General features: G+C 34.9%; 3 protein-coding genes and 1 long non-coding RNA gene across 6 annotated transcripts in view; 2 read left to right on the plus strand and 2 right to left on the minus strand.

Annotated features, from left to right (window-relative positions):
- LOC124368636 overlaps nucleotides 1-370 on the minus strand; it is a 1,998-nt gene extending 1,628 nt beyond the window's left edge. The window contains exon 1 of the long non-coding RNA XR_006922976.1: nucleotides 272-370. This is a non-coding gene — a long non-coding RNA (uncharacterized LOC124368636). The remainder of the gene's footprint in view (nucleotides 1-271) is intronic.
- Nucleotides 371-47,667: 47,297 nt separating this feature from the next.
- Nucleotides 47,668-190,387, minus strand: LOC124370011 (ubiquitin carboxyl-terminal hydrolase 32). Of its 3 annotated transcripts, none has more exons than XM_046828286.1 (31): nucleotides 190,184-190,387; nucleotides 182,314-182,441; nucleotides 178,521-178,626; nucleotides 152,718-152,839; nucleotides 149,965-150,130; nucleotides 148,114-148,353; nucleotides 146,214-146,318; nucleotides 142,727-142,869; nucleotides 141,097-141,270; nucleotides 138,847-139,053; nucleotides 132,309-132,373; nucleotides 126,757-126,859; nucleotides 118,306-118,446; nucleotides 115,437-115,581; nucleotides 113,605-113,774; nucleotides 105,560-105,716; nucleotides 104,607-104,748; nucleotides 103,053-103,158; nucleotides 100,959-101,132; nucleotides 82,806-82,980; nucleotides 81,881-82,032; nucleotides 74,798-74,984; nucleotides 67,696-67,784; nucleotides 67,010-67,156; nucleotides 59,613-59,803; nucleotides 58,034-58,120; nucleotides 57,013-57,133; nucleotides 55,044-55,235; nucleotides 53,500-53,642; nucleotides 50,637-50,755; nucleotides 47,668-47,822 (listed from the first exon to the last, which is right to left on the minus strand). In XM_046828286.1, exons 1-31 carry the CDS (start codon nucleotides 190,239-190,241, stop codon nucleotides 47,686-47,688), a joined length of 4,392 nt encoding a protein of 1,463 aa, XP_046684242.1. In that variant the 5' UTR covers nucleotides 190,242-190,387; the 3' UTR covers nucleotides 47,668-47,685. The 3 variants fall into 3 exon arrangements, with proteins under 3 accessions (XP_046684242.1, XP_046684241.1, XP_046684243.1); XM_046828285.1 differs by having other exon boundaries at nucleotides 113,605-113,777; XM_046828287.1 differs by having other exon boundaries at nucleotides 113,605-113,777; nucleotides 138,922-139,053; nucleotides 190,184-190,386.
- Nucleotides 190,388-193,770: 3,383 nt separating this feature from the next.
- On the plus strand, nucleotides 193,771-228,687 carry LOC124370013 (transmembrane protein 43 homolog). Its single transcript, XM_046828288.1, has 7 exons — nucleotides 193,771-193,901; nucleotides 197,553-197,684; nucleotides 200,462-200,700; nucleotides 214,850-214,960; nucleotides 221,505-221,745; nucleotides 224,501-224,711; nucleotides 227,126-228,687. The coding sequence occupies exons 1-7, from the start codon at nucleotides 193,890-193,892 to the stop codon at nucleotides 227,335-227,337; spliced, it is 1,158 nt and encodes a 385-aa protein (XP_046684244.1). The 5' UTR covers nucleotides 193,771-193,889; the 3' UTR covers nucleotides 227,338-228,687.
- Nucleotides 228,688-239,557: 10,870 nt separating this feature from the next.
- On the plus strand, nucleotides 239,558-271,253 carry LOC124370014 (trafficking protein particle complex subunit 12). Its single transcript, XM_046828289.1, has 9 exons — nucleotides 239,558-240,315; nucleotides 245,864-246,069; nucleotides 252,845-252,964; nucleotides 257,579-257,689; nucleotides 260,182-260,433; nucleotides 262,830-262,976; nucleotides 265,288-265,442; nucleotides 267,891-268,026; nucleotides 270,617-271,253. The coding sequence occupies exons 1-9, from the start codon at nucleotides 239,835-239,837 to the stop codon at nucleotides 270,857-270,859; spliced, it is 1,851 nt and encodes a 616-aa protein (XP_046684245.1). The 5' UTR covers nucleotides 239,558-239,834; the 3' UTR covers nucleotides 270,860-271,253.
- Nucleotides 271,254-288,358: the final 17,105 nt, after the last annotated feature.

Consider the following 288,358-nt stretch of genomic DNA (forward strand, 5'->3'; position numbering starts at 1 on the left):
AGCCTGTGCATATTAATAATTTGTGTTTTAATTATGTAAAAAAGTAAAAAAACTATGCAGTTGAATTAACTATTCGAGTGAATAGATAATTTCTAAATATGGATATGATTAATGAGCTACGATATTTTATGCCTATTACGTGGATGTGAGGTACTCTGCAGGAGGACCCCTAATACTTAATTAGCGAGATAACAAGTCTTATTGTACGTAGTGACAAGAATTAAGGGTTAGGGAGAGAGACCCGTCAGGTCCAAAATTTGGGACAACTTACCAACACAAGGCAACAATGTTCTTTGAAGATGACACTGTGGAGGGCCTAACATTCCAGAATATCTCTTGCTACATTCATAGCTCGCTGGAAGATGGCAAAGGATGTTACTAGAAACATATAGACACTTTATTAGTGTGGTGTATTACTTAAATTATGTAGAAAGTAACAAAGTTTCAGTGAATGGACTCTATTTTACATGTGCGTAACATTGATAAATATATCATAGCCATGTGTTACAGGCGTACTGGTTTTATTTAAAAGCTATACACTCGTATTTAATAGCATATTCCTTACTAGGACAAATGATGCAACATAAGAGAATGGTGATTCGAATAATATGCAATCACTTTAACGTCCATATAGCACACACATTTTAAAGAAATATATTACCATAAATTATCAAAATTGCTGCAGTCAACAAAGGTTTTCTACGGATACAAGAAACAAAAGGTTATTCTCTTCTTTCATTTTATGAAGACAGACGATTCTATCGTCTACATTCTGTATTTAGTTGTCATCTATTATGAATAGAAAAGTTAAAATAAATTACAAATAACGAAAAAACCAGTTCAGTGAGTGTGAATGTTGGAAACCTATTAATATTATTAAAACAATAAATGTTCAAATGATTGCTGCATGGTCAGTACAGCCTGTGCTTAGTAATGAATTGTGTAAAAAGTAATATAAATTTTACACAATATTTGTTGAACTATTTGGTTGAGTAGTTAATTTCTTAATATAGATATGAGTAATTAGCTATGATAATATATGGATATTACGTTGACGTGAGTAATTCTGAAGTAGGACCTCTAACAATTAATTTGCGATATAACAAAGACATATTAGATAAATGACAAATATAAAGGGGGAATGTAAGATTTGTCATGTTTAAATTTGTGCAGAACTTACCAACACAAGGCAACAATGTTCACTGAAGATGATACTATGGCTGGCCTAACATTCCAGAATATCTCTTGCTACTTTCATAGCTCACTGGATGATGGCAGATGATGGTCCTAGAAAAATATACAAGCTTTCTTAGTAAATATATTTTAACCTTGTATTTCTGCTTATGCTGGTTCCAAAATTTGGGACAACTTACCAACACAAGGCAACAATGTTCTTTGAAGATGACACTGTGGAGGGCCTAACATTCCAGAATATCTCTTGCTACATTCATAGCTCGCTGGAAGATGGCAAAGGATGTTACTAGAAACATATAGACACTTTATTAGTGTGGTGTATTACTTAAATTATGTAGAAAGTAACAAAGTTTCAGTGAATGGACTCTATTTTACATGTGCGTAACATTGATAAATATATCATAGCCATGTGTTACAGGCGTACTGGTTTTATTTCAAAGCTATACACTCGTATTTAATAGCATATTCCTTACTAGGACAAATGATGCAACATAAGAGAATGGTGATTCGAATAATATGCAATCACTTTAACGTCCTTATAGCACACACATTTTAAAGAAATATATTACCATAAATTATCAAAATTGCTGCAGTCAACAAAGGTTTTTCTACGGATACAAGAAACAAAAGGTTATTCTCTTCTTTCATTTTATGAAGACAGACGATTCTATCGTCTACATTCTGTATTTAGTTGTCATCTATTATGGATAGAAAAGTTTAAAATAAATTACAAATAACGAAAAAACCAGTTCAGTGATTATGAATGTTGGAAACCTATTAATATTATTAAAACAATAAATGTTCAAATGATTGCTGCATGGTCAGTACAGCCTGTGCTTAGTAATGAATTGTGTAAAAAGTAACATAAATTTTACACAATATTTGTTGAACTATTTGGTTGAGTAGTTAATTTTCTTAATATAGATATGAGTAATTAGCTACGATAATATATGGATATTACGTTGACGTGAGTAATTCTGAAGTAGGACCTCTAACAATTAATTTGCGATATAACAAAGACATATTAGATAAATGACAAATATAAAGGGGGAATGTAAGATTTGTCATGTTTAAATTTTGTGCAGAACTTACCAACACAAGGCAACAATGTTCATTGAAGATGATACTGTGGCTGGCCTAACATTCCAGAATACCTCTTGCTACTTTCATAGCTCACTGGATGATGGCAGATGATGGTCCTAGAAAAATATACAAGCTTTCTTAGTAAATATATTTTAACCTTGTATTTCTGCTTATGCTGGTTCTATGAGATATTATTTAATAGCATATCTCTTACCAGCACCACTGGTACAACATGAGATGTTAAATATTTACATTGAACTGCGTCATGGAATTCTTAGTAAACTGATAACAGGACAGCATTCTTAGACCTGGGCAGTTCCTAGCATAGAAAACTGTCGCTAAATAACACTATTACCTACAGGAATACGTTATATACCGCCAATTTATAATTACAACGCTAGAAATTAATTGTTCTCTCCAATAACAATTGGATTTTTTTTAAAGGTCCGACCTTCCCCACCCTATGGCATTATGTATAGCTCGCTCGCGGCACAGTGGCAGGTCGGGCAGAAGCATGTCTAGAATTGTGTTGTGACTGTACCTCGCTTGTTGAGCATCCACACTCACAAGTAAAGACAGTCGGTAATAAATATTGACTGGTGTATAAATAAGTACAAGTCTAATGAGTAAAAGTCCAACTAAATATATACATCCAGTACGTGAGGTATCATACAGTACTTTCAAAATCTTGAAATAATAGCTAATAACCAATTTTGTATGGGTTTACAAATAAATAAATTACTCATTTGTTTATTAACTTTCAACTTTTGGTCGCTCACCAAGAGTCATGCATAAAATGCTGTGTTGGAATTATTTTTACTGCCTTTACATTTGGAATAATGATGAGTTGAAGTGTGAAAGCCTAAATTAAATAGTAAATCTGTTTTTCCAAATATTTTGGTTATCACAATCCACAATAACACACATAATATTATTATTTCACCCAAATACATACGTAAATACTACCAAATTAGTCAAACATTCTTTCTGAGGTTTTATAGGTGTATATTTTAATGTACTATTTAGTCATTTTTATACCAATTTCAACGGTACATTTTCAAAGAAATCCGTTAACGCATAAGCGATCACGATCTCTTTATATGTATGCTTGCACAAGCCGGGAGCACCAAAAAAGTCCCAATCGAGAGGTACAATTTTGAAAAGTAATATTGCTGTCGACCCATGTTTCATCAAGGTAGAATATTTTTTACCACTCTCCCTGAACTGTTTGATTTGTCTCAAATACTTATATCGCCAATTCACGAGTCGTGTCTTTCAACAAGTATTTTCCTTTTGGAACCACATTTTCGCTACTTAAACCCCATATCCTTAAGCACTCGCCGGAGAGAGGTTTCACCCCACTGGAAGTTTATTTTTTCCTTTAGCACAGGAAGAAATTTCTTGCAAGATGGGACAATTTTTTTATTTACATAAAAATCTCTCACAGTGTCCAAGATGACTCTCCTATCGAATCTGTCAACAGTTACGTTTCGATAATCTGGCCTTTTACGTCTTTTACCAGGTGTGCTAAGTTTTACGTTAGAGGTTTGCTTACCTTCGCTTCTAATACGTTTAATAGTTTTCTCAGAAACATTGCAATATTTTTCTGCTCGAAGTGTGGCTTTGTTAAGAGGCAGCGACAAACGTTTATTCCTCGACTATTCATCACAACGGTCAATCACGTTTCTTATTACCTCTCGCCCCCCCACTGTATATCGTTCCACGTTTTTAAACATTTTCACCCACCATGACAACTCACTTTCACGATTAATTGCACCGAACTAGCACAAACCACACACAATCCGAATTACAGAAACAGTCACTGTTACTAAACGCGGCTTGATTTGACACGCAACTGAACTGATACACCGGATGTCGAGTACAGCTGAGTCATTCATCCTAAAACAGAGTTGCCAAAATTATTTTTGTCGCATAAAAATACTCTCATGTCACAGTTTCTGACTCAAGGCGCATACAATTATACGAACAAAACCAAATTTCAATACATAGGCCTATTTTATGTATAAACTTGTTAAAAAACTATCATCGAAATGTTTCAGAACTATTCAATGATAAAAAAAATACAGTAATTACCGGCCTAGACAGCATGAAATATATTTATTAGTTAAAGAAAGACTACAAATCTAGTATTAATATAAATAAAATATTTAATTAGAGTAAGACAAAGATTTAATGAAGAACAAGTTACCAGACAAGTGTTTTACACATAAACGTAAATGTTTACAACTACCTATGAAACTTGTTATATTACGTCTATAAGTGTCATTATGCCATAATTCTTTTAAAAAAACAGCTCTCTTTGTGCCGTTTATTGAAAAATAAACATTTAACACATTTATTTGTGTTAAAATGTATTATCAATATTTTTGAATAGTATTTGTTATTGCGGTAAAATGAACGCCTTCATAATCTTATTACTACCGCCGCAATACACGGCTGTTCAACGGTCCCGCCCAGGGGTCAGGACGTGGGACGCCCACAGTATCAGTTGTCATTTGCAAGCATACCTTTATAGTGGCCGTGCTCGCTTACGCATTGCCTAATTTCTTTGGAAAAAGTACCGTTGGAATTTTCATATAAATTTCGAAATATTTAGCATCTTGAAACAATTGTATCAAAACAGCTGATGACTAAAAGACAAAATCTTGTTGCTTCTGGATTGTGCAAGCATACATATAAAGAGATCGTGATCGCTTATGCGTTGACGGATTTCTTTGAAAATGTACCGTTGAAATTGGTATGAAAATGATTAAATAGTTGGCATTTTTATAACTATACCGGTTTTTTGTTATTTGAATTTTAACATTTTAAACAGGCGTCATTTAGAAACAGGTAAAAGGATTTTGTAATATGTTATTTTCAAACAGGTCTACCAAAGATTAATACAATTTTCAAGTTTCATAACTTTATCTTAACTGGTTCAAAAGATATATTTTTTGTAATAAACACATACAGACAGATAGACGGAAAACTAAAGGTTTTAGGACATACCGTCATATGAACTTTTTTGCCAATTTTTATGTGTAAAAAAACAAAATCCCAAAGTATTGGAACACTTATACTGAACACTCTGTTTACTGTATGGTGATTGTTTTTTTTTCAAATATAATTTGTAAATACGTAACTAAACAATTTTTCGGCGTTTCTTTTTGTTATTCATGAAATCAAATATAATCAATAATAATAGACTAGCCACTTGTGCAGTACATTATTATAATAAACATTAATTTTTTTAAAAGCCCGTTTGAACACAGTTTATGTAAGTAGAGGAATCTAATGGAAACATCGAATAGGAATCCAAGGGCAAACCAAAACAAACAAAAAACAATCTACTAATACACTAACATTATTTCACCCAACATGATTTTATATACTGAAAGTACCGCAAATCACTATATATTATTTTCCTTACAAGCAATATATTCTGCTACAGAAGTTACATTCTGTCTAACTTACACTAATCAAGGTCCAAAATAAAAATGGATAGGTCAATAAATTTGAGATGTATTTAATAAGGCGGCGGCGCCTACAAAACGAAGAAGTACTCGGTGTGGCATGGCAACACCCAGATTGCCGAGTGGCAGGCGCTAATCGCATTATCAAAGCCGGGAGCGTTGCCACAACTTGTTGCCACAATAAATTCCTTTTCAGTTTTAAAGTTCACTTTCAATATATCTAAAAATCTTGTTACGTTTTTAGATGTCGATGTTTTTTTAGACCAAGGACACCTAAAAACGAAAATCCATTTCAAAGATACAAATTCAATGCAATATTTACATTATTCAAGCTGCCATCCTGGTCACGTTAAAAAATCTATTCCTAAAAGTTTAGTTATTAGAGCAAATACGATTATGAGTGTCACAAACAAAAATTGAAAAATGTTTTAGAAATAGAGGATATCCTCAAAAAATTGTAAATCGTAACATGCAAAAATAAAAAAAAAAACTCTAGTCCTAGGAACTACAACAACCAAGGAAAATTTATTACCACCTACTATCGAGGGCTATTCGAAATTAATGGTATAATAAAAACAGCACACAATATTCTACAAGCTTCACCTGTAACAAAACATTTATTTAGTAATCCCCTGGAGTAATTTTTAAAAAGCCCCAAAATTTGAAAAACATATTAGTGACACTTAAACTACCCTCTGATGACCTAACTCAAAATTTAAACAAACCTTTTGGCTGTGAACCCTGTTGTAAGCCTCGTTGCAAAACGTGTAATTTAATAATAAATTCAAAACATTTCTGTAGTAGCACAACAAAAAGAAATTATCCGATAATTGGTAAAAAAAGGTCAGACCATAACTCCATTGCACATTAGAATGAACAAAAATCGCAGTGATACCAACCTCAAAATTAAATCCAATCCTATTTCGGCCCATGCAATGGAGCATAACATTCGATGATTGCTTTACTGTAAAAAGCATTAACAAAATTCAAAACCCCCATAAACTTAAAATCAATTATTTAGAAATAGCTCATCAGAGGGTGTTACAAACAAAACATCCGGATGGTCTAAATTTAAGGTATGGATAGTTGGAGCTATACATTATCCTTTACAATTTTAATTTGTTTTATTTTATAAAATTACACATGTAACTACAAATTGAATTTATAACTTTACACTCTTTGTATTATGCACATTTATTTACTCTTTTTACCTAATTCAAAATTAGTTTTATTAACATATGACGGTTCTTTTGTTTATTATATTTTGTTAATAATTAGACCTATTTCTCTTGAGTATGTCTTGTTAAGACGAAATATAGAGGATATTTATGTTCTATTTTTCTGTTATATGTATGTATATGTATATATATATATATATATATATATATATATATATATATATATATATATATATATATACATATATGTATGAATCTGTTTGAATTCTGCTAAATCTAATAATTGAAGTGTAAATTTTGTCTTTGAATTTTGAAATTGGAATAATATTTGATTTTCTTTATTTAGTACGGAAACAGAGTTTTGCTATAAAAATTTTAATCTTTTATTCGGTTTTTGAGTATCATGGTTTCTAATTAAAAATTCCTGACTGAAGGGAATCTTGTACTAAATTTTGTACGTTAAATAAAAGATAAAATTTGGCAAGTTAAACTTTAGTATTAATAATTGAATACGAATAAACGATTTTAATAATTAATATTAAATTTTATTCCGGTCACAAATTGTTATATGTAATTATTTGGGGTCAATATACTTACTTTTCTTGAAACTTGTACACTTTTCATTAGTAATAATGATTATGAATATGAAGAGGTTTACCTGGGGCATATTCTTTAGCACTGGGCAGAATCAGCTGTTTAACAGTACATTATAACATTGATAAAGAATGTATTCGTCATACGTTAAAAACTCCACAACTAAAATTCCTAATGGTCACGTCTAAAGTATTTTGTAATGATTCAAACAATATGGAAAACAAATAAATAATCTATTGTTCACTTACTATAGTGATATAACTATTTTAGAAAGTAAAAATTAATAAGGTAAAGTATATTTTATTTAACTAGACGAAGTTAAACGTAACAAGCTCTCTTTGACGATTAACCTGGGGAATACAAAACTATTAACAATGGCTTATAGGTTAGCGGTCACCCATCCAAGCAGTAACCACGCTCGACGTTGCTTGACTCTGTTATCTTGTGGTACGCGCCGTACCGACTACGCTGCGCCGTTGGCACATAAAAATAATGTGCTACAAACTGCCGCAGTGATAGTATAAATCGAAGAAGGGTTTACATCAGTCATAATATGTATTTCGAGTGCAAGTATCTACCTATTCACAATAAAAAAACCAAATTATGATTTGGGTGATAATGGTCGAAGTTGTAGGTGTTTAATTATTACAATAGAAAATATGGTTGAATGCGGTAAGAAATTGCAACAAAAATTACATCAAATTTAAGTCTTGGTTCGTTATTTAACTATTTTCACGGCTCAACATATATGTAGATAATAAATTGTACACACATGGTCTAAAAATACAAAAATGTAAAACATATTGTAACATAGTTTTTTATTTCTAAATCAGTTCCTATGTGTTTATCTGTTCGTAGATATTACATTTATTTATTGTTTAGCTGCCACAATGGAGAGCAGTCTAAGGCTATGCAGATAGATGGTTTAAAAGCCAGGTAAGTTCAGTTCCTGTCCACCAGGTTACGGGCTGAGTTAGTTTACACTTAGTCTGTTAGGGGCGTTGTTGTAGTTGGTTTTTCTTGTCTAGTTAATACTTATTGGTATTTTAAATAAAATTACAAAATGCTCTTAAAATAAATCAAACGTGATTATATTTCAAAGTTTATCCCTATAATTATAAATTCGGTATAATACAATATAAATAATAAATACAAACAAAACAATACAATCTAGCGTACTTTTATACCCTCTCGTCTGCAGATTTAACTTTATTATTTTTAAATACAATCATGCTTATATACTTACGCCTTCGTGAACTTTGCTACAAAACAATGGTAGGCAGGCAGATTGTGACTGTGGGGGGGGGGGTGGGTAGACGCCTTACCAGAAGTGGGGGACCCACCCCCCCACAGTCACAATCTACATGCCTGCCATTGTTTTGTAGCAAATTGCACGAAGGCGTAAGTATATAAATTTTGAAAGCTGCAATCAGTCATTCTTACATGAATGTTGATATGCAGCTCATCTCCTAATCTAGTATAATAATTACTTATCTTCTTCAACGACTGTATAATATTTTGAGTAGGTACAGGTTATTTATAGTCACAACAATATAAATCAATATTTAAACTGTTTAATTCAGTGTTATTAGAATACAGCAATCCCATAGTAAAAAATATATACTTCCATTTTACCATACTTTCATAGTTTGGTAAATATAATTGTCACATATGACAATACAGCAACAATTTCAGATGAAATACGAGTATTCATAAATAAAGAAATGAGGTACTTAAATAAAACAAGGAGAAACAAATATGAATTTATTATTATGGTGTCAATATAGTAGTACTATTAAGGCTAGGTTATTACAATGTAGGCCTATATGTTAGTGCTTGAACCCTATGCTTCTTTTCAACCCCTTGAACCGGTATATTGTTTTGTTTAACTTTTCCCTTCATTAAAAATAAATGTTATATTTGTTTTAGTAGATCTGTTTGTGGTATTTTAGATAGTTCACTTGATAGTATGTTAGCTCCAATAGTACCTTAAAAGTGACATTTATCGATGTACATGATTTTGATAATAACGTCAAAATCCAAAATTTGTTAAATTACAAGTCATTTATTTCTCTCTTTTCAAGGTTAAGTGTTTGTTGCAATCTGTAACTCTTCAAAAGTGTAGATGGATTTATCTCGAGTCAGAGGCATAGTCGTATTTTTAAGATCTTGTCCGATATCTGGTATCACCTTAACTAGTATAATGCAGTATCACGTAATGATGTGGGCATATACGAATTTACTTTGGTTCCTTGATGGCTGTACAGTATATGTCAAGAATTACAATAATACATTGTTGAAAAATGGAAAATAAAAAAAAAATTATTACATGTAATGAGTTTAGTTTAATAAATACAAAATGTAAAAGATTGATATAATGTTAAAAAGTAAGCCGTACTTTGGGTGCTAACTCATCAAAAGACAGAGTAATGAAGCTAGATATTGTGATCAATAGTGATGAAATGTGCCAATCTTTGTCTATCATATATTTTAATCTTAAATAATTTCTTGTTGGATATAATACTGAATAAATGGATTACTGTGTTATTGTGATCTGCAAAACTTTTGTTCCCCTTCGTTCGCCTTCCTATAATATTTCATAATACAGAGCACAAGAATGTGTAGTTTAATTTTATTGTCACTTTTCAGAACTTCCAAATTATATCCAATTACTATTTTTATAACCTTTTGTACTACACGAGGGACCATAAAAGTAACGGTTACATAAAGTAACTTGTTTATTCTTCCATGTTACACCCGAGATACTCGTATGTACGTATTGCTCGTACAAACGTACTGATGTATTATTTTATCAGTAACCTACAAACATTTTCTACTAACAGTGTAGCATGCTAAAAATTAATATACGGAAATTGAGCGGATGCGGCTAGTATCAACACATTTTGCGGAAAAGAAGCGGAAAAGTGCATTTTTGTTCTACAATTTGTTTATTTTTCTTTAAGTTGGTACGATTATGAAAACAAGTTGTATGAACGTACAAATAGACACATTATTTATATATGGATAGAAACTATATAAGAAAAATCAAATACTATACAAAATGAACTCCTATAGAGTCAGATTACACCGAAACCAACATAAGAATAAAAAGGCCAAAAAAAAAAATAGCTTATACAAAGCAAAACGTTTAGTATCATATTTTTTATGATCCGGTGATAATAAGTGTGAAAGTACTCTTTATCGCTTATGGGCTACTAAAATTTTAGTCAAATGTAAAATGATTTCAACATAAAAAATTGAGTAAATAATACTGTTTTTAATTGTATATTAATTGTGTTGTAATTAATACTGATAATGTTTTTTTTATTTTTGCAACAAATGTTTATCAGTTTAAACGCTGTGCAGTCGAAAAGTTATACGTTTCGTAAATTTTAATTTATCCGCCGGAGGCCCCCCAGTTTCGTATTGCCCCCCTCCAAATATACAACCTGGCTGCGTTCTTGGTAGTGCAAAATATCGTTAGGAATGTTGTAAATGTGGGTTTAGATCGGTTGTTAGCGAAACCAGTAAATTCCATACTAACTCAACATTAACATATCTAAACTGAAACCACAGACAGTTAATTTAACCACAGACTTAACTGTCAAATTAAACAAAATTCATAAAATATAGATCACACAAAAATAAAAATACAAGTAATGTTATCATTTAAATATTGCTGCAATACGTTTCTAAAAAACTTTTTACAACAGAAACATTTGAAACAGTTTGACGATGAAAAAAAAAAAACATTTGCCTTATGACCAGCACTAGAAAACTGGTACAGTACAGATAAAATACGAACAGCACATGATATAAGTAACACATAAAGTAATTGAGAATTTTCGGTGTTTCAGGCGTAACACAAAACTGTTGCTTATGTCCATGAGTTTTAAGCAAAAACTTAAGTATTTAAGATGTTAATAAAAAGATTAATTCAAATAACAAAACTTCACATCAATACAATCCTGTAACTTAGAATATCCAATGAAAAATGCACTTTTGCTTAGTAAGAGAAATTTCAAACAACACTCCTTGTACGTTTGTATGTAAAGTCCTGTTTTATAATCGTCGGAATACCTATAAACATTAAGTTATAATGTACAACGTCTAACTTTGAAAAGATCTAGTCGTACGAGCCACGCAAAAGATTCAAGGTAAAATCGAAAAGGTCTTATGATGGAGCAACAAGCGAGTTCGCGTGATGTCATTGATAAGTGACCTACGCACCACTCACGCGATGGCTGTAGCCGAACACGATGGAGATTGTTGTGCAAATTGTGTGAAGCGGACTACCCTACTACGCTCAGATTAAAATATTAACGAACAATTTAAACACGGTGTAACCAACAATAATGTACTTGGTTTCCTAGTACGTACTGTTACCCTACTTAAGGTTATTACTCTCTTAACAGGTCTCGCTGCTTAGATGCCACCTGCGCACGTGAGGTTCAGCTTTTAACACAAGGTTAAAACTGTGTTATAAATAAATTTTCACTTCAGAAACTTTGATTTTGTTATAATGAATAGTAAAATATGCAATTTTCTGTTACTATTAATGGCTTATAATTTATATTTAGTGTGTATTTACAAAAATAAACTCTATTTTGCAAATACATTATAAACAATTAATCATTATTTCCAGATGCTCGATTTTTTTACAATAATTAGCATTGTGGCACTTTTAACTAAGTTTCAAAATAAAACGTGTGTGGATTTGTGACAGTTTTCTATTTATAGTGCAGTTATACAGTAAACCGTATCCTCATGTTAATCCTTTGAGTGCCGAGCTTTCAAGTGTGCTACCGGGTTTATATGCCTAATGATCAACTTAAGCAACATCCACATTTACCAAACTGCCGCCAAATCTCCTAATTCGTCACGTCAGATCGTGGTTTATAAATTGAATCCACATCTCGAACGCCGTCATTCTCAGAAAGGTTACTCACTGCTGAATGCCTAACAACGCATTTGGACAAATATAAACTTGGTAAAACACCACCATTATTAAAAATAATTCCTGCCATACGAACTTAACCTCAATCAAAATTGAAAAAAAAAAATCAGTTGCAACCTAAAAAACGCAAGCGAAAAAACTGGAAAACAATAACGTTCTGTGTCTAACGGTCAAGGTAAACTTCACTGTAAGTTTTCGTGATAGTTCCTCAGTTCACCGCCAGAGTGTAGTAGCGGTTACTGCTGTGGATATATAGTAATTCAAATAAACGCTACTAGGAGCGCATGTACCTGTATATCACATTGCAGCCTTCAGGCGTTATCTAGCAAAGCCTATGAAACAAGTAGGAAGAATAATAGCAGCTTTAAATTGTTTTAAAAGTTCTCGTCGATTCTGATCTATGCTGTGAATTATTCGACATAGAAATTTTGCACAAATGCGAATAACCACCATCCTGAAAGTTTCTATTGGTTGATACTAGCTAATTACATATCCAAGCAATATGTAAAGATTACAAATATAGACAATAAAGAACTTTAAACTGGCGCTGCCTGAACTGTGCAGTGTCTAGAAAAACGGATGCAAATGTCACTCGGTTATTTCAACATGCTGTGCCGACTGCTGCGTCTACGCCACAGCCGCCACCGCCTCTGCCTCTGGCGTCACCTGCTGCCCTGGCTGTCTCCGAGCATCGCCATCGCGGAGCCGCAGTCTCCGCCGAAGCTGTCACCGCGATTCCTTGTGTCACCCAGTTCTCCGACTACACCTTGGACACTACCCGACAGCTACGCGGAGGCAGTGAGATCTTCACCTCCAATTAAACGAAGTACATCTGATGAAAGGATTAAATCAAAAGCCGTTTTTAGGGACCCAACTTGGAAACAGCGGACGAAATGTACATACAAATCAAATCAAATCAAATCAAAATCAAATCAATCAAATCAATACAAACTTCAATCAAAACGAACACACTCAAAGACAAACTGTATTAAGACTGCTTTATCAAAATTCTCAATTTGGAACCAACAAACTGGACCAAATCCAACTTATGTGCGAGGGTCTGAAAACTGATCTGCTCGTAGTAACCGAAAACGGTTTTAACATTGAGAATATCGCACTGTGCAAAATCCCAAATTACAAAATTGCTTCCACGTTTTGTCGAACCACTCCAGAGTAAAAGGAGTTGCTATTTTTTCTTAAACAAAATTTTTTATCTAGACCTTTTCCGATCCAACAATCAACAGAACAAGATTTTGAAGCAGTCGGGATCAAAATTCAAACGACACAATCAGAATTACTCGTGCTCGGAATTTACATGTCTGCTAGTGGTAATGAAGACATCTTCTTTTTCAAAAATTTGCTAAATTATTGCCATGACTGACTAACCAACGTCAAGAATCCTTCGTGATGGGGATCTCAACATTGACGCGATGGACAACACTTGTATTTGATGCTGGCTCAAAATCTAGCACTGGACTCTCTCACGAACAGATGTGACGTCCTGCTCCAATTCAGGACTCACAAAAGTGTGTTTTCTTGTCACATGAGACAAATGTACCGCATGATAAGCGTGTACCCTTCTGACCAGATTTTTCAACTCATCCCTTATTTTAATGTGGTAGACGTTTGAAGTGAAATGTTTAGCATATGAAAGCGTTCGCCGGGATCCGAGCGTCCGACTCCGTCAGGATTATTGTTTAATAAAACAAACTCTATTCTGGAAACTGTGAACTAAGCCGCATTTCCTACCCTGCTAATGGTATTGAGATATGATAGCCACTTACCGCGCCCACGGCGGCGTAGTGGCTTCCAAATAATGTTAAAAAGCCATACATTAACTCACAATGAATAATGAATTAAGACTGATTATAAAATGAATTACATGTTGTTTTAAAAGCGCGAGAGTTTCTGCTACAACGGTAATAAAAACCAACTACTAACAGAATACTTTATTTTTACCACTCATACAAACTCAGTACATATTTGTACATCATTATTTCCAGTTACATTATTGATATTTGATCAAATATAAAATAAATTTACCTAAATTGTAACAAATTCACGCAGCTCGGCAGATACCACCACGCCCCTAGTGGCTGCCGCCCAAACTAACGGTTCTGTAAGTTAGAGGCGTTATACTAATAAATACATTTCTATGAACTTTAATAGCTTACAGATCGAAATCTAAGGGTATGTTTCCTGCAATATAAGCTTTATTTACATTAATCAGACTAGCCTACAATTTCACAATTAGTTTAGAGTATATAAAGCAAATTATTTTCAAACAGTTACCTTCAGTTTTTGTGATAATAACAACGATAATGGTAGTTTTTGGCACTGTTTAGTCAAACTGATACTTTCAAAATAAAACTTCGAAGATAAATTACGCAATTTTAACAGAACATATGTGGACGAGTTCTACTTTCGGATAGTCAAACACTACTTATTGGTACTGTGGAAGACTAATATATTGTTTTAACGACTTATAATGTCTTATCTAAAAATATCAGTCAGGTTATAACCCAATGTATAGTACACAAAAATATATTACCATTTAAAAATTTTACAAGAGTTCAGTTAGGTCTCGCTTCGGTTTGTAAGTATTAGATTAGTTGGGTCGGAACCGATTCAGTGCATGGACACATATGTAGTCACCGTAACTCAGACACCTGATAAGTTGTGGAACCGTGTTAGGCCTAATATCTTATAACATTGAACTATCACTCTGCGGAAAATGGCGTTGATGACAACTCAAATACAGTTTGTTAAACCTATAGTTAATCCCAATTTTCAACAAAATAGCAATAAGTATTTTCAGATGAAACAGTATTGAAATGCAGAATCCATACAGTAAAGACCTTATATTGTCTCTTTATTGCGATACGGGTATGGAATATGAATTTAAAATTTGATTTATTATCTTTTGTAATGTATTGTGTAGTACGTAGTCATATTAAGCATATTGTATTGTTTTACTTTTTAAACAGTTTTATAATACATGTTTCTGAACTGAGAAATGTTTAGTTTGATGTACATGACAATTTAAAGTATGTCTCTTGTATTTAAACAAAGTTTACTAATACTTTTGATCAACTCCAAATTCCAAACGCTTAATAAAGGAACAATTGCAATATATATATATATATATATATATATATATATATATATATATATATATATTAATATATAAGTAGATAGTAATATGGCGGTTCTAGCGCACTTTCGGAGCCAACAGAAAAATCAAGGGAAAATACTGTTTAAAGGACAATAAAACGAATCTGTAACTCACGAATGAAAAATTAACCGAATCTATAGCTGTTTGCTTTTACTTTCTTGAGCTGTCAAATCAATCTATTGATCTCATATCTGCTTCGAATCAACGAAAATTCTGTTGTAAATATATTAAAATCTTAATGAAAAATCTTGGAAAACTTAAAGAAAAAATTATTGAAAAAATAGTATAAAGAATTTAAATTACCTCATACAAACCAATATAGTAATAAAAGTACTATTTTGTCCTATAACTATACTATTTTTTCAATAATTTTAAGTCTTAGTTTACAGATTTTTCTATAATAAATAGAAGAATCTATCACTGTTTCACCAGAAATTTTGCTGATTTCTGTCAAATTCAAGTAAAAATCATTACTTTTTCAAATTCATAGTTAAGAAATTTTCCCTATTTAAATGGAGGGGTGAAAAAAGTAACATGTCCGTTTTGTAAGAAAGAAATCCTAAAACATAACTATGATCGACATTATAGCTCAAAAATCCATTTAAAAAACAAACAACTTTACGAAAGTGAACTAAATTATTTGAGGAATTGGGCTAAAGAAAATCAAATTGTCGATCATGAAAAGATGTACAATATAGAAAAATTACGAGAATTAAAGAGAAATTTCAAAGTTGAAAAGAAAAATCTCGACCTATTTAATGATGAAAAAAATTCATTCAATAGCTGAAAAGTTGGCTATCGAAACTAACGACAAAACTAAGTCTGAAATGATCGAAGAAATTGACAAAACTCTTAACGAAAAACCCTAAAAATATCATTGATGTAGAAGTGTTATCCTCAATACACGGTCTTTTCAAGCAATACATTTTAACAAACTTGAACGACAATTCCATGTCAATTTACAAATATCTTTCAATTATGAGGCCAGAAATTAAAAGTTTAATCGAAAAAATTTCAAGAAAATGTTAAAAATATGAAAGGTTATATCTCTTCGGAATGTGAATACGAAAGAACTTTAGTGAACGGTGAACCACAAACGTGTCCAATGTACTTTACTATAAAAGCAGACGAGATCTTTGATGTAAACGACTTTATTACTAAGCAATTTAATAAATTAACACATCGAGAACAGACAAATCATCCAAATAGAGGTTCTGGATGGACATTTAAAAGTTGTAAACAATTAGTTTTGAGCCTTAATAAACACGAATTTATGAACGCAGGATCATATATCGATTTGCCAAAGAAAATCAAAGATAAGAAAGCTTGTATAAATATCAAAAATAAAGATGATTATTGCTTTATTTATTCTATCCGATGCGCTATTGAAAAACCTGAAAGAGACTGCGAAAGATCAAAACAATATGAAAAATTTGTAAATGACGAGATATTTTCAGGTTTTGAGTATCCAATGTCCTTAAAAGATATACAATCATTTGAAAAACGAAGTTACAATTCCAAGTACAAATATCCAAAAATGTCTATAAATATCTACAGTTATAATGAGAAACTCAATATTGTTCCATTACAAATTTCTGAAAAAATACGACGCTGAGTTAAACATTGACTTATTGTATGTTAAACAAGAAGACAAATCTCATTATGTTTTGATAACCGATTTAAATAAGCTCGTGAGTTCTCAGTTATCTAAACACGAACATAAAAAATTGCTATGTAGAAGATGTTTAAGCCATTTCTACAAATCTGGAGATTTAACAGATCATTTAGAAATTTGCAAACAACATGAAGTTTGTAAGCCAATTATGCCGTTTCCAGGTCAAACAACAACATTTACTAATTATCAAAAGAAATTTTCTCATCCTTACGTTATTTATATGGATTTTGAAAGCATATTAGAGAAGATTCCCACATGCAAAAACAATCCGCAAAAATCGACTACAACGAAGATTCAGAAGCATATTCCTTATGGTTTTACTCTATATTTAGTGTCAAATGTGACGAATCGCATGTATAAACCGATATGTTATCGAGCCGAAAATGAAGACGATTTGCCTAATGTTCCTGCAAAATTGTTTGAAGAGCTCAATAAAATATCAAAATACATAGCTAAAAAGTATAATTCTAAGAACAAAAAACCTATGAAATTGACCGAAGAAGAAGAATTAGCGTACCAAAATTCTAGTCTTTGTCATATTTGTGAATGTGAGGGTTTTGATAATCAAACAAGAAAAAAAGTACGAGATCATTGTCATTTAACAGGTAAATTTAGAGGTTCAGCTCATTTATCTTGTAACTTGAATCTCAAATTTCCTCAAAATATTCCAGTTTTCTGTCACAATATGAGTAACTACGATACCCATTTGTACATAAAAGAATTGGCTAAACAATATGGAAATGTTGATTTGATCGCAAACACCGATGAAAATATATAAAATTATTCAGTAAATTCAGGATATGGTTATGAGTTTGAAGATGATAAACCAAGAAAGTTCATCAAGTTTTCATTCGTAGATACGTTCAGATTCATGGCCTCGTCTATAGAAAAGTTAGCTAAAAACCTCAAAAAAGATGATTTCAAGCATACAAATAATTTTATACAAGATGGAAGAATATTGAATGAAATTCTAAAAAGACAGCCAAATGACGACAACGAGATTTTTAAAATTCTATCTGGAAAAGGCATATTTTTCCTTACGAATTTATCGATAGTATTGAAAAACTTGATTACACAGAAGACCTGAAAATTCAAGATTTCTATTCACTTTTGACAGACGAGAGCATATCTGAGAAAGATTTTCAATATTACTTGAGCGTTTGGAACAAATTAAAAGTGAAAAATCTAGGAAATTACTCTGATTTGTACAATATCCAAGATGTATTATTGCTCGCTGATATATTCGAAAATTTCAGAAATATTTGTCTAAATTGTTACAAACTTGATCCAGCACATTATCTAACAGCTCCAAGTCTCGCATGGGACGCTATGTTTAAATTAACGAAGATAGAATTACAGTTAATTAGTGATTATAATATGTATTTAATGATCGAAAAAGGTATTCGCGGAGGCATTTCTCAATGTATTAAACGATATGTTAAAGCAAATAACAAATATTTGAAAAGATTTTGATGAATCAAAGCCTGAAAACTATTTGTTGTACGTCGATGCAAAACAACCTTTATGGTTACGGGCTTATGCAAAATTTACCATATAACGAAATCAAGTGGATGAACCCGAAAACATATACAAACAGCAGAATGGCAAGAAAAAATTTTAGAACTCACTGGCGACGAAGATTATGGCTATATTCTCGAAGTCGATCTAGAATATCCAACAAATTTACACGAACATCACAAGGATTTACCTCTTGCTCCAGAACATTATAAAAATAAGTTGTGCACCACTCTATTAGATAAAACTGAATACGTTGTTCATTCGAGAAATTTGAAAATGATAAATTCTATCTGGAACAAGGAATGGTGTTAAAACATGTGAATAGAGTTTTATGCATTCATTCGATCAGAAGCCTTTTATGAAAGAGTACATTGATTTAAATACTAATATGAGGACCAAAGCTACAAGTGACTTTGAGAAGGATTTTTATAAGCTGATGAACAACTCAGTTTTTGGAAAAAGTATGGAAAATGTGCGAAATAGATGTGATATTAGACTAGGAAATGAAGAATTTTCAATGAAACAAGCTAAGAAAACAAATTTTCAAATGCTTTAAACATCTTTGACGACAACTGTATAGCGAGCCACATGTACAAACAAAAGGTTAAATTTAACAAACCGATCTACATAGGATTTTCAGTTCTTGACCTATCAAAAATTGTTAATGTATGAGTTTTATTACGATAAATTAAAGAAGTTTGATCCAGATTTGAATCTTTGTTACATGGATACAGACAGTTATTTTCTAGAATTGAAACGAGATCCTTTTAAAATTATTAAAGAAAATATAGAGGACTTTGATACGAGCGATTATCCAAAAGATCACGAATGTTTCACTACTAAAAATAAGAAGGTAATAGGGAAATTCAAAGATGAGTTAAATAGCGAAGTTTTAGAAGAATTTTGTGGATTAAGATCGAAAATGTACGTACAAATATCTAGACAAAAATCCAGTAAGATGCAAAGGGATTAAGAGAAAGCGTTGTAAATAAAACAATAAATATCGAAAACTTGAAGAAATGTTTGTTCGAAGATAAAGAAGAATTTAGGGAGATGACAGTAATCAAAAGCTACAAACATGAGTTGTACACCGTCACTATAAACAAGTTAGCACTGAACGCTATAAAGATGATAAGAAGAGAATTGTCCTAGGAAAATAAGATCGATACAGTACCTTATGGCTATAAAAATGAAGCAAAATCTGATATATATTAGATGAGTTAAATAAACTTGGAAACTTTGACATGTAAATGGAAGATGATTTGATTCACTGCCACAAATGCAAAGAAAAAACGAAAAATATAGATTCTAAAATCGTTCAAACTCAAAACGGGTTGTATAGAATTGCTGCCAAAATGTTCCAAATGTTAAGACAAATAAGAGTCAATTTATAAAGAATCCAAATTGAAAACAAGTAAAGAAAGAATTAAAGAATAAAGAAGAAATAGAGATTGAAGCTAGAGAAATTCATGCACCAGTACGAAAAAAGTTTTAAAAAAGATAAAAATTATAACTTTAGGGAATTGACGATTTATGGGCAGCAGATTTAGTTATAATGTCTAATTATTCAGATCAAAATGATGGATTTAAGTATATGTTAAATGTTATTGATACTTTCTCAAAATATGCTTGGTCAAGAGCTATCAAAAGAAAAAAAACGGCAAGGATGTTTCAAAAGCTTTCGAAGATATAGTAAAAGATGCCATAAGGATCAATCCACAAACCTCCAAAACCTACTTCATACAGATAAGGGTTTAGAGTTTAAAAATAAAGAATTTAATAATGATGTTTTGAGAAAAAATACGACATCAAGATTTATCATACTGAAAACGAAGAGAAATCAAGTATTGTAGGAGAAGAGATATAAACAGAACTCAAAATGAAAGAATGAAAGTTAATTTTTGAGATTAATAAAAACTTTAAATGGATCGATATTCTTCAAAAAATCGTAAACAATTATAACGATACAGTTCACAGCACAATCAAAATGAAGCCCAAAGACGTAGATAAGGATGCAGAAAAGGAGTTTTTAGAGACCGTTTTCAAGTATGTTCCACCTGAAATTCACACGAAAACTAAATTTAAAGTCGATGATCATGTAAGAATTGTTAGTAAAAAACAAACATTTTCGAACAAATATAAGAACAATTGGTCAAGAGAAATCTTTGTGATTTATCAAATTAATAACACAGATCCTGTAACTTATAGTATAAAAGATTTAAAATAATGAAGAAATAAGTGGAAGTTTTTACGAATATGAATTGAGAAAGTCAAAGCTATAATTTTTTGTATATAAATGGAGGCTCAAAAGAAATGTTCAATGTGCAAGGAAATAAAAGGGTTTTGAAGAATTTTTATAAAAATAGAACTAAAAAAGACGGATTTGGACATTATTGTAAAGATTGTCATAATAAATATGAAAGAGAATTATACGATAAAATAGAAAAATTAACTTTAGAAGAGAAAGAATGTTGTATTTGTAAAGAAATTAAGGATATTTCCAAATTTTTGTGATTGGCATTATAGTAAAGATAAAAAGAAGGCTTTTTGTAGGGATTGTTGCTAGAAGAATTTTCCGAGAGAAGTCAAAATAAACAACTCATTGCGAATGTTGGACGAATCATTCAATGGTTACCTTATCTTCAAAAACATTTTACAGACAAAATATCATAATTCGAGAGTTTAACATTTTCATCGTGTAATAATTTGTTCTATATAAATGGAGTCTCAAAAGAAATGTACAAAGTGTCATGAATTTTATAAGGAAAAGAATAGAAAAGACTGTTATTGTAAGGAATTATATGATAAAATGGACCAAATTAACTTTAGAAGAAAAAAAGTGTTACTTTTGTAAAGAAATTAAAAATATTTCTGTAATTTAATAACTGGCAGTATAGTAAAGATAGAAAAAGATGCTTTTTGCAAAGATTGTGCTAAAAAAATTTTCAGCGAAAGTTATAAAAACGAAACGTCTTGTGAATATGAAAAAAATTCTATATTGGTTACCTAGTTATGCTAAACATTTACAAACAAAATATAATAAATCGAGAGTTTTTAGTAAAATTTAGAAACATTTTCATCGTGTAATTTAGATATTCTATAAATCAGTCGAGATTCAGTCATATTTGTAGTAAAATGATTTCCGTTGTATAAAATATTCAAAGATTCTTTCATTTGGTTATACAGATTGATAGAATTTGGTTCGTCATCAATGAACAAAATCTCTAATTCAGGATAATTTATTTTTAGATGTTTTAATCGGTTTGGTATTTTCGTTTCTGAGCTCTGATAACGTAATAAGGCCATTCCCACATGTGATTCTTCTTAATTAACACAAAAACATGGTGTTTTTTCTTATCAAAATCTTTACAAACAAGATCTGGTTTCATTAAGTCAATTTTTACACTTTGTTTTGCAATTATTTCCGTTTTTGTTTCATCTTTAATTTTGCAAGTGTTTAACTTCATCCTCTAAATATTTAATCTTGTTTTCAAGTTTGTACTCACCAAATTTTCTAATGGAGGGTAAAACCTCTTTTGTAACCCACTTTTGAAAGGTTTTTGCTTCTAATTTATTAGATCTTAGTATTTAAAGAATAAAATCCCAGATTCATTAATGAAAATAGTGTCAGGATGAAGATTTTGAAAGGGTCTATGGCATAGACTCTTGTAATTTATATATTTAAAGGCTATTTTCTCGTCATTATCAATATTATTTATGATAGCTTGTCTAGTATTTTCATATTGTAAAATTTCTGCAACATCTTTAGCCTTAAACCAGATCACATTGTTTTCGTCTACAATCGTTAAGATATTTCGTGTTATCGAATGTAAGTTGATTATTTCTTAGATCTATGACTGACTCCATTTAGATAGAAAAAAATTTAACAAGCAATTATTATTTTGAGTTTAAAGGTCGAAAATAGTGTCTGGATGTAATTTTTGTAAGAGTCGCGATTCGATACCCTTGTCAGAATCTATGTTTTCAAAGCTTTTTTTGTATTTTTCTTTAAACATGATCTATGATAGCTTGTCTCGTATTTTTTAAATTCCAATATTTCTGCAACATCTTTAGCCTTAAAACCAGATTACATTGTTTTCGTCTACAATCGTTACAATGTCTTTATTATTGAATGTAAGTTGATTATTGAGTAGGTCTACAAGTGACTCCATTTAGATAGAAACATTTTTAACTAGTAATTTTTATTTCAGTATAAAGTCCAGATTCATTGATAAAAACAGTGTCAGGATGAAGATTGTTAAGGGGGTCTATGGGATAGACTCCTGTAATTTATACATTCAAAAGTTGTTTTTATCATCATTATCGACATTATTTATGATCGCTTGCCTCGTGTTTTCATATTCTAAAATTTCTGCAACATCTTTAGCTTTAAACCAGATTACATTGTTTTCGTCTACAATCGTTACAATGTCTTTGTTATTGAATGTAGGTCTACAACTGACTCCATTTAACTAGTAAATTTTTATTTTGAGTGTAAAGTCCAGATTCATTGATAAAAACGGTGTTTTTTTGAAAGTTTGAAGGTAAAGCTATTCAATAGCTCCCCATGATATCATGTCCGTTGCTTCAACAATCTTAAGTAAATTGTAGTTTTTACTCTCATTTTTCAATAAATTACCTTCAGAGTCTTGAACAGTTTTAAAGACGATTTTTTGAATTCTTTTCATATTTTTTCTAATTGGAATATAGTCTATTTCATTCGGTTTTTCACTAATTTTTGATCCATAAGCAACATTTGGAAAGAAAGTGTACAAAATTTCCGATTCTTTGTGAAGATGTTCGGTATGATTTTCAAAACTAGGTTCAACGAGATTACAATGTACTTCAATTACATCAAACGGTCTAAATTTTGGCGTTTTATTTCCTAAATATACCTGATTTGGCTCAATAGTTTCTTGAACAAACCCTAATAAATCTACAATAATTGCTGAAAACATTATTCTTACTGGTGATTTTATTTGAATTTTATTAGAGAGATAATTTTTTTTGCATTTCAAACTTGTTTTCCGTCAAAGTTTTAAAGATTTTATCTGATTGTTTGAATGTTTTCCAGATAATTTTTAAGGGATCTTTTTATTTGATCGAAAGTGTAATATCCCCTTTGTTTAAACCATAATATTTTGTTATGTTCTTCTCACTAAATCCTATACAATAAGGAGAACTTTCACTAATATTTTATTACAAAAATTGTCAGAATAAAAACCGCTTAAACCGATGAAATAATTTGATTCTTCCTCTAAATGAATAGGATGTTCCAAGTTTAAAAATAATTGAGAGCTTTCTGAAGTCAACTTGAACAGCTTCATTTTCGCTATTTAAATGGAGAAATTTTTAAAAGCAAAAAGATCAGATAAAACTTCAAACGTTTGAAGAGAAAATAAGAAAGATCAACCAATCAGATTGTTAATTGTTGGTTCAAGTGGATGTGGAAAAACAACTTTATTATTGAATTTTATCTACAATAGGTTGATTCCTTATTCCAATTTGTATGTTTTTTAGTAAATCTTTAGAACAAGACGCCTATAAAAAATTACAAGAAAGATTTGAAAATATTGAGAAAAACTTAAACAAAAAAATATCACATTTTTATAATGCTTCCGAGGGACATAGTTCCGTTAAGCGAATGTAAACCCAATTCGTTAATCGTTTTTGATGATTGTATTTTGGAAAATCAGGACGTTATTAAGGAATATTTCGTAATGTCTCGTCACAAAAACATATCTTGTATCTATCTTTCCCAATGCTTTTCAAAGGTTGATAAACAAAGTTATTAGAAATAATTTGAATATGTTGTGTGTTTTTAAGCAAGATGATCACTATTCGAGAAAGATTTATAACAATTATGTTGGTTCTGATATGAGTTTTAAAACCACTTTATTGAGTTGTGTGATAAAATTTGGAAGGAAGACTACGGATTTTTAACAATTAATCTAACTTTGAAGCCTAAAAATGGTAAATATTTGAATAAATTTTCTGATATAAATGCTGCTTAGTTGGTCTGACAAAATTTACTCGATAAAATATTTGTTACAATTATTTTTTACATTATCTTTACTTTTTATTTACATTATGAAAACAACTGAAAAAAAGGTAAATCTGTTCACGTTTTCACGCTTCGTGTTCACGTTTTCACGCTTCGTGTTCACGTTCACGTTCGTGTTTCACGTTCACGTTTTACGTTCCACGTTCACGTTTGAAAATTTTTCTAATTAAATGGTGAACGTAACTTCTGAAGAAGCGAAAAAACTTGATCAAATCGAAAAGAAATTAATCAAAGAATTTAAAGAACAGATTCGAATTGATGAAAAAGAACAAGAATTTATTAAAAAAATTAATCAACCTGTAACTTCTGCAATAAAAAAATGTTTGAGGGCAAAATTTGAAAATGTTTTTAAGCGATAATCAAAAATTTTAATGAATTTGGTTCCAGTTGTACGACAGTTTGCCGATATTTCGATACCAGAATCTGAGTTTGAATTGCCAAAATTACCATCGTCGACACCATTTAGACCTAGAATCATTGAAGACTCTACCATAGTTGAACCCAATAAGTCCTGGAACAACGGATATTAATAATTGGTGAAATTGGTTAAAAAAATTTCTTCCTAGAGCAAAGGATGATAAATTTGGTTTGTATTGGGACAGAAAAAAGAGAAGTTTTATGATTGGAAATTTGCCCGTGAATTTTGAGCATAATGATATCATTATTAATGAAAAAAACATATGAAGGAACTCAAGGTTTATGGAGATTATTAACAGACTATGACGCTCCAAAAGATAATTTATATTCTGAAGAAGATTTGAAAAAGTATACAGAAATTTTATGGGAATCTGACTCAATTTACAAAAATAATGATCCATCTACTAAGAAGCCTAAGTCAAGTAGAGGTAAAAAAATATATTAACTTAATTAAACCAATTTGGGAAAAAAGAATCGAAGGATCAGGTGTGAGAAAATACAGTGATAATAAGATTGAATACAGATATATCGACGATTTGACAAAACTCGATGGAATTATTAATTATATTTATGCTCAAGAGAAGGCTGGAAATAACATTTTTTTGAATGAAAAGAAAGCAATTAAAGATTTTATTTCGAACAAACTTGACGAAATGATTGAAAAACCTGATGGGAATTAAATATTTAAAACGAATTTTGCCGACAATAAGTTCATCTATGATTGAGGGTAGTGGACTTTTGAATGATTTTATCAACAATTTACCTTTTGAATTACACGTACCAAACTTATCAGTATCTGGGGCCTGGCACAAAACTCGAAAAAAAAGACTAAAAAGAGAGAGATCCTGGTATAAATAAATTAGATCAAGCTGCTATGGAACACGATATTTTTTATGCAAAACATAGAGACACAAATTCCAGACATATAGCAGATAAAGTTTTGCAAGATAAAGCAATGGATAGATTTTTATCAAAAGATGCTAGTTTAGGTGAAAGATTTGTTGCGCTTCCAACAGCTGGAGCAATGTTTTTGAAGAGCAAACTAGGAATGGGAATCGAAGAGAACTTGAAATTTTAACTATATAAATGGAGGTGAATGTAAATATTTCAGCAAAAATCAGAAAGAAAAAATAAAATCCGCTTTTAAGAAGAAAATACCCGTTAGTATTCAATTTAAAATAGATCAACTAAAAAATGGCGAAGATAAGATATTTTTAAACAAATAGACAATACAATAAACTCGAAAAACATAAGAAAAACAATAAAGGAACCAGAATAGAATTTTCTTATAATCAGTTGAAAGAACTTAAAAATGGTGGACTTTTGAAAGATTTATTAGATTTTGGAGAAAATATTCCAGTTGTTAAAAATGTTGTTCCTTATGTTCGTAAAGCTGCTCCAACCGTTAAAAAAGACGTGATTTCCTATTGTTCGAAACATTTTAAATTGGTTAGATAAAGAGTTGGAAGATATTTTACAGGATCTGGATTAGATGAAAAAACTTTGAATTACGTGAAATCAAACATTGAAAAAAAAATTTAAACCTTTAACATTCGGGGAATTGGAAGAAATCTGCAAAAATATTAAACATTTTAGAGGAATCTTCATGAGAGATACATTACCTGAAAAAGTTAAGAAATTTGAATGTGGAATTGTGAATTTAAACTCGATTATGGGAAGTGGAACGCATTGGATTTGTTATTATTAAAAAATGATAAGAATGCATGTTATTTTGATTCGTATGGAAGAATTGAGGACAAACCACCTATAGAATTGATTAAATATTTGAAAAAATCAAGCGTCTACTACAATGATTCTCAGATTCAAGACTATAAAGATCCCCCAATTTGTGGTCATTTATGTGTTTTTGTTTTGAATGAACTGAGTACTGGTAAAGATTTTAAAGAAGTTGTTAACAAATTATTACTTAATAAATATGGATTCACAAAATATTTTTGACGTATTTGGAACACAAATTATTCAAAATGTAGATAATAGTTTGAATTTTGATAGTTTGAGAAATGAGTTTGATAACAAGTTAGAAAATTTATTACAAAACCTTCCAGATTCAGATATGTTTGCTGTCGAGATTGAAGATTTTAAAGCAGAATATTATAACAAACTTGCAAATTTTCATGAGTTCAAATGAAGTTGCTGATAAAATAAAAACATTTGAAAAAAGAATTTGAAGATGGTGCAAAAAAAAATATTTACCAATTTAATGTCTCATATCGAAAAAGCTGATAAAATTACTGAAGCGATCAAAGTTGAAAAGAATTATGTTAGTTTGGCTAATAAAAAAAGAATTGTCGGTGTTCGACCTGGTATTGACAAACATGATGTTGTTGTGTAAAGAAAACAAATTTTAAAACCTCTAAAATTATCAGAAACAATCGATATTGTTGATTTACATGATCCGAAATGTTAAAAATGCCTTAGATTTTAAAGGAAAAAGAATTAGCAGTGTTAGTAAAGGAATTAATCCATTTGATGTTGTTGTAATGATTTCAATTAGAAGATCCTATTAAAATGTTTAATGAACTAAAACAAAATTATGAGAATCATAAACAGCATGTTAAAGATTTTTACAACAGAAGTCTATGAAAAACTTTGATGAAAGAAGTAAAAGATCAGTAGACGATGTTGGTTGAAATTAATGAAAAACTTACTAAATTTAAAGAGTCTTTTGATAAGTTTAGTTTAGATGCTACGAAAACTTTTGAGAATATTGGTCATAAAATTTTGTTGAATACAATGATTCTTATGCTGTCAAATTTCAAAAATTAGAAGAAAAAAATTAATAAGTTCGAGGAAGATCTTACTGAAATAGGTATTCTCGCAGGGTTTTTATGCATGATAAAATTTCCTTATATAAATGGCGCTCATATACTGTGTGAGATGTAAAGAAAAACTGCAACAAATGATATAAAAATATTACGCAAATATCAATGGAGTTAAAAGAATTTCTGGAAAATGTGCTGAATGTAACGCAAAAAAGAGCCAATTTATAAAAACTTGAAATTTTTTCCTAATAAATAGAGATGGCGGGACATTACAGTGCTTTCGATCTTTTTATAATGCAACACGAAAAAGATTTGAAAAAAGAACATTGGGATGATATTTCTCAAAAATATATGAATTATCCGAAGATATGATGAGATTATACGTAAACAAATTGAATTGGTATAACATTGCTAAATATCAAAATCTGTCCCCAGAGTTCATTCAAGAAAATATACATTATCAATTAAAAGATCATATGTCTGTTCTTTGCCTCTATCAACACTTGAGTATAAAGTTTTTGGATGAAAATAAAGATACAGTTGATTGGAACAATATTATAGATAGCGGTTACTATCCTGTGCAAATTTTATTGAAATATGTGACCGAGATCGCAAAATTTAAGGAAGAGAATCCCGAATATGACGAAGTAGATCATTAAAAAGATGACTAAAATTTATATCTTTTCTTATAAAAACGTACATTAGATCGATGAAAAAATGATACATGATGTTTAAAATTTCTAAATTTTCTCTTATTAAATGGCGGACTACAGAAAATATGCTAGTGATATTGAAAGGCGGAGTTTTTAAAAAATTTCTATCCAATTAGTAAACAACATTTGAATGAACCGAATATAAAAGAACTGAGTTTAATATTGATTTTGGAGATAACACTTTTGCTCGTCTAACTTCCAGTTTTATATTTCTGGAACTTTAACAAAACAAGATGGTCAAGCATATCCTGGAACTGATAATGTTAGATTAATCGATAATTTTATACGTTTTTTATTTTCTAAGATTGAAGTAAGAAAACACAATAAATTGATAGAAGAAGTCGAAAATGTGGCCAATTAAGCACAATTAAAGGAACTATTTCGTATTCAAAAAGTGATGTTATTTTCTCAAACTTCTAATGGCTTTGAATCAGATTTTAAATTTGGTGTTTTGTTGAAGCAGCTGGAAATTTATCTCATTTTGGATTAGGATTTTTTGAAAATGTTACTATTCCGATCTATAAAGGAGGATTTTATCTAAGTTTTATAAGAGCAGAAGACAATGATGTGATTCTGAAGACTGCAACTGGAAATGTTATGCCTGTTGATGGAAAAAATAACAATTACAGATTTTTTTATTAGAGTTCCAATGATGATTGATTATAAAACCACGAGTAAAAATTAGGTTGATTGATGAAATTACAAAAAGTCAGAACATTATGTTTAATTTTCTAGATTGGCAATGTATTGAAACAAAAGGTATTTCCGGAACAACTTATTCGTTCGATATCACAAATATTTATAGAAATATCTTCAATCCCAAGTTCGTTATCATCGGTTTTCAAACAGATAGACAGAATAATCAAGAAAAAAATCCTTCAAAGTTTGATAGTTTGGATGTAAAAAATATCAGAGTAAAATTGAAACGGTTCTTATTATCCAGATGAATTACAAAATTTAAACATTTTCAGGAGGTTCTTTTCAGAATCATGTATCAGATGTATCAAGATTTTAAGAAAGTTTACTGTAATAATAAGGAAATGTATTACAATCCTAAAGAATTTTTAGCGAATAGACCTATTTATGTCATTGATACAACAAAGAGTATGACAAATATTTCTGGTTTTCAAAGAACGATATAATTATCAATATGGATTTTCAAAAAGCTATTACTAACTCGACATGTTATGTGGTTGTGGTTTCTGAGAAATTTTTAGCCTATGATGTGATTAAGAACGATATTAGAGAAATTCAGTAAAATTTTTGAAAAAATCGTCTTATTGTCTATATTATTCATTGGATAATTCTACAACTTTACAGAATTGTTAAAGACATTGATATAAGTATTCATTTTTAATTTCAAAAGAATATCTTAAAAAATGGGGATGATATTAACAAAAAAACTATTCCAAGGTCATCTTAAAGGTTGGACCGGAAGTTATGATTTTAAAAAAATACTTTAATATTTACTGATCCTATATACCAAATTTCAGCAAAAAAGCTCCAATAGTTCTCGAGATATAAGAGTATTAAGATAAGGGATGATTGGGGTAGATTTTGAAAATTTTGTTATTTTCATGAAATTTTAAGTTGAACTCGCTTGTTTTTTGAAGTTTCAGATTTTTCTGATTATTTTTTATGAATATTAAGAAATAGGGGATGATTTCACCCTTATGGATAAGTTAAGTCGAAAGAGTTAAGTATTTTACTATATGTGTACCAAATTTCATTAAAATCGGTTGAGTGGTTTTTGAAATATAAAATTATTATAAATTTGTAAACTAGCACTCCTAATTGAACAACTTATATAGCAGAGATATAGCTTATAACTTTCGAGACTCTCCGTAGCTCAGTTGGTAAGACGCTTGCCTTCAAAGCCTGAGGTTCTGGGGTTCAAATCCCAGAGCTTCAGGCGCGCTTTTTATTGAGGAAGACATGGTTGTCGTTCAGTGGTTTGGGGACAAGTCTTTACACGAGTGGCCATAGTGTAATGACTTATAGAACAAGCCGAGTAATGACAACTGTGGTTGGCGCGCCATTTGCTTCCTCACCTTTCCACTTCATTCCTTAATTCCTTCTCTTCCTTAATTTCGTTCATTACATTCTCACATCGTTCATTAATACAAACCATTTACACTTACAAAACACCCGACACAAATTCCCTAATTGTATCTCTCCATCAACTTCTACACAGTAGTTACCAAAGAAAATTGAGACTTGGGAACAAAAAAATTCCCAGAGTCTAAGACCCGAATTACAGCTCCTAGCCATTAACTTGGTTGGACAGTAGCAGTGCAGGGCCAAGTCTCTAAACAATAGACACCGTAGAAGTTGAATGTGATGTGATTCCCATAGCGCAAACACGCACACTAACAACAACTACACCAAAGACACAATCATTCATTTTGTCTTTTACAATAATTGATTATGTTTCATATTATTCTCTTTCATTCCTTCTAAAACTTCAAAAATATACTCTTTCGCTGATGAAAAATCTCGATTTCTTCCGGAATAATCTTTGTAATCATAGGACAAAATATCCTAAATAGTTGAATAATAAAATAAAATGATTTCTTTTTATCTCGGTAGTTGAAATATATAAACATAAACATTTGCGCTGAAAAATTTATATCTCGGCAGAGTTAGTTCCATAATCTCCATTTAAACAAAAAATCTTTCTGTTTAAATGGAAGAGTGTAATGCCAACTGTTACAAGTGTTCTAATAGAGGAGAAATTATCGATATAAAAGATATTTAGTTTGTAGAGGTTGTAATTTAATTTTGTACCGAAAGAAAAAAGACCTAAACCTAAGAAAATTTCGAAATAAACTAACACATTTGAATAATCTGCTTACAAAATTGCAATATGGAGGTAAAAAACAAACAAAAATTTGTTACAGAATTTAGAAAACAGAATAACAATTTTTACTTATCTCTTATAACCGTTGAAAAAATTATTTTCCTTTTCAAAGAATACATTAGGTTTTGTAGGTATCGATACACATGTTTATTATGAGAAGATTTTACCTATAATCTTTCACTATTTGGATATTGAATTTGATTACGATTTTAAGCCTGAAATCTTTGATGATTTTTATAGTACAATTTGGAGAAATTAAATGAAGAACCTCGTCAAAAGAATGTGGTTTTACTCACATTCTCCCCGACTTCTCGAGTGATTGTTAGCAAATTCCATCATTTCCGTTTATAAGTTTTAATTTATAGTTTATTCGTAGCAGACATTTCCGATAGATTGATTTGAGAAAGTAGAAGCAAACAGCTATAGATTCGGTTAATTTTTCATTCGTGAGTTACAGATTCGTTTATTGTCCTTTAAACAGTATTTTCCCTTGATTTTCTGTTGGCTCCGAAAGTGCGCTAGGACCGCCATATTACTATCTACTTATATATATATATAATATATATATATAATATATATATATATATATATATATATATATATATATATCTGGGGAAAAGTATCATTAAACAGATGCCTTACCTCATCACAATGATCTAATACGGTCACCAAACCCGCGCATCATTAATAAAGTTATTCTTTCTCTCTCGGAAAGCGCCATAGCAAAATAAACTAGCACTACTGAAACTACTTGCAAAATTAGGGCTTGAAGACTTCTAAGTGACTGAGTTGCTAAAACAACTGTATCTGTCAGCTGGCAATTTCATTGTTGTCTTTTTGGTCTTGTTTGCTCCAGCTGATTACCTTCCAGATAAGGAAGGTAATAACCTTACCTGCTGATAAGGAATTTCCAGATAAACAATGCGATATCAGCGTTCTACAATCGATTGGGATATTGTCAGCAAACTGAAGGCAAAACCACTTTGAACATTTTGTTATAACTGTTTTTGGTAAGTGATTTGAAGTAAAAGAAGCAAAATAAAAGATTAAGTGTCTCAGTTTTCTCTAACAACGAGAATGTTTGCATTTGAAAAATTCTGTATTTTATAATCTTTGAGTGTCCGCCATTTTGTAATGCGGTCAACTGTTTTTCGTCAGATTTTCGCCAAAATGTTTCAATTAAAAAGAGGCTTTAATTTGATGTACGACTCGACCTATGCTTCTATTTAAGAATTTTCACCAACCCCTAGCGGGACGTCCCCCATAAGCAGGATATCATGGTGAAATACATAAAATAATAGTTTTATATGAGCAAAAGCTTGATGTAAATTTTGGTTCTTATATTTGTAATTAGTTCAAAAGTTATTAGACCGTCCCGGGACTTTTCAGCACCCCTGTATATATATATATTATTCTGCGAAACACAAGATTGTATTACCAGCTCTACTGTGTGTTACAGTCTCCAACAAATTGAATCAAATAATAAACCATAATCGTTGAATATTTAATGTACTTGGATGTATTAAAAATCGTACAGGACAATCATATAACATGGGACAAATTCAACACACACACACACACACACACACACACACACACACACACACACACACACACACACACACACACACACACACACATAAAACAATAATATGAAATAAACACGGTAGCCCGTGTTAATAAGAGGGTTTCTAAATTAATATGAAAACTAAGAAGTGATAGATTTATAACTTTTTATTTAAATTGTATGGATGTTCAAATATCTTGACAACCGTATATCAATATTGATGACAGTGGCTAAGGAACGTGTGTACATGAGATGTTAGTTTAATTGTTTTATTTACAACATTAAATATATAGTTCATACTTCCCTTTACGCTAGCGCTAGTAGTTGTTAGTTCTTACTTTCGCACACAGAGGCGCTGTTGTAGAGAACATGTGTAATTGTGTCTTAACATCTTTTGTATTATATATTTATAGTTTATCAGTAATACATATTTAATTTAAATATACTTTGAGAAAAACAATTTATTATTGTTTAAGTTTGTCCATAAAGAATGAAACGTAAATTAATAATATTTACAGTAAAGTTACAATTACGACAATCGTTCTTCGAACTGCAGGAACGTTACTTATTATAGTGGTTCAACATATAATTGCCTAGATTTTATTGTGGGTATGGTAAAAGTTAATCTTCTCTGAATTTAATTTTTGGAGAACCTCCGGTTCTCATAAACATTCATATCTTAGAAGGGATCACCAGTAGTGAGTGATTGGCTTACCTATTCATTTCCAGTAAAGGTGGGCTAAATCAGTACATACTTGTATCCGTTACTTCTGTGAACAACGTCTCTGATACGTAATGAATGTTTTCCAGTGCTGGTTTAAGTATTGCTTTATGAGTTACAAATAGTGGATTAAAATACTTCTGTAACTAGCGCCCAAACACTATGACCCCTCCCCCCTTCAAAACAGATTGACCATATCCAAAGTAAGCTATTGTTATTTCTTCTAAAGTTATAAATTCTTGCAGTTGACTTACAGCATAAATGGGTTTTCTTCGTCTACCATTAAGGTAAAGAACATGTGCAGATAAATTCATTCTATTGTCCAATATAACTCATACATATTTATACTTGTCAACCCTTTCTAAAGATCTACAATGAAAAACCTGACTACTGGTATCACCCACACGTAATGCCGCATTAATGAACAAAGCTGTGGATGTTAGCACGTAAAATACTCGAAACTGGGTTTGGTTCCTTGACTTCAGGAGAAACAGGGGAATGGATACAAATGTGCCTCAACGACTTATTCTTTTCTAGACTACTGTCTGAAAGAGAACAAAAACTATCGGAAAAAGCTTTATAAACGATTACTTAGACATTTGAAATGAACATAGTTGAAACAATTATTATATCCCTTGTACCGGAAGAAGAAACCAAGCGACCAAAGTTGTCAATTTAAGCTTTTGTATGCTTTAAATATTTTCTTGATCCGGGTAAAAAAAAATCAAAATCACACCTATGTACTGTGTCATTACTTTGTTTACTGTGAAAATAAAAGTAAAAAAACCAAAAAACCTGTTGTAAAATAAACAAAATACTCGATACGTGATCAATTCTTTCCTAACTTTCAAAGTAGATTTAATACAAATTGATAATTTTTAAAACTACGCCTGTATTATAATCTTGACTATCTATTACGTCTCTTCACATTTAATTTAATCATAAGCAAAATAGAAACATGCATACGTAATAAGCTTTATCTCAAGCTTATCTGGTCTTATTTGAATAGTTTATAAAAGAACTCTGAACTGAGGCTATTTGAAACTGTAATCGCATACTTTCAATACGGCCACCAGGTTAAAAGGACACCCATTGTTCTCCATTTTGCCGCTAGTGGTGGTGTTGGCGTTCACTGTCATTGAAAAGGCACGGTTTAATTCACATGTATTATGCTAATTTATCAAAATATAACTATAAATCAAGTTACAATTTGGTGCAAAAATCTAGATGATGCTCCAATCGCACTCAGCCCACTAAATTGTGTACCTGACGAGACAATAAGAACACCACTTCGTCTGTTTACATTTGTTTGTGTTCCAAGTGTCTGTGTCGAAACGATGTACAGAGTTCGTTTTGAGCTTCTTCATCGCCGACTGTTTTGGATCTGTTTAGATGGATGTTGACTTTCACCACGTTAGACTTCAGACGCTGCACTAATTGGAAGCTGAACTTCACATTCTTATTGAATCAATACTTTCCAACACCGCTATACGTTATATGAATAAAACTATTTGGCTGTTCAAAAATATTTGTTATATTTTTTATAATAGCACAAATAGGACAAAATTTAAAAAAATGCAAAAATATAAAGTAAATAAGCTTTTTTGACTAAACACGGAAATGAACAAGCTTATTTTTATCACAGACAACTAGGCCTTGTTTCTGGTTAGGACTGCTTTGAATTAGTCAGTTAAAATTTCGTAATTTATCTTCGCAGTTTCATTTTGAAAAGTATGAGTTTAACTAAATACTGCCAAAAACAGCTACAATTTATCGTTGTTATTTACATTAAAACTGTAGGTTACTGTTTGCAAAGACTTTTTGGTCTATATACTGTAAATTAATTGTGAAAATTGTTAGGCTATACTGTTTAATGTAAATAAAGCTTATATTGCAGGAAAACCTACCTTAGATTTCGATCTGATTTGTTAACATTAACAAATTTTGAAAGCCACTAGGCCGCGTGGGCGCGGTACGTGGCTATAATCCTCAATACCATTAGCAAAGTAGGAAATGCGGCTTAGCCCACAGTTTCCAGAATATAGTTTGTTTTAATAAACAATACCCATGACGGAGTCGGATGATCGGATCCCGGGGCCAACTCTTTCATATGCTAAACATCTCACTTCAAACGTCTACCACATTAAAATATACCACCTACATTACATCAGAAACATTTTTTTTTTTACTTTTAGGGTAGTATTCGGAATTCAAAACCATGTATTAGAGTGAAAGAACAATATTTTGTGGATTTTGATGACCAAACGTATGGATAAAAACACAGTTTTCGAGTTACAATGTAAGCTTTCTCCACTTTAACACAGGGGTGTACCCATGTTTCTTCTGCGACTAACCTATCATTATGGAGGAGTACAGCAAGGGTTGGCCTTTAGTCTGCGAGTGAGGAAGATATACCCATTAGTGTGAGACATAACTATTAAATTAAATAAATATTGTAACGGGTTTTGGGACCAAATTTAAAAATGCATAAATCTAAAATAAACACAGCTATTTTGACTAAACACGAAAAATGAACATACTTTATATTTATCGCAGACAGCTAGGCATTGCTGCTGGTTAGGTCTGCTTTGAATGCTATCAGTTTGCTTTTAACAAACAATTTCAAAAGTAAGAGTATATATTTCAGTGGCGGCCGGCGGGTCGGGTCGCACCGGGCCACACTTTCTTGGGGTGACACCCATCCGGTCGCTTTCTAAGTGATAGAAGATTGGGTGTCTCTAGATTTCTTTAATGTTTTATGAGAATGGGAGTTTACAGAATCTCTTTTCCCAAATCTCATGATTGCACTGAAAACTGGGGTTTCCCCCCCCCCCCACCCCCCCCCCCCCCCACCCCCCCCCCCCCCCACCCCCCCCCCCCCCCACCCCCCCCCCCCCCCACCCCCCCCCCCCCCCACCCCCCAGTTGCAAAAACTTTATTTCTTTTTCCGGAATCATCCGGTGGTGGCAGCGGATACCAATTAATCCCCAAATCGGTCGCGTTACAGATTTGGTGGCAGTGCGGTGGGATTATCGCGTAACTTTGGGACAATTTAACTGTACAGTTGATTGTTTTCCCGACGCCGAAGTGACCACGTGAACATCAAAATTACTCAAACAGTGTAAATCCAGTGTCCAAATACAGTTTTAACGGCTAGGAAAATTGTTTTCAAGTTGGATTTTGCAAAAGTTTGGAATAAAAAGTGCAACAAGAAGACGATGGAATTGGATAAAGAAATCTACACGTGAAGACGCCAAGCCGAGAAAGGACGCCAAAAGACGACGCCATCTTGCCATCTTCGTCACATCGCCAGCCTAGGAGACGGAAGCGGAGCAACCAACCAACATCGTGGGTGACGCTGACAACAACCAACATCATCTGTCCACAGCCTCTAGCAACCATGGCAGTCACAATGGCGGCGATATTTGGTGAGCCTTTGTTCACGTTCAGAAATTAAATAAATATAATAAAGAAACATTGGCTATACTTTTAAACTAATTTTTACCAAATATTCTACGTTAATTATATAATAAAATAAGACATAGAAATAAGAGAGAATAAAGGTGCTGTGGTATAATAGTGAATGCAGCATTGAATGAACACATTTTTTTGGCAAATTTTGTGATTGATTATTAAGTAATAAGTAAATTAAATTGAATTACTCTAACATGGAGTAACAATGTGTACTTCAATGTCAGGTCGTCACTTCCAGGGCACCTATTTCTCATTTTAAAATTAAGATAAGAATACTTGTTAAATAATATTCGGGAATTGCCAATGTTTCTAGAAAAAAAAATTAATTATTAAATCTTTGTAATGTAGAAGCACTCTTTAAAACAAGTGTCATAGTTTTGATAAAATTAATATTTTGAGTTTAGATAATTGTTATTGAGAAATATTGATGTTTTAAAATTAATTTGAATTTGAAGTTAGACGCTATTCCAGTGCGTTATTCAAAATCTATACGTCACATTAGTATACTCGTACTGTGTAAATCGATATTGTTAATTGGTTAGGCATTGCTAATCTACTAATTAGTTTTATATGATGTATATGGATTATTATCACTGACACCAATTGATGATGATTGATTGATTAGATAGGTATAGATAGGTTATCAATCATTGATTGGTTATCAGAAAATTTATTTTTATAGAACTTTTGGGATTTTGAAGAAAAAAATAGTATTATTAGTCATAAATTCAGTCGTATATTTTAAATCGAACTTCGTAAAATTTTGTAGAGTTTCCTAAATTAAATGTTAGATTATTAAGATCATTATAACAAATCAACAATCATGAGTTCTACAGTAACGTTTGAAGGAAAAACCATTGAATTTCAAGAGGCTTTTGATGCAATTTCAACCAAAGTCAGGTCTCTTCAAGACTGCATAGACGAAACCATCGCGGGAAATTCTGTGCTGAACAGAACAGAAATGTCACCATCCGCTATGGATATGACAATCGGAGCAGCAAGCAGGCCATCATTTGAGCTAGTGTCTAGCATTACTCCCTACGACGGAGAGAGAGCCGATCTACTCATGCCATTCTTCGACAGCATTCAAGGCATAGGAGAACTGAGCAATTGGAACGAAACACAAACATTACAAGTATTGAAATTAAAGTTAATTGGTAGTGCACTACAGTTTTCAAAATCGGATGAAAAATGCAAAAACGCCACAACACTTAAAGAAATTAAGTCTGCTCTAACAGAAAGGTTTGGAGATAGCCTACCAGATCACTATTATTTTGAACAATTAGCTAACATCAGACAAAATAAAGGAGAGACCATCGAACAATTTTCTGACAGAGTCAAGAGGGTCAGTGACAAAACACTGAGAACCACCAATAACGAAGAAGTAAATAGAGTATTAAGAGAAGAAGCTGACCGAAGAACAATGGAAGCCTTTGTCAGAGGACTCTACGGAGAAATTGGCAGACAAACAAGGATTAAGTTTCCAAAGAATTTTAGAGAAGCAGTGACTACCGCAATAGCAATAAATAACTTAGAAAAAAGGCCAAATCCATTTGAAGAAAAACCAAGGAAAGTTTTTGGAAACAATTTAACAAGTAAATGCTACAATTGTGGAAAGATAGGACACGTAGCAAAAGACTGTAGATGTAGAAGCTCTACAGACAGGCAAATGAAGGAATGTGGATATTGCCGTAGAAAAGGGCACAGAGAATCAGAATGTAAATCGAAGGCAAACTCCACACGTCCTCACTGCAGCTTCTGCAAGAAGCAAGGTCATACAGCTGATAATTGCTGGGCCAGAACAAAGAACACGGGTAACGAAAGAGGTCAACCTTCAGGAAGCGGTTATAGTTCAAGAAACGCTCTACCGTTAAACTACAGCGGGGAACCCAGAAGCGCCGCTGGCAACCCCGTGAGGAAGTAAATCTGAACCTACACAAGATAAGGTTTGGACAGGCGAAGAAAAAACCTAAAATTGCATACATCACTGAGCAGGAAAACAACTATGAACTACTAGCTCATGGAACCATTGGGAGTGTCAATGGGCCAGTAATAATTGATACTGGGGCACAAATCTCGATGATAGAGAAAACGGTCACCCAAGGACCTATCTCACCGACTGATGTTCGTGTACATGGCATCACAGGAGCCATAATGCACACCTACGGTCAAGTAAAACAGACTATAAAGCTAGGAGACACAGAAATGACGTGTACGTTCATAGTAGCAGACTTGCCTGACGATTATATTGCAGTTATAGGGTATGATGTGCTTAGGTGGAAAAGAGCTGTCATTGATTTAGAACGATATGTCTTAAGTATTGAAGGTTGTGACGCAGTCAACCTATACGAACGAGACAAAGAAACTACGAATGATTGTGTGAGTGGACTTGGTATAGCCACCAAGCGAACTCAAACCTTCCAGGTAGAACCCGATCGCTCAATCAACGCGCAAGTGAAGCCTAACGAAAACGTAAACTTGCCTGAATATCTTCCAGCCTACTGCAGAACTAACCTCAACATACCTGCCCGTTCAGAAATGTTAGTACAATTAAAATTGGGGAAAAATGTGAAACAGCGAAAGCAAGAAATTGAGAACAAAGTTGTAATTACAGAACCAGCACTCGTAAAAATTCATGGAATTTATGTAGCCAGAAGTCTAACTAAAGTAAGAAATGGAACTTGTTGGACGAAAGTAGTTAATACAAGCCCAGAAGATTTAACAATGTACAAGAACACTTTGATCTGTAAATTAGAAGAACCTCATTTAAAACCAAAGAATTCGACAGAACCAAAAAGGGTTAACACAGTATCTAAAAAAAGCGACGAATTCAGAAGAAAAGTAGAAGAAAAGATAGAGCATTTGAGACCAGAAGAAAAAGCAAAGATTAGAAACGTACTTCATCGATTTGGAAATTTGTTTAGCCTTGGAGGAATTGAAAATTTAGGATGTACAGCAAAAGTAAGCCACAAAATTAACACAGGAGACCACCCTCCCATTAACAAAAGGCCATACAGAGTGCCTCATGCACAGAAACAAGTGATACAAGATCTGATAGAGGGACAACTAGATAAGGGAATCATAATACCTAGTGTATCACCATGGTCAGCACCAGTGGTCATAGTGCCAAAGAAACCTGGTCCAGATGGTGTTGTAACTCACAGAATGTGCATCGACTACAGAGATCTAAACTCATGCACAGTACCAGAAGTTTATCCTTTGCCAGATATCCACGAAACACTTGACATGCTTGGTGGAAGTAAATTCTTTACTGCGCTAGATATGAATTCGTGATTTTTCCAAATTAAAATGCATCCTGACAGCCAAGAGAAAACAGCTTTCAGTACTCCAACAGGACATTATGAATATACCAGAATGCCCATGGGTCTTATAAACTCCCCTGCAGTTTTCCAGAGGTTGATTGATACCACTTTATCAGGACTGAAAGGAAAGCCTTGTCTACCATACATGGATGACATCTTAGTCTACAGCCCGACAATAGAACAGCATGCGCAAGATTTGAGTGACGTGCTAGAGAGGTTTAAGGAGGTAAACTTAAGTGTACAGCTAAAGAAATGCCAAATTGCAAAACCCGAAATTAATTTCTTAGGACATATAATCACGAATCAAGGAGTAAAGCCTTGTCCGAAAAAGATTGAAGCTGTAAAGGAGTTTCCTCAGCCAAAGAATGAGAAAGAAATCAGAGGATTCATTGGATTATGCAGTTACTACAGAAGGCATGTTCCAAACTTTGCGGACATAGCCAAACCATTAACTAAATTGATCAAAAAGAATGAAAAATTTAATTGGACACCAGATTGTGAGACAGCTTTCAAAAAACTAAAAGAAAAACTAACCACTGAACCCTTGTTGATCTACCCAGATTTTTAAAAATCTTTCATTCTTAGCACAGATGCCAGCAACGTAGCGATTGGTGCAGTGCTAGGACAAGAAATAAACGGTATAGAACATCCTATAGCGTATGCATCAAGACAGTTGAATTCCGCAGAACAGAACTACAGTGTAACCGAGAGAGAGTTATTAGCTGTAGTTTGGGCAGTTAAATACTTCAGATGTTATCTTTATGGAAGATCGTTTTCTCTTTACACGGATCACAGTGCAATCAAATGGCTACTATCATTAAAAGATCCTTCAAGTAGATTAACCAGATGGGCTTTGAAATTAGCTGAGTATGATTACAAATGTTTACCACAAACCCGGTGTGAAAAACAAAAATGCAGATTGTCTAAGTAGAGTAGTATACAAAAATGAGTGTGAAAAGTTACCTTTATTAGATATAGACGCGATTAAAGCAGCTCAAAAGAAAGATAAAGAATGTCAAAAACTGAAAATGCATGAACATTTCAAAACAAGTCCCCAAGGAGTAGTGTACTTCAAGAAAGAAGATGAAAAATTAATTGTAATACCAAGAGAATTGAGAGAGAAAGTAATACGACTACATCATGATTTACCAACGAGTGGACATGGAGGAATAAAGAAGACCATATTAAGAATTCAAGATAAATTCTACTGGCCAAAAATGAGAGCAGATGTAACAGCATTCGTACGATCATGTGACTCATGCAACAGACGAACAGACTATGGAAAATCAAAAGCACCATTAGGGAAGTTTCAAGAAGTGAGTGAATTTGGTTATAGATTAGCATGCGACATAGTAGGTCCCTTACCGTTAACTAGATCAAATAACAAGTACATATTAACTGTTATCGACCATTTCACAAGATTCGGAATATTTATAGCATTACCAGATCAAACAGCTGAAACCATAGCACGAGCATTTGTTCAGAAAGTTATAACGTCAATCGGAGTACCAAAAGAATTAATTACAGACCAAGGGAAGAATTTCACATCAGAACTGATTCAGAATGTTTGCAAACTACTGAAAATAAAAAAATTACAGACGACTGCTTACCACCCTATGAGTAACGGACGGACAGAGAGAGTACACCGAACCATCCCTAAAATGCTGAGCCACTTTGTCAACAAAAACCAGTCAGACTGGGACGAACTGTTACCCATGATCAACATGGCATACAACAGCCAAGAACACGAGTGTACAGGGTACACCCCTTTTGAAATGGTGTACGGAAAGAAGATGGAAACACCCTTAGAAGCAGATCTCACTATAACTGAGGACACAGATGTCTACTCAGATTACGTAGAAGATCTACGAACCAGATTAAAAGAGATTCAAGAAATATCGAAACACTGCCAGGAAAAGGCAAGGAAAGCTCAAAAGAAGCATTACGACAAGAAGTCGAAAGAAAGTGAGTATTATGTCGGACAGTTAGTGTACCTGCATGTACCACACATAAAAAAGGGCAGAGTTAAAAAACTCTCACAGTTATGGAAAGGTCCATACAAAATAGTAGAAATCGTATCTGAGTTAGATGTAGTTTTAAGGATAAGAGGGAAAAACGTCAAAGTGCATGTGAATAGAATCAAGCCAGTAGTTGAACTGAAAAACAAAGAAGAAGAAAGCGAAGACAGCGTAGAAGAATTCCATGGGAATGAAAATGAAGAAGCACTAGAAGTTCCTAGCAAGGAAGCAAGAAGAGGAGTAAGCCTCGAAGAAGAAGCAAGTGATGCAGAAGAGGAGGTTGAAGATCCAACAGTACCAAGCCAAGCAGCAGAGCAAGCTGGACCGAGTGGATTAAAACCTGCCCAAGAAAGAAGCAATGAAAGACCAGCCAGGGAAAGGAGGAAGCCATCCAGACTGAAAGACTATGAAGTTGAGTTGTAAATAGAAGCATACAAGTTGTACTATAATAATGTAGAAGTAAAGTGTTATATCATGAGAGAAGTAAGAAAAAGCCGAAGTTGTTGTGTATTCTTGAAATTTCATCTTGTAGGATAACAACTCAGTAGTGAATGAAGTGAAAATGATCAGTTTGACAGAAGTGAAAATGTGAAACGAATGTTGCTGAATGAGTTTGAATGTTGTGTGAGAGAAAACAAAAAAGGGTACCCTGAAGATTAAAACTTGTCTGAGAATATCCACACAAGCACATGAGATTAATGAGAGTACTAACACAGAAGGCCAGAAGAAAAAAAGTTGTAAGAAGTGAAAGGACAAATCGAGTTACTTTAAGAAGATCAATTGTGTTATATTATAATAAGGAGAAGTTAGTTAAACAACATTGGATATGCATAACATAAATTAAAGGTTAGATTATGGATGTCAAGTATAACCTTTGTTACAGGACTAATGATTATTACGTTGGTCAAAGCAGCTGAAATGAGCCAAGGAGTTGTGTTTAGGAAGCTAGAAGACTCTGTGATATCCGGAGATGAATGGAGAATCGTTTTAGACTTTGATCTAGTAGAAATCCTTGATGAACTGATACCATTAAAAGAAAGATGTGTAGAATTAGAACAGTTTAAAAATATCAGTGTGAACGTCTGGGATGAAGACTTCGAGTTTGAATATATAAGAGTGAAGGAAGGAATCGAACAATATGAGAGTGATATAACTGACTTATTAAAACTTTTGCCACCTGTAGGACATTCTAGAAATAAGCGTGGACTTATAAATGCAGGAGGTTATGCATTAAAGTGGTTATTTGGTGTACCGACTAGTGAAGATTTAGAACATGTAAATACCAAGGTAGACGAACTAAAGTTAATAAGTGGTACAGTTGTTAGTTCGCGTCATACACAAATAACTTTGATGAAAGATATTAATTCTAGAATTGTAAGTAACACTAAAGCTATTCATGAGATAATGATTAAGTTATCTACAGCCAACGACAGGTTAATAACATCATTAACAAACTTCAATGAACAGAATATAATGATGCATCAGTCCTTAGCAAAACATATGGCAATTACAACAATGTTAAGACATTTAGGTCAAACTGTTGATGAAGCTAAGTTAAGAGTAGTAGAGTTTAAGCAAGCATTAGAACTTATATGTTCTGGTAAGATAAGCAGTAAATTACTAAATCCACATGATTTTACAAAAGTTTTGAATAAAATTGAAAAGAGTATACCATCTCATTTGAAACTAATTGTTCCTGTAAACGATGAAGATATATTTTTGTATTATGATCTTTGTACAGCACAAGCATTAGCTAACCCAGCTAGCATAAGACTGATTGTTACAGTACCATTAAGCTCAATTGATAGACAATTTGAAACCTATAAAATCGAAGTGATACCACTTTATCAACCTAGGTTACGACATTGGTTAGTGTGGAAAATTGAACACGATTACTTGTTGATATCTAAAGATAGGCAGTACTATGTACCTCTTGCCTCAGATGAATATGTTCAATGTAGGCACAGTTATGTTAAAATTTGTCCAAATTCAATAAGTGTATTACACCATACAGTCGATGGTTGCATCTATTCACTGTTTATGGGATTAAGTTCTGTAACTCAAAAGTGTAACAGAGTTCTAACTGAGAATGTAAACTCACCGTTTTGGTTACAAAATGGCAATGACTGGATTTATAGTGTTGCAGAACCTTACAAAGTAATATTAAATTGTTTTAGAAATATTGAAGATGATACATCTGTAATTAAAACAGACATTGTAAAAGATTATTTAGAAGTTGTTGTTAACACCTCAGGTATCATAAAACAAATATCAAGGTGTGATATTTTTGGAAAAAGTGGTAAGGTATTTTCAAGAATCAGAGGGAATATAGTTTATAAAAGAAATATTACGCACCTTCATATAGCGAAAATAAACATATTGCAGCCGAATGAAACCGCTCTTATATTATTAAACAATAACTTAACTTTTGAAACGCTAAAAGATATAAAAAAGAGTCTAATTGATGATCATATAGAAATAGGACTAAATTCATTATTGCAAGGATCTAATATAAACCGACCTGTCGTCATTAATGTAAATAAGAATTATAATTTTATTGTCATGTATGTAGTTGTAAGTTTAAATTGTATACTGCTCATAGTTTTTATATGTCATAGGAGAATAAGACGCCTTTGCACGACCAGTCGGCAGCAAAGACAAACTCAGAGCACAAGCGGCCCAGACCAGAGCCAACTGACGGTGAGGGTGGAGGAAGGAACTCCATTAGCAGAGATCATCCACGAAGCCTCCTTTGTTCGGGTGACCCCCCCTCATGATTAAATAGTGAAAAAAATGTGAAAATTTTTAAAAATCTTTAAAGTGACAAATCAAAAGACTCTGACCGGCTCGTGACTCTGAAAAGAAATATTGTATATTAATAATCCTAAATCTTAATAGTATCATGGTTATATAAACTTAGATTAGTAGCATGTATTAATAATTTGGGGAACACTTCAAAAAAAAACATTTTTAAAGTTACAAATAAGTCATTAACATACGATTGTAATAGATTCAAGATGTGCCATCACTTCGATCCTATGACACATCTTTTCCAGAGGAGAGGGTGATGTAACGACCCGAACCCAATATTAACAATAATTCAAGAAATTATGCTTTATTTGGTTATATAAAAATTTCATCCATTTGGTAAAATTTAACTTAAGACATAATAATAATTGTAAAGTGTACAGCACTGTTGAGGAGGTCAGCAGTAAGACTGCTGACAATGCAGAGTCAGCACCTGCGTGTGCTGGGAAGCTAGTCTAGTTCAGGCCTCAGACTCGTAGACATGTAACTCTCTGTCGCCCTATTATAAAATTTTCTAAATTCTTTCAATAATGTAATTCAATACTTTATATCATTCAGAAGTGCTCTCCCCTTTTTTAACCAATGTAAATTGTGTGATTTCTATAAATTAATCATTAATAAACAGTGTTTTTAAAATTCAATCGTTGTTGCACAAACTTTATTTCTTTTTCCGGAATCATCCGGTGGTGGCAGCGGATACCAATTAATCCCCAAATCGGTCGCGTTACAGGTAGTTTGAGGTATCACATTCTTTTTACTTTTAGATTAGTATTAACTGTGTTTAAACTTGTTTATTTGTAGGATACAACTACCAGTGACAATTCACATGTTTACCTTAGCACTGCTAAAACTGTAAACAATTTGTGAAACAAACTAAATAAGTTTAATTAAAAATATATACAGGGTGTAAAAAAATCTGTACGGGCTTGATAATTCCTGAACAATTACAGATAAAGCAATAAAACATCATTACTGCACCTATAAATCTACTTTTTGAAGTAACTACTGTTTTTGTCATGTCAGGGATATTGGCCCGTTAAGAGTCAGAAGAAAATCTTAAATGAAAGCATAGATCGGGAAGTACAACAAATTAAAGGTTAGTAGAGTGCAATGCCGCAAATCTGATCTCAAAGGGTTCACTGTATAACAATTATGTTGGTTTAAAGTTTGAAACATTTACAATGCAGGTTAAAAAATAGTTTTTAAGGTAGTTAGTGTCTCTTTAAATCCAATAGAGGGTTGTCTACAAGGAGTTGGGGGAAAAAATTTAACGTAAGTATTGCTCAAGATGTACATTATTTTAAAATTGTTAGACCATCCTCCATTGTATTTGAAGAGTCACTAACTACCTTAATAGCTATTTATTAAGTCCAGTATTCATTTACTAACTTTCCACAACTTGAGCCAAGGCAAGAATACTAAACCACCTACAACAGGACCTACATTGTAAATGTTTCAAACTTTAAACCAACGTAGTTTTTTAAAGAGTGAACCTTTTCAGGTCGGATTTGCAGTATTTTACTCTACTAATAAAGACCTTTAAATTTATGTACTACTCAACCTATCCTCTAATTTAAGATTTCATTCTGATTCCTTGCGAGTCATCTCCCTGACATGATAAAAAAATGGTAGTTACTCCAAAAAATGCAGTAATAATGAACCAATTTTTATTGCTTTACCTGTAATCATTTGGGAATTATCAAGCCAGTGCTTTTTTACACCCTGTAAAATATTGTAACTGCTAACTCAATCAGCTTCAGAACTATCAATGTACAAATGAAAATTATATGACATAATTATGTCACCCATAATAAACGTGCTAGAGACACAATACATAGTGTTCAACTGCGATAACTATTGACAAAGAATAAAAATAAATCATCCAATGTAATGATAATATTTACAGTGAAAACTACAAGGACCCAGTGCATTTTAATCACAAAATTATACAATTTTCAAACCGTTGTAATGGACAATATTGGCATTCACTTATTATTATTAATAGAATGGTGTAATTGATAAGTATAAAAATTAAGTGTGCAGGCACATGAGGAAACACAACACATATTTTGGTGGCAGTGAAAGGGTTAATGGCCAGGTGTTACAGGAATTGGTATGCAATGACTTACAACAATGGCGTAGAGGTTGTAACGGAGGTCAAAAGGATCGGAGTTCTCACAGAGCAAGTGTTGATGGAAATCTTGCAGTGGTTCAGACCCAGAACCTTTATAACAAAACAAAGAGACTTATAATCAATCTGATCAAGTTTTCAAGTTTTTTATAAATTACTCCCACACAATGGTAATGCATCTCAGTGAATGCATCAAACTGAAAAGATTCTTTGACAATTCAATCTTAAGATTTTTTTAAATTTTATGTTAGATTATTACTTATACCTCATAGTCAATTTTTTACTCCCATAAACCCGGCATATCTAAATAACATCTTTACGTGGACATAAAAGGATAAGCACATTCGCTGCGTGTGACGACAATTGTTGTCATGCAACAATGGCGTTCCACGCGGATAACAACAATAGCAGGCATCTGCTCGCTTGGCCGCCATTGCCTCAGTGTAAGCCTAGCAGTTGCCGTGGAACGTTGTTCATTTGCAATCCGTTCGTGGTTCGCAATTTCCGTTCGCTGGCTGTGCTGTATTGTTTATTGTGTGTAGGTTATGGTGTAAGGTGACTGTGTATGTGTATTTATTATTGTATTTAGGCAATATGGAAGACGATAATGAACTAGTGGAAGACTTTATGAGTGAACAGGATGATTCCGATTCAAGTTCAGAGAGTTCTGCTGATGTGAGTTCAGTCCATGTTTATGGACTGTTTTCAATTTTGTACACAAAACAATTTTTTTCACTATTTATGCAATTGATGACAATGTCTTCCGTGAGTGACAGTGCCAATGGGAGTAATAGACCCAGTGTCCTGCGGTACTGACTAAGCGGGGATCAGCGCCAGGTGCGGCTGACAACAATTTTATTGTCACAGTTGTGACGTCACCAAATCTGGCAGTGGGGTTTCTTGAACAACCTTTTTGGCTGCTCTAACTTCATTTAGGATAAATAAAAAAAGATATTTTTCCCGCATTTACCATGATCGGTCAAATTTTTTTCAGCAGCAAATGTGTTAATGATAACTGTATGTTTGCTATAATACTATAAACATTGCACACCTGTAAACCTAGTGTTTTACAAGAATTTCAGAAAAATGTATTATTTTTTACCACCCTATTAGTTTCACTACCATGTATATCTTTTAACACATTGTCTATGGCAGATGCCTAACAATGTGAAGGGTAACACTGTCTATCCGGTCTTACTCTGTACAGAGTTACAGTGTAGGTGTTAAATGTTTATAGTAACAATATGCACAATAAAACTGTTGATCTTAAAGATTAGACCAAATCAATTTAATTTTAATAAATCCAAGTAAATCTATTGAGGCATTTATTTGATTTAGAAGTTTCTAACTGACTGTGCACTACATTTCAAATGATCAAACTACCCCAGGCAGAAACAAGAACCGTACCCTATCACAGCTGGATGCGTAGTGGGTAACAGAACACTCTGTACTACATTAGTCCCCTCCCAAATTGTAACTTCATATACAAGGTAAGAGTATACCATACCACATGACGTGTAACAGTCTTCACTGAGGTTGTGCACTATCACAGCTGGATGTGTACTGAGTCATAGAACACTCTGTACTACATTAGTCCCCTCCCAAATTGTAACGTCATATACAAGGTAAGAGTATACCATACCACATGACGTGTAACAGTCTTCACTGAGGTTGTGCACTATCACAGCTGGATGTGTACTGAGTCATAGAACACTCTGTACTACATTAGTCCCCTCCCAAATTGTAACTTCATATACAAGGTAAGAGTATACCATACCACATGACGTGTAACAGTCTTCACTGAGGTTGTGCACTATCACAGCTGGATGTGTACTGAGTCATAGAACACTCTGTACTACATTAGTCCCCTCCCAAATTGTAACTTCATATACAAGGTAAGAGTATACCATACCACATGACGTGTAACAGTCTTCACTGAGGTTGTGCACTATCACAGCTGGATGTGTACTGAGTCATAGAACACTCTGTACTACATTAGTCCCCTCCCAAATTGTAACTTCATATACAAGGTAAGAGTATACCATACCACATGACGTGTAACAGTCTTCACTGAGGTTGTGCGCTATCACAGCTGGATGTGTACTGAGTCATAGAACACTCTGTACTACATTAGTCCCCTCCCAAATTGTAACTTCATATACAAGGTAAGAGTATACCATACCACATGACGTGTAACAGTCTTCACTGAGGTTGTGCACTATCACAGCTGGATGTGTACTGAGTCATAGAACACTCTGTACTACATTAGTCCCCTCCCAAATTGTAACTTCATATACAAGGTAAGAGTATACCATACCACATGACGTGTAACAGTCTTCACTGAGGTTGTGCGCTATCACAGCTGGATGTGTACTGAGTCATAGAACACTCTGTACTACATTAGTCCCCTCCCAAATTGTAACTTCATATACAAGGTAAGAGTATACCATACCACATGACGTGTAACAGTCTTCACTGAGGTTGTGCACTATCACAGCTGGATGTGTACTGAGTCATAGAACACTCTGTACTACATTAGTCCCCTCCCAAATTGTAACGTCATATACAAGGTAAGAGTATACCATACCACATGACGTGTAACAGTCTTCACTGAGGTTGTGCACTATCACAGCTGGATGTGTACTGAGTCATAGAACACTCTGTACTACATTAGTCCCCTCCCAAATTGTAACTTCATATACAAGGTAAGAGTATACCATACCACATGACGTGTAACAGTCTTCACTGAGGTTGTGCGCTATCACAGTTGTAGATATTATATATATAAATTTATATAAAATATACAGTTTTTAATAAACTTTTTTATGGAGTGATTTACAATTTGTGTATTCCTAACACCAGAAAAACACAAAATTAGATGACCCCTACCAACTGATAAGGACTGACCTGGAGGCTGAGATGGTATGGTGGGATTCGGAGATTCACTAGGTTCCTTAGGTACAGGAGAATGATCGCTGCCTTTGTTCGAGCCCTCTGCATTGCCTTCATTCTGCTCCTCTTTACTCCTTCACACAAACATTAACCCTTGATTACTGAGTCCAATTCACTGTCACATACTTACTAACTGTTTGTCATTTAATTTTGATAATCTATTTTGTTTTTCTCGTTTCAAACACTGTATTTGTTAATTTCTAGACTACTATCAAATTAAATTATTTAGCTGTTCAAATGATATTGTATTGCATTATCCTGATAAATCTACATAAAACAATCTTAACACAATGTACTATGTTTTGGGAAAAAAGGGAAAAGTGTTAATTTACTTATTTTTATCGTGAAAATGTAGAATTACAGTGTATATTAGATAAACTAAAATAGATACAAATTATTTTTCTAAAGTCAAACTTCAAGTTGTTTATGTAGACCAGTAAAAATGTATTAATAAAAAACTTTTTTAACTGACTCGATTTTTTGTTTACTCTTAACCCTTTAACGGTTTTCTTTTTGTACCTATGTTGTTTTACTGAATATTTTTGCTGCTTTTTGCAGACTGGTTTGCAGAGTTTCGATACATACTTTTTATGCAAAAAATAGTTTAGTTTTTTTTTTAATATTACTATTTTTTACACACACTCTCCACTCTTTTTTTTAAGTCATTTCAGTATCCATGATAGTGTCATATTCACGTAAACGAACCCAATCATTTATTTGAGCATCAGATATTTCCATGGTACAATAAACACTAAGAATAATACCATAAAATACTCCAGGACAGATGACATGCAACAACGACACGCGGTAGCTGTCTGCACTGTGTGACTACAGCGAAGTCATCAAAGTGCAAACACTCATGACAGAGGAAGTGCTGACATCTAGTAGAATACTCCAGGACAGATGACATGCAACAACGACACGCGGTAGCTGTCTGCACTGTGTGACTACAGCGAAGTCATCAAAGTGCAAACACTCGTGACAGAGGAAGTGCTGACATCTAGTAGAATACTCCAGGACAGGTGACATGCAACAACGACACGCGGTAGCTGTCTGCACTGTGTGACTACAGCGAAGTCATCAAAGTGCAAACACTCATGACAGAGGAAGTGCTGACATCTAGTAGAATACTCCAGGACAGATGACATGCAACAACGACACGCGGTAGCTGTCTGCACTGTGTGACTACAGCGAAGTCATCAAAGTGCAAACACTCGTGACAGAGGAAGTGCTGACATCTAGTAGAATACTCCAGGACAGATGACATGCAACAACGACACGCGGTAGCTGTCTGCACTGTGTGACTACAGCGAAGTCATCAAAGTGCAAACACTCGTGACAGAGGAAGTGCTGACATCTAGTAGAATACTCCAGGACAGGTGACATGCAACAACGACACGCGGTAGCTGTCTGCACTGTGTGACTACAGCGAAGTCATCAAAGTGCAAACACTCATGACAGAGGAAGTGCTGACATCTAGTAGAATACTCCAGGACAGATGACATGCAACAACGACACGCGGTAGCTGTCTGCACTGTGTGACTACAGCGAAGTCATCAAAGTGCAAACACTCGTGACAGAGGAAGTGCTGACATCTAGTAGAATACTCCAGGACAGGTGACATGCAACAACGACACGCGGTAGCTGTCTGCACTGTGTGACTACAGCGAAGTCATCAAAGTGCAAACACTCGTGACAGAGGAAGTGCTGACATCTAGTAGAATACTCCAGGACAGATGACATGCAACAACGACACGCGGTAGCTGTCTGCACTGTGTGACTACAGCGAAGTCATCAAAGTGCAAACACTCGTGACAGAGGAAGTGCTGACATCTAGTAGAATACTCCAGGACAGGTGACATGCAACAACGACACGCGGTAGCTGTCTGCACTGTGTGACTACAGCGAAGTCATCAAAGTGCAAACACTCGTGACAGAGGAAGTGCTGACATCTAGTAGAATACTCCAGGACAGATGACATGCAACAACGACACGCGGTAGCTGTCTGCACTGTGTGACTACAGCGAAGTCATCAAAGTGCAAACACTCATGACAGAGGAAGTGCTGACATCTAGTAGAATACTCCAGGACAGATGACATGCAACAACGACACGCGGTAGCTGTCTGCACTGTGTGACTACAGCGAAGTCATCAAAGTGCAAACACTCATGACAGAGGAAGTGCTGACATCTAGTAGAAAACGCCAGAACTATTTGCGTGTCATAGAAATGCTTCTTGTACAATATTATGGCAGGTAAGAGTATAAAACAGGAACAACATAACAATGTGTAATATTACGACAGAATCACAATTTTACACAATCGCTATGAACATAATATTACATCAAAAACCGTGAAAGGACTAAAGAGCCTTAACTGCATATACACTCGACAGTTGACTTTACAGTAAATGCTGTAAGCGTGTAAATGAGCAAAAACGACATTCAGCCATATTCATGTTTTTTAACTGTAGGGTAGAATTATTTCGTAAGTGTATGCGGAGAGTATCTTTTGATAGTTTAGAGATGTACTTCATAACCTGTTGTGTGCTCACCAATGGATATTAATTAACTAAAAAGGTACAGAATATGTATTTATATGTTAACTGTGTTATTGAGTGACCTTCGAGTATATGTAATATTGTTCAGTAGGACGAATTTAAATTCATGGAGTGGGTCGTAAATTTTATCTACTGCATAAATTGCCAAAAAATTGCAACTTTTAAAAAATTCTTGCAAAGTAACATATAAACCATTATTATAAGTAAAGTAATACAACGTTTTCTTAAAACAACATATAAAACATGATGTGAAACTTACATGGCCTTGTGCCTAAGAATTGTCTCACGAGGAATCGAGGCTAGGTATGATGTGGGCTCAAAGTTGTGTAATGGAAATTTCACGACTTTCTGTGACTTCACCCACTTTCCATTTAGGAACTGAAATCTCTTCAGGTGGACAATCTGCAACACATTGTTTTGTTAAATTGACAAACTAATTTTAAATTGATAAGAACCGATTCTATAATATTCTACGCAATTTTTATTTTGACTCAGAACATTATGTCTCAATTCGATGAAGTTTATGTTATTAATAACATTGATGCTTTTGGTAAAATATTTTCATGTGGCTTTACAATAGGAAGAAAATACTGAAGAAGACTCTGTGGCCAAAACAGGCAGATCGGAACAATTCCTTTTAACTTTTCAAACATAACGAGTAAATTATATGTTTAACACTACAAATTTGTAGTAATAAACATATAGTGTTTAAAAGTATCTATCAACTAACAGACTATAGTACATTTAATGTCCACTTTATTACTTTTCACAAATTTTGTGATTGTGAGTAGAGACAGGCAATTACGGCTATAAAATAAGAATTTTTCATTTTAAAACTGCTTGTTTTACAGAAAATTGTTCACATATGTATGTAAAACAATTATTACTTTATGCAATCAACATCTAGAGATAGATAAAATACGCAGATTGTCTACTTACACCTAAGGGGAAAACATTGGTTCTAACAAAAAGAGTAAAATTACCAATGTTGCGCAACGTGAAGTAGCCAAAGAAGCAATACAGAATTATATCTCTAGAGAGGAAAGTATGTTCTTATAGTGATTCTTTATTTGAAGTTTATTTTTGACAATGGAAGGATTGTGAAGGAAACAGGATTTTTCTGGACATTTGCCATTGTTCAGTGAAACAAAAAATCAGTAACACTACGTTTCAAGATCTGCAATCTGATCTCTTCTTCAGGTAAATAACTAACCTAATACATAATTACAAACTAGGTTAAAATAAATAAATCATACCAGAACGTTGTGACACGCGCAATTCAGGAATCACAACGACCATGTTGTTTGTCAACTTCACTAACTCTAAAACATGCACTTAATACAAAAATAAACACAACACTAATTATTGAAACAGAACTACAGAATACAGGTCACAATACGTTTGCAATCATCGACCATCACCTACGACTGACCAGAGGCCAATAGCAAATGGCGAACGTCAAGGCAGAAACAAGATGGCGGCAATAAAAAGAAAGGGGGACAGGAATGGGCCCTTTTAATGTTATCGGTATGATTTGTTTATTTTAACCTAGTTTGTAATTATGTATTAGGTTAGTTCTTTACCTGAAGAAGAGATCAAATTGCAGATCTCAAAACGTAGTGTTACTGATTTTTTGTTTCACTGAACGATGGCAAATGTCCGGAAAAAATCCTGTTTCCTTTAGTGGTAGTGTAAAAAAGCTGATGGAAGATCAGATATTGTTCATTTTCGACAAGATTATAACAAACAATAGATAATCTGGAGAAGGTTAATTATCTTTTATAAAGGATATAACCCACTGACCAGAATCGGAGGTAACCTCCAGATCTCCAGTTTCTTGCTCGCCAGCTGGTGTTGCTTACACTTGGAGCAGTAGTACTTCTCCTCGTCTCCTAACTGTTCCTCTTTGGTAAAGGCCTCTAGGCAGTAGTCCAGGTTGATAGGCTCATGTTGGAGTTGCCTCATCATTTGTACACTGCTGTGCTCCTCAAATACCTGTATTTTACACGGAAAAGCACTACTTTTAGCTCTTTAAACATCAAAAACATTTTTGTACACTAAGGAATATCAAAAGTTCTTTAAATGTACTTATTTTTCCTGTCTGCTAAAATGAAAACCGATGGCAAACAGGATAAACAATCTGTCTTTGCATAAGCAAAGACTCAACATTACATTTTGGTATAACTTGGAAGTGATTTGTGTGAAATAGTTGACATGTTGAGGACCAATGCATGTGGTAAGTAAGGCACTGAAGAACATAGATATTCTAAAATGTATTAAGCTTTCAGTGATGACCTACAGGATTTCAGCAATGATACAGGGCCAAGGCAACCCTTAACTTCTTGCGTTGTAAAACACATTGAACATGCACAGTCTTTTGTTCCTTCAGATCGTCTTATTATGAGGAAATGACAGCAAAGAAAAAATTAAAGAGGATTGAAAGTTAGCTGAAAAACTCAGCCTAAAATTATGGCAAGCTTCTTGAAGGCTTTTTTGACAGCCCACAATCTGGGGAAATTGTATAAAAAGGTTGAGTTTTCACTCAGTAATTTCATATATCTGTTTGTTGATATCCAGTAAAGATAAGCTTAATGAAAATTATCAGCACTAACAGTCTACACAACTGAACAGTCACGCAATAACGTGGGTGTGTGTATCACATGGCAGCCTCATATTGCATTAGCTTTTTACTTATTGGACAGGCATTGCATTAGTAAATTAACCTTTGATGGTTGGTTTAGTCATTAATCAATACTCAGTACCTAGAATAGCGTGAAGTACTCAAAGCATTTGAACACAGTGCTTCTTCATTTCATGGAGATTTTAATTTTCTCAGGTACTTTTCTAAATCGTACACTTTATTTAGTTTGAAAGAATTGACTTACTAAAGGAGATTTGTAAAGGCCGCTACACACGTTCAATTCGGCTTGTCAGTTCGGCTTGTCAATTCTAACTGACGCAGCAATCACATACACACGTTCAGTTTGGCTTGTCAGTTCGATCTGGTTAATTAACTCCAAAATTTTGTTGTGCTTGTGTTTCGGAAATTTCAAGTTAAATAATGTTTTCGGTCGATGAGTTATTACTAATATATGGTGCAGTGGCTTGTGTAATTGTGAAAATAAGAAAGCGTCAACTCAAGCGGGATCAGTGGACTAAAGACTGGCTTTGAAAACAAGCCCAGTACTCCCATGTTAACCTTTTAAAAGAACTTCGGTTTCACCCCAAAGATTGGCATAATTATTTGCGGATGAACGAAGAAACATTCTTTTCCCCTAAACAACTCTATGAACTGAAGAAGGAAATCCTTACTCCAAGAACTCATTGCACTGACAACACAGTGTAATGTAAATAAAAAAAAAACTACTTTTTCAAAGTATGCTGTCACTTGGAAAAGGGCTATAAATTTCACTGACTACGGACACAGCAGCAAACACGCGGGACAGTTGCTAAACAGACGCCTGTCATTGGTGCGCATGCGCAGACAGTTGATTTGAGGAACTGAACTGACGCTCCCATACACACGATCAGTTCGGCTTGCCGTCAAGCCGATGTGTCAAGCCGATGTGTCAAGCCGAAATGATGAATTTCCATCATGCCATCGGTTCAAATTTCTGGCTTGAGGTCACATCGTTTGAACAAACTTTTGCATACACACAGTCAATTCGGCTTGTCAGTTCGGCTTGTTCACATCGAATTGACAAGCCGATTTGAACGTGTGTAGGCCGCTTAAAGAATGCACACATGCCTTCAATTGACTATCCATACAAACCTTTTCTTGAGCGGTTTGGTAACGCAGATGCAATGCAGTTGGATCCCAGTCTATGGCAAGGAAGCTGCTGGAGAAGTTAAACTCTGTATCACAGCACTGGATTCGGCAGCCCCTACAGAACCTGTACGCAGGAAACAGACTTGCATCATGTCTAGATTTATTATATGAATTCAAAATTTTAAGTATCCGTTAAACATCTAAAAAAAATGATACCACAGATTTGCTTAACTATTACAGTGACATTCTTTGGATATGTAGAGACACTTAAAACTTGAGCTGAATATATTTGTACAGTTATTAAAATTTTCAAATGAACATCAAATTTTTAAATATTCAAAATAAGCTGGTCTATGTAATAGAAAAGGACCTCTATACAAGATAATATGTATAGAGGTTTGTTTAGTCTTAACATTCAAAAGCGGTTGGTCTAATTATAGAATTAAATAAGATTGTGCTTCAAGTAAGAGACGAAAATTCAATAAAAAACATCATTACATCTGACATTTAGGTCTATGAATAAGATACGCTAATAGCGAGCATAAGAGTGAGAAAAAGTAAGATATGGTGAAATTAGGAAGTAAAAAACTGACAATAGAAAAGAACAAATTTAGAAATAGATATTGGAAACCAAAATGTTTTGACAATTGGGTATCTTAAAAGGGAGTCAGGAAAAAACGAAATAATTTTAAACGGAAGGCAAAACGCTATTTTACTGATGATCAAGTACAAAGAATACTAGAGAGCCCTTTCGGTCTCGTCTGAAAAAAAATGTAGTGTTGTCAGCACTGATAAAATCTCCGGCATCCTTTGGAACTAAAACTGGAAGAGAGCCAAAACAGTCGGTGAAGAAGCTCAAAACGAACTCTTTATATTGTTTCAACATTCTAATACGAGAAATAAAATAACCTTGATTTGAAATAGTGCTCGTCTCTCTGACTTTCCGTAGATTCACCAAAACAACGCTCGTAGCGTGTTCAAATTTCTACTCTTACATAACTAAGAAACAGAGAGTGGGCCTAACCTATACCACGGACACCAGGCACAAGCTGTACCCTCTCGGTTCACTGCCTTCAGTACGAATGGGAACTCGTACCCCAAACTGTCATCACTGCAACAGAACATTGTTTTAAAGTTCAAAATGGAAAATGCACAAAATACTACAAAAAAACAATACATCAATTCTTTTTCAAATTATTGAGATTAACTTCTTAAATTACATTAACTGGGCTAGCTGAAACATATCTAAAAGCCCTACATACATTTTTCCAAGATTACAAACAAATAAAATAAAATAATAAGATTGAGGTTAAAAGTAAGAAAGGTCCATGTGCCCTAATTTCGCCTCTGTACTCATGTAAAAATAAAGAAATTACGACTAAGACTATGACTATAAGTAAAGGGTGATTGATAAGTAAAGCTTCAGAGGTCATTATGTCATTATTCGGTGAATATCAAGATAGCTTATCAGACCCATTAGAAAGATAAAAAGGTCAAAAGTGTATCAACTAATTATTGGATCAGTCAGTTTTAGTCTGATGTTCTTGTACAAAATGAACGAGACAACTTTTCTATTGCAGTTGAAACAAAGAGCTGTAATCGAGCTCCTTGTCGCAAAAGATATGCCCAAAACATATGAAAACTTTCAGCGATTGGCAATTGAGCCCCTTCCCCACCCATCATACAGCTCAGATTTAGCAAAATGTGACAACTAACTCTTCTCACAATAAAAGAGACCAAAAAGTAGTTTGGTATGAATCTGATGATGAAGTCAAATCCGTAGAAGGAAACTGACTCAAAGGTAAAGATGACTGACCTTCTTCAACGGAATTCAGAAACTGATAACTGATTCACCACACCACTGATTTAAATGTATAGCACTCAACGGTTATTACATTTAAAAAAATATACAGTCACTTCCGTCAAACGTGCAAACAGTCAGAGCTGTCTGTGAAGTTTCTACTCAAAATACGAAAAAAGTATGAAAACTAATTTAATTAGTACATAACACTAAAAAGTTAAAATGCACTAATCCACAAAAGCTCGTTCATTCCTAACATAAACACTCATGTTTAAATCGAACAATAACAAACAGGCCGACCCGTATTACATTGTGAGACGTCGGTTTTCCATAGAGTACGAAGTATATTTTGCCAAACGGAGTTGATAAAAAATAATGAACCGGTAATATATTTCAAGCTCTTTCGTAATATATTTGTTAAAAGTCATTTATAAAAAGATTAATACTTGAAAATTAAACATCTCTACACATCTGCTTTGGTGACAAACATTCGTCTTTGTAGATTCAGATATTTGAAAACGAATATTCGTTGTAGCATACCAGCTCGAGAGTAAAATAAATGTAAGAAATTATTTATTTAATAAGAACATCATGTTTGTGTTACCTTTATTACGTCCATTGTTGTAATGCAGTAGTTATATTTTGTTATCATAGTATCAAATCAGGGCAAGTTTAGTGTACTAATAATACATACTGAAAAATTGTTTTTTGTCCCGCAATACAGGGAATTAAAAGCACAACTCTAGTGAAACAATCCATCAAGGGACAATAATAGTGATCTCTGTTACTGTTTAGCACTGACCAGTCCATAGCGTGGTTCGGTGGGGCAGTCTCTGACGGTGGGAGGGGGGACACTAGCCGAGCCACCTGCAGCCACACTGACTGGTACAGGTCTTGGTGACTGGTGTTGTCACAGCAAGGAACGATGACAGGCACACCAAACAGACTGGGCTTGCTCTTTTGTGACGACACAAAGTACACATCTTGCTGGATCTATAACAGAGATCACAAATCTCAAATATTAGTAACTGGTGTTGTCACAGCAAGGGACGATGACAGGTACACCATACAGACTGGGCTTGCTCTTTTGTGACGACACAAAGTACACATCTTGCTGGATCTATAACAGAGATCACAAATCTCAAATATTAGTAACTGGTGTTGTCACAGCAAGGGACGATGACAGGTACACCATACAGACTGGGCTTGCTCTTTTGTGACGACACAAAGTACACATCTTGCTGGATCTATAACAGAGATCACAAATCTCAAATATTAGTAACTGGTGTTGTCACAGCAAGGGACGATGACAGGTACACCAAACAGACTGGGCTTGCTCTTTTGTGATGATACAAAGTACACATTTTGCTTGGTGTAAAAGAGATCACAAATCTTTAATATCAGTTATTATAGGTTTAGACCCTGTAGTTCCAGTAGCATATACAGTCTCTAGTAAGGGTAGATTATACAGGTTACTTTCCACATGGCATACGATTGCTATAGCCCTTATAATACGAGTTAACCAACCCTTTAAACCTAAATGTTTGGCCCCCTTTAAAACAAAAATGAGGAGTAGTGATAGTAATAAAATTATTTTAAATAGTATTACAGAGTTGAAGTTGGTTTTAGACAAAATGTACAATGTAGATGATTATGAGAATTATATTGATAACTTAGACATATTAGAAAATACTTTTGTTAATAGAAATAACTGGTTACTTCATTACAATGTTCAAGGTCTTCTGTCCTTTACAAAGTTAACAGAGTTACAAATGTTTGTAAATAAATTTCCCATTAAAGTCATTAGTCTCAATGAGCACTGGTTGAACAGCTCTCAGCTATCAAATTGGAATACTTTTGAATGTTTTGTATTGGCTTCTCACTATATTAGGGTAAGTAGTACTAGAGGAGGTTCCTGTATTTTAGTTAAAAAAGGTACACAGTTTATTGAAAGAAATGATTTGATTGTTTCTCTCAAAGAAGATTTCGTTTTTGAGAGTTGTTGTATAGCAATCCCTAATGAGAGCCAACTTGTTATTTCAATTTATCATAACACAAATAAGTCCAATGTAGATGGCTTTTTGATTAAACTTGAAAAACTATTTAAGGCACTAAAAAGAGAATCTAAAAGAAACCAGGTTTATATAACATCAGACTTTAATATTGATATTTTGGAGTCATGCAGAGATTAAAATTTACGAAATAGGTTTTTAAATTTACTGATTTCATATGGGTATACTTACAATTTTAAAATGCCAACTAGAGTAACTAAAGAAACTATGTCATGTATAGACAACATTATTACCAATAATAGAGGCAAAGTAAACTATTAAATATTGAGCTAGGTTTATCTGACCATAGAGCCTTATTAATATCAGTTGATTGTAAGAATGATTTTACAGCACAAAAAGGTTCCACTAGAAAAAGGATATTTACAGCTCAGAATGTTGCTGGTATGGTTGACTGTATTAGTAATACATCATGGAATGTTTGTCAATTAAGCACTGTGCAGGAGAATTTCAATAGTTTTCTTAGCAGTTTTAAGACATGTTTTGAATCTTCTTTCCCTTATAAATCTGTCAAAGCTAAATGTGGATTTAAAAAATTTAGAAAACAAGAGATGGATTACAAATGGTATAATCGAGTCAAGTAAGAAAAAAAGGGAACTACATAAAATAGCAAAATCTAGCAATGATGTAAATTTTATTCAGTATGTAAAAGATTACAAACACATTTTTAAAAAAGTTTGTACTGCTGCTAAAAGAATGTATAACTGTAAATATATCAGTGATTCCAAAAACAAAAGTAAAGCTGTGTGGCATGTAGTTAAGTCAGAGTTAGGTATTAGTACGACTAAAAAACAAGACTGTACAAGACTCAAAATAAAAGATGTAATTTGTGTAGACACTAAGTACATTGCTCATCACCTCAATATTATGTTTGTAAATACTACTTATAAAATTAGTGCAAACCCACAGATCAACTCTGCGATTCAACTTTTAAGTAACTTTAATTGTAATAAGCAAGCCTCATTTGTCTTTAAAAATGTTAGTACACAAGAAGTCCATAGAGTAATAATGAGTCTGAGGAACATAAAATCCGTTGCGTGGGATGAGATCCCAGTGCAAGTGCTGAAGGCTTCTGCGTTTTACATCTCACAACCTCTGGCTTTAATTATTAACCACTCTTTCATGTGCGGTCAATTTCCCTCGCAACTTAAATATGCAGATGTAATACCAGTTTTTAAAAAAGGGGAAAGGCAAGACCCTAACAACTACAGGCCAGTGTCAATATTACCTAGCATATCGAAGGTCTTTGAAAAGATAGCCCACAAGCAATTATGTACATATTTAGAAAACAATGGTTTCCTCTGTAAAAATCAGTATGGCTTTCGCTCTGGCCACAGCACTATTGAGGCAGCATCTGAAATGATTGAGCAAATTCTAGAGGCCTTGGATGGGTCGCAGGATACTGCTGGTATTTTCTGTGACCTATCCAAGGCCTTTGACTGTGTAAATTACTCATTACTTGTAAGTAAACTTAAATTTTATGGAATCTTAGGTAAGCCTTTGGAATGGTTCCAATCATTCCTTACTGATAGGAAGCAAAGAATATTACTCAACAATAATGGCATAAAACATACATCATCATGGGCAAACATATGTAGTGGTGTACCACAAGGATCTATTTTGGGTCCTTTATTGTTTATTGTTTTTATAAATGATCTGCCTTATAATGTTAAAAATAATTTGATATTGTATGCAGATGATACTACATCCCTAGTAAAATGTAACCGAGGACAACATATTAAATCAGAAATTGTTAATTCGCTCATAGATTTAGAAAAATGGTTTACATATAATGGGCTTGTACTAAATAGTGATAAAACTCAAATTGTAAAATTCCAAACATTGCAAAGCAAGACCCTGTCAAATTTTCAGATAAATTTCAAGAATATAACTCTGACTGCTGTAGATTTTAGTAAATTTTTGGGGCTCCTTATTGATAAAAATTTGTCCTGGAGACCATACATAGATGTCTTAAACAAAAAACTGAGTTCAGCTTGCTACCAAATGTTTACATTAAGGGAGTTGGTAGACATTAAGACTAGGCTTATAGTTTATTATTCTTGCTTTTATTCACTAGCACAGTATGGAATACAAATATGGGGCAGCTGCTCTGGCATTATCTCTGTCCTCAAAATTCAAAAGAGATACATAAGAACCATGCTATTTTTGGATATAAGAACCTCATGTAAAAAAATATTTACAGATTTAGAAATATTGACAATTCCATCATTGCATATTTATATTTGTTTAATTTTTATTCATAATCGTCTAAATTCAGGAAATATAAAGCAACATGAGCACCAGTATAACACCCGTTTTAAAGATAGACTGCAATTTCCTGTACACAAATTAACATTATTTGAAAGTTCACCAAGTTATATGGGAACTAAATTTTATAATAAGCTTCCTCCTCATTTAAAACAGCTTAAAATGTCTTGTTTTAAGAACTCAGTTAAAAGTCTACTAATTAGTAAAGCTTACTATAGCATAACTGAGTTTTTACATGACAGTCTTTACGATCACATGTTTTAATGTTTGTAATATTTTAATGTAATGTAAGTTTTATTCTGATGTAATTGTATTACAGATTTAGTATTTATTATTGACAAGCAACCTGTTCACACAACATCTGAAGTTGTAAAATCTGTGAATGTTTTGTTGCAATAAACTTCTTGATTCTTGATTCTTGATTCTATAAAAAACTAAATATTTATCTTTAAGTGCATTTCGAGTTATTGATTTGTCTGTTGTAATCAAGGTTGAAATCTTCAAGCTTTATGGTTGGACATTTTATGTACAAGAGTACTGTACGTTGCATCTGGCTGATGTGAGTCTTCAATAAAACAGTGGCTTTCATTAGACAGAATACTGTTACTATGTTGTTCCTTATTTTTTAATCTTTTTAAAAGGTAATTTTATCAATTACATGTTTTTAACGTTTATTATGTGTGTGTACTGTTTTATATATTCTTATTAGTAATGGGCAAATCCAGAATTTTTGAATCTCAAATCCAAATCTAAAAAATCGAATATCGATTCTGGAATTTTTAATCCTAACAACTTTTTTCAACATAAGTATGATATAAACAAAATTATCACCATTCAAATTTATGTAATTCATTATTTTTTCCCCATATTTCGCCTGCAAATAAATGCAGCAGACTCACGGCAATGCATACAAATAAATATAAAAAATACAAATTGCAAGAAAAATTTTATTTACAAAATAATTTACATTTGTTAATTAAATTATTTAGGCGTTTTCAAACACAAAGAGATGATTTTTATCATCTCTTACAGATTGCAAAAACATGTTTTTACATGTTTTTTGTGATCTGTAATTTGTGTAATGCTGATGTCAGTGAATTAACAACAGCAGACTCACGATGCCGTGCAAATATATATAGAAAATACAAACTGCAAGCAAAGTATTATTAACAAAAGTACAATAATTATTTAATTAGGCAATGTTAAATACATTATTGAATTTGAAAATTCAAAGTATGGCTAAAACACGTTTTAGCGATCGGTAATTGTTTACTGTTGATCAGCTGATAATTAAAATATCATATATTGAATCCCGACAATAAATTCTCTAATCCAAATCTTTGTTGAATGTTCGGTGGATTCGAAATTCAGGATTCAACTTTAACCCACCACTAAATCCTATATACATCAGAGAGCTACAGTAAAATAATATGAGCATCACCACAAAAGTTTTGAGACTCAAGAGTAGTGTTTGTAATAAATTTACAAAATCATGGATGTTTAAAGTAATCGCTCCAGATCAATGGACTTTTGAAGTACGATATTACCTGTTGAAAGAAAGCACCGAGCCCCCACTACTTTTTCTCTCTACCGCTACTAGTCAGATGACACTAATGCTTATACAACAAAGAACTCGCCTGGACTGAAAAAACTCGCTTTTCCTTGATGACTCATTGACAGTATCAATCAACCATCACAACAAACAAACATCCAGCACACAAAACAATTTTTTGGTTGAAATAACTCATTGTTTACTAGCTTAACATAGGAAAGATTTCAACTGTGGGTAGATTCAAAATTCTGCTTTGCAACATAACTATTAGCTATGCTAGTATATAATATGGTTTATATGTACAAAACCCCTTTAGTATCGCTTATCCTAAGTTCCACAAAGCTACTGCTTACAGAAGTTGTGAGTGCAAATATAGAACAGAAATCATTTAGCTGATCTGTTTTGTCCAGCTTTTTTTACTATAATTGAAAATGTGAAAAGCCAAAAGGCTGCTTAGTCTAAGGTACAGGATTTTCGGTTTGAGTTAGAGACAGCACGTGTTGATATCCTGCCTGTCATAGCATTTTTTATCAGTAGTCTAAGGTACAGGATTTTGAGTTTGAGTTAGAGACAGCACGTGTTGATATCCTGCCTGTCATAGCATTTTTTATCAGTAGTCTAAGGTACAGGATTTTGAGTTTGAGTTAGAGACAGCACGTGTTGATATCCTGCCTGTCATAGCATTTTTTATCAGTAGTCTAAGGTACAGGATTTTGAGTTTGAGTTAGAGACAGCACGTGTTGATATCCTGCCTGTCATAGCATTTGTTTATCAGTAGTCTAAGGTACAGGATTTTGAGTTTGAGTTAAGAGACAGCACGTGTTGATATCCTGCCTGTCATAGCATTTTTTATCAGTAGTCTAAGGTACAGGATTTTGAGTTTGAGTTAGAGACAGCACGTGTTGATATCCTGCCTGTCATAGCATTTTTTATCAGTAGTCTAAGGTACAGGATTTTGAGTTTGAGTTAGAGACAGCACGTGTTGATATCCTGCCTGTCATAGCATTTGTTTATCAGTAGTCTAAGGTACAGGATTTTGAGTTTGAGTTAGAGACAGCACGTGTTGATATCCTGCCTGTCATAGCATTTTTTATCAGTAGTCTAAGGTACAGGATTTTGAGTTTGAGTTAGAGACAGCACGTGTTGATATCCTGCCTGTCATAGCATTTGTTTATCAGTAGTCTAAGGTACAGGATTTTGAGTTTGAGTTAGAGACAGCACGTGTTGATATCCTGCCTGTCATAGCATTTTTTTATCAGTAGTCTAAGGTACAGGATTTTGAGTTTGAGTTAAGAGACAGCACGTGTTAATATCCTGCCTGTCATAGCATTCTTTATCATTATTGTCTACCTCGTACTGCACTCTACTGGTTGAGATCTTTTCACAGATCAATAGTCTTGAAGAATGAGCAGTGATAAAACAAAAAAATCTACATCAGCTCTATTTATGTAAAAAAAATTATAAACAATACGGTTCAAAAGAATGAGAAGCAATCCTTATCTAACAAAAAATAAATTAAAATAAAATACAATTTGCAAATTGTACCTTTATGTCATGTTCCATGTCCTTGACATACATCACTATTACTTTAAACCACTGTATGGCTTTAAGTGGACATAAATATATTTTACTATTTTAATTTAACACGTTCACGACGATGTGAACCCGATCAGGAACATGCGATCCATTGTGTACCAGATCTGATACACACCGGACTTTCGTAAAGTGCATTGTGTGCCCAATGGGGTACACGTTGCTATGCATTTCCTTATTGTGTTTTTATTACTTGTCTGTCTTTGAGGTTTCTTAAATTTGATCCCACGCTTAAACAAATACCTCAGACTATTGTGTACCCCGTCGGGTGCATGATTGTTTAATTTTTAAGGCATATTAATTTTATAGAAACCCCTAGGGTACAAGAAGAAACATTGAAATAACACATAGAAATAATTTTGTTTGTGCAAAATTGCGGAACCTACATACTTCTCTCGCTATACTTAGCCGTTTAAAAAAAAAAAACGGAAAACAAAACATTACGGTCTCTTGCCATTATTATTTAAAAATTCGTTGGCAAATAAAAAAGTTCAGAAATAAGCCATCGTCGTGAACGTGTTAAAATTGTGATGGGTGAGTTCCAAAAACGTTAAAAAATGCCTAAGTTGTTTTTTAATTATATGGCAGGATTGAATCGGAATCAACTATTATTGGGGAGGACTATTTTCAGATTTGCTTATGTTTTTACTGATCGATATAAACCCAACTTCAAAGAACCACTTCCTTTCACCCCTAATAGAAATGGGTAGTACAAACCAGTTTGCGGTGAAAGGCAAGGATGAAGCCAGGTTGTTGGCAAGAGTTTGTGTCGACACTATCGGCAAGGCTACAACTGCTAGCACTACAGTTGCCACTATCTGGTATCGTCTCCGTCACCTCCATCGCCAGGGTGTCTATCATCCCCTGTAATCAGGAGTCGTCGTTAACATACCTGAATGTTATCTCCCTCATTAATGTAACATGGTTAGATGAAAAGTGAAACACTAATGTATTGATATCTTAAAATTTGTGCCTGATATGTAGCCAAACTCTTGACTGATGATCTTACAACAAAGAGATTGAGACCAGTTCTAAAGTTTCTTATCCGGTGCCATGAAGAAATTGGATACCTTTACCACATAGCCACTGATGGTGAAACATGGGTTTCTTATGTCAATGTCAAACAAAAATGAAAATCCAAGGAGTGGGGCCATATCTCACTGCAAAAATCTGCTGTGATCAGTAATGTACATAAGCAGTTGAACTTTCAATAGGTATTGGAAAGTCTGTACCTATTTAAAGTAAAAACCTCTTTTAGCCAAATACTTTTTGATAAGTTTAGAGTCGGACATATTATAAAAGTTTTGTATACGGTATTTAAAATGTATTCAAATAAAATTTACATTGCCTAAGAATGTGATTACGTTGGTACAAAATGGATAGAAATGGCTATAGATCCTTACCTCTGACTCGACTGTGACAGCAATACTACTGGCAGTTGTACTTATGTCCTCACCGTAAACCACAGGACTGGTATTCCCTCTCGAAACAGCTGTCACCATGTAATCAAAATAAAGTCATAAATCTTCAAAATAAACAATAATTAAACTTAAAGTTCTATTGTTATTTATAATTATGAGAGATAATTTCCACTTAAAACAAGCATTGTTTTTTAGCCTCTTCAACTTATTTTACAACCCAATAGAAATTTAATTGCATATAAAATAACTTAATAGGTAAAACTTGTTTATAAGAAATGGTTTTCAAGGGGCTTTGAGCACATTCAATACAAGAGTACATATCACACTTTCATTGGAATTAACATTTCCCAATCGCCTTACACCAGAAAATTGCTGGTCCGAATTACTTTCAATGCCAATTTTACTTACTTATCAATGTTTAAAGTACAGTAGCTATAATTTCTATGCCACCCGTTACTTCAACTGACTGTTAAGCTCTTTAATGAACATGAACGCTCAGGTACTGCAGGTGTTTTGGTGTGTGAGCAAATAAGTGCATAACATACACATATTACTCTATTAATTACATATACAATGTTATACAGATTAGATGGGAAATTAAATGAAAATGCGATAAGTTACAATGTTATGTAAAATGTAGAAACACTTGTGTCAACTTGCTGTACCCCAATTGACCAAAACATAAGGAAATAATAAAGAGTAACCATAATAATTAACACAAAAACTTTTGTTTCACGATTAGAAACATGTAAGGGACTCCTTTACATCCCAGTGACTTACTTTGTGATAAACAAAACAAAACTTCTAAAATAACCACACTGACAATCACAGAAATAGGCAGAAGGAAAAACCAACCCATTGCCTAGGTTCATGGACTACATGATCCAAATGATAAAGTGTACACCATCTGTCCAAAATTGTACACCAGGACCAAACAAGCTCAGGCGCACACAAGTCAGGTGCTAGAACAATCGATGGGTTGTGACCAACAGGTCTTACTTACATGCAGGTGAATGTATTAACTCTTTATGTACCGGCCAAATATTTGTTTATTACCAAGAAATATTAGTGACTATCACCAAGGCATATTTGAAGTACAGTATTTTACACTTTGTACACTATTATACACTTTAGACACTATTATACATTTTTACTTGTAACTCCCTTCTTTTTTTGAAGATCTGTCATTTTTTACTTGCATAAAATGTGTTCTAGAACAGAAGAAATACTAACATTATGTAAAACAAATTTTAAGTAAAAAATGAACCAAAAGTTAGTTTAAAAATTAGAAACCATTTTGTTTAAAACATTAGACAACATTTAGATTAAAAAATTAGACAAAATTTGGTTTAAAAAATTTAGTTTAAAAATGAAAAAACCTTAGTTTAACTCGGAAAAACTTCCTCAAAAACATTTGGGGTACAGAATGCCACATTTCATTATATATTCACTTCATTAATAAAACACACAGTTTGTCACATTAATTACTTCCTAAGATGCACCCAGGAGAACTAAACAATCATGTGAATTCCTTGAGCTAAAGAGACTTGTATTACAAATATAAAGAGTGGTTACTGTTGAGCTTGATCAGACATGTATTATACGTAATATTTACTTATTAAGTATTTATATATGGTATTGATAACGTTCAGATTGATTAAAATTTTAAATCTTGCAGCAAAACTAATTTGTTCATTTTGGGTCTGACACATTATAACCTACCAAGAGCAGAAACAATTTTACTGACATTTTTCTTAGAAGTGGTTGCCATAAGACAGAAAACTTTGTTAGTTGGCAGTGATGTTTTTATCCCGCTCAAAGTGGCATAATATCTATGGTAGACTGACGTAACACATGCAATATACCCACATTACTTTCATACTACAATATAAAGTTTATGTTACAATAATGTCACATAGGTTACACAATTGACTTCACTAATTTGTAACTATTCCAATTTTTGGGAGTTTCTATAAAAAAATCAACTTAAAAATCTGTACACATATTTTCCCAGGCAGTTTGGCATCAATTACTTTTTTTCTATAGAGGGAAAGAGACAACGCATGTAGTCCTGAAAGAATCTTTCCGCCTCCCTTACTTAAGGTTTAGGCCATCAGAATTTGAGACTTTTACAGAAGCTCTGAGGGCTCCTGTTCTCTGATATCCTTAGGACTGAGAAGATATGCTCCTTTCAGATTTTGCATACACCAGGACAGTTTATATGTTCCACTGATTCTTCTGCTTCTCTGCAGAGTCTGCGGTCATCAATCTGGCTTAGACCCACCTTCATCAGATGTTCCTAAGATTGCCATGCCCTGTCAACATCCCTAAAACCAGTTGTATATCCTCCTTACTTTGTTCAAGGAGAGCTGACCATCCTTTTACAAAAGAAGAGGTAAAAATTTTAGATTGTCTAAGTCCAGAGGCCTCTCTACAGGTTAAGGATCTAATACTCTTTTCCTAATCTCTTACTAGAGCTTTGCTGTAGGAGAAAACTACGCCACAGCCTGGCTCCGGCATCCTCACTTTGTAGTCAGAATCAGAATCAGAATCAGAATTATTTTATTGCCGTTACAAATGTGGTATGCATGGCATCGTCATCTCATACAAAACAAATTGTATTATAAAAGTAAAATATTCATAACTAGACTATGTTAGCTTCAATATGATCTATAACTTCATCTAAACTGTATGCTGCTAGATTTACTAAGATATTTTTTAAGCATTTCTTTAAACCTAATAAAATCTAGACATTTTAATATGATTTGGTAACATGTTATAAATTTTAATACCTATCTCTACAAAACTATTTTTGGTACATTGGTAGGTACAGTAGTTTACTCTAAGATTAGAACAATTTCTAGTAAAGTAATTATGTATAGAGCTATTTACTGTTATTGTCTGCAAGTTATTTTTAACATACAGTAATACATCCAGAACAAATATAGAAGGCACAGTCAACACACCCTCTAATTGTCTAAACAAAGGTTTGCAATGGGTTCTATTGTTTACATTACACATTATCCTAATAGCTCCTCTTCTGCAATATCAAAAGTCTTTTGGTGTTAGGATCATTGCCCCATACAATAACTCCATAGGACAAATGACTCTGGATGTGTGCATAGTATACTGCAGTTAATGTTTCAATATTTACAATTAATCTCAATCTTAACAACATAAAAATGCCTTTTGCTAATTTTTTTTACATAAAACTTCTATATGTCTGTTCCATTTCAGATTCTCTTGGAGGTGAACACCCAGAAAACTTTACATTATCATGGTTAGGTTTATGTTGCAAACTAAAATTAATCTCCTGAGTTTTCTCATGGTTTACACAGAGGACGTTCGCCGCACACCAATCATTCACAATTGAGTTAGCGACTAATAGAGAATCATTTACTACATTAAGATTTTTACCATTCAGTAAGATTGCTAGGTCGTCTGCAAACATGTATGATCTTGTCACATTGTTATTTATGGAGGCTGGCAGGTCATTTACATAAATTATAAATAATACAGGTCCCAAAATGGATCCTTGTGGAACCCCTGCTGTAACTGCATTGTATTGAGAAGAGCTTCCATTAAAAGCAACCATTTGATATCTCTCTTTGAGATATGATTTAAAAAATTGTAAAGACAGATCATCAAAACCATAATACTTAAGTTTATCTAACAAAATTTCATGATTTACCGTGTCGAAGGCTTTAGACATGTCGAAGAACTTGCCTATGACCACTTTTTTATCATCTCTACACCATAAATACAGTTCTTCATAAATTTTACAATAGCATTTAGTGTTCCTCTCTTAGGCCTAAAACCAAACTGACTATCTGATAACAATAGGTTACTTTCAAAATACTGAATTACTTGCCTATTTATTATTACCTCAAACACTTTTTGAAACAATTGGAATTATCGAGACAGGTCTAAAACTCTTATGTTCTTTCCGTGAACCTTTTTTATACAGTGGTATAACCTTTGCCAGCTTAAGGCACCTTGGAAATGTACCATTATTAATACAAAGATTCAAGAGATAGGCTAGAGCTTTCGGCAATCAAAAGGTGCAGCAAGTTTCAACAGCTCAGAATTAAAACCATACACATCCAGACATGAACTATTACTTAACAAATTAATAGCATCATACATCTGTTCAACCTTTACTTCAGTAATACTAAATTCACAGTTAGACACATTACAACTTAACTTACTTAAATAGTATGACATAGACTGACTAGAAAAAGGCACATTAGCAATGAGATCATTTACACTATTCACAAAAAAGTTATTGAAATCACAAGCTGTTAGACTACTTCCAACTTCTGTACTTTTAGACCTATCACTATTACTTATATTTTCATTAATAATAGACCACATAATTTTAGGTTTATTTTTAGCAGATGACACCCTCTCACAATTAAAACGTAGCTTACAACTTCTAACATCGCTTTTATATTTCTTCTTTAATTTCATATAACATTCTTTAAAGTAGGTTATGCCTGTAGACTTATACTGAGCATACATATATAAACAACTTTCCTTAAGTTCTTTGAGGTCTGTATTTTACCAAGAGGGAAGTTTACAATAATCCCTAACAGCTGGTACATACTTAATAGGAAAAGCAATATTCACAATGTTCATAAATTTATTTAAAAAATAGTCAAATTTATCATCTATGCTATTTAACTCATACAGAAGCAACCAGTTAATTTTACTAATTAGAGTGACAAAATACAATGAATTGAATATAATCAATTGTTCTGACAATTTTAAAATCTTTTTGCTTAGAACTATTTACATTGGTTAGCCTACTATTTACATGACTGGTAACGTTATCTTTCCTTGGTAACAATTTGCATTTTAGAACAATCGCATGATGGTCTGACATAACCATAGGCTCCACTGCAGCATTCTCAATTCTGTCAAAATGTACAGTGGTGGCAATGTTGTCAATACATGATCCGCCATCCACACAAATTCGTACTAGGCCTAGTTACATCAGAAATGGTTGTCCAAAGGTTAAAAACCTAAAAGTAAATCTAAAAACCTTAGCTTTCCTAGAGTCATTGACTAAAATATCAATATTAAAAATCGCCACACACAGCATAATTGATGCCTTATTCTTATTACTATTCATAAAATTACCTCAACAATTCATACATGTGCTCAATAAAATTGTCAAAGTTCTGACCGTCAGGTACTCTATATATTTCGATACAAACTAGGTTAATCTCCTTTATAAATACAGCAGCTACTTCACAGATATATTGACTAGACAGTTCTGTTAAAAAAGTCACCTCCTCGCCCAGCCATCTGGATCTTAAAAATATTGCAGTGCCCCCTCTTTGGCCCGAAGATCTACAAAATTGCGCTGATCAATTTAAAATCTGGTTAGACTCACCTCCATCAGTTCATCGCTGCTCAACCAATGTTCACAAACACACAAGATGTCTGTATTAAATTTCATTGCCAACAAATTAGCTTCATCTCTCTTTCCAAGAAAAACCCTGCACATTCCAATGTACAATATTTAATTTACACTGTCCTTAGATTTATAGTCCAAGTCTATAGGCTTTGATGGCCTACTCATATCTGCACCTAGGAACCCTTTGGTTACATACGTGTTTTGTGCTAAAAAATCACCAGGTGTTCCCATTAGCCTCGGTTTTATTCCTGTGGGGCTTATACTTTCCAATTATACATCCCTCAGGCCACAAGTTTGGATGCATCAGTTCTTCACTTAAATTAAATGGCACGCCAATCATAAAATGAGCTATAACCATTAAAACCTTGTAGTCAGCTTTTCACACACATATAAATCTGAGTCCTTCAGATCCTTAAGGAAACTTTTAATATTGTCAGAGCTAGTGTGTTGCTAGTGTGTTATTATAGTGTGTTGCTATGCGTCAATAGTTGTAAAATACACACTTACTGGCTGTTTCTTGCTCAGTCAAATTCCTGCCAATACTCAACTAGATAGTAATGCAAGGCAAAGGCAAATTGGTGTCCATATAACTTATAAAATAAAAATAACCTGTGTTTGGAACAAATGTTACACCAGTAACACAAATAACACACAGAAAAATGGAATGGAACGCCAGTGAACACGTCAAAGTGAAAGGAAAATAGGATTGGATTTGATTTGATTGAACTGTAACTTAAACAATAATAAAAATCTATTTATAAAATATGACAATTATATCATTTATTGCTTCGAAAACTTAACGCACTATATTGGTTACTTTAATCCCTCAACTGCCACACCCATGTTAACACTTTTAAAACACTTGCTTCCCTACAGTATGCTTGACAGCTGTAAAAATGATTCAAAATGGCCTCTAGTAGTGTTTATCTGAACTATTACAAATCCATAGAAGTGCTGTTTGATTGCTACTACACTCTCATGGTCAAGTAAGGAAATATCATAGAAGCACACTGGTGAAGTTATTTTACCTGGACTTGAGAAAAAGAACGTTACTGTTTTCTAGTATTTTTCTCTGCATTTTTAAAGTTAAACTGAAAGTTTTTTTGTAATTTTCTATTTCAATTGTAATTTAGTCGAGATGGCAGGAATTAGTTATATTAACAATACATTTACTAATGTTAGATTTGACCGGATCTGTTGTTGTGAATTAAGCTAACGTTATTTTTTTCTAGTATTCTCTATTGTGTTTTTGAAGTTAAACTGCAAGTTATTTTTAATGTTCTATTTCGATTGTAGTTTAGTCAGGATGGCAGGAATTACTTATAATAACAATAAGGACATTTCACTAGTGTTAGATTTGTACGGATCCGTTGTTGTGCATTCAGCCGTGAAACATTTTTGAGAATGATGGTGATCGGGATACGAGATCAATTTATCAACCACAACCTGACGTGACCATTCAAGAGGTTCTGACGGCAGTTTGGCAAATTAATATATTGCTAAAGTTGATCGTAATGGGTAAGAAACACGCTACATTTGCGCTAACTATGAAGCAACTCTGAGCACGGAAAATAAACCCGGCCGTACCCTGTAACACCGTTGAAAACTCGGCACTTAAGGGGTTAAGGTGAGACACAAAAAAGGGAGAACAGACATGTTTACCTTGTGGCTGTATGGACCTCTGGATGGCCTGGAATGTCTGAGCTTCTCTCTGAGACTTGAGACTGGTGATTGAGAGCCTCTCGTCATCACCATAAATGGAACCTGAGTTGGGGCATGTAGGCAGCTCGTACGCATACAACAGTCCACTCTGTGGAGGCTTCACCTTGTGGTCATTATGCAACACAGTCTGCAACAGAACAAACACTTATTTGCAAACTGAAAACTCATAAAAGTAATAATCAATACAATATATCAAGATAACGCTAAGAGAAGTCTCTGTAGTTTCAGAATTTGATAATTTTGAGGTGGTCTATACTTTAAAAATAAATTTTATATCAAATTTTTTAATGGTTCCAAAAAATTTTCTAGTTGATTTTTAAGATTCATCTTTTGATAGCTTCGAAAAATTGTAGGAACATTTACTACATGGTTTTATAGATCTGTTTATGGTATTTTGGACAGTGTTTATATTAAAATTTTTAATCGCTCCTAAAGTGGACTAGGCGTGACAGTATATTATCTACTATATACCATTAGTATCCACAGATAATTAATTATATTTTATTAAACTCATTAGCATTGAGACCACTAAAATTAAAGAGCTATTATACCTTACCTTCTCTGCATTCGGAATGTCAATCCTGTCACTTAGAAAAAGATCCTGACCCCTTTAAAGATTAAAAGCTAACATTTAAATAAAGATCATTTTAATGAACACTGTGTGGCATGTAACCGCCACGGTGATCGGGTCGGTCAGTGTGCAGGAGCTAATCGGGCGACCTTTGACCGAGGATCGGAATGGGCACAATCAGGCCGTTTTTCGGTGAACGGGTTTGGTTGAGTACGCACTTGTGGTGGAGGAGTGAGCGGACGTGTACGCTGACGGACGTTGGAGACTGGACGGGTATCCGTGAGTTGGACGTAGATTAAATTAAGTCTCGATACATATTTTTATTACAATTTAGGTGCCAATAAATTATGGCGGGCTAGGCAGGTTAGACGGGGGATCGTGGGGGTTGTGGGGATCGGGAAATACGGGCAGCATGGTTCGGGTATCGAGGGTCAATCTGTGTTTTAATTTTTAGGGGGTTTTAATTATGGGGTAATATTAATCTGGAATTCTAAATCAAAGCTGGCTAGAGGAGTGTCCCAGCATAATGACCGATCCGGGCCTTTGGGGGAAATATAATTTGGTTTGGTGTTAGGATCACCACGTGGTTGACCACTAACGAAAATAGGTTTAACAATTATGGTTGTAAACTACCTTCGTTACAGTAATGGTAGCAGATCGTGGTTCAGCATATTAAAGGCAGGGAAAATGTGGTCGCAGACTGTTTATCCAGACTTTTTGAGAATACGGAAAAAACCAATGTTAATGAGGACACAGGGGTAACTAGTAGCTGCTCCACGGAGGGTAGTTTGGTGTCGGATGGTCAGAAGGATGTTACTATGACCTTATTTACCATACCCGAAGCGTTTAAAGATATTGCACAACATCAAAAAGAGGATCCTGAGCTTGCAAAGATTATCAAAACTCCGGTTAAGTATCAGAACTACAGCTTTGAGCAGGGTGTCCTTCTATATAAGCCACCAGGAAAAACTAAACCACGAGTCGTTTTACCGCAAAGATTAATAGATCTTGTTTTTAGGTACTATCATGAGGCACCAACTTCGGTTCATTTAGGAATCAAGAAGACATCAGCACGTATTACTCGTTACTTTTGGGCATACAATCTAACCAATCTCATTGCTGACAGAGTTAGGTCGTGTTATTTATGCCAGAGATCAAAGCAAGCTCCTACATCTAAAATAGGTCATCTATCTTCAGAAATAGTAGATCAAGTATGGAAAAAAATTTTTATTGATCACATAGGACCTTTACCAAGATCAGGTCAGGGAAATCGGTACCTTTTAACTGTAGTGGATGCATTTTCAAAGTTTACCATTCTTTTACCGGTTAAAAATACCACTGCGTCTTCAACAGTGAAACTTCTCACCAAACATGTTTTTTCGTATTTCGGGTTTCCTAAATATCTCGTGTCCGACAATGCAAGTCAATTTCGCTCCCAAAAATTTACAGACATGTGTTTAGAGTATGGAATTCAACACATTTATAGTTCGCCCTATTATGCCAATCCCTCGCACGCGGAAAGGGTGAAAAAAAATCTGAAGGTCGCTATCAGGATATTTCATCAACAGGATCACAAGTCATGGGACAGAAACATTCATTGGTTTCAATTGGCATTTAATTCTGCATTGCATGACAGCACCAAAGCTTCACCAGCCAGTTTGTTTTTGGGTCACGAAATTTCTCATTCATTAGAATTGGCTTGGAATCTGGATTCATTGGTACCTAATCAAAAGCATATAGTCCCAAATGATAAAAAATGGCATCAGGCCTTACAAAACTTACAACAGGCCAGAAGACGTAGAGAGAGGTTATATAATGCTAGACGGATGCCCGTTGTATTTAAGCCGGGAGATTGGGTCATGTATAAGAGCAATCCTATGAGCAGAGCAGCGGATAGCATAAATCAGAAGTTACTACCACTTTGGTCTAAACCTTGCGTGATAGAATGTTTCACATCACCGGTGACTGTTAAGCTACTTAACCCATCGACCGGAAAATTTGTGCGCAAAGCACACGTATCCCACTTAAAGAGATTCTATTCACCAACTCATTAACTCCTGGGGCGCCGGTCGGTAGGGGACACTTCTCTGTAGTGATATTAGTTTTAAGTTTCAATGTGTACTCCTTCACTTTAACACTTAAACACAGGGATAACATTTGCTCCCATAGACGATTGTGGTTCGTTTGGTCTGAGGTATGGCTTTTCGAGGTCCGCCTAGAACGGACGGGTTGTCTTAGGGAATCAGTGCCCCTAAACATTAAACTTTTCGGTGTGGTCATCGGGCACTGGGAACCAGGTTGAGTTTGATTTTTTTTAGAAAGCAGTACTGCTAATTAATTAACCTTGGTCAAGGAGAGTGACTTTTTGTATGTATTTTTTAATTACTCTCTTTGAGCAAGACACTCAACAGTAACCAGGACCCAGGATCCTACTTGTTGGAATGTCATGTCTTTCAACATTTAGGCTTGGCTGCACTGAAGGTACTCACACAAAAATTAAAAGTTACACAGAAATGTATATATTTATAGGTCTGGCCAGATCTTGGGTTATCCAAACGTAGTTAAGTTAGTTGTTTGAATAAGCATGCGTACGTTATTAATTTCATTTTTAGTAAAGGGTTAGGATTTGGTCTACTTGGTATTATACTCGCACGTTTGTTTAGGTGGATATAGAATAGACGTGTACAAAAATCGGACTCTCAGGCGCCGTCACAATAGGGAATCAGTTATATAAGCTAATGTACCGGACACGAAACATCGACTGCGTATGATCTGTGTATGATTTGCGTCGGTTTGCCAATTATTGCTGTTTCTTTCGTCTTATGAAAATGTCCTCCAATTCCTGTTCTATTCCTACCTATGTAAGTGTAACCTTGTACAGTTTTATATCTAGGGTTTTATGCATGTTAGGTTATGTATTGTTATAATTGGGCAGTTTTGGGTATTCCTTTTGTTTTAGATCGGTGGAATGGTTTCAAACAACCCTTGCACGCATTTGCTGATATCCCGGTCCCCATGTCCCATCCTTACTATTGGCATGATATCCGATTTCGGATATGAAAGTGGAACTCTTCTCCCCATCGTGCGCCGCAATAGCTCCTTACTTGGCAGAGTAGTATTACTTTTAAACATGAGAATGGTAGACGGCATATACCATATTTGATAACATAATCTCGAAATCGTGCACGCAGTATCATACTTGCTTGGTTGCAGGATTGAATTATCAATTAAATGGTTGTTCATGGGTTCAGCAAAATAATGAATTATGGAGTCCACAGCACCCACAAGTTGGTGTCTAATAACACATCTTTCTTGTACAGCATAACAAACCACTATTAGTATAAAAGTGGAAATCCTGAAGTGACTCCATGTGGGTACCCATTGATTAAGCGCACAACTATAAAACCTACAACCATGGGCCCTTAATGCAGACGTTTGTTAATTTACCCAGTGCACAATCACGGCTGTCTTAATTCTATAATAGCAAAATGCTAATGCTACCATTCTCATGTGAGGCCTCATATCAACATTTTGTTCGCCGGGGGAGGATGCTGTCGCACGATGTGGAGAAAATATGTAATATAATATTAACATATATTTGCCAAACCCATCCTTCTTTCCTACTTTTTTACATCAGCATATCATGGCCCCCCAATTAAGCTCGAATGCTTTAATGTCATCAGCTCCAGCATGGTATACATTGCCCTGTGGATCTTCCCGGATTATACACGTATACCATGGGAGCTGACAACTCCCTCAAATAGGGGGGGAGTTACCCAAAATTCCGTGAGTAGTCTAGATTGTGGATGGGGTTATGGGAAAATTTGTTATATTGAGAGTAGGGTTCTCCTATCCCTTCCTACCCACCCTTTCGTCGTATCCGTATAGAAATAATTTTTAGTCGGCCCCGCCGGAGGGGGAGGTTGTGGCATGTAACCGCCACGGTGATCGGGTCGGTCAGTGTGCAGGAGCTAATCGGGCGACCTTTGACCGAGGATCGGAACGGGCACAATCAGGCCGTTTTTCGGTGAACGGGTTTGGTTGAGTACGCACTTGTGGTAGAGGAGTGAGCGGACGTGTACACTGACGGACGTTGGAGACTGGATGGGTATCCGTGAGTTGGACGTAGATTAAATTAAGTCTCGATACATATTTTTATTACAATTTAGATGCCAAAAAATTATGGCGGGCTAGGCAGGTTAAACAGGGGATCGTGGGGGTTGTGGGGATCGGGAAATACGGGCAGCATGGTTTGGGTATCGAGGGTCAATCTGTGTTTTAATTTTTAGGGGGTTTTAATTATGGGGTAATATTAATCTGGAATTCTAAATCAAAGCTGGCTAGAGGAGTGTCCCAGCATAATGACCGATCCGGGCCTTTGGGGGAATATAATTTGGTTTGGTGTTAGGATCACCACGTGGTTGACCACTAACGAAAATAGGTTTAACAATTATGGTTGTAAACTACCTTCGTTACAACTGAACCAACTGCTTTGACAATCAGCCTCAAAAACTAATGAAAGAAGGATAGTTTTAAAACCTGAGGTAGTGTGTCCATAAGGCAAACTAGGCGACCATCTAGGGCGGCAGCTCGTAAAGCAGCATATAAGAGGAAAAATTAATGTTTTTTTTATATATTAGTGTACTTTCACCTGGCAAAAAAGTAAGATAAAACAGGCTTGTACTGTATTGAAACTTGACTTTAATCGGATCAACATTATCTGAAATGTCATATCAGCGTAAACACTGGGTAAGATATGCATTAACTTGTCTAAAATAAGACACCTATTTAAGTTGGCTATATGTGACAGTGACAACAGCAACAGTGGGAGTGTTATGTGCAGGGAGTGGGTGCGTGTTCTCAACGACTCTGGTTGGATGTAATCTTAAAGGTTTCATGTCGATGTGGATTACATTGCTGCATCATTGCTACATCCCTATCTCTACTCCTCGTCTAAACCTTTACTCAGTGGATCACACAATCATCATTCCAGTTTTTACGGTTTTTTTTCAACCTTGTCTAGGTTTTATTACTACAATGTAACGTAGCTTGATTAGCAAGCATCCCGTACTTAAAAGTTTGGCCTAATACACCAAGTGTCCAGATTTATAAGAACTTGCATCATCTTTAACAAAAATTAAACTTTGAAATATGAAATAATAGGTGAACCCTATAAAAACTTTTGGACAATTTCATTGCCAACAACGTCTTTTGACGGTGCCGACTTTTACAGTTATAAAAATGCATTTAAACGTATTTAGACTACAAATTGATATTCATTTGCTATTTCCATGTTTTTTTCTTACTCTATGAATTACGATCTATGAAATGTTGTTGGCAGTCATCTGGAATATCTGGAAAATGTGGCTTGTTTACGAACTCGTCGTTGCTGTTTGTTGTCGTTCTGTTAATTTGCCGTCTGCATTATTATTCTTTTGTTTGCTATTACTTTAGTTTACAAAGATTGTTTTGTGAGAATATACAATGAATCATTACAGTATTGAAGACAATCAAGGACTATGAGTTACTCAGATATTCAAGTGACAGTGAAAGTAATGATTCACCATGATGACACAGATAATAAATCTGATTTTACCACCGATGGACTTGATGACATTGTTTTTACTCAAAAACCAAATATCAGCATAATAGTAATAAAATCTTTTATTCTTGTGGTTTATAAATATAATTGGTTTGTTACAGAATTTAGTGTTTTTGTTGATTTTCGGCTTCTGATGAAGATTTTGATGATAGCTCTAGAACAAGTGGGTTATGCCCCCTACACTAAAAAAATTTAAACATAAGTGGGTTTCAATTGTAAATATTTGTAGCTATAGTGACAGTAATTAAAATACTGAATACAGCCAATAATAATGAGGAATATATTTATGCTACAGAGTAGTACATGGTGATGTTTTTTGGTCAACTTTTTATTTTTTACAAAAAACATTATGTTTTTAAGTTTTAAAACAATATTTTCAAAACAAGTCTTTCTGTTTGAAAATATTTATGCATGAGCATTTGTGAAGAAAGAGGAAGAGCTCATTCTTTAAACAAATGTAAGTCCCATGGTGTTCTTATAATTGGTTAAAAAATTAGATTTATTTAAAATATCATTAAAACGTGTGGCAGTGTGAGAAAGTTGTCAAAATTAGGAGGCGGCAGTCAAAGTGTTAAGTTCTTTCTACTGGGATAAAATACACTAAAATGAAATATCCTGTTCTATAAGTAATTAAAGTCATGTTACGTAAACATACCATGGAAGAAGTTCTGGTTTTGTGGTAGCATTTCTGTGTGAAGGGGGAGGGGGGAGCGATCGACTCAGTGGTGGGGGGAGGCAAAATTGTATATTGCCTAGGGCTCAGAATAGCTTGTACCGGCCCTGGTTTTCAGTACAAACAATACAAACAAAGCTAAAACAATAAGAGGTTTGTCCCAGAGACTTCAGTTACCTTGATCTGTGATCCTGTCAACTCAGCAAGCTTCATGTATGACGGTGGTATGTTACATAGAGTGGACAAATTCTGCTTCAGATTCGCGTACTTGTCGTCCATATTCAGCCGTAGTCCATACTTGGTAGGTACTGATCCATCCAATCTCAATACTGCAACAAACCAACGTATAAGTTTACAAGAAATAGCATTCGTTATAAATAGGAACTCATCTTAAATCCGATATTTCAATTCTGAAATATAAATGTTACTGCCTCCTTTCTAATTTAACTGTTAAAAATACTATTATTTACTAAATAGTTATAATTTGTATTCATTATAGATTTTCCAATAAGAAACTATCATTTCAACATTAACAGTATTAACAGATTATCGTATTTTTAACAGTGTTCATTAGTACTGAGATACTAAAATCTCTGAATTGAAATATTTATGGGTTTGAGACGAGTTCCTATTTTAACACAGTTTTAAACTCATTGCCATGCTAAGAGCAGAGCCTCTTACCCAGCTCTTAAAGATTATATACTAACAAATAAATCTGAGCATTTACGTATATAATGGAAAAAACTAAATTGAATCGATTTGAACAATTTTAATGACTTATGGTTGCATTGTACAATATGTGTGGAAAAACAATATTTTTGATTGATTACACTAATAGAACGAGATTGTACAAATACTCTACAGCTGAATCAGAATAATTGTTATTCCTTTTCTTTATAGAATAGACAGTCAGTTATAAAACATACATATTACTGAGATATAAACTGAAATTGTTGTTCCCGTAGGCAAGTCTTATCTACAATGATTATTTGCTGATCAATTTTTTAAATTCTCCAACCACTGTCCTCGTGCATATTTTTATTTGAAACATAAAACCACAGAAGATTAAAATGAAGATTCTGAGTCATAAAAGAAGTTTTACCAGTGACTTGGATGTATATGTAGGACTCCATTGGCAGAGGCAATGAGAGGTAGTTGAAGGGGTCGAACCTCACAGACTCATGGCCACAAACCTTGCACCTCACTTTGGACTTGAGTTGCCCATGAAATAGATCCACAATTATTGACTTGTTCCTCAGAATGTGGTTTTCCCAAGCCTGAAAATGTTATTTTTATTAGTAATACTCCAAACAGAAGATGGATGCTTGATCATGCTACCGATAATTAGACATTCACTGTTTTATACAAACACCCATACTATTTGAACATTCTTTCATAAAGTTAATTTATCACTTTAGAATTTCAACAAAAAAAGAAAAACCATCCATAAAGACTTTTGGATGTATACTTCTTTTGTATAACATCATTATGGCAATTGGCACAGCAGAAACAAGGCGGCAAATTATAGAATGAACCAATTATAAAGCCCCACCCTGGGTTCCTGATTTGCCAAAATCTTGTTTCTGAGTTCATTTTCTCCTGGCTGGACTCCAAGCATTTTTCGGGTATGTTTGACCGCTTTTGTTTCTCTTCTTTTTTTCTTACTTATTTCGTGAACCTCACCTGATGAAGAGTATAGATTTCAATCCATGAAACTTTGTGTTATACATTTTGTAATATAAAATTATGGGAAGTGGACGAGACCTTAATATCCTTTCAAACTTTCCATCACTATTAGCAAACTTTAAACAAAGAATCTTGTTTCTGCCGTGACTATAGGAATTTACTACTGGCCACTGATCAGTTGGCAGTGGTTGGCTACTGCGTGCAAACCTACTGTGACCTGTGTTCTTTAGTTCAGTTTTCAATAATTAGTGTTTGATTTATTGAGTGCACGTCTTAGATATAGTGTTCGTGGACTTGACACTAGCTAGTGTTCAAGTTTGTTGTAGCTCTTGAGTTAAGTGTGTAACGTTATGATTTGCTTATTAAAATTTAGATTTTACTTATATGTTACGTTATATTTTAAATTTAATCATGGCCAACAAATTAACTTAGAAAATAATATGCACAAATATAACACACGCCATAAGAATGAAATCATCAGTGATCATCATAGACTTGAAATGTACACGAAAAAAACTATGTATATCGGGAAAAGATTTCTGAAAAATATTCCTCAAAGCATAAAGATGGAAAATAATATTACCAAATTTAAAAGAAAACTAAAAAACTATTTGATTGATTTAGTTTTGTATTCAATAGAGGAACTTGAGTATGTTTAGTACTTTATATATATATACAGGGTGTACATAAAGTCCTGCACGGGTATAATATTTTCTGAACGATAACAGATAAATAAACAAGATATGGTACATCAATACTACACCTAAAAATCTACTTTTTGAAGGAACTATCAGTTTTCTGTAATATCATGGGGACGTCCCGCAAGGAGTCAGAAGGAAATCTTAAATAGGAGCATAGGTCAATATGGACATCGTTTTAAAGGGCTTATCTAGCAGAGTTTAATGCCGCAAACCGCACTCAAAAAGATTGATCCAGTACAAAATGGCGGCTGTTCAAAGATTTTACTTGGTTACATTTTATTAGTAGCCATAACCCCAGTAAAGCAAAACTGCAACCAAACAAATACTGCAGCTAACTACTACATTATGCTTGTCAGTTGTACAGAAGTGAATTATGACATTAGTTATCCTCAAGGGTTACAAATTTGGTCCTAATATATTGATAACGGGGAAAACCTGATAACAGTAACAATTAGAAATCTCTTATCTTTGGGTCGCAGTTAGGACTTTCCTATTAGCCAGTCTATTCATAGTAGGCTATTCTAGTTTTCTTGTTTTATTGGTGCTGTCCATCCATTTTATCAGTGCGCTTTAGTACAAAAGAGTTTGTCGTATTGCTTGTAGTTCTTCAACTACACTATGTCGCTTGACGAACATGAACGTATAACATTTCTTATGATGGTTGGTTGGGGAAATAACAGACGATCACACGAGGAAGCATGCCATTTACTTAATGACTACTTTCACGAGAAGCAGTCAATTTCTAGAACAACTTGTAGGAAGAACTGTTCAACACTTTATGAAAACAGGAAGTGTTTCCGATCGTCATAGGTCGCTGAGATTTCTAATTGTTACTGTTATCAGGTTTTCCCCGTTATCAATATATTAGGACCAAATTTGTAACCCTTGAGGATAACTAATGTCATAATTCACTTCTGTACAATTGACAAGCATAATGTAGTAGTTAGCTGCAGTATTTGTTTGGTTGCAGTTTTGCTTTACTGGGGTTATGGCTACTAATAAAATGTAACCAAGTAAAATCTTTGAACAGCCGCCATTTTGTACTGGATCAATCTTTTTGAGTGCGGTTTGCGGCATTAAACTCTGCTAGATAAGCCCTTTAAAATGATGTCCATATTGACCTATGCTCCTATTTAAGATTTCCTTCTGACTCCTTGCGGGACGTCCCCATGATATTACAGAAAACAGATAGTTCCCTCAAAAAGTAGATTTTTAGGTGTAGTATTGATGTACCAAATCTTGTTTATTTATCTGTTATCGTTCAGAAAATATTATACCAGTGCAGGACTTTATGTACACCCTGTATATAAAATATATATATACATATATATAAGTAATGTATTACACTATTCGATGTATCGTATTGTACAACTAATGAATAAAGAATTATTGATTGATTGATAGTTATCCACCAGAGGAAAAGACCATATTGCAGATCTTGAAACATAGTGTTACTCAATTTTTGTATCACTGAACAATAGCAAATGTCTGATAAAGTCTTGTTTTTCAGACATTTTACAATCCTCCATTGTCAAAAACAAGCTTTATAGAAAGAGTACCTGTAACCCAGCACTCTTGGATTGGTGGCGGCCATGGCAATAATAGCCTCAGAAATCCCCCTACCCAACTTTTTTAATAAATATAAAAAGTAACCATAATGATAAAATTATCATTTCTACATTTAGTCACATTATAACAATACAATATTTAATCAGGAACATATTTTTACTACAATTCCATATTGCAATATATGCGTAGATGGTAGCTGAGTTACAATTACGTTTCCAGCTTCATCCTACAACTACGGTAATGAGGGTAACTTGCCCTGCCTGGTCGCCTACCCCTTCAAATGGCCCTGCCCAGCACCAAAGTTAGGAAAAGCACAAATAAACACCACAACAATGAAATGCATAAATTACATTGTAAACATGTAATTATCATGTGACAGCTAATTACGAAACTAGCTACGCTTTAACATGACCATTGACAAACTGAGAGCGCATCATTAACCCTTTGTGATCAGGAGGCCTCAAATGTGGCCAAAACTCGCTCAGTTCGGATATAGTCTCAGGTGGAGTTACTCTCAGCTCGCCAGGCCACACATAGTGAGTGGCCAGCTTTGTTCTGCATCATCACTCAGCACTTTTACTCGGATTCAAGCCAGTACTTGACCTTCAAATTTTTAATGACAGATTTAAATTAATTCTCAAATAATTAAAAAATTATATTAGCTTTAATGTTGAAACTTTTATCAATTGGATATTTATTATTTGCCTTTAGGCAAACCAAGTAGTATGTAATTTAAGTTATGGATCAATCTGTTTTAAAAGTATTTTTATTTGCAGAATAAAAATGGAATAAGTCCCAAGTACGTCTCTAGTATTAACAGAATATAAACCCGTTCCATATTTTGAGCTTCGTCTTCACCAAATGCATAACTATTTTAATACATTGATCGGATACACTATACCAGCAACAGTGACACTGTCAATCGGAGAAAAATAATTCTGAAAGATGTTTACTATGGTATGTGCTACAAAAAGAGAAATATTAACTCTTCCCACGCCGTAGACGGATATATTAAATGGCAGACTTTGACCAAAACGCTAAATACAGTTATATCCGATATTATGAATATGTCTCTTGGAGAGTTTTTTAGTTCACAAAAGGCCTTCGAAATGCTCAATGCATTGTACGTGCTTATCGCGGTTGCCAAGGTAGTATTTATAAACGACCTTCACTCAGCGGCAGGGGAAGGGGAACTCCCTTTGTTTAACTCCGACCGCCTGCTCATCAGTTCTGCGTCTCTTATAGAGCCATAACCAAAAATATCCGTGGAATGTATTATTGCTTTCTCGGTCATCACGAGTGCGCGCGTCTACTACATATGATTCGTTATTATTCTTCATCGTGAGGTAGTGTTGTGATTAGTTTTAAATATTTATCTTGTTTTATAGTAAAATGTAATTAAACTTTTCACTTTAACACATTGGGTGCGGCGCGGTCACCGGGGACCGCACGCTCTACGCTTGTTCACTGTTTCAGTGTGGTGTAGCCACTTGCTAGAGCGGGGTGAAACTACGCCGCAGTCAATGTGTTAATAAAATTTTGCAATGAAATTTAAATTTGTTTGAAATAAACAGTTTTGTAAATAGTGATTTTTTATTTTTACAATAAATATGCTATTTTAGGTCAAATGCACTGTTTAATACTTTTTTGCTTTTACATTTTACAATTTAGTTATAGTAAAAATTAGCTTTGAACTTAAAGAAACAAAATTTTTTATACTCGTCTTGGCATATATATATATATATAGTTAACGGATTTATTGGTGGCGTGTGAAGGGTTAATTTAGTTACTTATTTGACCAAGAGTTTGCAGCACTTTCCAGCTACAACTGGATAAGGATTGAATTTTATAACTGCACCGATATAGAGGGCCACACACAGTGGCCTGACGAGTTGAATGGCAAAATAGCGAGGGCTACTAGGTGTGGCCCGCCAAGCTGATGGTCTGAACATGATCATAATACAATGACCTGACCGACCTGAGGCAGACACAGTTGTGGCCAGGCAATATGAGAGGCCAATCATATGAATTTAATGCTGATCCCAAAAGGTTAAACACCTAGACAACTTGACACCATTTGGCATTCTCTTAATGGATGTGACCTAACAATGGATCTGAGTTTTTCATTTCATTATTACACCCTAAGTTGTTTATTTCTGTAACCATTTATTGCATATGCTAGTTTTTAAATTGAATAAAATATGCTGTACATAATCTGTTGATTTTAATGGCTCTTACTGCTGCTACATGCACAGCTATCAGCACCCTTGGCTCTTTTAACCTGTTGAGAAGTACTGACGGTTATACCCTATCCAGAGTCTACTAGAGAAAGCAAAAGTATCATTAATGGGCTCCTGGGAATACAACTTTTTAGTTGTATTTATTCAAAATGTTATTAAAACATTATAGAATGCCAAAATAATGCACTATTTGCACCTTCTATATGTTAAAGCTATATATTTTGTATTTTTTAGAATTTTGGAAAAGAAAGATAATTTAATGACACACGGGTGAAAGCAAAGTACACACATTTAGTGCACTCATAAGCAGTTTCTTTTCTTTTACGCTCACTCTAAGTTGTATTTGAGCCAGTATTGTACATCAATGATTAATGAATTACAGAACCAAAAGTAACCTACAGATAGACTTGGCACAAGAAAGTGACAGTGTGACGACCCCAGCATATAGTTCTAAGACCAGACCGGTAACATCGTATGCGGTCTTAATCAGCCAATTTAAAATATTAAATCATCAGTAATATATTTTATTTTTATTCAGCATAACATTTAATTGTAGTAACGAGTAATGAATATATGCAGCCAGACTTATTAGGTTAAGCAGTGCAGGTGGAGAAGATATATATTTTAATTCAGCACATGAATTGTAAGTCCAAGTCTGTCAGCAGTAAGCCTGGTAATTTTCCATACCCAGAGCAGCTGCGCAGTTACTGGGTGGTAAACAGGCAGGAATTTGCTGAGGTAGCGTCTGGAACAACGCTGCTCCCTGGAGTTCGTTGTTCTGAGTCGCAGTCGTGCCAGGGTTTTGAACGCGTCAAGCTCGCGTGAAATCGCTCTCTCGCTCTCTCTCCCGTTCTAAATTTGTAATTGTTCAACTGATTCTAAATTATGCAATAAAATTCAAATTGTTTTCGCAATAAACTAAATTGTTTTATTTGGCCAACCGAGGAGAGAATTTTTATTACAGCAACCTGGGCTAGTTTCCATCACCGTGTCCGAATTAGAACCCGAGAACTTTTTAAATTAAATTACGTGTGGTCGTCACGCCACATATTTGGTGTCAGGTGTGGGGTTAGTTCTGCAGTTGGTTGAGTTCTGTGGGGTTGTGTCAGTTGGTTCTGTCGGTCGGTTCGTCTTTCTAAAAATAAATTAGTGTTTCTTTGTTTCGTTGAAGAAATCGAAAAGTTGGTGCAAGAAGCCGGGACAAGGATGATGGGTAAGTAATTTTTATTCTGCCCGTAGAATAATGCTAGCCTAGAAACTGTTTATAAAACGTAATATTTGAAATTGTTGAAATCACGAGGTGACTAAGTCAAAGGTAATTTAATGTTTTAAATTTAAAACTAATTGAAAACTTTTTTTTGATTGATTTTTATAATTTTTATTGAATTTTAAAGTAATACTTGTAATAGAGACGCCATATTGGCTGAGAACAATAGACGCTAATAGTCCGCCATACTTGTTGTAAGCTCCCACAATTCCATTCGACATTACTAACTAGTTATATTCTTTGTTAGGCATTCGGTTGTCGATTACTTGAATCTCGACAATCGTTTATTTCGGTAGTTGTGAATAATTAATTGAGTAGTTATTCGGTAGTACTTTGTTTTGATTGGACTAGTCCCTCAGTAATTCAATTCTTATACCTAATATTGATCAAAAATAAACGTACACTCTAAGGTTTTAATGTACTGATTTAACTGGTAGTTAAAACCTGATTAACCTAAATTAACTGCTTCTAAAACTAACTTAATTATACAAATTAGTTGATAACCTAACCTTTCTGACTTGGTTAGGCTAACTCAAAGGTACCGGTACAGGGCAGGAGGCTAACCACGTTGTGAGAGAAGGAAGATAAGGGGTAGTAGTCATTAAAGGGAAGTGAAATAAATTATAAATTTAAATATTTTTGAAAAATTAAAGTTGGACTTGGTTATATTTTGTTGAAACTTTGGGAACTTGTTCATCTGATGATAGTTAAATTGTAATTAAACTTTAAACTTTTGATTAACTTTAAAGTTTTGACTTTTGATTTTTTATTATGGTTTAAATTCTTCCTCTCGTCCGTGGTGGAACCAGCAAACCCTGATTGAGTTAGTTTGCTAAGTTTATTTACAGGCACGAAGAAAGAAGATTAAATTTTGTGGAATAGGTTTCGACATTCGTGATGAATTGTATGATGAATTGAGTGATAGGTAAAAAGGTATTTTAAATATTTTTTTGGGTAATTTGAAGGAAAAGTAAATATTGAAATATTGGAATTATTCTTTGCTCAGACATAGTAGGTTGTCTTGACTTAGAATAAATCGTGGTGCAACTTCGTATTTGATTAGTGTTCAGGACTTAGACAAAAAGTGGATTGATTAGAGCTGAATTGAAAGTTGATTGATTGATTGCAAGTCGATAAATTAAAATTATTTCTTGATTTTAATTACTTTTCACAAACGGGAGAGAGCACATAATTATTTAATTGAAAATTTAATTGAGAAAAATCTTTTAAAATTATTTTTGGAAAACTAAGTTGGGACTTGTCCACTTTTTGAAAGTAAGTGTGCCTGAACTGATTGACAATGGCTGGTCGCGTTAGTATTGGAGGGCAAGAAATGGACCTCCAGGAAGCCATTGATGCGGTAACTGAACGGTTGGAGACTCTTGGTCATGCTAGGTTGGATCGAAGTGACCACCTGAACACCATGTTGGAGGAAACTTTGCGAGGTCATACAGAACGACCTACGTTCGACATGGTAGGCTCGATCACTCCCTTTGATGGAGGAAAGCCGGAGGCTGTTCTCCACTTCTTTGAGAGTATCGACAATGTCGGTGAATTAAGTCATTGGGGAAACGACGAAAAATTAAGGGTTGCTAAATTGAGATTGGCTGGAACCGCCTTGAGTTTTATTCGATCGGAGGATCAAGGCCGGTTGAGTACTTATGCGGGATTTAAAGAAGTTTTGACACAACGGTTTAGTGACAAAGCTCCGAAAGATTGTTACTTCCAGCAGTTGTCTGTAATACAGCAACGGAGGGGTGAAACGATTGAAGCTTTTGCTGATCGAGTGCGGACATTAAATGAAAAGACAGTGCGAGTCACTGCAAACCCAGAAGTTAATGCTGCACTAAGGGAAGAAGCCGATCGTAGAGCTTTGGATGCTTTTACCCGAGGTCTTATTGGACACGTTGGTGATCAGACGAGACTAAAATTCCCTACTAACATCCGAGAAGCCGTCACTACAGCGGTGGCAATTGATCACATTTTGAAGCAATCGAAAGATCCGTCTCGCGCTACAGATGAACGGAAGGTTTTTCAAACTGACCTTGTTTGTTATCGGTGCCATAATCCGGGGCACACGTCTCGTGAGTGTCGGGACAATAGGGGATTTAGTAGACCCAGTAATGACTCGAGGTGCTGGCGATGTAATAAGCCAGGGCACAGACAAAAGGATTGTCGCGTAAAACTTCCAACCAGCACTCCTAGTGCTAGTCAGTCGGGAAACGGGGCAGGGGCCAGTGGAGTCGCCGCCACCCGTCCCCGAGAGTAAATGAGCCACAACCGCAGGCCAAGGCGACGAAAATAAATGTAACGACTGGAAAGAACACTTGTGAACCTAGAGTAGGAGCCTTAGTTAAGAGTCGTGAAACCGCCCGAGTAGATAAAGAAATACGAATAGTTCCGGTTGTGAAAGATTTAGCCGAGGAACTAGTTGCCATGGGGCGTGTGGATAATGCCGAGGGAAAGATATTAATTGATACCGGTGCTCAGGTGTCGCTCATCAAACGTGGAGCCGCTGTAGCTCCGATGACAAAGCCTGACTTGATTATCCGGGGAATTTCAGGACGAACTCTGAAGATTTACGGCAGACAAAAAGTGACTTTGATGTTAAAGCCGGGTGTGCCGGTGAAAGGGAACTTTGTTGTGAGTAACCTACCCCGTGGGTATTTAGCCGTGTTAGGTTGTGATATTCTGAAAGAGGGGAATGCATCGATAGACATCACGGAAGGTGTTCTCCGTATGTCTGGAAAGAACATTTGGTTAAATCGGTTGCACAAGGGTGAGAGTGTCCCCGATTCAGGTAGGCAAGTAGTTGCGCCGCGCCACGAAAAGGCACAGGCCCCTACTACGAAACCTGAGGTTGTCCGAGTGGCTAAACGCCAGGACAGTTGTATAGAGAATTACGTGTATAACGCAAAAGATGTCACAATACCCGCGCGGAGTGAGAAACTGGTTCAGTTGAAGTTAAGCAAATTTGGATCTACGACTAATGATAATCTGGAGGGTTCGGATGTAGTGGTCGAACCAGTGGGTCTTACCATACAGGGCGTGTATTTGGCACGAGTATTAACTAAAATAGTGAACAATAAATGTTGGGCGAAGGCTGTGAATGTAAGTGGAGAAGAAGTATCCCTTACGGTAAATTCTAAATTTGGAATAGTGGAATCAGTTAGTAACGATACGATAGATAAGGTCAAACGTAAGATAGTCTTGATAGCGGATAGTCACGGTCGCGGAATTCAGCAGTTATTGGAAGAGAGGTTGCCAGGGAACTTTGAGCTCAGTTCGTGGTTTGTACCTAATGGTAAGCTTAAAGATGCGATGGGTAATCTTAAAAGAGAGATTGCACAGCTGACTCAGGGTGATACGGTACTGGTGATGGCAGGAACTAATGACGTGGATAGAGGTGCTCCTTACTCGCGCACCCTACAACAAGCCTTTCAAGCAATACCTAATAAGTGGGATGCTCGCATTGTAGTTATGGGAATTCCTGATAGGTTCGACAAGAATGTAATAGGAGATCTGAAGAGAGCGAATGATCTACTTAGGTCCTTCGTAAAAAGAACCAATTCGGAGGGACGGGGAAGGATGTCCTTCTGTGAGATGCGAGGAAGGTTTGCTAGGCGCTTGTATACCAAGCATGGGCTACACCTCAATGAAGAGGGAAAGTTGAAACTCGCAGAGTTGATGCGGAAGACCATCTTGGATGATGTAGATGTGACAACGAAGCGAGTAGGACTAGCTATCAAAGAATACGAATTGTTTGATAAATGTGTAGATGAAAAACTTAGCCATTTGAGACTACCCGAGCGACAAGAGGTTAAAAGAGTACTAGAGGAATACAGGGACGTGTTTGCGCATAGTGAGGCCCAGCCTCTGCAATGCACATCGGCCGTAAAACACGTTATCCATACGGGAAATGCTGCGCCGATTTATAAGAAAGCTTATCGGGTTCCATTTCATCAGAAACCCATAGTGGATGAGTTGATTAAAGACCAACTGGACAAGGGGATAATAACTCCTAGTCATAGCCCGTGGGCGTCGCCTGTAGTCATCGTCCCAAAGAAATCTGTGGACGGCAGTAAGAAATATCGTTTCTGCGTAGACTTTAGAGCAGTCAACGCTGTGACTGTACCTGATGTATATCCTCTACCCAACATCGCCGAGACACTTGACTCGCTGGGAGGTTGTACCATGTATACTACACTTGACTTGAGAAGTGGTTATCATCAGATTATGGTAGATGAGGAAAGTCGACCGAAAACTGCCTTTAATGTGCCAGGAGGTCACTATGAGTATCTACGTATGCCCTTTGGACTGTCTACGGCGCCTGCAACATTTCAGCGCCTGATGGATTCAGTTCTTATGGGATTAAAAGGGGAAAAGTGTTTAGTGTATCTGGACGATATTATCTTGTTCTCGAAAGATTTGGCTTCGCATTTGTCGCATTTGAGTGAAGTGTTGAGTAAGCTACGTGATGTGAATTTGAGCGTGCAACTCAGTAAATGTAAATTTGCAGTAGGCGAGGTTAACTACCTGGGTCATGTAATAACTGGCCATGGTGTAGAACCCGACCCAGGAAAGGTTAAGGCTGTAGAGGGATTCCCTGTACCTAAGACTGTAAAAGATGTACGGTCCTTTTTAGGTTTGGCCGGATATTACCGCCGGTTCATAGAAGGCTTTGCTGCCATTGGGAAACCTCTTTTTGACTTGACCAAGCAAGGGAAGGAGTTCGATTGGGATCAAGCGTGCCAAACTGCGTTTGAGACACTTAAGCAGAAGCTAGTCTCATCACCAGTGTTGGTCTTCCCCGATTTCAGTAAGCCGTTCACCTTGGCTACTGATGCCAGTATTGACGCTCTAGGGGCTGTATTGTCCCAAGAAGTAGATGGAGAAGAACATCCAGTCGCGTACGCTTCTCGCACTCTTTTTCCTGCTGAAAGGAATTATTCTACGACCGAAAGAGAACTGCTAGGTTTAGTATGGGCTACAAAGTATTTTAGATGTTATTTGTTAGGCCGTGAATTTAAGGCTGTGACAGATCACGCAGCACTAAAGTGGATGTTATCTTTGAAAGATCCAAGTAGTAGACTAATGAGGTGGGCGCTGAGGCTTGCTGAGTTCACTTACACCGTGGAACACAAGCCGGGAAAGAGACATACCAACGCTGATGCTCTCAGTAGAGCTATGTGCGCAGCTACTCGCAGGGACGAGCTCCCTGTGGTTGACCTTGCCACACTGCGTGAGCATCAAAAGAATGATCCTCATTGTCAAGAGTTAAGGAAGGCCAAGTGTTTTAAGTTGAGCCCAGAAAAGATCCTGTACAGAGTGAGCGGAGGTGACAAGAAGATTGTGGTCCCCTCATCTCTTACTCGTGAGGTAATCAGGTTGAACCATGACCTGCCAACGACGGGACATGCAGCGGTGGCTAAGACGTTAGACCGTATTAAGGCAAAATTCTGGTGGAAGGGCATGGATAAGGACGTATTAGACTATGTGCGTTCGTGCCACAGTTGTAGTCAACGAACCAACTATGGAAAGGCAAAGGCCCCCCTTGGAACGTTGTTTAACGAGCCCAAGGTTCCTTTCGAAGTAGTGGCAGCCGACATAGTAGGGCCCTTGCCTATCAGTGAGTCGAGAAACGTGTACATCTTGAGTGTGATGGATCATTTCACACGGTATTGTGAATTTATACCACTGCCTGACCAAACAGCAGACCAGGTGGCTCGAGCTCTAGTGCAGAGAGTGATTACTAAGTTTGGTGTTCCCAAGGCTTTGATTACAGATCAAGGGGCAAACTTTACCTCTGACCTGATCAAACAGTTGTGCAAATTCTTGCACATCAGGAAAATCCAGACTACAGGGTTTCACCCACAGAGTAATGGTCGGCTAGAGAGAGTACACGCGACTATTGCCAAAATGCTTAGTCACTTTGTGAACCGTCATCAGACTGATTGGGATGAATATCTCCCATATATAACTATGGCTTATAACAGTCAAAGCCATGAGGCTACGGGATTTTCGCCGTATGAAATGTTGTTTGGGCGAAAAATGGAAGCTCCTATGGAGGGTGACTTGACTATCACAGAAGATAACGAGGTATTTGGTGACCATGTAGAGACTCTGCGCGCGAAGTTAAAGGAAACCCATGAAGTTGCTGCGCGACGTAAGGCATTGGCCAGGGCCAAGTATGAAAGGCAGTACAACAAGAAAGTGAAGGATTCGTTGTACGAGGAAGGCCAGTACGTTCTGCTGCACGTGCCGAGTATCGGACGTCACAGAGTGAAGAAACTGTCAAAACTATGGAAGGGTCCCTACAGGATAGTCAAGGTGTTATCGTCGTTGAATTTAGTTTTGAAAGTGAGAAATAGAGAAATCGTGGTTCACGTGAATCGAGTAAAGCCGTACGTGAGTAGAACCAAGGTGAATCAGGTGCCGGAAGTGCACGTTGACGACGATGTTGACGATATCGAGATTCCAGACTCGAATATCTGTATTGGTGAGGGAACGCCATCAGCAGATGATGGTATCCCTGTACCAAGTGTTGGCACACCTCGTACGGGAAATAGGTTGCCACGTGTAAAAAGGAGGCCAGCACGCCTCGAAGACTATGTTTCATAGTTGGGAATTATATCGGTGGTGCTTTGACAAGTGGGAAGTGCTTGACATGCTTATGGGACTGGTGTTTCGTGTTGTAAAAGTAAAACTCGATATAAATTTTAAGTTCTGTTTTAGGATTGATTTTTCTAATCCTGGGAGTAGTAAGCTGCTTCCAGCAAGGGGTCATATTTGAAGGAGGCAGAGATGTGCTGCTGACGGACAGCCATTGGAGAGTCACGTTGCAGTACAACTTGACGCAGATTGAAGAGGAATCCCGAAATCTAAGTATCTTGGTAACTGAGGTAAAGAATCATTTTAATACATTTTTTCGAAGATCTACTTAATGAAAATATGAGTTCACACTCTCCATTAATTCAATTGGAAGCCGGATTTCGTTACGAATTTGTGCTATTACAGCAGTCAGTTAGTGAATACCTAAATGAAATTGATGATCTAATAAAACTGTTACCACAAAGACGTGGAAAACGAGGTTTAGTAGATGCAGGAGGTCATGTGTTAAAGTTTCTGTTTGGTACACTTGAAAATAGCGATTTAGAAATTATTGATGGAAGAATGGATTATTTGTACAACACCAACGAGAAAATAGTGCATCAAGCTAAGGAGCAGGTGACTGTTCTAGCAAATATGCAGGCGGAAATAGTATCACATGCAAAAACAATAAATAACGTAATTTCTATATTGAAAGAATATCATTCTAATATGCATGAACAAATGGTTAAAATTTTCACACAAGCAAATGCTGCTCATTATCAGTTAAAAACTCTTTTTGAATATTTGAAGTTAAGTTCTGCGCTTTCGGATACTAAAGAAACAGTAAGTAGTGCAAGACAAAAGATAACTAAATTCCATCAAGCAATTGAGAGCTTAGCAGCTGGGAAGGTTGACAGTAACTTGCTAACACCTCATGAGTATCTAAGAATTTTGAAGGAAATCGAAAAGGTTATACCTCCAACGACTAAATTGTATTCACCTGTTAAATTAGAAAATATTCATCAATTTTATTCTGCTGTAGTTGTTCATAGTTATACAACGATTCACACCTTAAGGGTAGTGATGAGGTTGCCTCTTTCAAACGATAATAAGATGTTCCAATTATATGATATTATTACCTATCCGGTGTATGATGCCTCTCTCAAAGTATGGACCCAGTGGGAAGTTGGTACCCAAAAATTATTGATCAGTAAGGATCGGTTGATGTACTCGATGTACAATCAATTGGAATTCGACCGAGAGTGTCGAGGGGAACAACTGATTGTTTGCCCGTTATCGAATGTCCTGTTAAGCGTAAGCAAGAGACCAAATTGTGCGGTTGAGATGTTTCATTACGAGCAAGTGAGGCTCTGTGGTAGAAAATTAATATCGGGATTAAGGTCCCCGGTACTTGTCAAAACTCCAAGCCGATGGATATACAGTGCCTCAGAGGAGCACAGATTGACTTTGAACTGTCTAACTAGTGACGGGACCCTGAATATAACTTCCGCGGTAGTGAAGGGGGTCGGTGAATTTAGAGGAATTGATATGTGTGATGTTGTCTCTGAAGAATTCAAGGTGCCTGCCCGTATTCACGGCAGCTCTGTGTTCTCAGAACAGATAAGTGAAATTGTGTTTCCAAATGTGGAAGAAATTTACACAAGCGAGGAGAAGGAGCTGTTTAGCTCTGAGCAGGAAACGGCTGTGAAAGTCCTGCAGGGACTGAACGAACGGCTGGGCACATTAGGTGTTAAGGAGTACCGTCCGGAGGACGTAGTCCGTCATCTGAAGTCCCACATTCTGTTTGGTCGAAGATTTTATGCTGCAAAAGTGGCAGCTGCTGGTAGTTTTGGGTTAGTGTCAACCCTGATGCTTGTGTACATGTGTTACAGATTTGTTATGCCTGTGATGGCATGGTGGTCGAGTCGCCGGAACCGTCGCCGACAGCGTCGCTCCGCCACTCTGACCGAGGTCTTCGCAAAAGTGAGAGGCCTGACGTCACTAGACAGTCCTGAAGGAGACCAAGAGGGTGTGAACCCTGGAGAGATAAACGATGTTGAACAGAACGTGGAGGCAGTCGAAGTTGTTAATCTCGAGCGACTGCGGGACGTGATACAAGCTTTGTAACTGTGAGTAATGACACTCTGAATAAGTGTGAGCCCCTCAACTCACTGTGGTATGGTGAGGAAGTTTTGCTTGGCAAACTCCATACCGATTGCTCCAGACATTCGTGTTAATGCTGTGACAGAATAATCTTTCAAAGAACTTGAGTAAGGAATGATCGATTTGTGTTAATTGTGGTTGACTAGTCAAGTTGTGTTGAGAGATGTGTGCACACGGGACAGTTGTTAAAGGAGACACTGGAAGATGTATTAAGGAATATACTTGTAGTTATGTTAGATTGGTGATTGTTGATGTAACCATGTTTTTAGATGTAACATTTTAATTTGTTAAATTGTAGTGTTGTGGAATGTGTAACTGATCTTGTGTTCTGATCAGGCAGACTTGGAGATATAATTTTCCAAATTATTCGATAATTGGCTAATATTTTAAGCGATTGACAAAACGTAAGTAAAATAAACATGTGAGACAACCACATGGGGCACAGGAAGGACCTGCCGGCCATCCAAACATACCCTTAACCCTGATCCTACCTTTACCCCAAAGTTCTGGACTGTGTAACCCATTGTTGGCTTGATACCCATGCGTTCAACAATAATTAATTGTTAGACTAACTTGTCGCAACTGCCTAGTTGGCTTGCGCAACCAACTAAGCGGTTGTAACGTCTCCAGTCTGGCCGAAGTAGTAAAGTTGTAATTCGTTTGTTAGTTTTCTTTTAAGTGAATTGTGAGTTTTATATGAACATTTTTGGCTTATGTTAATTTTAAGCTCTAAGGCATCAGTAGAATGTAATGAAATGTAGGAGGAAGGTCTCGGTGAGCTACCCTGTTTCCAGGGGTAAGCGAGGTGAAAACCTTGGGGAGCCCCCAGGTCCACAATGCCCTTAAAAACCAAGCGTGGGGGGCGGAACCTTTAGTTTTAGTTTTTTTTTGTTGTTGTTTCTGTCATGAAACTGAAGAAGGTCGAGAAGTGTGAGGAATGTGTCCTCCAGTTGTTGGATGTTCAGAAGAACGTCAACGCAAACTTTTTAAAAGATGAAAGGTTTTTGAACCGCTTTTCCAGAGACCCCCCTCGCATTTACAGTGTAACGGCCACCCACTAAACTGGGTCGAGCCACTAGTTTTAAGTCTTTTTGTCAGGGCCCTTATGGAATGTAGTACTGTAATGGTTTGGTCGATGCCTTAGTAGCTTAATAAGAACAATTAAGATGTTAACAATTTTTGTACTGTTCTTGAGGATGTTTCTTAACGATTTATTTTGTTAGTTAAGTTTGATGTCATTCATGACATGCTACTTGTTGGCTGTGTATATTATAATGGTTTTGTGTTATAGTCGATGTACAAGTGAACTAACTCAGGATAACTCCATTATAATCCATAGTAGGGGTGACTGAGGAAACCGGCCCCGAGTGAAAACCCACGAGGCCTAACCAGGAATGGGGGAGTAGCGTTCAAAATTCACAAAGAAGACTACCACTTTATAATTATTTTAAATTTAATTAGGCTCTACAAAATGTGGTATGTTATCAACTAATATTTTTAATCATTAAAATTAAACCCATCAAACCATAGTTATCCTGGAGTGCTCAACCAGATTAATAGAATGTAGTTGTGTTGTAGTTCAACTTGAAATGTTTAAGTATTTTAGATTAAGTTAGAAGCACTGGTTAGTTCCCTTGTACTACGTATTGCTTTAAATGTGTTACTGGTTAGGTAGTCGTATTTGGGTCATTAGAGATAATGGTTATCTGATGTTAATGACTGGTCTTGAATTAGTATCATAGTATACCATGATATATGTGTTGTAAGCCTGAAATCTTTTGTGTTCAATCATTGAGAAGAGAGCGAGCGATCGGATCGAATTAAAGAATTACGTATCGCGTCTGCATACTTTTTTTTTATTAAAAGAAATTTCTGCCTTTTTAGGGAACTCAATTGTTTATTTAAATTTCATTTAGTTGAGGCTACTGAGTGACAGCTGGCATGGTAATCAATGAACATATACTAAGATTTTCTTGCTAAAGGATAGGACAGAGATCCTCCCCTGCAGATTAGAGACTTTTCTTCTGGCTGCTGGCTGATGGTTCCTCATACTTGGGGACAAGTATGGTTTTAAGGTGGGGGGAGTGTGACGACCCCAGCATATAGTTCTAAGACCAGACCGGTAACATCGTATGCGGTCTTAATCAGCCAATTTAAAATATTAAATCATCAGTAATATATTTTATTTTTATTCAGCATAACATTTAATTGTAGTAACGAGTAATGAATATATGCAGCCAGACTTATTAGGTTAAGCAGTGCAGGTGGAGAAGATATATATTTTAATTCAGCACATGAATTGTAAGTCCAAGTCTGTCAGCAGTAAGCCTGGTAATTTTCCATACCCAGAGCAGCTGCGCAGTTACTGGGTGGTAAACAGGCAGGAATTTGCTGAGGTAGCGTCTGGAACAACGCTGCTCCCTGGAGTTCGTTGTTCTGAGTCGCAGTCGTGCCAGGGTTTTGAACGCGTCAAGCTCGCGTGAAATCGCTCTCTCGCTCTCTCTCCCGTTCTAAATTTGTAATTGTTCAACTGATTCTAAATTATGCAATAAAATTCAAATTGTTTTCGCAATAAACTAAATTGTTTTATTTGGCCAACCGAGGAGAGAATTTTTATTACAGCAACCTGGGCTAGTTTCCATCACCGTGTCCGAATTAGAACCCGAGAACTTTTTAAATTAAATTACGTGTGGTCGTCACGCCACAACAGGACATTGGTGGTAAAGCTGTGATTATATGTTCTGTCAATAGGAGCCAGCAACGTACAGCAATGTTACTTTGAACATTTAACGGTTGAAATAATAAGTAGGAACGTGACTTGACTACGTAAACAGCTGTAACATTGATTATTTGAACAATCCCATGATGGATGGTTAAAACCGTCCTTACCCTTTATGGATCAAATGGTTATAACCGTCAGAACTCGTTTTGGAACCAATTTCAGCTACTACCCAACAGGTTAAAACGTAAGTTTAGAATTTAGCTTATACTATGTTTCAATCCCAAAGTTAGGTAGCTATAAATGAGTGTTAGAGTACCTCTTGAGCCACACTGACATCACAGCGTCCGTCACTGTCGTTGAGTTCCACATAAGGCTTGTCGTGAACACGGTTCAGATCCTCGTGCAGACCATCCAGCAGGAAAGCCAACAGCTCCTGGGAGTCGTGCTGCTGGGAGCCATTGAAGCGAGGAGCGTACTTGCCTATAGTCCACTGAAAACAAACAATACCACATCAGTATTCATAATTATGTATTGCAATCAAAGATGGTAAAAGAGGTGAAAGGGCCCAAATGTAACCACAAGAATAAAACACGTCTTTAAATCACTTTAATTCTTTTAATTTTGCCCATTTAATTATCATGACTGCAAAATAGTTTTTAAATTAACTGTAAGAATTTACACTTTATAAAATGTTATTTTAATCATTCATACAAGACAGAGTGTATTCAGGTTAAAGTGTTAGAGAGGGCTTCTTAGCCCTAACTTCGCCTGGTAAAACAAGACATTCTTTGCTTTTGCTTTTGCATTCATTTCACATGTATTTTTTATTCATCAACTTTGAAATACTTATGAATATTAAGTTTTTGATATTTTAACCCTCTCCCGCTCGCAAGGCATGAATCGGCACGGCCGCCACATAGCCACTGCAGCTTAAATGGCACAGATCGGCACACACTGCTTTATCTACTAGAGCCGATAAGTGCTGCTCTCGAGTAGCAACATGTTGTACTACTACGGGTTGTTTGCTATCAGGAGACCATTCACTTTACTTTTACAGTAGATTTATTACATTATTTTGCTATTTGTATTAGTTGTGCGGAAACAATGGCGAGTTGTAGTCGTACACTTCGTGACAGTGAAATCGATCTCGTTATTAGTAGTGATTGCGACGATTCAAGTGAATGTAGTGATGTAACAGAGCCTTGTGAAATGGTTGGTGGCATTGAGAATGTAGTTCGGAGTGATCACAGTGGCAGTGACGGCGAGCCAGACAATGACCTTCACCAAGTAACTGCGCAACAAACAATCCCGCGCCACCGGCGCCCAGCTGTACGTGTGCCCCCTCCCTGGTCTCGTACAGTCAACTTCATTGAACCAATATATAGTAAAATAATTAATATATATAATTATAGTTAACTACAATGACAGAACGTGTGTAAGTTGAGGCGCCGCGTATTTTTACCGAGCGCGACTGGCAGAGCGAATTAATTGAGGTTAGAAGCACCGTAAGCGCCTGGAAACAATGTGAGCGGGAGAGGGTTAAAGTAAATATATTTTTTAAATTTTTCATATAATTCCTTTAACGCTTAAAATTGAGAATGCAAGCTCAAACAAATTCGTTGGATTTTAGATATGACTAAAATTTTAACTGTGTCCACACTTTTAGTTAGCTAACATTGTTTTGGTTAATTTAAGTGAAATATTATGAAAGTGTTACATAAAGTAGGCAGAGTTGGGAGGTAAACCTTAGCAACTATGAAAGAATATTTTCCACTTCCAGATGTATCTGAAAATCTGCTTTGACAACTCAGCAGATAGCATTGCTGTTATGTGTCTTCAACAGATACATAACAATTTGCTGAGACTTATGAATTCTTTTATTTTAAAGCCATAGTTGACAATGGAAAAGTTGTTTAAGGGTTTTAAACACAACCCTTATGTTATAAAGTATGACTTTTAAGTGTTCACCATGTTATTCTTGGTTTGTGAAAATTAATGTAAGCTAAACTTTATGTCTTACAATGTTTGATACTTGAAAAGGACAGACACTACTTTCTCAAATCATAGTATTTCAGTTTTTCTTCAGACATAATGATGACAAATGTTCGGAAACCTGTTATTCTCTCAAATCATGCATTATCAGTAATGAGCTTTGAAAATAGAACCTCTGTAATAATGATTTTCAACTACTAACAAGCAATTAAATAATGAAAAGGCACATTTTACAGAACAGTAACAATATTTCATACTATGTAATTAACATTAAAAATACTACAATTTGGTAAACATTTATGTTAAATTACATCAATTTCTTGAATCAAAAAGTTGTTGGATTTTCACCGAAAATTTAACTTAGGGAAGAAAGGTTAGTGCCAAATTTGAAGGATGTGCACGTGCAAGACTTTCTTACCCTGAGTTTGAGAGGAGCCACGGTCTTCGACGAGCCACTCCATATCTCATGTATAAGATCTCCGTACCGTTTGGCTATATGACCCTTCATTCCCAAAGGATTTGTCCTGTCGAAGGTAACACAACATAAATAAACGTCTTCACTGAAAGCATTTTTTTAAATACTACTTTATTTTACAAGACAACTTGTGTCAAAACTAATTAACAAAACATACAAGCACAATAAAATATACAAACAACAGAGCTATATACTAAGCAAAAGCCAATATGAAGAAAAAAAATTAATTAACTTTCTGTTTAAATACTAAAACTTTTCGGGTTAACAGCAGGTGGCAAAGACATCTTGGGTCCAAAGTTACAAAACTGTTTTTCTCAAGCAATAATTGTGGCACCTAAAAAGGCCAATCTGCTGAGAAGTGCACTCATTTACCTCACTTTCGTATTAAGTTTTTGTAAATAAATTAAAGGTTTTTCTTTTCTCACTGAGTACAAAGGGTCTCAAAATCCCAATTCAAAAACACTCCTTGACTCAGAACTTCTTAGACTAAGCACAAAATGCACTGATGTGGTCAAATTTTTGATTGAATATGAATTTCACATCAATTCTTTGCAATTCAGAGAAGAGTAATATTTCCTGGGTCAGGCTGTTCCTAAACATTAGCAGAACATAATAAACTACCAGGAGAATCATAACTTATACAATGTTTAATATGGCAGCCACAGGTGAAATCTTCCCAACCAACATGAATTCTGTATATAGCTGGAATATTGGAACATAAGCTGTTGCCAGTTACACACATATGGAAAATTACTGATCTCGCCTCAACATCTTTCACAATAAACAAAGATGATCAGTTGTTACCATAAGTACATTCATCTGTTTTGCAGACAATGTGTAAATACATCCATCTGTTTTGCAGATAACGTGTAAATACATTTGTCTGTTTTGCAGACAAAATTTAAATACATTTATCTGTTTTACAGACAACATATAAATATATTCGTCTGTTTTGCAGACAATGTGTAAATACATTTATCTGTTTTACAGACAACATATAAATATATTCGTCTGTTTTGCAGATAACGTGTAAATACATTTGTCTGTTTTGCAGACAAAATTTAAATACATTTATCTGTTTTACAGACAACATATAAATATATTCGTCTATTTTGCAGACAATGTGTAAATACATTCATCTGTTTTGCAGACAACGTATAAATACATTTTTCTATTTTGCAGACAATGTGTAAATACATTCATCTGTTTTGCAGACAATGTGTAAATACATTTGTCTGTTTTGCATACAAAATTTAAGTGTTTAAGTGTTACTGATTTCTTGTTTCACTGAACGATGGCAAATGTCCGGAAAAATCCTGTTTCCTTCACAAATTTAAATACATTTATCTGTTTTACAGACAACATATAAATACATTCTTCTATTTTGCAGTGAATAACATGTTACTACATCCTCTGTCTGTCAGGGTGGAACACTGCTGTGCTTACTGATGTAGAGAAAAGCAAACAAACTATGTGAAAGGTGACTGAACAAATTACCTGTTAAGCTCGTAGAGATGAAAATTTTTGATGAAGTAACGAGTCAGTATACGAGTGTTGCTGACACATTGCAGAGCCGAGTTCATAAAGCAAGTGTTGCCTAGATTGTTGAGTCCTGTTGCACCTTTCTCTGTTGCCACCTCTGCAAGCCAGACAGACACTAGACGTTACTTTCTTTCTTGTTTTCTTTGATTACACGTGTTACTGTAAGAATCTGATAAGCATATACAGATAATCACACTAAGAGTGGTGCGGAATGTTTCCTAAATTCAACAGTGGTTTGGAATAAAGTCGGTTTGTGACATTTTTTTCACTCAAGTAGTGCATATTTGAACAGTAAGATTTTATGTTCATTTACATATAATTTATGGTGTTTAAACAGAGATTTTACATTGATTGTCTGTTGTCTCCCAAAGGTGTCCTGGAAGAACCATATTATCATCCACTTATGTATAGAGAGAAAGAGAGAGCAATGTATTTTAAATAAAAAAAAATGTTCATCACTATTTAATGGTACAAGAAAATTGTGTTTAGGTAGTGAACAACTTAAATCAACATCAGACTCCCCCAACAACATATAGAAATATGTCCTACAAAATTTTAGCTAAACACGAACAAAGCATGTAAATAAAACAAGAGGGCGATGTAAATGTTTGGTATACCTATGAAGGATATTGAACATCTTGTAGCAGATTTACTTAGAAATTGTATCAACAAATATTTTATAAATGTTGAATACCAGCTTTCTTACCTTAAGAAACAACTCTTAAGATGATAAAATATTAAAAAGCAGATTAGTGAAGTTTTTAAATCAGATTAATAATTGAAAACCATGATACTTCTTATGAAATATAAGAACAGAATTTAGTTAATAAATATTTTTTTAATCAATTAAGGATTACTGTAATGAGATTCAAGATGGGGAATGTTCGGGAGGAGAAAGTCTCACTTACGCTGTTTGACTCTATCACTAGGGGGAATCGCCAGAGAACCAATCTCTTCGGGCCATGTCAGATCCTTGTTCCGCACCTCAATTAGAAGTTGGTCCTCATCGCACACCCCCAACTCCTCTAGTGTTGCTTCTTCCTCTTCAATAAGCACCATGTTATTCTGTGTAAGTGGTTATACATTAACTTTGTTATCAAACTACATTAATAACAGAACTATTGTGTATGTGGCGTGTTTTTTAAGTAAGTACTATTTGAAATTCCCCCGCTGCAGCGCTACCATAGGTATCCCGTGATTTCGCACTGTCTACCTTTATCTGTTAGCATAGACTCAATTACGGCAAAAATCTATAGTTTTACATCTGTTAATGCATATTTTAAATGCACCCATCAATTGAGAATCATACCGACTGTGAAGTACGTGCTGCTATTTATTTTCTTGGTGCAAGAGTCGTAAAAGGAATTTAATTTCACCGACAGAATTGTGAAGTGTATGGACAAACATTACGAGTGATGGAATGGCATTCAAATGGATAATGACTTTAAAAGATTACCCAGTAGGAATCACATCTGACTGGTTTATACCTTCCAGTTGAACCTACCACTGGGCACAGCAAAACCCGATGTGTCACTTAAATCTGTACAACTTTATGGATGTCCAGGAGCGGCACATCACTAACTGAAAATGTTGAGATTCTGGGGCACAAGGGTAATTCAATAGGTCTAGTCTACTGTGGGAGATGACTGCTGGAGTTAATGGGGTTCATTCCCTAAGTATCAGAGGTTCTTGCTAGCCTCAACAAGGGTGTGCCACCCCCTGTCAGCTTTGACTGGAGAGGCTGGTTCAGAGCTAGCCTCCCCTTTTCCCAGGGGAACATGACTGAGATTAAAGCTCTAATTCTTTCTCATGGATCTCAATATGAGGTGGCCCCTACCCTCTAACCTTACCCATCCTGAATATCCTGTCACTCCAAAAGCAGCACTAAGGTTCTTATAGGACTAATTGCAATTTATAAGCTTCTTTTCCTAAGCAAACAAAAGAAAAGTTTTAAAAGATGGCAAAAAAAATGTTCATGATGAGAAATGAAGTGGACAACCCTCAATGATCCCCTACGAATCGGTGGAGAAAGTTAATGATGAAGCGATAATGAACAGACATTTCACAAATTCTTCATCGTCAGAAGTTTCAAGAATTGTTCTCTATGACATTTTTATAAAGAAATATATTTTATATTTGCCTGTATGACAGTGTCCATCTAAATGGGACAAAACGAACTCAGATCATATTACAGCATTTTTCTAGGAACAATTTGTCACCCCCTAATACCCCAATTTAGCACCCATTTGCTACCATTTGTTATCTATCAGAAGAAGCATTCTGAAGGCCGGCACTGCACTGACAACAATAGCGTAAAAATGGTTGCACTCAGTTATTGTTAAATTAGGCGGCAAACTTCTATGAAGACAGTAAACAAAAGGTTGTTTTTATATATGATAAGTGCCTTAATATTGATGGCAGTTATGTAAGAAAGTAGATCAAAGTGTGGGATTTCACATCAAAATAAATTGTTACAAAAGGTTTTGATTTTTGTATATATCAGTGTGCTTGATCAGTCAGATGAATTGGACACAGATGCTCAATTGACATCAGCAGTGCAACATGGCGGTAAACGTCTTCAACCAGCAAGACAAGTAAAAAAAGTTGCTCAACAAACAGATGTTTCCCTCATACCGGTGGCTCGTCACGGTGGAACGGTGGTTCTGGGTCAGAAGCAGACGAAGCAGTTAAACTCTGATGATCTTATGGAACAACAACAAAGTCATGGAGGAAAACACATAACCTCAAATATGGAACGTAGTGAACGTGAGTTTCAAGAACCAAGGTACAATAGAAATATGGCCAAGAAGGTTGGTGGAATTAAGAAGTCTAAAGTTTCAAGGCATATTCCAATTATTGGGACAAATGTTTCCCGAAAAATAAAAGCAGTTGACAAGATGAAGTGGCTATTCATCTCTAGACTTTCGCCTGAAGTGGAAAAAGAAGATTTAGTAGTTTTCTTGAGAGATTGTTTTGGTCAAGATATAGTCTGTACCGAATGGAAAACCAATTATGACACTTACAAATCCTTCAAGATTGGACTGCCTGAGTGTGAAGTGGAAAATGCTTTAAAGCCTGATGTGTGGCCCCAAGGAGCCTTGGTGAAAATGTTCAAATTAAATCGAAAGCCTAAAAGTGGTGGTTTTTTAGGAAAAAATCCAATGTCACAAAACCAAGACTAGGCCTAGTTCAACATGAGGTGAACGACTCAGATATCCTTGAAATATACTCTGAGCCTAGGCCTAGGCCTACAGTCCAAAACGTCAGGCTATTGTCGGCTAACACCCAGTCCCTACTGGACAAACTACCCGAATTGGAGCTTATTTTGTCTATAAACAATTATCTTGCTCTCTGTTTTTGTGAACACTGGTGTAATCTCCAAAATCAAGATTTAGCTGTCCTGGAAGGGTATAATTGTATTACAATGTTTTGTAGGACAAAGCAAATCAGAGGTGGTGTTGCAATCTACCTGAAAAATGAAATAGTATTTCAAGTGTTAGATGTCTCTGATCTCTGTTGTGAGTGCCACTTTGAAGTAGTTGCTGCTATTATAAACATCCACCAAAAATGTATTTTAATCTCTGTTTACCGCACACCTGATGGAGATCACAGTATTTTCCTAGATAACTTTGACAAACTTCTATTTTCACTGCTAAAATACAATCTTCCTATTATTGTTTGTGGGGATTATAATATTGATGTCAATGACACTGATATTTTTACCTTACAGTTTTTGAATGTTTTACGATCAGCTGACTGTCATTATTTAAATAACGAACCAACTCGAGGATTGGCATGCTTAGATAATGCAATAACAAATATAAGTAGAGGCTACATTTCCACCAAAGTATTAAGACCTCCATTATCTGACCACTGTGCCTTGGACATTACTTTTAGGCTAAATTCTCCCTCTATTTATTTCAGAAGGTACAAAAACCGACGTACTGTTTAAACGCTGTTTTGCTGAAAGAAACATTATTGAATTTAATCAGTTTCTTGCTGATGTTGACTGGAATACTGTGTTTGCCAACTCCTCTGATGATTGCCTGTTTGATACTTTTATTTCATATTTCCTGGAAGGTATGGATAAATGCTTTCCTTTTAGGACTTATATAGAAAAGAGGGCTCAACAAACATCAAGACGTAAGCATGTTACATGGTTTTCACAGCTTCATCAAAAACTTAAAGAAGATGTACTCAATTTACATGTGAATTACTTGTGGTCTTGTAGGTATGGTCTATTCAGGGATGAAACAAAGAGACTATATACCGAAGCAAAAAATATATATAAAAGGGAGATTAAAAAGGCAAAGCTGGAGGCCAATGCTAGCTATATAAATGCTTCTTCCAATAAATGCTAAGCTGCTTGGAAGGTTGTGAATGCAGCAAGGGGCACTTCATCACCATCTGCTCAGCATGATATATCACCAGATGAGTTCAACAACTATTTCATCGATGCTGTAGCTGCAATACAAGATGAGATTGAGTCCTCAGTTGATGCGTCCTTGGATCTTCTCTCAAACCACCCTCTGCCTGATGTCATCTATAAATGGAAGCTTGTGTCAAGTGAAAATGTCTTATCTCTCATTAATAGCATAAAAAAAGAGCAGTGTAAAGATATCTATGATATCAGTGGTGGCCTGTTAAAGAAAGTGTTACCGTGTGTTGTGGAGCCCCTAACAACTTGTGTCAACGATTGTCTGGTTAAAGGTGTTTTTCCTCAAGCTCTAAAAGTTTCTAAGGTGGTCCCTATATTTAAGAAGGGTGAAAGGTCATCTCCTAGTAGCTACAGACCGATTTCTGTTGTGCCAATTTTTTCAAAAATGTTAGAAACAGTGATGAAGCACCAGGTGAGTGATTTTTTTGAGTTGCACTCTCTTTTTTCAAATTCTCAATTTGGTTTTCGAGAAGGTAGGTCAACTGTGGATGCAGTGGAGGGTCTTGTGGTATCTGTATTGGAGGGTTTTGAAACTCACTGTAGCACTTTAGCAACCTTGTGCGATCTCACAAAGGCGTTTGACTGTGTTCCACACGAGACTCTTCTCAAAAAATTACATTATTACGGCATAAGTGGTGTGGAGCTAAATCTTTTTCAGTCTTTTTTAAGCAGTCGCACTCAGAGAGTTTGTATTGGCAGCAAACTGTCTGAAATAGTAGATATAAATTGCGGAGTACCACAGGGATCGGTCTTGGGCCCTTTTTTGTTTCTTGTACATATAAATGATTTGCCTGCAAATGTTAATTGTAATTCTGTTGTATTTGCCGATGACTCAACTTTTTTCTGTAGAAACAAGCTAGAGATGTTATCTGGTATAATGGATAATTATATTACTGAAAGTTCCATTTGGTTTCAGTCTAACGGTCTTATGCTAAACCAGTCTAAGACACAATCTATAATTTTTAGTTTATAGACAATAGACAATAGACAATAGACAAGTTTCTGTATTGACATATTCTTAAAGAATAGTAATAGAGTCACATATTACAAAAAGTTAGCTTATGATGAAACAAAGTCAAGGTTTTTGTAGTCTCCATTCTCCATTGCAGGCGTTCAGGAACTCATCCAGTGTATAAAAAGGTTGATTTACTAGGAGGTTATGCAGTCTTCCTTGTAGGGCATTCCTCTTCAATCCTTTCATTGTATCTGGTAGAGCATTCCACAATTTCCGGCCGATGTAGGATGGCTTTTCCTCAAAGATTGCTGTGCGATGTGGGGGCAGAACATAGTTAGTTGCATGAGGAGTATTGTACGAGTGGAAGTCTTTCCCTGTTTGAAGACTCAGACTATGAGCATGTAGAATAACTTCTTGAATGTACAGAGCAGTGATAGTCTTTATGCCAAGGGCTTGGAAGGCTTGCCTGCAGCTTTGTTGAGGTTCAAGGTCAGCAAGGATTCTGATGGCTTTTTTCTGTAGGATGAGCACCCTGTTGAGGTTCCCAGCAGAGGACCCACCCCATGTAATCGTGAAACTGACTTAGGCTTTAAGATTAATGATAGTGTCAAATTATTAGGTATAACCTTAGATTCTAAATTAGCTTGGAATGCCCATGTAAATAATGTTTTTGTCAAGCTCTCCAGAGTAATTTATTTACTTAGACAAATTAGAAAGCTTGTCCCAAAACAATATGTAATTAATGCATACTATGCTTTTTTTAATAGTATAATTTCTTATGGTATTATTCTTTGGGGAAACTGCAGTGATGTACAGAGAATCTTAATTCTACAAAAGAAAGCTTTAAGAATTTTAACAAACTCTCCTTATAGGGCACATTGCAAACCTCTTTTTGTTCAAGAAGGTATTCTTACTGTGATAAATCTGTATATATTTGTTTGTTTATGTAATGTTAAGAATAACTTGCAGGACTATTACACGAGGAATGAATTTCATCATTACCATACTAGATTTAATGCACTGTTAGATTTACCATATGTTAGGTTAGCAAAAACTCAAGCATCACATAAAGTTATAAGCATCAAATTTTTTAATAGATTACCTTCTAGTGCCCGATCTGTGCCTATAAGTAGATTTAAAAGAGTGTTATATGCCTGGTTAAAAGAAAACCCATTTTATCATGTACAAGAATTTTTTAATATGCCTGACATTGATGTTATTTTTTAAGTCTATATGTTATGTGTCTCTTAAAGTTTTATTGCTACATGTTGTGTTTTTAAAGTAGTCTAGTCATTGTATTTTATACGAAAAGGTATTAATCATAACTTAGGCTGTGACGATGTCTATTGCACTGTTTCTTGTGTTAAATGACAAATAAATTTTCTGATTTCTGATTCTGATTCTGATTTCTATCAAAACAATACTTACTTAAAAAATATGTCTTGTATAAATAACATCTCAACATTAATTCTGGACAGATTATATAGATTAGTCAATTTTTTAACAAACTTATAAAACACTTTTAATATATTGTATTGTGGAATCTAGCAAAGGACATGCAAACCAGGAGTTTAGTTACAGCACTTTTACCTTACCACTTGGGTAACACAAACTGTGGATTGAGTTGTAACAACTACCTCTAGTATATCTAGTTTTCTTAGTTCATTCCAGATTCATTTATGGAATTGAACTCTGGGGAGGAGCAAATGATTGTGTATTAAAGCCGGTTGAGTAACATAAAATTATCTTATAAGAATAATATCATATAAAGCAAAACGTGAGTGTTCTTTGCCCCTTTTCAAAACTTTAAAAATTCTCCCCCTAAGTACCTATTTGTCTTTAAAGTACTTAAAGTGTTCTACAAAAGAAGCGGTAATCTTAGTTCTAAACAATTTCAGTATTACACAAGAACCTCTACTCAAGGTGATTACATAAGACCAAAAGTCAAAAAAATTATTTTCAGAACATCTTTTTCATTTCTAGGCCCAAAATTTTTTAATAATGTTCCTAATTCTGTAAAAAAAAAAAAAAACAAAAAAAAAAACTATTTCAAATAAGTTAAAAATGTGGCTTTTAGAAAAAGAAAAAGCCAAAATAAGTTACTTGCTTGAGGTTATTGGTTAGTCAGATAGCTTCTTTTAATGCCAATTGAAAATATATTTTTTTATTTTGTATTTGTAAATATGTACATAATTCATTTACTTAATTTTCTTATATTTAAGTAACTTTATTATTTCTAGTATTTTCACTTTTGCTTGAATTGTTGTGTTAGGTATGTGTTTTTGTCAAGAAAAGAGAAATTGTAATTTTTCACATTTAATTAAATTAAGAACGCTACAGTGTGAACTGCAAGTTTTTAAGTTGACAATTATCGACTGTACAAAAATTATGTTACTTGTGTTATGTTACTTACAGTTGTGCTAGCCATAGGTATTTAATATTATGGCTAGTAATTCCAGGCAAATGTCTATAATAGTTTAACTCATTAGCCTACTTCGACGAGACCATCTCGCCGCTAGCGCTATGCACGGTAAAATACTCTGACGAAACCATCTCGCCACCAAGTAGTTCGCCTATTTCTCACAAGATGTCAGCACCATTCAGTCCTAACTTCGTTTCTGTGTTCTATGCAATAATGGGAATTGAATAATTTAACTTTACAGCTTGGCAACACTGCAGTTGGGGAAGGGGAACATAAACAGACGATCGGAACAAGTAAACAGCTGACTCGAGTAAACAAACTAAGCGTGTGTACAATGGCGCGGCATGGAGCTTTACGTAGTAGTGAAATTGATCGTTATATTGACAATGACGGATTTATTTTAAGTGAATCTGATGATGAAATCGGTTCTAATCATGTGGAAGAAGAGTGGAGGATTGATGGTGATGAAGAATTCAGCGACGGTGAGTCTGACAATGCCCTCTCAGATATTGATTTTGAAGAGATGGACGTAGGCCTAAACAATGCCGATGATCCTATGAATGATTTACATTTACAGAATGTTGAAGACGTTATTAGCAGTGTGGCTTCTGGTGTAACTGGATTATGGAATTTTCCAATATGGAATGACAAGCCAAACGAACCTAAAAATATTGTGTTTTTAGGCAATCAGGTAGGAGTAAATATTCTAAATAATAATTGTATAATAATATTATAATAATTGTATAATAATTCGAAATAATAATAATAAATAATTGTCAGTAAAAAATAAAAAGTGTTTATTTTGTAATTAACATAAAATTAACACAAATTAACAAAATTTAAAAAATTTACATTAACTTTTTAATTTTTTTTGTGAAAAATATAGTTTAGGATGCTTTTATTAAATATCCCAAGTTTTATTAAAATCTAAACAGTACAACTAGAGTAATGGAATTTTAAGTAAAATTCTCCATTTTGGGCCAAATTAATTGGATTTACTGTGGAGTTGAGAGGCTGGAAATACTAGTAGGCCAATGGGTTAATTGTAAACTACTGGAGGAATAAATATTTCTTATTCTTATTCTCTCTGATACAGTTTACAAGAACGTAACAAAACTGTGTGACCCTGTTAATTTACCTCATCATGGCAGAGCCAAAGACGAATGTCGTCCATCCGCAAGTGTAGCCTCTCACACAGAAAGTCGTAGACCTGGTGGACAGTGGCCAAGCGACTAAAGGTGGCCAAGTACGCCAGGTATCGCTTGGGTGGGGTGGGCAGGTTGGACACATATGGATACCCCGTCGTGCCTACTGTCACACAACAATACATACTCTTAAAGATTACCAATAATTTATGGGTATCTGAAAAGCATAACGTTAAACAATTTTTTACCGTTTTTTAAATAGTACTGTATGTAATGATTATCCTTTCATACTATAGCAAATTACAAATATACTATAAATCATACATGTCCTTAATTTAAGATACATTTTTTTAATATATATTCAAGTACTAGTTTGAAAGTCCTTACAATTTTTTAAATTAAAGTGTTTTTTTTTTTTTAATTTGGTAGTTTTTCAAATAGACTTATTAAAATGAACTATAAAGACAATTGTCATAGACAAAATCCTTCTAAAATTTGGAATAAAGAAAAAAGGATGTTAAAATATAGTAGTTAGAAATATTTTGCACTTCAAAAAAGGTTAATTAACTACTAAAATATATGTTCATGTCTTTATTATGTGATGTGTAATATAAATTATGTATTCTAAAAATTAACTATATGCAAAATGTTTTCAGTGCAGAAAATGTTTGGTGCAAAATTGTACCAATTTAAACTTCAATTGAATATGTACCATTTACATTTGATATTTATTAACCAAATGAAAAATTGTTTGACTTGCTAATGGTCACCAATGCAAGAGGCAGCCGTGTTCATTGATGCTTCACTTAGTCATCTTGTCATAATTGTAATACGCTAGCAAGGCCATTAGGAACAGGAGTATGTAAACCAACTATACACTATTTTAGTACATTTAATTTGACCTACATAAACAGATTTTATAAGTGAATAAAGGGCATAATTATGTAAATAATTAGATTTGATACTACGAATCTCTGTTTGAAATCTATTAATGGTCTATCCAGTGTTTAGCTGGCAGAAGTAGTGATGGTAGAATTGAATACTTTAAAAGAATCGAATACTGTGTATTCAAAAACACCCTTGTATTTGAATACTTTATACAAAACATCAACTCTTACAAAACAAATTTGTTCTTAATTATTATTAATTTTCAGATATGTTTACAATAGTAACCTATTCTATTGTTAAAACTTTTAATGTTAAAATTAATATGATTAAACATTACTAACGATTTAGAAGTTCTATGATTTGAGTTGATCGGCCTATAATTTATATTTACGAGTTACAAATTTAATAGATTAAGAGTATTTTGAGTAATAAGAGTTTTGTGAAGGTTAGGTGGCAGGGAGTATTATTTGACTTTAAAAATAATCCTTTTTCATTGTATTACTTTGTTGAGTTCAGGTTGAGAAAATGTTTAAATCTTTTTTATATTACAGTTAATAAACAAAAACACTATGTTTACAATCTTAATTTAGTGTATTTACTCCAGAAATAAAATGTTATTCTAGCAATAAAACTTGCTTTTAAACAGAAAATTGACTTGGGAATTCTAAATATTACTGATTTATTGCATCAATATGAACTTACTGCAACATGTCCAATTATACCGTTTCCATTTGCAAAGCTTTCACTGTGATTTTAATTAATAATCTATTAATACGTATAATGTGATATTAAAATAACATTAAACATTAATAAATTTTAATTTTGTTACTACATCTTCAGTACAGGAGTAACAAAGAAGCCACAAATAACCTACTTGCTGCAGACACAAGGCTGGACAGACGGCAAGAGTTATATTGTCAATACAGAATTTACTTACTAAGAGCACCATAGCCTCCCACCACTCCAGTCCAGGTAGAGGGCTGCTGCGGAAGCCTGGGAAACTGACTCTGGTGCCTCAGCAGCTTCAGGGTGATAGGGTAGAGTTCCAGCTCTACCTGGTTGCTATCTCGTGGCATTATCACCTGTTGTACAACAAATGTACTTCAGGTGTTAAAATACTGACAATGGCATCACTTTTACATGGCATTAACAATGTCTTACATCCCTTGTACTAACTATAGCAACAGCACTAGATCTGACATATTTCTTGATGCAACTTCTAACGTGACGAAGCAAAATCTTGGGAGTTTGCAGAGACATCTCATTTGGAGACAGCATATACAGTTTTTACTCAATACTCTTAACAAGGTGTATTACCTGATATATTCCATGTCTCGTGGTACAGAATTCTATGGTAATTCCACAGAAATAAACGGACTTGTAATAATTCAAAAAATATAAACCAAAAAATTTATCACACTGAGTATATTACATATTGCTTGTCCAGTTTTTAGATTACAAGTTCTTACTCTTTGATTAATTTATATTTAACATTCATTGATTGGCAACGTATTTAGCTACCCACAATACACAAGGAATAAAGCTGTACAATAATTAGTAATGATACCAGATCAGAGAATTTTTTACAACTATTTTACTTAAAGAATATTTTTACATTTCATTTTTTCTCATTCTAATGACTTAAACATGTTTATGAGAAATAGATCACCCGTTAAGGATCACCATGTATGTCATGAGAAAACAAATTACTTTACGTTTAGACAACTCCTTTGAAAAACCATATACTGTCTCTATTGATGGAAGGGAGAAATGGACTAAAAAGGAGGCCTACCCTAATAAAGGAGTCCTGAAGTTTTACACAGATGGTTCATGTCTTGTCTCTACGGCAGGATACGGAATATACGGACCAGGAGTTAACATGGCAGTACCCCTGGGAAAACATGCTACAGTCTTCCAAGCGGAAGTCATGGCAGTAGACTCATGCTCCAGAATACTCACACAAATGAGGACAAAAGGAGCAAAATACTCGATACTATCTGATAGCCAGGCTACACGAAAGGCACTTGATACCTGTTCGTTTCACTCAAAAGCAGTCTGAGAATGTAAGAATACTCTAACTGAGCTGGCTACGAATAACAGAGTACCACTCGATTGGGTGCCGGGCCATGAGGGCATTCATGGAAATGAAAAAGCAGACATCCTTGCCAAAAAGAGAGCGGAGTCCATAATGGTGGGGCTTGAGCCAGGTTACGGGTAGCTTTCTCCAACAGTAAAGCTCTTGTAAAAGATTGGGAAAAGATGATAAGAAACTTTAATTGGAGTAGAGCCTCAGGATTAACCCTTTGAGGTCTCAATAAAAATTGCTTCGACTGTCCTCAGGTCGTATTTAATTTCTGTTAATTTACAGTTCTTTGACAATACACAAATGCAATTTTTAAATCCCTTTTTCTGCAACTTTTTTATTTTTTCTCTTTATATATCAATGTAAATAACCTAAAAAGAATATTTACATTATTTTATAGTATTTTTTTTATAACTTTAAGTAACATTTAAAAAAATATAAAAACATAATTTTTATTTTTTTTATACATATGTAATAAACCAAAATTACATGAATACAGGTGAAAAGGCACTAAGATCTCATCAGATACATGTTATTCGTTATATTATATTATATATATATATATATATATATATATATATATATATATTATAATTTTGCCTTGTTCCAGCCCTAGGCCTACTTTGGGTAACATGTCTAGCTCTTCCTCTTAGTCTACTAGTTTGTAGCCTAGGCCTACCTCTATTATTTGCATCTCCTTGTCCTACTACTATCACATTATCCACGAATTTATCAAATTCTTCCCCATCATTACCTAAGTTTCCAATCCAAACACATCACTTTCGTCGTCTAGGTTACCGGCGTCTAGGTTACCGTCATTTACCACAATGTTTTCAGAAGAATTTTCACTATGATTCAACTCACAATCGCTATCACGGTCTTCTTCAATAATCTGTTTTTCATTTTGGATACTAATTTCACTGAAAATATTATCACAATCATCTAATTCATCTAATATTTCGTCATCGTCAGTAAAACTTTTACTTGGACCAGCCATATTTGTAAACACGGCGCAAGTGCAGACGCCAGTTGTATTGGTCTTCTATTTTCACTTCCAATGCCTCCTATATCGTGAATAAAGATCGACGTAGCATTCACGTAACCAAAATAGAAGTCCAAAGTACTGAATAACTCAAATACCGAACAGCAATAGGTTAGAAATGGCCAAACAAGCAGTGACAGTATCCAGTCGACCTATTGTCAACATGCGAGCGTTCAGCGAAACTGCCGCGGTCGACCTATAGTTGACGACCGATCGCAAAGGGTTAAGACAATCTAAAATGTTTATGCCTCCTTATGCTAATGGGTGGGGATCTCTCTTAGATCAGAATATGGAGGATATAAGACTGATATTAGGGGTGTTGACAGGACATGGCCCCCTAAGGAAACATCTTATGAGGGTGGGCCTTAGCCAGACTGACGAATGCTGACTCTGCAGAGAAAAGAAGGAATCAGCGGAGCATATTTGGTTAAATTGTCCTACCATATCAAAAATTCGGAAAATATTCCTGGGAGCATATCTCCTCAGTCCCAAGGACATCAGAGAACAGGAGCCCTCAAATCTGATTCTCAGATTCTGAAGACACAAATATAAGTAAGAGAGGTCCTCTTTAGGACTAAGTGCGGGGACTAACCATCTTTTTCCATCAGGATAAAAAAAGTTTACACAAATATTTTTAGAAACTGATGTGTGGGATAATTACGACTCTGTGTTGTTCAGTACCTGACGAGGCAGTGGTGGGGAGCCTCCGTACCACTGCGACAGGGCCTTCCACAGAGAGTCAGGAACCAGTTCAAAGTCCCTCGACTGCACCAACATCAGCGTCTTCTTCAGCTTTCCACCTTCCCCCGTCAAACTGCTGACCTGTCAATTTAACCCACATTACAGAAACACAGGACCAACTTAGAAACAACGAACACCTCACACACAAATGAGTAATCGTATTTAGAGTTAATCTCTGGCAGAGCACCAGTTCAGTTCTTTAACCCTAGGGGTGGCAATATACATTCTCTATAGTGGCAGGGTGTTTTACACCATGTATATTTCTAAAGCATGTTACATCTTTAACCAATGCTTCAAACTTAACATGCTATATATAATTTTGTCATAAAATAACACAGAAAAATATTTGATACAAAATTTTTTTAATATACGTTTATGACACACCATAAAAAATGACAAAAGATTAAACTTCATCCTTGGATTCCGATTTATACTTGACTTTAAGTGCATAAAGAAATAATTCGAATAATTACATTTTATCAAAAATTTTGTGATATATTTTTATATATAGTTTATATGGGCTTTAAAAATACATATTTAGCTTTTTATGCATATTTACAAAAGTTTACAAATGCATGTATTTTCTATTTATAAGGGAATAGACCAAACACTAGTATATACATACATGTTGACATATAATGTATTCAAGGCCTAAAACATGTATTAATTAGAAGTTAGATTCTTCCTCTTCACAAACATATGATTTTTATCACAATCTGATAATTGCCTTGTTATCATTGGGGCTTTTTCCAAGTGCACCAGACTCAGCTCTAGAATCAGAATCAGAATCAGAAACCATTTATTAGTCATATTCCTTGAGAACAGATTAAAAGTCAAAAAGTAGTGTTTGTGTTATAATGGTGTAAGTGTTCGTGATACTTAGTTTCTGGCATGATTTTAGTCAGTCCACGGTTGAGGGTCCCTCCTCCAGTTTTTGAATTCTTCCACTGTGTAGTAGGGACGGTCGAGGAGCCAGCGTGAGATCATTTTCAGCGTCTTTCCATTCTTCACTTCTTCAGGTAGGATGTTCCAGAAATTAGAGCCTACATATGTGGGTTGCTTTTCAAACATTGCCAGTCGATGTATTGGCAAGGTAAAGTTATTTGCTGTTCTTGTGTTGTGATTGTGAGTTTCATTACCTCTTGTTGGGTTTTGCCGCACAGCAAAGAGTATTGTTTCCAGTATATATAAGTCTATTACAGTGAGGATTTTCTGTTCCTTGAAGGCCTCTCGGCAGGAGTCTCTGGGTCCCAGACCAGTGAGGATGCGAACAGCTCTTTTCTGGAGCACTAGGACTCTCTGGAGGTTTGCCTTGGAGGTTCCTCCCCAAACCACAAGCCCATACCTTTCGAGGTGCGACTCGAAAATGGCATAATAAGCAGTCTTCGCCATGTCGATTGCAGACGTGAGTGAGTCTCCTCAGTACATATAGGGCAGAGCTAAGTTTGCTGCATAGGTTTTTTATATGGTCAGTCCATGTTAATTTGTCGTCAATTGTGACCCCAAGGTACTTAACTTTTCCAATTTGTTCTAGGTCTGGTAGCAAGCATACCTCTTCTTTTGCTCTTCCAATGATTAGCTGCTGGCTCTTTTTTCATTTAATATTAGGTCATTTCTCTCACAGTATTGTTGTGCCATATTGACAGCAATGTATGACCCAACCTCAATGTGTGCAGGTGTTCTGTTTTTCAGTAAAAGCACTGTATCATCCGCATACATTAGTGTTGAGCAGAGATTATTTAGGTAGTCTGGCAGGTCATTGACAAAGATGATGTAGAGAACAGGTCCCAGGACTGATCCCTGTGGGACTCCTCTCTGTATGGGCAATGGTTTTGACTTGATTTTCTTTTTTACACCATCTGCAGTTCTAGTTATTTCAACTGTTTGGTTCCTTCCTTGTAGGTAGCTTTTGAACCATTTGGCAGTTAGGCTTCTGACTCCCAGTTTATCCAGTTTACTTAGTAACATCTCATGGTTGATACAATCAAAAGCCTTACTGTAGTCTAGGAAAATTGCTGATGTTGAGTTTCCTTCTTCTGTAGCTTGGATAATGAATTCAACGAGGCTGGCAATCACGGAGGTTGTGGAGTGCCCCGCTGTAAAACCATGTTGTCCCTTCATGTGAATGTTGTTTATGGTGAAGTGATGTAGAAGTCTGGTCAATACAATTTTCTCTAAGATCTTAGAGAAAGTAGATAGTAAGGATATCGGTCTGTAGTTCCCCTGATCGGTAGGATCTCCATTTTTGAGTTTCGGGTACACTCTGGCTAGCTTGAGTTTTGCGGGGAAAATACCTTGCTCTAGCGATTTTTTCATTATGTTAACTAGTGGCTGTACCAATTCTTCCTCACATGTTTTCACTATTGCTGGAGATAACTCGTCTGGACCAGCGGAGTGTTTTGTTTTCATTGTCTTTATTATCTTGCTCACTTCCTGGTTGTCAGTTCGCCAGAAGAAGAGGCTACCAAGTATCAAGTCATCTAGTGTGTGTGGTACTTCTACGTCAGGTCTTTCAATATTTGCCAAGGTATCGTTGGCTATATTCACAAAGAATGAGTTCAAATGATCAGTGATCGTAGCTGGGTTTTCTATTGTTCTCCCATTAACATGCAGTTTGTACAGTTCATTTCCACAGCTGTTATTTGACCTTTCTTTATTGATTAATTTCCACATAGCTTTAGATTTGTTGTCTGAGTCTTTAATAAAATCTGCTGCTCTTTGTTTTCTTACATTTTTTAGGTGGAGATCGTATTCTTTTTTCCTTATATTAGAGTCGATCTTATTTTGCTCGCTCCCCGTAAGAGTATAGGTTTCTTTGGCTTTGAGGAAGCTGTCTCTCTTCAGCTTTAGTTCATAGTCATGTATCTGAGGCTTTCGTTTTTGTGAGATTTGTTTTCTGATATTGGGGCATGCTATATTTAAGTTATATGTGAGGGTTTATATGAAACAGTCGTATGAGGATTCAACAGACTCTTGTCCGTTTACATCTTCCCAGGTTTCCTTTAGTAGGAGGTGTTTCAGCAGTAGTATATTCCTGTTACTGAATTGTCTTCCCTCTATTACTGTTGTGGGTGGTTGAAACTTATCTTTATCATAGATGCTGCATAGCTGGCCTGTGTGATCTGAGACATAAGCTTGTATTACTGTAGCTCTTATTTTGGAGTCCGGTTGATTTGTGCAGATCATGTCTATTGAAGTGGAGCTGTGGTCTGTAATCCTGGTTGGTGGTAGGTTTAGCCTGATAATGTTGTAACTGGTAAGTGTATCATTTAAGATTGATTGTTTCGGGCCAGTGCATAGACAGTCAACGTTAATGTCTCCCATTACTATTACTGGGCTCTTCCATGTTGGGATTTCCTCCAATACATTTGACAGGGTATCTACTGCTGTGGTAAAGTTTCCTTCAGGTCTGTACACCCCAATGATGTGGTAGTCTGTCTTGTCTATGGTGATTTTTATTCCTGCCACTTCACATATAAGCTTAGTGCTCCATTCTGCTATGTTTAAGTTGGATGTGCTACCGACTAGATCCTCCCTAACATAGATGGCTGTCCCTCCTTTGAGGTGATTCTCTCTACTGAAGCTCTCCATGAGGACATAGCCGTCTAGTCTTGTTGCCTTCAATTTATTTTTGTTTAGGCCATGTTCAGTAAGTACCAGCAAATCGGGATTCATAATTTGTTGTAGAGTGTCGTTTAGTATATCTACCTTGTTCGATATTCTATCTACATTTTGATGGAATACTCTCAGTACTTCTATATCCCTTTTACTATTTCTCCGTTGTATTTTCTGCGGTGGTCTGAGTTGTGAAATTTTCTTGTTTTGTATCTGTATTCTTTCCACTGGCGAAGGGCTAAAAAAGGTTTCTTAGTTAGTTTTATAGTAGTTCTATTTGGAGTTTGATGAACAGGTTTTGTTACCAGCGTTATGGTTTGTTTTGAGGCAGTAAGTATTTCATTCCGCAGTTTCCTGGCCTTGTCAATATTTTTGTTGAAGAAATCTTGGTATGTTTCACCATCCTTTAGTTTTGTGGATGTATGGGGTGGTTTTTTTCCCCTGAGGGAGAAACTTGAGAGGATTGAAATGGAGAGCTACAGTTTAGGTTTCAGTTTCAGCCACGGTAGACATGCGCTTTTCAGCTGCGGTAGTAGGCGATGTCTTGGATCCTGCAGTCGTAATTTTCTCAGCCGCAGTAGCCATGTTTGTGTCAGTCAGGGTATTCCAAGTAGTCTTTACTGGGGTTTTTTCAGAACTATTAGTTGTAATGTTCATAGTCTTTTCTGCTGCGGTAATCACAGGTGTCTCAGCCGCAGTAGGTATGTGTGTCTCGGAGTCAGTCTCCTCAGCCGAGGTTGTTGTGGGAGTCATGAATAGAATCGACTCAGGTGTCCCAGTCACCTCTTTCTGATATACTTGTGCGTATTTGGCAGCTTGGAGAGAGACACTATAAACATTAGTTTTTCTGTCTGTACATCTTATTTTCTTAAGAGATTGACTATTTTGCATTGCAGTGGACGATTTACTTTCCTGGCTCAAATCAGTCTTCAGAAACCTGAGCATTGCCTCCATCTGGTTAAGTTTAGTTTTAATTTCTTCAAGGTCAATCAAAAGTGGTGCTGAGCTTACAGAATATTTTGTGTTGTCACTCACTGGGGTATTGGTTTGTGTGTATGAGTTCTGGTATGTTTTATTTATTGCGCCCTGACTTATAATTTTCTTTTGTAGAGTAAGAATTGTATTTTTCTGTTCGTCCATTGTTTTTGATTGATTGTTGATGAGTTGGCATAGTTCAAGGTCCTGCTCCTCAGAGATAGCTTGTGTTTCTTGACGGAATTTCTTCTCTTCTTCAAGTCGATCCTGTAATTCAGCAGTCTGTTGTAGTAGCAATTCAACTTTGTCCATGTACTTTCTTTCATTGGTTTCCATTTCCCCTAACTTTGATTCCATTATCAATAATCTGGTTTCTAGTTTAAACTTTGCTTCTTTCAGTACATTATTTTCTTCTAGCAGGGCTGATCCAATTTTCGCAGCCATCTGTAATTTATGGTCATCGTTACTCGAATCTTCTAAGAGATTACTTTCAATGAGACTATTTTCAAGTTCCACAATGGAGTTGTTGAAGGCGCCCAAATTTCCTGTTAAATTTTTATCAGTTTTTTGCTTAAAATTACAGGGATGAGAGTCTTCTGTTTCATTCTCCATTGGGCTGCTGTTTATAGGTTTTTTGAGGCAATTTCAGCCAGTTTTAGGGCCTCGTTAAATTTTTCATTTTTGAAATTGTCAGGTTTGATTTTGCCATGAATTTTTTTACACTCCGAATACTGACATATTTCGTTCAGTTTGACAAAGGCAGTAGTATTATCACCAAAAAAAGTGACTTGGTACTTTATATTTTTTTCGATTTTTTTTATTTCTTTGATTACAGCTGGCCAATAGGGATAACCTGTTATTTTAGCAAATACTAAGCTGCCTACTGAGTACAAAGTATCTGCTGACATATTGTTTGTGTCCATAGTCATTAGTTTTGTATATATATATGACTTATATGGGCTATGTCTTGGCTTATATCTATCTATTATCAATTAGTTATGTCTAGTATTTATTGATCTCTACACACGACTAACCAGCCAAGCAGTTTATGACAGGTGTCTGGTTATATAGCTGTGTGCAGTTGTTTAGTTACAGCTTTGTCTACAGTTGACAGACATTTGAATACTGATATCTGGTTATGAGAAGATATGCAGTTGTTAAATTACAACTTGTCTGGATGTTTTAAATGTAATTCATTAAGGTTTAAGGTTGCCCTCAGGCAGTACTTGTCTGCCAGTGCACACAGACTGACAGTCACTGTAATGTGTCAGCAGTCACATAAGTGTGATAGTGGTGTAGTGTCTCAGATGAATATTTCCTAACAAAATCACTCAAAGTGGGAATTCATGTTAAGAGCGGATAAGCCCTCCAGGCAATGATTTATGAGACCAGTGTGTGAGTAATAAGTGATAGTCTTATCAGTTAGGTAACAGAACAAGGTCAGTCAAGGCCATCCTGATTACCATCCTAGAGGCCATCCTAGAGTGTTGCCTCAACCTTGCCCCCCTGGATATTGTCATCCAGGCCATGGCCAGGAGCATTATCTACTGTCTTCAGCAAGCGGGACTTTGGTCGGCCTTGGGCTGCAACAGAGGGCACTGCAGAATCAGCATCCTAATTCAGAGGAATGCTTTTTGCATGATTTCGGATCAGATGGGACAAAAATTTTCCTTCGACAAACCCTTTAGGATCGTTATGCCTTCTAGGGAGGATTGGTTAGAGGGAAAGAAACCATTTCCACCAGTGGAGCTTGAATGGTTTACAGACGGCTCTAAAACAAAAAGTAGCACAGGCACTGGAATTGTGGGGGTGAGGCCATGCAGGTAGCTGGTGGTCCCTATGGATCCACAGTCTTTCAAGCAAAAGTCGCAGCTATTATGGAGTGTGCTCGTGAGAATCTTTGTCTGTGATATAGGAGTAAGACAATCAATATTTTCACAGATAGTCAGACAGCACTGATGGCGCTGGACTCTTCTGTGTTTAATTCCAAACTTGTCTGGGATTGCTATTAAGTCGTTTCTTCCCTTGCCAGAATCAACAATGTGACTGTTTGTTGGTTCCTGGTCATAAGGGGATCCCTGGGAACAAAAGAGCTGATACTGGCCGCTCTGTGGCATTTCTAGGTGTAAATCCTTTGGGGCTGTCTTGAAATGGGTTCACGCTGAACATGAGAGAAGGTGGAGGCTGCATCCGGGTCTGAGAATGAGCAGAATAGTTCTACAGTCGACTTTCCCTAGGATGGCATCTGACCTTCTCTCACTAAGTAGATCAGTGTCTTCTCGGGTTGTGGGTCTGATTACGGGACATGGTCACCTGAGGAAGCATTTTCATAGAGTCGGCATCCTTCAGGAGGATCCACTCTTTACAATGTGCGACGAACAGGAGTAAACTTCAGAACAACTGCTCTTTGATTGTCTTGCAATAGCAAGGGAGCGGTATGCCATCTTTGGTAGTTTGGCCAAGGGTGGTGAATTTCCCCAGGAGGACCTGATAGGTTGTTTTCTGTGGTTTGTGGAACTGCTGAAAGCGTAGACTGGTAGTTCTCATGGTATACTTCCTGGGTGCCAAAAGGCCCTTGAGGCTTAAGTGCATGGCAATAGGCCGCCCCATAGAAGAAGAAGTGGCTTAAGATAGGAATGAAAACTAAACTGTCTTGCAGATAAATAAAAGTATCTTAGAAAAAGAGAAACATGAAAACCAAATTAGGGATTGTACAAAAAAATATTCATAGATACAAGGAAGATTAATAAAATATTCACACTTTAATTCTTATTTTAAATAAAATGTTTTAACACTTAGTAAACAGAACATCCAGACATTATTTATAAAACTTTGTAAGTTCTATGAATTATATATAAATCTATACAACTATCATAAGTGCTATGATTCCTAGAATTGTATGATCTTTTAACGATAATACTGGTTTAATCTTATACTTCAATCCCAAAATATCTTTACTGGCAAAAACCAAGTCTCTTCTGAACGCATTATTCTTGTTATTTTTATTGAAAACAGTCACTTAAATGTTTTTCTCAAGCTATAATGTGATTCAGATATGCTTTGACAGCACAAACACAACACAATGTAAATTTCCTCCAGTGAATTTACTGAAATTTCACAAGAAATTAAACACTTTGCTTTGTCTTGTCTGCAAGCTTATGGTTTCAAGCAGCAATGAGTTGGTGCAAATTGTAAAAGTTTACCAACCAATTTGGCTGCATGGTACCTTCTTTATTTTATTCTTAGGCTTACTCAACAGGTTTATACAAAACTTATTAGCAGCTTTCCGAAGCCGTGTGAAGCGGAAAATAATAATCTTCATCGCACAAGGGGCAGGAGATCTGGTTTGATGAACTTCTTTTTATCTCTTTCTCTAACAAAGACAGTAACATTTCTAGAAATATTATGGAATACAGTCAAAACCTACCAGTTTTCAATTTCTCCAAGAAATATCGGTAATTTCAATGGAGGGAAATCGACTTTTGTTCATGCACATATGTGTTTGACAATAGATGGCTCCGGTGGCATAAAAACAAAAAATTACAAAGAAACCAAAAACAACAAAAAGCACAAAGAAACAATATGAAAAAAAGCCCTTGTTTTTTTTTGTTAAAAATTACAAAAAACACAAAAACAAAATGAAAAACTCCAAAAGAACCCTTGTCTTTTTTTGAAAAATTTACAAGGTGGTGGTCTTTTTTACCATTAAAAATAATTAAAATTATATATTTTATCTACTAAAACTTAGATCATGTCTTTTCAAACCTTCTGAGCATACAAATCTTATTGGTGAATTTCTACCTTGAACATGGGAGGAGCAATAAGACAGTTGTTATCAATCGGCCCAGGTGTGACAGGATGACGACGAACTGGTCTGGGAGATTGTGATGGGCTCGGTGTGACACTGTAACATGGGTACATTCATTAATCTAAAAATTGATTTTATAACACGTGAACACATTTTATTACTTTTTTCATGTTAAAATGTTTAATTGACATAAATACTTCAAAACCTGTAATATAATTTTAGCATGTAGCTCTTAGGACTGCCCATAAGAGATAAAGTTCCATTTCTTTCCATGCACTAAAAGTTTTTCTTTGAGTTTTGCACATAGATTTTGAGTGTAGGGGCAATGTTCACATTATATTTCATAACAAATTAACTGCTAGAAATACCTGCCTATGGTTTTCAATTATTTGCAGTGAAATTTTTTCAGAGAGGAGTAATTTTATTTTAAACAGGTGGTAACTTCTGGGGCGGGTTAATTTGTTTTGTTCCTACAGAGAATTGCGTAATAAATTGAAGTTTTGCATCCACAAGTTGCTTATTTAAGCTACAGATCTATTTCATATCTGAAAGAAATATCAGCTCCAGAGTTTATAAATAAAGTTATAAATGTAAATCTTTGTACTCATAAACACAACAATGTAAACAATGGTATTATAAACATTTAAAAAAGTTAATACAATTAAAACTGGGATTTGTGTTGTGTTAAGATTGTTATTTAAACATATTTTTTATATCTTAAAGTACTTATTTTATAGTTAAATACATTTTTTTAGTATACATATTGTCTACATACTTAGTATAATTTAAGACTTTTAATAATGTTTTCTACTAAGTGACAGTTAAAAATTCTGTTACCCGCAATGACAGTATGACTTTTATTCTACATGAAAACTTGAAGAGAAGTTATGAATATAACACCTATTTTGTAACCATATTTAAAGAGTAATTGATTTTAACAGCTTTTTTTTAATACAGGTACAGTTAGCAAAAATGTTGACAAATGTATTGTTAAATTCTAACATATATGTTAATTTATAGAAACCAAGCATAAAACCTAGATCTATTGGTCTATGTGGTTATTTCCAATAGAGAACTAGATATAATAAAAAAACTAATTAACATATTTTAAATATTCAGTACTAAAATTAATGTAATCAACAGAAAGCTAAGTCCTAGATTTAAATAAACTATAAACTGAGTGTAAGAGTGCATATTTCAACCTCCATTAGGCTACAAACTTAGAGACAATAATGAATAATAAAATAATTCTACTTGTATAGGATAGGTACATACATAGAAGTACATAATTTCAATGTAATCGCTGCTATCGGGTATGTGTTATACTGATGGAGAAGCTTTACAATAAACTTTCTATTAAATGTTGTTCCCTACGCATTAAGACGAGTTTTCACATTATTTTGAAGCTATTTATTGGTTTAGACTCATCAAGCACCCAGTTTTTATAGCCTACGTGTACGGTAGTTTTAGGAGATGATCTTGAAATTTCAGGAATTGACCAGACAACTCCTTTAAGAGCAATATCCGGGACTTTCTGAAATATCTCGGCTTACACATTAACCCTCTTGCTGCCAGGCTATTTGCTCACGGCCTGTTCCAAACCTTCCAAACCTTTGACCAGAGGCATATCTTAAAAATTCTGAGCCGGTTTTAGACATTTCATTGTGTTTTACATAAAAATTCATATAATTGTCATTACATATCATATAAAGCAAAATCTGCTTTCTTGTTTTTCTAAAGAATCTTAATATTAGAAATAGTAATAAAATTATCAATATTATACATTGAAAAATAAAACATTACACTCTTTGAAGGTTTTGTATATTTGTTTTATTTTGAAAAGAATAATGAACATTTTAACTCGATAGTTATCCTACAATTATTGGTTGATAAACAATATATATCTGAACCACTAATAAACAGATCATGGAAATAACAATTTAAGTAACATTTTTGTGGGCATTCTTAAGTATTTCAAATAATTTTGTTCATAAATATAAATACTCAACACAAATAATTATAAAAAATTTTACAAGTCAGACTTTTATAATTCATAAACAAAAATATGGTACTCACATAAATAAAAAATAATTGTTTTGAAACATACTGTAATTCAGTTTACGGAATTTACAATTTAAAAATGTATTTATTAAGTTTACAGAACACTAAAAAGTACTTTTATTTCAAATTATTAACATTTAGCATGAAGTGAAGAGGGTAGCATTTAATATGAACTTTTTTCTGCATTTTCACATTCATATGTGAATTTCTTTCTATCAAAGAATACCTTGGAAAATATATTGAATTCTAAACACGGTGCATACATTAAATAACTTCTAGTGTGACAATATATTTTATACTTATATTTGCAACATCCGTAAAACCGGACACTGGCAGTTTACATGTAGATTGTAGATGTCCAGAAGACAAGACGTTTGCAGTGAAAAGGTTAAATAAGGTTTTGTATTGCGATTGGCATGTGTCATTGTTCTCGTTCGTTATAAACACCAGTTTGTCCATCTTTAAACTTCCTTTAACAGTTTTATGTATAATCACTCATCAAGTGTTCACTATCTCTGCTTACTCTCTGGTGAATATCAAGTGCGTTATATCCATCAGTTTGGTGGTTTCGACTCAGTTAAAACAAGCAGGCACTAACAGAAATACATAGTGATTTACAAAATTACATACTTAAGATAAATGACTTTAACCCTCCAACTGATGACCGACGGCACAGAGGTTTATCAATACCGATTGTGAACTGATAAAGTAAAGATAGCACAGCCGTCGGTCAACTTTCCAATATTGTTTAGTGAAAACCATGTAAGTTATAAAGACATAACTTGCACCAGTCGAATCCGCTACTCATAAATACCAATTCATTTTATATAATTTATATTCGTAATATTACTCGTTGTCAGCTGATATTGATCCAAATGCCGCACGGCATACAGCTGACGGACTGTGCAATTGGTGACGTGCTGCACGGCATTGAAGTTCTTTGTTACTACTGTTGCTAAGTTATTATGTAGGCTAGTTGTTTATAGTTGGGAGTGACAAAAACAACAACATCCCCACCACTGGCTATCACCCGAGGTGTGCCTCTTGGCTCTGTTCTGGGACCCGTTCTGTTTATATTGTTTACATGTGACCTCCCAGATTACATCAATTCATACTGCTATCCAGTTATGTATGCTGACTGACCACAGATACTGTATTGATCACCTCAGATAAATCAACTGAACTCCATGAAATTAATACATTCATCTCAATTAACATGGCCCATCAATACTGTATAGAGAATGATCTAGTATTCAACAAATCAAAAACACAGCACGTCATCTTTGGAAGAAACAAGGATCAAGTAACAATCCCAGCTGACACACAAATCTCTCACTCAACAAAACACCTTAGCCTTATACTGGATGATTGTCTCTCCTGGAATATCCATATAGACAGTTTTTGTAGTCAGCTCTGTACTGCACTGTTTTCCCTGAGAAAAATCAAACTCATCAGTACCCAGAAGCCACAAAAGTTGGCTGCCATGCACTCTTTGTAAGCAGAATTAGGTGTGGGATCATACTTTGGGGAGCGTCCTCAAACAACAACCTTCAACGTGTTATGGTCCTTCAGAAGCGGGCAATAAGAGTAATGGCCGATATTGCACCATGGGACAGCTGTAGAGAAGCCTACAAAGACCTAAAGATACTCACTGTGACAGCTCTCTACATTCTTGAGGTCATCCTACACACTCATAGTCTCAACTTGACTCAGAACAACCGCCATGGAAGGGAAACCAGGCATGGGCATAACTTCAGTATACCAGCTCATAGAACTGCACTATTTGCCAAAAAAACCATCTTATGCTGGAGCTAAGCTGTCCAACACTCTCCCAAACCAGCTCAAGCAACTGGAGAAAAGCAAGTTGAAAAGAAGACTGCGCTGCTGGCTTGTGGAGGAGTCGATTTACACCATTGGCGAGTTTCTGGAGAGGGCAATTAAACACTAAACCATAATTTATTACTTCTTTATTTTATGTTGTGTAACACCTGTTCTAAACTTGGTGTTTGTGAATAAAGTTTTCTGTATTCTGTGTAGTTGATTGTTATGTTGTGAAATGGGCGATCCTCGTTGTTCAAATTATATAAGTGAACTATTGGATTAGGAAAATATTAGTTCTGATGATGAAAGTGACATATCGGTAAATAAAGTACATGATGATATTTCTTTTTCAGATTTGTTGTTGGTTAGTCTGGATGATTATAAACTGGTGGAATGTGAGTTGGGTTGTGAAAATTGATAGTGACAATGAAAACCATTCATTCTTATTTGATATCCCTCTTGCTCAAAGAATTCATCAAACACCAAACGCGTACTGCCAAAAAAAGCACTACATACTTTACATTTTTAACAAAACACTGTTTGTGCTGTAAATAAGTGTATATATGTTATAATCTTTCTGTTCACTACAAAACTGTGTATATTTTGTACATTTACAGTATCTTACTATCTCAAGTCATGTGAAAGTTACACGGAGTGAAACTTAGAAAACAAAACATTTACAATACACATTTTTCAATTTATGTACAAATAAAAAAAAGGTATCAATTTACAATAACGTGACCATGGAAAGGTATGTTCATTTTTTTTTCCTGAAAACTACAATTTTTCCTGAAAACAATAATGAAGAAAAAATTCGTCGGCAACGAAAATCAAAGGAGTTACGATTTTTTGAAATCCTCTGAAAACTCTGTTTTTGACAGTACCTCTGGCTGAAATGATGCTGACTAGTACGTTAATCCTGTCAACGATGCCTGCCCACTGCGCAGTGCTGCGCACTGCTTGCTCTTTTAGAAAAAAAAATTAACTCGAGCTTGCAAAAGTCGAATCCCAGATCACGTGATGCCCCTGCTCCTTAACGCAATAATGCCCGAAAGGCATCAATATAATACAATAATATACTTTCCCCCCAGTTTATATGCACCTGTGATAATAATACTTGGCTATAAATGCCCAACCCCAGGAAAAAAGTCCATTTTCCATGGTCACGCTATTGTAAATAAAAACAAAAAAAAAACTATACACTTTTATAAAGATTTGGTCTTAATCGGATCACAAGTTTCAGAGTTATGAATTTTCAAAGTTGAAAAATGCAAAGAACCGGTACCCTTTTTTTGTTGTTATTGCCATAAAAACTTGAGTTACTTTTTGTAAATTATTTGATTCATATGTATAAATCTAGAATTAAACAAGCTAAACTTAAAGTAAGCCTCGACTAGTTAGTTTGTGGTTAACTTTCAAACTCGGATATGTATATTTTTTATCCAAGTGGTTAACTTGCCACTGTACTGAACATATCCTGAAAATTGAATAAGTTTATGTTCACTATCAAGAACGGAAGGATAAAATAAAAGATGTTTTGACAGAAAACATGCCAACATTATGATCACAAAGTAACAGGCTCCAAAACTAACATTTATTATTATTCAACCATATTTAACTGCATGACAAATGTTTCATGTAATTCAGCTTAAGCATGTCTTACCTCAAATTTGGAGAAAGCAGGTTTTGTGAGTCTGACTCCAGTGATGTTATACCAGTCACTACCACCTGAAATCAATATTTTTCTTAAATTTAAGAAATAAAAGTTATTTTTACCTCATTTACATAAAATGTTTATCTAGCTTTTAAGTTTTTAATCGTTTAATAAGAAATCAGAAATGTACTGGCCACGAAGTAGTATAAAGATTACAATAGGCTTCGTCAAAATAATATTTAAATTAGATTTGTCATATACATGTTTCCAATTATATATAATAAAAACTTACATCAAATAGACACAGACAAATAAAACGTCAAGAACACTGCACAAACAAGGGATTAAAAATAAAAATACATTATGGAGTATCCTTTTTTTCTTTTTACAAGTATTCACCATATCATTACATTTCATATAATCCTCAACACAGAGTTCTTTAAGCTTAAGCCACTCTGACATAATTGATTACTTTGTTACAAGTAAAGATCAAACTGTGGGAAACACTTTATTATGAGGTGTGTCCAAAAAGTATCCGACCTTGACGTGGGCATGAACTGACGTTACTCGGCGGCAACGGCAATCTGGTCCCCTTCAAAGTACTCCCCTCCACAAGCCACTACCTTATTCCAACGCTCCTCCCACTTCCAGAAACACTCCTTAAATTCATTTTGCAAAATGGCTAACAGGTCCTTCGTCGCATTTTGTTTTGTTTGTTCAACATCGTCATTTTCAGCGTTTCTGGCCGTTGAAGGCCTGCCAGATCGGTCACTGATATTCGGCCATTTTTAAACCGCCTAAACCACTCTTTTATTTGTGTATCGCCCATAGACACGTCACCATAAACTTTCCGTATCATAGTAATCGTCTCTGATGCTGAATGGCCAAGATTTTGGCAAAATTTAATGCAAATGCGCTGCTCAACACGTTCAGTCATATTGAAATGCGACGTACACACACGGCAGTACTGTACAGAACAGAGCGCTGTGACTCACTGAGTGACCGGATTGTATTCAATGCCTAATATGGGAAGGAGTAGGCTCGCCCCTCCCCTCCAATAACCGGTTCGAGCCGGTCGGTTATATGAGATTATGTTTTGACCTGATATCATGCTGATATAGTGTACAATGTGTTTCAAATTGAAATTAACTTTCTTTTATATACAGAGTGTTCCATGAAGAGGTTTAAAAGTTTGATTTTATATTACTTGCCCATTTATGCACCGAACATTTTAAAACTCTACACAATTAATAAAGTAGGTTTCAAAAATATTCTGTGAAAATTAAAGCTCCCTAACAATTATAGAAACAAAATGCTTCCATACCAAATTTTTATACCATTTTGCTTCCTATAAAAATTCATTTCTTGAATTACCTGATTTGATTACTGTGTTGCAGTTTTAACACGTTCAATGCGGTTGCGGTAGATCTACCGCACGGCTGCCTCGCGCCAGGCGCGCATGACGTAGATCTACTGCACAGCGCCATTGTTTAGAAACCCAGTCAGTGTGCTCTCAGCACTCGTCGTGTATGGTTGTCCGTTTTGCCGCTCGTGGGGATATACTTTTCCCGCGTTTTTGTGGTCGCCGTTCTCAGTTAGCGTTTTGTGGTTAGTTTTTAGACTACTTCAAATTTTACCGTTTTTGTTGTGTGTTTAGTGTTATTCTTATAATACAATAGACATGGATTTGCCTCCTGGAACTAGTGGAATCCAGAATAGACGTCAGTTTGTGGCTAATAGTGATTCTGATTATGAAGACGACCCTGGTGTCCCTGGTTATGCTCCGGACCTCGACGATGAACAATACGAGACTGATGAGTCAGAGGTCGAAGACCCAGACTATGACGTAAGACCACCACAATGGAGTCCTCAAACTATAGGTATGAAAGATGTACCGTTTACAAAAGAGGAAAAGTTTTTAGTCCCTTTGCCTAATGAGATTACCCCAATCAATTTTTTCTTGTTGCTGGTGGATGTGATTTTTTTGGAGGGCATTGTGGCTACTACGAATAGATACGCGTTGGAGTTATTCTGTGGACCTACTACAACCCCAGGCTCACGAATCCATAAATGGAAAGACATTACCGTGGAGGATCTCAAATGTTTTATTGGCCTATTGCTGCACATGGGAATATTACAATTACCCCGAATACAAGACTATTGGAAAACTTGTAAGCTGTTTTCAACGTGCTTCCCCAAATTCATGGCCAGGGACAAATTCATGCTTATTTTGCGATGCATTAATTTTGAAAGGTACCCTAACCCAAACAACAGAGCTTCTAAAGTACAGTTTCTAATTGACTACTTCAACAATAAAATGGACTCAATTTATTATCCTCAAAAAAAGTTGTGCATTGACGAGGGTACGGTTGTACTTTAGGCAATATATAAAAGGGAAACGCCATAAGTACGGCATCAAACTGTACAGTTTGTGTGACCCCCATGGCCTAATACTTCGTTTTTTTATGTATTGCGGAGTTTTAGATGATTACGGTGGTAAGGGGCATGCAGCCAATGTTGTATTGAAGCTGATGCAAGGGAAACTCAATTGTGGCCACAGTTTATTTATGGATAATTATTATAATAGTTTTACTCTTGCCTCAAGCCTGCTCCGTAGGAATACATATTGCACTGGAACTCTTCGGCTGGACAGAAAATACGTATCTCCTAAAGTCAAATCGGCAACCCTGAAAAAGGGTGAAACCATCGCCCGCTACGCCGAAAGTGTTGTTGTCGCCAAATGGAAAGACAAACGCGTTGTCTCTTACATATCCACTGAATTTGAAAATGACATGGTGAATTCAATTAATCGAGGTGGTTTGGAGAGACTAAAACCACTACCAATTGTTCAATACAACCATTTTATGAAAGGCGTGGACCGCAGTGATCAAATGATGTCATATTATCCTTGCGAAAGGAAAACACTGCGGTGGTATAAAAAGATTTTTGTCCACGTAATTCAGATGATGTTAGTGAATGCACACTATCTCTATAACGAAGTTCGCACATCAAGTGGAGAAAACAAAATGCCATTGTACGACTTCCGTCTGGAGGTTATTGACAAGCTACTCCCGGACGTTCCCGAGCCTCCTCGACCTCTGAAGCGCCGCCGCGTCCCCCATGTACCCTCACGGATTACAGAAAAAGTGGCTTGTGGAAAGAGAAGTAAACAAAAGAGGTGCAGAGTTTGCTATGCAAATGGCAGAAAGAAATACGTGATGTGGCAGTGTTTAGAATGTGATGGACAGCCTGGGTTGTGTGTCCCACATTGTTTTGACCAATTCCATGACTAATGAAGCGTACCTTGGGGAGGATGGTTGGGTTGTAAATAGTAGTTTTTAGTGTTTTTTATCAATATATTTTTAGTTATACTAAGTGATTTGTTCCCAGTATTATTATAAACAATCGTTAGTGGTCTGTTTTTCAAAAACAATAAGGAAAACGGTGCGCGCTTCGAAGAGAGACTGGCCCCAGGAGCGTGTGCGGTAGATCTACTGCACGTTTTCAAAATGGCGAAATTCGGCTCTTTTGGTGTTTGATGACCTTTCTGTACCAACCCGTGTCACAACAACTAAATTGGTAAGTGAATACTAATAAAAAAAAATTAGCCTCTAGCAACATACATTACTTAATTTTTAGCAGCGAACGTGTTAAAGAACAGCTGTTTAATAACGCTCATTGTTGATAACAGCTGTTTGATTGAAGAATATTGCTTGTGCTATAAAAACATAACCTAACCTCCTCCATTACAGTTTTACTGATATTGAAGTTCGAGAAATGGCTTTTAATGTTCGTCATTTCGTAATGAATTTGTGTGGGGTATTGCTTTTGACAACATTACGGAAGCAATTAGACAATTTCAGGTTGCCTATCAAGGAGTTGAACCACCTACCAATCCAACAATAACTAGTGGAAAAATCTTTTGTGAGGAACTGGAAGTATCATAAAAAAAGTACTCTAGAGGATCAAAAGAGGAAAGAGAAGTACTAGTGTGCGCCTCAATGCTCTGCTCTCTAGGTAAACCGAAATCACTAAGGAAGGTTGAACTTGAAACTGGTGTTCCAAAGTCTTCAGTACAGAGAATAATTAAGAAAAACTAAATTAAATTTTACAATAGTCACGTAGTCTATAATCTTCTTGAAGATGATCCGGACAGGAGAGTGGAATTTTGTTCTCGTATCATTTTCAGTTTCATGAGCTAGATCCTAATTGACATACTCAAATTGTTTTTTCAGACGAGTCCAGTTTCTACCGCAATGGTGCTGTAAATAGGCATAATTGTAATTAATACAATACCTGTAATTCTTGAATAGACTCTACTAAAATCAAAAGGAATTACTATTTGGGCATCTGTCAGTTGTAACAGGGTGCTATCTTACGACATTTCAGACAGTACAATGACTGGGAATAGGAATGAACAGGTTTTAAATGAATAAGTCTTGCCTCATTTTACTTTTCCAGAAATGGATCAAGCAATCTTCCAACAAGATGGTGCTCCTCCTCATTCGCAAATCCTGTCAAGCGATTATTAAATGACAACCTTCATCGCCGTTGGATTGATTGTGGAAGTGATTTTTTAGATTGGCCACCCCGATGCCCAGATTTAACTGTGTGATTTCTTTCTATGGGGTTACTTAAAGGAACAAGTTTATACTCGTAGCTTCAATAATGATGAGGGATTAAAACAATCAATTGAAGAGGAACTTCGGATACCACAGACTTTCTTTTTAAGAGCTTAAGATTCGTTTGTTAAGCGCTGTTATCAGTGTGTCGCTGTGGATGGGTTACAGTTTTCATTATTGTGGACTGTAGTTGTAGGTTTTTTAATAGGCTATGTTCTAATTTTCTGATTGAAATGATGTATTTCTCTAGAATATAACAATAGATAATTTTACAAAACCAAAAATACTGTTTTTTTTTTACTGTTTTTAAAGTATAGTTTTTCAAAATGCCACCATTTTGTTTCAAAAATTGCTAGAGAGCTGAAATTTTCACAGAATATTTTTAAAACCTATTTAATGAATTGTGTAGAGTTTAAAAATTTCTCGTACATAAATGGGCAAGTAATATAAAATCAAATGTTTAAACTTCTTCTTGGGACACCTGGTATATTAGCTTTTAGAAAATATACATACAGACCAAGGTCATAATTTGAAGTCTAGAAAAACTTAGTCTACAACACTCTTGGTAAGATAGCCCTAGCTAATAATTCTAATGGCTTATTTCTTCCATTTAATAGTGTTTCTTGCAGCACTGGAATAGCCCTATACAATTGTTCTGAATGCCATAGCACAAGTGACTATGAAACAACATTATACAGTGTGAGTTAAAAGTATGGATACACTGTTTAGTTTTTTATGGATAAAGATGGAGGGATGGAACTCAGGACATCTTTCTATGAAATAGAAGTGAACTTTTTAGATGCTGTTACAACTTCGCCCATATCCCCAAAATAGTTTTTTGAGCAGGGGCGGCTCAAATATTTTTAAATGTTCAGGTCCATTAAGTGAAACCTCATTTGTAAGGCCTTGATAAAAGAAGAAGAACCGTGGAAACCAGAGCTTTTTATCTCAACCTAATACAAAAATGAAACTCAGGACACTCCTCTAGGAAACAAAAGCAAACCATTTGCCAAAATGGGGGGACATAAAGCTCTAGTTTCCAATGTTCTTCTTTTATCAAGACCTTTCAAATGATGTTTCACTTAATGGGTCTTAAAATTAAAAATTTTGAGCCGCTCACCCTCAAATCACATTTTGGGGAATTGGAAAAAGTTGTAACAGTGACTAAAAAGTTCACTTCTATTTCCTAGAAAGGTGTCCCGAGTTCCATCCCTCTATCTGTATCCATCAAAAACTAAACAGAGTGTATCCATACTTTTAACTCACACTGTATATCATTATATATTTTTACTAGTTTACAGAGCAGGAACATTACCCTACATCATTTCTTACAGAGATTGTCAATATGTACATTCCAACAGTTTCCCGTTTAGATAAAAGCATAGACATTTTTAAAGGTTTAATTAATCATCTATATATCATTAAAATACTTTTCAAAAGTGAATTATTTTTTGTTTTGTTTTGATTTATTAGTAGGCTATGTGCAGAATACAAAACTTTAGCTAATAGTGCATTTAATATGACATTACACAGACAATTTCCCTATACATGCATCAGTGTGGTGTGGTCTGCGTACAGTACAGATCATTTAGATAAATTAAGAATAAAAATGGCTCATATACAGACCCCTGAGGGATACCAGCTATGATGTTCAAATATTCAGATACATCATTATTTACTTCAACCCATTGTTATTTATTGTTTACGTAACTTTCTAGCAATTTCAACTCTACATTCTTAACACCAGAAGTACTTCAGATTTCTATACATCCATCATTAAATAAATATACTTGTTCAAATGAAATATTTTTCATATGGCCTTTGTTTGATTATAAAAAATTTGTCATCAACTATAGCCTCCCTATCACATTCTGGACTCGGTTCATAGCATCTGTTTCAAAAAAGCAGGTTGAAGTATAACATACCCATGTATAATACTTGAACAGTTGTAGCATTGAACAGTTGAGTGCACCTGTTAAGCCAGCTCCCTCTACACTCACCGGCGAGTTATCCAGAGCCACACAGTTCTCCACTATGGTTCGCTTGGAACCTGTGAGTCGCTGTGCCACTCGCTTGAGACTTCCGCTCTCTGTCGATGTCAAGTTGTTGAGACTTGTCTCACTACCGCATCCCTAAACACAAAATCTATATGGAACAACAACAATATATTCCTTGTAACAGTATTGAACATCCTACTCCACACAATTTATCAAAAATGTTCGCAATCAAATTTTATCAAAACATTGCTGACTTAGTTTGGATGATTCTGACCAGAGGTCCTAATAGGCAGAACACCCTCTCTCCACCATTTTTGCCAGCATCTCTATCTTGGCAGCTTCATTGCAGCATTGGGATTATGGCCTTGCCTACAATCCTGACTTATCAATTTAAAATTTATCAATAGTGAAAATACACACCGGTTTCTCAAGTACCTTTATCTTCCTAGCCTCATGGCAACATTAGGAATTTCATGGAGAGCATTGATGTCAACTCTCTCCTACCAATCTTTTGGTAGCAGTGGAAATGCACACCAGTTTTTCACGCCCTTCTATCTTTCCAACCTAATGGCAGCATTTGGAATAGAATATCATTACCAGCAATCTTCTCCTACAAATCTTCTGACGGCACAGTTCACACCAGCTTCTCAGACATCCCAATCTTTGCATAATGTGGCTACTTTGGTAATTTGGCTACTTTTTCCATTAAATTGACACTATTCTATGTACAAAATGTGCAAACGAATGACTAAAGATTATTTTTATTTTATTAGATTAAATGTAACCATTAAAAACGCCCTAAAGCCTTCCTGGGACTTTTAAACAATTATATATATAATACCTGTAATATTAATCATACAGTATATTAACCTGAATTTATAGTCTTAGGAATTCATTTGACTAATATTTTCCTATAATAGATTTTTTTAAGTATTCAATATTTTTTTATCCCAAATAATTATCATTTTAGACTACTTATGATGATGTACTTGATTATTCCATATCCATCTCCTCATTGTAAATGTGAGGAGATGGATAAAATATGTTTTAAATATCCTCATCTATCTATTATATTTGCAAAACCATAAGTCCGACAGACAATACAGCTACTCATTGACTTCATAAAAAAAGCTAAGTTATTGTGCCGCAGTGACGGGTGGGGTGATGGGTAACAGGATTATAGAATTCGTCATCAATACATAAGTGTTGCAATAAAAGAAACACGATATTTTGAGGATAGTTGTAAAATATGAATCATTAATTTTAAGCATGCAGAAAACTGTACTATTCAATACATGGCGATAAACACAATATTATAAAAACGGTACATTTATCCTGGTTCAGTTTATTTTTTACAACGGAAGGATTGTGAAGGAAACAGGATTTTTCCGGACATTTGCCATCGTTCAGCGAAACAAAAACAAAAATGTGGTTTACACAAAGAAAACACAAAAAGGGTCTCAGAGATAAGTCAAAAATTGCACACCATTGTTGGCCCGAAGACAATCATATGAATTGGGATGAAGCCAACGTAATACATTAGGAACCACATTTTTTTTAAAGAAAATTAATTAATAAAATTAATTAAAAAAAAAAAATTAATAAAAGTATCAAACAGATTAGATATTTGTAATAAACCTATGCGGAGTCACAGTATAGTTTTAAGAAGTTCATCTAGCATGAACCAATAATAAAAAAGGGGCCATTCCTGTCTCCCTTCCTTCTCATTACCGCCATCTTGTTTCTGCCGTGATGATCGCCATTTGCTATTGGCCTTTGGTCAGTCGTAGGTGGTTGATTGACGAATGCAGACGTATTGTAACCTGTATTTTGTATTTGTTTTAATGATTAGTGTTGTGTTTAGTTTTTTATTAAGTGCATGTTTTAGAGTTAGTGAAGTTTAGACACAATATGGTGGTTGTGATTCCTGACTTAGGCATGTCACAACACTCTGGTATGATTTGTTTATTTTAACCTAGTTTGTAATTATGTGTTAGGTTAGTTATTTACCTGAAGAAGAGATCAGATTGCAGATCTTGAAACGTAGTGTTACTGATTTTTTGTTTCACCTAACGAGGCAAATGTCCGGAAAAATCCTGTTTCCTTCACAATCCTGGTTCACTTATCTTACACATCTGTATCTTCTTAACATTAAAATTAATTCATTATAATACTCACGTTGGGAGGAAAGCCGACGTACTCGAGCCAACTCTGCCACCAATCCATTGCTATCAAATACCAGAACTGGCCAACACTGTAACCTCTTCTCTCCTCTCTTTCCAGCCAGCCACGCACGATCTCCCCCTCCTCCTTATTGGACACAGGTCTCAGACCTAACACTACATGGCACACCTGCAACACAGTACAGCTTTGTGAGATCCTCTACACAGTGTGGAAGTGCTGGAGTAACACTAATAGCGTGACTTAAGAAAACCTCTTAGATCCCCTCACTGGCTACGTCCTTGGTTTCAAAAATTTATGGCTTCAATTTACAATATAAAATTTTATAACTTCTTGAATAAGCCAACCTTACACAAAATTCTGTAAACCATATACCAAATTTTAACATTGTGCTTACGCTTCACAAAAGGTGATTCGATGTTTTTAAACTTTAATCATCCATCATTTTGGACAGTCGAACTTTAGAGGTCGGGTTTGTGGCATTGTATTATACTAATAAAGATCTTTATAGTTGAAGAGCAACTCGACCTAAGCTCCCGGAAAAACCCTTTCCACTGAGTTCTTGTGGGCCATCTCCTTGGGAATGTAACGGTCACCTGAATACGTGTTGGGTAGTTTTAGCTGTTTACTGACAACATGTTAAGTTTTGTATCTTTGTTTTCAATGGTTAAAATAATATCGAGTTATCCTGGCACGTAACTGACAACCTACATATTTAATCTAGTATAGTTGTTACAAATTAACAACTGACTGAAGCAAAATTATGAAACTGGAGCATGGTATTTAATGGTGTCTCTGGAAACAGAGAAACAGAATCATATGAATACTAAAAACTAAACAAGCATAAGAAAGTCCTCAACTGTTCTGCGGTATTTCAAGGTGTGAATCCTTTGGGGCTGTCTCGAAATGGGTTCGCACTGAACATGAGAGAAGGTGGAGGTTGCATCCAGGTATGAGAATGAGCAGAATGGTTCTACAGTCGCCTTCCCCTAGGGTGGCGTCTGACCTTCTCTCACTAAGTAGACTGATGACTTCTCGGGTTAAAAGTCTGATCATGGGACATGGTCACCTGAAGAAGCATCTTCACAGAGTCAGCATCCTTCAGGAGGATCCGCTCTGTAGAATGTGTGATGAGCAGGAGGAAACTGCTGAACACCTGCTCTTTGATTGTCCTACAATAGCAAGGGAGCAGTACACCATCTTTGGTAGCTTGGACAAGGGTGGTGAATATCCCCAGGAGGACCTGATAGGTTGTTTTCTGTGGTTTGTGGAACTGCTGAAATCATAGACTGGTAGGCCTCATGGTGTGCTTCCGGAGTGCACAAAAGGTCCTTGAGGCTTAAGTGCATGGCAATAGGCCGCCCCATAGAAGAAGAAGAAGCATATGAAAACAAATGAGTTAGCTAAACATTATATGACAGTTGGAATACTAATTCAGACAATATCCCTTTTCTTGAAGAGGCAAGGAACACTGAGATCAAAAGGTTCAACAATTGGTTTTCCTGTGTCTTTATTTGAAAACTACAGTAAATTATAAATATCTGCACCAACCAAGAAAATTTTCATTTCCAGATATTATGCTCTTAGACACATAATTAAATTATTGATTTGATTCCATCACACTAACTTGGAAAAGGAGACAGAGAAAATCCGTAGACAAGAGGTTGTCCATAGACCATATCAAGTATTCCTCAATCGTAAGACCCTTGGGAGAAGCACGACATTTGAGCTCTGCAAGAACTTCTTTTTTGTCTTCAGTTGTACCTCCATCTGGAACAGAGAAAAGTACAATGTTGTGCAGAAAAGACTAAATATTAGTCCAAATGATAATAAAATACCGCATCGTAGAGACTTGCAACATATGGACGAATTAGAAAATGAAGGCTCTTGAGGCTTAAGTGCATGGCAATTGGCCGCCTCATAGTAGAAGAAGAAGACGGGTACATAAAAATAAAGTGCGGTATCTGTCGATTACAATGATATAACTAAGATTGTTTTAACAATGACATAATTAAAAGATGATATTTAATGAATCGCAAAAGGGAAACAAGAAACCGTAGATACTTTGCCAGTTCCCAGTCGGGTACATACCGGGTTTTCGTAAAGCATGTTGTGCGCCCAATAGGGTACACGTTGCTATGCATTTCCTTATTGTGTTTATATTGTTTGCCTTTCCTTGGTGGTTTGTTAAATTTGATCCAGTGCTTCAATAAATACCTCAGACTATCATGTACCCCATTGAGCACACAATTGTTATTTTGTAAAACAAAAAATACATTTTTATACACAGGAAAAGGTAATTTTATTGTTAACGATTTGATGCGATAAGTTGTAACAAAAAATTGCAAATCAAATAAAATCATAACATTATTTTTTTCTCAATATCCTTAAAACAAAAACACAAACATGATTTACAGGTGAGCGATTGTTTCTGTATATAAGATAATAGGCCTACATCTACTCCTAATCATACTGATGCTGCTATGAGTGAACTGCAAAAAAACAGGAAACGTTAATAAGGAATTATTATTCTCTACAGTAGTAAGAAGAAGATTAAATAAAATAAATATATCACCTAAATCAACATATACTGAACCAGAAATTTGTTTTGTGTCTCCCAACCGTTTTGAGTCACTTAATATTATAGAGAGTGAAAGCAATAAACTGACGGGTGTTGAAATAGATGAAGAGCAAGCTACTACTATAGATGTTACAGTAACAATAACAGAACCGAAGAAAAAAATTGTTAATATGTGCTGACAGCCATGGGAAAAAATTTATCATGGCATGTAAATAAGAAGCAGAACCTTTATGAAGCAATTGCTTTTGTTAGACCTGGTGGACAATCTGAACAGGTTCTAAATATGGAAACCATTAATAAAGAAAACTTAGGAAACGAAGACCTATGTGTAATTATCGGTGGAATTAATGATGTTGCAAGAAATGAAGGTGATAAATTCATAACTAAAATCGAAAATGTACTGAATGAAAAGAAGAGCCAAAATTTTGTTATTGTAGATGTCCCTCACAGATATGATCTATCTGACTGGTCATGAGTAAACAGTGAGGTAAAAAAAGTTAATAGTAACCTTAAACAATTGAGTGAAAAATATAGTAATATTATTCTTGTAGACTCTAGTAAGGCAATGCGACAACATTACAAAAGACATGGTATGCATCTCAACACTCATGGAAAAATGTGGCTTTCAGAACAAATATGTGAAGCGATAGTAAAATAATCAGAAAAGAATTTGGACTCTTCATTCAAACCTCAACAACTTATAAGTGATGTAGATGTAATGAATCAGAAAGACTTGGGAAACGCATTCACTTCAGAAAATGGAAGACCAGCTTGATTCACAAAACCTTATCTACAGAAGAAGTTGGCCTCAACATAAATAGATATCATAAAATAAAAAATATGTCACGTTATATAAGTAGTAAAAATGTAATAAAAATTACACCACTTAATTTAGTTCACTTAAATATTCAGTCATTAAGAAAAAAGGTTGGAATGTTAGTAGTAATATTGAACGAATTTAATTGTAATGTAGTCAGTTTAAATGAGCATTGGCTTAACTCATATGAAAAATTACTTTATGTACCTGAAGGTTTTGTTGTGGCTGACATGTATTGTAGAGAAGAACCTCATAGAGGTGGGGGCTGTTCCATATTTATTAAGGAAAGCATCGATTTTGAAATACTAAATGTTAATTGTTTTTGTGTTTTAAGTATTTTTGAAGTAGTTGCTATTGTTTTAAAAAGTTACCACATAGTTTTAGTTAGTATATATTGTACTCCTCAGTCTGATAATAACTTATTCTTGACAAAATTAGACAATTTTTTAAGTTTTCTTACCAGAAGGTTTATGCCTGAATATGACTTGGTTATCACAGGTGACTTCAATGTAAACATTTCAGAAAACTCACAAGAGTCTCAAAATTTTCTTAATCTTCTGACATCTTATAATTTATTTTGTTTAAACGAAAATCCCACTAGAGGATTGGCTTGTATTGACAACATCATAACTAATAATGTACATAATGTAAGTGAATGCAAAGTTTTCAAACCACATACAGGGTGTTTGAAAAGTATGGGTACGGCTTAATATTTTAAAAACCATAGGAGATAACAGCTATAAACTTTGCACAGTGTCGTATGGCTATGTAAACTATTTTCCCTTGCTATTACCATGACATGCCAACCATGGGGGGACGGCCCACAGAGGAAAACATGGAAATCTTAAATTGAAGCATGGGTCGAGTGATACCTCATTTGAAAGAGCTCACATAGTAGAGTTGAATTCCGCAAACCGCATCTCAAAAGGTTTATCCAATCAGATAATAAATACCGATGTTTTTTAGTTTTATTTATTGTGTTATAAATTTATGACATAATTTGCTAATTAAAAAAAGTCAGTGAAAACATATTGGTTAGTAGAGTGAAACGCCGCCCACCGCATCAGAATACGACGATCCAGTCAGAAATGGCAGCGCATAATGTACTTCACAATGTGTACCTAAAACAACCCGCCATATCTGATTGGATAAACCTTTTGAGATGCGGTTTGCGGAATTCAACTCTACTATGTGAGCTCTTTCAAATGAGTTATCACTCGACCCATGCTTCAATTTAAGATTTCCATGTTTTCCTCTGTGGGCCGTCCCCCCATGGTTGGCATGTCATGGTAATAGCAAGGGAAAATAGTTTACATAGCCATACGACACTGTGCAAAGTTTATAGCTGTTATCTCCTATGGTTTTTAAAATATTAAGCAGTACCCATACTTTTCAAACACCCTGTATATCAGATCATGATGGCCTTTATTGTCAGATACTTAGGGAGAATATAGGCAACAATCATTTTATGGCATGTAACGTTTCTGTCTGATTCTAAAAAGATTGGAAATACTGTCAGGAAATTCAAACTGTACAAAGATATTGATGTGAATGCACAATAAGTAAACTGTGATATTTATCTTTCCATCTTTCCATCTCTGCTGAGAATGACTATACTGGACATTATTACACATTGTGTAGGGAAAAAAGGAGTAATGACTAGACCTGTAACGTAAGTGCAAGGATAGCTCTATAGTACATTGTGAGCTACAGTACCTGGCGAGTTCTCATGGTGCAGATGCAGAAGTACATCCACCATGTGATCCATCTCTGATTCTGACAAAAGCCCATCTCGGTCAAGGTCAAATACCTTGAAACAAACTGACACAAGCACAATTAAATTTAAAATATAAACTATAATAAACATATTCTTTACTACAAAAAATGAAATGTGGGAACAAATATTTAAAACTTTGTTGAATCAAAACTACAACTCATATTCAAATCAATTTCAATTTGAAATTAACAATAATGTGTCAAAATAGTTTTACCGTTATTTAGTTTTATTTTATATAATACATATTTTCGCAACCCTGTTACTCATTACTGGTTAATAAAAGTTACACCCGATGTTGTAACTGAATTCTTGGTGGATTAATAACCTAATTGGCACACGTATTAATTTTGATTCGCGTATTAATTGTGAACTTTGTAGCTACCATTCCTCCTACCGAGTAACATCTCGCGCGCCTTGTCTGTAAGTAAAATTTATATTTTCGTATTATAAATTAGCCTTTTCATGCGAGATCTAATTTTGAATGTGATATAAAGTAAAGTTGTAAATAGTAAAGTAACTTACCTTGTTTATGTTTTATTTCGCAGATTAATATTGATAATAGTGTGGTGATGTCCTTCTAACGAGACCATGTTGTCATGAATCCTAAGTTGTCATGACAAATGGCTAATACCGTTGTGATTTTGTTTTAGGCGAGTTCAAACCGAGTCTCTGATTTTAACTTTGAGTCTCTGATTTTTAACTTCGAGTCTCTGATTACAACTTTGAGTGCTTTTAGACATCTAATCTACTAATCTTCAATTTTTCGGACTACAGCTGCAATGTCAAGCCAAGATGTTTTCGCCCGCGCTTGTGAGTCGACATCAACGTGAAGGGAAGTCAATTTAAAAGTTTTACAATTATTAAGTTTGTATGCAAAATTCCCATAGAACATTGGAACCATTAGGCCCACACCCATATCATTTAGTTCTTTATCACTCTATTTGGCAGCAACATAGCAATACATTATTTTATTTTTATCATCTAGAAGTTGTCACAATTAAACATATAGGTAAACTTTTAAAATCGAATATTCATTACTACGACCTCAGCGGTATCCAACCCTATGTGTTTCGTCCATTCAGTACATAGTCTTTATTCTCTGATTATATACACCGATTTAAGGTTGCTCAAACGGTTTTCATTAGCCCTTTAAGATTGTCCCAGAAGACAGGAAAAATATTTATCATTCCACAAGGAATGTTTGGCAATCAAAGTAAAAGTTTGGGCTATCTTGAAAACATGATGAAGATAATGACATGAATCTTTTACAGTATGGATTTAAGAGTAAAGATAATGACATGAATCTTTTACAATATGGATTTAAGAGTAAAGATAATGACATGAATCTTTTACAGTATGGATTTAAGAGTAAAGATAATGACATGAATCTTTTACAATATGGATTTAAGAGTAAAGATAATGACATGAATCTTTTACAGTATGGATTTAAGAGTAAAGATAATGACATGAATCTTTTACAATATGGATTTAAGAGTAAAGATAATGACATGAATCTTTTACAGTATGGATTTAAGAGTAAAGATAATGACATGAATCTTTTACAATATGGATTTAAGAGTAAAGATAATGACATGAATCTTTTACAGTATGGATTTAAGAGTAAAGAGAATGACATGTTTTTTTATTCATAAATAAATTATCACATTCATAAAACGGATTGAAATTATTGCGGGGTCCTTTTTTGAAATTGGATGGTTCAAAACCAATATTTCAATTAGAAACCAAAATTTGATTTTGCGAACCACCACAAGACTTTCTGTTAGACAACACCTCTGAAGCAGGAAGCAGAAGATTTTACATCGTGACAATGCTACTCACACTTCTGCCTCTCAGCCATAGGGCCGCGCGTGGCTGCCGATATTCCACAGGCCATCTCCTTGAAGTCTATGTGGTTGTCTCTGTTCTCGTCGAAGGCTGCGAACACGCCGGTGCACACGCTCAGAGGTACCGGCGGACTGATCAGTGGTCTCAACGTCTCCAGGTCCAGCTTGCCGGTGCGGGACTCTCCTTTCAACACCCAGTATCGCTTCTCCAACTCGATTATGTCTCTCTCTTCCACTGCAATATACACCATCTCCACTTAGACATTTTGTACAATCTTAAAGAAGCAGAGTGGAACAGTAACAAATGCATAGGTCAATACAATAGATTATTGCAGTTAATTTTTATATTATCTCTGATCAATTTTAATGAGTTAAGAGTATTTCGTAAATATATTAAATTGCTTTAATAATGTTGAGGTATTGTTAAGGTTTTAAAAACTCATTTGTTAAATGTGACGATTTTTACAGTGGAAGCCACAAATAGTCTGCAAAGTCAGAGCCACAAGTACAAATTATTTGTATACCATATTTTAGAGCTCCTAAAATGAAACGTTGAAAGTAGCACCACAAAAAATACCAACACATATAACAGAATTGATGAATAAGAGATAAACAATTTTTGAGATTAAAAAATTTTGTAATTCTATTACCATCTTCACAACGGCTTTATACTTGTGATCTTAAGCAATCTAACACCACAGTACGCAGACTATGAAGTCTGCCACAGTCAATGTGTTAAAGTATACAGCCCAGAAGGAACAATATGTTTACAATTTGACTTTGCAGTTCAAATGTTGACCAATGATTAGTTTTTTAAATGTTGTTTCACTGTTTTGTATTACTTTATGAACACATATGGTGAATGTTTTAAGTCTGCTTTAGATTTACATGTAGTTAATACATATAGACAATAGACAATGGATTTTTATTTCTTAGTCAATACAGAGTGTACATAGAGAATTTTCAGATTTAATATAAAGTCATAAGGTCATCACTAAAACTTTTTTTAGATAGCACAAAGTTACTCAGTTCTTAATATAAAGATTCTGTAAGAAGTTTAAAACATTGTTCACTATAAACTACTATTACAGTTTAAAATAATAAAGAAAAGCCCTATTTTATATGAAAGGGTCATCAAAAAATTCATTTACTGAATAGTATTTCATTAACAAAGTATTTTTTATTTCTTTTAAAAACCTTTTGCTGGACACCAATTCTTTGTTGCATTTCAATATTTTATTTATTATTTTACAAATAATGTAATTTATGGATTGTTCAAATTCGGAAGAGCTATGTTGTTTTATCTGTATCAAATTATGTCTGGTATTATGTTTATTGGTGTTAGTATCGCAAAAAAAATTATTTTTATGTTTTGTGTAATATTTGCATAACTCATACATGTATAAACGCGCTAAAGTCATGATTTTTGAATCCTGGAAAAGCTTCCTGCAAGGATCAGTGGGGATTTTTTATTAACAATTCTTACAGCTCTTTTTTGTATTAAGAATATTCTGTTAAAACTTACTAAAGTTGTTCCTCCCCAGATTCCTATACCATAGTTTACCTCAAACAAAGCAAAATACACTTTTCTCAATACTTCAAAACTAACGGTGTTTGATAATGTTTTTAATGAAAAACTAATTGTATTAAGCTTTTTTGAAATTTGTTCAACATGGCATGAAAAGTTCAAACTAGTGTCAATATGAACACCCAAAAATTTAGCATTAGTTGACTCAAAAATGTTGGCATCAGTGCTATTTATGGTTAATCTTCCAAATTTGATTATGTTTGTTTTATTTTTATTTGGCTTGAATGCACATAAACACATAATATGACGAGTACTGACGGTGAGTGACTCCGGCCAGAGTCTGGTAGAAGGTCGGTGTCTCGAGCTCGTTACTGATGGTTACCGCGCAGGGCTCACACAGCAGCCACCGACTTAGAGATGTGGCGTCAGGGTAGTCTCTCAGCCACTCTCCAAATTCCTCCAAGGTCACCCGATCTTTTCCTCTCTGTACAACCAGAATCCAATCAGTCAGGACCATCAACAAAAATTTGTCACTGACCGTCAATAGTGTCATACAGACTGATCTGATCCACAAATGAATCGAGAATATAGAATTTACTCAAATTAAAGATATTTACAGATCGTGAATTGAATAAAGACACTGATGTAGAGATGCACAGGAGTATGAGACAGCTGCTATTATTAAGGACTGAACAATTACAACAGTAGGTACCTTCTATATGAATGGTATGGTATAGATGAATGGTATAAATCAAATGTTCTGTTGTTGAATTTAGAAAAACCCAAAATATGGTTTTCTCCTTAAGACTTCAAGCTGATTGTAATGATAATGTGGTTAATTTATTAGGTATCACTCTGCATTCAAAGTTGACCTGGCATTCTCATATAAATAATGTATGTAAAAGATTGAGCAGGGTCATATATCTCTTGTACCATTTGAGGCACTGTGTAGATAAACACTATCTTAGAATGGTTTACTTTGCCCTGTTTCAGGGTGTAATTACATATGGTTTATTATTATGGGGTAACTGTAGCATTATAAATGAACTACGGATTATTCAAAAGAAAGCAGTCAGAATTCTCAACAACGTCCATTGTCTTGACACTTCTTTATTTTTAGTAAAATACTAACTGCTGTAAATCTATACATTCTATCTTGTCTACTTTTTGCAAAAAATAATGTTAATAATTATGTCCTCAATGAGCATGTTCACTCTTATGCTACTAGAAATTCTCACAAAATTCATGTACCTTTTGCTAGGTAAAGTAAAACTAAATTCTCTTATGAAATTTAGGAATATTTTATACAATTGGCTGTTGAACAATCCTTTTTACAAAACTGACGAGTTCTTTAAAAGTGATGTATCTAGTCTAGTCTTCCAAAGTTAGTCTCTAGGTAGTTGTATCTGTATGTTAATTGCTTTTATTTGTATGTATCTGTATGACGTAGCCTATTGTACAAATATGTATTTAATGGCCAAATATATGACTTATGACTTATAGTTGCACCCAGAATACGAGCACAACTAACGTTATCAATTACTGGCTCTTAAATATTTTGTGTTAGCCTTTAATATAATGCAAGAACAGAACACAACTACAAAGTAAATAAATGCATGAAAGGCTGTGGTTTGTTACGTGTTCGTTAGATTAAAGTCACGGACTACGAAACAACATAACATAAGACTCCTCATATACGTTGTAATATTTAGTTTGAACAGTTTAAATTGTCTGACCGATCGTCAAGTGCGAGGAAGTCATTCAGATAAATAGTTGATTGGAGAACTGACGGGATTTCCATCCATTGTCCAACCAATGCCGCTCTGACAACGAAAACTGATGTGCATGGTTGATTCGGTCAGCTTCATTGAGGCAACCTTGGATCAACCGGCATGAGATGGAGCTTATGAACATATGTCGATCTTCATTCACAATTTCACAAACCACACTGCGTACAATACGATGTTTCGAGATTAATCAGTGAGCTGTCAAACTATATCTTGGTTGACAAATTCATGGAACGAACAAATTGTTTTTGTAATTTTCCTGGTTTACAAGAAGCCAGTTTTTCCGTTAAATTCCCAGCTTATTCCCGGTTTTCCCAGTCAGGTGGCCATGCTGTGTTATGTCTGTTTATTCCGGTGATTATGCGGATGGTAATTCCAAAATGTAGGAGACTTACATCACCACAATTATCTAGTTAATGGACATCTAAATAGTTAAATCAATTAATTATTAGTTAATATTTAATAATTACACTATTATTAAATATTTTTCATTGGTTTTTAGAACATTCTCTCAGTATATAATATGAATAAGTCAAAAGAGATGTTATAATAAAAATGTGTCAAATTTACAGATTATCGACACCTGTATGAAGTTACGTTGTTCATGTGTGAAGTCAAGAATCATGTCATGAATCAAGATATAGTACATTTAACGAAGAGAGCAACAAAACAATATGATGATTTTAGAAATATTGTGATGTCTTATATTATCAGCTGACCACACAAAAATATAAAAAATCTAAAACAATCTACTAACAGCTCACTGCCATACAATTAGCATACTGAGAAAATAAACACAACCTTAATTACAGTTATCAGACAAAATATTTTTAAAACTATGTATCTGTAAAAATATTTTTTTCTAGGCTTTGGGGTAAAGCCTAGTTAATTTTACAAGAATAAGAGACCGATAACCTACAGATACAAATCTGACTATTATGTATAATTAAGGATTTTAAAACTTTGCTGATTTACCTTTACCTTACTTAACATTTATTTTAAGCTTTTTAGCTTTATCTCTAACTGAGATTAAATCATACTTATGTATACTAAACCAAAGGGCTAAATAGTGCTCAATCTAGTTTCTGAACACCCTGTATATGTATATATTTCAAGTATACTCTTGAACATATTTCATAATATATCAATAAAAATAAAATGTAGAGGATGTATTCCTTAAAATATAGGCACTTTGCAAATCCCTTTCAAATTGCCTACTATTTTTGCCTTATGTTATCAGATGGTCACCAAAGGATTAAAAACTGAACAGTATAGAAAGCCTACCTCATTGAACAAGGCACCAATGGAATCAGGGATGTAGCTGCTCTCACAGACCTGGAGGTACTTTTGGAACTCCTCTTTGAGAATGTACGTCCCACTCTCATTGGAGTAGAGCCCGAATAAAACTGAAAAAAACCATCAAATGTTACAAGTCAATACTTTACTGTAAACAGAACATTAAAAAAAAGTAATAGTGGTTAGATAAGTAGTAATAGTGGGCAATAAAAGTAGGAATTAGAGAAACTGTAAAAGACACCTGCCATTGTTAAATAAGATATCACCTTGTGTAATAAAAATTTGTTTTTAACACTACAAAGAGTAATCAACAATCAACTCTTAAGAAGTATTAAATGTCCTGTTAACAAGTGGGATTATGGAGGAGAACTTGAAGGCAGCTGACTTATCGAGAATCATTTCCTAAAGATTGCAGAAAATTTAGATTGCTACAGCTAGGAATCGAATCCGAGTTGAACTTTCACTCTTCCTGACTCCTACAGCTAGGAATCGAATCCGAGTTGGACATTCACTCTTCCTGACTCCTACAGCTAGGAATCGAATCCGAGTTGGACATTCACTCTTCCTGACTCATACAGCTAGGTATTGAAACCAAGTTGGACATTCACTCTTCCTGACATCTATAGCTAGGTATCGAAACCGAGTAGGACATTCACTCTTCCTGACTCCTGTAGATACAGAAGAAATGCTCTACGTCACAAAAAATCTAAAATAAAATGTCCTAAATCTGGGATTAAATTCCTACGTTTCTAATTAAAAGTTATCAATAGACAAAAAATGAACAACAACAAAACCCAGATTGTAACTTTAAAATTTGGACAAAATTATTGCAATTCTAGAATAATTTCTAGGTCTTTTTATTGATTAAAAATTAAGCTTTACTGATAACAATGGTTACATTGCGGAAAAAAAATAAATTCAGCTTGTTTTGCGCTAAAAGTAGTATCAAACTGAATAGATTTTGACATATTAAAAACTGTTTACTTTGCTAATTTTCATAGCATTATGGTATATGGGCTGGCAGTCTAGGGTGGTACAACTTCAGAACATTTTAACAAAATATTTAGAATTCAAAAACAGTGGTTTCTTTTTTAAACTGCAAATCTATAATAAATGCTCAAAAATATGACCAAGCACATATATTTTTGAGATCTGTAAATTTACTTTTTAAAATAAAAAATATTCCTTTTTATGTTTAGAAAATGTATGTAACACTAGAAGACATTTTATGGCTTTTCTAAACCACACCACATCAAAATCTGAACATTGCTATTTTATATGGCTTGTAAAGTTATGAATAGAATTTTAAAAGTAAATATAATACTTAAATCTAAAACATCATTTATCAATAAAATAACCATTAATATATAATACCTATTACATAAGAGTTGTTACACTAAGTTTTTAGAATGAGATAAATTAAGTGAACTATCTCATTATTATTTTATTATCTATCCCAATTCATTGAACAACTACCTTTCATAAGTTTACAGTTTCTGCCTGTCGATTGTGGAATGCTTTACCTATAAACATCAGAGCTATGGATAAGCGCGCTCGTTTAGGGGCAGAGGTCAGGGCCTTGATGCTCGGGGCTCAGGGGGTATAGCTTTGGAACGTGGTATTTAGGGCAATTGAATGCATGTTGAATGAATGCGTGTGTGTCTTATTATAGTATTGTAAATATGTATAAAGTTACATTAATTATAGATGTTTTTTCTTTAAAGATTCATTTAATATATAATGTAAATAAATAATTTATTTTTAGTTGTACATGTATACAGTATTTTTTTTTTTCACAATCATAAACATAAGAGACGAGTTTACTGTTGGAACTTTTTTTTACTTGCACATTGCACTGACTTTTATAATAAATACATTGAGTAAAATTATTTAAAAATCTATTTTTGTACCACAGTTTTGAAACCATTGGAGATAGAGACAAACTTTAAATGTAGAAAATGTTTATTTTTTAAAGACCTTTCTAATTATGTACACACAACCTAGGTTGCTATTTGATTTTTTTAGATTGGGGCTGTTAAGTATTTCAAAATTCTATGTATTTTTTAAATGTATAAATTTTGGGGTAGGGTGGCATTTGATGATATTTTTCGATAAGCCGTCTCATCATTAGTTTTGAATAAAAATATTGTCTCTCTACATTTGTGCAGGTAGTTGCGATAAATTTACCCACAAACCCCTGATTTTTTTACGTTTTGGTGTACCCTGTACATAAGCAGCAAGATAGGTTCAAACTTTTTGCATCAAAATAATCAGTGAAGAAATACCTTTAAAATGAGGTATAACTCAACATACCTTTACATTTGAAAATTTTCCAAAAACCACCCCTACCCCCCAAAAACTACCCTTTTGGGGAGTTTTAGAGATTTTAAAATAATTTCTCCAAATTCCTTGGGGTGGAAATAGGGGGGTTTAAGTTGTTACAAATAATTTACCTCGTTTGGTTTGGCCGCTATACATACTGTACGGGTGGTCTGCCTCACCCTGTATATATGTTGTTTAATTTATTACGAGGTTAAGTGGTAGAGAGGACTTTATAGTCCTAACTTCGCCTCTAATAAAGACATTTTTCATATTGTTTAATTTCATTACTGCCTAGAGTGCAGTTTCAGATTAGGCAAGTAAGAAAGTTTGGGTTGACCGTATTAATTAGTACTATACTTTTATTGATTAATTTTATGTTATAAGTCCATGTTGTTTACTGCTAATATGGTACTTTGTGCGTGTTTCATTGTATCTGTTACTTTCATTTGTGTATAATGTTATATTGTCAACGTTAACTTATACTACATATTTTACTATTTGTATGACAGTTCCTGATGTACTTTAGCATGTACCAAATAGAAAATAAAATACTGATTCTAGTGAATGTGCAGAAAGTCTGTCTTTAGTGACTTCAAGTAGCCTGAGCTAAGTAAAACCATGAAATCACAATCGAAAAACAGTCTGGCATGCCTAGGAGTAGTGGATCAATAAACTTTTTCCCTGAATTTGCATTGGAGGCAATTTTTGGCATTTTATCTCTGGGGACAAAATTCCAGAAAAGAGTAAACTCAAGTACTACTACAGTTTTTACCACAAACAAATTATATGGATACTTCCATATTCAAAAAAATTAAGTAACTGGACATTGTTTATACAGTCAATGGTAAAGTAAAGTTTATGCTTCAATTACAAGTTTAGACTTAACACTTCCAGTGTCAACATTCTATTTTTAATTCTCAGAAAAAAGTTATTCAAAACTCAAAAATTAAACTTATTAGCAACAAAACTATGTCCTTTTATTCACTTGTTATAGTGTATAAGACTGAATCTGTTACACAATCAATGAGGTAAAAAATGACTAAATAGACAAGCAGTGGACAACATTATGTTGTCAGATGGCAGTGTTATTGTTTGTTTATTAATAAACTATAAACACAAAACGGCAATGATGTCAAGCCTATATAGCACCTGAACGCCTGTAAAAATGTTAAATTTTGAAATTGTCTAAGCATATTAAGATTTTAGAACAAAACTTATCTGTGTTTAATACCAATCAATGTTTATAAGCATGTTTAAAAAGGATTAAATGTTTATAAGTACTCAGCTTGGACAACAAAATTAATGTTTAATATAAGTAAAAATTACCTATGGCACTGGAAGAGTTAAGTGACCATATCCTACTGGAAACAACTCTTAAGTGGCTGGAGAAAGTCAGAAAATCCCCGGACCAAAGGAACTATATTTTCTACATGGATGGCTCATGAATTTGGATTGATTCAGGACTGGGTTTTTAGAGCCAATACACAATACTCTGAAGATTTGAACTCAACAGCCACTGTCTTTCAGATGAAGTCAGACCTACAAAGATTCGTACTCATTTAAGTACAGCAAAGGAATGCAGAAAATCCAAGTTCTGTTATCCTATCAAACAGGTTTAAAGACTTTACAAGCTAGGCTGCCACCAACGCTAAATAAAATGCCAAACAATAATCAGGTGGAACTGGTATAGGCCATGAGGGCATTTATAGAAACGAGGAGGCAGGCTCAATGGCAAGAAAGAGGATCGAATTCCCTATTAATAGGTTTGGAACCTCTAAGTGGTGTCCTTATAGTTTCAGATAGAGTTGTAAAGAGGAAGGGTAGTTAACCTTATTATGATAGAACACTGATTTTTCCTTAAGTCTCATGGGGAAAGGATCTTCCTTAAGGCTATGGATCTATACAAAAATATTCCAGAAGACCCTCAATGAGTGATTCAAAGGTCTGTGGATTAACAATGAAAAGAGCCAGTGGAACACATCTGGCTGGACTGCCCAGCCATCTAAAAACATCAGCAGAAGTGGGTTGGATAATTTTTCCTAAACCAATGGACATGAGAGAGGGCATACCCTCCAAAGTTAACAGAATGTTTCAACTGAATGGATATTGATAGTTTTAGGTGAGAACGTATGATCAACAGTGTTCTAGAGTACAAAGCATGCTTTCTTCAGAAGAAACATATCTGCTTTTTTCATGAATTTCTAAAACTTTGTTCACTGTTTTAACCCTTTAAGCGTCTATCATCAATATTTTTGACGACTCAGACTTTCACTAAACGTCATCATCAAAAGTTTTGATGATAAGCACTCATGTCTTAAAACTCACTTTGCTGATGCTAATACTGATCAAATCGTATTATAACCCATACAGTTCGAAAGTCCACAAGTTTCTCGTTATGTTTAGTGATCTTTTGATTTCTCATACTCTGTACCAAACATTAGTCTACATCATTTTCATCAGCTGTTGTTTCCAGCGAAGTGCGCAAGCATTTTTTGTTGTTGCTCAGATACGAATGTGTGAATTTCGCTGTTTACAGTCTAGTTTGTCCTTGTTTTTGTTTCAATTCGTTTTTATGAAGTTACTAATTGTTATAAATAATATTATTGCATGTAAATATTAGTTACGTTTTTCATAAAAGATAATCACTATTTCGACTTTCCTCTATGTACGTAAATATTATGAATTGCTATAAAAAATGACAGCAATGTATATTTCTATGTTCATGGCACAATTTGCTACAAGTAGGCTATTCTAAATGTTGTGTTGATACTATATTTAGTATAATACAAAAAGTAAGAACATTGTTATATCAATGTGTCATATAACTACGGCGAGTAAGAAAAAAATCCAAACGCGTACTTATTCATACAATTTTTTTATCATTAATATAAACAGTTCAAAATTATACATTTCTGTCTTTAGGACAAAATTTCTACAATTTGGCTTTTCTACAATAAATTTTGAATATATATAATATTTCAAATACATGTGCATACTTTATTGCAATTTTGTTTTTATTTTTATATTTTGTTTAACTTATTTTAATTTTTAAACCAAGAAATTGTTTCTTCTAACTTCATAGTTACACAGTCTGAAACACAGTTCTTTGGAAAAAAAATGTTTTATATAAAACTTTATATTTAAGTTACTATTTAGATTTATTATAAATTTTACAAGGATAGTCTGCAAAACCTTACCAAAACAGGTATGGATTTTACAAAATATGACGGACGCTTGGAGGGTTAAAATTGAGTTTGTTCTGGATCTTAGTTCTGCTAATTTTAATGAAACCAAATTTATTAATGAAAAAGGTTGGCACCAAAAACCAGTCCTTTTAATAATAATCGTAATGTTAATGGTTGAAAAAATGTTTAAATCTTTGGGGTAAACTGATAGTCACAAGTAAACACCATTAGACTTATCACAATATACAGGGTATACTATAAAATAGCCCCCATTTTCCTACTTGTGTATAAAGGAAGTTTGGCATGGAGTTTCCCAGCTACGAACTTGACTTTATCGAAAATGGTACATTAGGACCCTGTAGCGTTTTTAAAGCTACATTGATTTATTTTTTTAATTAAAACTTAAATTAAATTAAAATTTTGGGATCGAAATATTGGGACTTAATTTTAGATTAGATTGTGAAATGTCAGGGTAAAATCGAACATGTAATCCTTTGGCAAGTTAGCACTGGTAGTTTTAAATTGTTAGGAAGGCAGGTTGACTGCCTTGAATTGATTAGAACTTGTCTTATTGTGAGTATTGTTCTCCTGGTTTGATACAGCTGGACCAATGAGAGAGCTCCACAGATGTCTTGGAAAGGGAAGTATTTAAGCGCCCGCTCATAATTTTCGCCCTTCTTTTGGTTATTTTCGTGAGTAAAGTTAATTGCAGTGCGCCGTATTTCTTAAATTTTTTTTCCGCGAGTGATTTTGAGGTAAGCACCAAATTTATTGTACGTTTTATTGAAAAAGTCTTCTTGATCTGATATTAAATTAATTTTGTTGTCTTTTTTTATAGGAAAAAATTAAATTCATAGAAACTACAAAGCAATCTGAATAACTTATTCTCGAAGAACAATAGAGCATAATAGAATCATACAAGTTACATTTGGTTCATGCTTGCAAGAGAAGTGAATTAAAATTGAACTTTGTTAATAACTTTAATTGAGATTTGAAAAAGTAGTAATTTATTAATATTTAACTGGAACTGTTTATTGTGAATTATTAATTGAAAATTAATTGAACTTTATAATTGTTAGAGAGAGAGAGAGTTGTAATCTGAATTGCAGAGACTTGAAAGTTAAGGTTCAAACAGTGTAAAGAGAAGTTGAAATTTTATTTTGTATTTTGAGTGAACTTAGAAGTGAACATTTTTATTTTAATTATTTCCAAGTGGTATTTCATTTTATTTTAAAACTTTATTATTTTATTTTAGAAGAAAGCTCTGATTTTTAGTTTGATAATTTGATTAATATTTTTATTTCTTGCCAAAGGAATTTTTAAATTTACTAAAAGGTTTGTCAATTCTTTGTGGAAAATAGAGTGATAAAAATTCTGAAACGTTGAACTTATTAATTTGCCAGTGAAAAATAAATCCATTGTTTTCATTTAGAACTGCGATTTTTATTTTAGACAAACCAGATAATATTTAATAGTTAACAATTTTAGTAATACATTGTACTTAATATTCACTAGGATCTTTACTAATCAAAAAATATTTTATATCGTCTTGGATGTATTATTGATGATTTATATATTAATACTCTGGAATATTAAGATCAACAATCCAAGTCGTTATATTGACTGCGCCACTCTGCTTGTAAAGTATCCAGTGAATTTTTAATAAACTTATACAAACTGTTATAAAATTTGTTAGAAAACTTTGGCAAGAACTTGTGTTGTCTAGTTAAGTTGTGATAGTTAAGTTAAATTTATTTAACCTAAAATGGCTCTCAAAGTGGACTTTTTAAGTAAGGACGAATTAATTTATGAACTGTGGTTCCGTGGTGTGGAAACAATTACTGATAGCACTGTAGATAAACTTAGAAAGTTATTGAGACAGGTAGTAGGTCTCAACATTATTGGCAATAAGCTAAATTTGTCTAGTAAAGTAAGTGGCAATGAGGAATATAAACAGTGTGCTGCTATGTATGAAGTGTTAGTTCTTCGAGTGGAAAAGGCAATAAATGGTTCTAATAATTTGGAAATTTTGTGGTGCCAGGTAAAAATTGCTCATTGGATAAGGCGAATGAACAACCTGAAAGGTCTATTCAAATTAACGGATAACTTGATCAAAGAGATTGATAGAATGTCTGAGGGTTTAGTAGCTCAGGAAGAGTCATTGAAATCAGTAGAATTGGATGAACAATTATGTAGCGAAATAGAACGCCGGCTATCAGAATCTAACCTGGAGACGGAAAATGAAAGTGTAGCACTTGATAATATTACGAAAGGACCAATACCCGTTAATATGTGTAATGATGTTTTCGTACCTGAGAATCGTTCAATTGTATATAATAAGTTACCTAACCCACTTGAAAGGTATCTTAGAATGTTCAAGGTAACGGACGGGTTAAAAGTAAATGAACTATTGGAGTTTTTAAAAGTTGTTAAAAAATTAAAAAACGAAACAAAATGTTCTGATCAAGAAATCTTGGAAATTTGCGTGTCTTATTGCCAAGGTCCATTATTGGCAAAAATTTTGGAAGCGAAAGAGTATGGACAACCCGTCAGTGTTGTTCATGAAAATTTGTTAACTACCTTTGTGCCCCTTTGTTATCGCGAGAAATTAAAATTTGAAAAGATCTATCGCCCCCAAAAATTTAATGAAAGCCTGAGTGGTTTTATACTGGATGTTAAGGAATGGGTTAGTATATTAGCCACATCAATGTCAGAGAGGGAAGTAGTAGATATTATTAAAACAGGGTTAAACCCAGACACCCGCAATAAAATTATATTTATGGGAAATCCTACTTCGCTCAAAGAGTTGGATGAAATCTGCATAAGGTGCCAAAATATTGAGTATGCGGATAAGTTGAGGATGGTTCAACAAGGCACCTCAAACCGGGAAAGTAGGCCTATAACTAATCACATTCAATTAGGCCATAACAATCAAGTTGTATGTTTTAAATGTAAGAAAATAGGACATTACGCTAGAGACTGTAGAACTTGGCATGGTAATGAGGTTAGTAATCAACCTAAATTGCCTGTTGAAAGGCCACCCCGTTTCTCCAATATTCCAAAAAACTTGTAAAAGGGGAGGGCTTAGAAAAAGGTAGCTTAGATTCTAACCCTTCCCGTAAACTGGACACTCAAAAAGATTTTAAATATAGTCCCCAACAAAAATCCGGACATATTAATCACATGTGGCAGAAACGCCATGAGGAAAGCCAAAGTACCTTGCCAAGTGTACTAGTAAATATAGAAAACAAAGTTAATGTGAAATTTTTGTTAGACACTGGAAGTACACTAAGTTTAATCAGTGCGAAACTTTATAATCATTTAAGGGAAGCGAATTTAGTTAACAAATTGTTAGAATCTAAGGTACAATGTGTTAGTGCTGGAAACCAAAAATTAAATGTACTAGGAGAATTAAATCTTAAAATTAAAATTGACAACTTATCCTGGAAGGTTAATCTAGTAGTAATTAAAAACTTATCACAATGTGGAATTTTAGGGGCTAATTTCATTAAATCAACTGGGTTGTTAATTGATTTAAAAAACAATGTGTGTAGATTCGATTTTAACTTGAACAAGTCAGTGCATTTAATTCAAAACACTAGTTCTAATGTGTTAAATATAAATCATAATTATAAGATAGGGAGTTCCGAAGCTACACAGCAAGTTTTAGAAATCATTGAAGAGTTTCCTGAAGTTTTTTCTGAACGTCTGGGGAAAACTCTTGATTTCGAGTACAAGATCCAATTAAAGGATGATGGTATAGTCAAACTGCGGCCTTATCCACTTAACCCTCTGAAGATGGTGAGAATGAAGGAAATCATCGGTGAGCTACAAGAACATGATGTTATCGAGCCAAGCCTAAGTGAGTACTCCAGTCCGGCCTTTTTGGTGGGAAAGGAACCGGGAAAAGAAAGGTTGGTGATAAATTATAAGGAATTAAATAATAAGATTGAGGCTGTAAATTTTCCAATTGGGGATCTCCATTCTTTATACCCGCATTTAAGTGGTCACCGCTATTTCAGCATCATAGACTTATCAAAAGCTTATCATCAAATTAGATTAGCTGATGAAAGCCAAAATTTGACAACTTTCTCTGTGCCATTCGGTAGTTATAAATTTAAAAGACTGCCATTTGGACTTCTTGTGGGCAGTGGCGTTTTAACTGCTTATTTAAATTCAGTGCTTGGACACTTAAAATTTAAATGTGTTTTAACATACTTAGATGATATTATAGTATACTCTAAGGGTTTAAATGAACATTATGCCCACTTAAGGGAAGTTTTACGCTGTTTGAGGAACCATAACCTGACAGCAAATGTTAATAAAGTTAAATTTTGTTACAAGGAAATAAATTTTCTGGGACACATTGTGAGTGAAAATAAATTGAAAATTGACCCAGAAAGAACTGTAAATATTCAACAGTGTAGGAGACCTAAAAACAAAAGGGACATTGCGCGGTTTATAGGAATGACGTCCTATTTTTCTAAATTTATTGAAAACTATGCGGACATAGCGGCTCCTCTGAACGCTATGAGGAAGAAATGTGCAGTCTTCCGGTGGACCGAAGAGTGTGAAAAATCGTTTGTACAGTTAAAGAATAAGATATCTAATCCCCCTGTGTTAGCTATTCCTGACTTTAATAAAGAGTTCACCTTGCAGTGTGATGCGAGTGACAGGGCAATAGGAGCTTGCTTATTGCAAGAAGATAACAATAAGAACTTAAAACCTGTGGCTTATTACTCGAGAAAATTTACTGAAAATGAAGAGAAACTAAGTACTTACCACAAGGAGGCTCTGGCAGTGGTGTGCTCAATAAACAAATTCAGGGAATTTCTCGAAGTAAGGAAGTTTAACTTGTACACTGATAACTCCGCACTTTCTTGGGTATTGAGCAACCACACTAAACTAGGGAAACTTGGTAGATGGGTGGAAACAATTTTATCAATTCCTTTCACTGTAAAGCACATTAAGGGGAGTGATAATGTGACTGCAGACTGTTTGTCACGGCTGTTTGATGACAATGATGAGGTTAATGGAGAGGTGTTGAAAGAACTGTCAAATAATTCTGCTGTAAATGTGTGTACAAATAGTGTAGTAAATGTAACTTGTAATGTAAATAACTTCTATCCTTTCTTACCCAAAGATTTAGAATTGGAACAGAATAAGGACAAATTTGTGCAAGAACAGTTAAAAAACATTAGTAGTGATGATGAGCGCAAAGGGTTTTTGGTAGAAAAAAGAATTTTATTTTATACAAATTCGAGATCTAAATCCCCTAAAATAGTTCTCCCCGAATCTATGTTTAAGGCGGTCTTTGATTATTATCATGATAGCCCAAGTGGGGGGCATTTTGGAGTTAATAAAACATTAAGGAAAATTACAGCGGTGTTTTACCATCCTAATCTGAATGAGTTTGTGAAGTCCAATGTAAAAAGGTGTTCTATTTGTCTTAGCAGTAAACCTACTAACTGGAGGGACCGTGGTGAACTGCATGTAAACATTTCGACACGTCCACTACAGAAAATCTACATGGATGTATTTGGACCTCTACCTAGATCTTCAAGACAGAATGAATACATCTTAATCATGGTGGACGACTTCACAAAGTACAATTGGATCGTACCTCTCAAGAAAGTAAATTCAGGTATGGTGTTGCAAGCTTTAGAGAGTAATATTTTTAAAAACTTTGGTTTGCCGGAAATTATTGTGAGCGACAACGCTACTTACTTCACCAGCGAGGAGTTAAGAGCAAATCTTTTCAAATGGGGTGTGAAATTAATCACTACAATCCCGTACAACCCCCAGGGTAACAAATCTGAAAGATATTTAAGAAACTTAAATTCAATTTTGACTTGCTTGTATAGCGATTGCAAAAGGAACTGGGACTCTGATTTAAGTAAAATTCAACAAGCAGTTAACTCGTGTGTGAATGACAGTACTGGGTATAGCGCATATTCTTTCATGTTTAATTTTAAACCTAACAATGAGTTGGATTTAAAGTGGAACTTGAAATCAATTTTTGAAAATTTAGTGCCAAAGGAAAAATGTCAAAAATATGCGGAGGCGTTGGAAAATTTAAATAAACAGTTTATTAAAAATTCGAAGTTAAGGCCCTATAATAGAAACCACCGAAAGTTTAAAATTAATGATGAAGTGTTTTGTAAAATACCTGGACACAGAAATAAATTGGATAGGAAATTTGACGGACCATACAAGATTGTGATTATAATCTCAGAGAACAGTTATATAATACAGCACACCAAGGACTTAAAAATTTTGAAAAGAGTGCATTTACAAGATTTGAGACCCGCTTAAGTGAAATTTAATTGGAACACTTGGACAGTTAAGAACAATTGGACAATTTTTTCTTTCAGCATAAAATTAAAAAAAAATCCCCATATTAAAATGTCATAATTGAGTAACCATAGGCCAAGTCAAGGTTTTGTGTTTTCTTTCAGGTATTAAAAGAAAAAGGGGATTTTTATGACATATAAATAAATATTTACATGAAGAGGATAATTTACATGGCCTCAGGACTTTAAAATTAAGAAATGTAGTATTTAATAATAGTGTCTACAACCATTATACTGTCTGATATTAGTATAAAGACATTATATTATTGATGTACTAACATTCCTTCTTGTGTGTCCAATTTCATGTTGTTATTTGTTTATAGTGAATGAATGAGAGAAAGAAATTCAGGTCAACCCCCCCCCCTTGTAATCCAATGTAAATAACGTGTTAGTAATTTAAAAAAAAGGGTCTTAAATATTTTAATAAAGTTTATGAAGGAAAGAATGAGCAATCTTTGAGTTGGATAAAAATTAAAATTTTTTGAAAACGAAACGAGACAAGCTCTGAAATTCCGACATAAATGGTGACAAAGGGGACTTATGTCATTGTAAGAGAGAATGTTCTGTTTATATGTGAAATGCTGTGGAGGTGAGAAACGGAACAGCACTGACACTCCACTAACACTGGTCACACGCTGCGGACCACGAGCGCGGCCCACCGGCGGTTCCAACAACGGGGATGGTGACCTACACTACACGACGGATCCAAGGGACGATACATACGACCGTGAAGACGAGCACTCACTGACTGAGGGAGCTGCTGTCCATACCTAGACGTCGACAGGAGGAGACCGGAAAGGACAAAATTCCTTGGACTGGAAAAGACTGACCTGTTGTAGATAGTAAAATTAGAATTGTGAGGGGAATAGGCTTCGCTATCTCGAGTTATTGACCTACATTCCTTTTATAACGGTCAATCTCTATTTGTTTAACTGTTCTGTCTGTTCTAAAAACATTGGTGGGTAACTAAATGATGTACGTATTAAAAACTTTTTTTTAAATTGCTAATTGGTGTTAAATTTTTATTATCAACTTCAGGGCCGTATTTAGAAGTAAAGGAGGGGGAGTAATGTAGCGTTTTTAAAGCTACATTGATTTATTTTTTTAATTAAAAACTAAATTAAATAAAAATTTTGGGATCGAAATATTGGGACTTAATTTTAGATTAGATTGTGAAATGTCAGGGTAAAATCGAACATGTAATCCTTTGGCAAGTTAGCACTGGTAGTTTTAAATTGTTAGGAAGGCAGGTTGACTGCCTTGAATTGATTAGAACTTGTCTTATTGTGAGTATTGTTCTCCTGGTTTGATACAGCTGGACCAATGAGAGAGCTCCACGGATGTCCTGCAAAGGTGATTGGAAAGGGAAGTATTTAAGCGCCCGCTCATAATTTTCGCCCTTCTTTGGGTTATTTTCGTGAGTAAAGTTAATTGCAGTGCGCCGTATTTCTTAAATTTTTTTTTCCGCGAGTGATTTTGAGGTAAGCACCAAATTTATTGTACGTTTTATTGAAAAAGTCTTCTTGATCTGATATTAAATTAATTTTGTTGTCTTTTTTTATAGGAAAAAAATAAATTCATAGAAACTACAGAGCAATCTGAATAACTTATTCTCGAAGAACAATAGAGCATAATAGAATCATACAAGTTACATTTGGTTCATGCTTGCAAGAGAAGTGAATTAAAATTGAACTTTGTTAATAACTTTAATTGAGATTTGAAAAAGTAGTAATTTATTAATATTTAACTGGAACTGTTTATTGTGAATTATTAATTGAAAATTAATTGAACTTTATAATTGTTAGAGAGAGAGAGTTGTAATCTGAATTGCAGAGACTTGAAAGTTAAGGTTCAAATAGTGTAAAGAGAAGTTGAAATTTTATTTTGTATTTTGAGTGAACTTAGAAGTGAACATTTTTATTTTAATTATTTCCAAGTGGTATTTCATTTTATTTTAAAACTTTATTATTTTATTTTAGAAGAGAGCTCTGATTTTTAGTTTGATAATTTGATTAATATTTTTATTTCTTGCCAAAGGAATTTTTAAATTTACTAAAAGGTTTGTCAATTCTTTGTGGAAAATAGAGTGATAAAAATTCTGAAACGTTGAAATTATTAATTTGCCAGTTAAAAATAAATCCATTGTTTTCATTTAGAACTGTGATTTTTATTTTAGACAAACCAGATAATATTTAATAGTTAACAATTTTAGTAATACATTGTACTTAATATTCACTAGGATCTTTACTAATCAAAAAATATTTTATATCGTCTTGGATGTATTATTGATGATTTATATATTAATACTCTGGAATATTAAGATCAACAATCCAAGTCGTTATATTGACTGCGCCACTCTGCTTGTAAAGTATCCAGTGAATTTTTAATAAACTTATACAAACTGTTATAAACTTTGTTAGAAAACTTTGGCAAGAACTTGTGTTGTCTAGTTAAGTTGTGATAGTTAAGTTAAATTTATTTAACATAAATTGGCTCTCAAAGTGGACTTTTTAAGTAAGGACGAATTAATTTATGAACTGTGGTTCCGTGGTGTGGAAACAATTACTGATAGCACTGTAGATAAACTTAGAAAGTTATTGAGACAGGTAGTAGGTCTCAACATTATTGGCAATAAGCTAAATTTGTCTAGTAAAGTAAGTGGCAATGAGGAATATAAACAGTGTGCTGCTATGTGTGAAGTGTTAGTTCTTCGAGTGGAAAAGGCAATAAATGGTTCTAATAATTTTGAAATTTTGCGGTGCCAGGTAAAAATTGCTCATTGGATAAGGCGAATTAACAACCTGAAAGGTCTATTCAAATTAACGGATAACTTGATCAAAGAGATTGATAGAATGTCTGAGGGTTTAGTAGCTCAGGAAGAGTCATTGAAATCAGTAGAATTGGATGAACAATTATGTAGCGAATTAGAACGCCGGCTATCAGAATCTAACCTGGAGACGGAAAATGAAAGTGTAGCACTTGAAAATATTACGAAAGGACCAAAACCCGTTAATATGTGTAATGATGTTTTCGTACCTGAGAATCGTTCAATTGTATATAATAAGTTACCTAACCCACTTGAAAGGTATCTTAGAATGTTCAAGGTAACGGACGGGTTAAAAGTAAATGAACTATTGGAGTTTTTAAAAGTTGTTAAAAAATTAAAAAACGAAACAAAATGTTCTGATCAAGAAATCTTGGAAATTTGCGTGTCTTATTGCCAAGGTCCATTATTGGCAAAAATTTTGGAAGCGAAAGAGTATGGACAACCCGTCAGTGTTGTTCATGAAAATTTGTTAACTACCTTTGTGCCCCTTTGTTATCGCGAGAAATTAAAATTTGAAAAGATCTATCGCCCCCAAAAATTTAATGAAAGCCTGAGTGGTTTTATACTGGATGTTAAGGAATGGGTTAGTATATTAGCCACATCAATGTCAGAGAGGGAAGTAGTAGATATTATTAAAACAGGTTTAAACCCAGACACCCGCAATAAAATGATATTTATGGGAAATCCTACTTCGCTCAAAGAGTTGGATGAAATCTGCATAAGGTGCCAAAATATTGAGTATGCGGATAAGTTGAGGATGGTTCAACAAGGCACCTCAAACCGAGAAAGTAGGCCTATAACTAATCACATTCAATTAGGCCATAACAATCAAGTTTTATGTTTGAAATGTAAGAAAATAGGACATTACGCTAGAGACTGTAGAACTTGGCATGGTAATGAGGTTAGTAATCAACCTAAATTGCCTGTTGAAAGGCCACCCCGTTTCTCCAATATTCCAAAAAACTTGTAAAAGGGGAGGGCTTAGAAAAAGGTAGCTTAGATTCTAACCCTTCCCGTAAACTGGACACTCAAAAAGATTTTAAATATAGTCCCCAACAAAAATCCGGACATATTAATCACATGTGGCAGAAACGCCATGAGGAAAGCCAAAGTACCTTGCCAAGTGTACTAGTAAATATAGAAAACAAAGTTAATGTGAAATTTTTGTTAGACACTGGAAGTACACTAAGTTTAATCAGTGCGAAACTTTATAATCATTTAAGGGAAGCGAATTTAGTTAACAAATTGTTAGAATCTAAGGTACAATGTGTTAGTGCTGGAAACCAAAAATTAAATGTACTAGGAGAATTAAATCTTAAAATTAAAATTGACAACTTATCCTGGAAGGTTAATCTAGTAGTAATTAAAAACTTATCACAATGTGGAATTTTAAGGGCTAATTTCATTAAATCAACTGGGTTGTTAATTGATTTAAAAAACAATGTGTGTAGATTCGATTTTAACTTGAACAAGTCAGTGCATTTAATTCAAAACACTAGTTCTAATGTGTTAAATATAAATCATAATTATAAGATAGGGAGTTCCGAAGCTACACAGCAAGTTTTAGAAATCATTGAAGAGTTTCCTGAAGTTTTTTCTGAACGTCTGGGGAAAACTCTTGATTTCGAGTACAAGATCCAATTAAAGGATGATGGTATAGTCAAACTGCGGCCTTATCCACTTAACCCTCTGAAGATGGTGAGAATGAAGGAAATCATCGGTGAGCTACAAGAACATGATGTTATCGAGCCAAGCCTAAGTGAGTACTCCAGTCCGGCCTTTTTGGTGGGGAAGGAACCGGGAAAAGAAAGGTTGGTGATAAATTATAAGGAATTAAATAATAAGATTGAGGCTGTAAATTTTCCAATTGGGGATCTCCATTCTTTATACCCGCATTTAAGTGGTCACCGCTATTTCAGCATCATAGACTTATCAAAAGCTTATCATCAAATTAGATTAGCTGATGAAAGCCAAATTTTGACAACTTTCTCTGTGCCATTCGGTAGTTATAAATTTAAAAGACTGCCATTTGGACTTCTTGTGGGCAGTGGCGTTTTAACTGCTTATTTAAATTCAGTGCTTGGACACTTAAAATTTAAATGTGTTTTAACATACTTAGATGATATTATAGTATACTCTAAGGGTTTAAATGAACATTATGCCCACTTAAGGGAAGTTTTACGCTGTTTGAGGAACCATAACCTGACAGCAAATGTTAATAAAGTTAAATTTTGTTACAAGGAAATAAATTTTCTGGGACACATTGTGAGTGAAAATAAATTGAAAATTGACCCAGAAAGAACTGTAAATATTCAACAGTGTAGGAGACCTAAAAACAAAAGGGACATTGCGCGGTTTATAGGAATGACGTCCTATTTTTCTAAATTTATTGAAAACTATGCGGACATAGCGGCTCCTCTGAACGCTATGAGGAAGAAATGTGCAGTCTTCCGGTGGACCGAAGAGTGTGAAAAATCGTTTGTACAGTTAAAGAATAAGATATCTAATCCCCCTGTGTTAGCTATTCCTGACTTTAATAAAGAGTTCACCTTGCAGTGTGATGCGAGTGACAGGGCAATAGGAGCTTGCTTATTGCAAGAAGATAACAATAAGAACTTAAAACCTGTGGCTTATTACTCGAGAAAATTTACTGAAAATGAAGAGAAACTAAGTACTTACCACAAGGAGGCTCTGGCAGTGGTGTGCTCAATAAACAAATTCAGGGAATTTCTCGAAGTAAGGAAGTTTAACTTGTACACTGATAACTCCGCACTTTCTTGGGTATTGAGCAACCACACTAAACTAGGGAAACTTGGTAGATGGGTGAAAACAATTTTATCAATTCCTTTCACTGTAAAGCACATTAAGGGGAGTGATAATGTGACTGCAGACTGTTTGTCACGGCTGTTTGATGACAATGATGAGGTTAATGGAGAGGTGTTGAAAGAACTGTCAAATAATTCTGCTGTAAATGTGTGTACAAATAGTGTAGTAAATGTAACTTGTAATGTAAATAACTTCTATCCTTTCTTACCCAAAGATTTAGAATTGGAACAGAATAAGGACAAATTTGTGCAAGAACAGTTAAAAAACATTAGTAGTGATGATGAGCGCAAAGGGTTTTTGGTAGAAAAAAGAATTTTATTTTATACAAATTCGAGATCTAAATCCCCTAAAATAGTTCTCCCCGAATCTATGTTTAAGGCGGTCTTTGATTATTATCATGATAGCCCAAGTGGGGGGCATTTTGGAGTTAATAAAACATTAAGGAAAATTACAGCGGTGTTTTACCATCCTAATCTGAATGAGTTTGTGAAGTCCAATGTAAAAAGGTGTTCTATTTGTCTTAGCAGTAAACCTACTAACTGGAGGGACCGTGGTGAACTGCATGTAAACATTTCGACACGTCCACTACAGAAAATCTACATGGATGTATTTGGACCTCTACCTAGATCTTCAAGACAGAATGAATACATCTTAATCATGGTGGACGACTTCACAAAGTACAATTGGATCGTACCTCTCAAGAAAGTAAATTCAGGTATGGTGTTGCAAGCTTTAGAGAGTAATATTTTTAAAAACTTTGGTTTGCCGGGAATTATTGTGAGCGACAACGCTACTTACTTCACCAGCGAGGAGTTAAGAGCAAATCTTTTCAAATGGGGTGTGAAATTAATCACTACAATCCCGTACAACCCCCAGGGTAACAAATCTGAAAGATATTTAAGAAACTTAAATTCAATTTTGACTTGCTTGTATAGCGATTGCAAAAGGAACTGGGACTCTGATTTAAGTAAAATTCAACAAGCAGTTAACTCGTGTGTGAATGACAGTACTGGGTATAGCGCATATTCTTTCATGTTTAATTTTAAACCTAACAATGAGTTGGATTTAAAGTGGAACTTGAAATCAATTTTTGAAAATTTAGTGCCAAAGGAAAAATGTCAAAAATATGCGGAGGCGTTGGAAAATTTAAATAAACAGTTTATTAAAAATTCGAAGTTAAGGCCCTATAATAGAAACCACCGAAAGTTTAAAATTAATGATGAAGTGTTTTGTAAAATACCTGGACACAGAAATAAATTGGATAGGAAATTTGACGGACCATACAAGATTGTGATTATAATCTCAGAGAACAGTTATATAATACAGCACACCAAGGACTTAAAAATTTTGAAAAGAGTGCATTTACAAGATTTGAGACCCGCTTAAGTGAAATTTTATTGGAACACTTGGACAGTTAAGAACAATTGGACAATTTTTTCTTTCAGCATAAAATTAAAAAAAAATCCCCATATTAAAATGTCATAATTGAGTAACCATAGGCCAAGTCAAGGTTTTGTGTTTTCTTTCAGGTATTAAAAGAAAAAGGGGATTTTTATGACATATAAATAAATATTTACATGAAGAGGATAATTTACATGGCCTCAGGACTTTAAAATTAAGAAATGTAGTATTTAATAATAGTGTCTACAACCATTATACTGTCTGATATTAGTATAAAGACATTATATTATTGATGTACTAACATTCCTTCTTGTGTGTCCAATTTCATGTTGTTATTTGTTTATAGTGAATGAATGAGAGAAAGAAATTCAGGTCAACCCCCCCCCCCTTGTAATCCAATGTAAATAACGTGTTAGTAATTTAAAAAAAAGGGTCTTAAATATTTTAATAAAGTTTATGAAGGAAAGAATGAGCAATCTTTGAGTTGGATAAAAATTAAAATTTTTTGAAAACGAAACGAGACAAGCTCTGAAATTCCGACATAAATGGTGACAAAGGGGACTTATGTCATTGTAAGAGAGAATGTTCTGTTTATATGTGAAATGCTGTGGAGATGAGAAACGGAACAGCACTGACACTCCACTAACACTGGTCACACGCTGCGGACCACGCGCGCGGCCCACCGGCGGTTCCAACAACGGGGATGGTGACCTACACTACACGACGGATCCAAGGGACGATACATACGACCGTGAAGACGAGCACTCACTGACTGAGGGAGCTGCTGTCCATACCTAGACGTCGACAGGAGGAGACCGGAAAGGACAAAATTCCTTGGACTGGAAAAGACTGACCTGTTGTAGATAGTAAAATTAGAATTGTGAGGGGAATAGGCTTCGCTATCTCGAGTTATTGACCTACATTCCTTTTATAACGGTCAATCTCTATTTGTTTAACTGTTCTGTCTGTTCTAAAAACATTGGTGGGTAACTAAATGATGTACGTATTAAAAACTTTTTTTTAAATTGCTAATTGGTGTTAAATTTCTTTTATCAACTTCAGGGCCGTATTTAGAAGTAAAGGAGGGGGAGTAATGTAGCGTTTTTAAAGCTACATTGATTTATTTTTTTAATTAAAACTTAAATTAAATAAAAATTTTGGGATCGAAATATTGGGACTTAATTTTAGATTAGATTGTGAAATGTCAGGGTAAAATCGAACATGTAATCCTTTGGCAAGTTAGCACTGGTAGTTTTAAATTGTTAGGAAGGCAGGTTGACTGCCTTGAATTGATTAGAACTTGTCTTATTGTGAGTATTGTTCTCCTGGTTTGATACAGCTGGACCAATGAGAGAGCTCCACGGATGTCTTGGAAAGGGAAGTATTTAAGCGCCCGCTCATAATTTTCGCCCTTCTTTTGGTTATTTTCGTGAGTAAAGTTAATTGCAGTGCGCCGTATTTCTTAAATTTTTTTTTCCGCGAGTGATTTTGAGGTAAGCACCAAATTTATTGTACGTTTTATTGAAAAAGTCTTCTTGATCTGATATTAAAATTATTTTGTTGTCTTTTTTTATAGGAAAAAATTAAATTCATAGAAACTACAGAGCAATCTGAATAACTTATTCTCGAAGAACAATAGAGCATAATAGAATCATACAAGTTACATTTGGTTCATGCTTGCAAGAGAAGTGAATTAAAATTGAACTTTGTTAATAACTTTAATTGAGATTTGAAAAAGTAGTAATTTATTAATATTTAACTGGAACTGTTTATTGTGAATTATTAATTGAAAATTAATTGAACTTTATAATTGTTAGAGAGAGAGAGAGTTGTAATCTGAATTGCAGAGACTTGAAAGTTAAGGTTCAAATAGTGTAAAGAGAAGTTGAAATTTTATTTTGTATTTTGAGTGAACTTAGAAGTGAACATTTTTATTTTAATTATTTCCAAGTGGTATTTCATTTTATTTTAAAACTTTATTATTTTATTTTAGAAGAGAGCTCTGATTTTTAGTTTGATAATTTGATTAATATTTTTATTTCTTGCCAAAGGAATTTTTAAATTTACTAAAAGGTTTGTCAATTCTTTGTGGAAAATAGAGTGATAAAAATTCTGAAACGTTGAACTTATTAATTTGCCAGTGAAAAATAAATCCATTGTTTTCATTTAGAACTGCGATTTTTATTTTAGACAAACCAGATAATATTTAATAGTTAACAATTTTAGTAATACATTGTACTTAATATTCACTAGGATCTTTACTAATCAAAAAATATTTTATATCGTCTTGGATGTATTATTGATGATTTATATATTAATACTCTGGAATATTAAGATCAACAATCCAAGTCGTTATAGACCCAAAATGTAAAATATCAAGTTTTCTTTCATTTTTTTCATGCATAAACTGATTGATGGTACTGCTATATTTTAACAATACCAATCATTTATTTGGGATTGTAAAATATTCCCTTTTATATTCCTTCCAGAGCTGCAGCCATCTGACAAATTTTGTGCACAAAGTGCCATTAATTTTTACTAAAATACAAGTGTTGTGAAAAGTCTTGTGTAAACTGTAATGTTTAAGTTTATAATTCCTGTTTTGTTTTATAAATACATTGTTGTACATCACGGTGATAGGTTCCAAAATAAAAATATTCAATACAAGAAAATGTAGAAACCATTACCAAAATGTAAATTTTACATTATTATGTTACACGGAAAAAGAAATAGTAAAAATAACTGACTCTCTTGAGACATATTGCTGGTAAATCAGTCACACATAGTAAAATGAAAACAACAAACACGAGCCAAAGTGAACAATACAATGTTTGTAACCAATGGTGGCAGATACACAAACCTTTGATAGATAACACCATTGTTTACTACAGTTCAATATTCAACATCAGGACAACAAAGAAGATTTATGCTCCATAGAAATGATAATACAATAGTTTTGCATAGCTACTTATACATGAATCAAGAATAATAGCAGTTTGTAAAATGCTGAAGTGAAGCATTTCAGACAACCACAATGCAAATATACAAAATTATTCTAGAATATAATTTTGTGACTGTCAGCACACGTCATGTCACTTAGAAGCACATAAGACAATGTGCTATACAAAATACGAACTATCTAAATTAGCAATACTCGAATTGTACGCTCAAATATACTGAATCAAACAGTGACACTGCAGCACTGGAAGGGTTAAAACGTATGCAAAATTTTCAGATATATTTGTAACTATCAAAAATGAAACCTGGACACTTAAAAATTTGGAACCTACACTTTTAAACTGAGACAATACAAAAATATTTTTACATTTAGATTATGCTTTGGAAGTTTGCCATGTGGGTCCAACCACGCTTGTATAGTAATATTGTAGGTTATACTGTAATTTATTTTGCTTCGAAATGTTTTTACTTTATTTCAAAATCAAGCTAGTTGTTGAAGTTTACATGCCAATCAAGTTTTATTTTCATTATACCTTAAGCAGGCGCGCGCGTGGATAAAATCAATACAGAGGTAAGAAGATTTTGTTATAAGTCAGCAAGGAGGTAGGCCAACCTGCTCAAGTTCTCAGTAACTGTCAGGATAGCCAGGTAATGCCACTATACCACATTCGCGCAATGACCTTGAACAGAGTGCCATTCAAGTCGATCTGTTGGTGTTACTCGCGTGTACACAGCCTAAACCTACTCTAGTGGGTTGTTTTGTTTTACAGTAGACTTTAATTCCACTAAATTTGGGGTTAATATTATTGACAAGAAATGTGCCACCTATTTAAATTCCAGAAGGACCTCTAGACGACTTGTTTTCCTATATTATTTTACCTTTTTCAGTTTCATTCATTAGTCTATGTATTTCTCTCCCTCACTTTACATTTTACGAACTATTACAAAGTTCAGTATATCAAGAAATGAATAAATACTCATTAAAATTATTTGTTTTAAAATTATTACACTATTTTTACGACTTAAACAAATAGGAACACATCGATCCCACATGGGTTAAGAATATTTTATACTATATTAATAAATTAGGAACAATTACTAAAATGTGTGTTTTATATTGATAGTAATTAAACTTAAATAACCCAGTAATAAATACCAGGCTACTGTTTCAATTTTTTAAGCCTTATAGGACCAACCGGAAGTTTACAGCCTTTGACAATAGATTATCCAATAGACTAACCTAACATGGTCAACACATATTGATGATCTGTGCAACAAACTGAGTAGAGCTCTTTTTGCAATTAGAAGAACTAAGGCTATCAGCTCATCTGATACTGTCATGATTGCCTATCAGGCTCTTTTTGAAAGCCATCTTAGATACGGAATTCTTGTTTGGGGTGCTTCCTCAGCAAAGAATCTTGAACGGGTCTTAGTATTGCAAAAAAGAGCTCTAAGAATTATGGCCTGTTTAAAACCCCTTGATAGCTGTAGACAGGTATTTAAACCCTTTGACCGCCGTGAGCCACTATAGTGGCTCGCTGTATGCGGTACCTTGAGCGCCGCGGGCCACTATAGTGGCTCGCTGTATGCGGTACCTTGAGCGCCGCGGGCCACTATAGTGGCTCGCTGTATGCGGTACCTTGAGCGCCGCGGGCCACTATAGTGGCTCGCCGTATGCGGTACCTTGAGCGCTACGGGCCACTATAGTGGCTCTGTGAACTTTACGTCTTTGTCCTTATAGTTTAAACATAATATATATAAAAATATATTTATATCAACTTTGAATTGTATTGCTCTGCTTCATTTCAACTATAAAATATTGATATTTACTTGTTTCTATAGTAACAAGTGTATCTTCATCCTACAGCGGAATTTTTGAAATTTTTTGAATTCTACTTACATTACATTATTTTATGCAATTTCTGTGGAATATATTAGTAACTTTTAGTATATGCTCAAAACAATACGTACTTTTAGGTTAAAAAACGTTATTTGAGCCCAAATTACTTATTCAGTGTGTTTTTGGACTTCAAACTTAAGATTTTTTATTTTTTTAATTACGACAGGCATACATACTACTAAACAAATGTAAAAAAAAATAATAAAACTGTAATTTATTACATCAACTGAAAGTACATCTCTTCCCCTCAAAAACAAAACCAAAACTAAAAGGCTAGCTCAAAATTTACGAAAGTTATGTAATTTAATATGTGACCATGCAAAAACGGGTGATTTTGCCGTGGCGGTATTGGATCCGTGCGGTGCTCAAAACGCCTGGCGGTCTAGCGAACGACGGCGCGCGGGAGCGGCGGCGCTCAAAGGGTTAAAGAATGGAAAATACTGACTGTTGTAAGTTTATACATACAAGAAACAGTTCTTAACGCAGTTGGAAGGAAGATGCAACGGAACAGGGACCTTCATCACTATGACACAAGGCATCGCAACAACTTTACTTTACCCAGTCACCACAGGACATATTTTGAGAAAAAAACCATCATATGTGGGGACTAGATTCTTCAACAGTCTTCCTGACGAAGTAAAGAAAGAAGAATCAATAAAAGTGATGAAGAAGAAACTGCATCAGTGGCTGTTAACCAGGCCTTTTTACAACATAAACGAATTTTTAAATTGGACAGATATTTTCCCTTAGATTATTAAAAGTTATTAATATATTAGTAATTTAGTTACTTATTGGTTAATATATTAGTAATTTATTTACTTATTGACAATATTGTTGTTGCTGTTTAAAAATGTTTTTAAATGTTGTTGTTTTGTTTGTTTATTTGTTTTGTATCTGTATGTTTTGTATCTGTATGTGACACCATTTCTAATCTTTAGGATCGTGAAATAAAGATATTCTCTATCTCTCTCTCTCTCTCTCTTTGATGAAACTAAAAGAAATCAGGTGGTAGTTTACTGGCATTAAAATTCTTTATGTATATTTGTGATAGTAAACAATCTAGCTACCAAAATAACCATTTTGTAGAATATTTGAGATGTATTTGATTACTTTTCAGCACACATAAAGAAATAACTTGTAACAAGATTAGTGACCTTAGGGTTGATATGATTCTTGGTGATAAAGGAACTCTACTCACACTGTGGACACACTAATCTAATCCAACTATTCAGTGTTAGTGATAATTCTGGAGATAACACTTGCTTTATCTAACACAGCATGCAAACTATCACTGTAAAATTGTAGTAGCTCTAAAAGATTACAAGCTATATTTACCACTGTATCTGAGTTCCTGCAATATTTGAGATTACAGTTAGGTGTACAAAAAATCTATTAGGCTGGAGTGTTTATTTAATAAACTCTTTATATTTTACTTATTTGTACATCATTACATTATTTGTACATTGTTACATAAAATTGGTATTATTATAGAAATTTAAATGTACCTTCATGATATCTTCTTGCAATACATTTAGTTTTGAACATTTTAGGACCACAAATGTTGAAAAATAAACAGAACTATAAGCTTTATTGCATGGCATTTCCAATCAATTTATATGAATTAATGTGACCTAGATGATAAGCTATAGTGAATACAGATAAGGACATTTCTATTCCAATCTACAATAACGACTTCAGTTGTTAATTCGTTCTCCAGCCAAACTGTTAAGCATTCACAAACTTTTGAAATTGTTACAAAGTTGTTTCAGCAATAGGTATTTGATACAAACAACATCAAGTCAAAAGTTTTGAAAATATACACATTCATTTATTTACAAATTGGAAATATTAGCAGAATAAATAACACTTTTGTCTGTTGTTTGCCGGTATGATTTCTTTTGTTCTAAAACTTATAATTGAGTATTTCTACTACTTAAAACCCACCTGCCACATTGTGAAATACAGAAGTTATAATATTAACATGCTTTCAAACTTGAGTAGCAACATGATAAATCTTACATTTGATTTTCTCATCCTCTTGACCCCGAGTGATCAGCACCAAGCCGCAGAGTAACTCCTTCAAAGCGATGCCTTTCGTTGTTCCTCCACATGCTGTGTAGATATACTGCAGAAACACATTACGTTTACATTATTTTGGGGTTATACTAAAGAACAAAGCTTCATGCTTTTAAATAACATGAATAAGAAGTTGAAAAATAGTCACGGCTTCATTAGCCTACATAAACTGTAAAATGTTTTGGGATTTCATAATAATTTATTCATGATTTGTCTCATGAATGTCATAACTGCACATTTACATGAAATCTAAACGTTACTTATTACTGAATGAACTATTTACTGTCTGCTCAGAGAGTGGGGTAAGAGGAATACGTGAAAAATATACATCTACATAAGAGAAAGCAATCCTTGATTGTACTACTTCTCACTACTCTCAAGATCTGAAATTTAGAATTTGTTTCGAACTAGTGGTAAATAAGAGTAATAAAGTAACGGTTTACATAATTTTACAGTCTAAACGTAGATATTCATGAGCACCATGTAATCTCTGATGGTGCATTGAATGTAGCAATCTCACTAAATCACAGGTACCTATAAATTAAATAAGTTCCCATGGGTAGTCGATACAGAAAAACACAGAGAAACATGTCATTGAACCTCGTACAAGAATTACTCTTTTGGGAGAAGCTATTTAGAATCCAAGTTTCTTAGGCGGGAAATGCATTAATGCATATCTTATTAGTGAGAGACTCCTACTGGACAGAACACACACTAATACTCTTTTCTTAAGCACATGATACCACACTCCTGTATCCTTATCCCATGAAACCTACCACTCTAGGATAAGGAGCCTTCTCTCCTCCTGGGTAATCAAAACCCTATTGTCCTCTGATCTTCTAAGGAACACAGCACTTCTTTGGTAAGAGACCGATCAGAAAGAGACCAGTGATCACAAACACTACCATTTCAGATGAGGTGGAGTAGGTGAAACCACCCTCACAATTCCACAACATTTAACTTATGCAATCATATTGCTGTTATAGTCTTTATTAGGGGCATCTGTACAGTCCCCTAAAAAAGACTGTACAGAATCCCCTAAAAAATTAATCGACGTTGACGGTAACGGTACTGATAGAATCTTGAAATACCAAAATTCAGACAACATGTAAAAAAGGATAAAATAAACAATATTAAAATACTTTGCAGGTGATGACAGCAAAGTTCAAATAGGCAGGCACAACATAAAAAAGCAAAGACGTAAATGTAATAAGGTGAAAGGAAAATGAATGATTATTGTTTTATTAGGCCTACATATAGTACTGATTAAACATATTAACTTTAACTCAAACTTATAAATACATACTTTAAATTCAATAGTTTTTATCCAATGACGTACTTGGAATATTAAACATAACTAAATCCAACAAAAATATTCATACAAATAATATATTGTTTGTGTAAGAACCATGCCTATAAAAGTGAAAAAATTAGCTTCATTAATTGCCTACTTTTCATATTATTTCTAGAACATTATGTTTCACTGAAAATGTGTTTTTGTGTGTTAATAGTTAAAAAAGAAATATAACTAATGTTGTTAACTAATGAACAAAATTTGTGATTACCTGAAAACAATAGCCCTAGTAATGGTAACAACATTCCATATTCAGGGAATGTGGTAATAATTTGTCTTTTCATTTTATCTCATCATTCCAAATGGCATTAATTATTAGATCTATTAGATGAAAGAAAACATTTGATTTTTTTTTGTGACATGATCAAACTGGTAAGTTTTTGATCATCAAGATGTGTTGGTCTGGTCCTCTGAGGCATTCCAGCAGACAAAATAATAATGATCATTTTAAAGTACTTTGATTTATGATTGATGCAAAATCAAGATTTAGCAATGTTGCTTAGCCTTAAAAATATTAAATTGGAATATGTGAAGAAATAAGTGCGTGTAAAACAAGCAGAAAATCTTGCCTGCAAAACAAGTCCCTATGACATTTGGAAATTTTTACTTTAGAATGATTATTTTGTTTTGATTCCAATTGAAAACTAATCACAACTATAAATTGCAAAATAATTTAACTTCATTTTATGACATTTTAACAAAATCTATAGTATAGTTTGGAGTAGGAATGTAAGGCTACAGTAGTGTAAAAATTTCAGCTATAATTCTGGGCTATTTTATGCATATTGATTAAGAAGTTTTCTTCCGTTGTTGAGTTTTCCTATGATGTAACTCAGGGCTGCCCAACCTACGGCCCGCGGGCCGAATCCGGCCCGCGAGTCAGTTTTATGTGGCCCGCCTTGTTGCCAAAACAACCAAATTTGTTTACAAGCATTTGAAATATTAAATAAATACAAATCTTGAGAACCAAGCAGTCCAGCCGATTTCACGTAGAACGAGCCGTATTCATTTGGTGGAGTATGAGTGTTCAAAGAAGTAAAGTAGTTGCAGACAGATTTCACTGACTACGGTGGTGGCTGCCGGCTGGCGAATAGAGCGCGCGTAAAGCACGGCACAGCGCGCGGTGCGGCGACGTAACCCCTACCCAATTCAAGGTCACCACTCGCCACGTAATTTGTATGTCCTAGTATCCTAGTAGGATTAATTAAAATCAATGTATTCAATTTATTGGTGACTTTTTTATTGTTCTCTCAGAATTAGAGCAAACATCCAAAAGTCTGGGTTTATATTTATTTCTACTAAAAGTACCTAATCACATAATATATTATAAACCTTTACCTAACAACTAATAAATAATAAGAAATTACAATAATCAGGAAACAAGCGCCAAATAACCTTAAAAATCATATTTTGCACAAGATTTCTGGAACAAACCCCCGGGCAATACGTTTTGTTTGGGATTCCAAAATTTCCCTGGGATGTTGGCCCGCCTGGCCATAAAGGCTTTACAATGTAGCCCTTGGGTAAAAAAAAGGTTGGGCACTCCTGATGTAACTGGTCATGTTTAATAGTATACAATAATGTAATACCAAAGCATCCCTAATAAAAAATCAGCTATATAGTAAAATTATAAATGTAAAACAGGTCCTTCCACTCTTATACATTCATAAAACATACATTAATTCATCTTCTCACAGTTAGTTTAAGGTGTTTGGTTTATCATATACTCTAACTTATATCAACAGTCTCTAATTTAATTGTATATTGGTGATCCTCATATCAAAGGTAGTCTAAAAAGTGCCTTTATATAAATATTACCTCTCATAACATCTTGGATATGACAATCTGAGCTAATGCAACACCAGCTTTTGTTTTAACCCTGTTTCACAACAAATCAACGTACAAGGAATCACTTCTTGACCAATAATGCAACTTGCAATTTACTGAATCATAAAAATGTTCAACTCAGTCTATGTATGAACAACTGTCTATGAACAACTCAGACTTTACTCAATTAATTGTGTAACTGAAGTTTGTGCTGATTCAACATGTGACTTGAACAATAATGCAACTTGCAATTTACTGAATCATAAAAATGTTCAACTCAGTCTATGTATGAACAACTGTCTATGAACAACTCAGACTTTACTCAATTAATTGTGTAACTGAAGTTTGTGCTGACTCAACATGTGACTTGACCGATGATGCAAGGCTGATGACTTGGAACTTGTGGCTGGTAATACAACAATAACCTCAGTAAATTTGTAATTGATCTTCCTTTGGAACTCTTGAATAGTGTCATGTGTCCATGAATTTTGAAATGGAAATCTGTACATATGAGATACAACTTCAAAAACTATGATTATAATTATGATTACAAACCTCAGCAACCGCCACCGGTACCCCATCTCCAAGCACATCCTTCACGAATGATTGCTTGCTGATAAACCCATTTAGGTTGGACAATCTCTTGAATGCTTCCTTCAAGCGCTTCAACTCCGCTTCGGTCACTGTTAAAATATGCATCATTTTTATGCACTCACTGTAGCAAACGCATGATTTTAAAACTAAAATACTGTAAGTACTGTACAGTGTCAATTACTTGCAGAAAATTCAGCTGGGATGATCACATTGAGCATGTGAATAAAATAAATTCTGGGATCTTTGTTATTGGGAGAATGTAATTTCTGCATAGTATTTATGTTCTTAAAACTATCTTTCATGCATTTATACAGTCTCACATACGGAATTTGTGTGTATGGAGGAACTACTATTAAGAATTTAAACAAAATTTTAATTGTACAAAATACAGGTCTTAGAACAATGCTTAATTTAAACTATGATGACACCATAGAAAATATATTTGCTGATTTAAAAATATTAAGAGTGTATAGTCTTTATACTATGTAATCTATTATGTATATAAGAAACAATGGAAGCAAAATCCTGATGAACAGTCAAAATCATTCATATGACACTAGGAACAAAAATAATTTAGTTTTATTACATCACAACCTAGAATTTAAAAAAATAAAACTTCTTGTGAGGGGATAAAGTTTTATAATCAAATTCCAAATTTTATTAAATATATAGATAACAAAAATGTTTTAATATATGTTAAAAGACTTTCTGACAGAGCATGCATGCCCTTTACTCATTTAAATAATTTATGAACTTTCCAGCATTAAGGAACCTTAGATCACTTAGGGTATATTAGTTTTAAGAATTGTATTATATCTATATTAGTATTATACATACACACATTGTGACTCGCATTCATTGTAAAAAATGTATTAATTGAATAATGATATGATTGATTGCTTGTCTAGAACTAATTAACACTGCAATAAAATCTAGAATAGTGGGATTGGGGGCTAAAATAATTGAATGATTACTTCACGTTTGATTTTTATATTTTTTATGTACTACTATTTACAAAAAGTAATTTACCTGCCCATAAATTACGACAGGACATCCACGATTATATACAAGGAATAATAATGTTTTGATACAACTTTTTGTAGACTGTCCAAATCTCAAAAAAGTTATAAGGTACTAGGTTTGAAAATGTTCAACAAACTCCCTTCAGAAATGGCAGAACTACCTATATCTTAATTCAAGAATAAGTTGTATGGGCTTGTGGTTAATTTACCATTTTATTCTATTCAGAAGTTCTTTGAATCCAAAGAGCTGTCAATGTGATATTTTATAAGATGTTTGTTGTTAGATTAAGTTATAGATTGACTTTTTGCTATAGTTTCCACAGTTGATCTAAATTATTTTGTCTGTCTTTTAGTTTTTTTTTTTTCTGGATTTTATTGTAAGAAGACTTTGTCCTAAGTTATTCATATAATTTAATATAGCGGATTTGACTTTGTCTATTGATTAATGACAATGAAATTCTTATTTATTTATTTTTTATTTTATTTACTTATCCAGAATCATTGGTACTGCAGTAAAACCTAGACAACGTTTTGAATAGCAGAATTGGGGGCTTTTTAATGAGCATTGAAAAATTACAGAACAGCCAGTAAATCCAACAGATTCTCAAGCTCTCTTAACAACATTTATATATGGTAACAATCTTATTTAATTTAAACTTAAACGAATTTAAACTTCGCAGTAATCTTAATGTGGCCATAAAACTGATTGTTCTGGGACAGAAACTCTTATACCGGTTTTAATTGATTAAGTAAAACATATTACACTAACACATGTGATGATAATTTACTTTCTTTTAATAATCGTGTTAGTTTCATTTAAAGGCATGCAATCTTGCAAATTATCCACAGCCATAATTTAAACCAAGGTTTAATTGTAATGGTATTCTTTTAAATTTCACATTTATGTCACTAACTTTGTTTTTCACTTTGGATTGTTCTATACATTATATTACGTTTACAGATCGACGAAATGTTTGTACAGAAGTTCACAATTATTAAAATGAGAAATTAATTTTGGACCTTGACCTTTCAGATATTGATGTTTTCTTCATGTATGGAAGTTGTACCTACCAAGAGTAGTTCAAATGCCAAATTTTACATTTGTCTACCTTTGGGTTTTTGAGTGACAGGCAAAACCCCACAAAAAGGCAGTTTATAGTCGTTTCTCAGTATTTTATAAACATCAAAGCTAAAAAACTATTAGAGCTAAAGAGCTCAAATCTGTGACATTCTATTCCAGACATTTGCTATCATTCAGTGAAACAAGAAAACAGTAACACACAGTGTTACTGTTTTCTTGTTTCACTGAACGATGGCAAATGTCCGGAAAAATCCTGTTTCCTTCACAATCCTTCCATCGTCAAAAATAACCTTCAAACAAAGAATTCTATTCCATTTGAAATTATTTATAATTTGATACATCACATGACTGTGTTTTGTATATTTTGAATTCTCCCAAAAACTGTTTTTGATAAACCCAAAATACGTTCCCTTTAATTTTGACGAAAAAATATATGTTATTTACACTACAACTGACAACATATATGCAAAATTTCTGAAGTCCACCACAAGAGAAGGTGTATTGCAATAAAAACTTTGCAGTATGCAATGTTAGTGCTTTATTAAAACATTTACTATTAAGATACATAAACACGTGTTCCTTCATTATTTAGAAGTATCAATCAAACTGATGTAAAATATTTACTATCAAAGGGAGATAATTTCATTCCTAATTGATTGCAGAACACAGTACCTTACTTAATGTACACAGCCATGGCTGTTCACACCAAAAGCAGTGTGTACTCCAGTACCAAAATATTTTGTTAAATAAGAACCAACTTATATCCCATTCAGAAATTTAATTTTGCATATATTTTGTCAGTTACACTGTAAATCACATATTTATTTCAACAAAATTGAAGGGGTTGTATTTTGGGTTTTTTCAAAACCGTTTTTGGGATAATTCAAATATATAAAACAAAGTCATGTGTGTATAAAATTAAAGATCATTTCAAATTGAAAAGAATGCTACAAATCTAAGCTAAAGAGCTCTAATAGTTCTTTAGCTACGTTGTTTACAAAATATTGAGATATGGCCAAAAACTGCCTTTTTGTGGGGTTTTCCAGTCACTCAAAAACAAAAAGGCACAATAAAACTCTTGGCAGGTACAACTTCCATGCAAAAATTATATAAATTTGAGAGGTCAAGGTCCAGACCATTGGTTCATTTGAGATGGAATGATCTAACACAAACCTACCCACAACACAAATTTCAAGTGTAAGTCACATGCAAACAAATAGCCAGATGAAAAGCTAATTATTTTACGAAATAGCCTATTATGATTGAACCTGTGGTCTGTTTTAGGCAGTTTTACCCAAAAATCAATTTCCTTGAGTAATATAATGTTTAATGTGAATCTTCCAAACCTTGTAGTTAATATAGCTGCAATATGTAAAACAAGTTTTTGAACATACAAATATTTTAATACAAGAATGTGCCAGTAGCCAAATTAAAGTTTTAAACCACATAAAAAGTCATGTTTTTGTTGTACAATTTTCAAAACAATTCAGTAGAGAACTCCTGACCCTTCTACCCTCGTCACAGAGGGTGTGGAACACCCAGGAATATAGAGAGCAGCAGCACCTAATATTTTGGAAATTAGACACTGATTTTGATTTTCCAAAAGGTTATATTTAGTACATACAGAATGAAAAGTAAATAATTGAGATATTTTAAATTCAAACCTATAGATGATTCCAATGTTTCTTCTTGTCCCCTGATATTTGTATCATGTATAGTTCATTTATTAATTTGAACTTTGTTTTTGCTTTTGGTTTGTAATTGATACATTTGTATGAAAGCTCAAAAACATAGATCAATATTATAGAGTATATCTTTGTTATTTACCACATATGATTCTTTTAACTTTATGTCATCCAAGCAACCTATTATTGGTCAAGGCAAAACATAGTTATCCACCCTATAAAAATTATTTGAGTGTCAAAACCACTTATGACAGGGTAAAGTTGAGATTTTGGTGTTCAATTTTTATTTTTATACATACGTAAAATGGATAGAATTGGCAAGATTGACTTTTGCTCATTCATTTAGTACGTTATGTGAGTTGTTTTCACTCAGAAACAATAGGATTCTAATTAAATTACTGCATTGTGTTGTTTTCTATGTAAGAATGCAATAATTTATAAACCTTTATGTTACTACAATGTATTTTATGAATCTGAACGATTTCAACTGAAATTTGAAATTTACACTATACTGAATCTAAGAGAATTAAAAAAAGTAAGTTTCTCATTCTATACGGCAATGAAACTTTGAATAGAAAAGTATGAGCAAGTATTCTTATTCATTAGTGGGTAAGGAATCAATAACTTATGCATGATAATTGATCATATATTAAACTCATAATATATACTATTTCCCCTAAGTTACCACAGGTACTCATCAAAATAGTTTACTTTTGTTTTGAAAACAATTTAGTAGTATTTCAATAACAATTAAGTGTTCAATTAAACTTTACTTCAAAATACAGAAGTATGTGTCAAAATTTTTTTCTTTCAGATCTGATGTTGTTTTTGGAAAAGAAAAACTAAAAAATAAACATTCTTTTAATGATCTTTTTTTAGTGATTAGTACCTTTAAAAATAACATGAAAATTTTTGTACTTTTTGCATAACTAGTTTTATAAATTAAAAAATACTTCAGTAAAAACTACCAGCTTTTTAAAAATTATTAACTATTTCTTATCAGTTGATTCGGTTTAACTCCGGTTTGTTTTAGTTTAACAACTGTTAACTGAACCTACTGACTCTGATCCTGATGACTCTCCACAGAGGAGCAAAACATCTTAAGAATTTAATTGTGTGAGCAATGTTTATACACAGTGTTAACCAGCAAATGTAGATGTTAGATAGGAAACAGTCTGTTTTAAGCCTAAGAACAACGAATGTTGAAGAAGTTATCTGGATCTGTTCATTATGTAACCTTTGAATATCAACAAAATATGTAAAACAAGCTTAAATTATGCATTTTTCCAACAGAATATAGTTGTTGTAATTTAAATTCTTAAAATTTGTTCACTTATACTCAGGGCAAGAGCTGAGTATAACAGCAATCAGTCTATGAGGACCTAACAGCTGCTTCCAGAGTGACAAGATACTCAGGATGGCAAGAGTGAGTTTAGGTCATCGCCTCCAAACAAGATCTCATATTATCAACCAAGAGACAGTACATGTTCAGAGCAGGGTTTGAATTGGGATGAATTTTCACTCTATGCAGCCATTTAAAAATATCACACTGTTATCAGCATATTTAAAAATTTGAATATGTTTTCTTCAATAAATCAGACTTCAAAAAGCATTGCCATAGATAAATTCAAAATGTCATCATTCAAAAGTTCTCTTTTTTATTTTGGACCAAGTGTTTTAATAAAAAATGTTTAATTTCAAATCCAATTAAAAACAATTAGTATTAGACATTATATAAACATAAACGTTAGGGATGTCCTAGAGGATCCATTGGAGTCAGCCAGCAGGTCTGTGAAGACCAATTATTTTCTCTTAAGCTCGAGTAACAAAATCTTATTATATATCACAATACTATACTTATGTATCAAAAAATGTTCACTAAAATTTGTAGTATTAATGTCAGTTTACGTAACTAATCACAAAAATTCAGTTTACTGCTGGATTTTGTTGTACTCAATACATGTGTACTGAAACATTTTTTATTCCTAATACTAAACCAAAGACAACTAAACTTTGCAGATATGTCTTTATTATATAAACATTATCACATGTATTTTTATGCATGTATGCCCATGGTCATCCATAGTACACATTACATTTCCCACCCTGTGCTGTGGGCGCCCATCTACGATTATGAAGTGCCCTTTTTAACTTTCGTATGTAAATTACATTTCTTTTCGATTTTGACATTATACTTCAATTTAAAATGTTTACTTATCTATATAATAACTTGCAATTGTGAGACTTAATTGTACTTAAAAACACGACATACTGTTTTATTATTAGAACATAAAATAAATTAATATGGTGTTGGAACATTAAACACGTGTAAGAAATGAATACACAAATAGAACTACGCTATATTTCTTATATTTAAGTCATGAAATACCTTTAGAATCCAACTAATAAGTTACATGAAATTAATACACAAACATAACAGCTTTGTTTTTTTTTTTTTTTTTTGCTTACTTTAGAAAAACTTGAAAAACAACGCTCAAGGCATAATCCAACTTTTTTTGGAAAAGCCTTGCCTGGTTTTACTACAGAACACAAAAGAAATTAATTAAGTGTTAGAACATCTAATAGATGACAATTAAGCTCCCATGTGCCTACTACACACACAGCTTGTTAATAATGAAGTTTACCAAAACAATCAGCTGAATTGTATAAAAAGTTCATTATCAAGGTCATCGAAACAAAAGACGAAAAATGAATGACACCCAGAAATCCATAGAACATGTATGTTGTTGAGTAAAAATATATTACTCCCGAGTTACAGATAAATAGTATAAATGTAATTCTGAACATTGAGTTCATTTCAATGTCTTTCATAATTTAGTATGATGATCAGGCAATTCTAAGGCATAAACAAGACAATTAACTGTTGGAAAGCCATTGTTTGTGTGGCCAAGCAATAAGAAGATTCATTGTTGATGTGTCACATCTTATCTTGCCTAATATTAAGAGGGGTTGAGATGTCCAGGTGATCTCAATTTAATTTTGAACACTATCTCGAAGGACTTTTTCTCTTTTTGCTAGCAATGTGGGTTGGGATTAACTGAAGCTTGCACTAATGGCCAGGAGCATTTAATGGATCACGTATGATTTGGCACTCTGTGAGAAAGTATCGTAGCCTACTGATCAATTAAATAAAGTAAGGATAAATTTACACTTTTTATAACATGTGGACACAGAACATTCTTATCAATCAGTAACATCAACTATGGCTTTCCAAAATTTAATTTTCATGTTTCCAACTTTGTAAAGACTGCCTGCTTGTCATACTAAAATATAAAGGAAAGTTGATGAAATAATTGCTCAGAATTACCAATAGAAATCAATGTATAATCCCTGATAGGCTCCCACCTAACACCACTAGCACATACACAAAGCTAATCTCCTGCAGCAGTCAATATATAAAAGGTGGCTTTAGTTTGTTTTAGTAAGTGTCCCAAAACGCAATGTTTATCCAGGTTTCAATTTAATAGGACTAGACTACACTATATGAGTTAATAATTTTAAAACCATTGGGTAGTCACAATATTTGAAGTTTTTATCACATCCTGTTCAAAATACCATAAATTAAAATATTTGGCATATGAATATGTCCTTCATGAGGATTAAAAAAGTTGCTTGCAGATTGTCTAAAACAGGTGTACCTGAATTCCCAACAGGCAGGTCTAACTTAAAACAGATTTACAATGTTTTTAAAGTTGGGCTTATATAATCAAAATAATCATAATTATTATTTACTATCATCTTTAGGTCTCAGTGTAAAGAATACGTCACCCTAATGACAGAATTTTGTTCAATTTTAGTTTCCTCAAAAGATGGGGGAAACCCATTTGAAAATCATGATCATTCCAACCTCACCTAGTTTATACCAAATATAAGATACGTTTCTTTAGCATTTATATTAAATATCAACCTTCTAATTAAACATGATTGTGTCTGTTATAGATAAATGCCTGTTAATTACTCGTCTAATTTATTACAGCCTATAAACCTACTCAATGGCTGATTCATAGCCTCAAAACCCTTACCTCTTTTTACAGCTTCTTCGTAAGTTATACATATTTGTTTTGAGTCCTTAGCCCCCATAACAATTTCCTATGAATAATTTGGTTTATTTGAATCCATAAAATTACTTTGAATCGCCTAGAAAACAACTCTTTACAACCAAATACATACTTTACACAACAAGCAAGCGAAAAGATTATTTAATGAATGAATTGAATAAATAAGAAACAAATATTTATATCAAGTCAGCTGATTCAAAAAGACGTATAGTTACAGCAGAAAGTCAGATATAGATCGCTGTTGGTTAATCTATTCTAAGTTAGTTGTGTTTCTATAGTACTATTCAAAGATTGTCAAAAAATGCAAGCAAGGTTGACCAAAGGTCTGACCTTTTAAACTTTTCCGTATATTAAAACATAACAAATAAGTATGAAGTATGAGTATGAGTGTATGGTGCAAAATACAATGCAGTATCACATGCTTTCTTTCATCAAAACAACCATAATATTGTATTGTGTTTACATTTATGTTGATTTTCACATTATTGCAAATTTGTTTACATATATTTTTTAATTTGTTTTCGTTAATAATTTGATACAGCTTCAAGATTTCCAAGTCACCAAAACATCTATTAATATGATGTTATTGCTCAAATGAATCACGTGAAAGTTTCAAAAGCTTTATATAGGGTGGCTATGAACAAGACATAATACACCATTATATGCGAGTAAACTTTAGAGGTATCAGATGAAATATTTTGAATTTGAGGTAAACGAATATAGTCATATACTAAAAAAGTTACTTAGAAACGGACGTCCAAATTTTGTATTTATTTATGATATCAACGGCAAAGCGAATTCCACAATGGAACAGCCGATGTGGGCATTTATTACAAAACAATTGTCAGAACAACTTCTAATACTATGGTATTAGTATTTCGTAGTAATGCTATGAATACTATACTAGATATATTTGGAATTTTACAATACACCATGTAACTTAAATAAATCAATTCCATAACAAACATTACAACATGCAGTTAAAACAAGTGAACAGAAAAAATATATAATTAATAATACCAATTTATCAACAAACTTGAACATCACGTGTATACAAATTACTCAATAAGTTGAATGTAGGCTAATGGCAATACAACAATAATAGGTTATTGACAATAAGAAGCATATGCAACAAATAAATAACGATACAAAAGTATAAAATGCTAAAGTTGTTGTATGTTGGTCTCAAGGCGTATTTGCTGGATATATATCGTTAGAATAATTAATTAGGGTGTATATTATGTTGATATGCATTTTAACGACAAGATGATATACAGCAGTTTTGGACTAAAGTATATATAATTATATATTTAGAATTCATTAAAATACATATTAATAGTTAATATATGTAAAAGTGATAATTTATGCTGACCTGGAGAAAAACTCAAACTAAAATTATTTCCTACTCATGTGCCATTGGAAAAATATATTTGACGAACTAAACAGTTGACTTGAATTGATATTATTTTTTTTTTTTTTTAATTAATGTAAGCCTTTCAAAACAACATGCCAGTATACATACAGGCAACAATAAAGTTTAATATAAGAAGTAGTAATAATTTACTGTTATTTCAAGAATTATAATAAAATAGTATAATAGACATAATAGACTCTAATCGGCTTATTTCAAATAAACAAAAACAATAAGACAGTTTACCTTGTGCCGGAATAATGTTAGCTAATTTATCTAATTTATTAAGGTCAGCAAGAGCACGTGAAAACGCTGGGTGAAATGAACGCTTTCATACTTAGTTATTAGTTATTTATTTTTGTAGTTAATTGTTACGTATTCTATTCAATAGAATATACTAACAATTTAAACTAAAGTAACAAAAAAATCAGTTGAACAGAAAACGCTTTAATGTAATTTAAACATTAAAAAATAAATTAATACAGATTTAAATTTTATAAAAACATACTAAAACAAAGAAGCTAATACCATGTCTTCATATCTTGGATTTATTAAACGACAAATTCTGAACCCTAGTCTCATAGGCACTTCTAGGTACTTTTTAATCTGTTAATTATCAACGACATGAAAACATGAATTTATTTTAAATAAGAAGACTACTATGTTTAAATTGTGTTATTGACAAAGGGTGGTTTAAAAGAACTTCAGAACTATTTACGATAGCAAATGTTCAGAATCCTATTAACACAAATAACTAATAAAATGTGTATACAAAATAAAGGGGCCGTCCCTAAATTACGTAACGCTCCACAGGGAGGGGGGTCAGCAGCGTTACGCATCGTTACGGGGGAAGATGGGAGGGTTTGGAGTTGCGTTACATAACTATTACAACTCAACTATTAATAGCTTGAATTCGTTCACAAAATTGTCCTCGTTCCCCCTAAGATTTTAAATTGGTATTATATTGTCCTCCCTTAAAAGCAATCAGAAAGAAGTCTGAATCCTCCATTTAAATGTCTCCTTAACAAGTAAAGCATTTTAAATCTCTTTATGTCAAGCGTTTTTTACCGCTTGAGTGGGGGTTTTCAACGTTTAAGCCATACGTTTACATTGTTTAATAAAATATTTGTTTGGAGAAACTGTATCTCTCACTTACCGCTCAGTTTTAAGGCCAATATTATACGGATTGAAAACCCATGAACGCAGAAACAGCAGAAAAGTTTGGGACCTACGTTACCTTCTTCTTCTTCTATGTGGCGGCATATTGCCTTGCACTTAAGCCTCAAGGGCCTTTTGCGCACCCCAGAATCACACCATGAGACCTATCAGTCTACGGTTTCAGTAGTTCTACAAACCGCCGAAAACAACCTATGAGGTTCACTCGGGGAAATTCACCACCCTTATCCAAACTACCAAAGATGGCATACAGCTCCCTTGCTATTGCAGGGCAACCAAAGATTTTCAGCAGTTTTCTCCTGTTCATCACACATTCTATAGAGCGGATCCTCCCGAAGGATGCCAACTCTATGAAGACGCTTCTTCGGGTGATCGTGTCCCGTAATCAGACCTATAATCCGAGAAGACACCGATCTACTTAGTGAGAGAAGGTCAGACGCCACCCTACGTTACATTACGATGCATACTAGACGAGCAACAATTTTCATGCCGACAGACGCGTTAATAAGCAAAAGTATAGAGTTTTCACCAAGCGACGCCTAAAATTCGGTGAGCTGTAAGTCCACGTATTTGACTATACGAGCCGAATTCTAGCAGAACGTCAGAGCGCAACGTTCTATGCATAATCCACACGTTTGGGATAATCCAGGATTGGACCACGGACAATGTTGGTGGCAATGTTACGTAATTATTTAGGGGGGTTTGTTTACAGTTATAAGTCCGTTACAAAAGGGAGAGGGGGTCTGAGTTTTGTGCTTCTTAATTAAGGGACGTCTCGCAATGTAAATTAAATTATTTTATTGCTCCAACTACAGAGAAGAGTCAATTAAAATTACCAAGCATCCGCAAAATAAAGAACAGCGATACAGTATGGTTAATAAGCAAAGTCTGCATCTATGCAATCATTGAGCCAGAAAAAAAATCATTCTGTAACTGACGCCTGTTTAACTGTCAGTTCCATGTTCCATCTTCCATCCATATTACTATATTACTACAATTACTGTATTTGTGTTGTTATGTATTGTGATTGACTGGAGGGTTTACATATAATAAAATATTTCAGAATAATTACAATATTCTCCTATGGCATATTATGTAAGTACTGCGTCGGTGATTATATGGGTATTTTACACAAGTCTAGACTTAATTCCCTAAAACTGTAAAATTATAATATAGAGTCAGTAGAGAGGTTAAACATTCCTAGTGAATTTAATAAGACAGTAGGCTAGTCTACTAAGATAAAGATATATATCTATTATATATAGTTTTAAAATAAGTACATTAAAATTTTATACAAAAGGGAGGAATCCAATAGGTACCACAATAGATGGCTAATAAATAATTACACAAATTTTAGATTGCTTAGTTATGGGTTAAATATTCAAATTTTAAAAATCTGTTGTTTGTTTAACTGATTTCTTCTAGGGCAAATATTTCCAATTGTGAGTGGTGTAGTACAGGTATTGATACCTAAGTACTATGTGTGAAGAAACAATTGAACTTTGTAGTTGTAAGCTAGTGATACTTTGCAGAAGATGATATCAGTGAAATCAACTAACCAGAGTTGCAAGCCATTGTTTTGACATTCTTGGCTTACTAAACTCATCACAAAATAAAACTACATATGGTTTTAACTCATTCACAGTGACATGACTCACCCATTACTCATATTACACTTTTAGTTGAGAACCCTACTGGTTTTTGTCCAGCCTACTGTATTTGCGAGATGTATATTTTAGAAGTGTTTTAACCGATTTAATAGGGAATTGAAATGGAAAGAACTATGTTTTATAACTTGTTTATGTATTTATTACAAGGTAAACACCATTTTACAACTGACAATAATGTACAATATGGTAGGACATAAAGAAATCTTATATAGTTTAGGCAGAAAGTTCAATTGTAACAACCAACAATTATAATCATGATAAAATCAAATTTAACAACATAGCGAACATGTTAAGGGGTTATGATCAGAAATAACACTGTTTTATAACATTGACAGTGGAAATAGCATTTTGCTGTTCTATTTATGTACTAGAATTGTCAACTCATAGCTTATCTAAGCGTAAAGTGGTCAGTGCTGAATCAATCAGAGTCGTTTCTACTTTGTACCTGGAGTATAAGTATAACATCCATTGGTCCATTGAATTCTATTCAAGTACTGTGCCAACTTCAATTTTTTAATATTTAAATATATTAAATCAGCTACAAATAAATAATATAATAAATTAGTGTGGCAGCATGTCAGGCTGTAAAACATAAATCCTTATCCCAAAAAAGTGGCACGGAAAAAAAACATTCAAACATGGACACAGAGACAATCTATAGACTCTTTATAAACATGGTACACGTAAAAAAATTCTGGACCCAAATGCAATAAAATAAAATTTTAACTGTTTTACATTGGTCTTTGGAGTAACCTTGGTAGCAACAAGAAAACATTTGAGTAAACAAACAGAGTATTCGGTAAAGTTAGCGATATGAAATTGTTCAGTAAATTTTCAACACGTGATGAATTTACTTTGTTGGATTTTTTGGTTTCATATATAGCTGGAACATTTGAACGTAACCTGTATTGTCTTATACATTATGTCAAGTTCTTTGATACTCATCTGTAACGATTTATAAATTAATGAAAGTTATGTTTTTGTATGACAGACATGTTTCAATAATTTAGTTGAAATTCCTTTCTGTTTCTCATCACAAGTACAATATTGAGATAAGCAGTTGAAACTGCTTCTTGTTGTACCGGAGATGGCCTCTCCTTTCTAGCTATCACTGAACTTATGGTCATAACATCTTGCCAGTCTAGTACAGTAAAGGTGCAGTGATTCGAGTTCTATTGTTCAAGGTGGTTTTGATAAAAATACAATTATAGAATTACAGCAATATAGAAAGTAATTATCATACTGCACATTAAACACATTGCTATATTTTCCTCACATTTTCTTCTCTGTTATCATCTTCTCACAATTTGTGTGCGTCATATAACCGTTCTTTGCCACCTTAAACTAATTTATACTGATAATTGTTGTATGTTTCCGCAAAGTTTGAATTTATTATAGCTCAAACCTCGAGATACCATCTGCCCCAATGAGCCTTAAATGATCAAAACTATATTTTACTTAGTTATATCTACTTTGTACGAGATATGGTAAATATCTGATCTTTTTTACATCTTGCATTTGGAACAACCCATTGACCCAAGTTCACGGTGGAGAGGGATTTTAGCAAGTAACCCATCACATGCTGGCAGCCCATTGCCTCCTCCTTTTCTTCTTCTTCTAAGGGGTGGCCTATTGCCGTGACAAGCCTCAAGGGGCTTTTGCGCACCTTGGAAGCACACCATGAGGCCTTTCAGTCAACGGTTTCAGCAGTTCTACAAACCGCCGAAAACAACTGATGTCATAGTATGAAGCTGCATATTGTACCATTGTATTCCACTTTGGCACAATGTATACATAAAAGATTTTGCTTTAAATTATATAAAAAACTTAGCACTTCTTAATTGAGCTGTGGTATTGATGAGACACAAAAGCCTCTGGTGATGAATATAAAAAGGATCCTCAAATTAAAAAAAAATAGTTACACGATTTAAAAATGTCTTCATTGGAGTGGGAGGAATCAGTTTATTGATGGAATTGAAACTGCTAGAAGAAATCTTGGAAACTTTTATTGTTTCCACGCAGCAAACTGTGAAATCCGTTGTGTAACTGGTAACGCTTCGGAGAGTTCAACGTCAATGTAGATTAGATATAAATAAAATGTGTTGTTTGAATTTTAACACTTTGGGGAGTTTGACATTTTAGAAAGTGAGTTCTGCAAAATATTCAAATTTTGATTTTAACCCTTTGGGTTTATAGAAAGTGAGTTAAGCAAAATATTCAAATTTTATTTCGCCGTTAATTGTTTCACACACAGTAAATGAGTGCACCTGTATTTGGTGGAGAGTATTACACATCAATTTCTATTGATATTGTTTTATATGGGCAAGAGGCTCCTTGGTTGTTACAGGGTAAAAGCAGCTAACAGTTCTTACTGGAAAACTATACTTAGGCTAAGAACTGGCTACGGTTTCCTCTCACAAAGCACAAGCCACTAGCCACTAGTGCTAGCGGTTAAATTCACTCAACATTTCACATCGCTGAACTACTCTTACATAATTTATTTTAAACACAGAATAATACCACCTTGTTTCTGGTATTATTCTTTGTATGAAAATCGCCTACTAAAATTAAAATACAGAGGAATTATATAGACTATATAGAAAGTAATCTTGTTTTTAGAAGTATTAAAAATATACTCCGGAATGTCCCATACAACTTTTACTCACTTTTACGAAGTACTTTTACGTCAATTAAAGAAAGACAATCTGGAATATCAGTACTATTTAATAACTAATACATGGAATATGTGAAGAAATGCATGGAACCTGGAAGAAAATCTACATAACCTCAGAAACTGTTTTTAAAATGAGTTGTGGAGACAGAGTAAAAATACAATCTGAATCTAGGAGAATTTTTAAGATGAACCATCACCTTGATAATGTTTCAAGCCCATTCTTGTACGCTATTCATTGACTTGTGGAGGGGAGTATTTCAAAGTTACCATTACAATAGAGTGATTCATCTTCAGAGCACAATAGAATATGGGATAAGCCTATTTTCCGGGCAGATGAATATGTACTTTGTTACAAAGCTATTTTATTATATTTAATAATTGAGACCATTTCATTTGTTTCAGACCTGTATTGGAAATAAAGTAAACGATGATCACAAATCGGAGTATCAGCAATCATATAGATGGATCAGAATGAGAGGCATCATTGGACTTTTGTCACTCATGTTTAGCGTTGGACTTCTGTACAAAAATGAGGTGGGCCTAGCACTTAATTTTGTTTTCAATCACCAATAACAGTCAATTAGGTTAATAATCCCATAGCTCGTGTATTGGCATATATTACAGTTTCATGAAATAAATTTAGTTCAATCTAACACTGGTTTTGGGATAGGTAAAATATTTACTATCAAATTATTTTAGTGTAAAGATAAAGCGTTCTTGCTATGATTTACAAACATTTGTAAATACCGTGGCAATTACATTTGTTATAATTTAATTATCTGTTATCTTTGTATTCATACAGTAAGTGTATAATTATGCATTTTATCATCTTTGAAGCTCAAAGAGGCATGCTCTGTGTTAGTTGTAGCTGTCGTACTGACCTAATCTGTGTGACATTAAAACACTATATTATTCATATTTAATTTTCATTTAGAAACTTTAGAGAACAACTTGAAATAACTTTCTACCAAAATAATCTAACTTCCACAAAAAAATTGTAAATTTCTGATATTACTTTGGATGACAATGGGATATAGAAAATCACATGTCACTTAAACGGAAAACTAAATTCATGTTGTTATGTAGTGTTTTTATATCTTAACAATGTAATGTTCTATTGGGCTAATAAATAAATCATTTAATTTAAAATTGGTTAAGAAACTTAAGAAATTCTGTTTCCTATATTTCCATAAACGCATGCTGGGGTGAATGCTACATCTAACATGAAGGTTATCGCTAATAAAAATGAAATGAAAACTCTATAAAATTGCTATTTTAAGTTTTGTACTTTGGGGACACCAACCACAAACCCTACTTATCAGACAAAACAAAAATCTCTTAACTTTCAAAAGGGGTTTCAAAAATGTTTCATTAAAATTTCATCCTAATTTGTTCGATACCGGTTTAATAAAAAAGATTAAGATCGTCTTATTTACTTCAAGCAGGGCAAAATTAATCCTTTGCTTTCCACTCCAAAACTGATCTTGCTAATTGATCATCCTTGATAAAGCGCAATAAAAATTCTTTATTGTTTTGGTGACCTGACTTGATTATGATATTCATTTGATTGAATCGGCTTCTACAATCTGAGTGGTTCAGATTGTTGTAAGCAAACAGAATTATTATAATAAATTAAATAATATCATATTCCTAAGTGGTTTCATTACGGCAAACAGTTAGCAAAAAGAGAAAATAATAAACTGTCAGGAAATCGCACTTTTGCCAATTTTCTATGTTGATAAAGAAAGTAGCCTATGAACAGCTTCTTTACCTGGAGGGAAATAATCTACTGGAGAAGCAGCATAATAGTTTTAGGAAGAAGAAAATTACAAAGTGGGCTTTAATTAAAATTGTATCTTTCAACTCAGTGTTAGCTGTAGGCCCCACAATTTTGGACTGTAATAAGATATTTGATTAGGGTTTGCCATATCACGGGATTTACCTGGAGATTACCAGATTTAGAAGGTAAAAATATAGCTCCGGTGAATTTGAACAAACACCTAAAATTCTTCTCTTTTTAAAGTTTTCCTATAAAAATGTGTTGTATAATGGAAATGTCTTGAAATTGTATTTTAAAGTGAAAAATACTATTTGTGTCTGCGATTTTATAACATCATGTACTGATTGCCAAAGCTACACCCACATTCCTTTTAAACTTAATACGTTATTATTATCGTTTGGCTGTAGTGGGTAACACTATTATCTTTCACCTACATTTAATGTTGATCGCTGAGATTACAAAGATTTACGGCATCGGCCAAATTGACACAAGTGAACCTAACATCATGTAGTATCATGTATATGATGTCTGAATAAAGATAAGACTTAAAGTATTAAATTTAGTTTAAGTAACAATACTAGTAACAATGAAGTTACATTTCTGGATGTGTTTGTTACAATCAAATATGAAATGGGATTCTCATATTGTGAACATATGTAAAAGGATTTCAAAAAGTACCTTTTATGATTAGAAAGTTAAAATTATCTGTTTGTGTAGATGTATTAATGACAGTTTGTCATGCATACATACAAAACCATTTATCGTATGGAATAATTGTCTGGGGCTGTGATACTAATGTAGGAAAGCTTTTAATTGTAGAAAAGAGAGTTTTAAGAATTATTTGTAATGTTAGTTGTAAAACTTATTGTCAACCTTTATTTAAAAGTCTTGGTATTCTAACTGTTCCTTCATTGTACTTAATGCAGCTGCTATTGTATATAAGAGCAAGTTTAGATTGTATTCCCACAAATAGCTCAGTTCATGACTATATTACCACACAGAGTAACTTTCTTAGGATTGGGCAATGTAATTTTCAAACAACCATTAAATCAACTTTTGAATTGGGTTAAAGAATATATAACTTGTTACCCAAAGGAATAAAATGTCTAGATGATAAAAAATTTAAACAGAAGTTAAAATCAGTGCTGATAGAATGTATATGCGATACTAAGGAATTTATAATATATTGCAATCACAATAAAAATTCAGTATTATAGCCTAGTTACGTGGCCTATGTCAGATGATGTGTTTTTTTTTTAACATGTGAACTTGACAATGCCATGCATGTAAATGTGTATTACGGCAATAAAACAAATTGATTTGATTTGATTTGAAAATTGGTTTGACTAACCGAATCAAGAAGCAATTGATGGTAGTGAGGACTACACATTTCAGCCATAAGTGTGTTATTGTGTCTGATTTAAAATATTTTAACACTTTTAGAGGGAATTTGGAATAGCTATTAATGTTTCAAAATATTGAACAGTTAATTCTGGATTTCTTTTCTACGATGGCCTATGATATATTACAGGTGTGGACAGTGGTACGCCAAGAGTTGTACGATAGTGTATCGAAGAGTGTTGTAGAGTTGGACAATAGAGGGGGAGTTGACCCGGCCAATGAAGGCAAGATTGTGTTTCTCCAAGGTCGTATTCAAGTGAACGAGCCGCTCACAGAGCCTGAGTATGGGGTCACTATAGGAGCAGTCAAGCTCAAGAGACGTGTACAGATGTACCAGTGGGTGGAGTTGCATCGACAACCGTCGTCATGGTATGGTTCAGTGATTTGTATAGTTTGAACTTTATCTTAGTTCAGTATTAAAGTGCAAAACACTTAATTGTTGTAAAAACCATGTTTACTGCATGAAACTCTGTGTGATTGTAACTCGGGAATACAACCTGTAAGGGCTATGTAGAAAGTAAACTCCAATTTCATTTAGCATGAGAAGTAGTACGAGGAGTTGAATGATTGTTGTATTATCGTGAAGAATAGAAGGACTGAGCCGGTTCAATACCTATATCTCCCCGGCTCATGTGTGTTTTATATAGTTTATGTGTGTGTGGTTTTTATTGGCTGCAGAGCCCACTGACCATTTTGAAGGCGTTTGGCCTTTCCGGGAGAGTGGTAGTGACTCCGAGCCGTGGTGTACAAGTTAGGAGTAGCTCCAGTTTTAATATTTTGTTTAATTAAGTGTTTGTTATAGTTTGCTGAGCTGTTTTTCCTTCTGACATGTGCGGCTAAGTTTACGGCCCCTCACTGATGAGGTCCAGGAGAGATTGAGTTGATTTTCTGCTGTCATCTCTCCATCATGCGTGGTCGCAGAGAACCTTCCGCTTTTGCGCTCTGCTGAAGGACGGCCACCATGATGGACATTTCTACTAGTCAACATCTGTGATACCCTGCCCATATTCTTTATTTATTTGTTATTGGTTATTGTTGCCATTCATATAGTTTATATTTTGTTTATTTTAATTTTAAGTTAGTTTTAGATATTATTTAGTTATTTCTTGGATTTCATTAGGAGCCCGCCCTTAGCCAAAGGATACCGGGTGGAATTGGCATTTCTTGTTTCAAAATTATGGCGTTTCTAATTTTTGTATGCAGTGCACCTGACGAGGATTGTTTGAGGTATACTACTGCAGGCACCTTTTATTTTTTTTTTTATTTATAGTATATATATATATATATATATATATATATTTATATTGACGGGATAGGCCTATGCTGTGTCTTAGTAAATGAACCTGAGTATACTGACCACGGTGTTCTTTTTTACCTAGTTTTTGTTTTTGATCCGGCATCCCGTTCGCCACCATTGGGCGCGCGCGCTTCCCTGATGGTTTTGCTGTGGTGTGCGAGCGGCGATGTACGGTACCAATGGTAGCAGAGCGTGGTTAGCTGCTCTCTCAGCTGTCTCTCAGTTCTGGTTTTGTTTGTTGGTGTAGGTTAGTGTTTAGGTAGGGGGAGGTTAGAGTACACAACTTTTTTTTTCATTAGGAGCTCGCCCTAGCACAGGATACCGGGTGGAATTGGTTTAGTGTCTTGCTTCCTGCAGACTTACCCTTTGCAGGGAGCAAGGGACTCTAAATTGCTTAACCGCTAAATTTATCTAACTGTACTCTACTTCTCCCCTATCAATGTGTTGTTTTGTTATATTTATTGCTTCTGTGTTTGTAGGTTGTGGTTAGTGTATATTTGCAGGGTATCCTTCTATTAGGTTAGCAGGTATTAAGTTCTTCACTTGGACCTCGTCAGTGTAAGCCTTTTGTGAGTTGAGTCCACTTAGGTTACTAAGTAATTGTTGCGTACGCTTTGTTGTTTATTGTTGTATTTATTTGTCTTAATTGTTTGGTATGGCGTTTTCCCTGGTGCCTGAACATCTACGCAAGCCCGAGTTGGTTTTTGAGGGTCCTGGCGAGAGGACAGAAGCCCGAGGGAGATGTGAGGGCATTAAGAGCTCAATTACGGCTTGTATAGCGTTGGACCGCAGCTGGAATGCAGAGTTTCCAAATTAACACAGAATTTGAGTTTTGTAAAACCCGAATGGAGGAATTAGAAGACGATATTAATTTTGAGTCACTTCCCATGTCCGGGTCAGCAAAGGCTAGATTGGCATCTCAGCTTTTACATTGGCGTGACAGAATAGTTTTACTTATGTCAGCTCCTAGTTTTAGGACTCTGATATTAAAAGTTGGGCTTTTTCGGCCAGTAACAAATTAAAACAAGCCTTAGATGGTTTGAGTGAGGTGCGCTCGGTGAAAGAGAAGGGGGTACTATTTACCGCTGTCACTCCAACGGAGGTTCCCACTACCATTACTTTCGCTAACCATCCACCGGCTCTTTCTTTCGAGCCTCCCATAGTTTTACTATGTCTCCGATGGGTAGTGGCCCTCCTGAAGCGGCTGGTGAGGCATCATCTATAGTTGTGCCTTCCTTTTCTAGCTTTGGCAAACTGCCCCATCCTTTGGGGAGTGTTTTAAACAACACTTCCCCAGAGTTGATGGACTTGACACTAATTTACTTATCCATTTCCCTTCTGGAAGTTTTAAGCTAAGAGAATTTCCTGGTATGACAGATGCCATGCTTATGGAGATTTTTAGCGCAGTTTTCCTTAAGGCCGCTTTTTTGATCGCCTTCTAGACTGCCTTAAGAGAGGTGCCACCTTTGACCAGTTCCACGCCGAGATCTTGGAGTTCTTTGTACCTGCTCGGTTAGGGAGCGCTTGCGGGTGGAACGCGTTTAAACCGTCCTCAGGCACCAGACGAGACGTTGAGCCATTTTGTCGGGGAGATACGGGATGTAGCCCGGTGTTTGCGCTTGAGCTTGAGCGAAACGGAGTTTGGTGAGCCTTATTTTTGGAGGGCATTAAACCTGAAGAACGCTCCCGTTTGATTTTTTGTAGCCGTCCCCGCATCTTTTGCGGATTTGGACCGCCTCTCCATCATCTCTAGAGGGGTTCAGGATGCGGATGATCAAAGGGAGGCCATGTCGAGGCATCTTCCTCACTTGCCTCCGGGGCCGGTCCATGCTCCGGTGCAGTCTGAGCCAGCAGCTGCTCCTTCCCGTAGGCAGCCTCCTACCTGTTATGGCTGCAAGCAAGTGGGACATAATAGAACCGTTTTGTCCACTTAATAAAAAAAACTAGTAAGCTTGCGGACGAGTAAGCCTGACTCGTGCCGTAAAGGTAATTTTGAGGGCAAATATGTACCTGATTTTGATGGAAAAAGGGTAGCTGGTTTAATACAGAACAGAAAGAAATAGACTTGGGGACAGTTATCATCGTTGGCCGAGAGGGGAGGTTGCTGCTCTGGCTGCGCAGGGAGTTAGGGCTGCCCGCTCAACCTGCCCACAACTGGATGTACTTGTGGGGAATGTGGTGCAGAAGGCCCTGGTTGATTCTGGGTCAGCACGCAGCCTGATTCTTTCTTTGTCGTTTTTTGAAGATCTAAAATCCTCTGGGCTAATAACGGCAGGTTGAGCCTAGTTCACTTATCTGCTGGACTGCTTCACGCACACCTTTACCTATTATCTGTAGTGCCCAGATTCACATCAAAAATTAATTATTTCTCTTGGGATTGGAGCTTTTTGGTGGCTAAGGACCTGACTTTTCCTTTCATCTTGGGAGCAGATTTTATCGGAAAAAACTGGCATGATTTTGGATTTGGCCTCCAGTCATGTTTTCTTTGCTTTCGCCAGGCGGGTGCTCGTTCCCTTTTCAGATGTCGAGTCTCGTGGGACTGCTGCCTTAGAGATGGAAGATAAGAGCTTGACTCCTCCTGACCAACTAGGACATCTTACGCCGAAAGAGGCTGAGGACATAAGGCAGATTTTGTTTCCAGTTTTCCTGAAGTCCTAACTGACAAACTGGGCACGACCAATCTCTTGGAATACGAGATTCGTCTTACAGACACCCGTCCTGTACGTTCCCATCCATATAAGCTTGCTCCGCCCAAGATGGAAATTCTGAGAAATATGATTGATGATTTACTTAAGAGTGGGGTAATCGAGCCGTCTTGCTCAAATTTTTCCAGTCCAGCGTTTCTAGTGCCGAAACCTAATGGGAAGTCCAGATTGGTCCTGGATTATCGAAAGCTCAATGCTCAGATAGAAATTGACTCCGTGCCTCTCCCCGATTTGCATTCTGCTTTCGACTGGTTTGGTAAGGCCAAGTATTTTCTCCATTTTTTGATCTTAATCAGGCATATCATCAGATTCCTCTAAAACACGAGTCTCGACCTCTCACTGCCTTTTGTGTGCCTTGGAATTTGTACCAGTTCACCCGAGTGCCAATGGGCTTGGCTGTGGGGGCCTCCAAACACTCACCAGACTCCTGGATTCTATCTTTCATGATGTCAAATTTAAGTTCGTGTTCAACTATCTGGATGACCTGCTTGTGTACAGTGAGAGTTATGAGGAGCACTTGACTCATCTAGAGGAAGTTCTAACTAGGCTGCGAGAGTCTGGCCTTACCGTCAATCCTGAAAAGGTGAGTTTTGCTCAGCCAGAAATATCGTTTCTGGGTCATCTTGTCTCTTCTCGAGGTGTTTGTATTGATCCAGAGAGAACCCAGGCAATCAGGAGTTTTCCTCCTCCTAAGGATGCCAAGGGGATTGCCCGTTTTGTGGGAATGATAAATTTTTATCGTCGTTTTTCATTCCCCAATGTTGCTGAAGTGGCGGCCCCTCTGAACTCTCTTAGGAAAAAGGGTGCCAAGTTTTGAGTGGGGTGAAGCGCAACAGACTGCTTTTGAGCAGCTGAAAGAGGCAGTGATGCAGCCTCCAGTCTTGGCTATGCCTGATTTCAGTCGTAAGTTCGTCTTGCAAACTGATGCTTCCTCCTTAGCCGTTGCTGCTGTTTTTATCGCAAGAAGTAGATGGTATCCGGCAGCCCATAGCTTATGCTTCACGCACGTTAACCCCTTGTGAGAAGAAGAGTTGTTTCTGTTTATGAGCTGGAATGTTTGGCTGTCGTGTTTGGAATTAATAAGTTCAGGCGTTACCTAGAACATAAAGAATTTTTGTTGGAAAACCGACAACCAGGCACTTTCTTGGCTCCTTGCCCCACCCCCGTCAGCTCGGGAAGATTGGTCGCTGGGTAGTCCAAATTTCTGCCCTTAAGTTCACAGTGCAGCACGTGCGAGGCACCCAAAATATCATAGCGGACACTCTGTCACGCATGTATCACTTACCCAACGACCACCAGAATTTATCAGAGCCGCCATGTTGTGGCGTGCTCCTAGACTTTCCTCTGGCATTTTCGGACATTGTTCCACACCAACTTAAGGATCCCCGAGCTGACTGCTATCATCAATGAGCTTAAAAACGGAGGTGCCCACCCCCCTTATTATCTGTACCGAGGTGCTCTATGCTGCCGTGACAAGCAGCGGAGAAAACCTAAGTTAGTGCTGCCAAGCTTTCTTGTACCGATGGTCTTTCAGTATTTTCATTCTTCTCCTGTGGGCGGACATCTAGGAATTCATAAGACCATCGCGAAGATTAGGGATCAGTTCATCTGGAAAAGTATGGACCGGGATATTGCAGCTCGAGTACGTTCTTGTGAACTGTGCTCGCTAAGCAAACTCGCTCAAAATACCAAGTTGGGTCTTTTGTCAATCTGAGGTGGCGGAAAAACCTTTGGAGAAGGTTTTTCATTTACTATGTTGGGCCTCTCTCCCGCGTAGCAAGTCCGGAAATAAGTTTCCTACTTGTTTGTGTGGATGCCTTCTCCAAGTTTGTTTGGTTGTTCCCATTGCGGAGTGCTACCCGCGCAGCTCACGGTGCAAGCACTTCGTAACCATTTTTTTTCAACACTTTGGAATCCCCGCCACCTTAGTTTCCGATAATGGTTCACAGTTTGTCTCCAATATCTTTTAAAAGAATGTGCTTTTGGGCACGGAATCCGCCATGTGACTACTTCCCCTTTCTATCCTCAGCCTTCTCACGCCGAACGGTTTAAATCGCAATCTTCGATCTGCTCTCATTGCCTTTCATGCGGAAAATCAGACCACCTGGGATCAACAACTACCTTGGATCCAATTTGCCTTTTAATACGGCCCAGCATGAAAGTCACAAGGCGGTACCTTTCGAGTTATTAATTTGGCTTTCCGCCAAACAACCCTTTGGCGAACCTTTGGAAAATTAGCGATCTTCTGCCACCCTCCTGGTACTCCCAATGTGAAAGCCACTTGGGAGGCAGCCAGGCGAATCTCATTCGGGCTAGGGAGTTAGTAAGGAGGAAGTACAACCGAGGTCGTATTGCCAATCCCTTCCAGGTGGGGGATCTAGTTTACTGCAAGGCTCACCCAGTCAGTTCGGGCTGTGGATAAAAGAGCTGCTAAACTTTGCTACAGGTGGACTGGGTCCCCCACCGCATCTTGAAGTTTCTGACTCCGGTGGACTGCCCGACTGGGAGATCCTCAGTCCGGGAAGATTTTCAGGAAGGCGCACATATCCCATCTGAAGCCTTGCCGGAGTCATCCGTGATTTCTCTTTAGTCTGTGCGGGAGGGTTTTAGGTCCAGAGGCCTGATCACCTCTGCTCTTTCCTTCCTGATCAAGGTTTCCTGTTTTCTTCTTTGTACCCACGCAACTCTTGGAGTGATTTCTTGCCTCCAACTGGATTTTCTTGGTTTTTCCCTTCTGCAGACTTCAGGGTTTCCGGTTTATAATTCTTCAACCATTGGGGGGGAGAGGCATTTCGTTTGGTTCTTCATTTTGAAGAAATTAACAGAGGGGAGTTCCTCCTTTTGGGGGGGGAGTCTGAGCCGGTTCAATACCTATATCTCCCCGGCTCATGTGTGTTTTATATAGTGTATGTGTGTGTGGTTTATTGGCTGCAGAGCCCACTGACCATTTGAAGGCTTTTGGCCTTTCCGGGAGAGTGGTAGTGACTCCGAGCCGTGGTGTACAAGTTAGGATACTCCAGTTTAATATTTTGTTTAATTAAGTGTTTGTTAGTTTTGCTGAGCTGTTTTCCTTCTGACATGTGCGGCTAAGTTTTACGGCCCCTCACTGACGAGGTCCAGGAGATGAGTTGATTTTCTGCTGTCATCTCTCCATCATGCGTGATCGCAGAGAACCTTCGCTTTTGCGCTCTGCTGAAGGACGGCCACCATGATGGACATTTCTACTAGTCAACATCTGTGATACCCTGCCCATATTCTTTATTTATTTGTTATTGTTATTGTTGCCATTCATATAGTTTATATTTTGTTATTTAATTTTAAGTTAGTTTTAGATATTATTTAGTTTATTCTTGGATTTCATTAGGAGCCCGCCCTTAGCCAAAGGATACCGGGTGGAATTGGCATTTCTTGTTTCAAATTATGGCGTTTCTAATTTTTGTATGCAGGTGCAACCTGACGAGGATTGTTTGAGGTATACTACTGCAGGCACCTTTTATTTTTTTTTTATTTATAGTATATATATAAATATATATAATATATTTATATTGCGGGATAGGCCTATGCTGTGTCCTTAGTAAATGAACCTGAGTATACTGACCACGGTGTTCTTTTTTTAACCTAGTTTTGTTTTGATCCGGCATCCCGTTCGCCACCATGGGCGCGCGCTTCCCTGATGGTTTGCTGTGGGTGTGCGAGCGGCGATGTACGGTACCAGGACTCATTCCGTGACGAAAGTAGAAATGATTACTTATATTTATGTGCAAGAAATAAACTGGACCAGAAAATCAACAACAAAAACTATAAATATAACATTTAATGGTGTCTTAAAATTTGAGTAAGTTTTTTATATATTTCCAGTGCATTATTACATTAAGTTGTGACTGAGGAGATATGTTACTACCAACATTGTGTGTGTGTGTGTGTATATATATATATATATATATATATATATATATATATTATATATATATATATATATAAATTCAGAGCAAAAATTTGAAGAGGCTTCTTGATGTACAAAGTCGTTCTATGTACTACCAGAATGGTATTATTTGCATGTTATGTGTTGTAGCTTTGTACTTCACCAGCTTTGTTATGACTGATAATTTAAATAATACAAGAGGTGTCCAGAAAGTAGATTACATTTCGCTCTATAGCCACTAGGAGTGGAACTATCGTGGCCATCATGATGTCAGGGCGTTTCTCTGTTCAGTGGCTATCCAGCCGTGCTTGTGAGAGGTTACTGTCACTCCTTGTTGTTTTACAGTAGCAGTTTAAAATGAATTACACAATTGAAAAGTGAAGTGCGGTCAGTAGTACGGTTTATGTTGATTAAGTACCATAAACCAATTGAGATTTATCACCAACTCTGTGAAGTTTATGGAAACAATGTGATTACTGAAGATAGAGTGCATCAGTGGTGCATTTGATTTTAAAATGGTTGAACTAATGTGCATGATGGCCAAGCATTGTGACCCATGAAATCGTGTCTAAAGTCGATGATAAAGATTAAAGAAGACCGCTGATTCACAGTAAGCAAACTTTCACTTAGTTTTCCTAAAATTTCAAGCAACTTTTTTTCATGAAATTTTTACGCAGAAGTTAGGTTACCATAAAATTTGTGCAAGATGGGTACCGAAAATATTAACAGTAACAAATAAAAATCAGCTTCATTGACATTTTAGGAAACTTACGAGAAAGATGTTGACTCGCTGCTCGATTAAATCATTACAGGAGACGAGACTTGGGTAAAACACGTAAATGGGGTCTATGGAGTGGGGCACACACAATCCCCCAAAAACCAAGGAAATGCATGCAAACATTGTCGGCATGGGAGATTATGTCCACTGTTTTTTTTTTAACAGGAAAGGAGTTCTTGTTGATTTCTTAGAACATGGCACAACCATAAATTCAGCGAAGTATTGTGAAACCAAAAAAAGTATTGTGAAAGCAAAAGTTAAGAATAGCAATACAAAACAAGTGCAGGGGAAAGTTAAGTTCGAAAATTTTGTTTTTGCATGACAACGCCTGACCACACATGGCAAATCGGACTCGAGAAGTCCTGGATGTTTTTTAAGAGGGGGGTGTTTCCACATCCGCCTTACAGTCCGGACCTTGCACCCAGCGACTACCACCTATTTCCAGCAATGAAGACCTGGCTTGCGAAATGGAACAGAGAGGGTGTGACTACCTGTTTTAAAGTCTCAGTCGGCAAAATTTTATAAAGCTAGAATTTCTAAACTAGTTCACCGCTATGAACAGTGCCTAAATTTGTATGGTGTCTATGTTGAAAAATAATATTTTAGTGCTACTTTTAAATTTATACAATACAGTTTTTTTTTTGTACTTAGTTTTTTGTTTATATCAAAACGTAGTCTACTTTCTTGATAGCCCTCATATAAGTAGATACATCATTTAGGATCTAAAGGACTTCAAAGCCTCTCAATAGAGTTGTTATGTTTACAGACCTGCCATGATCCTTAGAATCTGCTTTCGCAATGCCAAGACACAGTGGAGGTTTCTTGTGGATGAGTTTGCATGAATTACTCTGTATCGAACATGAACCAATTGAATCGTAATATGCAAAATTAATGCTAGAAGGGTACCAATAGCTTTGATCCTAACTTAAAGATCACAATGCTGAGTCTTTAACACGGATGATCAGTGTCATTGTTCCAGAATTAGGCCTAGTTATTTGAAAGTCTTCACTCTTTGAGGACCAAAAGGTTCAGTTACATCATATAGCTGTGCAGAAGCAAAATATTTTGTTTTTGCAAAATTGAAGACAAGGACATTGTTGTAACAGGCAGAATTTTTTTTAAGTAAGGGTTTTCTAAAATACTATATAAGAAATGTTTAACTTGGTCTGGAAAATATGTAGAAAAATAGTATGGATATGTATAGTTATGAGGTGTAAAACTTAAAATTTCTATAGGTATATATTTTGTTACAGAGGTAACTTATACATACAAACAGCCTATGTATAAACTTATTGTTGATTACTGTTCCTAGTTCCTTGTGTTATTTTCTAGCAGATACATTTTAGCCCCAAAGCATAATGCATGGTTATGTTAAGCTTTATGAGAAGAATTTTTTTCTGTTTTTTTATATGTTTACTTACTAAACTATTTACATATTATGATTATTTTTCAGTATTTAAAGGTATTTTAACTCTTTTATTTGTTAACTATGATTTAATTGGACAACTATGTAATTTGAAAATAAATAATGCAATATAGTTAACTTCAATAAGATCTGATCTTATCTTAAATCTTTATAATCAAATTGTTTCATAATTTACCGAATCTTGTCCTCAAAGTTGTATTTTGTATTGTTTAGTTGTGTATGTTCTTTGGATATAAAACTGTATTTCATATCTTTTTTTCGATCAGAATTACTTGTACATCCTCTTTTGAATCATTGAGTTTGGATCATTTCATTTGGTTTTTCGAAAATTAAAGGTCCCTCAAGAAGATTCCAAAAATAATATTTAAGATCACCTCAAATTCTTCTTGATAATTTGGTGGATCTCAGTAGAAACTATTAAGTGAAATGTTTACATCTATTATGTTTTGTACAACATTGTTTTGTTATTATATTATGTTGTGTTTTTATGTATTATTAATTTTTTTTCATTTTTTACACCCTAGGCTACGAGAATCGGTCCTCTCAAACACAATAGCAAAGGATTTCTCCAAATGAGACTTGGCTCAGAAGCATGATCACCAGTAGAAGCTATGGAGATTATTTCCTGCTATAATGTTAGAGGTAATCATTTAAAGGAAAGTGGTATAACAGGATACCGTAAACCATAAACTAATTAGTATTCAGTGTTCGTTTAATTGTATGAAATGGAGTTTATTTGTTGAAATGTGAAATGGGCTTATCTCATCATTTCATTCACATCATAGCTATACAGTGAACTCCAGTTACAATGTATCTGCGTGCAGTGGCGCACCCTGAAATCTTCTCTGGGGGGTGTCCGGAACACGGGGGACTCGGGAGTATGGAAACCCTCCTGACCAATAGGGGGGTCCAGGCGTCCTTCCCCGGAAATTTGTTAAAATTTTTGGTCTTAAAATCGTTATTTCATAGTATTTCTGAACTAATAAAAGGAGGACAAAGTACGTCAAGTTCTCAAGCTAGTTATAGTCCAGTTGTTTGGTATTAGTAAATTGATGATGAGCAATACTAAAACCTCTTGTTACTGTTACATCATGTTGTTGTTAACCTTACATTATTATTATATATCAGTTCTTTAACCCTACATCGGGTGCTAAAGAGAGTTTTCCTCCGTGTATTTTTTATTATTAAAAATAGTACTACTTTTCTGATGTTGGCAGTCGTTTCCCGCAGTGTACTTCACGACCATCTTTCGGAGAAGCGAAACAATAGCCTCCCGCTTATCTTTGTCAAAATCTGTCAGTATGAGGTCTACTTCCGTGCGAGACTGGACGATTCCTCCGTGAGCGCCCGATGTCGTGTTTGTAGTCCTTGGACGAAATCTCCGTGAGCGCCTTATAGTGTTTAGTTTTTATGGAGTAATAATCCGTTTGCTCCTAAATGTGTGACCTGTGATGGTTTCTTTTTAAGTTTTACAATATATTTTATTTGAATTTTGTGAAATGGAGAATGAAGACGAGAGACTTGTCAGTACAGTATCCGTGTGCTAGGGAACATTTCAGTACTGTTTATGGAGTGAACATTGTCGTTATAAGAACCAGAAGGAAAATGTTTTGAAACTTTGTGTAGTGTTAAAAAAATTTTTAGTAAAGAATAAATTTTGATTTTAGAATAATAATTGACATTACAATTGTATAATATCTCAAGAATTGAAGTAAGTTGTTTTTGTAAGAAGTTAAAAACTAAGTTAATTTCCATATATGATTACAGAAGGTTAAACATTTTTACAATTAATTGCATTATTCCTTAAAATAAATCATGTTGTTATTATACAATAACATTTTTTTAAATTTCAAAATTCTTATTTGGAAAATTCATTTCATAAGAGAGTAATTTTTATTTAAATTCTAAAAATGAATATATTACATTGTAATTAAATCAGTATGAATATTTAAACAAATAAAAACAGTTTAAACGACTATAATATCCATTATTCGCTAACCTGGAGGAAACCTCCGTGAGCGCCTGATGGTGTTTCTAATTTTAAGCGCCTGATGGAGGGTTAACAAATTTTCAAATTCTCACAACAAATGCAATGCTCAAAATTTTTGAATGTTTAAATTACTAAAATCAGTTGAAATGAATATTTTTGGATGAACATCGGAATCGAACATGTGCAGAATTGGCATTTTCTTTGTTTAAGGTTAACAAAAGAGATTCCGTGTAACAAAATATTCCTGATAGATGTTAAAATTTATAATAAACCGTATTTGCTATAATTATTGAGTTTATTGACTGATTTAACCAATCGTTTTTTGAAAAAGTAAACTCATCTATAAATGTTTTGTAACAAATTATAAATCAAGTTTACTGGAGCTGGAGTGTTTATGTAATAGTGTTAAGATGAAATCATGAAAGGAAAATGAGATATTTGGTTTGTTCTTCCTCACAGATAAACGATTCTCAGTGTAAAAACATAATGCATTACTACAATTGCTCTTATTTCCTAAGCAAGAAAGGCATTTTTTTGTACAAGAGTTTCTTGTGAGTCATGAGCTATTTTGTCCATAGCAAAAAAAGGAAAATTTTCTTTTTAATATGGACCAAATATGACATATATGACTTCCCATGAATTTATTGGAAATTGGAAGATATGTGATAAATTGTATTAAAATAACACTAATAAAAAAGCATGGAAAGGTGAGATTTTATAATAGCCATATACAGACATTTTGTGATAAGGACAATTAACCTTATAGCACTGTAACCGCGTATATACACATGAGGGTTGGCTTTGTTCTAAATGCAGTAAACGTGTACATGCAAAAATGATTTTTAGCCATGATTTTAGTGGTATTTACATATTGATCCTGTAGAGTGAACAGGAAAAATGTTTTGATAGTTTAGAGATGTACTTTATACCACATGACCATATGTGCGTTTGCCAATCTATACTAATTTGGCTTTGACAGGCAGCACTTTACTAACATCAACGACACAATTACGTGTACGCATACGCTACTGCCAAGTGGAACAGTTGTTATGGTAACAATATGGTAATTATGCTGTCATACATTTATTTTGTAACAATTCATTTATGTCTATGTATAAGTTGATTACCATATTTTTATGTATGTAACATAGCAAAATACTTCTGTCTAGTTTTTATTTTTGTAATATTTTTATTTAGGTTCACTTGTTGACTTTGCTATTTTTCACATAATTAAAGTAGTGATTTGACTGAAATTCTCATTATAACATTATAATTATAAAACTTTATGGTGGGTTAAAAAGTTTTTAAAAGCAATATTTTTCTATTTTTTAGCACATACATATTGTATGCTCTAATAAATTATATATTTTCATTAACCTAACTAAAACATATTTACAACACCTAGCAGGGATCACTTCTGACTGGTTTATACCTTCCAGTTGAACCTACCACTGGTCACAAACGTATGTGTCTCTTAAATCTGGGCAACTTTATGGATATCCAGAATCACTAACCACAAATGTCGAGATTCTGGGGTGCAAGGGTAATTTGATAGGTCTAGTCTACTGCAGGAGATGACTGTTGGAGTTGGTGGGGTTCGTTCCCTAAGTATCAGAGGTTCTTGCTAGTCTCAACAAGGGTGTGCCACCCCCTGCCTACTTTGACTGGAGGGGCTGGTTCAGAGCTGGCCTCCCCTTCTTCTGGGGAGACATGATTTTAAGATTAGTGCCCTAATTCTTCCTCATAGATCTCAACATGACGCGGCCCCTACCCCCTAACCTTACCCATCCTGAATATCCTGTCACTCCGGAAGCAGCGCTAAGGTTCTTATGGACTAAGTGCAATTTATAAGTTTCTTGTCCTAAGAGAACAAAAAATATAAGAAATATTTACAATACGTATATCAGTATTTAACACGTCTTGTTTTGTTATAACGCTAAATAATAAATAACATGGACAATGGACAAATAAAACAATGAATATGTGAACAATTTTCTTTACCTTTTGTTACATATGAAACAAAAAAATTTATAAAATACAATTTTAATTTTTTCATAATTATGGAGTACTAAACCAAAATGATGTAGCAAGTACATGGTTAAAGTCAGGTGTGGCAACCTTACAAACTCTAACCGTCTATAATTACCAACAGACCCAGAGATAAAATCATTATAGATGAGCCAATATCCATTTAGACAACCTGCATATACCCCCCCCCCCTGTAATAGGTATGTGAAGTAGCTGGTTTATTTTAAGCAGGGGAACTTAGCAAAGCAATATAAATGAATATTTTAGTATAAAAAATGTTTACACATAAATACGTATTATACGCTTATTTGTTGTTAACGTTCAGCTAACAAGTGTAAAGAAGGAAGTGTTTATAATATTTGTGGTACTCAGGTGGGACGTGCAGGTGGAGGAAGGACCGCTTGTCTCCTACTCCACTACATGGAAGGACAGACTCGTGGATAGCTCTGTGTTTGTCAGACCCTTTGGGCACGCCAATCCCAAGTGAGTATGGCCTCAGGACTTATCCAACATATGTTATAAAATAAATAGTTCCAAAATACGGCACAAATGTATCTTCTTTCCATACTAAAAATTATTTTTCACTGTTTCCACACCACCTGACAGTTCTGCAAGGACTAGAGTAACCTCTTTAACTTGAGATAGCTTTCTCCAACAGCAAAGCTCTTGTTATTGATTGGGAAAAGAGGATAAGAAACATTAATTGGAGTAGAGCCTCAGGATTAAGACTGTCCAAAATGTTTATCTCTCCTTACGCTAAAAGGTGGGTAGATCTAGATATCTTAGATCAGAGTAAGGAGGATATTAGACTGATATAAGGGATGTTGACAGGACATGTCCCCCTAAGGAAACATCTTATGAGCGTGAGCCTTAGCCAGACTGACGATTGTAGACTCTGTGGAGAAGAAGAGGAATCAGCAGACCATATTTGATTGTCCTGCCATCTCAAAAATTGGGAAAAGATTCCTAGGAGCATATCTCCTCAGCCCCAAGGATATCAGAGAACAGGAGCCCTCAAATCTGATTGGGCTTCTGTAGAAGCCTCGGACTTTGAGGACACAAATTTAAGTAAGGGAGGCGTAAAAGTCCTTTTAGGACTAAGTGCGGGGACAAACTGTCCTTTTCCCTTAGGACAAAAAGTAACTTCTTTAACTTGGGGATTCTCATCAATTTGTATACTGAGGTGCTCTAAGCGTAGAAATACACTTTTGAGTTATAAATACATTGGTTGCCTATTGAGTTATAAATAAATTTGAACATACTGGATGATGTATTATATTAAAAGAGGTCATAGCTCTGGATAATAATTATTTAACACCTTCAGTGCGGCTCTACACTGAATGAGACCGACTACTATCTATGTGATTCTGTACCATAAGACGTCTGCCGCAGGCAGCGTGTTAAACAAAACAAAATTTTGATTTTGTAGGCCTCTAGGTAAAACTTTATTTTTCCGATCACCCTGATTAGTAGGCTGGTACCCAACCGAGTGTTACTTTGTTATTCATTGCCAGCTTTGCTAGAGCATTCCTGCATTCCCAGACTGCTTCTAATCAAACGAACAGGTATCAAGTGCCTTCAGTGCAGCCTGACTATCAGAAAGTATTAGGTATTTAATCCATTTGTCCTCATTTGCATGAGTCTTCTGGAACATGAGTCTATTGCCATGACCTCCGCCTGAAAAACCGTGGCATGTCTTCCTAGGGGACTCCTGGTCCATGTATTCCGTATCCTGCCCTAGAGTCAAGGCGTGAACCATCTGTGTAAAACTTCAGGACTCCTTTTGTAGGGTAGGCCTCCTTTTTAATCCATTACTCCCTACTTCCGATAGAAACAATATATGGGTTGTCAAAGGAGTATTTTTTAACCATTGCGTCTGACACTTTGGTTAGCATTTCAGTCCTCAGGAAATACTTGCAATATCGTCATGTGGCCTTCTAAGGAGGTAGCATTTATTACCTTTGTTCTTAGAAGCTTCATTGCACTTAGAGGAGCTGTTCTCACCACCTCCTGCTCCAGAGGAGTGTATCCCAGGACCGCTTCAATTGCTAGTGTTGGGCAGGAGCTCATCGCTCCCTTGATGCTTAAGCAAGCTAGCCTTTGAAGACTGTAGCCTTTTAGCAGATGTTGTTTGTTCTACTTTCGACCACCACACTAAGGTAGCATATGTGACCATTGGTTTTATTATGGTTTCGTAAATCCAATATATCATTTTGGGTTTGAGTCCCCATTTCAATCCAAAAAGTCTCTTACAGGCCCCAAGGGCCATTGTCGCTTTGGATATCCTGTTTTCAATATGGGAGTTCCAAGTGAGCTTTTCATACAGGATTAAACTCAGGTATTTCACTTCTTTTGTTTGGTTTATGCTGATTCCCTCCAGAACAGGTTGTGTAAGCTGGAACTTTCTCTTCCTGGTAAAGGTAATTATATTTGTTTTAGATGGGTTGATCTGTAGACCTTCCCCATGACACCAGTTGCTTATGAGGTTTAGTTCTTTTTGTATTAGGCGTTCCAGCATGCCTTTGTTTTTTCCTTTGATCATAACCACTAGGTCGTCTGCATAACATAGTAGCCTAGTTCCCCTCTTCTCTGCTTTGCTTAGAAGATCATCCACCACCATCGCCCACAGGAGAGGAGACAAAACTCCCCCCTGGGGGCAGCCTTTCTGGGCCGTGATTGCGGCAGATTCGTCTCTGTACTTTGCTTTTACTTGTCTGCTTTATAGGAGGGCTACTATCCATTTGACTACATCTGGGGGAACTCCAAAATATTCCATTGCAGTCTCCATGGATTGATATGCTACTCGGTTGAAAGCTCCTTCAATGTCCATAAAGACGCTGACTAGGGCTTCCTTTTTTTCAAAAGTGTTCTCCACCTCTCCCACTAAGCTGTGGAGAGCGGTGGTAGTTGATTTACCTTCTATGTAAGCGTGTTGTGTGGGACTAAGTGGGTGATCTGGTAATATTACGTCCCTTATGTGTCTGTTTATTATTTTTTCCATAGTTTTCACCATGTAGTAGGTTAGGCTTATGGGTCTGTACGAGTTGGGATTAGTTGGATCCCTGTCTTTTTTCCGTACAAACACCACCAGTGCTGTCCTCCAGTTTTTTGGTATGTATCCTAAGGCGAAACTGCTTCTAAACAGAGTGCATGGAGTATTTAATAGTATGTCCAACCCCTCTTGAAGAAGGGCTGGGAAAACTCCATCTGCCCCAGGAGATTTAAATGGCTTGAATGATCTTATAGCCCATTTAATTCTTTCATTACACTGTCTGGCTTTAGCAACCTCCCGGCTGGATTCCCCCACGATTAGAGAATAAATATCCTCATTTTGAATCAAGTGATCCCCCGGGAAGTGTGTCCTCCAGAAGCAGTTCTAAGGTCTCCTTCCTGTTCACTGTTAGGTCACCGTTGGCCTTTACTAAGGTCCCCATAGGGTTAGTGTGATCAGTTTGGAGAGTTTTTTGAAGCCTGGTAGCCTCAGGTAGGCTGTTAATGTTTTTGCAAAAATTTCCCCAGGTTCTTCTTTTATTCATTCTAAGTTATTTTGTATATTCGTTTTAGGCTTGTAGATAAGGGAGCCAATCGTCTGTCCTTTTTGCCCATTTTAGTAGTTTCCTAGTGTTATTTCTTAATATCTCCAACCTCCCAGTCCACCACGGCATGTCTTTCTTCAGCCTGTTTTGCCTGGGAGGGCAGTTTTTCTCATAGGTCTTTATTATAGCTTGTTCTACTAATTGTGCGGACCTTTCTAAGTCAAATTCATTTTTCTGGAAGGGTTCTATTTCTTCCAACTCTTCAACTAGAGACACTCGAAATCCCTTCCAGTTGGTAGATTTAGGAACCCTGTGGGTCACGTTTTCCCCCTATCTCCTCTTATATCGAACCTAATAGGGCAGTGGTCCGATAGTGAGGCCCTCTGAGACGTGCCACCTTACAATGTTTATGTTTTTGAGTCCTGTGGATAGGGTTATGTCTAGGACTTCTTTTCTAGTTATAGTAATAAAGGTTGGACTTGACCCTCTATTTTCAAAAACTAAATTATTGCTAAACATAAACTGTAGAATTTCCTCACCTTTTTCGTTTATGTTTGCGCTTCCCCAGTAGGTATGGTGATCATTACAGTCGCAGCCGAGAATGAGGGCTGAACCTCTATCTCTGCAGCTCTGCAATAGTCTTTCTATCTCTTTTGGTGGGCAGCTTGTTGACGGGTTAGGGAAATAGGCTGAGGCTATAGTAACCACTCTCACCCCTTGCAGTGATGCTACTTTCACTGTAGCTGCCACCAGATCTCTTGTTATAAGATCTGTAATAGGAAAGGCTGTTATTTGTTTTGAAATTAGAATACATGTTCTGGGGTTTTCAACTGATCGATCATATATGAGATTACCTACCTGAGTCGTCAATCCTGTGATGCAACCTCTATTGATCCAAGGTTCCTGGATTAGGGCGATATCCAGGCCTGTTGAGATAAACCTCCTTCCCAAGATGTTGGTTGCGCCCTTAGCATGGTGAAGGTTTATCTGTATTAGGTGCATACTTACGCCTTTTTTCCACCTCCCCCTGGTGGTCCATCCCCGTCCCTCCTTTTGGATTGTTTGGAAACGCTGTCCCCTTTTTTTCCTCGGGCCGAGACGGATGGTCTTTTAGAGAGGGTCCCCTCTTCAAGAAGAGGGAACAAGTTGGTTTTACGCTTTCGACCACTGCACTGGCTTGTGGAGTAAACCTTTCAGGTAAGGTATGTACAGATTGCTCTGACACCTTCATGGTCTCCTCCACTTCCATCTCTTCAGCAGTGCTTTTTTCAGTGGTGACCGTCTCAGATTTCTCTGAAGTCCCCTCTACCTTTGTAGGTTTTTTCCGTGTTTCCTTGGTGTTTCTTTTTCAGTCTGAGCTGAATTTTCCCAAACTTGTATCCGATCCATGGACCCTCCTTCTCAAGTTTGTTTGCTGTGACCCATTCGAGTGCCAGGGTAAGTTGACTTTCCCTCGTCGCTTCTACGCAGAACGTTCCGTTCTCCGACAGAGAGCTCTTTGTTTTGTACTTTCAAGAACTTCATAATCTTGTCGGTGGTTTCATATATACTGTTAGGAAGATAGACAGTTGCAATTCTTGCACGTGGAATTTCTTCCTCTGGCACAATCCTCAGACTGGCCCCTTCCCAAGGCTTAAGGGAATCTTGCTTTCCCTTAAGCCATTCAGCGGTATTGGTGTTTTCACAGGTGAAGATCAGAACTCCTTGTCTCCTGTTGATACCGTAGAATCTTGGAGAGTAGGGACCCTCCTGTTCCTCCACGATAGCTTCCAGGATGAAGCTCTGGATCTCCTCCATCTGTTCTGTTGTGAGTAGGGTCTCGGAAAAATTGGAGTGTAGAAACCCCACCCTTATACCTTCTATTGCTTGTTTATATGAAGGTTTCTGGGGTTGTGCAGATTGCTCCTTATGTTGCCCCTGTCTTCCTTTGTCTTTTGTTTTCTTTCTCCGATGAACTTCCGGTGTGGATCCATCAGAGTGAGGTCTTTTTGATTTATTTCCCTCCTTTTGTTTGTTCAGAAATTTATTTTTTTCTTCTGGAATTGATTTTAAGGCCAATTCCCTGGCTTCTTCCTGAGAATAACCTCTTTTTCCGAAGCCAGATCATACGTTTCCTGGCGGCTCCACATAGTTTAGGCAGTACTGGGAGCAGCCTTTCGGCTTTTGTTCCCTCTTCCTTTTGGTGTTCGCCCTCCAGTATAGCATCTTCTTCATCCGTGTCGACTCTAGCCAAGTCGGAGGTTTGGCAACTTCTACTAGGAAGTCCACTTGTTTTTTGAGTTTGTTCAGGATTGCTAGGGTTGGAACCCATCATAAATCCCTCTATGTTTTGTGAATTTTCATCCACTTTTTGAGTGCTACAAGAGCTCTCCGGTTTATTTTCGTTTTTTTGTATTTCTTTACTCATTTTGTTCCCACGAGTAGCGGAGATCTAAGGGTCACCCCAAGCATTGTCCCGCTCTACTTGGGAAGGCTAAGTTTAAACTGGAGGTCACCAGGTATCCAGAGTTCACATATTAACGACCAAGCACTCCCTTGATCACACAGCCCTCAGCATAATATGCTGTTCCACCTTGGCTTGGATACAGAAGGAAATTTAGATTTAGGATAGTTATAGATAGATTTTTGGGAAGTTTACCCAACAGGTGAGAGTAGTAAGAAAAGAAAAATGAATGTAGTGAGGATAGTTTGACGTAATAAAACTGTAATAAACTACCTTACTTAAGTTCTAACTAAAATCGCTAGATAGCACAGGAATATGGTCCTCACCAAATTGTGATGTTCACTTGGAATAAGCTAGCACTGCTTGTTCAACGGCCAAAACTGAATGAAATCACATTGGCGGATTAAGATGTCATTCAGTTCCAGATGATTATAGTTTGTATTTTACACATCTTACCGATGCTGTGAAGTTCAACTGTGGTTTATGGTAATTAGTACTTATTTTATTATAATACATTTACTAACATACCTACATGAGCTCAGTGTGCTGCAGGTTTCAATGCTTGTCACTATGCCATGTGGTAACCTATATTACTACTTCCATTCAATGACTACTAAACACGCACTACTTATCTATCATAATAACTACTGCCCTGTATGAAGTAATTATATATTTGTTTTCCTTCCTGAGGGAAAAGGACAGTTTGTCCCCGCACTCCTGCGCTTAGTCCTAAAAGGACCTTTGCGCCTCCCTTACTTTAATTTTTGTGTCCTCAAAGTCCGAGGCTTTTGCAGAAACCAATCAGATTTGAGGGCTCCTGTTCTCTGATATCCTTGGGGCTGAGGAGATATGCTCCCAGGTATATTTTCTGAATTTCTAAGATGGCAGGACAATCTAACCAAGTGTGCTCTGCTGATTCCTCCTCTTCTCCACAGAGTCTACACTCGTTAGTCTGGCTAAGGCCTACCTTTGAAGTAATTATCACGTTACTACGTAAAGTAACGTTACGTTTTTTGTAGTACAATTACGAGCCAACGTTATTGTGTAGGACATTCCCAGTGGAGAGTGGAGTGACTGTGAGTGACGTTGTGAGAGTGGGGTCTCACACACTCAGCGGAGAACTCAAGGAGCACTTCTCCACGTTCACACTTCTCACCAGTGATCAGCGTCCCGAGCGTAGGGATATCAAGATGCACTCGGGACTCTACTACCACTCATTTGATGTTTGGAGTCCAGAAGTCGGAGACACAAGGGTTCAGCTCTCCTATGCTGGTGCTGCAGATGATTTGGTATTTAATACTTAACGTCCATAAAAACAAATTAAAATAAGAAACATAAATAAAAATTTGAATAAATTAATTTAACCCTTCCCACGCCGTAGACGGATATATCAGAATGGTAAACTTTGACCAAAACGCCAAACATGAGTATATCCGATATCTCTTAGAGAGTGTTTTAGTCACAAAAAACCTTCGAAATGGCAGGTGCATGCTCCATGCTTATCACGGTTGATAAGGAAGTATTTTTAGATGGCATACACTCCGCAGCAGAGGGAGGGGGGTGACCTTGGTCTAGGGCTGTTTACCTGCTCCTCTGTTTTGTGTCTCCTATAGAGCCATAACCAAATATTTCCTATCTGCCCAGATAATAAGATAAAACTATAGACCTTATCTGTGAAACCTTAGATAAAGAAATACTTTAATAACTAGTTAGTTTATATAATTTATCCGTTTTATTACTTTGTACCAAGAATTTGAACTTAGATCAAATTCACAGTATATATGTTATTTTTAGATTTTTATCAATAAATATGTTAATTTTAACTAGAATTCCATGTTTAATATTTTTTTTGCATTTACCTCTTATAGCATATTAATAATAAAAAAAATTAGCTTTGAATTTAAAGAGAAAATATATTTTATAGATGTTGGAAATGAATGGATTTACTTGCGGCGTGCAAAAGGTTAAGGGAACGCTAAAAGTTATTGTACCTACAACAATTAACCAAAAAAATAAAATAAAACAAAAGTATAGATTCTGTCAATGAATAGGATAGAATAATGCAATACATTTATGTTAATCTAACCAGTTTATTTGTATGAGTTTTACTTCTACTTATATTGTTAAAACTATGAGAACTTCCACTTATAATTAATTGGCTGTGTTCTATTCTCAGTAATATGAAGGCCATGGTTTGTTCACCATCTAAATAGTGTAACGTGTTATTCTTTAATAGCTCTTTTAACTCCGCCGTTCGTATTATACGGACGTCTTAAAAATGGCATCAACTTCCGACACCCGTAGAGTGCAGACATGCATTTTACCAAATGCTTTGAAATTCCACAGACTTGTGTGCAAAGATGTATTGCATTGAAATCTATTAGTTTGTAAAGCTTTGACTTAGTATTTTGTCAGTCTATAGATTTACAAATTGCTATTCATGTCAGCTGACTGCTCACTGATTGTCGCAGACTACTTTTTGAATATTCCACCTTGCTTCATGTTTTTAGGTTAAACTGTATAAAGTACAGCAGTTAAATTTTAGTTTGTTATTTATTTGATTTGAAAATGAAAAAAGGGAATCGTTTAAAGTCTCCCGTAAGTGAAAATACACCAATTACTAACTTAGTTGCAAGTGATGTGGATGTGGACAGTGACGACGATTTGAGTGATAGCTATTTTGACATTTCTGAAAACATGTTCTACTGATGTAAATATTGTATTTAAAAGTTTTTTAGTTTTTTTAAATAAATGGTATAAACCGTTTTAATTATTTTATCAGAAATAACTTTGTTTTTATGTCAAGTATTACGAATTTCAAAACTCATGTTACATTTATTTGTGCAGAAATGGCAAAAAGGAAAAATTACGTGTCCTTACTAAAATTGATATTACTCAACTTGTAAATAAAATAGGCTTACATTTTTGTTTCCTTAGATTAAGAATTAAAAAATAACATAAAATGGATAGATATTTGTGTGTCAATTTGTTTTTTAGCTATATGGTTTTAATGAACAAAATTGAAATTTAAAAATGTTAATTTATAAATACATTTTTTTTTATCATTTCTAAGATATTACATATTTAATTTTGTCATATTTCTTTTAACTATATTTAAAACTAAATCAGAATTAGCTTGATCATAAAAAAAATAGCCTAGTTATGATTTGTTTACAAAACTAATACATTTTGGTCTAAAAATGGCCTGGGATTTTTGCGATATCACCTGATATAATGACCAGGGTTAAAAGGGTTAATTGAAATCAGTCATCTTGTAATATGAAATTCATCTGCATATAAATTTTACTTCTTGTACTTCTTGTTTTGTTAACCTTTCCGTTTAATTTCATGTTTGAGATTTTATCCCCTGTACAGTTTGAGGACTTTAGCTGAGCGCGTGACCTTGAGTGTGTGGTGATAGGCAGGAGGGGTGGCGGGGTAGCATTATGCGCTGCATCCCGAAAACATTTCCTGTGACTCATGGGTAAAACCCTCCTTTCAGGAATCGTATTGGCCCAAATAACTCATCATACTCGCTAAAATTAGTCTGTTTTTTGACAGTGCTGATTGTGGTGGAATGAAATAATAAGAGAATACCAAATAATAGCAATAATACGACTTATCCTGGTTTTTCAGTTATTGTATTTTTGAAAATAACGTATTTGTTAATACTAATCTGCAAATCGAAATCGTGAGTTTAAAGTCATTAAAGAGATTGTTGCGCCTTCATCTCAGCGGCTAGCATGTAAACGCAACCCGCCATACAGATAGCGTTTATTTGTTGAAAGGGTAATATTTGGGCTATACGAGCACAGCTAAATTCCTCCAACTGTACTAGAAATGGTACATCATAGTTATGTATGTTAAATGCCCTTAACAATTTGTTATGCTTTCCCTTAAAGCTTGTTTATCAAGTAAGGAGAAAACTCTGACATCAAGATATTATTGTATGAGAAATTTGAAATGGCACTATCACTATTTTTAACCGAGATGTCACGATACAATACGTAAAAGATGTAATAGGTAAATGTGAATGTGCTACAGGTTACAATCCTAGCACGCCAAGTGGGGGGGATGTTGCAGCCCTTCTATGTCGAGAACAGGGACCTAACGGCTGTACTCGAGGGCCAACACTCCCTCTCCGATGTTCTGGCCACCAGATTCCCGTCATCAGGCATCTGGCTGATCAGAATACCAGCTTACTTTGCCATCTACTGCGCATACTCGAGTCTCCTCTCCGTCTTCTGTAACAGAGGTCAGTTAACTTTTTGATGACCAACTGATAACACAAACTGGAAGCCCCAGTCCTAAATTTGTACTATGATTTACAATTTTGTAAGAAATATGCTTTTCTTAAAGACAATGTTAGTAAAGGATTGATGATTGATTGAAGCCAAAACTACCAGACAATCGTGGTTATAAGGATTTGAAGAATTTCAGAGAAATGACTATATTTTGAGAATTTATATTTGTATCACCTGTCTTTTATTTTTATTTGATAGATTATAAAATGGGCTTCTAAAATATATGACTTTGACTTGAAACAATATTTTGCTCTCAGAATCAGAAAAATCTTTGATCAGTTGTCACACACGGTGTACATGAATGGCGTCACATGATTGAGAAGTAAACGGTTAAGTTTACTAAATATGCTTTACATTAGTATCTAACTAAATCTAATACAATATAATTTTAACGATTGTAAAAACTATTGTGAATTGTATAAAATTCAGAAAAGGAGTACAACGGCAGGCGAGTCAGGTAGCTTTTAAGTTTATTTTTAAATAATCAATAATTTTCTATTGCTTGGCAGCAAATTAAAAAATTTAGCTCCTATGTATATTGGTTTTTTACAGAAAAAATGTAAGTTATGTTGAGCTACTGCCATATTATTTCTGTTTCTCGTAATATAACTATGGTTCTCACCACTTTGGTCTAAGCTATGAGTACGGTTCATCACTGACATTATAGTTTCATATATATGCACTGTAAACCGTCATGATACCCAGTTGAGGAAAGTGATCCTTCACACTTTCATTCCATTTAAGTTTTAAAATAACACGAATTGCTTTTTTTGTATCACTAAAATTTAATCTAAATTTTTTATTGATGTTGATTCATATAATGTGATACCAAATATAATACATATTATTATATACAAGGGTTATCCAGGAAGTAACTGCAATGTATACATTGCACGCAGAGTAATGGGGGTAGTGCCGCACATTGGGGCCGAATGCTGATTTAGCTGTCAAAAGAGAAGATCTCTGAAGAAGAGATCAGGTTGCAGATCTCGAAATGTAGTGTTACTGATTTCTTGTTTCACTGAACGATGGCAAATGTCCGGAAAAATCCTGTATCTCAATTGTGATTTTACTTATCGTTTCGTGTAAAGAATAAACCGTGGCACTAAAATAAAATACCATATAGAAATGTATCTATGAGTGCATATCCATCTTAGAGAACTACGGAAAGAATTGTGTTTAATTTAACTGTTACTGACAGTATAAAATGTAAATTTGGTGGCAATTTTATCTATAACATCAATACGCTGTTTTGTGTTGGCATTTTACCATAATTATTGGCTCTTAAACAATTGTTTAAATAGATCAAAGATTCTGCCAAGGGAAGAAACGGTTTGTTAAAAATTTCAGATAAGTTTGGAGTTGAACACACAAGAGTCTTGAATGGTGAATCGTTTGCAAAAGAATTGTGTGGAACAAAAAATATGAATGATTAAAAATTGTAAATTATATTTAGATATAGACCAACTACAACTGCAACCACATGATTACAGATCATTATCACGTTTGTTCTCACACATACTGTTGGACATTTTTGTAAAAATCTTGTTTTTACTGAAGTGGTCTCCAATTAAAATAACTTTATTTGTTATCATCACTCTACTTTCTTCTAATCAGGTATGTGTTGAGGGGAGAAAGTAAATATTCCCCTATTAACTTTTCCGTAACTGTAAAAAATACTGTGGGCTATATTGTACGAATATAAAATTTAATTTAATGACATTAATATCTACCACATCACCGAAGATTGGTGTAACTGATGGGAAGTCATTATCATTATTTTAGTTTAACATTTTTAATTTATAATGTTTATTTGTCACATTGCTTTAGTTATATTATTTTATTGTTAATTCTTCATAATTTATTTCTTGTTATAGGCCTTTTCTGCTTCAAAATGTATAAAATCATAAACTTGTTATTATTATTGTATTAACATTACTGTTACTTTTACTTTTATTGGTATTTTTGATACTTAATTTACTGCTATAGGCCTTCCTAGTACATAGTTCTAGAATTGTTATTACTTGGCATGACAAACATATAGTTTTTTGTTTATTGTTTTCAAATGTCACTTTTCTGCGCACAATTTTGTATATAATGACAGAGTTGAAAACAGTGTTAAGTTTGTGAAATTGAATTTTCTCTGTTTTCTATTTGGTTGAAAATTAATGGTGGTGGAAGATAGAAATGGACTGCAAAATGTTTCAAAACTTTTAAACATGTTAATTGTCAACTATTTTTTCCCACGCTGTGAGGTGCATTAGGATCTGTGAGATTTATGTACTGAAATTTTGACTTGAATAAAGAGTTGTGAACTTGAACTGTTGTCAAATTTACTTATCTTATATACATGTGTGTTTTCTAGGTAAAAGTAGCCGGCTGACCCACGTATTTGTGAGCAACAGCAAGAGCCTTCTGTGTCACGTGTTCTCCGCCGTCACTCTGATGGTTGTCATGGCGCTCACATGGTTCCGGTACAGTCTGCTCCTAGGCTCCCTCAACTTGCTGGCAGCCCTTATGTTGATATTTTACTGCCTATCCAAGGGCTATTCGTTGTATTATTATTTCAATCGTTGAGAATCAACACCTTACTTTCCCATGTTAGTAAGGGTGTTGAATTAGTGTTTCCATGTTTCCTGTATCTGATGAACAGTTTCATCGTGAAAACATTAAATGTCTGTGAAATTGAATTTTCTCTCTTTTCTATTTGGTTGAGAATTAATGGTGGTGGAAGATAGAAATGGACTGCAAAATGTTTCAAAACTTACTACATTACATACATAAATTGTCATTTCAGTCAATAATACTAGAAGTGATCTGTAAGTAGTGGTGTCTTACCTAAAACCAATATTAAAGTTTGGTTCATAAAATGCCATAATTTCGTTTTGATTGAAGTGGTTTTTGTACAACCACATTATGTACAAAATGGCGTAAGGTATTTTTGAGAATAAAAATGCATGCGTTCTTTGCACTTTAAAGTGTATGTTTTAGCTTGTTATAGTTTATTACAATTTTTACTATCAGGTTCGTTTACCACAAAGTGTAAAGTATCAGTATAAAAAATAAAGTCATCTTGCTAATCAGAAATTATTTAAGTTTCTTAGCAATATAATCCTTTCTGGAGATGATATAGATTTTCTTTCTTTATTTGAGTTGTATGGATGATACAGGTGGTAATTAAACTGCTCAACCTTACCACTTTGTTGTATTTATCCATAAAAGCATACAATACACTTCCTGAGAGTATTTAAGGAAAAACTTTATTTACAGTTGGTACATAACCAGTTTTTAACATGAAACTTGTTTTTAATTGTACAATACTAATTTCTAATTCAATAGCATTATTTCGTTTCGTTCATTCTGGCTGCTATCATATCTTTTCACTGTTGAAATTTAATCATTTTCTTATTTGTTTGGTTGTTATTATTTTCTTCTAGGATTACTACTCGTATACTATTAGTTCATAGAATCTTATAAAGAAAATGTCTAATGTAAGTAGACAAATGTTATTATCGTATTGTTATAGCAATAAATGTTATTGTTTTATTTATAGATTATATTTATGTGACACATAGGATTGACATATTGAGAGTACCTATTGTATCAAATGATTCTTATTTTAAAATAACAACTGACTACCAGTAAAATGAAATTGACAAACCATTAAGATGGCTTGGCTGTCTTTTCTTCAATACTTCTATATGCTTTTATTTACAAGTTAGTGGATTTTTTTGCAATTGTTCAGATTGCCCACAGAAAAGGCAATAATAAGACATGGTTCATTTGACTGTAAGTAATGAATTGACCCAGCAGGGATCACTTCTGGCTGGTTTATACCTACCAGTTGAACCCACCACTGGGCACAGCAAAAACCGATGTGCCACTTCAATCTGGGCAACCTTATGGATGTCCAGTAGCGGCACATCACTAACCGCAAATGTTCGAGATTCTGGGTTTCATGGGCAATTCGATAGGTCTAGTCTACTGTGGAAGATGACTGTTGGAGTTGGCGGGGTTTGTTCCCTTACCTCAGAGGTTCTTGTTAACCTCAACAAGGGTGTGCCACCCCCTGCCTACTTTGACTGGAGAGGCTGGTTCAGAGCTGGCCTCCCCTTCTTCCAGGATGACTTTGAGATGTAGTGCCCTAATTCTTCCTCATGGATCTCGATAGGAGGCGGCCCCTACTCCCTAACCTTACCCATCCTGAATATCCTATCATTCCGGAAGCAGCGCAAAGGTTCTTACAGGACTAAGTGCAATTTGTAAGCTTCTTGTCCTAAGGGAACAAAAAAAAGAAAACTATGAACTTCAACTTTGGGGATTTTCTTCATCCATCAGAAAAGGGTCAAAATTAATAACGTTGTTTCTGGTGTAATATAAACCAATATAGTTAATATTTTGTTTTTCAATCTTGTACTGTTTATAAGACATTTTACCCTTCTTCTCTTAGTTTACGATCTATTAATGTAATTGTGTATATAAAGTAACAGTAATATTATTATGTGTTTACACTTCTATACTTGTAATAATGTTTATATCTGAATAAAGCTTAATTTAATTGAGATTCTGTATGATTTGAGTCCTTAAAAACTATTCTGATTTCATTTTGCAGTCATTAGTTAATGTGTTTATCAGATGGCATCACCATCAGGCCCAAGCATCTATAATTCAGGAGATTTGAAGGCAAATTGCAGAATTATAGATAGATGTAGATAGAAGGGCTCCGTCGCGCCTTTATTTATGGTCGCTGCCACCATTATCACTTCCTTCTCCCAGACCCCACCTACGGGCTCTGTCATGCCTTTTGATCATGGTCGCTGCCACCATTACCACTGACTTCTCCCAGACCCCACCTCCGGCTCTGTCATGCCTTTGATCATGGTCGCTGCCACACATACCACTGACTTCTCCCAGACCCCACCTCCGGGCTCTGTCATGCTTTTGATCATGGTCGCTGCCGCACATACCACTGACTTCTCCCAGACCCCACCTCCGGGCTCTGTCATGCCTTTGATCATGGTCGCTGCCACCATTACCACTTGCTTCTCCCAGACCCCTCCTCCGGGCTCTGTCATGCTTTTGATCATGGTCGCTGCCGCAGATACCACTGGCTTCTTCCCAACCCCACCTCTGAACTCTGTCATGCCTTTGATCATGGTCGCTGCCGCACATACCATTAGCTTCTTCTCGACCTCACCTCTGGGCTCTGTCATGCCTTTGATCATGGTCGCTGCCGCACATACCACTGGCTTCTTCCCAACCCCACCTCCAGGCTCTGTCATGCCTTTGATCATGGTCGCTGCCGCACACACCATTAGCTTCTTCTCGACCTCACCTCTGGGCTCTGTCATGCCTTTGATCATGGTTGCTGCCGCCAATACCACTTGCTTCTCCCCAACATCACCTCCTACCAGTGAAGCTCAACCTGAACCGTAGTGATTTGGACTCTTACATTTAATTATTTGATTATAGCCCAATTTTTTTGGTACAAACATGTTTAAGAATGTCAGGGAAATCTCTATAAATAAAATAATCAATTTTAATCTTAAGATTCAAGATTTTATTGATCATTAAACATTCTAAGCTGCAATAGATTTCGTGAATATTAATTTAAAACAATTTTTCACTTTGCATCATGTGTTGGTACATTCTGCATTTAAGTACTCCGGTTTAATCAGAGAATTCTCCTGTTGTATTTAATGTTTTGGTAAAACAAAATAAGAGTAATATTATAAATACATTAATAAATGCTATGAAATTTGATAGCAAGCACATAACAGATTAAAAAGACTCGTATATTCTCCAATAAACAATTGGTAGACAAAGTTACCAACATATATATCGTAAAAATTAAAAACAATGAAAGCAAGTAAAAATAAACATTAAGCGATAATATATATATATCAATTATATTGCTGAGACAATAATACATCGTATGGCAAACGTCAATTAATAATGATATCCTAAAATTTCAGTCATTCATACTATAATACTCATACAGACATACAATGTTTACAATCACACCTCTTTCATTCATCGCCAATGCAACCCACTTCGAACAGCGGTGTCAGTCTTCTAATTGGGCGGCCTCCTAGTTGAAAGCCAAAAACTCACCTGCATTATAAAATGCTTCAGACACCAAGAAGTGTTTTAGGCGAGTCTTAAACGCCTTTGGCGTTGGAGCATCTTTGATTGAATTGGGCAGTCTGTTGAGGAGTTGAACACCCGCTTGTGAAGGCAGGCGTTCATAAACCACCGTTCTGCGTCTACCAGTTCGGTAGTTTGCTCTGCCACGTGTCTCTTACATGTGTATGTCTTGGCCTCTGGTTAAGGTACATTTATTCATACAAAACATAGTTGTTTTCAGTGTGTAGAGACATGGCAGAGTCAACAGCTGCAATTATCTTGAAAACTTGCCTGCATGACTCTCTGAATTTGATTTTTGTGATGATTCGATTTGCTTTTGTTTTGGAGTCTGAAAACTCTTTGGAACTGAGTGTTAGCACAAGCTCCCCAAATGATCACTCCATAGGCCAGGTGGGGGTATATCAAGCCATAATACACCGTAATCAGTACCTGACTCGGGCAGTATTTTGCTAAAGACCTCAGAACAAAGATGCCTGAGCAGATTTTTGCGCAAACATGAACAATGTGCACATTCCATGTCAGTCCTCGATCAAGGTACATTCCAAGGAATTTTGAAGAGTAGACTTCGTCCAGTGTGGAGTCAGCCATCAAGATGGCAGGTCCACATTGGTTGCCCACAGTGTGCAAAGACAAATTTAAAACGTTGGTTTTTGAAGAGTTTATTGTGAGGTTGAGGCTGTTGAAGTATTGGACACAGTTGTTGATATCAACAAAAGCCTGTTGTTCCAAAACTTCGCTTGATCTTGCATTGAAAAAAGAGTCGTATCATCTGCAAACTGCACTGTTCTTCCATGCAGAAGCGATGATTGTATGTCGTTGGCATAAAGCGGGAAAAGCACAGGACTGAGGATAGACCCCTGGGGGACTCCATACCTAAGATCTATTGCTTTGGATGATTTATTTGATATCTGGACAATTTGGGATCTGTGGCTTAGAAATGAGGTAAGCCATTTAAAAGGCACGCCTCGAATGCCGTGGGACTCAAGTTTGTCGAGCAGTATATTGTGGTCAACACAGTCGAATGCTTTGGACAGATCCAGGAACACACTCATTGTGTGGTTCCGACATTCAATCCCCTCTACAATCATATCGACAAGATCAATGACTGCGTCGGTTGTCGATTTACCCTTTCTGAACCCAAACTGTTCATTTGAGGGCTGATTGTATTTGTCCAAAAAGTGAAGCATTCTTATAAGAAAAAGCTTTTCAAAAATTTTGCTGAACACTGGCAAAATTGAGACAGGCCGATAGTTATTTTTAGAGGCTGGGTCGGCTTTCTTTAAAATTGGAACAACTTTTGCAATTTTAAGGAGAGAGGGGAACGCTCCTGTTTGGAATGAATAATTTACTAATTCAGTTAAGGGTCTCACTAAATGCTTGCAGCATTTTTTTAGTGAGCCACAGGACATATAAATACAAATTTGAATAAATGTTCAAAACCTTTAAATAGTAAAAAACATGACATTGCTAAAACATTTTATGACATTCATTTCCTGATTGCGTGATATAACTTGTTTTATTAAGCTTACGAGTTTCAGTAACCCTTTGTAATCAGCATCAAATTCATATGATTGTCCTCTCATATCACCAGGCCACAAATGTGGCCATGAGATGTTCTCTGTCTCAGATTGGTGATTTATGACCATGTCCTGTCCCTCACCTTGACGCGCCACACTTAGTGGCCTTGCGTGCTGAGCGGAAAAACAGTGCCCCGCTATATTGCGCAGTTATTAAATTCAATCCTTATCCAGTTGTCGCTGGAAAGGGCTGCAACCTCTCAGCCAAATAAGTAACTAAATTAATATTTCTCTATTTGCAGCATATACCGTAGTTCTCATGATTAATAAATATGTTTTACCCAACTGTCAGTGTCACTGTAGCTGCTTAGTGTATCCTATATATTTATTAAAATACTAGTGCATTTGATGGAGACGAAGCTCAAAATATGGAAATGAGATAATATTCTCTTGATACTATAAACCTAACTGAGACAGATTGTATATTTTATTTTTTAAATAAAAATGCTTTTAAAACAGATCAGTCTATAAAATTTCAACCTGGAAGCTTAATTATATAAACTTAATAAATTATTTGGGAATTTGATTTATATCTCAGTAATTTACAGACCCGAAGGTCAAATACTCCCATTTGAATCCGAGTACAGTGGCATACATGGTAATGCAAGCCCCACGTGATGATGCAGAACACAGCCAACCATTATGTGTGGCTCAGTGAGCTGAGAGAATAACTCATATGAGACCGTGCGAGATAAGTTTAGGCCACATTTGTAGCCTCCCGATCGCAAAAGATTAAAAAAGGTAGAACCTGATTCCCCAGAGCAGACCATCACTGGGGTTGGCTGGAAAAACTTCTTTTCTGCCTCTCTTTAATTTTGGTATGGAATTAAACTTCTGCAGATGGGATCATACTTCTGTACTGAGAAGTTTGAGTTAAACTATGGTGCATGCATGTGCCACCATGGAATATACCACAATATACCACTGGATATCTCAAGAATGGGTTTTAATTTTTTTTCACTCAGGGGACTGACAAAATTCCTCTTCCCTGTGTTTGTCTGTATCTTTTTTTACGGGATATCTAAACAACTAATTGAAAAACAGAACACAGTGATTGATATGATCTTGTTACCACTAATAGTTTTGTGGCAATTTCGGACAATGACACCAGCAGTCTCACTGTATAAAAACATCTTTTCCTAAAGGATCAAGAGACAAAACATACTGCACTCAACTAGAATACAGTATATCAATTGGAATAACTTCATCCAACCAAGACTTATGGAAGACCCCACTTCAACTCGGTAAATTAAGAGTAATCATCAGTAAACTCCTAAAGAATTAATCTATTGTCTGTAACATAGCTTCTCATTCTCCAGATTGTCAGTTATAAACTCAGTTACTAAATTGTTGCATTAGAGGTAGATCGCCCTTTTAAGAAGCCGTGTTCGTAGCTTATATTGTTCGTAATAGTACGGCAGTCTTTTTAGCACACCCCGTTCAATTACTTGTGAAAAAGTTGAAAAGAGAGAGATAGGTCTGAAGTTACTTCCATTTTTTAACTTAGGGTAGACCTTAGCTAATTTTAAGGCTGATGGGAATGTCCCTTATTTTAAGGACATATTGTTTTTAAAGGCCAGAGGTGTTGTAAGTATATACAGCGTTTTTAAATGTAGGTGTTGCTTTTAATGTTCTATCATTTTAAACACTTCTAACGAAAGCGTGTATAAAACTTGTCTTAATTTACCAATGATACGAAAAACAGCTTCCATTTTATAATTTGGTTTAAAATAATGTAATATAATTTTTTTTTTTTTAATTTAATTACGTTACGTCTAACTAGTGGTGAAATAGAGAATTACTTTTTTCTACAATAGATTCTAAAACATCTAGCGGTTGTAACTACAACTATTTTTACTATCCAGTGCCCACCTTGTAAAGGACTTTTTTCGCATACATCTAAGTCCTATGATATATGAAAGTGGCATATAGTATGTTATAACATATTATAATTATGTTCATTATATTTTCTTGTTTAATGAGCAAAAACAGTTATTTTCGTTTTGGCCATTAAACAAATTAAATTGTAGATTGGTAAATATAAGTTATACACTATAAGAAAATACACTTTTACCAAATCAAAAGTAGAACCGTAATCAATATGGTTACCGGTATGTAAATAAAAAGTACAGTTGCTTTAAACAACTTTTCTCTTCCTTCAATACTTATGTAAATTAGTAATTTTTTACTGTAAAATTATGTTTGTTTTTTTATTAAAACAAGGAATGGACTTATTTTTTAAGGAGAGACCGATCCCCTATTTTCTTTATGATTTAAAAAATCCATTGTAAAACGAAAGAGGGTTCTAATCAAATAATTAGACGTATATATAACAGTAGACGAAATAAGTAGACGATTACTCTAATATCGGTTTCAATTAATACGATTCGATATGCCACCTGCCCGCCACTGAACTCATCGCAATCATCTCAGTGGGTTTTTCTAGTCTTAGAGTTAGGTGGAAGGGGAACTAATGTGTAATTATTTATATATATATATATATATATATAAGAATTATATATCAACACTTGCAATACCTATCAACGAATGTATGATTATGATAAATGAGCTTTATTTGGCTGTAGATAAATGCCCAAGTACACCCCTAAGACCAAATAGCAATCAAAACAATGGGTTGCCAAGCGGAAATCTGCACCAAGAAATATATATATATATATATATATATATATATATATATATATATATATATATATATGTATATATTTCTTGGTGCAGATTTCCGCTTGGCAACCCATTGTTTTGATTGCTATTTGGTCTTAGGGGTGTACTTGGGCATTTATCTACAGCCAAATAAACTCATTTATCATATATATATATATACATATGAAATTAAATGAAAAATGTCTTTATTGGAGGCGAAGTTAGGACTATAAAGTCCTCTCTACCACTTAACCTCGTAAAAAATTAAACTAACATACATATACATGTTTAACTAAAAATTAACCTTATACGTTACAAGAATCTAAGCTTTAAAATCAAATTTTAAAAAAATCTATAATTAATGTAACTTTATAAATATTTACAATACTATAATAAGACGTACACGCATTCATTCAACTTACATTCAGTTGCCCTAAGTACCACATTCCAAAGCCGCCATCCGCTATACCCCCTGAGCCTCCAGCATCAAGGCCCTGACCTCCGCCCCAAAGCGAGCGCGCTTATCAATGGCTCTGATGTTTATAGGTAAGGCATTCCACAATCGACAGGCAGAAACTGTAAACGACTTACTAAAGGTAGTTGTTCGATGAACTGGGATAGATAATAAGGATGTACCCCTCCTTGTACTTCGTTCACTTATTTCAGACATAAATTGAAAGTTGTTTGAAAGATAAATGGGACAATTTGTATTTAAAAGAGCGTGCAACAGAATGAGTGAGTGATAGTCTCGAAGATCTTGTAATTTTATGATAGATAATTGTTTGAAGAAGGGCGTTACGTGATCATCACGTCTGAGATTGAAAATGAACCTAATGCAAAAGTTCTGAGCACGCTGGAGTCTATTTGAAAGCTCCTCAGTCATGTCATTAATGACTATGTCACAGTAGTTGAAGTGAGGCAGTACAAGAGTCTTTATCAGCATTATTTTAACTTGGTGTGGTAGATATGAAGCCAGCCGCTTGAGGCTGTGAACACCGGAAAAGACCCTATTACATATCAAAGAAGCCTGTTCAGTCCATCTTAAGTGTTTGTCAATAATAAGTCCTAGATGTTTTACTTTCTCAGAGTATTCTAGCTCTTGGTCATTTAGTTTTAATTTAGGAGCTGTAGTAAAGTCAATTTTACGAACAAGCTTTGAATGACCTATCATAATACACTGAGTTTTGTCTACGTTTAATTTTAGTCCATGTTTCCAAGTCCAGTGAGTAACAGCGTCAATATCGGAATTCATGAGAGTCACACAAGTTTGTATGTCTCTTATAGAAAAGTGGCGGTATATTTGTAAGTCATCTGCATATAAGTGAAAATTGGAATGAGTAATTTGAGTAGTAATGTCATCGATGTACAGTGAAAATAAAAGTGGCCCCAGGACTGGACTCTGTGGAACTCCACGAGTGACTGGTCTCCATCTCGACTGCTTCTCACCCGACCTGACACACTGGCGTCGTCCCGAAAGATAAGACTCAACCCACTTGACACTACCATCAGAGAAACCATCCTTCCTAAGTTTGATGAGGAGAAGAGGATAATAAACACAGTCAAAAGCCTTTGAAAAGTCGAAAAGGGTTAAAATGGTTACCTGACTCTTATCAATTCCAAGGCGTATATCATCAACTATTTTAGGAGTGCAGTAGTAGTGCTGTGGTTGGAGCGAAAACCAGATTGAAAATTTGATAAAATGTTATTACTTTCAAGATATATTGAAAATTGCTGATGAACAATCCGCTCCAAACACTTTGATAAAGCAGGGAGTATACTTATTGGCCTGAATTGTGAAGGATTTTGTGGAGAGGAACACTTCTGAAGTGGGCGAACTAAAGCAGACTTCCATGTCAGTGGGAACATTGAAGTAGCCAGAGATTTATTGAAAATAGCAGTGATAGTTGGAAGAGTGACTGGAAGAGTATCTTTTATTAACCTTATAGGAATGCCATCGGCCCCGACTGCGTTACTGGACATCCTTATAATAGCCTTTAACACATCTGTCTCTGTTACCGGAGTGAAAGAGAACTGAAACACAGGTTTATCAAAAGTAGCACCTTCGAGCTCGGAGACATACTCCTGAGCCCCAGACTGATCAACAGGAATCCCAACAAAGAAGTTGTTGATATCATCGAGATTAAGGGAAACCGGGGAGTAAGTGTTAGGCTTGCCGACTCCAAGATCTTTTAGTTTTGACCATAAAATTCTGCTAGATTGTTTTTTAGACAGGGAAGAGTAGTAAAACCTGATCTTGGCATTTCTAATTTGTTGTTGCACATTGTTCTTTAGTTTTTTATATGCAGCCCAGTCATCACGTAACTTGGATCGCTTAGCCTGAAGGAAAGCTCTATCTCTTTGCTTCTGGAGGTGTCGAATAAATTCTTAGATCCATGGAGCAGGCTGTTTGGTTACTCTTTTTGAAACAAATGGAGCGTGTTTATCAAGAAGACCATTAATTAATTAATTAAATCTTGATACCATAATGTCCACATTATCAGCCGATGTGACCTCATGCCATGGCGTTAGAGAAGCATCAATAAGCAGGGAATAAAGATTGATATTTTTGTAGTTTCTATAAAACATAACTTTTGGTTCGATCTTGGGAGTTCTTAGTTTATAAGCAAGAAAAATAAGGTCATGTTTGGAAAGGCCAGGAGCAGAAAGTTGCCCGTGGTGCGCAACCAGGGTTTGGTCACAGACAGCAATGATATCAAGCCAGGTGTCGGCAGTCTGCAGTCGCAACCACATACCACAAGCTTGCAGAGGAAGTATGGTCATGTTACACGAGTAAAACATATTAGTTAAAAAAGTTTGGTCATAAGTAATTGGTCTAAGTAAATCAGTATTAAAATCTCCCATCACAATAACATGACTGTAGTGAGCCAAAAAACCCCAGATCATGTTCGAACTCAGCCATGTAGCCCAGGTGAGGAGCTCTGTAACAAACAGCAATTAAAATGTGTGCTCCATTAACACAGACGTCCAGAAACATGTATTCTGGCCGTCCATCTCTGGATGTATCCGATGATAGCAGGACAGAGACAAGGAAGTGTGACCTGACGTACACAGTTACCCCGCCACCACCTTTGTGCAGGCGATCATTTCTGTACAGGTTAAAACCTGGAAACTCGACACTTCTGTCACTTAAGTGAGGTTTCAGCCAAGTTTCTGAAATTAGAATAATGTCAACAGGAGATGGTTGAAAAATGGAACGAAATTCGTCAATGTGGCCATAAAGAGATTGTGCATTGACATGAGCTGCCTTTAAGAAGTTTGAGAAAGGAGTAAGAGATTGACAGAGAAGATCTGGGAGGGCTGACGGAAGCACGCGCCGGCTCGGGGCAGCACAGTTAGACACCAGCACCACAACACGTCGCGAGGCACCGCGGGCAGCAACCATATGGTTACATATGGTGGTCTTGCATGTTGTCATAAATTGTATAGAACTTCGTTGTGTTTGCCTTCCTCGGTAGAATATGGACATAGCCTCGGCTTTTTAATTGAGAGATCACAGGTTCTAATCCCAGGGAGGTCCGAACATGATTAGAATGAAATGCAGTGTACTTCGAAACCGACAAAGCTAAGAACTGAGGTTCAAAAGAGAAACAAAATACTTCCTAGCCCAACATAAGTTATGCGTATATAATTTATATTAAAAAAATAGCCCCTTCATCTCATGTGTGGTGTATATAATTAAGCTCATTGCAGGCCTCTGTTTATTAGACAGAGGATTTTTTATCTACCTTCATCTATGTATGTACGTTCTTCGGTTAAACTAATACTTATCTATATAACACTTGTACAACTTAAAGTTGAATGTAAATGTAGACAATTATTTAAAAAGTAAAAAAAAGTATTGTAACTGTTACACGTTACAATTACACTGTCACTCACTTAAAGCATTTTATAATAGGGAATAACGTTTCATAATGTTTTGACCAAGAAAGTACATGAATTACAAATGTGTCTTTAAATTAAAAAAAGACACAACAAAGAACCTTTTGTCCAAGTTACAACACTGATGAGTTCTTTGATTTTGTATTTCGTATACATACCGTTAATTGTATGTATTCTTATTTGTACTGAAGTTGTAATTCACAACTGTATGTTTCACGACAATAAATTATTCCATTCGATTTTATATTATGTTTCTCCACAGAAAATAACCTTACAATTCATAGCGGAACATTTGATTGTTCTACAGTATTTCTTAGAGAAAACGGGAAACGTTAAACGAAAGCGAAACGTCTGGTCGTGTTACTAATTGGGGTATATATAATAACAATTTGTACTATAGTCAATATAAAAACCCTTCTACATATAATTATCAACAATTTAATAGTTTAGCACGAAGGCCTTTACTATCAAGGTGGCTTTGGATAGGGAGGTGGGAGTGTTGTTCAGATGTTTGTTGTTATCGTCAGTATCAATAACTACTATGCTATTTTACCAATACAATATACAAGACAGTCAACGGCAACGTTCTAGTTACGTTATGATTGCTGAACTATGGATTCGTGTTTGAACTAATGTTTAAATGGCTTGTCTGTGATATTAAACCAATTTGCATTTTGGTTATAGTTAAGTCTTTAGTGTTGTAAGAAATATATTCTCTGAGTTTCACTGTTATTAAACTAAAACACTAAGGTTAACTCAATAATACTTCAACCTCTGAATAGCTGAACTATGGAGAATGCTTCTTCATCTACTAAAAAGTACTTTGAGCAGGCCACAAGTAAAGGAGCAAACTTTTTCGACGAAATACCATCGTCATCAGCCTTAATGAAAAGTGTTGTTGCCACCAGCAGTGATGGCAAAGACTCTGGCCTATTTACAGAAGTTCCTGGAGCAGTAAACGTGCAAACTTCTGCTACATCTAGCACAGTCACTGGAGAAGTAGGAAACACTGAACTTAACACTGTCTCTTTATTTAATAAAGACAAAAATACTGGAATTGATGAAAAGGGCTCAAGTGCAGAAGAGCCAGTTGTTTGTCGCATTTTTTCCTCGATTAGGCCTAGTGATGACTCTAAGAACACTCAAGAATCAAAGTCTCTGTCTATTAATCCTTGTTTCTTTGATATGTTGAGTGATCCTGTTTTATTATGTGATTCACCATTCTCTGCAGATGATAAAAGAACATCCTATCAAACATCAAAACATTATGGTAAGGAAACGGTTATTACAAACAGAATTTATAAATAATGGTAAGCGGAATGAGGTAATTGTTTATCTAACCACTTCACATTATTTGTTGTGTTTTCAAAATGAAAATTCTTGTAAAGTAAGTTAACACTTTAACGACAATGTTTACCCCAGTGGGTTCACACGATCTTTCATATCTGCTGTTGTGTACCCAATCGGGTACACACAGGCCTTTTGTAAAGTGCATCTTGCACCTGATGGGGTACACATAAAGCATTTTTGTTTGTGTGTCTTGGTGGCTTGTGAAATATGAGCCTGCGCTTATAGAAATACCTCAGACTATTGTGTACCCCATTAGGTACATGATTGCTTAATTTTTTAGGTACCCCTTTGGGTGCATTTATAAACATAAAAAATAATACGGTAATTCTAAGCAATATATGGGTCAACCTCGATTTTTCTCATATTACAATATAATGTTCCAATAGTCAATTAGAAAAGGAAATGAGTAGAATTTCTTGCCGGAAAGCAGTTATAGGGAGCAGGCAACCGCCAGACGGTCATATATTGCTTAGAGTTACCTATTAGTGATCAGGGGCACTGACGTGATCTGGGCTTCAAATTTGGAACTACTCGAGTTAATTTTTTTTCTAAAAGAGCAAGCAGCGCGAAGCGCTGCGCAGCGGGCAGCCATCGTGCGTGATCCTTTTTTTTATTAAAAATTTCTGATAAATTGTTATTACATATTACAATATAATGTAGGTAATGTATGTAAAACAGTTTTTAAACACATAATTACATGCTGGAAAGCAAAGTAAACCAATATAATCCGCCCAATACAAAATCTCCGTAAAAATCTGTAAAGGAATCTGGTAAAGGAATCTGTGTCATTCCTTTGGCCTGAATCAATTCAGTATATACGAAGATCACGCACGATGCTTGCCCGCTGCGCAGCGCTTCGCGCTGCTTGCTCTTTTGGAAAAAAAATTAACTCGAGTAGTTCCAAATTTTGAAGCCCAGATCACGTCAGTGCCCCTGATCACTAATAGGTAATTCTCGCGGTTGCCTGCTCCCTATAACTGCTTTCCAGCAAGAAATTCTAGTCATTTCCTTTTCTAATTGACTATTGGAACATTATATTGTAATATGAGTTGCCTGCTCCCTATAACTGCTTTCCGGCAAGAAATTCTAGTCATTTCCTTTTCTAATTGACTATTGGAACATTATATTGTAATATGAGAAAAATCGAGGTTGACCCATATATTGCTTAGAATTACCAATAATACATTAAAATAATTTTTTAGTCCAAAATTGCAAAGCCAACATGCTTTTCTTGTTGTACTTAGACGTTTTATGTAAGAAATTGATTATATTTTTTGGTCATTATTGGAAAATTTTGTGGCATATAAAAAGTATGGTAATTAGCCGTTGTCATGAATGAGTTAAAAAAAGCAACTAAGTTTCAGAAGGCCGAAAACTTTAAAAATAAATCCTGTAAAAGGAACTAGTAGTTGAATGGTCTAACTGTAATGCCTTTGGCCAATAGTGTGGGGTTGCACTTTAGCTCAAAAGAACAACAGTATTGTTTTCGACGGTAACATTCTGGGAATAAAGTTCATATTGGGCTAACTGCCTCCGGTCATCAGTAGGGGCTACAGTAGTACTTTCATTGCTGTCCCCTGCTTATGGCAACATTTATGAAAAACATCCTTTCAGGTAGTACCTAGGCTATCAGAAAAAAATCAAAAGTTGATCACTAATGCTGAAATAAGCTAAAAATACACGCAAACTCACCCGACCATATTAGTGTATGTTACTTAATAGGGCAATGGCCATTACACTAATAGTACACAAAGAATTTAAATTCCTATTACAAAGTTAAAGGTTTTCTTTACATAATGTTTTTTCTGCCCATTCTGACACAATAATAGTAGGCTAATTACTTTAAAGTGCACTTAATATGCACAAAAAAAAGCATTACTCTCTGGCACCACAAAAGACGGGGAGACTGGGGGAAACTGTCTGTTTTGAAGAACGGTTCCAGACGAGATAGTCATACAGTGAAAACCGTACTACAGAACTGTCTGAATTCAATAGTTTTCCCTTCTCCCCAAAGCAGTCCTCTGTTTAGTTCTAGTTGTATGTTACAGGTTTGGGTAAGTTTGAAACGGTTTTATATCATGAGAACGTTAACTACAACTACGGGAACCATCTGCGGCAATTATCCTCTTACCAATATTTCTTGGTGAATCAATGTATTAAAAAAAAAAAAAAAAAATGGAAAGTCATTCACAGGACTGACTGACAGAAGCTTATATTTCTTATAAGGGACTGTGAATATAAATCTTGGGAATAGAAATGTTACAATCCTATAACTTGGAACATTTTACATACCTCAGGAGTTAGACCATACGAAAAATTAAAATTTCAGTATTATAATAAATGACTTAAAAACCAATTTTAAAACATTTATGATATAAAAATAAGTTGCAAAAATATGTGCAACAGAAAAAATGACAGTAACAAAAACGGCACTACTATTTAGTTGAAACTTTGAAACTGTTGAGTTGAGTTAAGAATTGTAAAGAACTAGAAAACTAGTTGCTATACAGTACTACTGGAACATGCAAAATTGCGAATTGTAGTAGTTGCCAGTTGGGCTGTAACGGTTTGGTTACTTTACTTGGAACTGAGCAGTTACCGGTACTCAACGGTTCCGTTTTTCATTGTCCATCACCAAAAAAAAGAGAGCAAAACGTCTGTTTCTTTAACCCTTTGAACTCTGTGCGCCATTAAGTGTCAGCCAATTCGTACTACTTCGCGCTTGCATAACGATGTACATCGCTTCGACTTGTATTTTAAAGGCAGTACGCTTATTTGACCTTGTGTTCTTTAAATGACTGAGATTGAAATGAAATTCTCAAACTATTTACAAAGTTTATTAGCTTTAAGTTTAAAACTATCGATTGGTTATTTATTTTGTATTATTTAAATATTATAGGTTGACCTATTTTTAAAATTTATTTTTATTTGCAGAAAAAATACAATTAATTTTAAATAGGTCTCAAATATTAATGGAATATATGCTTGTTTCCATATTTTGGAGTTTGGCTCTACCAAATGCACAAGTATTTTAATAAACTGATAGAGCTACAGTGGCACTGACATTTCCCTAGATGGAAAACAACTTGAAACAATGTTCGTATTTGCTGAAAATAGAGAAATATTAAATTAGTTACTTATTTGACCGAGATTGCAACAATTTCTAACCACAACTCGATAAGGACTGAATTTTATAATTATGCAATACAGTAGGCCACATGTAGACTGATAACCTGAACAGCCAAAACAGCGAGGTCCATGAAGAGCAGCCCGGGCAAACTGAGGGACATAACATGGTTATAAACCTTCGACCTATCAGATAAATACCTATGGCCACCCGCAAGCTGAGAGGACAAAGATAATAGTGCTACTGATGAGTGAGTGATGTTTTTCTGTATATTCTGTATAATAGTTAGTGTCTTGAGTGCACTAAAGTAGACTAGGCCTACTATTACTTGTCCTAATAGACAGATAAAACATTTTTTTTTAATTTCTTGATGAGAATTTTAATTCTTCATGTACTTACAGTGTAAAAGCCATGTCCTTCTGCCAAGTAAAATAATAAGGTCAGGTGACTTTGTATATTTGTAGGTCTCAAGCATTAGTAACTGGCCTTTTGAAATTTTATATTTTACTGATCGATACCTTTCATTGTATTAGTTACACAATTTATAACTCATCGAATTTTATAAATTGAGATACGGCAAAAGTGATGGCTCGGACTGCCATCTGTGGAGTGAGAAGTCAGGTAGCAAATATTTGAACGCTGTAACTGTAATATTTGAGCATGTAGCCTAACTGTAGCTGAAAAGTTTGTGATTATTCAGATACATGCACGGGGAGAATCATAAGCAGTTTTAAGAAGCATTAATGGAATTGCACGACTGACTATTTATATCTTTAAGATTAGAGATCAAATTAAAATATTTATAAAAACTTTTGTAACCGAACCTGGTAACAGGAAAACTTAAACAAAAGAGTTAAAGTCAGTTTACTGTTATCACCTTGTTTTTGTCTTACCTAACAGGTTATTTTATAATGATACCTCCAGTAATCTGTAAATCTTACATAATCTGACAGGGTTCTGGTTTCGTATGTGTCGGATTGTTGAGTACAGTACCTCTTGAAGAGAGAACAATGCTATTGTTAGGCTGTTAAGTTTAAAAGCTGCTATTCAGTTATTTGTGGATTGGTGATTATCAATAAATATAGTTAGTGTTATTGTGTAATAGGGTTCCCATTTAGAGCACTGCCCCTAATATATCTGACTTGTCTGATAGAGAATGTTGCTCGTTTTCATTGGTTTTCATGAATTAACTGCTTACAAATTTGAAATGTGCGATTTGGAGATTTCCGTACACAGTGTTACGGATTCCAGTAGGGTAACCAATCTCTGTGTGACTAAACCTTTTCTGCACACAATGCAAAATGGGTGAAAATATGTAGCCTACTATTATACTGTATTCCTTAGACTACTATTTATAATCACAAATTATTATAATACATTGAATAATGGATAAATAAGGTACGTTTAACTCTTCTTAGTACTACAGCATCTCATTTTTGGTGTACCCAAGAGTTTTAGCCGATTTGATCTTAATGTAGAAGTTAGAGAAAAGATAAAGGAAATTTTGGTGTAAAAAGATTGTTTATAATTTATATTTGTTTAGTTTCTTATATAATGCTAAATAGATATGTGTAAAATATATGTATAAAAGCAATTCAACTTGTGTGAAATACTCTGAAAAATGTTTTACACTGAATTAGGCCTACCTAATTATTTTAATTTAGATTTATTTAACAATTTGTTTTAGGTGAGTGTGGAATTTTTGTGTAATTTAAGTGCAAGATGTACCTAATTCTTTAAAAAGTACCCAAATGGCTAATGCGATGTACACATATTTAATTATTCTATAGTATATTTATTGTCCTCTAGTAGAATAAATGAAGATTGTTTGGTCAGAACATTTACATTTAACTGAGGTTTGTAAATATATATGCCTTACAAATATTGAACTGAAAAATTATCCAACAGAGAGCAATTTCAATACAACTAATATGAAATAGGTAATGTTTTAGTTTGTATTAGCAATATTTCAAAATTAAAGACTTGTTTGTTTAAACTTTTAAATACAGTAGTATATTTTAGAGTAATATTTTTATGTATGAAAATAATTTGAACATTTACATAGTGCTTTATTTTGTGTGTAAGAAATTGGCAAAGATATAAGAAGTATTAACTCCTTCGTAAAGAGATAGACGAGTTATAAGACAATCAGACTTTCTTAGACACAGTTTCTGTTGTCGAATTGAGCCTCTTATACTGGCTAGGAAGGTTCTTGGAACAAGAATAAGCTCTAAAACTACTCTCAAGCTCGAACTAAGAACGCTGTATATATTAACAACTCCTCAGTGAGTACATTATTTGATATAGTAAATACTAACATGTGCATTTTAATTGACCAAAGGTACATCGAGTGAAGGAGATCTTTTCGGATTGAAGATTGAAACAGTAAGTGGGACAGGAGCAGGAGAATGTGAGCGCAGGCGTGATGCCTGGATCCCATCCGAGCGCACTAGACGTGCACTTATCACAGCTGCTACAGCCACACCCGGCACCTACACACCTGAGCGAGAGTTGCTGACCATGCCTGGAGTGTCAGAAGAACAGCTGGTAAACATTCTTATATCAATTTTTAAGGCAACAAGTGTGAATTTATATTCTCGTTTTATTTCGCTAGTCTCACACTGTAACAGAACTCAATTTGAGGATACATTAAAATGTTGAAGATGGTTCTTTTTGTAATCTAATCACAATTACCCTGCAACTGGCAAAAACCCGATATCAGGTGTTTTAGTTGTATTCTAGATTGCAGTGCCCAATATCAGGTCTTTTAACCCTTTGACTGGTGGTTTTTTTTCTTAAAAAAGAGTCCCATACAAATTGTTTTTTTTTTAATTTAAAATTTTGTTTTTTTTTTAGGTTATTTGGGTTTTCTGCAGTAGATGTGTTATATAAAACACTCGATTAAACGTTTTTGGATTGACTTTTGTATTTATACAGAAATTAATTTAATTATACACAACAGTTATCATATTTACAAAATACGAGAATAAGGTAAAATATTCAGTATTTTCTCATAAACATGCTAAGGTACACGATAGGTACAACTTCGTAACATTACACAAATCTTCTCAGAAATCTCTGATGGTATGAAAGTAGGGAAAACAGTTGGGACACACAAAGCAGAACGTTGCAATCCCGGCACATTGTGTCCCGGCGCAGCTGGTCGATATGCATTTGTAGCATGCTCTTTTCTGCTTGTCCTTCTTATCTATAGCAGTGATGGTGGCGGGAAAATGCCGAGCAGAAAGTCTCATTGGAGCATCTTAGCCAAAATTCGTCTGTAAGTCTTTCTCACGCCGTTTTACATAATTAGTAATTACACAAACAGCCACGTTTATTTACTCATGGTAAACACAACAAAATGTTTACAATCAGGGCAACCGGTAACGTAAAAGTGAGATTACAATCTATAGTCAATACAAACAGAAATAGAATCAGCTGACTACTTGGAACAACTGAACGAATACCGTTCTATGACTTGAATAACATCGATTGGGTCTTAACCCTCTAAGTGGCAAGCGACGTCTGAGACGTTCTATTTCCGCCGCCGTGACGTGGCAAGCGACGTCCTAGAAGTCGCTTCACATTGCCGCTTATTGCTAGGCAACCGATAATTATTTTTAAGCCTAGTTTGCACAGTTGCGTTCACCACTAAATTTCAAATACATTTCATATAGTATCATCAACATCACGATGAAATAATCAATGGTACTAACTGAAATAACCGGTACTTTGGGATTATACCGACCACACCCAGACATGAATCGTTATTTGACATTTTGCTTCTACTGATTACTAGATTAGCGTAAAACAATATTTCATCAATATAAAACAGGAATTGTCTTATCGCAAACCCCTCCCCATCCTCAGACAGAGGTCAAAGTCGAGCGGTCTAGTAGATAACGTGATTGCAGAGTCGCGTCACTTTGTTGTACTTCCGTGTTTTACCTCTACATTTCTCCAAACACAAAAATTCAACAAAAACAAACATTACCAAACTAAACCTAAACTCTTTATTGAAAAAACACTCAAAACTTGTTTTTATTCTTGATCACATTCCGCCACCCAAAATGCGGGTGCCTCCGGCTATCAGCTCGGGCTTCGGCAGCCCCGCGCTGATGTCAACGAAAGAAATACATCCCTCGAGATAGTACCTATCAGTAAAATATCAAATTCTAGAGGGGCTGATCAGAAATATAAATTGAATTGTAATGGAAAGGCAATTATGTACCGTGCAAATCATGTGATGCCGCGCGGCCTGCCGTAATCGGGATTCTCGAGAAAGATAAGATAACAGAGACAACAATACCGATTACAATACCTAGAAATGCTTGTAAGTTTGTAATTTTGTAATTAAAGAGTTGTTTTTTCGTTCTATCATGTTTGTTTCTATAAATTTATATTTTTGTGTTCTTCATACTGGTGTGGTCGGTATAATCCCAAAGTACCAATAATCCTAAGTTTTCTCCCGTGGTCTGTTTTTTTACTGAATAAAATAGTGTACAACCTAATTGATACTGCAGTATTCAATGCTTACATCCTATACTCCAAAAATTCAGATAAACCCATGGCAAGGGATGATTTTGTTGATAGTATAGTACAAGGACTGGTTTCCAATGATACAACTCCTTCACCTACTGTGGCTCATGAAAGTCAAAGCGCCCATGAAATTGCCCATTTAGATGGGAAAAATCAAAGAGTGTGCATCATTTGTGTGAAAGACCCTAATGTGAAAAGAAAAAAGAAGCGTTTATTGGTGTCCAGGGTGTAACTGCGGTATTCACCCTCTTTGTTACCCTAAACTCCAGCACTTTAATAGGCCTTACACAACAGGGAGGAAAAGGCAAGCAACTTCTAGCGATTCTGACTAGAAAAAGTGTTTTTTCTAGATTCAGTTTTTCCCATATAACTTTTTCAGTGTTTTAAATAGAAAAAAATATTATTGAAGGTTTTTTGTTTAAAATTAAATTGTGAATAAGGGTTGCATTTAACATAATCTCCTAGGAATGACATTTTTAAAGTTACAGAAAGTAAAAATGAAAAGTTTTGTGGAGAAAAAAACGTTTTTTCGAACATTTGTGTGGATATCATAAAAAAGGGTTAAGGTATGTAAAAAATAACTATACTATGTTATTCTGTAGTTTATTACGAAAAAATTGATATATAACAAGCATTGCTCATATTAGAATTTGCATTTTATTTTTAAATTATAAGATAGTCCTGCTTGACTCTGAAAAATAGCCCGCCATTCGAGCAACATATTACCGCCACTTAGAGGGTTAAATAAATAAAAGAACAACTGTGATCTAGAGGGAATGACAAAAACTACTTGAAACTGTTTTTTATTTATTCCGCTAGATCACATTCATATTCAAGTGAGAGATTATTCATCATGAAACATTTTTGTGAAAACTGTTTAGCGTCATAGCACTTCCCGCACGCCTATCGGGATTACTGCGGGCAGCACATAGGCCCCTCCCTAATTTGTTGTGGGATGACTAGTCAAAGGGTTAACACGGCCTACATTTTTTTGATATTATTTCTTGAAAATGCTCAAAACATATCAGTGTTGATACTAATAGAAAGAGAAATATCCAATTACTTAAATAAACAGTTTTATAAAAATAAATAATTTTCATGTTCCGTTACACACACATATATATATATATATATATATATATATATATATGTTTTGTACTCTCGGAATTGTTTCTTATGTTCTCGTGTACTGCACCAGCTGCGCATCAGCTGGTTCACACAACTGTTTTCATTCTACCGATCAGATCTTGTTTCTTATTTATGAGTAGTAATTGTATGTTTTGATGTTGTGAACACGTGTTTTGTGAGCAATTGCAGTTTATTACAACAATGGATGGTAACTTTCATATCACTCAAGTGATATTCGAGGAATTATACTGTAGCAACATTTATTTTGTACTCTTGTAAGCTAAAAGTGAAAATATTTTAAAACAATAGTTGGAAGACTGTATAGTAAAAAAATTAACATTGACGTTTTACGTTTCTGGTAAGTTGCGATTTTGACAATCTATGTTTTTATTTTATTTTACCATACTAGGTAAAAAAGTTAAAACCTTACCATTTTAAATTTTAATCAACACTAAATGCCCTATCTTTTGTATATTTTTTCATATCACTAATCATAACTCTTGTCGAAATCAAAAACTTTGAATTAACTTTCATTTAATATTTTTTATGTTTGCGACTATGTGGTGATCACATTTAACCCTTTAAGGAGTAATGACATTCTGGAACGTCACTACATCATTTGTTCATAGGAGTAAGGATGTGAAACATAATACACTCCCAAAATAGTAAGAAAAATTTTGTTTTATTTTTTAATGAAAATCAGATATTATTACTATAAAAAGCTAACATTTACTTTTGTTGATAAAACACAAAGGCTAAAATTTGTTTTTTGTGTGAAAGTGCTCGAAACATGGATGTATACACAATGGCACACCACACTCTTTTTCATTCAAACGTCATATCCTTCCTGTTCTTTTCTCTGCTGGAGGAATGAGAACAGATGTATCATCTCTTTTGTGTCTTCCGTGTCTGACCTTCTGGCGTCGGCAGTGGGCGGGGGATGTGTCTGTCGGTCAGGCGGAGCGGATGTTGGTCTCTGGTAGCGGCTGGTGGCGGCACGACCCTCGGCACCGCGGCTACCAGCCTTCCTTCTCTTGGAGTGTGATGTGTTTCCAATATTTTTCGGATAAGGTTTAGTCTAAAGTCACAAAACCCACTTTTCTTGTTTTGTTTGATTACAAACATGTATGTATTCGAAACAACAATATCAATCAAGTGGGAAAATAATTTACGGTACCACTTCTTTGATTTCCTTGCACTGTCATTGAAAGATATCATGTCAGAGCGGTCGACTGCTCCCACATCCTTATTATATTCTATGACAGAGCTTGGTTTGTTTACAGTCTTTCCAAGCTTAGTCACAGGAATCATTTCATGCTCGTGGATTGTTGTTAGCATTGTTACATTACAGCGGTCATACCATTTTACACAAAGCATGTTTTTTTGGCTCCTAATTTCACAATCTCCCTTATTCAATTTTTTTGGTAAGCAAGGGAGACCTTTCCGGTTTTGTCTTACAGTTCCACAAGCTGCTATTTAATTTTCAAGAAGCCAGTTGAACAAGCCGGGACTGCTGTACCAGTTGTCAACGTACAACACATGGTTACGTCCTAAGTAGGGTTGCATTAGTGTTCTGATAACCTTTGCTGACACTCCGACGTCTTCGTTTTCATTCAACAAGTCAGTGGTCTTGCCAGTATAAACAATAAAGTCAAGAATGATGCCTGAACTGCTGTCACACAATACATTCCGAACCGCTTGCGTTTAGATGGAATGTACTGTTTGAAACCCAGGCGACCCTTCCATAGCATGAGGCTCTCATCGATGACCAGGTTTTTATTAGGAGAGTAGGCACAAAAAAAATTTTCTCTGTAGGGTTTCGATAACCGTCCTGATTTAGTATAATTTATCTCCTCCCGCCTCTAGTGAATTGTCGTCAAGATGTAATACGAAGCAACACTAGGAATCTATCCTGACTGAACACCTGAGGGAATATGGGAGTGTTGAGGAGTGGATCTGTACTCCAGTAGAGTTTTAGTGAATTTTTCATGCAATGGGGCATTAGAAGCAAAGTCGCAAAAAAACAATACATCTCATCAGGGTTTGTTTCTGTCCAGCGTCTGAGTTTGGAGAATTCTTTTATTCCTGCCTCATTTTTCATTTGCTGCTGGGCATACTTATTAGTGTCAGAAGCAATGTGAGAAACTAAATCGTAATCGAACAGTTTATGAAAGAAATCTATTTCCTTTTCAATATTATCCTCAAAGTCAACTTGTAGGCCAGAATTAGAATCATCAAATATAAAGTCTTTTGGTTCAAAACAGTCAACATGTTTCCATTTGCAAATTGGACAAATATCAGAATCACTTACTGGTAATGCAGGTTCTTGGATCTCCACGTCAAGTTCATTGTCGAAGTAAGAAGCAGCGAGGATATCTTCTGCGGTTTTATCTTGTTCATCCCCACTATCACCAAACACATTCTCATCGTCAGAGCCTAAAACGTCATTGTTATTGTCTGAGATTTGATCCTCTTCACTCCACTCGTACAGCCCCCTTCTTATGTCGTCACTACGTAAGTTACGTTCTGGATCCATTTCACAACACAAAAGGAAACTGACTTGAGAACAATGAACTACACTATTTCGTCATTGTAGAAGAAACTGCACAAAGTGAATGTTTACAGCATAGCAACAGAATGCGACTGTAGAAGTTGTTAGCGCCAATTGCTGTTGACAGTAGAAATCGCGGGAATCCGTGTGCCGAAAAAACCTTTACAGCCGCTCTGTAGTTGAAAGCAGCTGACAGTATTTACGCGGAAAACTGCGCTCAGTTATTTAAGGTTAGGAACAGTGGGCGGATTTCTTCCATAGAGGAAAAACATAAGAGCTAGTACTTGTAATATAAGTCATAATTCATTGACGTTCTAGAACGTCCTTACTATTTTCACATGATTTTTAATATGACGTTCTGGAACGTCAATACTATTTTGTAACAAACACCTATACTCGTTAAAGGGTTAAAATACATATATACTTAATATTTATAAGGAAAATGTTTATTGAACACTCGTGAATAACTTGGTATGTAATATAATTATTTTGTATTACACATACGATGATAATAAAATAAATATAAGGCAAAGTTCATGGTAAAAAAAAACACTCTGCCACTGAGTGGAATTTGACCACCAGTTCCAGGGTTAAAATGCACAACCTTATCTTAAAAATTGTTTAGATGGTAGTTATTGTGAATTTTGATATGTTTAGATGTTTTGTTATACTAAAAAATATTTGTTAGCACTAGCATGCAATTTAAACTTTTACATAATTTAATATATGCGCATGCGAGTGTGTATTTTTTTTCTAAATTTCAACCCTAGGTAATATAAAGCTCATCTCAGACACAACTTAGACTTTTTGCAGAATCAGTTATAGTATTGTAAAATACATAAAGGGAAAAATTGTTAAAATGTATCAATAGTTGTTATTATAGATATTTACAGATTACATTAAAAAAATTGAAGTCAGGAACGGTGTAGGTTAATTTCATACCACTTACTTTATAGTTTTGAATAACACATTAAGAATATTATAAGTTTGGCATCCTAAATTAATGATCTGACGTGTCTCTAAGCCAGATCCCGCAAATTGATGTTCTTGTAGGCTTTGCAGGCCAGTATCTTCCATCATTTAATATTCTGATGTATTTTGTAGTCAGATCCGGTAGGCCAGCTTGTCGCTCACACATTGGGAGAGGCAGAGCTTGCTCAGCGTAAAGTGCTCACATCCCACGATGTCACTCAAGATGAACGTGGGCTCCGAGAGCTTATTCAGGTTGGTAAATTTTACAACTATTTTAAATTTCTGTTCTGTACCATCAACATTTCAGAACTATTTGGCAAATACTTAATCTAATTAACCCTTCCCACGCTGTAGACGAATATATTAGTATGGTAGACTGACCAAAATGCCAAACACGAGTATATCCGATATTACACGTTGTGTCTCTTGGAGTTTTTTAGTTCACAAAAGACCTTCGAAATGGCAGGTGTATGCTCTGTGCCTATCACGGTTGATAAGGAGTATTTATAGACGACCTTCACTCTGTGGCAGAGGGAGAGGGGAGCGCCCTTTGTCTATCGCCGTCCACCTGCTCCTCTTTTCTGTGTGTCCTACAGAGCCATAACCAAATATATCCTTCTGCCAAGATGATACCCTATTTATTATTCATTTTTTGTATGATGTTTTACCTTATCTGTGAAACGTTAGATAAGGAAATACTCTTAATAACTAGTAGTTTATATAATTTACCAGTTTTATTAGTTTGTACCAAGAATTTGAATTTAGATCAAATTCACAGTAGTGAATAGTTACTAATTTTAATTAAAATTCCCTGTTTAATTTTTTTGCATTTATCTCTTATAACATATTTATAATAAAAAATTAGCTTTGAACTTAAAGAAAAATATATTTTATAGATGTCTTGGCGTTATAGGGAAATCAATGGATTTATCAGCGCCGTGGTTAGTATACAGTAGAGCGTCATTAATACGAACATCAAAAATCCTAACACTCACTTTAAACATGTGAACTTTATTTTGTATGACTCAGTGAGAGGACAATGACCTTGGGATTATGTTTTGAACCATCCACTGCCCCTCTCCCCAGCTGACTAGTCTATTTTTAACCCCATTTGCATCTTTGTGTCACTGTCACCAGTCAGTTCAATAGTATGGTCGTAGTTGAGTGTTGTGGTTCATAATGCGTAATATTCTTCTGTAACATTCATTAAGTAGTACATAAAGTGTTTATTTGTATTAGTCCAACCATTTTAAAAATCTTAACAAATTGGAAATCCAATCTTTCCTCCGTCTCAATTAGTTCGGATTTTTGACGCTCTACTGTAGTTATGTGTTTTTTTGTTTTGTTCTCTTTGGACAAGAAGTTTATAAATTGCACTTAGTTGTATAAGAACCTTAGCGCTGCTTCCGGAGTGACAGGATATTCAAGATGGGTAAGGTTAGGTTGGGGTTAGAGGCTGCCTCCTATCAAGATCCATGAGGAAGAATTAGGGCACTAATCTCAGTCATGTCTCCCCGGAAGAAGGGGATGCCAACTCTGAACCAGTTCCTCCAGTCAAAGTAGGCAGGGGGTGGTACACCCTTGTTGAGGCTAGCAAAACCTCTGAGGTAAGGGAACAAACCCCACCAACTCCATTAATCATTTCCCGCAGTAGACTATTGAACCTATCGAATTGCTCTTGAACCCCAGAATCTCGACATTTGCGGTTAGTAATGTGATGCTCCTGGACATCCATAAGGTTACCCAGATTTAGTGACACATCGGTTTTTGCTCTGCCCAGTGGTGGGTTCCATTGGAAGGTATAAATCAGCCAGAAGTTATCCCTGGTAGGTATAGTTATATGTTATTTAAATATATGTAATCCTAAATATCTTTGTAGGTAATTTGTTGAAATTTCAGACTTCAACCATTTAAAATTTTGTATCACAAAACTCATGCCAGACTACCAGCCAATATTAGATTTAGAAACAATTCCAAGCAGTAGTGTGGCACTAGTACCAGTATTAGTTTCCCTTGTCAGTTAACCCTCCATCGGGCGCTTAAAATTAGAAACACCATCAGGCGCTCACGGAGGTTTCCTCCAGGTTAGCGAATAATGGATATCATAGTCGTTTAAACGGTTTTTATTTGTTTAAATATTCATACTGATTTAATTACAATGTAATATATTCATTTTTAGAAATTTAATAAAAATTACACTCTTATGTAATGAATTTTCCAAATAAGAAATTCAAAATCTTAAAAAATGTTATTGTATAATAACAACATGATTAATTTTAAGTAATAATGCAATTAATTATAAAAATGTTTAACCTACTGTAAATATGTATGAAAATTAACTTAGTTTTTAACTTCTTACAAAAACAACTTACTTCAATTCTTGAGATATTATACAATTGTAATGTCAATTATTGCTCTGAAATAAAAATTTATTCTTTACTAATTCTTTACACACTGCACAAAATTTCAAAACATTTTCCTTCTGGTTCTTATAACGACAATGTTCACTCCATAAATATTACTGAAATGTTCCCTAGCACACTGGTACTGTACTGATAAGTCTCTCGTCTTCATTCTCCATTTCACAAAATTCAAATAAAATATATAGTAAAATTTAAAAAGAAACCATCACAGGTCACACATTTAGGCGCACACGGATTATTACAACATAAAAACTAAACATAATAAGGCGCTCACGGAGATTTCGTCCAAGCACTACAAACACACCATCGGGCGCTCACTGAGGAATCGTCCAGTCACGCACGGAAGTAGACCTCATACTGACACATTTTGATAAATAAAAGCGGGAGGCTATTGTTTCGTTTCCCCGAAAGATGCTCGTGAAGTACACTGCGGGAAACGACTGCCGACATCATAAAAGTAGTACTATTTTTAATAATAAAACATACACGGAGGAAAACTCCGTTTAGCGCCCGATGGACGGTTAACTAGCACATTACAAAACAAATGGTTTCCATATTTATTGTGTATAACCAAGTTCTTAATACCTATAGTATGATTTATTATTTATTCTTTGTTTTAAAATTATGTTAAGGATAAAGAGTGTGAAAAGGATCGGTGTTCTCATGAATATTTGTAACTGTTAAACAGGAATTCAGAAGTTCAAGTTTAGCTGAGAAAAGTTTATGGTTATGCTTTACTATTTAAGACTACAGTTAGAAATAACTTTGGGAGGTGTAATGGCCCAAGGCTACATTTTAAAGACGCCGGTTTATCTTAGGCATGGCCAATTAAGTTGAGAATCTATGGGAATTCATTTAGTTCAGTTGGCAATACTAGATCACCTTGTTGGCCAGACAAACAGAATACAAGAAAACACTGTTTATGGAAATTGTATGTACTTTTTTTACCTGTCTATGTCCATGGATGTTTAAATTAGGAATATCTAAGCCATTTTTGAATATGATTTTCATTTTTAGATCCTTACCTAAAAACTACATGAACTTTCTCTCAAAAACAGCTGTCATGACTTTGTTTGAGTTTTTACTATAAATTGGTAAATGGTTAACAAAATAGGTCAAATTTAAAAAAATCTTAAACTTTTTTTATTTATTGTTTAAATATTCAAGAAGTATACACTCTACAACGAAAACAAAAATGTTGTATTATTAACCCTTTGCACGCCACTAATAAATCCATTAACTTTCCTATAATGCCAAGTCAAGTAAAAAAATGGTATTTCTCTAAGTTTAAAGCTAAAGCTTTATTATAAGCTTAAAGCTTATTATTATAACTAAATTATAAAAGGTAAAAGCAAAAAAAGTATAAAACAGGGCATTTTACTTTAAATTAGTGTATTTATTGATAAAAATGAAATCTTTACAAAACTGTTTATTACAAATAAACTTTACTTTAACAAGATAAATATTTCAAACTAATTACAACACTACCACACGATGAAGAATAATAACGAGATACGTAGTAGATACTAAAGTACATACGCTAGTAACAACTGAGAAAGCAGTAATACGAGGTGTGTCCAAAAAGTATCCGGTCTTGACGTCTGGCATGAACTGACGATACTCGGCGGCAACGGCAATGTGGTCCCCTTCAAAGTACTCCCCTACACAAGCCACTACCTTATTCCAACGCTGCTCCCACTTCCGGAAATACTCCTTAAATTCATTTTGCGGAATGATTGATTCGATAGAATCTACTGGTCGGCGGTCGGATACTTTTTGGACAGACCTCGTACACATCACAGATATGTTTGGTTATGGCTCTAGGAGATGCAGAACTGACAAGCAGGTGGTCGAAGTTAGACAAAGGGCACTCCCCTCCCCCTGCCGCAGAGTGAAAGTCATTTATAATACCTCCTTGGCAACCGTGATAAGCACGAAGTGTACATTTAAGGCCTTTTGTGAACTAAAAACCTCTCCAAGAGACATCTATATTAACGGATATTACTGTACTTGGCATTTTGGTCTACCATTTAAATATATCTGTCTACGGCGTGGGAAAGGTTAATATTTTAAAAATAAGTCATCAACCATAAATCTAAGAATGAAAATAAGGGCTCAGAAGTATTTGGAGTTTAACCATTATTCTTATGGGGCTACAATCAAGTTCATTTCATGATGGCCAAGTCTTAAAATCGTATCACTGACAGTCTATGCGATGACTATTGATGGGAAGGCCCTAGAGGATTGATGTCAAGGGTAGCAAAGTTTCCCTTACGGTCAGTTTATTAAAGACTTTTGTTACATTCTTTTGTGTCCTTCAATACTCTGTTGTATCGCTTTAGTATTACTGGGATTGAATTTCTTACTCTTCACTGGCCTACTTTGATATACACAGCTACAATAGAACTCCACAGACAAATAAAAACAATGATTGGTTGTCTAGGAGGAGAGTTACCGAGCTGCAGTAGTTCTGACAGGGAGACTTCTTACCATATATGGACAAGGCATGGGCAAGACAGGCATGCCCAGCAAGCACACAGTACATTCCGTCCAGGTGAGTATTAAAGCCAACAATTTTTAAAATTATGTGTAAAGTAGTATAAGTTTTAAGTTCTTTGGTTAATTAATTTGATGTTTAAATTTAAATTGATGGTTTTATACCACAATTATGTCTCTGCAATTAAAAATATTTAATACATTGATAACAATATTTACATTGTTGTAACATTATGTTACAATAATTACATATTTATATTGATAACAAAATCTGACTACTTATACACCTGCATGTGAAACTGACTCACTGATATCTAGATACATATTCTAACATACTTCTAGAAGCTAGAAACTTGAAATTTGGCACGCAGGAGTCTTTTACCATATAACAAACAGAAAAAATCTGAAAATCAGAAATTTTTACTTTTAACCCTATAAGTGGCGGTCATTTGTGGTCTCAGTGGCAGGCCGTTTTTGGGTAAATTGCCGTGATCGTTAAACTTATTTTTAGAAAATATTATCTAAGTGATAACCTAGCAACATTATATATTTTTGTTTTCCTTATGAACTATAGAATAAGAATAAATATAATATTTGGTGCTTTACCATTATTTTCAGATTAATATCATTGTAGATGTGTAAAAACATTTTTTTAGAAAAAATATTTTTTAAGTTCTACTGTCCGTCACTTTGAATTTACTGGAGCTACAATAATGTCAAATTCATAGAATATAATTCTATTCTTAGTTTGTCATAGCACAGTATATTTCGTAAATATAAAACAGGAATTGTCTTATCGCAAACCCCTCCCCATCCTCAGACAGAGGTCAAAGTCGAGCGATCTAGTAGATAACGTGACTACAGATTCTCGCCGCCCGTTCAGCCGGTGCGCCGCATTCTTGTACTTTTCGTGCCGAAGTGTCTGTTGAGTGCGTCGCTTTGTTGTATTTCCGTGTTTTACTGTGTGTGTAATAGATTAGTGATGGGTGACACTATGAGAATTTGGGATTTACCCAGGAGCGAAGAGGGGGCCATTCGTTTTTTACAAGATCATGACTAGTTGCCTACATCTAAAATATGCGTAACGGTCGGCAGTTGCTGCTGAAGGAGGAAATCCACTAGACTCACTCATCCTTGATATTGCTGCTTTCTGGGCGTCACAGGAAACCCATTAACAATTAATAATCATTGTAAGTTTGTAATTAAAGAGTTGCTTTTTGTTCTATAATGTTTTTTTTCTATAAATTTATTTGTTTGTGTTCCTCATACTGGTGTAGTCGGTATAATCCCAAAGTAACCTAACATTTTCCATGACAAACGAATAACCTAAACATTTACCGGTAACACAAACAACGCGATAAACAATAATATACTGACAATAACATTACGCAAAGTCGCCAAACAAAATAGTGACGAGACGAGTAGACAGCTGTTCTCTCGTCTGCCGCCAGGTCAAACGAAAACCGTCGGAATCATTTAAGCCAGCAAACATTAGTAACATGAATACACACTATACTATATGATATGTATAGGAAATTTCATGGAGAATACAATAGTTCAAACTAGGCCTAAAAATAATGGACGGTTGCGGAGAAACAGCCTTAAATGTGAAGCGATGGCTGTGATGGCGCTTGCCACTTCGCGGCGGCGTGAATCATATGTCTCAGACGGCGCTTGCCACTTAGAGGGTTAAACCCCTCAAAAAATTCAAGAAGATTCGCACAGTTTTCAACCTTGCAGGCCTTTGGGCAAACCATTACAGTTAGCTTGAATATGACAAAAAATCATCAGTCAGGAATTAAATGAACTACAAAAAAGGCTTAGTAACTATTTGTCCTATCTCTAATGGTGAAGTGATAAAACACTCGCATATTTGAAATTCCAGATATTTTTACGTAGATTTTGATGATTTCGGCTGATTTATTCAGCTTTAGGTTTTGTCCTTTTATTCACTTTCTCTTTGGATTGTAGGTGAGATACTCCTTTTCTATCCCGAATGAGTACTGGGATTATGGCTCAGTTATACCTTTGGGTCAGCTGACTTCAGCATCCTCTAAGAAAGACAGACCACCAGGTGAAAGGTCAAACAGGTCGGTTTGATTATCATGTCATGGACTGCTCCCTAGTATCACTGTTGAATGGACCAGTAGATCTATTATATATAACTCAGGAGTTTGTTCTGATTGTAAAGACAGTTATCACGGGAGTGGACCATGTATCCCCATTGAAATTTACTCGCATGGTTCTTACATCCTAACATCGTCAAATGGCTATTTGAAATCATATTGACCATATCTTTTCAGGTGCTGTGTTTTGTGTTCCTTAAAAGAACGCCTTGATAGTGATCAGGTATAACCCTGATTCTTGAGGGCACATTCTTAAAGCAGTTTTATCGCTTGTAATGTGATAATCACTAACCTTGTCCCAATGCATTTAATCCAAACCCAAAGTCTCCTTGCAGTTATTCACGTTTTCATAGCATCCAACCCGAGGTCGGTGGAAGGTTATGTTTGCTTGCCTGAGTGACAGCTAACACTATTTGTCTGTCAGCTTTGGTTCACCAGACTGTGCCTGTTGGTAAAACTTCGGGAACTGACGATAGCAGACGTGGAGGCGTCCGTATGGTGGGATTGTGACCGACCGGACCTCTACTACCAGTTCTATCCGGAGCTGTATGGCGGCCGGCTCGGCACCATGGTACCATTCCAGATGCGACTACTACTGGCAATGCTGCCCAGCTACTGTGGTCGCCATACGCAGGCCTTAAACCGCCTCTTCTTCATTTTAACTACAGTCAACAAGGTAATAACACATCACTTCTTAAATTGTTTAAATAAACCATTAGTTTGAAATAATGTATACTTACAAACATATATTTTATTTTTGTAGATTATGTTAAAATATATTAACACCAAAAACGTTATGTACATTATTTTTGAAAACAAAAGATTAATTTTACTGGCATGACATCAGAGAATACCTACCACTGTAACCAGAAATTTGTTTCACCAAAAAACCTTGTTTTAATAGAGACTATCAAATTAAGAGGTATATTTGGAAAGTAAGTACCGTTTTGGAAATTTATTTTTACATGAAAGAGCATATTCTAAACTATTTTTAGACGTACTTTCCGTCAATGTTGAACACTTGTTATAGCGGGTGACCAGCTTTTCTATTCCTTCACCATAGAAATTTCCCGCCAGTGACGATAGCCACGATTTCACAGCTTTTTTCAACTCATCATCGAATCCAAAGTACTTGCTGCCGAACTCGCTGTGTAATTGTCATAATTCTATATCTAAACAAGGATAAAACAAAACAAAATAAACAAGCAATTACTCCACTCAATGGAATTGAAGGCAAAGAAATAGTATTTGCCAAAGAAGTTACATTTTTTGTGCTAAAAGTTGACAATAACTTATCATGGGATGCTCACACAAAAATTATTATAAATAAGGTTAATTCTGGCTTGTACGCAATAAGGAGAACAGAATGTCTGATTTATGCAGAACTGACACCTTAAACTTATCTATTTTTCTCACATTACATGTGGAATGTGTGTGTACAGGGCTACTAAAAGGTATCTGTTAAAAATTTAATTATAAACTTTACCTTATAATTATATATTGTAATTTGACTACTTTTTTCATTAAATTGACACTATTCGATGTACAAAATGTGCAAATGAATGAAAAAAGATTATTTTGATCTGATTTGATTTAATCTTCATGTGCATCATGATCTCTGATCAGATGCCACAAATGTTTTCTTTTGACAAACCCTTTAGGATTGTTGTACCCTCTAGGGATGACTGGTCAGAGGGAAGGAAACCTCTTCCACCAGCGGAGCTCGAATGATTCACAGACAGCTCTAAAACAAAAAGCGGTACAGGTGCTGGAATTCTGGGAGTGAGACCATGTAGGGAGCTGGTGGTCCCTATGGGTCCGTATCCGACAGTCTTTCAAGCGGAGGTCGCAGCTATTATGGAATGTGTTCATGAGAATCTTCGTCTGTGATATAGGAGCAAGACGATTAATATTTTCATGAACAGTCAGGCAGCGCTGATGGAGCTGGACTCTTGTGTGATCAAATTCAAACTCGTTTGGGATTGCTATCAGGCCGTTTCCTCCCTTGCCAGAATCAACAATGTGACCGTTTGTTGGGTTCCTGGTCATGAGGGGATTCTTGGGAACGAAAGAGCTGATGCCCTGGCCAACCAGGGCTCAGCGACAATTATGACGGGCCCTCAACCATTCTGCGGTGTTCCAAGGTGTGAATCCTCAAGGGTTGTCTCGAAATGGATTCGCACGGAGCATGAGAGAAGGTGGAGGTTGCATCCGGGCTTGAGAATGAGTAGAATGGTATTACAGTCACCTTCCTCCAGGATGGCTTTGGACCTTCTCTCATTAAATAGATCAATGTCTTCTCAGGTTATTGGTCTCATTACGGGGCATGGTAACACTTGAGGAAGCATCTTCACAGAGTCGGCATCCTTCAGGAGGATCCGCTCTGTAGAAGGTGTAATGAGTAGGAGGAGACTGCTGAGCACCTGCTCTTTGATTGCCACGCAATAGCAAGGGAGCGGTATGCCATCTTTGGTAGTTTGGACAGGGGTGGTGAATTTTCCCAGGAGGACCTGATAGGTTGTTTTCGGCGGTTTGTGGAACTGCTGAAATTGTAGACTGGTGGGCCTCATGGTGTGTTTCCGGGGTGCGCAAAAAGCCCTTGAGGCTTAAGTGCATGGCAGTAGGCTGCCCCAAGGGAAAAAGAAAAAAAAAATCTTTATGTGCATGGACAAGTGGTATTCGGATGGCACCAAATCCGGAGTGTTGGCAAGAGTGATCGAACTGCTCTGTCACTGCCAAGTCACATGGTTTTGTGAAAATTGGTGAGCATTTATGAAACCCATCAGGAACACAGCTTGTGATAACCTAGGTGGTCTGTAAAAATCTTGTGCAAAACTGTTGGTGAAATTTGCGGAAATACATTTGAAAGCGTTGTCATTGTGAATGATCTTTCTTCAAGGATTTGTTTTTGTTTACTGCTACTGACAGTAGCATACTACACTGTACCTTATTAGAGAAATAAAATTATGTCATGCACCTTATGTGGTATGTCTGTCTGGATTGTGAATTAAATAAAGATGATTTCTATTAGATAACAAATGATGTAAGTAAATAAAGGATGATTTGACTCAGATTGTGGAGAACCTGTCCAGTGGGCGCAGTGAAGACGGCAGCCAGTTGGAGTTGAGTGCCAGTGACCGAGCAGAATCTACAAAACTATGGACGTTTCGACAGAAACGAATACATATCGCTGTAGTCAACGTTGCTTTGGAAATGAAGGTAACATTATGTATTTTTCATTATTAGTGTATGTATGCTTGCTATGTTTTACATGGTTGGATTGTGTCTTGCCACACCAGAAATTTAGCAAAGCTGACTGGCAGAAACTACAAAGCTTTAGACGATTCGAAGGGTTAGAGGTTATCCGAAGAGTATAGTATTCCGCCACTCTGTATCTCAATACATATACACTTTTTCCAAAAAACTAAAGAACAATTTGTGTTTAAAATTTGAATTTTGTCTAAAAGAATACTGTCGTCCAATTTCTTTCCACATTTGAAATAAATGTAATTGTATAAGCTGCTGAAATAAATCAAATGCTATAAATTTAATATCATTAATTTTGCTAAACCCAAAATGATAAACAACTTTATTTCAGTTGTGTTGTGATTATCAACTAAGATTAATTATACTTTTCTTTCATAAATACATGTAGGCTATGGACACACTAACGGTATGCATTTAATTTCTGAAGAATCCTTCTACATCAGTTAATATGGATTTTACAATAAAATCCCAAGAACAATTTCTGTATAAAATTATATTTCTTGTCTATCAAAATATTATTGTTCTGCAATTTGCAACCCTTTTACTTACATAGTCGTTTGACCTAGAAAATACAAATTTTCAATATCGCAAAAAATTATTTTTAAACCAATTTCTATACTGTTATGGTATAATTAGATTACCCAAACCAATAACCCTAGTTATTCACACATACCACTATAATCTTTTGATTAGTACGCGATTTAGAATATTTGAGGTTATCCGAAGAATATAGAGTGATCACCACTCTCAATAAATCAATAAATCTACATTAAAAAAAATCTAAAGAACAATTTGTGTTTGAAATAGTGAGTTTTGTCTTAAATAAGTACCGTTGTGCTATAATTTTCCACATCGTAAATACATTTAATTTTATAACTTACTGTAATAAATCAAATGTCAAATTTAATAATTAAATTAATTTTGTCAAACCTATAATGCAAAACAACTCTATTTCAGTTTTATTTTGATTATCAAGTAAGATTAATTGCACTTTACTTTCATAAATACATGTAGGCTATGGACTATGCATTTAAATTCTATTTCTATATGCATTCTATTTTAAACTCTATGCATTTAATTTCTGAAGAATCCTTCTACGTCAGTTAATATGCATTTTTACAATAAAATCCCAAAAAAAAACTTCTGTTTAAAATTATATTTGTTGTCTAGAAAACTATTATTATTAGCTAAAAAAGAAATACACAAACATTTACTACCTGTGAATCCAAATAATAACATGGAGAGACAGTAACCTCTCATTAGTACGCCTGGATAGCCAATGAACCAAGAAAGTTAGTGTTACTGTTTTCTTGTTTCACTTAACGATGGCAAATGTCCGGAAAAATCCTGTTTCCTTCACGAACCAAGAAACACGGACATCAAAATGGCCGGGATAGTCCCATCCCTAGCGGCTACAGAACGAAGAACAAGCGTGATGATACGTTCTGCGTGACGTGAAATGAAAGTTTGTCCCCGATGCAAAATCTATATCCATAGCTCGCCAAAAGAAGTAGTCATAACAATAATATTGTGGAATAAAATATGGTATCTCTGTATTATTTATAAACCATGAAACTGTTACAAAAGTAAACAAAATGCACAGTCTCATCCGGCAAAATAATTACTCACTACTTGTAGGCAAGTATTCACCTTGACTGATTCGTAACAACAGCGACGGCAAAAGAAAAAACGAGTAGTATTGAAGGAGGTGGGGGGGGTGATTTTTTTCGTTGCAACAATATTTTGTATAGTGCCAAACTCCTGTCAAGCTAAAGCGTTTGTTTTGGTTGATTATTACTTAAATATGCTGCAGAAAATTCATCATACTAAGCATGTTTTCTTTAAAAAGTTTCATAAACTATCTGTCTTATGTAAATTACAACATATTTCTGTGCTTATATAATTACTATTATTGTAATGATATACAATCATTTAGTACTTTTAGTATGATAATCACTTTCAAATTTAGTTTCCTGCAAAAAAACATCCCCTTCAAACCAACCCAGTAAGAAATAAGTAAGCTAGGTGCACTTAACTGGAACAATGCGCGGAGCGCGATACTTGTGCAGCCTGCAAACAAGCCACTACTCATGTGTGAAATATCGCCGACGCTAAATGGTTGAATTGCTGCTTCCTGAGTGAAGCATTTTTAATAACAATCTCAGTAACTAATTGAATTGGCTTTCCTTTAACGAAATTTAACCGTATTAAGCATTGATTGATTTGTCACAGTTTTGTAACACCTAGATGCTTTATTTTACAGGACTACTGCTTGGTGACAGAGGTTATGAACAGACTGATGGGGGAGGAGTCGTGTGAGGTGACCAAGCGAATGTTACAATCGACTCTGGGCCGAATCTACCTGCAATTAGGCGATGTGCAGGCAGGTGACAGATGCTTCCAAGCAGCACGAGCCCTGTACGTAATCACGTATACAAGTAGAATATTTTATTGTTTTGATAATACAAGATGTGGCAATGACAAAAATTCGTGTTTAATTTTAAATATGAATCATTTTGGACGTAGCTAAGCACCAATTACTTGAGAGTATTGCACTAAAAATCTATAGGACATCGCATCTTCCCCCCTCTTTTGGAAGCACTCTTGAAAATCATCTGAATTAGAGTTCATCCAAACCTATTTTGTCTGCTGTTGCATGGCATCATTTAACACAAAACTGTGGGACTCCTCGGGTCAAGGAAACGCCACAAGTCCAGAGAGCAGGATCGGGGTTGTAGGAGGATGATGCAGCAGCATTGGAATGCCCTGTTTTACCTAAAACTCTAAATACAAGTATGGCAACGTTTCCTGTAGCGTTGTTGTGATGCAATATCCAATTCATGAGTGCTAGTAGTTTGTGCACATAAATGAACTAAGTATACAGCCACTGCAAAATCTCTTTGCAAATAAAAGGTCGCATTCATGTAAAGCCGAATAACTTACTTGGTTGAGTAGTACAAACTCCTGGTGGATGAAAAAATGGGTATTGAAGAAAGTCATGATCATTGTCTTCACTTAATGAGACTGCTCATCGCTTACCTCCACCTACCACTTACTACGTTGATATGTTCCTGGATCATACCAAGATATTCAACTTTTAATTCCAATTCAGACATTCCCAAATGTTGGTTGTAATGGGCTAAAAATAGTCTTTACAAATTGTGTGACTCAAACCTTTTTTACTCCATGGTGAGCATATTTGTCACAAGTTTTCATACCATTTTACGCCTCGTCAGTTCTTCATGTCCACATCTGGTGGATAAATTATTTATTGGTTCTCCTGATAATTTGACTATTGGTAGCTAATCACAGCACTTTAGTTCCTGTGTCATCTGTATCAAGGTTGGTGCAATAATCACCTGGCATCTTCCTCTGGTTCTTATCCCGTTTGAAATCACCTGGCATATTTATAAATGCAAGTGGTTAAAAAATATTCCTTGCCTTACTTACCACTCAGGTTTCAAATGATTTTATTTATTTATACAAATCTTATTTATACACAAACACTGTTTTCCATGCAGGAAATTTAACAACTCTGGTATTTTAGTTATTTCTATGCAGTATTTGGCAGTATAAGTGTATTAATTTCAGTATTGTATAATCAACGGTACGGTTTTCCTGAAGATTACTTAAATTCTACATGAAGTTAGAGAAGCTTGTTTATTTTATTACAACATTTATTAATAGTAAAAGTAACAAATGTAGGTAGTTCTGTTGTCCCTTCAAGTCACCAATTGTCAATAATAAACTTTAAACATAGATTACATTATGCAGTTTATTTATAACTTCTTTAATTTTAGTAATGAGTGAGCAAAATTATATGACACAGGAATTGGACTTGTACAAGTGGATGAAATGTTTTTGGATTTAATAAGCCTTGAATATACATATTTTTTAATTTTTCAATTTAATGATTGGGAATAATTGGCCTGTGTGTCTGAATATTTAAAGAGTGATCCTGTTATATTGGTTTTTCTAGTTGTTTTATGGAAACTGATTAGCTTATTGACCAACTTGGGAATATTTGATGTAACTTAGGCAAACATTGTGTAGAAATAAGGGATATAATGAAGGCTGTTTGATGCAGTAATACACTAAAGAAAACATTTAGTTTTGAGTGAATTTAGCATTTTATTTACAGCCAAAAGGATTGCAGAAATGATACACCGCTGGGACAATCTTCAACTCCCAAGTGTGCACGGGTAATTCGATAGGTCTAGTCTACTGCGGGAGATGACCATTGGGAGTTTGTTCCCTAACTATCAGAGGTTCTTGCTAGCCTCATCAAGGGTGTGCCACCCCCTGCCTGCTTTGACTTGAGAGGCTGGTTCAGAGCTTGCCTCTACTTCTTCCGGAGAGACATGACTTTGAAATTATTGCCCTAATTCTTCCTCATGGATCTCGATAGGAGGCGGCCCCTACCCCCTAACCTTACCCATCCTGAATATTCTGTCAATTTGGATGCAGCGCTAAGGTTCTTATAGGACTAAGTGCAATTAATAAGCTTCTTGTCCTAAGAGAAAAAAAAAATTGCCATCTGCTGAGAAGCAGCAAGCAGCCGTATGCTCAAGATTCTCACGATGGTAGCACTACACATAAGTGAGGTTATTCTGTACTCAATATCAACAGAACAACTCTAGTTGCTGGGTATGCATCATCACAACAGCCACCACCTAAAAAACACCATTTGGGCCTCTCCTCTAAGATTCCATCTATTATATTTGGCACAATTATTGTACTCCATGTAAATAAGAAAAGTACTTCAGAATTATGGTAGTTTAGTTCAAAATGTAAAACAGAGGCCACTTAGAACTGAATTTGATGACATTGTATTTTGTAAGTACATTGTATTTTTTTTTTTTTCAGGAATGTACCTACAACAAAAGATATGGACTTCCAAGACAATGTCGATAGAGGCCTACTTGCAGTGACTGAAAACAACTTCCAGGAGGCATATAAGCACTTTGAGATAGCATCTCAGATTGACCCTTCCAATGTCATGGTAAATATTCTACCAAAGTGTTATTATTATTAGTTCACACGAATCATCATATTTGTTATTTAGGTATGAAAGTAGGCTCTTTATAGTAACATACTGACATATTCTCTGGGAAGCATATTCTGGAATAACTGTACAATTATCTTAAGAAATGTAATTCTTAGTGAAAATTAACATTTTTATGCACTGTTATAAACACACTGGGAAAAGAACCATCAATAGAAGTTTGGTAGTGTTTAGTATTGGGAGGGGTGAATTGTAGTAGAAAAATGTGAATAAGTAATGTCTAATTATTACTATTACAGTAGAACCCCTCATATCTGACCCTGGCGGAGCTGTACTCGGAATGGCAAAAGAATCGTATAACCCGAGGAGCGAAAACCTCTTTTCCAACAAAAATTCTACATATTTGGTTTAGGAAATCCTTTGACGAAAAATACTCATACAGTAATATAACTGTGTATACAGAATTAGTGAAATAATTTTAGCCAAAAAATGTGTATTCCATACAGTACTTGTCTGAAAAGTCTGGACAAACTTGACATTATTGTCTGATATCGGAAACAAGCAGGATCAGATATGAGGTGTTCCACTGTACAAATTGGAAATATAGTATCAACTATAATAATAGTTATAATTTATTTAACAATCGACAAGTATAATTTTTTAAATTTACTTTTAGTTTTACTTTGTCTCAAAGTTGTACTACTTTACTTGAATGTGAATAGTAACAAGGAAATTAATTCTGTTTCAAAATTAGATGTATTGTTTAACAATGAAATATATGTTCTAACTTTAACACTAGAATATTGTAAAATTGAATGAGTACATATCAGACATTTCTGGACAGGCGTTCTATAGGTAAACCGCTTACAAAAAGACACTGGGCGATTTTAGTTCACGCAGGATGGGGTACTCCTCCGCTGCTGTGATGCCGCCCTCTCCCAGTATCCCCACCACTGCTCGGCACTCGCCCGCTTGCTCTATCCCCTGACCTGGCCACTGCCACTTGGCGGCTAACCTCACACCAAAACGCAAGCTCCCAGGATACGTCTAAGGCTACATTAATCTGTTCAATTAATATTTTACGCTTGTATAGGCCTACACACAAAAATACAATATACTTATAGAATAGGTAAATAGCTGCAGTGTAAACAAAATGGCATGAACGAGACACGATCCACACAGCTGATAAAACAGAGACGAGGAGATGCTTGTCCCACTCCCCACCACTGGAGGGGCCCCTCCCGCATGTGGCTGCTCAGATATTTGCTTTCTTTATAGTTATGTACTACAAAAAGAAAGAAAAATTTAAAATACAATTTTTTAGTAAAGATTAGTAAGTTGCCAAGTTATACGAGGTGAGTTAGACCACCCGTCCACAATGATATGTATTGTTCCTTGATATGTAATAGGGTCTTTGCCAGTGTGCACTGCCTCAAGCGGCAAAAACTTCATATCTACCAAAACAAGTTAAAACAATGCTGATAAAGACTCCTGTACTGTCTCACTTCAACTACTGTCACACAGTCATTAATGACATGACTGTGGAGCTTTCAAATAAACTCCAGCGTGCTCAGAACTTTTGCATTAGATTCATTTTCAATCTCAGACGTGATGATCACGTAACGCCCTACTTCAAACAATTATCTATCTTAAAATTACAAGATCTTCGAGACTATCACTCACTCATTCTGTTGCACGCTCTGTTAAATACAAATTGTCCCAATTATCTTTCAAACAACTTTCAATTTATGTCTGAAATAAGTGAACGAAGTACAAGGAGGGACGTACATCCTTATTATCTATCCCAATTCGTCGAACAACTACCTTTAGTAAGTCGTTTACAGTTTCTGCCTGTTGACTGTGGAATGCTTCACCTGTAAACAGAGCTATCAATAAGCACGCTCGCTTTGGGGTGGAGGTCAAGGTCTCGATGCTAGGGGCTCAGGGGGTATAACGATTGACGGCTTTGGAGTGTGGTACTTGGGGCAATGGAATGCAGTGCGTCTTCTTATAGTAGTGTAAATATGTATAAAGTTACATTACAATAGACATTAATAGACAATAGACGATATTCTTTATTCATAAACGTTGAGTTTAGAATTTTTGTCCTTTATTGTATTGACATTTTATCCTTTATGTATAGAGAACATAAATTTTAAAATATCAGTTCATATGCAATTGACTTCTACTTAATTACAAAACAACATCATTAATATAGGTTGATGCTTTTTTTAAGCTAAGGTTCATTTAGTATATAATTTAAATAAATGGATTTATTTTTAGTCATAAATGTATATATATAATTATATATGTGTGGTGTGTTAGTTTAATTTTTTATGAGATTAAGTGGTAGAGAGGACTTTATAGTCCTAAATTCGCCTCTAATAAAGACATATTTCATTTCAATGTATAGTGGCTGAACCGAGAAACCTGAACCATTAGTTTTGCAGAGAAGCACTTAAGGGTAGTGTTCTACTCAATACCACTAATCTTCAAATGTTGAGAGTCTCCTGCTTATAATACGTTCCAATCTTGCTTCTTTCCCATAATTCGGACGACCTGTATAGTAACTTAAGCCCCTGTCCAGGTAATAAACAACTGTGCGGTCTGCCTGCTCTACACCGGACGTCTGAAGGAAGCTATCAGACTGCTCACAGACACTGTCACCCAGAATCCTGCCCGAGCCCTACAAGATTCCCTAGTCCTCAATTTGTGCACTTTGTATGAACTGGAAAGCTCTTATCACAATGATAAAAAGCTCAACCTGCTCAAACTTATCAATAAGTACAAAGGGGACTCATTCTCAGTATCGTCCCTGAAGCTCATTTGACAACCAGTCTCTCTTTTTACTCTTAAGTAATTTATTTTAATTGTTATATATTCATAAACTTACATTTACTGTGCAATGTAATTATTATTTACTGTATGTTAACATCAAAATTATCAGGCAATTTATATAATTTGTAATATGTTCATGAAACATACATTTACTGTCAAAAATTTTCATTACGTGTACAACGTAATTATTATTTACTGTATGTTAACGACAAAATTATCAGGCAATTTATTTCATTTGTACTATGTTTATAAAACATACATTTATTGTCCAAAATTTTCAAGATTTGTATAATGTAATTATTATTTACTGTATGTAAACAATGAGACCAAATATCTCTTGAAATGTACTATATGTATATTAAGATGTAATAAAGATTTTCCTAACACTTTTGGTGTTACTTTTATCCAACTTTCCATTTGTTTAGACTGCTATTCAATCAAGGAAATCAAATTTGTCATTTGATATGAAACTTTATTTGCATCCAACACCAAAGGCAGCTGATGATTATTAGTTTAGCTTATGTCTGCCAAAATGTATGGTCAAGTTTTGAATACAGGATGAAACCAGGTAATGATTGCATCGGAAAAACTGAAGAGTGAGAAAAAGTCACAGCATCCTATGTAGCTGAGGAGAACTGGTCTGGAAATGGAAAGTTCCATTCACGATATTGTTATAATTACCTCTTCGAAATTTGCTCCTTCTCATGCAAAATTTCTTATTTGCAATATAGCAACAGTTATTTACGATAATGATGTTTATAAACACCCTCACTTTAGCTTCAACTGCTTAAAAACACTTGAATCCCATTTCTTTCAAGAACTGATTTGACGTAAACAAACAAAAGAAGTGCTACAAGAGACGTTGATATAAGACAGCATTTAGTATTCAACCGCAAACGTGTTTGAGACAAAGCACTACAAGTTACTACGTGGATGGATGATTTTGCATTACACTGCTTACATACACAAACACTACAAAATTGTGTATGTAATTAACAGCCCACCCGGGTAACTGGATTACCGGTGGAAGGAGTAGGCCCAGAAGAATGATAAGGACTGGACAGTACAAAAGAGGCTGCTATCAGCGAGGCGCGCATCGCAGATGGCAGTGTTTGATAACGAAATTGAGAGGTGGGGTGAGGTAGACCCGTCTCAGTTGATCGGAAGTTATAGTAACGAGTAGACTTTGATAGTGCTTAGAGTTAATCTTTTGCTAATTGTCATCGAACCTTCGGATGCTTTCAGCAATATATTTAATTCTCTAACACTGAAAAGAAGTAATATTTAAAGTAAAGTAAAGAAAATTAGTAACAAAATAAAATTGAATTTTTAAGATAAATTTTTTAAAGTGAAGAATTGCCAGATCAGAGTAGAGTGTGAAAGTTTTCAATTTTGAAAATTGAATAAAAGACAAGCTGTAAGAACTTTGTACATTTTTGGAGTGACGAATATATTACAAGTTTGAATTTAAAAGCCATCAAGAAGTTTTTATTTTAATTTTAATTCCAGTAATTATTTTCAAGAAGAAGTTTTATTTTAGTTTGAACTTTATTTATTTCAGAAGATTTTCTTTTTTTTGAACCTTCACAAACATTTAAATTTCAAAGCTAACCCCTCATGTGCCAGTAAAACGGTACAACAAAATAAAGTAGAAATACACTTCAACCTCGTATTTTCATAGTATCAATTGTATTGAGCAACTAAAGAATACCAAATTTTTGGGTTTAAACCTTGATGTTAACCTAAGCTGAGATTATATTCACTAAATAATATGTCAAATTAATTCTGGGCTGTATGATCTAAGACACGTCATACTTTTGTGACATACCTGTTCTAAAGACTATTTTTATGCTCATATTCAATCTCATATATCTTACAGTGTATGTGTCTGTGGAGCTACTTCTCAAAATCTTAATAGGATTCTCAATTTGCAAAAAAAAAGAAAACCATAAGAATAATGTTAAATTTAAAACAGCACTTTGTTAAATAGCATGTTTCAAACCTCCAACTTTTAACAATTCATAGCCTACATATTATAGAAAGTATTGTGTACATTAAGCAACAAAATTAAATGACAAACCACATATACACAATACAAGGAATAAAAATTATACAGTATTGCCTTAACACAAACTGGAATGTTTTAAGAAAAAGACCACATACTCAAAAATAAATTATTTAAAACATATCCATAGAAGCATTATTGACATGCAAGATTTAGAATCTAAAACCAGATTTAGAAAAGTTTCGAAGGACTATATTGTTGGTAAGGTTTACTATTCCTTAGAGGAGCTTTGCTGTTAGTAATCTTCTCTTAATGTATTTGTAACTCCACTGAACCCGTTTAAAAAATTATTCAGAACTTCCGATGCTTTTGACTCAGGTAAAAGAACTACTCACGTGGCGATTGGATTTGATTAAATAAGTTTAATTTCGAATCTTTACTCACTAATACAATCGGTCTTTAAATTCATGCTATAAAATAATACAAGAAATACTTTAGAAGCAAACTATATTTAGAAGATGATTTTAACCAATGTTACATTAACTACAGAGGGAGAGAGGACGCGGACCGAGATGTTAACTAACTATAATTTAGAACGCGACTGACGATCACCGGCTCAGCAGGTCAAGCGGCGGTCATCGCCTCAGCGGCCGTGGCCAATCAAAAAGGACTAGGGTCTGTGTGAGAGGCTAGCTAGTACTGGAGTCAGCAATTTGTATCAGCAGCTGCACAATTCCAGCTCCATAACTTTATTCTATTTCTATTGTAATAATATTCAATTCCAGTTTCTGGGCTCAAACCTTAAATTACTTAGCTGGTGACGGGTCAAATTAACTATTAATTTTAAAAAAATGGATTTCTTTTAAAATGGAAAAATTAGGTGACCAATAAAATATATACTATATTAATTCTGAAATCATAGTTAACATATATTTTGTCTGTCGGTAACGATTTACCAACGGGGCGTTACATGTTTTTTATAGAGTATTGAAATGTTAATGGTTAATTATCCATTTTAATCAATTGACACCATTCAATGTAGAGAACGTACAAACATGGGCAGAGATTGTTGTGTATTGTCTACTGCCCTCAGATAAACCTCCTTTTGTTCTTTGTGTGCACCAGTCTCGGCTTCTATTGTGATATCGATTTATTATTGATACTTCATTGTTTATATTGTATAGATCTGCGCTTAGTGTTACATTGATTCATCATTCTGAGTTCTTTGTTCAACAATGTGGAGGAAACTTCTAGTAACAAGTCAGAAGACCGTGAAAATGAATTTACCAGCTGTGTAGACAGCGTAGAAGAATAAGAGATCAGCTCAGGTGAATAAAGTACATTTGATACAACATGGAGTCCTACTACATCTGGTCTTCGTAATATCTCTTTTACAGGGGAAAATAAACTGCTTTGGCCAAACCACCACAAAATAGGCAAGTTTATTAGCTCTGGATTTTTTTCTATACTATTCTAATTGAAATATAATACAATTTACCAACTTCTATGTTAGGGAATGTTTTTGGCTTCACTTAGAACGTCAGTGACGTGTAAATGATTGAAAAGACCCGACAGTAGATGAATTTTAAAACTTTAAATGGAATCTTGTTGCACACGGGTACTGTCGGACTGAACTGAACCAAAGATTACTGGAAGACAAATTATCTTTTTGATTTCAAGATCTTCAGAAGTGTAATGAGCCGAGACAGATATCTTTGATTTTGAGGTGGTTATATTTCAATAATAACACTCTGGAACCCACCGAGACAAGCTGTCAAGAGTAAGCCTACTTATTGACACATTTAATAATAAAATCTCATAGGTACCCCCCCCACCCCCCCCCCCCCCCAAAAATATAGGCCCTACCAAGAAGCACGAGCTCCTCACGCTTGTGTTCAATGGGGCGATCATGCCAGGCGGAGAGAAAGAGTGGGGATGGAGGGGCCCCTCCTGCTAACTAGAGATAGCCGGCGTATTAGAATAGTGGAATGAGCAGTCCGCGCGTTCTCGCTCTGTACTTCTCTGAATTTAATTTAGTTCAGTACCTGGCAAACCTATTAAAATGTATCACTGTATTTTCAAACCCCTTTCCGTAGTTTAGTACAGCATACATATATTTAAATTACATTTTCAAAGCTGGATGTTGCAGGATGCAGCACAATCAAATTGCAGGCAATCAATGTGACAAGCCTCTTAAAATTTACCACTGTGTTTTTAGCTTCTACTCTGAATTAAACACATTTCAGTTATTTGGTACAACAAACATAATATAGTATATATATATATATATATATATATATATATATATATATATATATATATATATAACATTTTTCAAAGCTGGATGCTGCAGGATGCAGCGCAATTAAATTTATTTCATTGAACCGTGATTTTACAACGTAATTAATGGCAGGCAATTACTCTTGTCTACATACAAATAAACCAATACAACGGAGTAACGAAATACCAAAAAAGACGTAAGGAAGTCTAATGTAACAAAGTAACCTTGTTACATTCAGTGGCGTAGCTATAAAACATTCGAGGGTGGATTAAACATCCAGGAGGATTAAAAAGAGCCCTACTTAGCATAGTAGTTAAAGAATTATCTTCAGGGTCTCCAAACACAAAATCAACAATTAAGTTGAGTTTTTTAATTGCATCTTTTGTATTAAAATGTAAACCAATAAAATTGTTTTGTAACATTATATTTGGTTCATTGCATTTTCCAACTGCCTTAATCAAATAAATATAATTTGTAGGTTACATTACTATTAGTTAGAAATTATTCGATAATTGCCATGTACTATAGATCAGATCAGCATTATAATCGCGTACGCCAGACGACACATGACACTTATCAGGCTTGGTCGAAGTTGTATGCACAATCTCAAGTCTATAGCTTATTTCTCATTCTCGATATATCCAACAAACAGACAGAGAAATATATTGCTATTGCTATAAGTTAAAACTTGATCGTAATCATTTGAGGTTATTAAAATATGAATACTTAACAAAGTGTTTCAAATACTAAAGTTCTCCAAAGAAAATACGATAAGATATCATAGGACATGCCACAGAAAGGAGATATGAGTCAACCAATACTGCAACCCTGTACCTGGCGTAGAAACGCTGGCTTGACTTATCAACTAGTTTATCATATATATATATATATATATATATATAGATAAATGAATATTATATATATATATATATATAAATATATATTTTATATATATATATTTAAACTAAATAATTTGAAGTGTTTGTCATTAAATGTAATGTTAATCTACGGGCAATAACTTCCAAAGGTAAGTTGGAGAAATTGATTTTGTAATGGGTACTGTAAAGATGAAATTGCTTTCAGATTAAAACGTATAAATACCAGAGTTTTAAATAACCACAGAGTAACCACTAGAGTTACAATAACAGGAACCACATTTTCATTTAGCTGGTTTATTTTGTAGTTTAGGCATATAGCTGGATGGACATATAGGCTTAAATGGCTATAGCCAATTTCAGCAAATTTCAGGGAGCGAAAACATTTTACAGAGACATGTATATCATGTTTTATAATATGTTGCAACATGTATGTACATAATATGTTATAATATGTAGCAACATTATAATATGTTGCTTTTGTCCTATTAATTTGAATATATTCCAATAGCACAAAAAGATTATGACATTTTATTCGTTGTGCACCATCTCACATTTTGTAAAGTATCTTTGGAGTTATAAAGAAAGTTCAATATTAATATAATTAATTCATATAATTTCTATGTTTTGCAGATATGTTCGGATATAAAACGACTCATTAATTCGTAAGATAATAGAAATCAGAACCGTTCCGAACTGAGGTCGCTATCAGCCGCATGTACAGGGTTTGTCAGGAATGTTCGGGATTTATCGGTACTGCTCGGCTCTCCCCCCACTCTTTCTCTTCGCCTGGCATGATCGCCCCATTGAACACAAGCGTGAGGAGCTCATGGCGTCGACACTGGCGCTGGACCCACCCTCGCCACACTCCCCGCGAGAAAATCCCTCCTCCGCGTTTCCCGGGTATTTACTTCGCTTACAGGGTGACGGTAAATCCAAAAATCGCTTATGCAGCTGTCGTTAAATATATGAATACGAACACTTTAAAATTAACTCCGAAAAATTTGGAAAGTGATTTAACTTTTCTAACCGTGATTAATATTTTCTAAGATTAAAGATAGATATTGATTTCAAAACAATAATTTGTGAGGCCGTGACAATGCTGTATCGTGTATTACAGAATATGTCTGTAAAACTCTCATTTGTATTACAATTTATACCAAAGTATTAAATAAAATATTGTGTTAAAATGTTTTAAACATTTCTCAATGTTATAAACAACAAAAATAAAGTCATTGCTTCTTTTATCCAAGTAGAGAAATCGCCTTGGGTCCCACTTTTAATAAATTATTAAATATACATGGATATTAATACGCTGTAATGAGATTAAATAGTTTTCCCCTAAGCAAAAAGTTTCACTTCTTTCAAAACAATTTATATGTTGGTAATCATTATGTTACATTATATGTGCATTGATCAATACTTAAAGATAAAAAATAAAGGACGCGTGGCACTATATAAAAACATAGCAATCTATATTATAATAACTTTAAAAGTTGTCTTTGAAGTTCTGTGGGACAATCCATAAGTGCTCAAAAAAGGAATCAAATCCCTAAATTCAAAACGTATGTTTGAAAATCATTTTAAAAAGATTCCAGGATAGAGACACTGTTACCAAGTGAAACCTGAAGAGGCAAAAGAATTCCAGTAATAATTTGGACATAGATGTTTGTCGGCTGAAGAGGAATACAAACCTAGTTACTCCACTCTTGCTAAATTAAAACCTTCTTAATGATTCGGTTATGACCCTAACAGGACTAATATACTTGAGCACAAAAAGCCATAAAAGTTAATTTTTTACAAGATTCTAAAACTCGTTCATAACAGAAGTGGTGACTTTCCCGTGGAAAATAATTCTTACAAGAATAAGTTATGAAACGTTGAACAAACTGTTGTTCGTATACCTAATAATACCTTCTTTACAAAAACATTCAATTTCTTAGCGCCTCGAATTTACAATAAACTGCCTGATTATCTCAAATACACAAAAAATGTCCCATCAAAATGTTTTAGAATGTTTAAAAATTGGCTTTCACAAGATGAATATTTTGAACAATATGTTGCCATTGAGTCCTAGACTGATATTTACTACTTTGGTTCAAGCAGAGTATCTCGTATAATATTTTATGTTTCTTTCTCTTTGTGATATGAACTTCACAACTTTAAGTTATTTTGTATTATTTGATTAATCCTACTACTTTATCATATAATGGATAACACCCTTTGTTTAGCTACAACTGTTAAAGTAATTTATTAATTATCAACTTTGTGTAATAACTTCCATTCTGAGCGGTGATATTTTTTTAACCTAATGTTCATGTACCGGCACCTCAAATCAGGCTTAATTTTTCTCATGTAACTGTAAAAATATGTTAAATATAGTGATAATTATTTAGTTTTTATTATATGCCGTATTCAATTTTAAAGAAATATGTATGTTAATTTCTTATAAATAGACGATTTTGGGCATTTAGTCTAGTCATTGTTACAGTAATGTACAATTATCCGATGTTTGATATATTAAGACTCTTATCATCGTACTGTGTTGGAGTGAGATAGTACATTCTTTTTTTAATTATTATACTGTGACAAAGAAAAATTATACTTACTACGTAGAACTCGTATGAAATCAAAATATAACACAATTCATTGGACTTACAGGACAAAGATGTCGATATTAAAATTTAAAATAGTTAAAGGAAACTTGATTGTTGATATAAGAAGAAGAAAACATTAAACTATGAAACCCATGAATAAAAGAAATGTCCCCCACTCCTAAGGTAACAATAAATGGATCTGAAATAATGCTACCTCAATACATCATTCATGCGTGGATCATAACCCACCACTTCAATGTACTAGGAGTAACGATCATTTACATCTAACTCGTGCATTCGAGAATTTTTATTTCAGTGAGAATTGCCCTTTTTAAATAAAATGAGCCAGGAAGGAGAAGTCTAGGAATGGGGAGGTCACGAAGATACGAAGACTCACAAGGTAAGTGGGCAAAGTGCTCTGCTCCAGAGGAATTTCAGCAGGAAAACCACGTCGGGAACCCTCCCCCCTCGCCACCAGCATCCACCGGAGTTGTAATTGATCTCCTCTCGGCTACCGACGTTATCGACTGGTCGTTCCAGACTTTGAAATGGGCACAACATAACCTTCCTTCAGAACTGGAGGTAAGTTGTCACGTGACACGTGAGAGGCTTTCATTAGCCTAAACATGGCACAAAAGAGGGGTTCATTTCAGTGCAGCATTGTTACAGGATATGCGGGGGGGAGGATTACGTCTGGTCCGTAGACCTTCAACAGGAGTACGATCCGCAAAGGAATAGACTCCTGAGACTCGTTGCCGATAAGTGAGTAAACGTAGTCGGCCAGCATTTCGCGCATCTAATTCAGGTTCATACGTTACCGGATGTAAGAGAGCGCCTAAAATATGTGGTTCAGATAACTGACAAATCCTGAAAAATAGATGCCATATTTGTCATATGCGTGTCCAGGGGAGGAGCTTAACCCCCCCCCCCCCGCCCACATTGATACAAATATCCAAGGTATATTTTAACTTTCGTTAACATAAACGTATACTATACCGAGAGTGTGACCATTGACCTAGTAGTTACTGAAGAAGGCTCTCGAACAGCTCGATGTCCGGCTCACTGCCTCTCGAGGCCCGTGGACACTCCGCCCTCTCTGCTGATGTGCTGCTGCAGCCACCAGCGCGAACGCTACGTGAGTCAGCGAAAGAGACGAGAGTAATATGGCAATTAACGCTTATCTATCATCTCTTTGAACGTTTACTTTGTAACATTATTAACATCACTTGCTCTAATGACGCTAATCCCTAGACTTCTATTAGTGACTTTGGTAGACGATAGTAGTGGTACCTAACAAAAAAAAAACAACTTGAAGGTTGAACTTGGTGTAGGTTTACGTAGGAGGCACAATCGTGCTTGATTGACCACGACATCCTTTTGTTTAGCGTTTTCTCTAAACCAAGTTGCTGAACCTTAAAAAATATAAATGAATATTTTTAGGAACAATACTAAATAAAAATGTCAGACAATATTACAACAAGAATATTCTTTTCATCTAAGCAGATGTTGAAAAGCAATTAATTAAATTTTTATAGACACTTTTAGAGACCATTCCAAAAATAATTCCCTAATTCACAAAACAATATCTGTTTATAATAAGTCGATATTGTTTAATCATAAAATTAGAAATAACAGACAAATAACGATATTTGATGTCAGCCAAAAACACATAAAGCGCAATGTAGTGTGCAGTATGTGAAAGATCAGATCTAACATACATTTTGCCTACGCCTGTACCGGTATCTTCTCTGTCATATATTAAGTTGATGCCTGTAATAGATTTTCTGAAACAGTCACCATGTAATATGGCATTAGAATCTTTGTTATGACTAATAAGATAATATTAAAATCTCCAATAAACAAAATATCCCCTTGGTGGTCACAAAGTGTGTACATGTACATCCAGTAAATATGCCACATACAAAAATATGTTTCCGATTGTTTCCATTTTTTATCACGGATGGCATGGTTTGAAATAAATAACCACATTTAAATTTTAATACACAATTTGGATTTTTAAATAATACAAATACATGCCAATATTTTAAGGTATAATAAATGTATTTTGGAAGCCCATTTTATTATTTATAAATTAAAGGCAAAAGGTAGAGGATATGAATTGTAGGTCTTAAGATATAGCCTTTTCTCAGACCTTCTGCAAATAATTTTAAAATGGCGTCGAGTTCTCGGCTTTTTTGCGTTATTGAAGAATCCCCGAAAGGTTGAATTTTCCCTTAAATTATACACCTTTTTTGTAGCGCATAAATAAGAATATTTTCTTAGAAGGTCGTAAAACTTGGTTAACACCTCGTACAGTTTACACTGGCAGACAACGGCAAGATAGGAATAAAGGTTCGCGTCACAGCGTAGCAACGCAAATTCCACAAGCACTCGGAACTGGTAGGTTACCATCTCGTACAGTTCACACTGGCAGACTATGGCAAGATAGGAATAAAGGTTCGCGTCAAAGCGTAGCAACGCAAATTCCACAAGCACTCGGAACTGGTAGGTTACCATCTCGTACAGTGTATACTGGCAGACTATGACAAGATAAGAATAAAGGTTCGCGTTACAGCGTAGCAACGCAAATTCCACAAACACTCAGAACTGGTAGGTTACCATCTCGTACAGTTTACACTGGCAGACTACGGCAATATAGGAATAAAGGTTCGCGTCAAAGCGTAGCAACGCAATTTTTCACAAATACAAAATCGCAAAAACGTGACAAAAAATAAGATAGTGTTTTTACCTGTATAGTTTCTTAATACTAAGTTGGTTGGATAAATGTATCATTATGTATTAATTTAATTTATTCTAACAATACTTGATAGTTTTATAAATTTCTTATTGTTTTAGAGTGGAATACAAAATTTGAACATATTTATTTGTAATCTGGAGTGCAATTTTTATTAGATGGAATTATGATAATACTTACTCGAGAAAAATGTATATTATTGGGCGTCTGTAAAAAGGAAAAATTCTACACATTCAGATATGATTTTTTAAGAATAGAGAAAAAGTCAGGTATAAGCCATTGAATGTCTTCTCGTTAATGAACAGTATAAAAGAACTTTCTTACGACAGTAAGATTTAATAGCTATTGTGCGTGTGTGCATCCTATGTATGTAAAAAGTACTGTTAATGGTTTTAAAACCTAGTAAAACTGCAATAGGCTATAAGAACACTAACATTAAAATTATAATAAACTTTTATCAGAATTAGAATGCTTTGTTTGAAAATGTGTTTTTAATGTTCAGAGAAAGATTGTTACAATGTAGTGTGAGAGAAAAGGTAAAAATTAAACCAGAAAACATCAAGTCCACGTTCTAGTTTTTTTTTAATTTGCAGTACATTTATGTTAGTTTCTGTGATTTCCAACACAGCGGGAAGCAGGCAAACAATAACAACGGGATGCCACGTTTCAACGAGAAGACTATTTTAACTACGAACATTTCTTTCAAGTATGGATGTAAAAAACGTTTATCGACCTGATTTTAAAGAGCAATACATTTTTTATCTGGAGCAAGGCCTTTTGTTTTCGAAAATGCATTTTCTTAAGACCATCTCTGTTTTAGTGATAGCTTCCTCTACAGTAAGGTTATCGCTTCTCATTTCCTAACCGGGGTTATCAAGACCCCCTTGCGAAAAGCAGCAAAAACAACCTCACGGAGTGCTTTTATCATATTTTGTGTCGATCAAGCACGTTTGTTACTTGTTATTCTTCATAAGGTTCGCTGCTTAGGACACTTCGTCCAGGATTAGGGGGTTATTTTAGTTTATTAGTTCTTTCTTGCCAGGAGAATGACGTTCTTGACGACCAGAAACAAGCATTTAAGGCCGTGTCGTCGGCAGCTTTCGGTAAGGATTTTTATCTTTTTTTCGGAATGTTTTAGTTTGGTAAATATTTATATTTATTAATGTTGTGTTTTCGGTTTTAGCAAAATCACCATAAACATTGAATATGTCTGTAGTGTACTGTTAGAATGGCGGTAACACTAAACTCGTACATAGTTATGGAGTTGAATATTTCCTACAGTATAATTAGTCATTACAAGAGTTTATTCTTCACAGATATGTATTTTTATTAATTACAGTTTAGTGTGAAATGTTTAAATTACTTCAAGCGTAGTGCTTGGTTATAAATACGGATATCTTTTAAAACAAGATATGATATTGACAATTGTGTCTACCTGAAATATGTAGCTCATAACCTTTATAAAGTATATTTGTTGGATTTATTTAGATTTATATATGAATTTTACCTTTTAATAATAGTTCCTTGTATTTCATCATCAAGTATTTCAGCATACACATGTCGAATAGGCGCCTATGACGACATGTGAGTAGAATGATCTAGAGCAAGACACTGTAATGTGACGTCACACACTCCAGGCTGGGCAGTTCCTACTTAATAAAAACAACTTCCATTGCTTTAGGTATTACTTAAGGCATTCTCATTTCTTTTCTACAACAATAAACCATATTTCTCGAACCGAAGGAATTGCATCAACTGTCATTTTGAGATAAAATATCAAATCCGATTAGCAGCTGGAAAAACATATAGATGGAGAGGAACACTTTAAACAACAACGCTGAGAGTAAACGTTTATAACAATGACCTTGATCACATGCTGAATGTCAAGAGGAAGTAAGTGGTGCCACTTCTTATCTCTGACCTTTTTTATCAGTGTTAACATAATTAGCAGCATATATTAGCTGCATAATGTCCAGTCTCACTAAAACCCCTACTCGCGCTTGTGATATTTTAGTCTGCTTGTGCATTCTTACTGACTAGTCAACATGAAAGCAAGAGTTCGCGGATTTTCTGAAACGGTAGGTTTGAATTTTGTTCTTCTTTTCAAATTTTAGGATTATACAATTTACGCATGCTAAAAATAAATAGTGTAAACTTGCTAGTAGAAGACTTAAGTTTGAAATTGTAGGAGAATAGTATTATTGTATTAGAGTATCTTATACCGTTGCTATTTGAAAATTTTATTATTTCTTGAATCATTCCTTTTTGTATTATCAGAGTTTAGGATCACATATGATGTTGAAAAGCACTTAAAAATTGTGTTCTCTTAACAATAAATTGACGTTTATGCTTATCAGCCAATATTACTTCCAAAGGAAATTAAAAATTGTTCCGATGTTCTGGTTTTAATTTATATATAAGGCATTCCAATTGCAATTTACAAAGTAATTATTTTTATAACTACTGGGAACCTTGTGATAGTTAACGTTTAATGGTTTATAATTTGTCCAGTGTGACACGTTTATTCTGAATGTAGTACATGCGTTTCGTTATTATTTTTAAGCGTCCTTGATATTCGCCCTTTTTTTAGAGGTAATTTCCGTTTGTCAATGTCAAATCGAATGGACCTTCACTTCTCACGTAATCACGTTAACCGTGTCGTTATTCCAAATTTTAGCTAAAGTTTGAACTTACTGAAGTTTATTACTCCTTTTTGACGTGACAACGTCTTAAATTAGGTTGCGGCTCGGAGTCACTCATGAAAAAGTGTAACGCCCGGTAACTTTACGATGTCCGTCCAGTGGGTCCGCCGCACGGGATAAAGCAGATAACTATGTTTATTCGTGAAAATGTGGAGTGCTTAGATTCGTCATTTACAACAACTACAACAATAAAGGTAAATAATTGTACACTGATATTTCATTATCGTAAACTATGATTGATTGATTAATTGTTAGATTGACACAAAAGTTGAGAAACTGAGTTTATAGGTCATGTCATACTATTGACAAATGTTGATAGTGTTAAGTAAATTATTAGTTTAAATCACTCTGCAATCAATCGTAATTCAGTCGATTGAGAAGAAACAGCGTGTATTGCTAGTCAAACATTTAAAATAACAAATTATAACCTCTAACCTGTCATAACAGTGCGACCAAACAAACGAACTAAACCGACCAATCACCACGCGGAGTTAGAATTTAACTGTGTTTAGCAAGAATTTCAAATTCCAATTTTAGTAAATGTTTTATTCAACTTTACCATTTACAATAACAAATTTTAATTAATTTCAAATTATGTACAATGTTTTAGTAAACAAAATATATTTCTATAGTTAAAATTTGTGCAATTCTTATTTCATTCAATTCCTTGTTCCTATTGTGCAATTTAATAATATTCATATCAATAAATATTCTACCGAGAAAAAGACGTTGTCACGTAAAATCTTCGCCCGTAAAACCGACTTTACAGGCAACCATAATTTTTTTTTTTAAAGTTAGAGTTACAATTCCCAAACGTAGGACTCCAATCACCTAAATAAGGTTTGTTTATTCTTGTGCTGTTGTCGTAATAGTTTTATATATTTAACCATTCCATTGAAGGTTACCTACCAGCTGGAGATGGAAAAATAAGTAGGTCATATTGACCCTCAAAAATCCTCAGGAAAAAATTAACAATACCTCCCTATTAATAACAAAGTAAGTAGCCTAGTTTGTTATTAATAAGAGTATAATTCTAAAATGAATCCATTATTTCAAAATATTCTATAGCCTAAAGAAGTTCACTCACCATGTACTCAAGTCTGGAAAACTTATAGAATCAAGTGCAAATTTGTAGTGTAGTCAACGAAATGCAATCCATAGGCAATTCCATTTGAGGTAGATTTTAGGATTAATTGTAAATTAATCTCAACTCTGATGATATTTATTGAATTAGTAATGAGGCTACTTAAAATTATAACCTTGTTTAACTTTTTTGTATAGTAGTTTGTGATAATTTCCACAGTGCAATTTTAGTTGTACGGGCAAACATAACTCAGGCCTAGCCCTATTGTGTTAAATCAATAACATTTGTTGGTTAAGGATATATCCCAAATAGTCCATCGATATAGAAAATCGGGGTTTTAGGTGGATGGATAACAAACTAATGACGGTTAGGCAAAGAGGAGGGAATAACAGGGCTATCAACATACAGGTGAAATCAAAACAGGGAACTTGATGAATAATAACGGTTCTACTATTTGCACTTGAGGATAATGAAATTGTTTCTACATGAGGATTTGAGGATAACCTAAGTGGCAAACCACTGAGACTGGGATTTTATGGTTTGAAGTGACAGGTTTGATTTGTAGACCATGGAGTAAGGCAGGGACATCCGTTGTCATCAATGTTGTTTTCAGGGCTGTTGCTTGAAGATGTTGATTTGTAGATTGTGCTCCACCATCTCTCCCACGTGTGGAATCAGGTCAAACAAGATTCAGGACAAGTGTTGTTGGTAGTAGTCTAGATGTGAACATAATGTTGACGAGGAAGGGTATAAGGAGCTGAATAATTGAATGACAATTGGTGCTGAAACAATACGGTATATAAGATTGCAATTAAGATGAGGCAAGATTTATGTTCTCTTAAAAACTTCCCATTATAAACTAACTTAAAATATAAACAAGGTAAGTTAAAATAAACCTGTATGCCATCAGTTATTCAATTACACATCTATTAACAATGCAATTAATAAGAACTTGTTTGATGTCAGAATAATACGTTGTTGTATATTTTGAATCCACATATTGGTTTCAGGAGATCAAATGGTATTACGTCAGTGGTAGAAATCAGTGGCAGGAACTCAATTCCATACAATTTTGTGATAGTTGCAACACATTTTACTTCTTACTGCTGTGTCAGAATAACTGTTTTATTTGTTAAACCAATAATTTAACATGCATTGTACACAGAGTGAGGTGAATAAAAAGTAGAATTTGCTCATTATCATGTAAATATAGTCACAACTATTTTTGAAGTGAATAAATATAAGCTAATTCTAGTATTAGTAACCCACCCAGTCAAGGACACATGTAGGGTCAACTGGGTAGTTATAACTAGTATCTAGTAGAATATTAGTAGGCTACAAGTAGATGAAACTAACTTTTTCCTGTTATCAAATATGAGAACCAGTAATTTTTTATCCTATGATATTTAACATAAACAAATTTATGGCTTGTCACTTTAGATTTTCGTAGGTGTCAGGCAATCAATCACAAAATATTGAAGGACAATCCTGTTTCCTTCACAATCCTATCGTCAAAAATGTACTTCAAACACAAAATATTAACATATGTATTACTAAATCTTAACTCAATTGATTACAGGTTTTCACGTAAGTTAACTCTTTCAAAATGCGTTAAAAATATTCTTTCATACATGCATAAAAAAAAAATCGAATAAAAACTGACAAGTGCCAGGGAAACTTAAGTTCCGTAATTAAATTCTTAAAATTATACAACTAATCCAAAGAATTAGCAACTATTCTTTATTCACTTCAAATTTAAATGTTATCTACGCCATCCGGTGAAATATAACCTACAGCTAAGGGCTAGCTAATAAGTACACAACTACTACTCTTTACTCATTTCACTGGCTGTAAATTATTTTGACCAAAATTATTGTATTGATTTGTGAGCATATGTAAACACAGCAAATGTCAAATTGTTCTCAATAAATTATTTTCTCAAGTAAAGTTTGGTTGACTTGTTTTATTTGTTATGGTTCTATTTATTCAACATTAAATCATTGTGATTAGAATATTCCAACATGTGAATTTTACGTCTATAAGCATTTTAGAGCACTTTAGTCTGGGTAACTCCGTAGATGTCTAGCTTGTTGCGGAGAATGTTGCTCCATTAGCGTTGAGCTATAGCGAGTCTACACGTGAAGGAGGCTGGAACACAGGGAGGTGCATGGCACTAACCCTTCATGGTGGTTATAACAAGGGATCACCTTCATTCATGCTGAATATTATTTCATTCCAATTGTATGCAAAAGAGGCCATATTACAGCAAAGGTTTACTCAACTTATTGTCCTAGGAAAAAGGCATTTTATTTCATTATAAAATTTAAGCTGTAAATTTTTTACAAAAGTTGTTAGGACTAATGATTATATACAAGATCATTGAAACAATAATTTCTCCATTTATTTTAATAATGCTTAAGCGTGTTCTCATGTTACGAAATAGGTACATGTTCTTTCATATTGATAGCTTTTTTTGTTTTAGATTATTTGTCAGTGTACCGGCTACCAAAACGTTTCTGTAATGTGATCGTGATAAGTTTATATTGCCCGGTTCAGTGAGATGGTGTTGTTCCAATATAAGTCAAGGGCACTTATCACTGACAGCTCCTTATCGGCTATTATATATAACGGGGTATTCACTCATCTACATTATCTGTTCACGTTGTTTTTGTAATCAGTTTATTTTTATCCATCACAAATTAAACACGATATTATCATTCACAATTTTTAACCGTGGAAAGATTTTTTTTCTATTTAAATAAGAAATTAATAGGATTATTTAATGAGCTTATTTTTCAACATCACAAATTAAACAGTCATACGTGTTGTATGCTTTGATTAGATATGAGAGTAATTCCGTCAATTGTATACCCAGGCTTATCTAGTTATATTATTTTCTCTGAATTCAGGATTACAATCACATGTTTTCTAATTTTGTTTTTACAACATGATAAATTTACTTCAATATTTATGAGTAGGCTTATCATTTTTCCTTCATTTAGGTTCTAGGCAGTGTGTTTTAACAGCTAATTTTTAGTCAAGAGAACTAGCGCAGATGTATGTGCTGTACTTGACTGTGCCTAGGTAGCCTTGTCCATGTGGGCTGAAAGATGGTTCAGTAAACATTGAATGAATGTTGCATGATCAAGCAAATATTAGAAGTGTGGCAAGCAAATGTCAGATGTGCACAAG

Source organism: Homalodisca vitripennis, chromosome X, assembly GCF_021130785.1.
Source record: "Homalodisca vitripennis isolate AUS2020 chromosome X, UT_GWSS_2.1, whole genome shotgun sequence".
In the NCBI taxonomy this organism is placed as follows: Eukaryota; Metazoa; Arthropoda; class Insecta; order Hemiptera; family Cicadellidae; genus Homalodisca; species Homalodisca vitripennis.

Bases quoted from the DNA above. Each gene is read 5' to 3' on its own strand.
- LOC124370011 (XM_046828285.1), bottom strand. From the start codon at position 190,241: ATGGGGGCTAAGGACTCAAAACAAATATGTATAACTTACGAAGAAGCT. The intron at 115,582-118,305 runs GTACTGAACAAC...GTTGTACAACAG, and splicing joins CCCCACCACTGCCTCGTCAG to GTGATAATGCCACGAGATAG. The intron at 50,756-53,499 runs GTAAGTTTCACA...GTTTGTGTGAAG, and splicing joins ATTCTTAGGCACAAGGCCAT to GAGTAAAGAGGAGCAGAATG.
- LOC124370014 (XM_046828289.1), top strand. From the start codon at position 239,835: ATGGAGAATGCTTCTTCATCTACTAAAAAGTACTTTGAGCAGGCCACA. The intron at 252,965-257,578 runs GTTGGTAAATTT...TTGGTTGTCTAG, and splicing joins GGCTCCGAGAGCTTATTCAG to GAGGAGAGTTACCGAGCTGC. The intron at 260,434-262,829 runs GTAATAACACAT...GATTTGACTCAG, and splicing joins TTTTAACTACAGTCAACAAG to ATTGTGGAGAACCTGTCCAG.
- LOC124370013 (XM_046828288.1), top strand. The intron at 200,701-214,849 runs GTATGGTTCAGT...TGTGGTACTCAG, and splicing joins CATCGACAACCGTCGTCATG to GTGGGACGTGCAGGTGGAGG. The intron at 214,961-221,504 runs GTGAGTATGGCC...GTTATTGTGTAG, and splicing joins TTTGGGCACGCCAATCCCAA to GACATTCCCAGTGGAGAGTG.